This window comes from Micromys minutus (assembly GCF_963924665.1).
Source record: "Micromys minutus genome assembly, chromosome: 14".
NCBI lineage: Eukaryota > Metazoa > Chordata > Mammalia > Rodentia > Muridae > Micromys > Micromys minutus.
In genome coordinates, this window is record NC_137983.1 from 24,807,876 (window position 1) to 25,096,233 (window position 288,358).

Below are 288,358 nucleotides of genomic sequence, written 5' to 3' on the forward strand. Positions count from 1 at the left end.
TACTGGGAAATTAAAAGCAATCCTGCCTCTATGCTTTCAATTAAAATAAAACCCGAGCTCATCCAGGCACTTAGGAATTTAGCAGCTTTGAGCGCATTAATAGGCTCCCTTAGTGTCTAGCTTTGGTCAGGTTCAAGTCTTCATTTCTTTCAACTGTAAAACAAGAGTAATTATTGTACTTGTAGGGGTATTGGGAGGATTTGGTGGCAATAAAATGAAGAGTTTCTGCGTAGTGCCTCGTACAGCATGAAAAAAAATCAAGTATTGCTACAACTAAAATATATGTTTTCAATCAGGTGGTCTGTCTTTGGGATATAAAAATGACTTTGTTTTCTGTGAAGTTTATGATTGGAATCACCCCCTCCCTTGCCCTGCTTACTCCTAATATCTCACCACGTGCTAAGTAAGTTTTCGTTTTAAGTTTGGGCTCCATTCATAACTATCCCAGCCCCAGGTGGCAGCATACAGCTTAGGCTCTGCAGGCTGGATATGACTGAGGCACAGAGGCAAGTATCAGAATGATCCAGGAGACGACACTTCTCTGTCCGGGTGCTGCAGCCAAAATGAAGGTGTCTATGGAAGAGGGAATAAACAGGACCCAGAGGACCCTCGGATTGATGGAAATAGCAGTAGGTCACCAAGGAGTTGACTATTTGTTAATTTCCTCTGTGGTCCAGGCGTAGTAATGACCGCTTTACCCGTGGCTTTGTGCATTTGCACCAACCCAGAAAGCTGTTATGGCAAGTGTAATTTCTCAGGCTAGGGGATAGCTTCTCTGAACTGGAAGAGCTCACATAAAGTCACATAGCCAACAAATGGTAAAACTAAAGTAAACAATCCAGGTTTGCTCAACTCTAGTGTCTGATTGGTACAGGAGTAGAGGTCAGGGGTGTCTGGGTAGAGGTCCTGGTGTAGATGTAGTGTAGAATCAAGAGTATCTGGTCAGGATGCTCTGATTCCCAAGAAGAGAGGCAAGGATGTGGAAAGAGAAGTGTAAAATGTCTAAAATCCCGAGGAGGAGGCTCTTGGACTTAACGTGCAATAGCATAGGGCCATTCTGCTCGGATGTGCTTGGAGAAAAGAAAAAAGGGATTCAAGAATCTGTAAATGGAATGAATCAGTCTGGGAAAGTGCAGGGCTGGAATGGTGTCAGCCCGCCTCCTCTGCTGGAATGTCCAGGTCTCAGGGGAAAGGCAAGTTTCCTAGTTCCAGGTATTTTTCCAGTGTCCTGCCTGTGTTGAATTAGCAGTAAGCATAACATATTCTGTTGGCTTTGTCTCCTTCAGGTGGATGTGTTATTGTAGAACACATTTCCTGTCAGTCACCGGCCAGGTTGTACACATCCCCCGCCCCACTCACAGGTGTGTGTGTGTGCCCACATACACATGTATGCACAGTCACACACAGAGATGTTCGCACACGCACATAATGGTTGCAAAAAAGATTGAGATGTTATTTGATGTTGTGTAATTGTCATGAACAATTATTTAAGTTTATCTCATGAATTGGCTTATAGATCAGGTTAGTTACCCTATTTTATTTTATTGTAGTTTATTTTATTTTTATCATTTTACTAAATATTTGGTGCCCTTAGATTAGAGGTTCTTAAACTTTTTCCACTAATGACTCATCTTTATTCAGGAAATTTTATATGAATATATATATATACATACATATACCATACATACACCATACATGCATATATACTGGGGATTGTTTCTAATGCTATTTGTGTTAATTCAGCTCCCCAAATCACATGGGAACCCGAGAATCTGCGCTGAGGGTCCCTGACCCGAACTTGGCTCTGATTGGGAAATAAAGTTGCCAGCAGGCGGATGGCTGAGCAGGGAGATGGGGCAGGACTTTTAGGTTTCATGGGCAAGAAATGAGGGATTCTGCCAGGTCTCTTAGGAGACAGACCATGCTGGGGTAGAGGAGGGAGAGACAGCTGAAATGTAGGTACAAAGGGGAAACAGCACCAGAGGCTACCCAGCAAAGATAAAATATAAACTTAGTAAGTCTTAACTCAGGAATATTGGAGGGGAGTGTGTTAGCCATGTGGAGATTCAAGGGTGGCCAAGCCACTGAGCTAGTTAAGGCATATTAAAATGTAAAGGTTGCATGTATGTCTTTTCAGACATGAATGCAAAATATTTGGGCAGATGTACAGGAGGCCTGTGTACTCAGTGGGAGCATAGAGAAGTTAATTACCGGTACATTTATATATATACATCATACACCCACATAATGCGAAATAAGTATATAAACCAAAATTATTAATAATAAATCATAAAGAAATACACTTTAAAAATTCTTCAGTGTGCATATATTCTTGGAGCAAAGCAAGTTTATATACTAAGGACATGGGTATGGGTTGCTTCCTTCTACATAAACACTTAAATTCTGCCCGAATATTTGGTACTGATGAACACAGACTATCTTTCTGCTTTTCAGAGATGAACACTATCTAACCTTTATAATTGTGAATGCTTAGAACACCACTTCCCATGAATATATAGGATTGAATGATGCAAACATGTTTAGAGGCATGTCAGAAAGCTTTGAAAATTCCATGCTAGTTTCAATCCAAAAAAAAAAAAAAAAAATAGTTTAATGATTTTGTGTCATTTGAGTCTGTGACTTGAACCATGATTTTCAAATCAAATATCCTAAGACTTAGTTGGTCTCTCATTCACCTTTATTTCTGTTTTCCCTCCTTTGTAAAGGGAACAGCAGAGCCCTGTTTTGTAGAGATAGACTGGGGATGCTGACAGAACAGCACTGCAGGCATTTGCTTTCTGGGATAAACAATTATGATTCCCCAAAAGCAGGAAGCCCGTGTAGAGTATAAACACAGAGCTCAGGCAGGCTTTTCCAGTGTTGCCTAGCACATGCAGTGTAAAATGCACATGTGTGTTCAGACTCCAAACTAGAACACAGCCAGGAGGTGTGACATGGGCCAGCCCTTGCAAAGACACTTTGGACTCATTACTTGTTTGATTTTGAATTAATCTGGGGGCTTCTAGTGTTGCCCCTTTTTGGTGATCTGCACCTTTCCTTTTATGAAACCCATGTGAGGTTACAACACAGTCTAAGAAGTCGTGGTTTGACAAGAGAGACAGCTGGGCAGTAAGAAGCATTTGTCGTGTGGCCATGAGGAGCAAAGTTCACATCCGAGCATCCACTGGACAAACTGGGCATTTGGTAAATGCCTCCAACCAGAGCTCCGAGGTGGGCAGGGACAGGAGGATCTATTGCTTGAGCTTGCTGGCTCTGAGCCTATCACCGTGGGCACCATCACAAAGTTCAGGGAGAGACCCTGCCTCACTGAAATAGAGAATGATAGAGGAGGAGACACAACAAGACCTTCCAGTCTCTGTGTACATGAAGAGGTGCACACACACACACACACACACACACACACACACACAGATGTCAATACAGGCAGCACTGACACAACACTTATAAATTACCTAATGTGTTCCTAAGGTTTTTCAGAATAGGGAAAGAAAAAACTATGAACCGGGTAGCCTCCCTCCATCCAGTGTCACTGAGGTCAGCAGGAGAGTGCCCAGAGATGATTGTCAAGGTCGAAGAGACAGGAGCTGCACTCGACTTACTCATTTTCGCATGTTCATTTTCTGTTTTCTTCTTTTTTAAAGGAGACCTCAGAATAGCATATAGGCATATTTTATTTATAATTTTAATTTTATTAAAATATTTTTCATATAATATATTATGATAAGCTGTTTTCCTCTCTGCCAACTCCTAGATCCTTCCCAACTCCCCACCACTCAAATCCAAACCCATATATTCTTTCTTTCACTAGAAAACAAACAATTAAACAAGCAGATCAACAAACTGAAATAGGACAAACAGAAAAAAAATGAAGAAACAACAACAAAAAAAAGCACAAGAACATATAGGCAGTCTCTCTCTCTCTCTCTCTCTCTCTCTCTCTCTCTCTCTCTCTCTCTGTATCTGTTTGCTTCTTTCTCTCTCTCTCTTTCACTCCTACACACACACACCCCACAAAACAACCAAATTTAGAAAACAGTACATAAACAAAAGGACTTCTAAAAAATGTCCAGACAAAGTATTGTGAAAGAGAAACCCCGTAACACATACCATTGAATTTGTTTCGGATTACCCATCAGTAGATGGGCACGTGGCCTGCCTTTATTGCAGTTTGTACACCCAGTGAGACTCTGTTGGAAGAAACTAATTTTTCATTGGCCAGTGGTTGTCATCAGGAGATAGCTGCTGAGGGATGGGAGCTTGTGTGCACTTCTCTCAGTGCTCGGGCCGTATCTGGCTTAGACCTGTGGCTTAGTTCATGCTGCCACAGTGTCTGGGAGTTCATATGTGCATCAGCTGGACTCACGAGTGCTGGAGACCTTCTTGGGACCGAGTGTTCCAAGATCTCTTACTCTGCAGATCGTTTAGTTGTGTGTCTCTGCATTTGTTCCCATATTCTTCACAAGGAGCTTCTAATGGTGGTTAAGCAAGGCACTGGTCTGTGAGAGTAGGAGAATGTTGTGAGGAGTCATTCTGTTGCTATGCTCCTTTAGCAGAAAAGTGGTATTGGATTTACTCCAGATCCATGATGTATCTAGTCTTGGGTTCTCAGCCACCCAAGTGGTTAGGCATGAGTTCTATCTCATGGAGTTAGCCTTAAATCCAACTAGAGAGCTGATAGTTTTTCCTACATCTTTTGTGTCACTATTGCCCCATCGTGATGGAGTAACAGTGACATAATCAACTATCCTTGGAAAGATGTCAGGAAAGGTTTGTAAGGTTGGCTGTAGGTGGGCAATGCTACTGGGCAAAGCCTTATTATCATCATCATCATCATTATTATTATTATTATTATTATTATTATTATTATTTTGGCTGGGGAGGTCTTTAAGTTTTTTGAAACACATACTTGGTTGGCTCAGCACTCACTGTGGAGTCCAGCCTGGCCTCAAATTCACAACAACCCTTTGCTTCAGACTCCTGAGTCCTACAATTGCTGCCTGTACCCCGTGCCAGAATTCTCCTAAGCTCTTGTCATCTCTTTCAAGGAAACTATTAAGCCAAGAGACATGGGCAGTTTAAGCAGAGGTTTATTTAGCAAGAAGAAAAACAAAGTGTTCCAGTAAAAGGTGAGTGGGGCTAACTTGAAGGGTGATACATTCATTGAGTTCCGCAGTGTAGATTTTAAAGACGTTTTCTATGGTTCCTTATTTCTTCTGATGTCATCATTAAGCACGTCCCTTTGGCTACAACATTCATCCGATGCTAAAGTATATGCTCTGGGTGCCAAGATGTACCTGTGATTTGTTTTTTCTTTCTCTGCTCATCAAGATGTTTTTTGATTGATAGGGCTAGTCATTATACAAGTGGCATGGTATCTGAATTTCTGATATGGTGGGAAACATCTAACTATTGCTATTGAGTCACAGAGGGATATTTTAAAGACCAAGAGGCAAAGCTACCAGGGTATAGCATGATTTCCCTGGTTACCTGACATCTGACTACTAATACTGATTTCACATGGAGGTTTGGAGAGGTTGGCTCTCAACCTGTTGTTTGAACTTTATATGAATGGTAGAAATTTTCGTCAGGAGGGAATATGTAAGAAATACAGTAAGAAACTTTTATTTTACTTGGGAAATGCTAGATTAAAACTCTGGTTTGATTGTACTGATTTTGAAATGTCGATGAAAGTTCTGTGCCAGGTAGTTTCCTGATAGTTAAAATGCTGAGATCTGGAAACAGATTGCTTGGATCATAGAATATCTCCATTGCATTTTCTGGTTGACCTCAGTGTGCATTGTTTAACATCGTTTTTAAAACCTTGAGACAAATACAGAGGTGGATGCTCACAGTCAATCATTGAACTGAGAACTGGGTCCCCAGTGGAGGAGTTAGAGAAAGGATTGAAGGAGCTGAAGGGATTTAAGATCCCATAAGAACAACAAGACCAACCAACCAGAGCTCCCAGGGACTAAACCACTATCCAAAGAGTACAGATGGACAGATCATGGCTCCAGCTCCATATGTAGCAGAAGATGGCCTTTTGGGGACATCAGTGGGAGGAGAAGCCCTTGGTCCTGCCAAAGCTTGATGCTGCAGTGTATGGGAATGCCAGGGCAGGGAGGAGGGAGAGGGTGGGTAGGTGGGTAAACACCCTCATAGAAGCAGGGAGAGGGGGATGGAATAGGCTGTTTATGGAGGGGAAAATAAATAAAATATATCAAATAAAAAAAAAAAACTTCAGTGATACATATAGGAAGGCAATCTCCACATGTCCTTACTCAGATGTGGAAACTATATGGGCTGACCTCATAGAAGTCGAGAACAGAGTAGTGGCTTCCAGAAGATGGGAAAGGATAACAGAGATGGTGATTGAGTAAAAACCAAAAACAAAAACCAAAACAAAGAAACAAAGGAGCAAAGAAACAGAGAAGGAAAGAAGGATTAGCAGTCTATGATACAGTGGGGTGGCTACTTATATGAAAGGGGCTTCGTGCTTCCAAAGCAAATGACTGTGGGAGATGATCAGTATGCTAGCTACTTCATTTTGAACATTATATGTTGAATACATGCATATATTACAGTCTCCTGTAAATGCAAACAACTCTTATATATTGATTGAAGTGATTTAAAAATACTTTTGAATAGTAGTAATACTAATAGTTTTGACCTAGAGTTATTGTGGGGCTTATAAGACTTAGTACATATCAGATGCTTAGAACTGTGTCTCAGTTCTACCAAGTGTTTACAATTATATCCTGGTTTTTAAAATAGTCATAATGACAGTCAGTTGGAGGCGTAAGTCTAGAGCCAGGCTTGAGTTGAATATCCTGAAGCTGTGTATAATCTGTGACGATGGGTGTCATGTCTTTACAAAGCCGTTGCATATCACTTGACTGTCTTCATTTCAAGGGATGGTATGTGTATCTCCTCACTTTGAACTCGCATAGATGTGTGTGTGTGTGTGTGTGTGTGTGTGTGTGTGACTCATCTCTCACTGGTTAAAATGATACTGTGTGACTTCTGAGGCCAGGTCAGAAAACATGCAGCTGCTGCCTTGTTAGTTATAAAACCTTGCCCTCAAGTTCCAAGTTAGTGTGGTACAGGAGAGCCTAGGCTTCGTGGAGAGGTCACCAAGTCCTGGTCACTACAGACTAGCAATGCCTACCAGTAAAAATTCCCCTCTTCAATCTGTCTTAATCCATTTGGGCTGCTAGGACAAAAAAAAAAAAAAAATGCCATATAGAAAACAACAAAATACCAAATGTCCCTGTTTCTGCAGCCCGAGAGTCCAAGATCAAAGTGCTGGTAGATCTTGTGTCTAGTGAGGTACCCACACCTGGCTGGCAGATGGCTTCCTTTTGCCATGCCTTGTACCTTCAGCTCCACTCTCTTCTACCTTTTCAAGGGACACTAATCTCAGTGTGATGCCCCCACCCTCAAACCCCAGCCAAGCTCAGTTTCCTCCCAAAGGTTCCACTTTACAGTATTCCTGGTACTACACTGAGTTTAGGGTTTCCAGACACAAATATCTGGGTTTGCACACATTTTGCCCACCACACATGTCTAGCCTGTGAGTTACCCCAGCCTTGAGTTCTTTTAGCTCAGGCTCAGATGTTTTGAGTAAAGAGAACCCATTCTCGCTGTTCCCTTTCCAGGTTCTTGGCCCACCGAGTGTGAGAACATAATAACACGGGCATTTTTAAGCTTCTAAACGCTAGGGTAATTATTTTACCCTGGCAACAGTAGCAGATGCTGAATGAGCATGCTCACAGAAATTAGGAATGCAGGGCAGGAACAGATGTTCACTGATTTAAGAACGAGAGCCAGTAGAAACAGAAGCAGTTAAAGCATAGGACTATAAAAGGAACATGGATGGTGGGGTTCCTCTGACACCAGGTTTAAAGTACCAACATGGAGGGCAAGTGAGGGGGAAATGCCAGGGAGAGAAGTCAGGCATCATAGGAAGCCAGACAGACTGGGCGATTATGACCTTTCTGGAGGGTTCAGAGCCATGTTAACAGAACACTGAGGATGGGGAGAGGGGTCTGCCATGGTTTGAAGGATTGTAAAAGGAGAGGTGAATGTAAGATAAAGGAAAATTACTTTTTTCCTTTTTTTTATTGGATACTTTATATATTTACATGTCAGATATTATCTCCTTTCCCAGTTTCCCCTCCATAAACCCCTACTCCATCCCTCCTCTCCCTGCTTCTAAAAGGGTGCTCCCCTACCCCTCCCACCTCCCTGCCCTGGCATTCTCCTAAACTGGGGCATCAACTCTCATAGGACAGAGGGCTTCTCCTCCTACGCCAGACAAGGCCATCCTTTGCTACACATGCAGCGGGAGCCATGGGTCCCTCCATGTGTACTTTATGGTTGGTGTTTTAGTCCCTGGGAGCTCTGGGGGGTCCACTTGGTTGATATTGTTGTTCTTCATGTGGGGTACAGAGGAACTTCCATTGTCTGGTCAGGCTATTCTTGTCTCAGCACAGCATTCAATGCACAGATGAGCCAGGGAGTGGACTCTGTCCCCACAGTCCTCTATATAGGGACTTAGATCAATGCCCTTCTCCCGTTCATTTTCATCTTCTACCCCCACATGCTTCTCTTCGGATCTGCTGTTAAGGGAAGAATATACATTTGTTTAACTCTGCCTTTTCCCCTCGGCCAGCTCAATTTTTACATGCATTAAAGCAGATTAGTTGCTTTTTAGAAATGTAAATGTCTAGGTTCTTTATTCAAGAGATTTGAACTAAAATGTAAAGTCCAAATCCATTGCGGGTGGTCTGTAGACCACCCACTAAGAATCAGTAACTCAAATCAACACATGGGCTTCTAATTTCTCTCTCTCTCACACACACACACACTCCTATACTGTCCCTTGTTTCTGGAATATTGTCTTCTGTCTATAGCATCCTATTGTCTTTTTACTTTTTCTGGAAAAATTCAACTGACCACCATCTGTTTCTGAATCAATCTCTCTCCTTATTTAAGTTCTGTTTTATTTATTTTCTCGTGTGGTGGTAGGGAATCAAATCCAGGTCTTCACATCTGCCAGAGAGGTCGCAGTCTTCAGCTCTTATATATGGTCTCAATATAACATTATTTTGAATTCAACTTTCCTTTCTTTTAGTCAAGCATCTAGCAATGGGCTGTAGGCCCTGGAAACTGAACAATGAACTAAACATGAATCTGAATTTTGAGAGGCACATATTTATACTAGGATGCCTTTTCCTGAGGGTGATTTTTTACACCCCCATCCAAGACATTGGGGTACGTTTCAGGGAAGGGCTATGTTCTTCAGACTCTACCATACCGACAGCTCAGGGCTGGGCTCTGGGCGGCTTGTCAGTGATTATGTAGGAGCATTTGGATCTGAGATTTGTTGTACAGGGAAGCCAATGCTTTCCTTTCTCCTCCTTCAACAATAGGCTGCTCCTAAGGAATACCTTCCTTGAGAATCGCCACCATGCCTATTGTTCGTGGCTCCACCTCCCTCTGGCTCCGTGGCTGCATTTGCATGGACTTGCTGGTCTGGCTGGACAAACCAACACATTCAAGGTCCTGGGCAGCCAGCCAACGCTCCCAAGCCCTTCCCCGCATTGTGTCTGACTTCCTCTTTGGTAAAAGCCCATGTGATTTTCATGCTTTGGAAGAATTGGGCCCTTGTGAAATCTCTCCTGGGGAATTAGGCACACTGAATTCCATGCTTTGTCTGCCCTCTGTCCTGGCAGGAGCCTCTATTGTTCCCCCATTCCCACGTCCTCTCACTCCTTAAGACATGAGATGGTTCAGCTCCAGTTCATTGGGTAGTCTGCTCTGAAATGTCGCTGAGTTTTTCCACCGTTTGTTCTGAATTAACTAGTAACAGTCAACGGGATCTGTAGAAGGCTGGGGACATAAACTGGGGCTTTGTGACTTGAGCAGGGTCCTCTTCTGTCTACCAGGTCCTGTGGCTGAAATGGTTGCCATGTTAATACCAGCTCTCTTGCTGACAGTTGTGAAGAAGGTGTGTGTGTGTGTGTGTGTGTGTGTGTGTGTGTGTGTGTGTGTGTGTGTGTCTATGACACAGAGGAGAGGGTGAGGGTGGTAGTGGGGGGAAAAGAGAAAGAGAGAAAGGGAGGGAGAGAAGGAGGGAGGGAGGGAGGGAGAGAGAGGGGGGAAGAGAGATATAACAAAAATAAACTAAGGGAAAGAAAGGGAGAAAAATTAGAGAGAAATTTATTTTAGCCTATTTTCCCACTCAAGGAGATTTCCAAGGGGGCATTTCTGTGTTTGTCTTTACTGAATTATCCTCAGGTTGGATTTCACTTTGGAAGAGAGTACATCAGTTTCTGCCATCGGCAGTTTGGAAAATGCTTCTTATTCGTAGCTGTGTTGCTGAACATCAGTTCTGGTTCTGTTATGGTAGAGTGGGTTAGGAGGCCTACCAGGAAACGTGTGGTAGAGTGCTAAGCAGTTACCATGGTCACTGTTTTTAATCCTTAAAGCAATCCTTCCAAGATGGTATTATAATCCTAGGGTGCAGGGCCCATGGGAAGCTCAGGGAATCCTGGCCAGTTGGAGTTCCTCATGACTCTGCTGCTGCCTGCCATAACCATTTTCTTAGACTTCTTCGTGCTTGGTCTTGAGAGGGCACCAATGCCAGGGATCATCCTAGATTCCTCTAACCCTTACTACCTGTTGGTGCAAGTGTTTGAATTCGTGAAAGGCTATCAGAGTTAGCCTATTGAAGTTTGACTCTCCTCATGTGTCTTAGTTAGGGTTTTACTGATGTGAAGAGACACCATGACCAAGGCAAGTCTTATAAGGGAAAACATTTAATTGGGGCTGGCTTACAGTTTCAGATGTTTGTTTATTATCATCACTGTGGGAAACATGGCAGCATCCAGGCATATATGGTTCTGGAGAAGTTGTGCATCTTGTACATCTATAGGTATCAGAAGGAATACTTCATACCATGTTGGATGTAGCTTGAGCATAGGAGACCTCAAAGCCCACCCTCACAGTGACACGCTTCCTCCAACAAGTTCACACCTACTCCGCCAAGACCTCCTAATAGTGCCAGTCCCTATGTAGCCAAGCATTCAGACACATGGGTCTATGAGGGACAAAACTATTCAAACCACTACACCAGGGAGGAAAGTAGAGTCATGGATCTCAGTGAAGCCTTTGCTTTCTGTGGGCAGGGGCCTGAAAATTCCTGCCAGAGTAGGTTTCAGACAATTAGAGAGAGAGAGAGAGAGAGAGAGAGAGAGAGAGAGAGAGAGAGAGAGAGAGAGAGAGAGAGAGAGAGAGAGAAAGAGAGAGCGCAGAAAAACCAGGGTGCGTAGTTACAACAGAAACCCATCTGAATCTACTCCTCAGTAACAGAGACCATGTGTTCTGAAGCATTTCTATTTGGAGTCCATTCATCATCGAAGTAGAAACATTTCAGATGAGATCAGAATGGACAGCACACCCGGGGAATTCTACAGAGAGCCATGGCTGTAGACGGCTGCATGCCTGGCCTTGGTGAGTCACCAAGCGAAGCACACATGCTAGCATTTCATCTGTCACAGCCTTTGGCCTGCTTGCTCCCTGAGCATTCCCACCTGTGTCACCACCAGACTCACATTAGTCTCTGAACAAATCAACCATGTGTGTTCTGCACTAGATCTGTCAGTTAAGTCAAGAGAGAACTTAGTTTCATACTGAGTGGTGTCTGGTTCTATTTTCGAAAAAGTCCCTTAACCGGAGATGAAAAATAGGTATAATATCTCATGATTACACGATACACATGTAAATTCCATGGGAAATGTATTTTCATCCCAGAGCAAATGCCATACTTCTCATCAGACTCAGGCACATTAGGAAGGAAGGAAGGTAGAGCTTCTGCTATCATTGCTCTAGTTTTTTGGTGGCTTGGGCCAGAAAATGCATTTTAGGTTTATGGCCTGGTCATAGTTGGTAGGACTAACTTCTCTTTGTGTGCTTATTACTGAGTTTTAGACACATGTTAGATATTCATGGTATAAACTACAGTCAAAGCCAGTGAAGGCTCTGGGGCTTAGGTCTCCTGGTAAGAGCATCTTTGGATTCACCAGTACCAGGATCCTTTAGATTGCTTTCTCTGACATTTATCTCCAGGTGTTTCTTTGATACTTGTGCATTTGCCCCATGAATGACATCTGTTCCCACATTCATACCATGGTATGAACTCTCACGGGCAGTTTCTTCAGGATCTATGGCCTTGACAATAAAGCTTGATTCTCCAATCAAGTTCTCCTGTCCTCTCCTCTCCTCTCCTCTCCTCTCTTTTCACCACGCTCTTTCCCTCTTCTCTCTTTTTCTCTCCTCTGTTCTCCTCTTTCTTTCCTCCTCTCCCCTCCCCTCCCCTCATCTCCTCTCCTCTCTTTCCCTTTCTCTCCTTTCTTCCCTCCCTTTCCCCTCCTCTGCCTCTCTCCTCCTCTCTCTTTCCCTCTCTTTCTTTTCATTCCCATACCATCTTCCTCCCTTCTCTTCTCTTCTCCCTTCTTTCCTTTCTTCCCTTCATTCCCCTTCTTTCTTCCCCATTTTTCTTCCCTTTAGCTGGATTTGAAGTTTATATATTGAAATGTCTACTTGATTTTTAATATCAGAAAAACTCAGACTGAAGCCCTTCTAGAATTCAGATCTCACTCCTTCCCTTCCCTTTCCTCTGTTCTGATGAACAATATTACTATAATTTGACAAGGCTCAGACCTTAGTGTGGTTTTGTACTTTATACCTCCCTCACTTTGAACTCGAGAAAGGTAACCAAGCACACCTTGAGCATACTAAGCTCACCTTAAACAGGTGATGGGTCACCAAGTCCCAGGGATCCCTTTGATAAAGACATGGCCAGCTCTATGTCCAAACCTTTCTCTTTCTTGTCAGGCATTCACAGTTTCTTTACATCTCTTTTCCTGATTTTGGCTTTTAGTCTGAACATAGCTGTCACTATAATATTTCATAATGTGTAACTACTCACTTGTTTAAAATTTCTCAGGGACAGGTGACATGGGTGTAGCTCTTAAGACCAACAGAAAAACCCTTAGCTAAGCTCACAAGAACTTCCAGTTCTGTCTCGGGCTTGTTACCCATATTATACTCCCACTACTCCCTGAGTAAACTCCAACCATCTAAAATACCTTGTGCTTAGCATACATAGTGTTTCATGCTTATATTTGCAGTATGGGGGTGGAGTGGGGGTCACCATGAATTTGAAGTCAGCTGGGGCTCTAAAGTAAGTTCTTGAATGAGACCCTTATTCAAAACAAGACACATCTGGTGCTTAATAGGACTTAGTATTTACATTCTTGAGCCACAGTCTTCTTTGGTCTGGAATTCATTTGTTCGTTCATGTATTGAGTAATTGATAATGAATGATGAATGTTGTGGAATGTTTATTCTTCTCCAGACACTCTCTAGTGATGGGGGAATATAACCATGAACATGAACATGATGAAGCTCTGGTTTTCATGAAGCCTATCTTGTAGTAGACAAAGACAGTCCATAAGTACACAATGAAGTTTACATCTGCAGCTTGTAAAGGCGAAACCCTCGAGTGTTGAGATTGCAGGTATATGTGTGTGTGTGTGTGTGTGTGTGTGTGTATGTGTGTGTGTGCATACACACATACATGAGACTTTCAAGGCCCTTTCTGTCTACAATATTCCCTGGAAGATTCTCCCAAGCAGGTCCATTTTAAAAGAGATCTTTGCTGTCAGGAGACAAGCATGGGGTCCAAGGTAACAGCAAGTATGTGAATTCTTCATATTCAGAATGTCCTTAACATTTTACTAGGACTGTTAGAAGAAAGGGAGGAAGAGAGGGAGGGAGGGAATACCAGTGGGTAGAGATATGTAGACAAGGCAAAGGTTTGCTTTTTTTTTTTTTAATCTAAAAAGGGGGAGGGATATGTCTGATTGGTTTGCAGTTTGAAAAGATTATTGTAGAATAACAAGTATCAGGATGAGGAAAAGCTGAAAGGCTAGAATATTGACCTGAGTGGGGTGGGGGAGCATTTGGCTGCTTCGGAAAACAATCCAGTTGTTTCTCACAGAATAAAATTCACCCCACAAAGTTGGCATATGAAAACACAGTGATTGGTGAAAGAAGACAGACAGGTCAGTATGGTGGCATACCCCATTCTCTAACCCTAGCACTTAAAGGCACTGATGTAGAGGGTTTTGAGTTCAAGGTCAGGATAAACTATCTAACCAAGGGTACTGATATGAGTCCTAGCATGGTCTACCTACCAGCAGTGTGTAGACTTAGCCCACCTGTCTCTCAAAAAGAAAGCAGTAGGCAAGCAAAGACAAATGGACATCAAAGACTATATATGAATACCCAGAAGAGTCAAATTCATAGAAATGGAAACCATCAGTGGTTCCCAGGGGCTCTGGGCTCTGGATGGGAAATGGAGACAGACTACCCAATGAGTATGAGCAGTTTTTTTGTAGGGTGACAAAAAGGTTCTGGAGCCGGATGATGGTAAAAACTGGGAATGAATGTGATGCTGGGGAGTTGAACACTTTTGTAAAATGAAACTAGTGGTAAGTGTTATGGTATTTGGTTTTAATAAGATCAGGCTTTCAGAACAAAGCAGGGGCTTAAACAACGGAAAGATAGTATCTCCCAACTCTGGAGGCAGGGGATCCTAAAAGGAAAGTAGGTGTGACAGGGTTAATTTCTGGTGACTGCTGTCTCCCTGGTTGTACAGGGAGGCCTTCTTGCTGTGTGCTCACGTCCTGTTTTCTCGGTGTGCACAGGGACAGATGAGAGGGATGGAGGAAGTCTAAGGCAAGAAAGAAGGAAAAAGAAAAGGGGAGAGGAGGAGAGGGGAGGGGAGGGGTGGGAAGGGGAGAGGAAAGAAAACCAAGTTCCTTCCCACTTTTTCTTAAGGGTATTGATTCTGCTGGATCAGAGCCCTAAATCTGTGATCTTATTTAACCTCTTCTATTTCAAATGCAGCCACTCTGAGGGGTAGACCTTCAATATACACATTTTAGAAGCGAACAATTCCATCCATTATATTATGATCTGTGTTCTACAGTGATACTGACAATAATTGGTGGGTGACTGTGGGGCTATGGTGGGAATATGATGGTTATCTAAGGGACTAGTGTGGGAAGGGGAGAGATGACAGGGTTGAACAAGGTGGTTCTAGAGAAGAACATTTACTCAGACTCTTCCCTTCTTGCTTTCATCTAGCAATGCTTGTCTCCCACAGCAGTGCTTGCCTCTCACCCATTCTTGGTCTTTCTAGTTCCTGGTTTGTGGATAAACCCATTAGACCACGTTCCTAAAGGGGCAGAGTGTTTTATTATGATGCTGTAAAGACTGGAGATTCTGTGCTGTCTCTTCCTTCTCTTCTCAGGCCAAGTGAGGTATCTCCCATTCTGCAGATCCAAACTTCCTACATGGGGCAGTGTGAGTGCGCGGTCTACAGTAGACTTGGCAGATACAACAGCGGTTGACTACCAATGCAATGTTTCTTCTGTCAGCTTTATCTTGGGAGTGCTGTTTTGATTTCCTTCTTCCTGAGATCCTTCACTTCCTCCACAGAACCCTCTAATCTTGGTTTAAAGTTTGACTTTTCCCCGGGCAGCATTCTCTGACCTTTGCTACACTCTAGTGTGACTATGTGCTTGTCTTTTGTGTACAGGATTGTGAACACCCCCCACGCTTGTTAAATAATAAACATTAATGAATGCAATCACTTCTTAAATGCTCTTTCCATAGGGATAAAGCCACATGCAATACAATTTGTACCGGCAGTATAGAGTTTCCAAAAGCATCAAGCTTTTAAATTATTCTTTATAAACAGAGTCTAATGTGTAGACTGGCATGCCTCAGTTTGCAGTGATTTTCCTGCCTCTGCTTTTGGGAGCTGGGACTGCAGGTATGCACCACACTATGCCCAGCTGGCACTAAAAGATTTAAAGATAAGACCACTCACTATTAGTCTCTTCCTGCTTCCCCTACTCTACGAGATTTCTATCAGACAAGTGTCCAACATAACACTTCTCATATGAAACCCATTGCTCTTAACTTAATTTCTTTGCCCTCCTCTCCTGATGCAACCAGGAAAGTGTATAATGTGATTTAATCAGTTTTCCTCCCCTTCAATTCCCCCCTTATCCTTACCACCACTCTGCCCTCCCAATTTCAGATTCTTTGTCTGTTTCTTTCTCTCTCTAACCCATGGAGCCCTTTTTATGCTGCCAGTGTGGACACGGGTGTGGGACCATCTCCCGGAGCATGCATAGGTAGCCTAACAGGCACAGCATCCCTGAAGGAAACCTACTTGTCTTTCCCTACCATCAATTACTGTATCCTCTCAGCTAGGTCTGAGAGAAGCTTCAAGAGCACCTCCCTAGCTCCTGCTGGGATTTTGACTAGCTTGCTCTTATTCAGGTCTTATGCATACAATCACAGTTGTTGGGAGTTCATGTGTGTAATGGCCCTGTCATGTCCAGGAAATGATGTTTCACTGAAGACATGAAGACCACAAGGACACCTTTAAATGCTAGTTTGGATCTCGACAGTGATTAAACTTTTAAGCTCCAACTTCAACTTACAGAAAGTGCCCAACTAGGTAAGTGATGTTCTTTCAAGATTTTTATAAAACCATGACTATGATATTCAACTGGAGTTTTTAAACTTCTTTGAAGATTTTCTGACTTCCCACAGCCATGGAGTGAAAAATTCTTGGGGTTGATTGCCTGAAAAACAATAATAAGTTAAATTTGTATGTGTTTTCAATCCTTTGGGATAACAAAAAAATAGTGATAACAAAAAAAAAGTTATTTCTACCCTTTGAAAATGGGAGGCCAAAATAAGTTATATATCCCTGTAGGTAAAAAAATAATAATCTACCATAGGCCATTTGTTTTGGGTAAGCTGATTTGACTGAATTTTGCTGTTTTCATATACATTTTTATCTAGTTTTTCTATATCTAAGGGATTGCATGCCTTCAATCGTTGTCCGGGCTTATAGCTGTAGTCTAAGTGTTTTTGAAATAGGTTGCAGTCAGTTTATTAATGCTGCATTTCAACCTCATGATTTGTGTTTCTTTAATATATTTTGATTAGGGAACTGGCTTATTGAGGATTAAAAATCTCCCAAAAATTAAACTGTAAAATAACTTCAAAGTTATTTTGAGATATTCTAGACATCTTTTAAAAATACAACTATGGACTAAGATAGGTAGTTCACTTATTTAAGACGATAAGCAAAACAGTTTTAATGTTACGTTTATCTGGAAGTGAAATATAAATGATGAATTGTAAACTTCCCAGAAAGCATGAAATTTGAATGAAGTCAAACTTAAGAGGAGATTCATATCCATGACTTCAGGGGAAACCAACCCTTAGGACTGCTCTACTATTCCTGCAATGCATTTGGTAGTATGCTTCCTTGTCTAGAAAAAAATGCTGTATTAGTCCTCTCATGGGTTTAGTTTAACCCTATAACTTAAACTTTGCACAGTAATACAGCAATAGAGAGATCCTTGAACTATTTTCTGAAGGTAGAAGAAACAGTGATTGACTTGAGGGGTTAGTAGTAAGCTTATAGACATTCCTGTGGCTGGAGCAACTTCTAACTTAATTTTATAAAGCAATTTAAAATACAAGCCATGGTCTTTATGAAACCTAGTACTATGTAAGATAAATATGTATCAGTAACAACAGATATTCACAAACATCACTACACAAAACAAAAGAGAAGGCACCGAATAGCCCTTCTCAGGGGCTTTAATATTGCCTTGTCGTCTAGCGGTGACAGGAAGCCAGGGCAGTAGCAACTGGGGCATTCATAAGCCTTGATATAACATTTTCGTCTTGCTGCCCTTTCTCTATGTCCCTCAGATTAGGAACAATGTGACTAAATGTTGCTTAAGAGAGTCTTGAGACTTCCATGTTGTTAAACCCTGTTAATGAAATCTATCTTGGAATGTTTTTTTTTATTATTATTTCTATATCTTCCATTAAGATCTTAATGGTTCCTTTTGGGATTAATGAACACACTTTAATTTATTTAAAGAAGGGCATGGTGTGTTGTATAATTTAAGAAGGCTATGGTGTGCTATATAATTTTACTTAAGAAGGCCCTGATGTGTTGTATAAAAGGTGACCATTTCTTAGCATTTCCTTTGACATGGATGGAAAAGGCTCTCGGGACTTACAATAAATTGATGATTAAGGCATTGCCATTTACTTATGGTGATATTTTAGGGAGTCCAAAAAAAAAAAAAAAAAAAAAAAAAAAAAAAAAAAAACCCAAGCAAAGGTTGAAACTGAGATGAATATTTATGATTTTTTTACAACTCAAGTTTTATACTTAAGTTTCTCTACCAGTTGGCATAAATAAAGACAAGATAATTTCTTGATATCTTCTTTAAATGGTTTCTCTTTTGAAGCAAATGCTCTCAGTGGGAAAAATGGATATTTCCAACATGAATGCCCTGCAGTAAAAGATTTTCTGGATATGTGTGGAGGACTTGTGGGTCCATCATAAACTCAATGGGTATTTCGATAAAGGAGGTTCACACAAACAACTGCTTTTCAGTTATAGGAAGAGAGAACAAGAGGTTGAGTGTGTACTCAAAGCAAGTCCATGGGTTGTAGCAGGTACGTGTCATTTCAGAGTAACCATGGTAATGCATGTATGAATCGTAAGGCAGTACACGAGAATGAAATTGTGAGAATGGGACTTCATGAAAATATTTGTGGAATCTAAGCACACACCCTGTCACTTAAAATGGTGCCAAAAACATGGTGGTTTCAAAAGACGACTTCCTTAGCCAACATCACCCTGACAAATGGCATAGGCAACTGTTGGACATCATTAGCATTAGAACACTAGTGTCTAGACATGAACAGTGGCAGCATGGTGTCTGGGTGGGTGAACATATTATGGGCACCATTGTTGTGTGTCTTCTAGCAACTGTTAGAATCAGTACTTTATTAGATATTAATAAAAGTTATGACAGTGGTTTTGATGTTAGACTAATCACATATACCCACTTGACTGGGTCATAGGATTCCAAGATTGCTGATTAAACATGATCTCTGGGGGGTTTAATCTATGAAGGTGTTGCTGGGAGAAATTAGTATTTGAATGGATGGGTCCAGCAAAGTAGATAAAACACTATGTGTAATCATCCATCAATCCACTGAGAGGCTATGTTGAATTAAGGTTGGAGGATGGCTGGGTGTAGTCAAACTGCTAGAGACGGGGCATTTATCTTCTATTCTCAGATCTGTAGGTCTTATCTGAAATCTCATCATGAGTTCTTTGAGATATGCTATTGACTTCCTTGTGTTTCAAGCATGTGAATGGAAAGCAAGAAACTTCTTCACTCTCACAAATATACTAGCCAGTGTTTTATAATGAACCACATTAATCTACTGATATACTCATGTGTATTCATATGCATATTCATGGATGAAGTGTGTAACTTTAGATATCACCTAGTATATGCTGCCACTGTTGGTATGAACCTTACAAATGCCTGTGTGAGATTCATGTGGGAAGTTAAGAATCAGAGAGGGATTCATGGAGAGTTGGAATTCCTCTAAAATTGAGGCTGCAGAGCAAACATTGTAGATTTTTGTTTTTAATTGAGTCTCATTTTTTAAAATTCAAGTTAGAATAACCCGTGAATGGTATTTGACCAGTGTTGCTATGCTATTCAGCTTAAAATGAAATATTTTGAGGTTGTAGGTACTAAGAAAAAATGGCTGACTAAGAAAGATGGTTGAAATCTCAGCAGCTGTGAGGCTAAAGGAGGAAGGTCTTGTTTGAGGCTACCCTTGTTTCCCCAGTAAGACCGTGTCTCCAACCAGAAACATAACAAAGAAAGAAATATGATGCATTCCTTTTATCTTCTTTTAAGCTTCCCTCTGTATATCTTAACAATGCTTCAGATATTCTTAACTTCAAGATGCCCGGCCTATTTTGTACCAAGTGCCTTTTATAAAGCAAGTGTTTCATTAACATTCTTTCCACAAATGTAGAAGAATAGTAAATGAAGAAAATTTTTACTGATGCCCTGCAGGCCAGAGCCAATGAGACAGATCCTGTGTTATGTTATGTTAGCTGTGTTATAAATATGTTATAACCGTTGGTGGAAAATCAAACGGCGTCATGTTCCATTTCATCATTAACTCCCAGGCCCTTAGTTCCGTGTTGATCATTAGCATTAAACATCACCACTGAGTTTGGCAAACAGCTGCCCAGTTTGGTTTAAGGCTAAGACCTATTCTGGCAAAGATGAACTTTTACTTGTTCCAGAAGAGATGATTTAGATTGAAACAGTGTGGAAGTCTGCCAGAGCATCAGGGGTCAGAAGGAAGACTGGCAGAGTCTGGCTTGTGAGCTATACTCTCTGGGCTACTGTGAAATCTATAGACTCTGAACACTGGGTGATAAACTACAGAGTTTTCAGTCTGTGGGCCCAGATAATGGATAGGGCTGAATGTGGGGGCTGGTAGTGTTTAAGTGTGTTTCACCATGTGACCTCACTGCAGCCTTGGTTCTGACCACATAACACACATGCTTTGTACCATACATGATGCTACGCCAGTAATCACTATCTGAAACAGTTTCAGATCTGAGTCTAGCACAGGCTATAGATTAACTGCTTTTACTGTGTATGCAAAGTTTCCCACTTTTATAGGAACATAATAGTTTCATTATAGAAAACAAAGGATTTTAATCTTTTTAGCCATCATTCCTCAGAGTGTATTACATCTATATATGCTTGGGTCATATTGTGTTAGAATGCTTGATTTTTATAATTGCCATTTGAGTTGCTGAGTTGAGTTTCATAAAAGGTCATTAAATCATTAAGTTAACTTTTGTTTGAGAGCAACACAGAATTCCCATCAATTTCTGAAGTGGCCACTAAAATATTTTTTATTATTTGATACTACATACTTATGTGAAGCGATTTTCTCAGCATGAATCATTATAAAATCCAAATAACATTCAATGCTTAGAAATGTTGAAGAGACTCTATATCCTTCATCTTGCCAACATTAAATTTTTTTATGTAAAAATAATTAAGCACATACATCTGATTAGTATGAAAAACTGCTTTATTCTTTAAAAATAGTAAAAACATATGCCAAATAATTATTTTTAAGTAAGTGGGTTTATGATTTATTATTACTAGGTGATTTATATGCCTATTTAAAATATTTTCATAACCAGGATTTATAACAATTTCTTGGATGAACAGGGCTCACGAGTAGAAAACACTTAAATTATGTACTATAAGATCAAGCCAGTCAAAGTTCAAGCAGGAGTTGCGTGTGATGGTGTATGCCTTTAGCCTCAGCACTCTGGAGGCAGAGACAGAGGCAGGGGAATGTCTGTGAGTTCAAGGCCAGCCTGACCTACATGGAGAGTTTTAGGCCAACTGGTTACATAGAGAGACACTGTCTCAAAAATGACTAATTCCAGCAAGGATGGTCTAGGGACCCCTGAGGCCTCAGCTTTCACTGAGAAGTTATTGGCAGTTGATGTCTGTTGAGGGAGAGTTACCCTCCTTCAGGGGTGTGGTTGATGGTAGGATGCTCATGCCCTTGTGGATAGGCACATACCTATGTGCATGTGATCTGCATTTATTGGACTAATTGATAATAAAGACAAAAAGATTGTGGTTGGGAGGGAGAAAGGATGGGAAGGAGTGGGGTGAATTAGAGTGACATAGTGGATGGGTGCAACCAGTGTTCATTCTGTAAACATATGAGACATCGCAAAGGATAAAAGTTACTGCTTTCACAGGGTCTGGTCCAGTGGATAGGAACACCGGCTCTCCTTCCAGAGTGCCTGCATTACATTCCCAGCCTTGCATGGCAGTACATGACTGTCTGTAACTTTAATTTCAGGGACTCCAACACCCCTTTCTGATCCCCTAGGACAGTAGGCACACAAATGGTGCACAGACATACGTGCAGACAAAACACACAAAGATAAACTAAGACTAAAATATTATTTTTAAAAAACCTTTAATTTCAGTGCTCATGTAGTTGTGAGAGTCAAATGTGGCATCATGTCATGGAACACGTTTCCACATGGCAAAGGTCAGACCCAGGTCAGTTCCTCACAAACGTCTGTGGCCATGCGTACTGATACTAGTAAGATACAATATTGTTACCAGGAATATCATGAATAATATCATCTATCTCAAAACTGCCATGGACCTGTCAGTGGGAACCCATTGGTATCTTATTTGATTGTCTAATAAGTTTATTTCCTGCCTTTGAGAACCAGGATATGCTTTATAAAATAACAGCGGGTAATTCAAGGGTTAAACCGGGGTTCTGAAAGCTAAAGCAATTCTGAAAAAAAAAAAAAAAAAAACAATACAAATGTCTAGAAAGGGATCCTTGAATGCTTTTCATACCATAAACAAAATATTGGATTCTTTTGGTAGAGAAGGGTTGGTTTGAATATCAAAGGCTGCAGGTGATAGTAGCAGTAAGAGCGTCTTATGTAGGCTGAAGGGGAAGAGGGAGGTAGTGGCCACTTAAAGGTGGGGTAAACACTGGGAGGGAGCAGAGCACTGAGAGGCCTGTTGTGAAATCTTCTTAGGAGTATTGGAAGAACCGCTGGACAGGTTGGGTGGCTCTCTGGGGTGGAGGAGCTTAAAGGTATGGCAAGGATCTCTTAAAGGTATGTACCCTTCCCACAATTATGAGTCAAGTGACTGTTAGGCTTTGGACTAGACATTAGAAATGAACAAGAATAATGCTTATCTTCAGAGAGAGGGAAAGAGACAGCGAGGAAAGAGACACACAGAGGGAGACAGAGATAGAAACACACAGAAATACAGATAGAAGGACACACACACACACACACACACACGCACACACACACACACATACACACACACACACTCAGGGGCTGGGGGGGACACCAGACAGCCTTTTTACAATTTAATAATGTGGCCTGTGGAAAGTAGGCTGGTAATAAAGATTAATTTAAGCAGAAGGATTCATTTTGCCCGGGGTGCAGGGAGGACCACAGCATCGGGATGAAATAAATGTCCCTCAACAGATGGAAGTGATGAACAGGCTTATAAAAAGCCGGTCTCAGTTACCACACAATGAGCTGAGCAAGTATTGGAACATAGGGATCACTGAGCAAGAGGGTAGCAGAGAGAGGCCTTGAAGGCACAGCTAAGCTCAAACATGCTGTAGATGTGTGAGTGGTCCGCGCCAAAGGGACCAGGTGCTTTCAAAGCAGAATCGGCTGGTGTCGTAATACTGAGTTCTCAGCATTGCTGCAAGTAGTCATACACTTTGTGGGAAAGGACTGTCGGTCTCAACCACGTTAACTTCCCAGAGACTACCTTCTTGGTTATTTTTGATTTGATTCTCAATGCCAGCGGTTTTCAACCCGTGAGTCACACTACCCCTTTGGGAGAAGAGCGACCCTTTCAAACGGGTCCCATATTAGATATCCTGCATATTTAATTACAATCATAAGAAGTACAATTATTAGAAATAGCAAAGAAAATGGTTTTATGGTTGGGGGCCACCACGAGAGGAACTGTTTGAAGACGCCCCAGCCTTAGGAAGGTTGAGAACCACTGCTCTCTGCAACCATGCCCAACCTGAGGCCCCGGCTTCCACTTCCAGCATCCAAGAATGTCTATGAATGTCATTGCACTTGCAGATGACCAGGTAGTGTCCCAATGTTACCTCTGATATCTTTGATGACACAGAATCTGAATCTTACTATCTTTTTTTACCATTTTTGGCAAATAATGCACTTACTTGCCAAGAGAAACTATTTTCATTTATTTGTCTAATGTGGCAAAAATTTCTCTATTGTCTAAGCGCATATTTCTAGTTAGTTGACCATGGCCCATGGCACCTAACATGTTGTTTTTAGTCTTTATGTATATCTCTTTTATCCTAGATGGTTCCTCAAGGCCCTCTTTCACTCCTACCTACTCTCCCTCCATTCTTCCCTCCCTCCCTTCCTCCCTCTCTTGTTGTATAATCATTTTTATTGGAGATATCTTATTTACATTTTGAATGTTATCCCTTTTCCCAGATTCCCCTCCATGTCTCCTATCCCTTAATCTCTTCCCTGCTTCTATGAGTGTGTTCACCCACCCACCTCTCCACCCTGATATTCTCCTACACTGCAGCATCAAGTCTTGGCAGAACCAAAGGCTTCTCTTCCCATTGATGCTCAACAAGGCCATCTTCTGCTACATGTGCAACTGGAGCCATGGGTCCGTCCATGTGTACTCTTTGGATAGTGGTTTAGTCCCTGGGGGCTCTGGTTGGTTGGTATTGTTGTTCTTATAGGGTTGCAAACCCCTTCAGCTCCTTCAATTATTTCTCTAACTTCTCCATTGGGGACCCCATTCTCAGTCTAATGGTTGACTGTGAGTATCCGCCTCTCTGTTTGTCATGATCTGGCAGAGCCTCTCAGGAGACAGCTATATCAGGCTCCTGTCAGCATGCACTTCTTGGCATTAGCAATATTGTCTGGGTTTAATGGCTGAATATGGGCTGGACCCCCATGTGGAACAGTCTCTGGATGGTATTTTCTTCAGTTTCTGCTTCAAGCTTTGTCTCATATTTCCTCCTGTGAATATTTTTGTTCCCCCTTCTAAGGACTGAAGAATCTGCACTTTGGTCTTCCTTTTTCTTAAGCTTCATGTAGTCTGTGAATTGTGTCTTGGGTAATCTGAGCTTTTGGGCTAATATCCACTTATCAGTGAGTGCATACCATGTGTGTTCTTTTATGACTAGGTTACCTTACTTAGGATGGTATTTTCTAGATCCATCCATTTGCCTAAGAATTTCATCAACTCATTATTTTTAATAGCTGAGTAGTACTCCATTGGGTAAATGTACTGCATTTTCTGTGTTCATTCCTCTGTTGAAGGACATCTGGGTTCTTTCCAGCTCCTGGCTATTATAAATAAAGCTGCTATGAACATAGTGTAGCATGTATGTTTGTTATATATTGAAGCATCTATTAGGTATATGCCCAGGAGTGGTATAGCTGGGTCCTCAGGCAGTACAATTTCCAATTTTCTGAGGAACCGCCAGATTGATTTCCAGAGTGGTCATTCCAGCTTGCAGTCCCACCAATAATGGAGGAGTGTTCCTCTTTCTCCACTTCTCACCAGCATCTGCTGTCACCTGAGTTTTTGATCTTAGCAGTTATGACTGTTGTGAGGAAGAATCTCAGGGTTGTTTGGATTTGCATTTCCCTGATGACTAGGGATGTTGAGCATTTCTTTAGGTGCTTCTCAGCCATTCGATATTCCTTAGATGAGAATTCTTTGTTTAGTTCTGTTCCCCATTTTTAACAGGGTTATTTAATTCTCTGGAATCTAAGTTCTTGAATTCTTTGTATATATTGAATATTAGCCCTCTATGGGATGTAGGATTGGTAAAGATGTTTTCCCAATCTGTTGGTTGCCATTTTGTCCTTTTGACAGTGTCCTTTGCCTTATAGAAGCTTTGCAATTTTATGAGGTCCCATTTGTTGATTCTCCTCAAGGCTTTTTTATTGATAGCAAGCACAGAGTGTGAGATTAGTCACAGCTTGGTATTCCTGTTATATCTCTGTCTTGGAGACCTTGCATTCCTGTACCACTCCCCCACGCTGCACGTATCACAGTTAACCATACATACTCAATGAAGTTTCTGACTAAAAACTGATTCAGATTGTGTATGAAAGGAATAGGTCATAGTCATGGGTTTGTAGAAACTCAAGTGTTAGTTTTTCCTGCTTCCTTTCTTGATGTTTTTGTATCTGTATCTTGATGTTGCGCTCTGTGCAGGGCTCAGTGTCTACTGGAAAGTCAATAAACTCGAGTTGAACGTTAAATGTTAATGTTTACTGAGGGCTCATTGCATTCCAGCTACATTTCCAAGCTCTGTACAGGCACACTAACCCATTTGTGTTAATTCTCAGCTTTTCTCATGAAGAAAGTCTAGGACCTGTGTCAGTCACCTCCCATGAAGGATGTATAGAGCTGTTATCCAGCCCTTCCTGAGCAGTGTGTTCATGAACTATATGCACGGTGCCCTCGGGTACCATATTTTGTGAGGAATATGTCAAACTACACTATGACAATTTCCTTTTAATTATTTCTGATTTAAATATCAGCACTGAATTTTGCTTTGAGCGAAAGAATAGTGAATGGGCCAAAAGCTACTATTACTTGAAAGTTAGACATTTTTAATAAAAGAAGATGGAGTGCCAAAATTTAAGCCATCTTTTGTTTAGATGAAAGATGTTATGCCTTTATATATTGTATTTTAAAATTAAGCAAATAAAAATTTTTCTTTTCAGTTTCTTTCTTCTTCTTCCTTCCTCCCTCCCTCCTTTCCTTCCTTCCTTCCTCCCTCCCTCCCTCCCTTCCTCCCTCCTTCCCTCCCTCCCTCCTTCCTTCCTTCCTTCCTTCCTTCATTCCTTCCTTTCTTCCTTTCTTTCTTTTTTGGCTGGCTGTGATTTTTCAGTGTGAATGGAAGCTGGACAATGAAGTACTTGGCAGGAAATGCAAAGTCAAACAAACACTGTTTCAACATGGCATCATAAACAACGTTAATTATAAGTGAAGACACAGCTCAACTCTGCGGCATCCAAATATGGCTGTGTTATAGTGCACTGATAGATGGAATCCAATTTTCTTTTTGATTTATTCAAGCCTATCTTGCGGTTCCCAAGCCAAAGTCCCCAAACTGAACAAACACGATAAGGAAGAATAATGCATACAAAGTACACATTCTTTTCTGAACTGGAAAGGACGTGCATTCCTCCACTCTATCTCCCTCAGTTTTGACCAACTAAGCACAGATTGTACTTGGGAAAAAGTCAAGAGTAAAGTCATACACTTCAAGGTTACTGTGCTGAAAAGTGATCTTTTATATTTAACATTTCACTTAGAAAAGCTAATATTGATGGTAAGCAAAGAAACAGATGTTGCTCCGTCCTGATCAAGGTTCTCCTTACTGGCCCTCCTTTCCTGATGACGTTAGCATTCTGTTGCAGGCAAAGGGTGGAAAAATCTCCAGGCCTCTGTAATTGGGTGATATGTGGAAGGACTAGGTATAAGCTTTCTAAAGGTGTTTTCACACTGGGTCTGAGTCTAAGCTTTTGGCACTAGTTGTCACCACAGACCAGCACTATGTCTTTATTTCCTCTTTTCAGCCTGAAAGGCAACCCATACATATATAAGTGATGAAGGCGCTCCTGCTTCCATTCCGTACAGGGGTGTGTTGGTGATGGTGGCAGCCTAGCAGGTAGGTGCTTAGCATTCTTTGGGGAAAAGGAGCCCCTGACCTGAAGTCAACACTATGGTCATATGAGGCTGAACTAGGCAGGTTTCCTAGGTCCCAGCATCTCAGCCTCTCTGAGATGGACAAAGAGAATGGATGGGCTCTCTACTATCATGTTCACGTTCAGCCAAGGATACCCCCATGACACAACACTCTGAGATCCAAGCATCTCTTGGTGGTCATAGTGTCTGGGGACAAATCCTTTTCATTCTTGTATGGAGCTATTATCTTTTTGATACTTTTGGTATGACAAAGTATTTGGGGCCACGGTGCGTCGATGGTGGGTCCACAATGACTGCAGGACTAGTGCTTTCCGACACTGCCTAGGCCTACTGTGGTGTTTCCCTCTGCACTCTAGATCCCCTTTCCAGCATGCCTGTTGTTCTGGGTTCTTAAGTGTCACACGGTTATCCTATTCCACCAACTATGTTTGATATCATTCCTTCTCCAGCAAAAAGGTTCAGACCCTAATCTCGTTTCTTCTGGGTCCTCTGCTTCTTGGTATCCTCATCCTTGTAAAAGAAAACATGGGTGTAAGGCAGTACTCAGGATCTTCTAGTCAGTAAAGTGCACATAAATGTGTTGATGATGGGTGATGTCCATGTCCTTTCCCCACAGTGTGTAAGACTCAGAATCCTGCCACATCCCAGTGAGAGAATAATGAAGGATTTGAGTTAGATCCCTATGCCCAGGGCTGAATATCATACATGACACTATTTACTTATAGGCAAATATTTCTACTTTGAGTCTTCTAATTTGGATTCTATTTGTTTCTCTTTCTGGGTCAAACATCTCCTAACACTCATGAAACCTTATTAACAGAGTGTCATTCTAGAGAGTCTCACTCTGAAGGACCACAATGATAAGTGAGCTATACCTCACTCCTGACTCCAGGGTGGAGCGACACATTCCTGGAACCTTGAATCATTGTCTCCCTAGGCATGGGTATGTTGCTCTGAGAATCCGGTTCAAGTTTGTGGATCCCAAACACTGAATACAGTGTTTAATGTTTCTGCCTTTTGTCTCTGAGACAGAACCCATTCTGGTTATGAGTCTTCCCAGTTGGCCACACCCCTCCCCTGCATCAACAGGGAGTGTTTGCCAGAGCCTGCTCCCCAGGACTGAGGGAGAGATGCTGGAAATGAACCATTCCATGGCCAGAGGGGAGTTGAACCAGACCGTTGCCAAACAGCTCTGGGATGGAAAACCTCCAGCAAACATAAAATAGTAGTCCTATCTGCACCCATGAAAGTAGCTTTCTAAAGCAAACGTTTCTCAATAGGGACTATGCTAGCTGACTAAAGAAGAGGATTTGAAGCAGGAATAGAGACTGGTCAGTGATTATTAATGAATATTAATGATGCATATGTAATATCAAATGCTGTGTCAAACAGGACAGTCGTTGGGGAGCCTGTGGTTTGCAAGTAATTGTAGTGGTGAAGGGCTGCTAAGACCCTTTGTTTGACTTATGCAAGGGAAATAAACCACATTAAAAATGTTCCAGGGATGTAAAGAGTTTCTACAGAGAATAAATCCTCTCACAATGAAAAGAATGTTGCCCAAATACAAATACTCTCTTAAAACTGAGCAGATATTTTGCATTTGGTTTTATTGAGGTAAAGTTTATATACAGTCAAAGCATCTGCTTAAAGAGTACTATTCGATTTATTCACAGGGCACAATGAACTGTGCTTTCTCGCTAACACAGGCCCATGAAGTCACTGCTCAGATTAAAATGAAGAACATTTTATTGCCTCAGAACATTTTCTTCTGTCCTTTTGAAGTTCCCTCCTCCTCTCTCTAACCTCAGGCAATGGTTGATCTGCTTTCTGTCACCATTGACTTGATTTGCATTTTCCAATTTTAACTGGATAGAATCCTGCAGTGTGGACATTTTCGAGTCTGGCTTCTCTCCTGGCTGAATGGCACAGTGATCACAGTGGCTAGTCTTCATTGCCAGTGTGTCTGGATTTGGAACTACCTAGGAAACACACCTGCAGGAGAGTCAGTAAGGTGTTTCCAGAGGAGTGTAACTGAAAAGACCCACCCTGGATGTGGGGAGTGGCAATCCATGAGCTTACAGAATCACGGGGCTCAGGCTGAGTAAAAGCGGAGAAGAGAAAAAGCCCAAAGAACTTTGGTGTTCATTTCTCTCTGCTTCCTGACTGCCAGCAGGATGTAGCCATCATCTCTCTTGCCATGACTGTGAGCTTCTCTCTCTCTCTCTCTCTCTCTCTCTCTCTCTCTCTCTCTCTCTCTCTCTCTCTCTCTCTCTCTCTCCCTCTCCCTCTCCCTCTCCCTCTCCCTCTCCCTCTCCCTCTAACACAACAAAGAGCAACTCCTAAATTGGGAGCCAATGTAAGCCTTTTCTCTCCTATGTTTCTTTTTTGGTCAGGTACTTGGTCACAGCAATGGGATACCTTAGAAATACAATTATTTGAAGGCTCAACATCAGTTTTCCACCCTGCCCTCCTATAGCCTCTCTCCATTTTTGCCAAGTAGCTGTCTATCTTACAGACACATCAATACTTGCTTATCCAGACCTATTGATGAGTGTTTCGTTTGTTTATAGACTTATTTTAAATCATGTGGCTGTGAACATTGGTGTATGACTTTGGTGGACTTTTATTTTCATTTCTTTGGGCCAGTATCTAGAAATGGACTAACAGATTGCATACACCTCCCACAATCTCTTGGATGGTGACTGCCACATAGCTTTCTAGAGCTGTTTCAGCTTTTAAGTTTGGCAGCATTTGAGTTCTGGTGGCTCCACATCTCCACTAACATTTGGCATTTACCATTCAACCCCTTTGTTTTTTTCTTTTTTTGCTAATACCTTAATTTAGTGAACAAAATAGTAGGTTTCATAATGACATCTTCTTATATAACATCTGGCATTGTAAATAGACATCATTTTAAGGTATAAATTCATGTACAATAATTGTCGTAAATGTATATTGACTATGTATATTATAAATAACCCTGGAAAATTGTTAGCTTTTGGTGGGTTTTGAATCTGTCTTTTCTTATTTATGCTAAGTTAAATCAGACACTAGGAGAGGAAGCCATAGTCCCTAAGTTGCCTGGGGACCTTACAACTCATAGTAATAGTGGTTACCAATGGCCTAATTTTCAGGACTCTAACCAGAAAATAATATTTGAATTGCAACTAGAAAGAGATGAACAAGAAAAGTATTAAAGATTATGTATGGGATCGGAGAACTAGATGCAATGTGATAATAATTCTCACAGTGATGCTAATGATGTAACCACACTGCCATCTTCAAACTACAGCTGCTCCTATAGATTTCCAAGGCTGGATACAGAGTGAATTTTAAACTAACCTCTGGGACGTTTTGCTCCAGGTCTTTACCTCCTCCATCACTCTGGCTATTCTAGTAAAGGTCTTACAGGAGGACAAGAGTTGTGAGAAGTACCAGAAGATGTGAATGACTTCCTGTATTGCCTTCAGGTCCTGTGGCTGCTCTTTATTGTCTCTACTATTGGATAACAACCAAGTCGATCAGAGGAGAAGGAAGGTGTGAGTGGAGTGGATGCTGAGGAACCATCTGCACAGCAAGCGCTCTGCTAAAACCTTGATTCCAGGGTAGACAGGGTTTGGAAAATCTGTGGGCTACAACAGAAGGTGCATATGCAAGCAAGAAGGGGGAGAGAATGGGAGAGAGAGAGAGAGAGAGAGAGAGAGAGACAGAGGAAGAGGCTGACACACACACAGAGACAGAGAGACATGGAGACACAGTAAAAGAGACACAGACAGACAGACAGAACACACACACACACACACAGAGAGAGAGAGAGAGAGAGAGAGAGAGACAGAGACAGAGACAGAGAAAGAGGCTGACACACACACAGAGACAGAGAGACATGGAGACAGAGTAAGAAAGACATAGACAGACAGACAGACAGAACACACACACATGCACACACACACACACACACACACACACACACACAGAGAGAGAGAGAGAGAGAGAGAGAGAGAGACAGAGAGAGAAAGAGAGAGACAGAGACAGAGAAAGAGGCTGACACACACACAGAGACAGAGAGACATGGAGACACAGTAAAAGAGACACAGACAGACAGACAGAACACACACACATGCACGCACACACACACACACACACACACACACACACACACACACACACACACAGAGAGAGAGAGAGAGAGAGAGAGAGGAGAGATTTAAGACTAAGACCAAGGCAAAACACTTTCTAAAACTGCAATAAAATATAAAGAAAAACCTCTCCTTTTCAAATAATCTCTTATTTCTGTAGTTTAAAAACAGAACACATTAACTATTATAGTTTATAACATAAATATCCCCTAACATCCATGAACATGATAAAGTCTTGATTCCTAGCTTGATATCCTTGCAAAGTAGTGGACTCTTTAAGAGGTGGAACTACCTAGGGTGAACCTACTATGGTTATTCTGCTGTATGGACATAGTGTCAGACTGCTCTCCAAATTCCTCTCTATCCATAAGTTAATTCAGCTCCCAGACCTCATCAGAGAAGATTCTTTGTGCAGTGGTCAGTGGTTAACACAGACACTCACAACTGGTCAACATGCAGAAAATAACTGAGTGTCCAATATCTTCTCACTGCAATAGAGCCATGGTACTCATGAACTCACATCTGCAGTTGCCCCTACAAAACTTTCACAAGATCAAGCCAGTCTGCACTCCATCATGCAGGTGGGGAAGGTTCATGAACCCTGTGCTATTTAATGTCAGCTTGACACATACTAATCATCTGAGAGGAGGGATCCTCAACTGAGAAAATGGCTTCATAAGACCCAGCTGTAGACAAGCCTTTGGCATTTTCTTTTTCAGGGATTGCTATTGGAGGGCCCAGCCTGTTGTGGGTGATACCATGCTGGGCTGGTTATTTTGGGTTCTGTAAGAAACCAGGCTGAGCAAGCCATGATGAGCAAGCCAGCAAGCAGCATTCTTGGTCTCTGCATCAGCTCCTGCCTCTAGGTTCCTGCCCTGCTTGAGTTTCTGCCTTGGCTTCCCTCAATGGATTGACTTAGCATATGTAAGCCAAATAAATCCCAACACCTGAAGTTGCTTTTGGTCATAGTGTTTCATCACAGCAATAACTAAGCAAGCCCGAATAAGACAGAAATTGGTACCAGGATCATGGATTATTGCTGTGACAGACCTGACCATGTGTTTTTGGGATGAATACGGAACGACTTTGGAACTTTGGGGTAGAGAAGCCTTTGAACTTTTCGGGCTTGGTTAACTGTTATAAAAGCCTGGAAGACTGGAGGATAAAGCTACAAACAGTGGAGGTGAGGAGTATCCTGGCTTGTGAAATTTCAGAGGGAAGCAAAGACTCCGTCAGGAACGTTTGATATTTTGAATTAATAAATCTCCGGTTCTGGTCAGCTGGGGCTGGAGAGTCAGCTGCTCTTAACGAGAGACCAGCAGCACTGAAGTAAAACTGTTGCTTTATTGGAACAATTGATGGTCAGCTGGAGCTGAGAACTTGGTGGTAATTACGAAGAGACCAGCATTGCTGAGGTGAAATCTTCTGGGAAGTGTTTCCTTGGGGTCAGCACACAGAACCTGTGGTCCAGGAGTGGCTGAATCTTGTGCAGGCAGCTGAACGTGGTCGTGTAAGCTACCTAGGAGGTACTGGCTTTGAAGGTGTGAAGGGGTCACTGGAAGACCCCCAACATTTTGGAGATGCCAGTGTCATAGGAGGATGGCCAAGAACTGCAGCAACAGTGAACTGGAGCTGGCCTGAGCCTAGGAGACAATCTGCATGTGTTGCTGAAGGTGTAAGTGACCTGTGCCGTTGGGAGCCATAGATAGCAAGTGAGTCTCAGACACTGAACACTGAGTTATTTACACTGTTGGAATTTTGTTTTACTTTGATTTGATTGTATCTATGCCCTGGTTCTTTTCTCTTGGAATAAGAAAGTATTTCACTCATTTTGGTTTTATAGGCGCCCATAATTAGGAAACTTTGACCTTCCAAGCATTTAAATTTTTAAAGACCGTGGGGACTTTTAAAAGTTGGAATGTTATATATTGTGATCTCGATATTAGTATGCGACTTTGCTGATGAGCAAGGAAGGAAAGGTTATGGCTTAACAGTCATGTGTAAGCACTTCAAGTTGACGAGAGATCAATTGTGCTGACTAGTTCTATGTTAACTTGACACAAACCATAGTAATCTGAGGGAATCTGAGAAAAAGCCTGCATACGGTCCAACTGTAAGCAAGCCTAGAGCAGTAGTTCTAAACCTGAGTCGTGAACCCTTTGTGGGTCAAATAATGCTTTCATGTGAATGACCCTTTCACCCCCAATGACCCTTTCAGAGTGGTCACCCAGGACTACCAGAAAACGCAGATATTTATAGTACAGTTCATAACAGTAGCAAACTTACAGTTTTCAAGTGGCAATAAAAATAATGTTATGGCTGGGATTCACCAAAACATAAGGAAATGGATTAAAGAGCCCAGCGTTAGGAAGGTTGGAATTCACTGCTCTAGGGAATTTTCTTAATCAGCAATTGATGTAATGGGGCCCAGTGGATTGTGGGTGCTACGATCTGGGCTGGTGGCCCTGGGTTCTTTAAAGAACAAGGTTGAACAAGCCAGTGAGCATTGTTTCTCCATATTGTTTGTATCAGCTCCTGCCTCCGGGTTCCTGATCATCATGAGTTCCTGCCTTGTCTCAATGAACCATGATTCAGGATATTTAAGCCAAATGAACTCTATGCTCCCCAAGTTACTTTTGGTCATAGTGTTGCATCAACACTAACAAATCTCCATTCATAAATGAGACTCTATAGACAATTGCTGACTTCTGGAAGAGTACCAGTTTGCTTTTAAATGTGACCTCTGTTGGGTTGACCTTGCTCCAGCACACGGTCTCACACTCAGGACTATATGGGGAACACAAATTGGATTCCATGTTTTGTTAAAAGGAGGAGACATTGGGGAGTTGGTGGGGAGGTGAGGGGCATCTGAGGCAAGTAGGAGTGAGTGTAGTCAAAATATGTTGTATTAAACTGTCAATAAGTAAGATTATATTAAAAAAGAGGTTGGGCCTGAGAGAAAATATTCTGGTCATCATGGTATCTTCTTCAAGGAGCTAGAGGCCATCTCTTCTTCATTCTTTCCTGTTGAGTCAAATATTAAAAATGACAGTGCCCAGCTCCTCAATTAAGTCACCACATTAAGGAATACACCAAAATACTTATAACAACCTGTATTTTTGTGCAGAGAATATTTACACCGGCTGCCATATTGGCTTCTAGCTCCTTCCCCTTTTACCTCTTCCTCTGGCTCCCCTTCCTTCCTCCTTCCTAGACCTTTCCACGCCCACCCTTCCTTCTCATCCAATGACAGCCCTCACCTTATCCTGGACCCGCCTTGCTGCATAATAACATCATTCTACACTTTCCTGTCTTGGCCATAGGTAATTCTTTTGTTCTGCCCCATACTTCTATGCTATGCCACCTGTCATGGGTCTAAAAGAATGGATCAATTTATTATGGGCTGGAACATGTGGAACTGTGAACCCAAGTTATCCTCTAATTTTTATCAGTTGATTAGCTAATGCCTCTACATGTCTGGCAGTTTGCAGGTAAGTTCCAGCGCCGTATGAGTATCCTGTGGTCCTTGGTGTGGTGGCACCCGCCTTCATTATTATTATTATTTTTTACAATGTTATTTAAAAAACAGATACATATATAGATTATTAAAAGCATTTTAGTGGAAATATAGATGTTTTTAAAGGTTTGATAGTATGCACTGAAATCTTACCATTTACAAAGATCATAAAGTATATGGAAAACAAAACATAACATGGAAATAGTTAAAGTTTTTGGTATGTAAAGATTAAACATAATGATTTTTAACTACCAAAAATTGCCACAAGACTATCTTCTTAGCTCTTGAGTTATTAATGGTTTAAGGTCTAGGTCCACCTTCTCTTCTAATAGTTTCAGTGTACCTGGTTTTATGTGGAGATCTTTGATCCACTTGCACTTGAAATTGTATAAGGAGATAAGAAAGAATCTATTTTCATTCTTCTGCATGCTGACTAACAGTTGAGCCAACACCATTTGTTGAAGAGGCTGTCCTTTTTCCATTGAATGTTTTCAGTTCCTTTGTCAAAAATCAAGTGACCATATGTGTAAGAGTTCATTTCTGGATCTTCTATTCTGTTCCATTGATCCACCTGCCTATCTCTGTACCAGTACCATGTGATTTTTGACACAATTGCTTTGCAATATAGCTTGAGGTCAGGGATTTTTTGTTGTTGGGAATAGATTTCGCTATTCTAGGTTGTTTGTTATTCCAGATAAATCCGTAAATTGTTCTTTCTAACTGTATGAAGAATTGAGTGGGAATTTTGATGGAGATTGCATTGAATCTGCAGATTGCTTTTGGTAAGATGGCCATTTTTACAATGTTGATCCTTCCAATCCAGGAGCATGGGAGATCTTTCTATCTTCTGAGATCTTCTTCAATTTCCTTTTTCAGAGATTTGAAGTTCTTGTCATTCAGGTCCTTCACTTGCTTAGTTAGGGTCACACCAAGGTATTTAATGTTGTTTGTGGCTATTGTGAAGGGTATCTTTTCCCTAATTTTTTTCTCAGCATGTTTGTCCTTTGAGTAGAGGAAGGCCTTTAAATAGAGTTAATTTTATATCCAGCCACTTTGCTGAACATGTTTATCAGCTGTAGGAGTTCTCTGGTGGAATTTTTGGGGTTACTTAAGTACACTATCATGTCATCTGCAAATAGTAATATTTTTACTTCTTCCTTTCCGATTTGTATCCCTTTGATTTCCTTTTGCTGTCTAATTGCTCCGGCCAGGACTTCCAGTACTATGTTGAATAGGTAGGGGGAGAATGGGCAGCCTTGTCGAGTCCCTGATTTTAGTGGGATTGCTTCATGTTTCTCACCATTTAGTTTGATGTTGGCTATTGGTTTGCTGTATATTGCTTTTATTATGTTTAGGTATGGGCCTTGGATTCCTGCTCTTTCCAAGACTTTTAACATGAAGGGGTGTTGAATTTTGTCAAATGCTTTCTCAGCATCTAGTGAGATGAGCATGTGTTTTTTTTTTCCTTTGAGTTTGTTTATATGGTGGATTACATTGATGGATTTCCGTATATTAAACCATCCCTGCATCCCAGGGATGAAGCCTACTTGATCATGGTGAATGATCATTTTGATATGTTCTTGGATTTGGTCTGCAAGAATTTTATTGAGTATTTTTGCATCAATGTTCATAAGTGAGATTGGTCTGAAGTTCTCTTTCCTTGTAGGGTCTTTGTGTGGTTTAGGAATGAGCATTATTGTGGCTTTGAAGAATGAGTTGGGTAGTGTTACATCTGACTCTATTTTGTGGAATAGTTTGTAGATCATTGGTATAAGGTTGTCAATAATTGTCTGATAGAATTCTGCACTGAATCTGTCTGGTCCTGGGCTTTTTTTGCTTGGGAGGGTTTTGATGACTGCTTCTATTTCTTTAGGTGTTATGGGATGTTTAGATGGTTTATCTGGTCCTGATTTAACTTTGGTATCTGGTCTCTGTCTAGAAATTTATCCATTTTCTCCATATTTTCCGGTTTTTGTTGAGTATAGGCTTTTGTAGTAGGATCTCATGATTTCTTCAATTTCCTCTGTTTCCTTTATTATGTCTCCCCTTTCATTTCTGATTTTGTTAATTTGGATACTCTCTCTTTGCCCTCTAGTTAGTCTGAGTTTATTGACCTTTTCAATTTTCTCAAAAAACCAGCTCCTGGTTTAGTTGATTCTTTGTGTGGTTCTTTTTGTTTCTTCTTAGTTGATTTCTGCTCTGAGTTTGGTTATTTCCTGCCATCTACTCCTCTTGTGTGCATCTGCTTCTTTTTGCTCTAGAGCTTTCAGCTGTGCTGTCAATCGGTTACAGTGTGCTCTCTCCAGTTTCTTTTTGGAGGCACTTAGAGCTATGAGTTTTCCTCTCAGTACTGCTTTCATTGCATCCCATAGGTTTGGGTGTGTTATGCTTTCATTTTTGTTAAATTCTAGAAAATCCTTAATTTCTTTCTTTATTTCTTTTTTGACCATGCTATTGTTTAATAGAGCATTATTTAGTTTCCATGTATATATGGGCTTTTTGTTGTCTTTGTTGTTATTAAAGACCAGCCTTAGACAATGGTGATCTTACAGGATGTATGGGAGTATTTCAATCTTCTTATATTTATTGAGGCTTGTTTTGTGACCAACTATATGGTCAATTTTGGAGAAGTGCCATGAGGTGCTGAGAAGAAGTTGTATTCTTTTGTTTTAGGGTGAAATGTTCTGTAGATGTTCTATTAATTCCAATTGGTTCATAACCTCTGCTAGTTTTACTGCGTTCTTGTTCAGTTTCTGCTTCCATGATCTATCCATTGAGTGGATATATATAATATCCCACTATTATTTTGTGTGGTGCAATGTATGCTTTGAGCTTTAGTAGGATTTCTTTTATGAATATGGGTACTCTTGAATTTGGAGCATATATGTTTAGGATTGAGAATTCATCCTGATAGATTTTCCCTGTAATGAGTAAAAAGTGCTCTTCCTTATCTTTTTTGATAACTTTCAGTTGAAAGACTACTTTATTCGATATTAGAATGGCTACTCCAACTTGTTTCTTGAGGCCATTTGCTTGGAAAGTTTTTTTTTCTCCCAGCCTTTAACTCTGAGGTCTGTCTTTGTCTCTGAGATGAGTTTCCTGTATGCAGCAAAATGCTGGATTTTGTTTATGTATCCAGTCTGACAGTCTATGTCTCTTTATTGGGGAATTGAGTCCGTTTATGTAAACAGATATTAAGGAATAATGGTTGCTGTTTCCTGCTATTTTTGCTTGCAGAGTTCGAATTATGTCTGTGTATCTTTGTTATTTTGGTTTTCTTGCTTAGTTATTTTCTTGCTTTTTCTAGGGTGTAGTTTCTTTCCTTGTGTTGGGTTTTCTATCTATTATTTTTTGAAGGGCTGAATTTCTGGTCAGATATTGTGTAAATTTAGTTTTGTCCTGGAATATCTTGGTCTCTCCATCTATGGTGATCGAGAGTTTTGCTGGGTATAGTAACCTGGGCTGACATATGTGTTCTCTTAGTGTCTGTATGATGTCCTTCCAGGATCTTCTAGCTTTCATAGTCTCTGTTGAGAAGTCGAATGCAATTCTAATTGGTCTGCCTTTATATGTTACATGACCTTTTCCCCTTACTGCTTTAGTATTCTTTCTTTGTTTTGAACACTTGGCATTTTGACTATTATGTGTAGGGAAGAATTTCTTTTCTGGTCCAATCTATTTCAAGTTCTGTAGGCTTCTTGTATATTCTCATTCATGGTCATCTCATTCTTAAAGGTAGGAAAGTTTTCTTCTATGATTTTGTTGAAGATATTTACTGTGCCTCTTAGTTGATATTCTTTGCCCCCCTCTATTCCTATTATCCTTAGGTTTGGTCTTCTCATTGTGTCCTGGATCTCCTGGAGATTTTGGGTTAGGAGAATTTTGAATTTTGCATCTTCTCTGAATGGTTTGTCTATGTATTCAATGTTGTCTTTTGCCTCTGAGATTCTCTCTTCCATCTCTTGTAGTCTGTTGGAGATATTTGCATCTGTGACTTCTGATTTCTTTTTTAGGTTTTCCATCTCCAGGGATGTCTCTTTTTGTGTTTTCTTTATTGTTTCCATTTTCAATTCCTTCATCTCTTTGGTTGTGTTTTTCTGTAGTTCTTTTAGTGATTTTTGTGTTTCCTCTTTAAAAGTTTCTATTTGTTTCTGTGTGTTCTCCTGTAATTGTTTAAGGGAGTTATTCATGCTCTTCTCCAAGATCTCCATCATCACCATGAAGTATGATTTCAAATCTGAGTCTTGTTTTTCTGGAGTATTTGGCAGTCCACTACTTGCTGTGGTGGGAGAGCTGGGTTCTGACGTTGCCAGGTTATCAAGTTTTCCATTGCTTATGTTCTTTGAGTTTTCTCTTGCCATCTTGTTATCTGTGGTTCTATGTGGTCTTGTTGTCACTGACTGGCACCTGTCTCTCCCATGGATCTGAGGGCCCATGGGCTCAGGAATAAAATTGCTTCTGAGTGTTAGCCTTTTTGTGGGCAAGCAGTGAGTTCTGGTGGCAGGTACTCAGTTGTGTTTGTGGGCTCAGGTGGGGGAGCTCTTGTGACGCTGCTCTGGGAGCTCGGCCCTTTGCCCACTGGTCCTGAGTACTAGTGGTGGGTATCTGGTTCTTTCTCCAGGCCAAAATGCACCCTTTTCCCGTGAGTACAGCACTCTCTGCTCACTGAGAACTCATGGTGTGCCCTCCCTGGGCCTTTGTGTCAGGTTCACCCCTGGTCCAGGTGTAAAAGCACCCGTTGAGCTGATATTCCAGAACCACCTTCCCCAGGCAGATCATGATTCTCTCTGAACAGTCCAGGGCACCGCCTCCAAGCACTTTCTGTGCTCTCAGTACTTACTACACAATCTCACTAGGTCTGTGCCCCAGGTTACCTTCTCCTCTAGGTGCAAGAGCTTCTGGGTGTCAGGTCAGCCATCACAGCCTTTCAGGGTGGGCCCCTTCTGAGCATTCTTAGCTAAAGTTCAGCTTGGGCAGGATGGAGGCTGGGGAAGAGGAGGTTGGTCTGAGGGCAGAAGCCTGGCTCTGACTTCAGTTGCCCTGGGACTTAGTTACTTCCTTGCCTGTAGCATACCAAAGGGCTACCAAGGAGCTCACCAAGATGAGATCTGGGACATTATGGAAGTAATCTTTCTGCTCTCAATTCTTTTATATGTTCAAGCATTCAGTAACTTCCAGAAATGAACATTCCTTGTCATGCCTTCAAGGGCAGAACAGGGCAAGAGGATGAAAGAGCCCTTCCCAGTGTTCCTACTTCTCCAATACTTGGCAGCCTCAGTGCTTGCAGTCAGGCAACCAACCGGAAGGAGAAAGATGATGGCTCACAAAAGGTTAATTATTTCCACTCAATCATGAAAGCTTAGCCCTCTTCCATTCAGCTTTCATCCTATCTGACCTCCCAGAACAGCACCAAACTGAGCCTTCCTTCTAAAAGAGTATACACATATTTCTTCAGCAATCCCTGTAGTAAGTTTTGTTACCAAGATCACCGAGGTTTCCATGCCTACCCGTCCTGTTTGCTCAGGCTGGCAAGAGGGAGCTGACTTAAGTGCTGAAGTATTTCAACTTCCAGGAAGATTAAGTAGCTGAGAGCACCCCCACACATCCTCTGTAGAGTTCTCTGTTAAGTTCAGGTCCATGTGCTCTTTATAAATGTGATGAGTTTCCTGCAATTCTCCATCTGAAATGTAACATCTATCAAAACCTTGCCCGAGGCTGTAACTTTCTAGCTCTCCCTTCTCCCCCCCCCCCCCCCCCCGGCTCCGGCTACTCTTTCGGTGAGTGTAATTTCTCCCCCCTCAGTGCTTTACCCATTCTTGCACACACACACAGTCTTCACAGTCTCTTGACGATGATGCTTTCCCTGGTGTTTGACGCCTAAGACTAAAAATAGCAACACTGAAAGCCTGGTGTGTTCTCCAAGGAGATAAAGTTGAATAACATAACTGGATTATTCTTGGTTATCTTGCAGATAGCCGTGTGACCAGACGTCTGCAAATGGTGGTGAGGTCATTTCTAGTCTCCTCTTAATCTGTTCACAGATGGCTTCTGAAGACATCATATTTACTTTATTTTTTTTTTAACCCCTCAAGACAGAAGCAGTCAACAGTGTTGGAAGTTTACGCATCAAATTGCCATTTTGACTTTCACAAGTCACTTCGGGTCCCTCCATCCCTTTTTCTCTCCATCTCAGGCTTTTCTCTTGGGGCTGGGGGAAGGAGTGGAGCTGTACTCTTTCAAAGTGGTTGCTAAGAAAGACTCTAGTCTGTTTATAGGCTCCTAACAATTCCTGGCAGCTGAAGGACAAATATGGTGCTATGCTTGAAGGGCGGGGTGGAAGAAGGCCAGCAATTAGCAGCCTGGAGCACAAAGGCCCACAATGAGGCCTTTGAGAGTGTTGGCTGGCATCATGAGTCCACAGATTGCTTGCTAGAATTCAAAAAGGTGTTTGCCTCATGCCCTCAGTGACAAATTAATTTCCACAAATCAGCCATGCTTGTATAACTTGACTATAAAGGAAAAGAGGCCCCCCTGGGGTATTTTTATCTCAGAGGTTCCATGATGCCTCCAAGTACTCTCAAACGCTGGCTTTCTTTGACCCAGGCTCAGTCTCTTTCTGTGGGAGCTGCTCCAGTGTGGAGCTGTGCTCCCTGTATCTTTCTCTACCACCCAGTCTTCTAGGCAGTTAGTTACCAAGCCTTGTGCCCACACATTTCATTCCTTGAGCCCTGCTCTGGATCCGCATGCTCCAGTTGCCTCTCCGCCATTGCTTTCACACACTGTCCTCCACAGCCTGGTAAAATCATGACTTAATGATCAATAACTTATCAAATAGATTTATATGTTAAATTCTCAATCCATAATCCATCCACATAATAAGCTTACCACCAGTTGACAAAGATATAAACCGCCCTCCTAGATAAGATAAATTGACCTATAAAAATCTATCCCTAGGAAGTATGGGTATCTATCCATGGCTACTTAGAGCCACAGGGACGGAGATGGTTTATCCGCATCTTCCATATTGAATCTCTCGCTTTCCTTTCTCTTCCGCCTTACCAAAACGTTGTCCCTGACTCACTCTCTACTGTCTAATCATTAGTCACCTTGACGTCAACCTACAGAATCATCTCTCTCCTTATTTTTTTTCTACAAGCCTTCTTAATAAATGTTTGTGTATAGAATCCTTGAATAACTTTAATGGAGCAACATGGAATTTTGATAAAAAGGAACACTAAAAACTTTAGTAATTACAAATTGTTTAGTTGCAATTGAGAGAGAGGGGGGAGAGAGGGGTAAGGGGAGAGGGAGAGAGAGAGAGAGAGAGAGAGAGAGAGGCACACAAGAGGACAGTGTTTGGGTGTTGGTTCTGTCTTCCTATGCAGGGCCCTGGGGACTAAATTCACATTATCAGTTTGGGTAGAAAACACCTTTACCCACTGAACTGTCTTGTCAGCCCAGTGATTTCTTTCAGCAGAACCTACCACAGAAGATCCGAGCCTCTAGATTTGGTTCTTTGTTCCACACCAAATTTCCCTGAGCAAGCTGGAAGTCCCTGGATTGCCTATTGATTCTGGGTGTGAAAGTAAGTTGAAAATTGTAAGTAAGCAGTGGCCATCAGAACCAATCTGTCACACATAAGCTCCTATAAGACAAATATGACATATTCATGCCACTAGAAGTTGAAGAAGCAGGGTAGTTGTCATTGCCGTCAAAGTGAAGCCCACATTCATGGTGACAAGTCTTGAACTACCTTTCCCTTGCTGACAGGTGGCTTCACGTATGTGGTTCTCTGCAATTCATTTGTTTTTCATTAGAAACTCCTGTCATATATTCCTTTATTAAACTCTCCCCCAATTACTATTCATAAAGCAACTAGGAGAGAAGAATTCTGGGAGTAATGTAAATATCCACATACAAGAAACTAAAACTGAAGCTGATGACAGAACTGTTTTCATTTTTATATACTTTTGCCATATGATTATTCTTAATAAAATTTGAGTATCATTAAAAGAGCAAACTTTCAATGATATAAAATACTTAGAAGGTCAGCAAGTTGGCTCAGTGGGTAAACTGCTTCCCAGGCAAGCCTTACAACCTGAGTTTGGTCCCTAAAACTTCTGTAAATGTGAAAGAAAAAGACTCACCTCCAACTTCCACACATGCTGTGGTATGTGTGTAACTGTACCCCATACACACAGCAGTAATAATAAAACATTTGAAAAGTTAGGAGCAGTGGGGTGGGCAGATGGCTGTTTGTATAGTGCTTCCTAAGTAAGCATAGGGACACAAGTTCAATTCCCAGAATATTATTGAACATATCATTATGTGGTGAGGATCTGAGGGACATCTTGGGTATTGAAAGGGAGGTGGGACTCATAGCATGCAGGACATGAAACACGTACACAGTACTGTAACATAAGCTGATTGTACTGCTTGGCTTTGTGTGACAACTTGCCACCAGTTAAAGTCATCAAAGAGAAGTGAACCTCAGTTGAGAAAATGTGTCCATGAGATCCAGCTGTGAGGCATTTTCTCAGTTAGTGGTCAATGAGAGAGGGCCCAGCCCACTGTGGGTGGTGCCATCCCTAGGCTGGTGGCCATGGGGTATGTAAGGAAGCAGAATGAACAAGGGATGGGAAGCAAGCCAGTGAGTAGCACCCTCCATAGCTTCTGCATCAGCTCCTATCTTTAGGTTCTATCCCTACTTGAATCCCTGTCCTGATTTCCTCCAGTGATAGACAGGAAATGTAAGCCAATCAACCCTTTCTTCCCCAACCTGTTTTTTGATCATGGTGCTTCATCACAGAAATAAAACCATAACTAAGACACCAGCAAAAACTCCAATGAACAGCAAAATTATCTTCTGATGGAAGCATTGAGCAAGCAGTGAGAAAACAGGGTGGAGATAGTTCATAGAGGAGATGATATTTGAGCTGCATTTTGAAGGATTTATTTATTTATTAAGGCATTGCTGAAAGTCAGACATCAACAGTGGTATTGCCGTGGTAAACACCAAAGCAAACCAACCAAAACAACCAACCAACGAAACAAACTTCAAGAACATGTCCAGGTCTCACTTTCAGAATAGATACAGACTCAGAGAAGGCGTGACATGTCCTGACATGGCAGGGCATAGACTGCACTAGAGCAGATAGCCACAATCTTGGTGACACAGGCAGTGTAGGGCTCAGACACGAGACACCATCACTGGCTAAGAGTCCAGTCAGGGACACTTGATCAGGGACAGGAGTTGTCATCCCACCTCTCTGCAGAGGCTAGAAGAGATGACATCTCACCCTTGTATCATGACACGCCCATTTAGGTATCCCTTAGGGGTAGCTGAACTTGGAAAGGAAAAGAGAAACAACGTTCATGTGAGTGTCCTTTAACTTAGTGTTCACCAAAACCTCCAGTCCTAACCTGCAGAAATCTGCTAACACTGACTGCTAACACTGACTGCTAACACTGACTGCTAACACTGACTGCTAACACTGACTGCTAACACTGACTGCTAACACTGACTGCTAACACTGACTGCTAACACTGACTGCTAACACTGACTGCTAACACTGACTGCTAACACTGACTGCTAAATCTGATTGCTAAATCTGACTGCTAAATCTGACTGCTCAAATTGAATTAAGTCAAATCGAATTCAATACTGATGGCTCAACTTTTACGGTTGCCACAACAAAAGGGAGTTCAGAGGGGGAATTCAGTGGGTCACACAGTTATGTTTACATTTGTATAAGTCTCGAAAGCAGGAAATTCATGGAGACAGAAAGTTAGGGGAGTGTTTATCGGGGGCTGCAGAAGAGACGTGGGAGCGGTTGCTAATGGCTCTGGAAGTTTCCTTTGGAAGTGATAAAAGTGTTCTGGAATCAGATAACAGCAATGATTGCACAGACTGGTGAGACTTTAAAGTGATCTGGCCTGTGACTTGTACCTCAGTGGAAACACGATAATTAGATTGGTTAAAGAAAACAGGGGAGCTAAGATTTCCTTTAGGTATCTGAACGGTGATCCTAACAAAATCGGCTGTCTCTGACAATTGTTAATCAAGCCATGCTTCCTCCGGCTGTCCCAAAGCTGTACTAAGTCAGATGAAAGCCTATGACTCCACTTACATTATTTCTGCTCAAACAATAAGCCAGCACTGGAGTTGAACTCAGCTACCGTGTATAAAAAACAAGTTCTTACACAAACAAACAAACAAAAAAAAAAAAGAAACAGTGATACTGTGTCAGTGTGAGGTCTCGTGTGTAAACCCAGTTATTTTAAATTAACCTTTTACCTGTTGGCTGTCTCCTGTGCTTTGAATAAAATAGACAGGCCTTATCTTCTATCAGAATTCTTGTAAAAACATGTTATTGCATTTCTGAATATCATTGAAGATACTGAATCATTACACATTTTTGAATTAAGGTTATTTAGGTATTTGTAATTTTTTAAAAAAAATATTGATTTATTTTAATTTTAAAATGGTTTCCCTGCTTGTTTGTGAGCCACATGCATGCGGTGCCCAGAACTGGGGTGTGATTCCCCTAAAACTAGAGTTATAGACAGCTGTGAACTGCCAATGTGGTTGCTGGGAATTGGACTTGGGTCCTCTGGAAGAGCAGCCAGTGCGCTTTAATCACTGAGCCATCTCTCCAGTATCAGGTCTTTATAGCCTTAGAGAAGGAAACTGTGTGGAAATGAATTGTTATCATTCTGTATTAAAAACAAGATGGGATGAGTTTGTTTCTTTCCCATCACTTCTGCATTGGTCACACAGTCACCATTTTCTTCAAACCCCAGAGCTGACCAGTGTCTGGTCCTTGCTCAGCTTGGACATAGGTCCCCATCTGCTGTGGTGGTTTATTTTACCATCTTTTGCATCTGCACTGTTCTGTCTGTTGACTCCTTGCTGGCCATCTGACTCCTCCCACTCTCTAGAATCACCCCAGTAAAGCAATCACCTGACTCAGCCTCTTGAACTCTGGTTTCATCATGGATCCCTTGTTCCCGCACCCAAGATTCTTTTACTTCATAAAACTAGAATTTCCAAGCTTTTCCCCTTTAGCTGTATTCTATCTTTATAAGCCTGGAGTTTATGACTATTAAATGTCTTTCACAAAGACTGTTTTTTTCTTTGAAGCTTTTTGATCCATCACTGATCACAACCCTGTTGTCTGCCTGTGATTCTTTCTCAAACGTGGAAAGGAAACATGGACACTTGGTGTTTCGTTGTTTATCTTACTACTCTCCTCAGTGATTTGTGTTGATGTCTGAGAGCTTGTGTGGTTCAGGGTGGCCTCTAAAGTACTGGAGTATGGAGACACACATATCATCTACCAGTAAAAACACACAAGATGCTGGTATTCGTATCTTGAGTACTTTCTGTATGTTCTGGTTTTTCTTAATCCACTTTGTGATTTCCCAGAATCCTTCAGTTCTCAGTTTAAAGTGGCTTTCCATTTCCTGCTCTCTTCTGTTTTTGCTAGATACATGTTTCCCATGACTTTGTTTTTAAAGTAACTTTCTAATGGATAAAAGTTGAAATGAGTCAAAAACTTGTTTTCCTCCATCATCATCAACCAGTCAGTTAAACATAATTTTAACAGAAGCAATGGCAAGGATAGACCGAAGAAATACTTTAAAATAATGTTGATGATTTTAGGAAAGAATGATACCAGTTATCACTTTAAGCAAGGATTCTCTGTCTTTATCAATTTAACCATTGAGAACTTTTGAAAAATTTCCACCTACCCCCTCTTCAAAAATACTACAAAATACCTGCCTATCTGCCTGGTGGTTTGGAATAGCAGAAGTAGCAAAGCATGCTGGTTATCTTCTTCCCTGAGAAATAGTAAAAGGAGAGAGAGAGAGAGAGAGAGAAAGAGAGAGAGAGAGAGAGAGAGAGAGAGAGAGAGACAGAGAGAGACAGAGAGAGACAGAGACAGAGACAGACAGAGACAGACAGAGAGACAGAGACACAGAGAGACAGAGAGAGAGAAACAGAGACAGAGTCATACAGAGAGACAGAGGGGGTAGAGACACAGAGAGAACCAGAAACAGAGACAGAAAGACACACAGAGAGACAGAGACATAAAGAGAGAGACACAAAGACAGAGAGGGAGACACACACAGAGACAGAGAGAGACAGAGAGACAGCACAGATTGAGATTGATTGGGACATTTGGTCAAGATACTTAAGGCAGCAATTGAGACTTCTGACACATCAAGAAAGCTGAGCCTGTCTGGCCAAGGGCTCAGTGTCCCATAATGCCCCAGTCTTTAGATGCTAAAGATGCAGAATTGTCAAGTGTAAGGTTGACATCTGGCGAGGTGAGGTAACAACATGGTCCCAGGCTGGAGGCTCTGCAGATTGTAGGGGCTTGTGTGAGGGGTCAGCAGGAGGGGGTAATCTTTACAGAGGGAAAACAGACTGCCAGCTACAGCCCTCTCAGTTAGGTTTGAGCCCAGGTTTTCTCCTACCATGCTCACTGGAGGACGTTCACTTGTCTCCATCGTGGGAAGAGTATGGGAGGAGAGTGTCCCTCCAGTGTCCCTCCTCTGGAATACTAGGCACTTTTATCCTGATAAGTGATCGTTTCTTAGAACAAATGCTGAAATCTTGAGACTGCACTAAAATTTTGATGATTATGTATTCGTTTAATGTATTTCTGTTACATATGCATATTTTTATATATGCATTTTATTATGTATACACGTTTGTTGTATCTGTTAACTAGAAATATGAAATGAAATCCAGAGCAATTAAGAATCTATGTATTTTAGGCTTTGGGGACTTGCATGTAGGACATCTTTTTCTTTGCCAATTTTTGTTTGATATTAAATTAAGTGCATCTTAACTATAAAAGCTTAAAATAATAAATGTGTATTTAATTACTGAAGATATAGCCGTAGTGGTATCACAGACAATTTTGTTTTGTGAAATTTTAGCCTTTTTTTCAAAGTGGGTACATTCATTTATTCAGTTGTAACCTAACCCATGAAATTACTAATATTTGACAGTTTTTGACTTATAAAGTTAGATGTTTCATGGGTAATATAGTCTTGATAAAGGAATGCACATACAACGCATACCATACACACATCTTCATGTTCTGTGCAAATATGCACATTGTATGCTTTGTAAAAACTTAAAATTTGAAGATGTAACCCCCTCTCCGTAAATATATAGGCCAATAGATGTATACATAATACTTTAAGACTGCTTTAATAATTGGAAATTTTGTTTCCTGTATTTTATTGACTTCGATTTCTGCAAACATGACATAAAGACAAATTTACACATTTGCTAACTGAAAACTATGTTTTTCTGTTATTCAGATGCTTAGAAGTTTTGAGCTTCTCTAGTCTTCATCTTAAAAAAGAGTTTCTTCATGTACTTGTTGTTTATACTGGATCAGTCCAGCCTACATAGATATCTCAACTTGCATTCTGGACTCTGGTTCTCTCTCCCTCCTTCCTTCTGTCCCTCCCTCCTTCCTTCCCTCCCTCCCTTCTTCTTTCCCTCCCTCTTCCCTCTTCCTTTTTCTTCCTTCTCTCTTCTCTCCCCTCTGCTTCCCCTCCCCTCCTCTTCCCCCCCTTCTCCCCTCCCCTCCCCTCCCCTTCTCTCTTCCTTCTCCTTCTCTCTCCCCCGCCCCTGACCCACCACTGGATAAGGATTCCCAGTGTAGCCAAGCTTGCTTTGAGCTTGCCAAGTCCTGACTCCACTCCATGAGTGCTGTTGCTGTATATGTGCCCCCGTATTCTGGTCACTAATTCTAATGCAGGGTTTTTGTCCTTAGAGTCAGTTGTTACACATTTCTTTTAATTAGCTAGTATTTTCCCCATTTTTTCCTAACAAAGGGTCCACAGACAGTTTAGAAGTGGAGAGAGCTTGATTTAATTTTCTTCATTTAACCTGAGGATGCCAGGGGTTATCCTAACAACTATCTCAGTGGGACAGCTCATATGAGGACAGGGTCCAGGGCTTCATAAGATATGTTACTGGCCTCTATTACCCGTTACCTTCTGCTGTCTCTTTTGGACCAGATCTCTATAGAGCAATCATCAAAATAGGACACTGGCTGATACAACAACATTCAAACTGTCTTTTTAATTTTTTCTATATGTTTGGATTCTGTTCTAATGTTCCTTCCTTCTTAAGAGCTGATTGGTTTGCTGTAAAAAAAAAAAAATTGCAGTTTTTTCAACAGTATCGTGTTTAAAATTCTCTTGTTGACTCCAGCTGATTAAGATGGTCAGTGATCCCAGAGGACCCAACACCCAACATGGGAGGTTCAAAAGGAAAGAATAGGGGTTCTAGCCTTTCGGTGGGTAACTCTGTGTTTGGGAGTTTGTGTATTTTCTCTCATTTACATCTCTAATGAACATTGTGTGATATCTTTATTCAACACATTATACAAGCCAACTGATGCTCTAGCCAGTTAACAAGAAAGCAAACCTAAGTTTGAAAACAACACTTTTCATGCTGTTCAGACGAGTTGTATTGATAAAGTTAGTAATTCACCAGCTATCAAAAACAATGACTTCATGAAATTGATAGGCAAATGGGTGGAACTTGAAGCTATCATCCTTAGTGAAGTAATCCAGTCACAAAAGAACACTCATGGTATGTACTCACTGATAAGTGGACACTAGCCTAAAAAGCTTGGAATATCCAAAGAACCATCCACAGAACTTATGAAGCTCAAAGAGAAGGAAGGCCAGAAAGTGGATGCCTCAGTCTTTCTTAGAAGGAAGAACAAAATGTTCATGGGAGGAAATAAAGGGACAAATACCAGACCAGGGACTGGAGAAAAGATCATTCAGAGACTGCCTCATCTGGTGATACACCCCATATGCGCCCAATAAACCCACACACTATTGCTGATGCCAAGTAGTGCTTACTGGCAAGAACCTGATATGGATGCCTCCTCAGAGGCTCTGCCAGAGCCAGACTGATACAGAGGAGGATGCTTGCAGCTAACCATCAGACTGAACATGAGAATCCTAATGAAGGAGCTAGAGAAAGAACTGAAAGAGCTGAAAGGGTCTGCAACCCCATGGGAAGAATTATCAATTGTCCAAACCCATCACAGCTCCCAGAGACTAAAACACCAACCAATGAGTTCATATGAAAAGACCCATGGCCTGAGGTGCATATGCAGCAGAGGACAGCATTGTCTGATATCAATAGGAGGAGAGGCCTTGAGTCCAGTGAAGACTCATTCTCCCAGTGTAGGTTAACGCCAAGGTGCTGAGGTGGGAGAGGGTGGTTGGGAGAGGGAGCACCTTCATGGAGGCAATGGGATGGGGAGGTGGACGAGATTATAGGAAAGGGATATCATCTGAAATGTAAACACAGAATTTCCAATAAAAATTTTTGGGGAAAAAAAGAAAAAAACTAATCTCAAAGGTTCTAAGAAATTCTCTTAGCATTTAATCTAGATTGCAGTCAAATTTATTTCTGCTCTCTGAGTTTGATCCTAAACTCTTGCTTTGTAAGTCATATTGAACTTCTTGGAAAATTATAAAAACATTGATTCGGAGGCAGGAGTCCTGGGCACATATCTAGTTCCTGACCAAGTCATGATCTTTTAAAATCTGTTTCTATTAAATATACTTATAAACTACATAAATCATATAATGAAAATATGTTTCTGACATTAACTCCTAAAATGGATGAGTCAATACTATTCCATTGATCGATGTCAAAACAATTTTAACACTTTTGGATTCCCTTTATACTAAGGAATTTGGAGGGAACATTTCAGATTATTTTTTGGTTAAGCTCCTACCTTCACGTGGCCTAACGGAACATTTTTGAGTCTTAGAAAAGTCTTTATAAAGAGAGTTTTGTTGTTGTCTTGGGGGACTCATTTGTTGTTTCGTGTGAATTATTTTCAGTAATACAAGTGGGTCAGGAAGATTTCATTCTTGAGTTTCTCCCCCCCACCGCTCTTTTTGTCTCTCTATCACTCAGTCGCAGGGTCTGTGTGCTTAGTGCTGGTTTGGTTTAGTTTTTGGTTGATTATTTGGGAAGATAATGTCTTATTACATAGTCCAGACTAATCCCAAACTCAGCATGTAGCTCAGGATGGCCTTGAACTTAAGCTTCCCTTTCTTCTTCTGCCTCAAGGAAGTTTCTTAACCTTTCCTGCCTTCTTAGTTTCTCAGAAACAGAAAGCCCAGCCCAAATTCATTCAGCGTTGTCCCTGGGAGAAATCTTATCACAGCACGTCATGTCATTTAACTTTGCTTTTTGACTTTCTTTCTCTACCCTTGAAATCATAGTGTTTTAGAAATATAAAAGAACAGTAAAATTAATTGTAAATATTATTTGTAAAACTGATTAGAGCCTGAACCAACTTTGTTGAAACAAACAATGTGAAGTTAAAACAGAATAGAATTTCTTATTTATGAAAATGTTAAAAAAAGAACCTCATACTCCTTCTGTTTTTAAAAAAATCGAATTCAAAATATAAATTTCTAAATGCTGAATTCCAGAACAATCCACAAATTATACATAGTTAGTAGTATCCCCACAACCATGAAAAAGAAAGCTCTGACATTTTAATATTTGAAATTTATGTGGAGATCCTTGTTGTTGCTTTTAATGTCTTACAGGAAAAAAACTGTGGGTCCCGAAGTAGGAAGATTATCCATGATTACATTTAGAAAATAGGTCATCTTCTCTATGTATCATCTGGCCGAGAAGTATGCTGTGGTTATCAATACAGCTGTCTAGCAATTTATCTTTGACAGTGAAAGAAATACCATACCCATGAATTCATGAGCAGATGTCTCTTAAGCTTTCTGTCATATCATGTGACAGCTGACCAAAGGCTAAATTGTGTGTGCATGTGTATAAGTGTGTAAGATTGTATGTGTGTTGGGTGGCCAGGAGTCTAGATAACATTCACTGAGCCTAGGATTCTTAAGCAGAAAATAAAGGTAGAAAGAGAGAAAAACAATTTAGGGACTTAATTACAAATTTGACCCAATAGTGCTGGTGTTTCTGAGAAATATGACAAAGATAACCTTGCTAGTTCCTCCTCATTTCTCTGTGCCTGCAGCTGGCTTTTTGTGGCAAAGGCTTAGGAGAAAATGCCAGTAATTCTTGGGGAAAGTTATCCTATTGGAAACTCTGATAAGTTTCTAACAACAGGTATGTTTGTATAGGAGCAGTTAGTGGAGGGGTTTTTATTTAAAAAATAAAGTAAAAAATTTCCCAATGTGATCTGTAAGATTATAGCAGGATCAGAATTGACTGATGTTTTATGTGTGCTTCTTTTCATATGTTTTATTGCTTTGAATTTAATGTGATTTATTGATGTTGAGTTGTCACGATGAGCATTATCTTTGGAATTATGGGGGAAAAAAGAGTAATGTCTTATTGTGCCAGCACCTCTGAAGCTCTTCGAAGAGATTCGGGTCGCCTCCAGCCAGGGACTGTTGAGGCAAAGAGCTGTGAATGCTGAGTTTCAACGGAATTTTGTTCTTCATGACTCAGTTTTATTCAATGAAAGTTTATTTGCTAAAAAACCAACAGCATTTTCTTTTCAAATCTAGGGCAACATCTTTGATTGGTGATGGTAACAAGTGTTGCCAGTTGATGGTGTATCATAGATGCTCTCCAAACAAACCCTGAGGATGCCCATCTAGTCCAGGGACTAATTTTCTCTGATATGATTAAAGACTAGCCAGCCAGAAATTAAAAATACATAAAATTCCTTGCTATTTTCTCCAGAGCTATTTTTCTTAAATGAGCAAATATCTAACTTCTTTACCTTATCTATATTTTCACACTGGTAAAGAGTATAGCTATTTTACAATTATCCAGTGTCATATTTGTATATAATATTTGCAATAACTCACAGCATTTTATCTCACTTTATTTTAATGCTTCATATATGATATGCATAGTATGCGTGCTCAAAGTCACACACATGAATGGGCTCAGTCCTAGATGATCCAGAGTTTCAGTGCTGTCTGCTGTCCTTTGCAGAACAGAACTGATACTCACCCTCTTGAGGACTTTCTGAATGTTCATTTGAGATTGTTTCTGTAGGCAAGGCATTCAGAACACAGGGTGAAACAAAGGAGATCAAAAGTCTGATTTTAGGGGATAAGGGGCCAACTAGAGAACTTGAAACAACTTGAAGCGTTATGGGAAGAGCTCAAAGTAACCATTTCCTGATGCTTCTTTGTCTCTTTAGCATACGTCGTCTTGATTAATTTTTTGTGTGTGCACATGTGTATATCTATGCACATGCCTGTTTATGCACTTGGCATGGTAGCACAGGTGTCTTCCTTGGTCATTCTCTGCTTTGCTTCATCCATTTTTTGTTTGTTTATTTATTTAGAGAACCTCTCACTGAATCTGGAGCCCGGAGCTCACAAATAGGTTAAGTTGTATGAGTTTCAGGGGACCCGTCTCCCTAACTTGCAGCACAAAGTCATGCTGCCTCCAGGATAATAGAGATCTGAACTCAGGTCCTTCTCCTTGGGCCCACAAGCGATTTACCCCCGAGTCATCTCCCTAGCCCTTGGTGTGCTCAGTATGTCTTTTCTTAGCAATGCAATTACAACTTAGGAATAGGCTGTGATTCTCACAGAGGGCATTGCCATCGAGAAAGAAGCACTGACCAAGTAAAGCTTGTATGAATACTCATGTACTCCATCAGCTGCATGCTAAACCCCACTATGGTGTTATATGGAAATGGAGCATTTTGGAGTTAAGTAGGTAATGGGAGTAGAGGTATTAGGAATGAGATCGGTGCCTTATAAAACAGGAACCAAGTTTCTCTTCTTCCTCCAAGAGAACACACAGGAAGGAGATGACCATCCTTGAGAAAGGGTGCCCACCCAGATGTCACATCTGCTGGCCCTTTGATCTTGGACTTGGCCCTCCTCTAAGACATTCTTCAGGGATGGATGTTTACCTCAGGCATCATTTAGCTCCCATTCTGTCATGCCTCCTCATTTCCCTTCTCTTTCCACAGTATATTCCAGTCTCACTTCCAAATTATGACAAGATGGCTGTTTCCTGCCAGAGGATCTGGGTCTGCCCGTCATTGGGCACATGGTAGTAACTAGTTTGGTTACAGTTATCCACCTCATTAGTAGATAACCCATTAGTTCAGATTAAAATAACCTTGCCTACTAGGATTTATAATACAAATCTCCTTTAAACATTTGAGTTACTCTAGGGCAGAACTTCTGACCTTTAACAGTAGAGAGTTAGCTAGAGATGATTCTTAGTTGTAGAGGCCTTTCTGTGCATTGTTGGACATTAAAAGCATCCTTAGCCTTGTTGGACGTTATAAGCATCCTTAGTCTCTTTATACACTAGATGGTAAGAAGTCTCTCATTTCTGATCATCACAAATGTCTCTCTACCTTGCCAAATGTCCCAATGGAAGAACAATGTCTTCCAAGTGAGACAAACCATGGGAACACATAGAAATATGAAAATGTTTTTATTTCTAACTTTTCTATAGCATGCTTATTTTCAAAGTAAGTTTTTATCTGCTGTGGTACTATTGATTCAGAGCTTGTGTCCTTTGCTACCTTCTAGGATTGTTTGGCTCTTACATGTAACTGCTCCATAGTTTCCACCACTCTCAGTGCAATATCTTCCTTCATACAGCGCTCAGTTGGAAAGATACCTAGTTCACGTAAGGGGATGGCAAATAGTATTTTCTTCTCCCTCTTCGTCTTCCCGTCCCTTCCTTGATCAAGTCTTCAGATTATTATTTTTTTCACACTTGGTTATAATGGAGCAATTCTTGGCCTTCAGTATTTATCTGAGTTGATTGTAGTGTCATAAATCCCGGGTCAGTGTTGCCTTAACCCTCTTTTCTTTATTGGTGTCGTGAATGTCACGTTCATTTTATCACTTGACTCTAGTGACCCCACCCAAGGAGAGTTGTAGAGTATAAGAGTATGTTTAACATTACTTTGGTTTATCTGCATACATATGTGAGCACACTGAATATACATGCTCATGTGCATATCATATACACACATCACCCCCACACACATGCATAAAACTACTCCGGAGGGATGTGTTTCAAAGTGTAACACTCAATGACATTTGTAGTGCTTTCTCCTGTTAACCATTTCTATTTTCTATTTTTGGTACAATTAATACACAATGAGTGTTAAGTGTAAGAAATAAAAGTGCTTTAAGGAGATATTCTTGAGCTCTCTGAAATATAGTGCAAGACTTTGGCACCTGTCTAAGGGTGTTAATGGTAATGAGAGTTGATTGAAACAGCATCTATTTTTAGAAGACACAGGGATGCCTGAGTCACCCAGCATATTTTAGGGGGAAGGGTGAAACAAGAAACTCCAAAGGAACAGGTGAAGATTTGCTAGGCTGAGTTCTGTCTTGTGCTCCAAGTTTTATGGGTCAAGATATATGTATGTGTGTGAGCTCAGACAGAACTTTCCTGAGCTCCTAGGGGGCTGAATTTAGCAGTGAGCTAAGGCTCTGAGCCCTACAGAGAAAGTCACCCAGCAGAGAAGGGCCAGTGTATCCTGGGAGTGTGTGTATTTAAAGGCTTCCCAGAGAGCACACTGTGTTCCTACAGCCTGTTGGGCTTGAATAGCTAACACTTCCCTGAAACTCTATTGACTGCTGAGCTGGCTCATCAGCCATGGCCTCCAGAGCCTCAGTGAACCAGAACTCACACAGTTTCTGTGTACTTCTAGAAACCTGAGCGAGCTCTAGTCAGGGAGATATTTAGTGCTATATTGGTGGAGACTCTTATCATGTGTTTCAGCGATACAGCAGGCAGCAGGCAGGCTTGGGTGACACACTGGACCATAAATACAACTTCTACTATATGCTATACTTCACACACAACAACAAGGCTACTCAGCCTCTCACAGCCCTATTTTCCTCATCTATAAAATGAGTTTTCTCTTAGATTTACTGTGAAGATAAAGACAGGGAATGTGGGGAAGAGCAGCTTGATGTGTAGCACCTGCTGAGCTTCCTTTTCTCTCTGGTCACCTTTCAGATCTGACCAACAGGTAGTGTCAGTGACAAATTCACAAGCTATTTGCTATAAAGGGACAGAGGAAACACTTCAGGTTCAGTGGGACAAGATGGAAAAAAAATGAGGGGACCACATAATGCTTGTATTACAAAGAGAAAACACAGTTCTCCCATTGATGAAACTTAACAATCAGAGCCAAAAATGTTTCATAATTGTTTTTCCTAATATAACATCTTCTAATGTACCATAAAATGGACATAGAGGAATTACGTTTGAGGGAATAACGTTTCACTGAATTAAGGTTTGGAATTAGGGCTTCCGATCATCAAATTAATCATTGCTGTTCTTTGTGTAAACCATTCCTAACTTGTAGGATATCCACGACCCAATAGCAGACAGGATTTCTACCATAATTACATCCTTACAGCAGGGAATTTCATTTCTAAGACCAACCTCTTCCTGTGCTCTGACCCCCCTATGAGTGAGGAGTAAATGATTTGAAACATAATTGACATGTGAGCCGTTGTTTTGAACGGGACTGATGATTCATCGTAGGTGCAAGGACAGAAGATAAAATATTGACTGGCTTTATCTATACAAAACTTCAGTGCTAACTTTGTCAGGAAAATTATAGTTTTAGACTCTCCATGAACCTGTGGAGCTGGTGACGACAGTGGATGTCTCATTGGGTAATTCTTTCCCCCTTTTTTTAGTGTAAACAGTCTTTAAAGAGTCACCATCTGGAGAGGAGGCTGGAATAATGAGTTTTTTAAATAAATGAACCATGAGAGGTTGTCAGCATATATACACGTTTGTAATCAAACAATTCTTTAACTAATATCCTCCTTTGAGGCCAAAATCTGGAAAAGAGTGGGAAGGAGCCATCAGGCCACACAAACTGGCCACCTACAAAGAGAGACAGAACAGTACATAGTTATGAAGCAGACAGCCGCTTAAACAGACTCTCCCTGCTTTTGATGAAGTAAGAAGAGGGTGGGCCTGTTTGCAGTGACAATGGAGCTAAAGCAGCACGTCCCATGTGGTACATAAATATCAGAGCTCTTTCCTGCAAGCCTTCCAACCACCTGGGTGGACAGACTCAGGCTTATAGATTGAGGGACTGACCAGTGCTCAGGTGAAAGCAGGACCATAAAATGGCCTGGGGGGATGTATTCTTCCCACAAGGGAGCACATCTCCTCCCTGAGCCTGAAGCAGTGGAAAGTATCCAATGGAATACTTGAGTCCTAAGTAGCTATTGAAGCAATGGGACATGTGTACGAACCATAGACAAGGACAGGACCATGTTTCTGAGTATTTGGCAGATCTGGATGTGTGCTGAAGCAGAGGGGCCAAGAACGGACTGAGATATTCAGAAGGAACTGAATACAAGTGGTGACCCTTTGCTATTTGTGTGGCAGACAAGGATGAATCCTCTGTGACATCAGTTTTGAAATTCACCGAGAGACCAAGGAGGGTAAAGTTCTTTCAGTTAAGTATTTAAAAGTTACGAGACAGGTGGTCATAACTTACAAGTTTTGCAACTTACTACTTCTTCAAAAATAGCCACTTTTGAGGCAGCAATATATCAAGATGCAGTACTTTGGCTGAAGAATAATATTTAAGAATTTAGCAAGTGGGCTTTGGTGGTAAGAGACTTTAAAATGCTCCTCTGAGTTGATGTCAACCTTCATTTCTCTATCCACATGTCAAGATAACACAGAAAAAAAAATGCTTCAAACTATTTTTAGCTAATGTTGGAATAAGACACAGTCTACATAAATGCCAGTGAAAAGCAAAGGCACTTTCAAGCAAAATTTATTAGGTATCTACTCAAGAAAAACACAACGACTTTGCTTGTAAGAATTCAAAGTCAATTACCTGAAAGCTAGGTATGAATATTTTTTCCTTTTAAAATCAGATACAGATAGTAGAAACAGCAATTCTTCTTAAATATAACAGGCAACAGAGCTGAGGATTTGTTTTAATAAATGGTGTGAAAAAGTATTCATTTATCAGCAAAGCTGTATGTGGCTGGCTGGCTGACTCATTTTCCAATCCCAAGGTTTTCCAATATAAAGCTGATTGTGAGCTGGATAGTAAAGTGAATTTCTCTAAGATTTTGATTTTTTTTTTTTTTTTTACTTCCTGCCCCCAACAATGTTCCTCCGTAACCGGCATTTATGTGTACTTCAAAGTAGTTGCAAAGATCTTTCTGATCCACAGAATTTTGTGCAGATTCGATCTTCCAGATTCACAATAGCTTGTGATCTGTGAAGATATCACGAAGGGCGATCTGCTGAGTTTAAACTTGGTTTAAGTGAAGGATAAAGAACACATTGGGAGATCTCGAGATTTTCTCAACAAGTTAACTGTCTATACAAAAAAAAAAAAAAAAAAAAAAGAACAAACATATGTACAAAATATGCTAGAGTTTATATGTTGTATACAATCAAGCATTGCTCTTGAGAGGAAAGCCATAAAAAGTTGTCTATAAGGTGCTAAAGATGAACAGATCTTATGCAAATTTATTCAAAATACAAAGTTAAGTCTCAGGCTATGTGGGATGCAGGCACCGTAAATCCATTAAATCTTTCAGGTTTGGTATCATGTTGTAGGTCTGTTTTGGGGGGCAGGAAACAACCTGAATGATTTAACCATTATTTCCGAAAGTGCCCAATGTATTCCTGGGAAGTATTTTACACACACCAGAAAAAAAATCAGGCTCAACATATTTATTCCTGTCTGCAAATGGAGTCAGGATTCTGGGTCTCATAGAAGAAAAATAATTATTGTAGTAAAAATAGTTGTATTGATCATAATCCTTGCTAAAGCCAGCCTTAACACTTAGGATACTCCTGAAGTACTCTATAAAATAATGTGGGATTCTTTTATATTTCCATAAAATGTACAACATAGCATATGAATTATATGTCCTCATATAATCTCAAACGTGTAAGAGTGCACGTCGTGAAACTCACCTACTGGTGTTACTCTCATTTCTCTGCCTAACTCACTAACACTGCCTTTAAGTTTTAACAAGTAGATAAATCACTAAGAGCTTGTTCATGATGCCGATGATTACATTTTAATACACAAAACAGCAATGCGAATTCACAACACTATTTGTCCTGTAGTGTGGCTAAACCTTTTGTAGTCTCATAACAGTGACCAACGGCTCTCCATCGCTCACTGTGTGAACTTCTTATGAGCACAAAAAAGTGGGCAGGGAAAAGACCCGCAGGTGGAAATGTAATGCAGTCAACAAAAATCATACTGGAACCAGTGGACCTTCCTACGCACTCCCGATTTTATAATCACTGTGCATGAAAGAAAGTATAATAAGTGCAGGCAAACGACAGCCAAAGTATAGTTGTCATATAGTGTAAACCAGAGCACTAGGCAAACTCGTGAAAGGAAAACATACTGCCAAGCTTGAGAGTGAAAACAGGAGCCATAGCATTTTGGAGAAAAACAATCTTCTGGCTTCCTGAGGGCACCTTCCGGAGGGGTGGAGATTCAGCCATGAGACCAGACAGTCTCCTGAAGAGTCTCTCTCTCTCTCTTTCTCTCTCTTTTCCTTTTTCTTTCTTCCTCAATTATTTCACTTTTACAAAGTATGATCATGTTCATTCTGATTCCATACACAGGCATTTCAAAGTTCAGGGCAGAAAGCAGGAAACTGCGTATTTGTGTGGGTGTAAGTTTGCCACATTTCTCTAAAGCTCCCAGCCTCCCTAAGGCTCACAGAGGCGGCAGTCCCTCTGCTGGTGATTTGGTGGCGGCAGATGGAGATGGTAATGGCCTATTGGAAACCGTAAGGCGTGGCAGCAGCAGGTCTGCTGGGATGTTTCAGGTGGGTTAATGATGTGTGGCTGAAATGTGGCATAAATCAGGAGTGAGGTGAGTCACAGCCTTTTGACATAGTTCCCAGGAAAAGTACCAAAGAACTTGGTTCTTCTTGAAGTTCCTGAAAACAGAAGCAATAAATGAAAAGGTATGTAATAGTAATGGGATGTCAGGTTCTATGTCAGCTTGAAGACTTTCTGTCTACAAGGGTTCACTGAAAATGCAAGCTCTAAGTAGTTTGGGAAGGAATAAAGAGACCTCACTTTAAGACAATAAAAACAGAAAGCAGGCAGTTTAGTTGTTTTGCCCAATGTGGTCATCTTTTCATGAGCATAAGGGATAGATTTTCATCTCACTGAGCTAAATGGGCAAGCCCAGACTCAATCTAGAAAAAAAATTGTGCAGAAGAGCTGGATGATAGGACTTGGGACACCATGATGTCAAACAAGGAGTGTGAAATAATTGTGAGGCTGGAATGGGACACAATGACCAATAAAGCACAGGGAGTTGGTTCTGGGCCTGCAGTACCGCACAAGCCACTACATTGGATGCTACCAATATCACAAGTGTTATAACCTCATGCTCGGTGCTACCTCACTTGCTAAATAAAAATGAGCTGTTGCCCTTCTTAACAAAAGATAGCAATTGACAAATCACTACATTTAAAAATGCACGAGACTGACCACTACCTATCTGGACATGTGGAATGAAATCCAGCCATTTGAAAATGATTTTGAATGTGGCCAGTTAAAACCAAAGGCACACATAGGTATCCTTATGGTCACCGTTGGTTTCCAATGATACAGCTCTTTGGATGCTTTCTATTAAGTCTGCACAATACATCCTTTTGCATTTTGGCACAGTAGATTGGGTAGGGCCTCTAAAATTTCATTTCTCATTAATGTTTTGTAATCTATCTGTTTGCTTTGGTTGCCACTCCTGCAAACCCTGTATGTCAACCACTCCTCTTTCCTTCTAGATGTTGATTACTGCAAACAATGGAATCTAGTGCATGTGTCCACCCAGGTGGCCTCTGTTCTTGCATCTCAGCTCTGCTGGACCAGTCTAGAGACAGCTTTCCTTCTTACATTTTAATGTTCTTTCAAAATTTTTATGTGTATGTGTGTCTAAATACACACTGCATGACCAGAGTGCTTATGGAGGCCAGAAAAGGTGCCAGGTCCTCCTGGAACTAGAGCTATAGACAGTTAATAGCCAGCACATAGGTGCGAAGAATGGATCCCAGGTCACCTTTCCTGCTGAGCACCTCTCCAGCCTGCCTCGTTCACCTCTCCCTTTGTGTCTGGGCATACACTCTTTGTCTACAAATATTTTCACAGAAGACCTCATATTGTCACCTCTTCCCCCTGGTGCTGGGGACTGAGCAGTTGAGCAGTGGGGAATGTTAAGCTTGCTTGTGGATGAATTTTCAGTCTTGAAGGTGGTAACTATTATTTGCCTTTGAAGTGGCAAAGAAGGTAGTTCTACCTTTTACCAATGAAAGCCAAGGATGGACGGACGGTCCCCAGACTTTTAGGACTGCTACTTCAGAACCAGCAAATTGGTCAGGTTTTCTTTCATCTTGATCTCCATCAAATGGGATCTCCCCTGCTCAGTAACATTTTCTATTGAACCCTGCAAGGTGTCTCTCATTTGGGAACACTCAGAGCTTTTAGGATTGTTACTGTGACATTATAGTCATTGCTTGTCGGTACCATTTAAAGAACTTTTCTTAGTTTGGTTGAATCAAGACTAGCAGAAAATCACATATCACAGAGGTATTAAGTGCTACATTATATTGAAATGCAGGGCTTCTGGATGAATGCAGCATGAATTCGAAGACAGATAGATTATCACAGTGGACCGTGCACGTAAGCAAACACAAATAGATGATGAAAACAGCCAAGCGTATCTGAGAATAAAGAAGCACGTACCCACAAACCATCCGTCATCACACTTTTCCATGACGTCCACAACATCACTTTCTCTGAGCTCCAGCTCATCTTCATTCCTAGGAGTATAGTTATACAGAGCCTGAAACCTTAAACAGGACAAATGGGGCATGTTTAATTCACTTCACATCGCGGTGAAACTGGAGAAGTTAGCACAACATGCTGTGTTAGGATTGTTTAAATCTTTGCTCAACATATAAAGTCAATGGAAACATTCAGATGCTCATGGGAACCAAACCACTTTCATAACACTTCAAAACTTACAACAAAAAATATTTGGGGAAAGTTTTAATGTTCATGAACCAGGAAAAAAAAAGCGTTTTGATATTTGTAGGCTAGACCTGCATTTAAATTGTCTAGACATACACCGTCTATCTTTCAGATACTACTTAACAATATAGATTATAAGATTAATGGTATTTGTATTGTGCAGCTATAGCAACAAGAAGGATTGTAGATTTATCTAGTAATAACCATAAACAAAACGATTGAGGCATAGAAATGGAATTCTTAAATGATAAATTGAATTGTACAGACTATCTCAAACATGCATTTTGTAAGTAGTGATGTAGAAATGATTATAAAAGGAAGGCCATGTTTTATATAGGAAATTCTTTAAAGCAGACTTGCATTATAATCTGAATCAGGATTTGAGATGCTAAGGCTTGATGCAATTCACCTTTGACCTCGAGTTATAGATGAGGCTTCATGCGTGGTCATCCCCACCCAGCTCAGCTGGTAGATTATAGATTTTTAAAACCGTGTTGGAGTAGGAAAAATGAAACCTGTGCTTGAGTTAAAAAGGCTCCTTTGAAATAATCGTATGTGTGAGAGACTGAAAGAGTGCTGCTGTTTTGTTTTTCTTGTCTGAACTCTTTAAGAGACGGATGATGACACTGAATCTCTTTGACGTTCACATTTAGGACTATGAAACTTGGTGACTGGGAGGGACCTTGAAGAGTAAAGACTGACATCAAGGCTAAGAAAGCTGGGAAGAATTTGATATGCAGTTGGTGGGAAAAGGTATAACTTATCTATCAAATTTGTTTCCATTGCCTTTTTATAACTGTCACACAATTGTGCTAATGGAGGAAAATAATAACACCCCAGGGAACTGTGGATTAATTTTAGGCCACCATTAAAATGTAGGCAAGACCGAATTCTTTTGTAATAAGAATGCTTTACTTCTAGTTACTTTATTGGGCTGGAAGGAAATTCATACTTTGTAGAATAAAGCTATTCTAGTACTCGAATTCAAACACTGTGCTATAAATGTGCAACAGCCTCACTGGCTCCTTACTCTACCCTTGAGTGTCTCCTGATCATGGGTTGCAGAAGAAGCTGGCTCCAGGGGGTTCTAGGAAGGAGTACTGCATTTCCATAAAAATCATCACCTTCCATAGCCTGGCACCCAACCCTAAAATCCCCACACTAGAGATTTCCTCCTTTGTTAATAACGTTCTCTTTTAGTGGGAATTTTAGCCACTTATATACTTTAAACCATTTGTAGTTTTCTGAGGTCTTTGGTCAGAGAGGCTTCAACTTGTGGTCAAGGATCTAAACAAAGCCAGACCTTAGAAGAGGTGGCAAGTAAGGCTGGGAGGGGCCCCCTCCCTAGGACGCCTGCCTGGGGCTAGAGAAGAGGACAACAGTGTGTTGTTCATGTGTTCACCTGAGGCTGGTAGGGTAAGAGTATGAAGTAATTTTGGATGTTCACAGGGTTAATGCAGTCAGCAAGGCCCCATGTCCAATCTAAAGCTTGAGGTGTGAAGTGGTCTTCCTGGCTGGTGTGTTAATGGATGCATTCCTAGTCACTTTGGGAAAACACATTGTCTGATTTGGTTACTTCTTCTCTCCAACCACTTACAGGCCTATGTAAGGCTACAAAGGACTTGAGGACTCTTGAGGTCCCCAGGACTAACAAACCAGCACGGCATTTTTATATGATGAAAGCCAAATACGCTTGTTAGAATTTATTTACCATAGTGGTTTAATTAAATCTCTCTCTCTCTCTCTCTCTCTCTCTCTCTCTCTCTCTCTCTCTCATACACACCCACACACCCACCCTCTCTCTCTCTCTTGCATGTGCCCATTTTTATGGAAACATAAACCCTCCTGGAAATTCTTCTACCTCTGCTGGTTTTCAAAATCAGTGCTACTCAACAGGGAGGGGAAATGCCGCCCAGTTAGAAGGACACAGTGACACAGTGATGCTTTGAAAGACATCAGTGAGATGGTGGTGGGGGAGGGGAGAGTCAGGACTGCCTCAAAAATAAATTTGTTAATTTCTCTATAATCCGAACCTTTTATTGTCCCTAAACTGGACCATAGCAACATGGCTTAGGTTTCTACTTTTGCTTCAGAAAAAAATGTTTTTAAAGAATATGCAATTAACTAACATTTCATAATCCCTCTAAGTAAGGCTGCAATGGAACATAAATTTGATAAGGAATAATGGCTAAAGCAAGGCTTTAAAATGTATTTTTCTCCACCTCTGGGCTCTGTGATTTTTTTTTTTTTTTTTAGAACAGCCACAGCTGCATAGGACACAACACAACACAACTTGTTGGTACATCTGGAAAGCTGTTTAATAGAACATGTTAGCAATGCGGCCACCCTAAACAGTAACTTTGTAACAAGAAGGTTGCAAATAGAGTGTAGTTTTGTGATTTAATCTTCTCATTGTTAGCACAGAAAGAACAACAGAAACATTATTGCAAAGTGTTCTTAAAATTTTCCAATTAAAGGAAGTTTTTCAGCGAACCTTGCTTTTCACCTAGTCTTTTTGTGGTAGGGACTTCAAAAGAACACCGTCCTGGCCATACTGAGTGAGAGGCACTTTCAGAAAATAGTGGTGAGGTCTAAAGGACCCGTTTTCAACCATAGAAAAACCGACTTTTGGTGCAGAAAACGCCAGTTGCTGAGGACTATGGCTGTGGCTTCTGGAAATCTCTTTTTAACTTAGCATACTCAGGAGTCAACAGGAAGTGCCCTGTCCTCTTGTTTATTTATCTGAGTAGCTACTGTAAACTGGGCTATAGAAAGACAAACCAGACTCTTAAAGACAGTGGGTGATGCTTGTGTGAGTTAATTTAATGTATGCGTCAGAAAGGAGAGAAAATTTGGGTGGTGTATTTGAAAACACACATTCTTGCTGTAGTGGAAATTGATCATGCATTTGAATGGTAGTGGGTGCTTTAATAATGCTATTTTTCCAAAGACATTTTAAGGCATGTGTTATACTAAAGTCTACCTTAAGTATATTTTTGAAGTATTCAAGTAAGTGGAAAAACAAAGTTGTGTTTTACACAGACAGCAGTGAAAAGGCAGATTTAGAAATGTGTCAGCAAAACATTGGATGATTTTTTTCAGCACATAGTTTTCTTCTATTATTTATATTTTAATTTTATGTGTATCAGTGTTTTGCTTATATGTTTGTATCTGCCCCACTCGAGTGCCTGGTACCCATGGAGGCTAGGAAAGGTACTGAATTTCCTGGAACTGTAGTTACAGATGGTCATGAGCTGCCTTGTGGATGCTAAGAATTGAACTCAGAACCTCTGGAAGAGAAGCCAGTGCTCTTAACCACTGAGCCATCTCTCCAGCTCTTCTGTTTTCTTTAAACCTTAATGTCTGATCTTATTGGTAAGGCAGAACAATGTGAGCTCTTGTACTGGAGACTCCATGTTTTCTATTGGATGCCTTTGACTTACAAAGTCCTACTGTTCCTGTATCTATGTGGTACACATATCGCCTGTCTTGTGGGTCAATGTTAGTCTAGCATTCAGAAGATAAGAAGAATACTTACGGTTCTCCCCCACCTTGAATGTTTTCATGAGTGAACACAGGACGCTGTGGCTGAAATGAAATGATTTTCAATGTCATCAGTGTTTGAACTGGTATCATTAAAAAGGTAATTTGGGTAATAGCATGGTACATTTTTTTTCTTGACATTTAATATTTCCTGTTGCAAAAAACCAAGAGGAAGAAAAAAAAAATCCACCAAATAAAGGGTTTCTATATACTTAGTAATTCAAGTATTTTGAAGGGTGCGTTAAATCAAAATAGCCCAGGTTTAAACTTTTGAACACAATCTGGTGTCTTCAAGCTTTGGGGGAAAGTTGATATTTGGTCCCATTGATTTTTCCAAGGTCAGGAATATGGCAAGAACAAGAACAGAGCCACAGGAGCAGGGAGGCTGGACACCATTCAACCTCATTCTGCAGCGCTTTCTCAGACAGGCAGAAGGAAGCCACGTGTAGCAAGAACCACATTCGCTCCGAGCCTTCCCTTCACAGATGACATTGCCACATATGGTACAGATGAAAATGTCAATAGCCAGACATCCCATGCTGGTTTCGAATTCAAATTCTCTGCTCTCACCCGGGTGAAGGCTGGGGCGGGGAAGCACATGCAGTTTCCCAAAGGGAACACAGAGAACTTCAAGAAGAGTGCAAGCAGACACGATCCAGGTAACATATAATGCTTTACCTTAGAAGAGAAATATTGGTAGGAATCCCCAGAGCACTGAACTCTCAAAAGAGTTTCCTTTCTTTTTAAACTAAGCATCAAGACCAGTATCTGTAATAGATACTTATAATATTGGAAATGACGAGCCTTAGCATTCTGCATAGCCACACAAATACTTCAGAGAATGACATTTAACAGGTTTGTTGAATATGGAAGCTCAGTGTAATTTACATCAACCATCCACATGCTACATTTTAGGGAAAGAGATACGTACATTCAACCCATTCATATTTCAAATATTTTTCTGCTAAATGACAGCTACCTGCTGAGATACAAAACCACAGGGCCTAGAATCTGATAATAACGGAATTAGTTGTTAGGGCCACATCTTCAGATATCAGAGCCAGTGCTCAGATATACATCATCATTATTGATCATCATAAGCTAGACAGATTTTCCATGAGCCTGTTCATGGAAACCTCTGGTCCAAGGGTAGACAGAGTCCTGGGGTTGCAGTCAGTATGAGACTGTGAACAGACCCTTTTCTAAATTCAGCTCTCATTTCCCAACCTACATTGTTTACTTAGTACAAATTAAGTATTTTCACTGCTTTAAGGGTATCAATTGTGAGCAATTTAAAACAGTATTCCTGTAATTTTGTTTAATATCTATTCATACAATACATAAATTTAAAGCTGAAGAACAGATAGGAATCACCAGCCTCTTGGATGCTTAACTCCTATAGGACAGTGTTTAAACTTATAAAAAGGATATTATCAAATATAAAATATTGAAAGTGTAAATTATATTAATTTTAAGGCTAATGAAGACTAAGCTGTGTGTTGGTACATTCCTTTAATCTTAGTACTCTGGAGACAGAGGCAGGCTGATCTTAGTGAGTTCAAGGCCAGCCTACAAGGGCTACTCAGGAAGTGCCTGCCTAAAAAATTAAAACATCTGCTAGACATTTTTGAGATTTTTTTAATTCAACAAATCATTAATTTATGTAATATAGGAAGAAATGAGTGTAAGACACCCATAATGTACTTGTTACATTTCTAGGTCTTTTCTAATTCCCTTCTAAGTTAACAACTAAACCAGTTAGATAATGTAAAGCAATGTACATTTGAAAGTGATAGTCTGCTATTTAGTATTTTCATTAGAATTTTGCTTGCTTAGTACCTTTGATTCTCCAGCCTCCTAAATTATTTAAGTAAATTGTCTCTTTGGCAGGGAAGCTAGGACATAGCTCTCAGTGTTGGGCTCATGTAATTCCTGGGTGTGTGAGACAGCAATTTCCTGTCTTTTAATTACCTTTCAAAATATGTCTTTTCCTTGCCTCACATCCTCCAGGCTTCTCTCCTCCTCTTTTTTCCTGAATCATCAATCTTCCCATAGAATTAACATTCCAGGACCATAATACAATGTTACCTTTTATCATGAGGGATTTGTGACATTTCAATGCCTTTCTTTGATAGGAATCTTCCTCAGATGAACTGATAACTACTGGTCTGTTTCTAAGGAAAACTGTGCAATCCCTGTATTAGAGTTAATATAGTTTACGGGGTCTGAGCTACTAGAGGGACCGTCGTTGACTGTCACTTATGGATGTGGATTTGCTTCTGGTGAGGCACTGTCTGCTATTCACCTTGGACATGCAGATTAGATTCCTCATCCTAAAACCGGAGAGACAAGATAAAGAAGCATCTTGCCCCCTTGTGTAGCCCATAAAGGGATAGATATGTCATCTCATTTTTTTTGCCATGTACAGATTCCTCTCCTTAATCTTACATGCTGTACAGTCAGAAAATCAGCTAATTATTATGTATCTTAGCCATGTGAAATAATAATTCAACCTCACTGTGCATGCTAGTTAAATGTTCCCCTAAATCTAAAAACATTAGATCATTTACTAGACATTTTATCATTTACTAAATGTCAAAAAAAGATGGAAGGACAATTTTGATTGTCCCTTCATTGAATGCCATATTATGATGGACTGATTTGGTTAAACTCAACATCTGCGTTTCCTGTGGGTTATTCAAGCAAAGTGCTTCCAGACACCATCTTGGCTACTGTGTGTGTATGCCATCGCCACCTGGTGGTGAGCAGTGGTAGTGACATGTTAAACTTGTTTTTGCCCTTTCAGCCTAGATTGGTTTTGAAAGGATATTCCGAAGCCTACAAGGGAATTTGAAGTAGATAACGATTCGTTCTTCTGACCGCACTCTTCCTTTTCTGCAGTCTCAATTCTTGAGAAGAAATGACTTGTTAGCCAGCAGCGTTTAAGGTCTGCGTTGACTTCTATTTTAACGGCTCAGGCTTTTTTTTTTTTTTTAATCGAACATAATATCTCAGCAGTGCTGAAGTTAATAAAGAACAACATACACTAATAACATTTGGAGAGGCTTCTGCACAATGTGAGCTTAAGAGTGCATCTTTCAAGTAAAGAGGTTGCCATCACCATGTGAGACACTTTGAGCAAGCACGGCACTACTTGGTGAGTTTTTAGAATTCAACAAAGATTTGAAAACCCAGTGATGCATCATGTTACTGTCATGGCACCCTAAATATTTAACTCCTGTCTTCTCTCTTCTGTGTCATCACGGGGACTAACTGTATGAAAGCAATGGTTTTCATCAAGAGATTTTCATAAGTACATATTATAGCCTTCGAGTTTTTCTTTTTGAAAAATGATAAAAAAAAATGGATACAAAAGAGGCAGGTTTTAAACACATGGTATTGTGCAAAGCCAGGATCAATTCTAAAGGATCAGTTAGAAAAACTTATGAAGGTTCTTTGAAGCTCACCATAGAACCTGCGATCAGTAGACAGACTACTTACCTATCGCAGCTAGAGGTTTGAAACCAGCTATGGGTGAGATGATTCTTTTAGCGGTATGTACTGCAGCTTTAAAAACCATTGTGGGAAACGTCTATGCAGGCACTGCAAGTAGCTTTTGGGCTTCCAAGTCAGCCTTCTCGCAAATGCTAGGTGGAGTGTTTATCAGCCATAGAGGGCTGTGACTCTAACGATGCCACGTACTGGCCTCTCTTCCCTCTTAGATTACGAATGTGAAACAGAGTTCTGCACAACTCAAAATACACGAGAACCTTCTGGTCCTCAAACATTTAAGTAACACACAGACTTATAAAATAGAAATACGGGCGTGGGAAAAAAAATCCCCAACGCGACTCAAAGCGTGCCATCTTACTAGCCCATGGGAAATGAGGGATGAGTCCCATTAAGTTTTATAAAATTAACTTATTCGGTCTCTCCGTCTGTTCTCTCTCTTCTCCCCTCCTGCAAGTATATGTGTTAGCTCTGGAAGGCAGTTTAGTAGGGACCTAGTGTCAATAAACTGACAACCCCTCCTTCCCATTGGCAATGTGAGTCTGCTTCAGCGATGGAAGCAGGTCTGACTATGCAAATCCAAGGGCACAAAATATCTTACATATGAAACACTACTTGTATTTATGAAATAGAAAGGGAGCACTAAAAGTTAAGCCCCGAGACCTTGAAAAGCGGAGCTGTGTGGCACGCTAGCCAAAGCTAAATCAGGGTTCATTAACTTAGATATGGTGAAAGGAACCCCGGGGAACCTCACATTCCTTGGCTGAGTTCCCCACAACTCAGGGTGCCGTTTAGAATTTGTCCAAGTTCTGCAGATGTTACAGAACTGCATAGTTAAAGAAGCTGCCCTCAAAGCTGGGAGGGAATTAGGAGCACACAGACTCACAGGGAGCAACGGAATGTTTTTAAGTGGCTCACAGTTTAAAATGAATCCATAGAAACCGAGAGACGCTAGAGTTAATGCCACCGGAAGCAGGCGAGCTCAGTATATGACTAGCCACAGCTTCGTTCCCTGCACTAAAAACAGTGACTGGAAAACAGCAATTGAATATGGCAGGGAGACATATATAGAAAACAATGCACACTGCGCTCTTATTTGTGTAGTGTTGGAGGTGCCCTTTTGGATTTGAGAAACTTTGCACATACGACAGGGCAGCGCACGACCCATTCAGACCTGACTTCCTAGTTCCTCAACCACTGGTCATTTCATCTAAAGGGACTCATTTAACTCCCCGATGACTGCAGCAGGTAGGGGATGTCCGACCCTACCCTGTGGGAACCGCTGACAGGCGAGCCGCAGGACCTCTTAGACATCACTGGGCTCCGAGGCGGCTTACCCAGGACTGATATCTTGCTTTTTAAATCAGCCTAGAAAAGCCATAAGAAGTGGGTTAGTTTTCGTCTTCATTCTGTGGCTTTCGGGAGGAACCTTCTTGGTTTTCGGTTTTCCACGCACACACTGCATGCCATGCTTATATACGAGCTGAACAGGTAGGGTGAACGGTAGAGCTTCTTTGTCTGCTCCGTACAGCTTTTCCCCTTCCGGGATCGGCTGCTCCAACGGTAGGGGAACCCACAGTGAAGAAAAAGTGTGGATAAGCGAAGCTTGCAGGAGAAAGTGTTTGAATGTAATGTGTGTGGCTAAGTGCACCCATCAGACTATTACCTCCTTCCTAGGAGAAGGCTTAGCAACTGCATCCAAAGCACTCTCCAACCTGCCTGTTTAATTTGTGTTTAACCAAATGGCAGGCAGTAATAAACAAGGTGAGACCGGAGAAAACTTGGCTTAATGCTTAGCAAGCTCTATGAAAAGCGTTAGTATTTTTAGACATAAATGTTCTAACAATGCTCCCAAGAAGAAGATGTTTATTTTTATTTGTTTATTTATTTACTACCAGGACAGGTAGAGTGAGAGGTAGTAAAATATAATCAAATATTGCCTGACTACAGCTTCTTTTGGCATTCTTTCAGAGAAAAATCTTCCCTATGACAGCGAGTAAGCAAATCTTAACATGAGTTTGCTTTATTTTTTATCACCCCGTGGCAGTCTGCTAGCAATACAGGACCTGGAATTTGACTAGAATTAAGAGAACAACAGTAAGACTAACTTTTAAGTTAAAGACTGTAGCTCTAGGTTAGGCTAAATTTCATGCTCGTGAGAGGTTATGATTTCTCGTCTCTTGGATGATCTATACTTGTCATGCGTGCCTAAGGTTTATGGACGAGGATATTGGATGCTCTCAACTGTCCAGTCCTGGCTTTGTCTCCACTCAAGCTCATGGCCATTGAGGGCAGACCACTATTCCTAGCCTTCCCTGTACCTAGCTGTGTGTGCCCACATGGCATTTTCTGAAACAGGAAACAGCGAGTTTTGTGACTGTACAGTTCTGATGTCTGTGGAACTCACATGCTAGCAGGGGATGCCCGCCCTCCCCCTCCCTCTCCTCCTCTCCCTCATTCAAGTGAGTTAAAGAATTGGTTGTTATGGGTTGACAAGTATTACTATAATGAACAGTATACCAAGGTATACTGTTATATGACTATTAAAATATTATTTTTCTCTTGTGTCAGTGCTTACTTTCCTTGTAATGAATGGGAGGTCTGGGACTGAATCATTTTGTTCTTATATTTACAAACACAAACCTGTTCAGTCTTCTTCTTATGAGTTTCTTATTCTTCTGAGTATAATATAGACTTACAAGGTTTAGAATACTCAGTGGGGAGTTAATGTTCAACATATGTTCCCAAACATGAGGTGAAATACAAGATACAAAAGTTTTGTTTTCCTGGAATTAGTAATTTCATATACTTATTAAAAACAGTGTTTTCAAATATAGATATTGTGACTACTTCACTCTTATTATTTTTGACACATCGATCCCAAAAGACTACATGAAATGCTCTTGGCTCTCATGGCAGAGATAAAATATTTTCCAATTTAGGTTTTCCCTTATTACTATAATAGTGAATTCAACACCTAAGGCAGAGAAGTAAGAGTCTAGGACAGTAGTTCTCAGTCTGTGGGTCACGACTCTCTCAGCAACCCTCTGTCTCAAAGATATTTATGTTACTCTTCATAACTAGCAAAATTACAGTTATGACGTAGCAAGGAAAATAATTTTATGATCAGAGGTCACAGCATTAGGATAGTTCAGAACTGTTGATCTAGTGCTACTTTCTCATGTACTGATTACACGTCAGAGCTGATGAATGTTACAGGAGACAAGGAGTAAATATGTTTGCTTTGAAATCAGACCACAGAGAGCATGCGAAAGACACTTGTTAGCCTTGATTAGACATAATCTAAGCATTGTAGTTCTTAAAAGTTCTGTTATCTTTTGCTAGCTAAGGTGAAGACTCAGAGTGGAGACGAATTGGTCCTTAAAGTAGGTTACTCTTTCTTCCCAAGATCTCTTTTCATATGTAGAGTAGCATCACAGACAGGCTGTGTTGTTTGAGTTAGAGCCTTCACTCCTTCCTGTCTACAGAGGCCCTTGTTTCACTTTCAAAGGATGAAATTTTGGGATGAATTTTTATTTGAAGTCTGAAGAAAAGGGTTTTGGGATCACATCCACTGTAGAATAAAACATTTTTTGTAATAGACAGATTTTATCTTGGATTATTAAATATTGCTTTCTGGTTTCATCTTGAATTGTCAATACTGCTTTCCAAAAGACCAATCATTAATTTACGAAAAAGTGATAATCTTAGGGAAAGAGTTAAGTAACCAGGTGGGCTGCTGGACTTCAGGTGTCAGGGATGGATGCTCTGTAGTCAACACCAAAGAATCATCCTTGGAATATCCTATGGAAAGTTGGGGCTTTAGACACGTAAACTGGAGGACCACTGATCTTAGGCACTGCGAACCTGCTGATGGGTAAAATGATGGGAGGCATCATCATGTCTACTGAAAAGTGACTCAAGTTGGCAGACACCAAACTTATGCCTTTGAATGTGAAAGGTCCCAACTTGATTCAGCTTAAAACACGATCTAATGGCTACCTTGGATTATCAAGCAAGTTTTTGGTTTGTTTCCCTTCTCAATAGGGTTGCTATGCAGATTTGATTCTTAAATTTTGGGATGGAGGCCATGCTGATGATGTTAAAAGTTAGCAGCCACAGTTTACATAACTTTCTAGATCTTGTAAGGCGGCATGAGTCCAAATGCATACACCTACCAAACATCATGGACAGACATGCAGTAAGCTGAACCACACTCAAGATGCAATTACCTTTGATTTTGGTGAATGTATCTCCTGTTGATAAGGGTATTTGGGGAGGAGAGGAGGTGAGGGAAGCTGGGGAGGCTGTAAAAGCTCACAGGCCAGGTCAGAGACAGAGGTCAGAGAAGAAGGGAACAGAGAGGGAGGGAACAGGCAGCTGGGTAAAGGTGTAGCAGTTTGATCTCCCGAAGCAGACGAAGATGGCTTAAATGTTGAGGAAAGACAAGATGTGATTATGCTTGTGTCCAAATGAAGGGGCATGGCCTTAAGGTTACCTTCCACATCTAATAAGTTTAAAGTTGTAAAATATCTTGGGAATAATGATATTTATGTAGTTTTGCTTTGAATTCACTGATTTAGCCCATTAAATGTTGATTTTAAAGTTTCAATGGTTTGGGGAATGTAGGTGGTTGTTAATGTCTGTGTTCTACTAGTTTTGTCAGTAAGGACATTTCATCCCTCAGCATGAAGGCAGTGAAGTACCTAAGACTCTGCAATGACATATAACTTGCTTGTAAGGTCGGCTATAAGGTAAACAGTCACATAGCTAGGGCAGTTGAAACTTTTTGGAGCATTAGAGGTGCTTGCTAGCATTAGAAGGATAGGTGCTATGCCTAAGATCTGATGTTTAAATAACATACCCAATTGCATGCTTGGCTTATTTCAGTGAATTTTCTGTGTCACTAAGCTGTGGGTTTCTTTCCTTTCCTGCCTAGTTATTTAGAGATAGAGGAATCATGGCTTGTGTAATATCACCATGACTTAGTATGCTACAAACTTTTACCTTTTGATTTGACAATTTCATAATTATATTATACTTGCTCTTGAGTTTAGATAATTTGTGTTTGAGAGATCAACTAGTTTATTTTTACAGAGAGAAGTTCATGAACTTACAGTTCAGGTCATTCCCTTCCCATTTTTCTTCTGGCCAGGGACCTTTGTAAGGCAAAGATGCAGGACCCAAACTACAAGCGCTGTAACCTGGAGAACGACTCTCCCAGGAGAGTCAAAGGAAGATGGAGAACTATTTAACTTTGGACCACTATTTAACTTTGGACCTTTTACTTTACTTTGCTGTCTTGTTCTGGATACTGCCATCATGCCAAGGAGCACTGTTTGTTCATCTTGGAATTGGACGAGCCTGTTTATTTATCTGCTTCCTCATCTCTAAAGCAAGAATAATCATGTTTCCTAGGCTCTTGGGTTTTGAAAATGAAAGATGTTGGGTTCTGAGAACAGTGTCTGACACCATGAGCTATCATTATTACCTTTCCAATATTCTAATATTAATAAATATAAGTATATAAAAGTTGGATGTATAGTGAGAAAAGGATGATGGGAAAGTGGGGTAGTCCCATCATTTTAATAAACTATGCTGTGTTTAATATTCTTCTACCCCAGAATTTCCAATATTTATGCTCCTCATAAAGAAGTCTATTATGTCAGAGAGTAGGTATGAAGTAATATTATTAACTCTTCTGAATAATTGTATTACTGATTAGTCCCCAGTAACTAGGCAAAATTAGATACCTCATTACTGGTTTTGGCTGCATTGATGTCTTCCTTGGGGCTCCTAGGCTGTGTGGGAAAGCCTAATGAAAATGTTAAGCCGTCTGGGTTCTCATCCTCCTCTTCTTCCTCCTTGATGTGCAGTTCCAGTGTCACCTCTGTACTGCTGGGGTCATGCCTCGTGACATCTTGTTCTTGAGATCCTGGCAGCCATCTTTGGTATGCAAGCCCCTCATAGATGTCCTCATCTTCCTCTCCAATGGCAGAAAGAGTTACAGGTAAAGCACCCACATTGGTGCATACAGAGGTCACAAATTTATCACCTAGGGCTTCACGGATCTTGGTAGGGTCTGAAAAACTTCTCTTTTTATTCAAATCTATAAGTTTGCTTTGAGTAACCTTTGTGTGATCTTGAAGAGACACCATGTTGGCAGTCTGGGTCCCAGCTGAAGTGGTACTTGCGTGGGGAGAAGGTGATAGACAGTAAGGCAATTCGACTGGTATAGAGGCTGGAGGCAGTGAGAGGGGGTGAGAAGAGGGCTCCTCCTTAATCCCAAGGGTGACCTGGTTTAGGATGTTCGGTTTGGCCTGGTCAGATGGTAAGGTTAAAGCACTAAACTTCTCTAATTCAATCAAGAAGTTGTCGAGGAAAGATGACGGTGTTGGAGCCAATGGGTTTGCTGGTTGACACCAGTCTGTCAGGGATAGCCACCCTTGGGCAGTTCCCTGGATGGCTCTTTTCTCTGGGCCAGGCATAGTATTGTACGTGGGAAGACAGATGTGTTCACTGGAAGCCAACTTACACATGATCAGGAGTTATGAAGTAAAGCAAACAAAGAAAATAATGACATATGAAAATACAGTGACAGGTGTGGTGATGAAGATAAGTTTAGGTTGTAGCACAGACATAGATGGAAGACAATTGGAAGATTTCTAGATTGGGAGAAGTTATTCAAAACTTAAATGCGTAAAATCACTTAGGCTAATTGTAAACCTTATGAGCACAACCAAACACTCTTAATTCTGGAAGATACCAGCATCAAAAGAGAAGATAGAGAGAGCGTCATAGATATCAGGAGGGTAGGCAATGAAATCCTAAAAGATTTGATATTAATCGACCTCTCTGAGACTACTGTGTGGGCTTATATATATTTCAAGGATATCTGGGGATTGTCAGCACAGACTAATATCTAACAACTAAGCTTTGTTCTATTCTCTGAATTGATTGCCTTTCCTCCCCACAGAGGCACCCACTCTTGAGTTTTCACAGTTGTCCCATTATGAGGCAAAAAGTATTTTAGACTAGTATAAATGAACATATGTTTAAGGGAATAAATGGTAAAATATATTTCTTAATCATAGAGGCCTATAATCCGAATGAAGCCAATCTTGCATAATCACTGTTTCAAAGTCTAAAACATCTCCAAAGTGGACAGGAGATGCCCCTGTAGACCCATCTGCTAAATGATAGTTTAGGTAAGTCCAAGGAATATAATTTATGAAGCTAGATCTCGGGAAGTCAAAATATCATGCTTTATATTTTAATATTGTTGGTGTAGTTTGTATATTTTAAATAAAGCAATAAATGCAAAGTCAAAAGAAGGTCTTCTAAAGAGCCTGCCTAGTAACTTGTCATCTACAGTGTGGGGAAAAGCAATGCTCCTTGCTATGCATACAAGGGCCATAAAAGAGGCTGGCAATGTGACCTTTAATTAGTGTTTTCTAGATACTTCACTCTGGTTTAGTCTTTCAGAAAAGGTTGCTGGAGATGCACATTCTGGCTGACTGCTTAGGATAAACTTCACACATGCAGCCAAGGGAAGCCTGGGGCTTTGCTATGTCCAACTGCATAGTTTTTCCTACTGAATAATTGACTTAAACTGTCCTATTGTAGGACCGGGCACCAGTGGAACTTATTTATATCTTAAAGGAAATGTGATGGAATCTCCTTATGGGCTGTCTCGAGTGGCACCAAGTATATAACACAATGTGCGCATCTTCATACGGGGTCCAAGTCTGCTAAGCCCCTGATATGAAGTCATATTGTATACGTGTTTTGTGATGGGTTGACAACCATACTGCTCCTATGATGCATTTCTATCTGATAGTCTACATCTTCTCTTACTGGCTAAAGTTCTATTTTACAGTTCTTGTTACAAACACAGAAGTATTAGGGCTGAATGAGTGGAACTGACAGTAACTCAAGGTGAATACTTGAATTTTTTCTCTCATGTGAACAGAAATATTATGTGCATGAGAAATCTAACTCTCACATAGTCATTACAACTGTAGTATCTACTGCTGATGTCACTGTTACCGTCCTCATGACACCCCTATTCTTGTCAAAGGGCCAAAAGAACAAAACTTTAAATGTTACTTTTGATTAAGGAATACCTATGTCACAAACATACTTATAGAACAAAGTTAAAGTTATTTCATATTTAAAAAGGATTAGTATTGGATTCTGTTGTACCAAAATAAGAAATAATACTACATTTGAGTCTTTCTCAAAACAGAAATACATCAAGCTATGTGATTTAAATTTGCAAAAGAATGATTTAAGAATTATTAATGCATTCCTTTCTCTATTTGTAAATATCGATAAGAAAATAGGAGGTCTATTTTTTTCTGCTTTTGTATTGTACCTATTTAAAAATACATATTTTTATCTTGAAACTGACCAGTGCAACTCTACAGGAATTTCCTTCATTAAGCCAATGGCGTCATAGGATAGATAGCCAGTTGAAATGAACTAGAATTTCTTTCAAATCATGGACATAAAGTTGTTTTTACTTTTAGTAAGAACAAGATAATTGGTTACTAGTGAAACTTGTACATTCCTCTATTAAAATTTGGGATTTGTCCAATGTACAATGCAGTGTTATAATATAAACCGTGAATGCCATTTAAAACATATTCAGGAAAAAGACAAAAACTGCTGACTTAAGACATTAGCTAGCCATTGTTAATTAGACCATGTGGGAGAAGTTCTTCAGTGCTGAGTAGCATTTATAGATACAAGCTTTTCTCTCCTATATCCATTTATTTAAAGGTTCAGTCACATGAGGGTCATCTTTGATTTCTCTTAAGATAAATGGATGGCATGTAATGCTTATATGGATGAAGATTATTTTCCATTATCAACAGAAACTTCTGAAGGAAGGATATTGACTTCTAAATATAAAATTCTGGAAACTTCATAATCAATCTGGTACAAATGGCTCAGTCATCCAGTGATAGAGAATTATGGTAATTACCCACGACCAAAATCCAGTTTTTGAAGAGGATTAGCATTAATAAAATACCGAATCTTAGACGTTTTAAAGGAAAATATCTCAATTAAGATAGATTCATAGGTTATTTACTTAGGTAGGGTGTTTTAGGCTCCTGGGGATACTGTCTTTAAATAACCTCAGCTTCACATTTTCACAGTGGTAATGGTCTGTTATTCACATGCTGGCCCTGAGCTCAACAATGAACATAACCTACAACCAAATGGTTGGGAGGCATTTGAAAATAATTTCACTGGTGCTTTTACATTTTTGTATTTTAAAGTTATTGTAAATGAGAAATAAACCTCGTACACACATTCATAAGATTCTTCTAATTCAACAGACAAGTGAGGGAAAAATTTGGGGGACAAGGAAAATTGGAGGATCAGCTTGATCTAATGGACCATTTCAGGAGGGAAAGCCCTTTCTAGATTGCATTGAGAAAGATAATCATCTTCAGCTACCAGCTTAGGTGAAACAGTAGAATTGATGGGCCCTAAAATAATAATAAAAAACCCTGGGTATTTCTAATTATCATATTTAAACCAACAATGGAATTACAGGCCCTAAATTAAATATAGGCTTATGTTGTTTATAGGCTTATGTTGTCTATGAGAAAAATACTTTAAGACTTTCATAAAATATTGTATACCTAGTAATTTGTATAATGATTTTACTATATATATTTATACTATATATGTGTGTGTGTGTTTGTGTGTAGTTTATATACACAGAAATACAGAGATGTGTCAAGAAAGGTTTTCTCTCTCTTTTTAGACTTTAACTTGAAAATGGAATTAACAAAAATGAACATTAACTTTTTATGCCACCATCTACTTGAGGAAAATTAACTTATATTTTCTAACTTGCAACTCATGTATATGAATATATAAATTTGATTCTTTTTAGTAGATATGATGGTCTGATATTCCCCAAAATTACCTACTGATCATCACATTCTGAGATCCCAAGTAAAGAGGTCACATGATGGAATGACTTCTTACCTTATTGGAGTTTAGGCTGTAAATTCTATCACTGGAGTAGCTGTGGGGAAGAGGAGGGTCGGGGTAATCCTCAGCACCTTTTGTGTTCCTCTTGACAACTTCCACATAGGAAACAGGGAAGATGCCTTGTCTGTTGGTTCCTGGGATTTTACCTTCATACCAGTTTTGATCAACTCTTTTAAGAAGAATAATCCTGTCGCCCTGGAATGAGCATCGGGAAAATGCATGATAAGTAGAGATACAATGATACACAAAATGTAACTGTCACTGTTTTCTGATAAAATGGTAGTTTTCTATCTGGAAAGTTTTATGCCTCTAGTGTTTGCTTGGTCAAAAGGTTGCAAGCAAGGTCCAAGTGTTTATTAGAAAAGTACAGGTTGTCAGCACAGATATAAACTAGCCTTCTATTTATGACATTGGAGTTCTAAGGATGATGGGAATGGGTTTATGTATGTTTCATGCTGGTTCAGAGTAAGATGACTTGTGGAAGTTATTTCCAAAGGCAAATGGTATAAAATGTCCTGTATCAATGACAGAAGCCTCATCTAGTCTCTACTAGAATCATTGTGAGGACATGTGGGAAGAAGAAATGGGGTCTGAAATGGGCCACAGATGCCATCGTTCCAGAAGGCACAGTGTTGGATTGTGTCTTCCTTCTGCAATCTGCATGTCCTGAGAGTAAATGAAAAGAATGAGGCAAAGATGTCACCCTAGGCTATCCATAGCTGTGGAGAGGGCTAACATCCCCTTGGGTCTGATCAGGACAGTTTAATACCAGCATCCCTTCTAAGTGTTGGGTGGCTATGCTGTTCTGTCCACTAAGCATTTGAGTAGAATCTTCAGCTTTTGCAATAGTAGACTACTACTATGCAAAACATAGTACTACCACTATGTTTCCTTCAATGAGCAGGCCAATGTCAGATAATGTTATTTAACTTCTTACTCAAGACCATACTCGGGCCAGAGCTAAATCAGCAAGCTGTTGTTAAAGGGTAAATCCAGTGGGTGCAGCTAGGAGGCATTATAGGACTGTGGGGAACTGGATCTACTCATTAGCTCCCCCCCCCCATTCAGCACAGCAGGGGGCCCTTTTCAGAGCAAGTGCATTGCAGGTTCTCTTTAACTCAAAGTGCTGGGTAGTTTGTTAAATGTGCCTCATCACCACTGACCAGCACATACTGAAGAAAAGGGAATCTCCCCAAATTGTACCGATTTTCTCATGTGCCCAGAACAGTTAGGCTTTTCTGAGGTGTCTCACACAATGACCAGTCTTTAAAGTACGGTACAGAAGATGGTGCTCTGTGTGGTTTTCTGGGCTAAGTAGTGCACAAGGAAAGTAAGAGAGAATTGCTGATGATGCAGAACTAGGGATGGAAGGAGAAAACTAGACCATTTCCTGCAGACCTGAACTGCCCCCACTTTACCAACTATCCACAGGTGCAGCATATTCTAGACCATCCCAATGAATACTACCATACTTTCTGTGCTGTGCGGAAACCTGGTTTCCTCAAATATATACATGTCATTGTTTAGCAAATGATAACAGTGCTTCACTTGTTATTCTGAACTGTGCAAGGAAGGAAATGAAACAGTTCTTTTTGATTTCTGTTTTTGGACAAATTCCTTGTATTGGATAGCTTGCTGGAGAAATTTGGGTCCATCACATGGCTTAGCGAAGAATAATCAAGGAAACAGGGTTGCATAGATAGCTCTTCGAAAAGACTTCTAGAGAGGACCTATCTCCATTACATTAGGACCATTCCTTGATTCCAAGAGAGAGACAAATAAGTACTGGGGCACTTATTTAAAAGTGGAATAATGAGGCAGTATAAAGACATTTTAAAATCTTGTAATTAAAATGCACTTCCCTCTCAGGGTTCTACACATAAGTTTGGCATCCAGTAAAGGCACCCCTTGGTCATGATTCTTAGGCTAAGCCATAGATAGACTGACTCTAAGAACTCAGTTTCACAGGGAACAGAGGTAACAGTGACCCTAGAGAGTCTTGAGTCTTTTGTAGAAGCTAAAAAAGACCTAGAATGTTGTAGGAAAGAAGGAAACCCATCTTGGCTTCAGAGTTGCAGTCACTGAAAACTCCCTGATGAAGAACACAGCCAGGTTACCTTTCGCAGGGAGAGTTCCACATTTGTGTCTGCATTGAAGTTGTACTTGGCTATGGCTTCTCCAATCTCTCCAGGCTGGACCGGGGGTGGTGGTCTTGCAGGCTGTGCTTTTTCTGGGGGTGTTAGTTTCTGTAAAGGAGAACAGCTATTGGTTACATAAACTTGTGGCAACTTTTGGAACGGCATCCTTCAGGAGGTGAGGAGAAAGGACATACCTCTACATATGAGATGGGGAAAATGCCCACTCTTCCATGGTGTTCCCCCTCATACCAGTTTTGGTCAATTTTCCTGAGGATGTAGACAGTATCTCCTTTCTTAAATGACAGCTCCCTGGAGGAGACATGACCATGAGTAACAGACACTTACTGAAAGGGCAGCAATTAGTATTGGGATCCACGTTATTCATCTGAGAAATACACTTCCCACATATAACCATTTGCCAAGCACCGTTAGATGAGGATTTTCATTATGAATTTTAAGAAGTCACTTAATGTAATCTCAGAAATTATTTTGAAGAGCAAATATATAGATAACATCCTATATAAATCACATCCTGCAATGATATGTAATTTGAAGGGACAGATTATCATCACCTTGGTAGTATATAGCCATATGTAATGTTTATAACCTAATAGTTTGGCTTGTACCAGGGGCATTTCTAACCATCACCAACTTAAAATTTTGGAATATACATGGGAATTATAGGCAGGTAATTTTTTCTTTTAATATAAATATAGATACTTTCTAAGTAAAATTCTATATTCATTTAAAATTTTGGATATATTCAGTAAAGGGAAAGTTGCCTTATTCTCCAGTTTTCAAAACTCTGTCTCTCATGCCAAAGCTAGAGTCCCATTTTGACTATTTGCTGTATTTTTATTGCTTTTAAAAATACTGGTTATTGTGGACCTTATGGGAAACGAGATAACATCTCTTATCTTCTCTATAATTGAGACATTTTGTTGGGTGAGTCACTTAGCTGTAGTTTTATAATTATTACAGTTGAGCTTATGCAATGATAAAAATAGCTCTAAATGAATACTTATTTAAAACACGTATACATGTATGTGCTCACGTTCATATCACATACAAAAGCAGTCACATCTCCTAATTGGCTTCTGCAGTTCTCAAAGATGGTTGGGTTTGTGAACCTTGGAAGTTACACAATATAGTGCCACACTGGATATGACAGATGTTCTTTTTACATCTTTGTATCTTCGGAGAAAAGAACAAGAGGCGGATCATTAAGCTATAATAAGACAAACCTGTTAACAGGATGAGCAGACCCACTTTCTTCTTGGCTTGGATGGTGGCTGGCGAATATACTTTACCAAAAGCTCACACAGATTGGATTAGTTTAGACAGACACACACATGCTCCCTGTGAAAGCTAGGATGGTACAGGCAGGCAGTACTATGGTCTTTCCCCTACAGGAACACGGGAGAGCAAGATTTCCTGACTCTCCATCAGGGACCTCCAGAGAAGAATGGGGTCCATGAATAGGGGGAGGGGCTTGGCACGTGGGACAATTTAAATTCAGTAGTCAAATCATATTCCTAGCCTTGTCCTCTGTCATGTGTGACATCTTCTCTTTGAAGCTCGTTTGTATTTTTATTATTTATTTGACGTGTGTGTGTGTGTGCATGCTGCATGTCGGCACCCACACAACACCATGTGTGGAGATCAGAACACAACCATGGGAAGATTTCTGGTGATGGGAGGGGTAACATGGCTTCTGGAGGAGATAATCCCTCCCATATAGATCTCTATTGTGTGCTTCGTATTAATCTTCCTCATTTACCGGCCTTGTCTTTTAGATGAAGTTTCTGAAGAAACAGGAAAGCAACACAAGACTATGGAAACATCAACACTCAAGGACCACAGAACAGGGATGGGCTGTCCTAAGAATTGCTAAGCTTTGGGTGCTGTGAGAAGCAGCTTTCTCTCTGTATCCTCTGTGTACAGGTGTCCGTGCCTCTAACTACCCATTCTGTAGCTGGACGAGCAAATGCTCTCCAGCTTCCCTCACCAGGGAGGGACAATTACTCCCTATCACTTTCAAAGAACTAAATTATAAACAGAAATTTTTCTAGAGAAAATATTCTTGTTTCCCTACAAATCCCTTCTGAATTTATTGTCTATCATTCACATAACTGATGTGATTTAAGACATGGCGATTCACAGCTGAGATTGAAAATGAATTATCCTACCCGAGTTAATAATTCTAAAGGAGCTAGCACACTCATTACCACACACACACACACACACACACCACAACAATAGTAAAATGAGGTTCAAATACATAGTGAATTTTTACTTAACTTACTTAGATGTCTGAGCTTTGAAATCATAGACAGCTTTTGCAGGCAATTTCTGAAAAGAAACATTTTGCACCAACTTAAAAAATGTTATGATCTCACATAAGAGCTATAAAACATATGTAATTTAAGTAATATGTGCAAATTACAAATGTATCATTTGGTGCGACCCTTGGACCAGTGAGCTGCATGGGAATATAGCTGACTTCATCATCAGGCATTAAAGTAGATTAATGCCATAATACAATGAAGTGCCCATGAGGGGTTCTGTCCTATGTGTGACGTTTCTAACTACTACAAACAGACAATTGTGGAGGGCTAGCTAGCTTCTATGGATTGACATTTGTCTGAGTCATAAGAAAAGAAACAAAACGCATAAAGGGAGTTACCATATTCTTCACTAATTACTAACTATCCAGGAAGTAGCCCAGTTACCAAGAGGTTAGCCAAAAATATAGGAATGCAGGGTTGAGGAATCCTTTGGCTTATCTTTCAGTTATGAAGTAATACCCATGCCTATCCGAAAATTCTTGGGCCCATGAATCTACTTGTGGTACAACGTACAATGTAGCTAGTGGTATCACTTTTTCCCTTCCTGCCAATCAGTAATTCCATGTCACTCCATTCTCCTTGCCCTGTGATTCTAGTGAGCATAAAGAAACTTAGACAAGTTCTGATGTCATACAGGTCCCACGGGCTATTTTAGAAGTTGTCAGTCAAAGCCCTCATGGCTTAGGAGGCAGTTAGGAATAGGCGTTCCAGCTCTGGTTTAGGGTGATGGAGCAGGAGTCACTACTGTGTAAGAACTTCTCAATGCTGCAAGAACTTGATTGATAAAAATCTGTATCTATTTTCAGAAGTATTCTCCAACAAATGTACTTGTATAGCTCACGGCTGCCCCCAAACACAAAGCAGGCCAATTAGAACTCTATTAGCTCATGAGTGCCAGGTCAAGACTCAGAAATGCTCACTGCTCGAAGTGTATTCCAAAGAAGAGATGGGAGGAGTGTGGGCCCTAGACTCAGGCTCTAAGCAGAACTGCTTCTGGACTCTTGTGACTGTCTGGTGTTGGCCTCATTATTTACTGGTTTGAGGTACATAGCTGACTGGTAAGAAGTCTTTCTCAGAAGGTCCTTTAAAAACAGCCCAATACTGTTCAAGTGACTACCTCTTTTTCTGGAGTTCCTTTCCGTTCCCGTGACACACTTCTTCCCAAGTCAGTCAGAGTAGATGAGTAACTTCTAGGGGACTCGTGATCTGTTGGAAAGGATAAGGAGAGCCAGAGTGAGACACTTCACGTCACTGAAAGGAAACTGGCCAGCTACGTTCCCCAGTGGCAATTGTTTTACCCCCAAATTTGGAGAGATGTCGTTGATGAGAACACAAATGTAAAACTCATAACTGTAATGATGTAAGACACGCACACATTGAAGATGAAGAAATACACAAATAACAAGTATTCTAACCATATATAAAATATCATTATATTGCCAATTAATTACACTGTAATCCTTGGTGTAGTTGATTCCTGGTCACAGAAATTTTCATGCTCAAAATATCATGATTAATATTTCTATACTTTTGATTCCAATATATAATTATTATTATAAGATGCAGAAAGAATAGAAAATTTTAAAATAACACATTTCCAGAAACAAATGTTTGTGAGATATGATTTAAGAAGTGACAATGAACAGAAAGATAAAATATGAACATGACAGGACTACAGTCACACCCCACCCAGTGTGTGTATGTGTGTTTGTGTGTGTGTGCATACATGCATGTGTGTGTGCATGTATGTGTGCATAAGTATCTGTATACATGAGTATCTTCATGCATGCATGTGTATACGTGGTGTGGGTTTATATGTGTGTGTGCTTGGATGCATGTATGTGTGTATATGTATGTGTGTGTGTGTGTGTGTGTGTGTGTGTGTGTGTGTATGTGACTGTAAATACTTATTGGGCCTTTAGATTTCATGCCTTTTATGACTTTCCCTTGTACATGAATGTTGTTCAACTAATCATAAAGTAAAATATTTATTCCAGAAAACAAAAAGGATAACCAGAGAGCCTCATATGAGATTGCTAAATTGTTTATGAAATAGTGAGGCCTTGTCTTAATTAAAGCAAAATATAAATGGTTACATTTAAAAGTGATGACTGCCAATCTCCCTCTCAGTTTCTTAAACCTACGGTAGTTGTGTGATTTGCATGTGAGATGCAACTGAAGGTATAAAAATTTTTGGCAGCAACACAGGGTTTTACATGTGCAACTGGGTCAAAGTTTAAAAAAATACTCACTTTAACAAATACAAATATGTTGAATACTAAAATACATCAAGATAATTTTTTATTTATGTACAATATATTTTTTCAATGCTTCAAACTCATGTTTAGATATCAGAAAATTGAAGAAGGTAGTTAAAATTGGATTACAACTTGTTTTGGTCTAAATAGAAAGTGATTACAAATTCTAAGCTTTTGAATTTAAAATTTATTGTCTAGTAAACTAAAATTATACTATTAATATTAGTAAATAATTATCCTGTTTTTTATAATATATTATTCTTGTGTATGGGTTTTTATCTGCATGTGTGTCTGTGCAGTGTCTTTGATGGCAGTCTTTCCCTAGGCTGGAGGTATAGACAGTTGTGAGTTGCTATGTACAAACTGGGAATTGTACCTGGGTCCTCTGGAAGATAATCATAACCTACAGAGCCATTGCCTCAGCTCTGTTTATTCTAGTTTATTGTTTTCCAGCGTACTGTACAGTACAAATTAAAGTGAAGGTAAATACCAATAAGTAAAATTGTCCAGTGGTTATTAACAATTTTGTTTCTTTGGCCATTAAAATTATATTTTATGTTATATATTTTTAGTTAATAGGGCTTTGAATTCTTTTGCTGATACTGTAATCTGTGTTATAATGAGAAACTTTGTCCTCTTTGTCCTTCAATTTCTCAATAGTGAAACAGCACTTACAATAATACAAATCTTATTGTTGACTTATGTTGGTTTCAATTAGACAAGGCATCTAGCAAAAGCTCTCTGCAGCTCCAGTGAATAAAGCTTCTCACTGGCAGCCCACCCTCACGTCTGGAATAGTCACTCTAGCTTCATGACAAGTGAGTAAATCAAGAAATAGAGGGAAGAAAATGAAATCCTCAAATGATAGAAATCACGTCTATATCTGAAAGATACATTCACAAAATTCCACACATATTGTTTTTTTTTAAATGGAGAAAGTTATTAAATAACTTGGGGCACCAACTTCTTTGAGTGAATAAATATAGGGTTCTAATATTAATATAGAAATCAAGGAAAAGTGTGAAACTACTGGCTATGATTCATAACAAGTCCAAATATACCTTGGGGGTACATATATTGAATTACAGGTTTTTGTCTTATATATTCTTTTGAATTTGAGAGGTGATTATTTTAGGACATTAGATACCTGAAGAAAATGGCCATTTTGCTAGAAAATTGGATTCTGTAATGTCTTGATTTGAAGCCTTCCAGCTGTATAGCCTGCTTTTAAAAACATTTGGATCTACTGTTTGTGAAGCATGCTGCAGAGCATCCGGATAAGTAAATACAGATTTTAAGAATGTGGATATTTCTCATTTTATTCGTCTTTACAATACCCTACTTGTTTTAATCCTATTGTTAAGCGACACCTTTGAGTTTTCTTTTTACTCAAGTAAAAAGTGGTGAATGAGTGTTTGTGAACTGATGATTACTTTCAGCCAACACATGAATGTCAAATACCACACAGGTAAACGAGACAGGCCTGCACAACACAGCTCGTTGCTTGGCAACACACAGTGACGTCACGTGGTCGCACAGCTCAAGAGCGATGAGATGCAGGATGGAAAAAACCGGATGTGCGAAAAGATGGGATCTGAGCCACACGAGAAAAAAGAAAGAAAAGCTCATCCACCTTGGAGGCTCAGTGCACTACCACAGTCCTGTGTGTGGTAGTTGCTGGTTGTATCCACGTCTGGGAAAGAGGCACTGTGAGGCATTCTCCCACAATCGTTTTGGTACAGAGGACAATGAATAGCACCATCTTGAGGCAGTGGGTGGAAAGGCTGGTGCATGGGGCTCCTTTTCAGGGCATTAAGAGATGAATTCCTTTCAGGAATCTGTGGCAACAGTTCACTGATAAGCCTGTGCAGTATGCTGTTGTCTGGCAAGCTTCCTCTCCGCTTCTCAGCTTGTATTTGGTCGCAAATGTCTTTAAGGGCGGAGTCCAGAGCCTCGACCACCGAGGCTTTGCATTTTGCCTGTTCGGTCTGTTTTTTGGGAGTCAAAATTTTTTTTCTTCGGAAAGGCACAGGGCTGACTAGAAAGGCAAGTTTAGACAGGCCAGGATCCAGTTCTTGCCTTCTGGGTCGGTCAATGTTTTCATGCTTGGCTCTTTCATGTTTTAACATTGTGGTGAAGCGAGTGTAAGAAGCCGGGCATCGGCCTTTGCAGGAGCTGATGAGGTGTCGGTGGTGGTGGTGGTGGTGGTGGTGATGGCTGGATCCGTAGTAGCTTTCAGAGGATGTGAATGAAAAGTGGTCGAAGTCACTTTCGCTACAAAAGGACGACCCTTCGACATGAACATAGTCGCTGTGGTCAGACACAACCCCATCTTGGTCACTGTCGGAAAACTCCATGTGTGTTCGAGGCTGCTCATCGCTGGTCACCTCAATGTGGATGGGCACCAGGGTGTTAGACTTGCAGCTTCGCTGACCCTGAGAAGGGTGTCGAATCTGAGTTTCGTCCTCCAGCAGAGACTCGATGGAAAATCGCCTCTTGGGACACAAACCATTTTGTGGGGGCTCCAGGGTTATAGGAGATAACATTTCATCTCCTAGATTGGGCATAGACTTTGACTTCTGAATCAACTTTTCAAATTCCGAAATGCGAGTGGGTACCACGTCCCTGGGTACCTCCTCAGTGGAAGACTGGCTCCACCCGTGAAGCAAACCCCCGTGCTGCTGCTCCTTCTCGTACTGCAGGATCCTGGATTTCACAGAGCAAATGACCTCTGAGTTCATCAAATCCTTGCGGTTGATGCGGTGCATTTTCTTGTACATTTTGAGGAAGCCTGGGGCATTATGGGCTGACCTGTGTTTGAGCCTAGATCTGCTGTTCCCGCACACTTCCTGGATGTAAGGGGAAGTCCACGTCATGGGGCAGCTTTCTTTGGAGTCTTCCTCACATAACAGAGAACCCATACTTTCCGACTTGGCTTTTGGGTCTGGGAAGCTATCACAGTCATCATTCAGGAGATCATCGCAGCTGCGGGATTTGATTTTGGGGGAAACAGTCTCTTCAGTGCTACTCCAGATCTCTGCATTTTGCCGGGCCATTTGCCAGCCATTCTTAAAAGTGATGGCCCTTTGAGAGTCCTGGGGGACGTCCAAATGCTGTCTATAAGCGTTGCAGCACTCTAACTCACCAGAGGGGGTGCCATTGAGCCCCGAGTAACTGCAAAGGGGCGGACACATTTTGCTATCATCCCCACCTTTCAGTCCAGAGCAGCGTGTCAGGAGAAAGACATTTGGAGAAGTTAAGAGGTTCACAAAGAAAGGAGAGCATGTCAGTATTAGCATAGCAAAGGGAAGGCAGTTAGTGTGGGTTTAATACACACTTAGCTTTAATTTCAGAGAGACGCTTGATGCTAAAGCAAGGTCATATTTTCCAATGCAATTTTGAAGGCGTTACAGTGAACACAATCACACATGCAATACACATGGTGTAGCTTATACATTTCTACTCCACAATTCACCTGTCTTTCAGCCAGCAAGGCATGCCCAAACCATAACTCTGGCAGCACAGCACCAGTCAATAAAAAGTGTCATCTGCATACACATCAGCTACAGTTTCCCTTTAACCAGTGCATGGCAACGGTTGTAGTGCAATAGTGGTTATGTGTCCTTGATTCTGTCCAAGTGCATGCACATTCCTGTTACAACTCCTTTTCCTTACATGCATTAAAAACCCATTTTCTTCTATTTTAACTCAGGGACACTGGAGGAGACCGTAGAACCCCAAATGTAGCATGCTCCTGGGTCGATGGATTATGGTTCAAAAGAAGAAGAAAAAAGACCCGAGTAATGTACCAAAGACCCAAATGAGCCACTGTGTCCCTTCAATGCATAGGTTACTGTATTTTCAAAGCAGAGACAGGCCATCTGAAAGAGTGGCTAGTTATCCCTCCCTCCCTCTCTCCCTCCCTTGCTTTTTTCCTTTTTCTCTTATGTATGTTATATGCAAATGGAGGTTGGCAAACACTGTGTGTGTGAGGTCTGTTCTCTCTCTTATTCTATGAGTTTCGATGACACTCAGGATGGTAGGCTTGGTGGTAAGTGCCCTTATCCCACTGAGCCATGTCACTGCACACTGCCCCTTATTTCTCACTTTTGAATTTGTGGCTTTAAGCCCCTATGCCCCTATTATGGTAAAGCATTGGGGAACCACTGTGTTACATGGGAGAATGTGACACATTGATGTACAAATGTACAAATAAATCACAGAGTAAATGACTAAAGGCATAACTTAAATAGATAACTTTCTAATCTAGAATTTAAAGCCTCCCATTGCATGTTTTAGGTCATATTTTTCTGTTGCTACTTTTAATTCTTATTCTAAAAAATTAATTAGTTATCTATAATAACATTAGAAAATATGTCCATGTAAAAGTCCATAATTGCCATTTCTGTAAATATGATAAATTATTTAATACCTTGGGGTTTAAAAAATAATAAACTCAATCTGTTTTTGAGAAAATAGTAACATGTTAGTCTGAGATTTTTTCCCCCAGACAGGGTTTCTCTGAATAGCCTTGGCTGTCCTGGAACTCACTCTGTAGACCAGGCTGGCCTCAAACGAACAGAGATCTACCTGTCTCTGCCTCCTGAGTGCTGGAATTAAAAGCATTTACCACCACTACATGGCTTGGTTTGAGTTCTTTAAGATATCCAAAAGATATCCAGTTTGAATTGGACTGAGTAGGGACACTGCTCTGCTGGGAAACTATATTTGCTTCAGGACACTACAAGTAAGAGCAGCACAGGTCATGGTCACAGGACTGGCCTGTCCCCATACTCTGGGCTAAATTGTGAACTAGCATGCTGTGTTCACTTTTCATTACTCACCTTGTGCTCTTGAGGGAGAGGAAGGAGAAGAACTAATGAGAGACTTCGTAAAGGCAGAACTGGATGCTGGGAGGTCTGCCCGGCCCGGGCTGGTCCTGCTGGAACTCTGGTCCCCCAAGGCCCTGGGTGGGCCCACTGCAGGTTCACTCTTCCTCCGTTTCCTAAAGTCACCGGACATGCTTGCAGAGCTGATTGGTGGAAGCGGGTTGGTTGGTTTTGGAAGAGGTTAACATGTGCACAAGAAACCCGACGATTGCACTAGATGATGACATAACACCTAACCTCGTACGCACAAAGCTAAATAGTAAGAAACACATCCCTCCATGTTTAAAATACATCTCTAGGAGCATCCTTTTAACAATGCACAGGTTTCATTTTTAAAGGGAAGTTTCAAGATGCAGAGTATATGATTTAACTGTATAGACTCTTCATATCTATGGGCTAAACCTGTAGAGACTCTTCATATCCATGAGTTAAACCAACTGTGCCCAGGGAATATTAAGAACTGGATTGTTTCTGACCATGAACAAACGTATTATATTCTCCAAGTGATCCATTGTAACAACCACTCGTTTAAGATTTACTCATTTTTATTTTATGTGTTATGAGGGTTTTGCTCATATATATGTCTGTGTACCACACTTAGTGACTTGTGCCCATGGGGGTCAGGAGATGGCATAGGATCCTGTAGAACCATCATGTGGGGGATGGGAACCTTTGCAAGAGCAGCAAGTGCACTTATTCACAGAACCCTCTCTCTAGTCTCAACAACCCTTTTTAATAGCATTTGTGTCGAAAGAAGGAATGTGTATGTGTGTGTGTGTGTGTGTGTGTGTGTGTGTGTGTGTGTCTGTATTTCAGAGTATATAGGAGGTTATGAATTGGTTATAGGTGAATGCTATGCTGTTCAGAGTCAATAGATTTTAGTATCCTTGTTGAGTCCTAGGAAACAATCCTCTGCAGAGATCAGAAAAGAATTAAGCAGAGAGCTCCTCTATGCCCACCCCTTTCTTCTTTAGCATCTTTATTTTCACATCGTCTATGGACATTTGTAACAGCTAGTAACTGTATCTGAACATGTCATCTCTCAAAGTCTACCTTGTACATATAGGGTTTATGCCATCTGTGACACACTTTAGGGGTTTATAAATGTGTAATGAAATATGTCCAGTGTGAATGTGCCTTATGGCATACTTTTACCCCCACAAAAGAAATCTGTCCTTTTGTCTTTATGTTTGCTAAAAATCGTAGCTCTTGTCTCCCTAGACCACCTTCTCTGTTATACAGTTAGAACCAGACACTGCAATCTTTTGAGAGTGGTTTCTTCCATGTAGTAATTTTTTTTAAATCCATAGCCTTTTAAAAAATAATCATTTTGTCCCAGCACCCACACTTGGCAGGTGTTTATATAAGGTCTGTAACTCCAGTTCCTTGGGCTTGAATGCCCTTTTCCTACATTCATAGACACGTGCATGTGACCTACGCACACTTATGCACTCAGGCACACACATCAAATAAAACATACACTCTTTAAATCTTTTACTGTGTAAAATCATCTCGTGTTATCTGGACATAAGGCTGAGGATGACCTGGAATTTCTGACTGTCCTGCCTCTACTTACCAAGTGGCAAGATTCTAGCTCTGTGTCACCATCGGTAGTTTTTACTGTGGCTTTTTGGACTGAACCAAGTCTTTTATACATGCTAGGTAAATACTCTACCAAGCGTATTTTGTCTTCAGCTTTATCTAAGTCTTTTAGTCTCTTGATAGTTTATTTCTTTTTGTTGATGAACAATAGTCTATTATATAGATGTACTATAGTTTCTTTACTCACCCACTTACCTAAAAAATAACATCTAATGACATCTTCATGAACTCTAGGACTTGAAAATTTTGAAAGAATTTGAAAGAATACAAAAGCAGATTGGATCTTTCTCTTTCTCTTTCTCTGTCTCTCTCTGTCTTTGTATCTCTCTCTCTCTCTCTCTCTCTCTCTCTCTCTCTCTCTGTGTGTGTGTGTGTGTGTATGTGTGTATGTGTTTATAATCACCCTTCTTTTAAAGTACACATTTCTGTGCAGTGAACTTTCTGTTCTTGGAAATTTAGTGTTATGATTTCAATTTAAGTCATGTATCTTTTTATACACAAGAAGTAGTTCTGACAACATGAATCTGTCTAGAAAGATGGTGCCAAAAATAGAAGAAAGGACCTTAGAAAAGGACACCATGTAGCAAAGTAAGTCTCTTTTACCTTAAGGATTCTCTTTTGCTTTCCTAATGTGTCCAGAAAAACAGACTAGAATTCCCATATGCTCTATTTAAATCATGAGTGATTAAAAAAATCATTCAGCAAGTCAACTGTTAAAAATTCCTTTCACCCAGTTGTGGAAAATGGTGTTGATGGTTTATAAAGAGAGGAAAGTTTTTGTTTTCTTTCTGTCTGTCTGTATGTCTTTCTTTCTTTCTTTCTTTCTTTCTTTCTTTCTTTCTTTCTTTCTTTCTTTCTTTCTTTTTTTCTTTCTTTTTGGTCATAGTTTTGAGTAGGGTATCATTTAAGAAAAGCATTCACAAGTGATTGGATACACACCATGAGGTCGGGTACTTAAAATAAGAATGAGAGAGAGTTAAATGATATTTTAATGAAATGAGTATTTCATCAGGGAAGGTAACTACTGGAAAAGCGACTGTTGGCATGGAATATCCAGTTAGAGTAATGTCACCAGATCCTTACCTGCTGGGCCTTTCCAAGCTTCTGTCTATGGAGGACTGATAGATAGAGACCTGGAAAAATAGAATAGTAGTCCCATGAAAAGAAATACCTTAGCAAATTTCACTGATCTGTCACTATTGGGTTTTGCATTCTAAAATGGATACTCTAAAATATTGCAATTGAAAGACTCATTTATTGTGATTACAAAAATGTCTTTCCAAAGAGACACCATGTGTGAGTTCTCTTTGAATAGACCACACTGCATTCTGTGCTGTAACATGACCAAGGCATTCATTACACCAGGAAGGAAAAGGAATCAGTAACATTATCCTTAGGAACACTGGGCTGAACTAAGGGCTAAAGGTATCTTCAGCTTCAACTTCAGGATCTCAGCATCTGCCAAGTGGGAGCTTCCTACATGAAGAACTGACTTTTGTTTTGTGTAAAGAAATATTTGCTGTCATCTTTAAATTCTTATAAATCATAAAATGCTTTATAATTTTATTGTCAGTGCCAGGGAACATACAAGCCAAACTTGGTAAGTCTTTCCTCTGTGAGGACATATGTCATGATATCTTTATAAGTCTACAGGATTTGATTTTAAATCACCCTTAAATTAACTGAGACTTCATCTGGTACAGGCTTAAAAATCTTGAGTAATTTGAATTTATCTTAAATTCCTATATATAGAAATATTTTATCAGAGTATTTAAAAACCTATTTAGATGAAATAAAGACCTCACCAAAAGTGATTTCTACTATTCTTTTCTGTTAACTGTCAAGTATAATCAGTTTCCCGATCAAAGCACTAGGTTATAACTTTATGATTCTTACATAGGTCAGTCTGACAAGCCTTATACCTAATATTTTACTTTAATTGTATATTACTGATTGAGAATGGAATCTTACAATCAAACAAAAATATCTATTGGCATGAAAAAATTCTTTCTTTTAGACAGAGTAAGAGTTTTTAATATTTGTTGTACCTCTTAGGAAATGCTGAGATTCCTATGTTCTTGGCGTCTATAGGAATAGAAAGATGTTCTTCTATGTTCCTAAGTGTACATGATTATTTGTGTGCACTGGATACTAGAAAGTAAGGAAAGCATAATATGGAAGAAATGTAACAAGTAAAATATTAGGTAATTCTGCAGGTGTGTAGAAGTGGCTTTAGGGAGCATCAGAACAGCACCATCCGCAGGCCACAGGTTTTATAGGTCAACCTGACACACAGTTGGCCACTAAAAGGGTCAAATTCAGATACCCTTAATATGAAGGTCAGAAATATGAACCCACAATGATGATAAACATAGACAATATTATAGTACAAAATAAAACACTGTATGAGAATTGGTGTTTTAGAGTTAAGACAAACTGTCATGATTATTCCTTGTTCTGATTTTATATTCTAAATAAGTTAAAACCAGTTTAAAAGAATTTTTAAAAACATAGTTGTGTGTTTGTGTGTGTGTGTGCATGTGCACCATGGTATATGTGTACCATGCTATGTGTGTGGGGGTCAGAAGACAACTTGAAGAAATCAAAGTTCTTCTTACACAATATGGATTCTGGGAATTAAATTCAGGTCACAGCTGAACCATCTTGCTGGGCCATAAAACCGGGTTTTGATTTTATATATTATAAGAGAAACTTTAGTTGTCAATTATAAAGAAATAATAAAAATTAGGTTAATAATTAAGGTAAGATGACACTCCACCTGAAAAAAAAGGGGGGGGGGTTCCCAGAAAAAGAGCTAGCCCATTTTACCCAATACCCCTTATCCCTCATTTGCATGTGACAACTGTTTTATCACAGTAGAAGGGCATTTCAAGGACTGGCAGACATAAAATCATCATTTCTGCTAAGTAATTACTAATTAAACTCTGCAAACAGGTTCTTAACTACTCTTTAAGAAGTGTTTCAAATTAGCAACATATAGGTTTAATTCTGACATTTGCAAACAAATGTCTTAGTTACATTTGATTTAAAAATATGTCGTTTCTAGCATATACTTGATAAAACCAGGTACTTGATAAATTATAGCTTAGGTATTACCTAATGATTTACAATTTATTTTGCTAGCAATTGCATACAAATGTTTTAAAATACAGAATCTAAGTATTTTGTGGAAGCCTTTCTTCTCACACTCTGAAAGGCTACCCTAGTTAACATGCTGTTAAAGTCACTCCTGTCTCTCAGTGCCCCAAAGATCTAAACACATAACTCAACTGCTATCAAACTGCCTTTTTCAATGTCATGCTTTGGCCAGTGCCTTAACATAAAAAGTGTATTGTTCAGTTTCCCCATCTCTGCCCTCAGTCATTACTGTGTAACCTTACTTTCCAGAAGCCATTTAACACAAACTCAATAATTAAAATGAAATTGTTTCTAGAATTGCTGAGCTTTGAATACATCTCCCCGGGGATGGTAAAAAGTGTGGTTTAAAGGAAGTAGCTCTGAAAAGAAGGCTGAGCAACTAGTGACTTGTTCTCTCCACAGCCATCTTAGGAGGCAAGCGTACATTCCTCAGTTATTCCATTCCCCTTTTCTTAACAAAACCACCACCACAACAAATTGGATATGATGTCTCAGTCCTGTTTTGGTTCTCGATGAACCATCTACTTCGGAAAAAAAAAATCCAGAAATACCTGCTAAAAATACCTGTGGGAAAAATATGCACATATTTGCTTTTCTTTTTATAAAATGCTGATTAATTTATTTAAATACATCGTTCTGAACTTAAAAGGGGGAAAGACATAATCAATATGATAAAGATATCCCTTTGCCCAGCTGGATTATCAATCTAATGAAAGCCCTTCAACACAGAAACACAGTTTTGGTGTGAAAAGCATGAGAACATTTTTTTTTGACAGTTAAATTTCAAAATAAATTCTTAGGTTGTTTATATGCTGAAATGATTACAAAACGTACCGAATAGAATTGCTTGTTCTAGTTAATTCTCTTTAGAGAGTATTATATTATTTATATAATTTATTGTTATAAAATTACTTGAAAAATTGCTGAACTCAAAACATCAAAAATTTCCTGGCTATTAGATTTTACTTTTTATTTAATTTTTCCTCAGCTACTTCCCTGTTTTAACACACACCATGACTTTTTTTCACATGATCTCTAATTTGGAGTTGCATCTTGAACTTTTGGAAATTTGACTGTTTCTCCTTTAAATTCCGTGTCTGCCCTCCCATCTGCCCCCGACTCTGTACCAGGACAATCACCCTTAACATGAGCTCTTGGCTCTTGTCTTGCGCATAGGTTAAACACAGGCTTTGCAATAAAAGTAAGGCATCAAGTGTTGCATTCACTTAAGAACACACAGCAACCACTGTGATGCAATCAGTTATTCTACGTGCTTCTATCTCGTCTGCTTCCCAGAGCACACTCGGGAGGCCTTGATAGGCCAGAAAGCAAGCAGAACAATGACAATCCTGTTTATGTCTTCTAAGTGCTCCAAAATAATCTTCTGCTTTCTTTGTAGAGGGCAAAGTTTGGCATAGGAGCCTTCCTGTTCCTCTTTCATACTATCTTTTCCTCATCTAGGTAAATATTCATGTGGCCTGGCATAAATTCTTCACCTAGCTGGTTGGTTGGCTGTCAGGTGCATTATTCTTATTTCTAGTTCATGAGCATTTTGCCTGAATGTATGTCTGTGTACCATGTGTGTGGCCCGGTACTGGTGGAGGCCATAAGAGGGTGTTGGAAAAGGCATTGTAAATGCTTGAGAGCTGCACATACGTGCTGGGAGACAAAGCCATGTCTTGGACAAAAATAGCAAGTGCTCTCTCTTAACCACTCTCCAGTCCTATTCATCACAAGCATTCTTCAGCTAAGATCTCAACTAAGTTTTATTCCATGAGACAGGGATAACTATCTGCTGTAATGGCTACCTGGACTATAATGCCGAGAAAGATTAGTGATGCCCATCAAGGGTGTGGAACTGGGAAACGGGAACACACAAGTCAGGCCTTCATCATCTCTATTCTTAACTGATGGCCAAATCCACAAGTTATGAGCATTTAGGAAAATATGAACAATAAGTATCCGATCATGTAAAGAATATAAACTTTGCATATGTATGTATGTATGTATGGACATAGCACAACTGCTAGTGTGTAAGGGATGCACAGTGGGCGGGTTCCAGAAATGGAATTCAGGTCATTGGGCTTTCATGATGACTACTTTAACCTAATGAGCCATTTCCATGATCCAAGAATCTAATCCCTTGAGTCTGTACCTCTAAGCACGATGAACAAGTATCTTCTAGAAGCCCTGCAGTAGTACTAAAAGTTTATAAAAATGGGTAGTTAATACATAACCAAAGTTCTTTTGCTTACATTCTCATGCTGCTGAGTATTTGAACTAAAAGCAACAGTTGGAAGCTTCATCGCCTAGAATTCAGAAATAGCTGACCCCCTTTGCCCTGTCTAGATGCTACTACATGCAACAAAGTGATACAAAGAGAAATTTCAAAACCAGTTTGAACAGCATCGTGAACTAGAACCACACAGATGTTCAGATTGACAGTAACAAGGGGGGAACCTGGGAGGAGAGAAGAATTTGTCTTTACCTCATTGGACACACCGGAAGAATGGTCTTGCACATAGTCCAGAGCCTTTTTAGGAGGCTGTGTGTAGATGCACCACAGAGGCAGAAGTGGAGAGATGGGATGGAGGACAGTCAATGCAGCGAGTAATGAACATGTGGAAAAGGTGACAACAGTTAGAAACTGAGTGCTGATAGCATCAGGTACACATAAAGAGTGACAGGGACGGAGCAAAATGGCAGCCAAGGAGCAAGAGTACAATGTTGGTAACTATTCTGCAGCACGGCACAAAGCTGCCTGTGCTCAGTTAGTAGATTTGTAAGTAAGCTCAATTTGTCACATAGACATCAGCACTCTGAGTCTGTGGCCACAGCAGATTGCAAGGTCTATTCAGGAAACATCGGAGCAGTGAGGAAGAGCGAGCTGGTGAGCGGCCCTGTGTGGCCCAGGAAGATTACAGAAAGTGCTGATAGTTTGAGCTCAACACAGAAATCAGCACAGTCTCTAGAAACTACCCAGTAACAGCCAATACATAAAGGACAACGGGAGAGCATTTTCCCAACAAAATAAAATACATTTATAATAATAAGAGGAGATATCAGAAAAAAAAAGCAGGGGGAAATAATCCTTTTATTGGGTAATAGAAGTGCCAGGAAACTTTACTATTCATTTACAGCCACATCTGATACAGTTCAATAAAATGTATAAGGAGGCTAACCAAGGCTGCATTTTAATGTATAGAAAGGACTCACACAGTCACCCAGTAAGGAATGTGTGATCCACATATTTATAAATCCTTACATGGCAGGGTATAAGAAAGAACAGACTCTTGAGTTCTAATAATGACAGTGTATGTGACATGCTATCTAAAAATTTAGGGGCTATAAAAATGCATGTCACAGACAGTTCCCTGATACTGCTTGAAGGACTAAGGGGAGGTATTTGAAACCTGAGTCGACCCTGTTGCAAACAGATCAATCTGATCCCACAAGGTCCAAATGGGGGCTTTTAGCATGGGACTCTGGGGACCAGAAACCTGCCGGCTGCTCATGAGGACTACGAGGCAGAGTCAACAGGATTCTTAATTTTCTTTTTGTTCTCGCTCCCATTCAAAGAATCGTTTTACTGTGGGAATGGTCTGTAATATATCATAGAAGCAACCGCCCAAAGATTTTTGTTGTTGTATGACTGGCTTAGGTTTAATTAGTGACTATTTTGGGCAAATTCTTTGACCTCTTTGGTCCACTTTCTCATGATTGGAGTTGCATTAGGAAGATCAAGTCACTGACTTGGGGTTCAAGCACTCTGCACGGGCATGATATTTTCCCAGCAATTAGCGAGTAGTAACCGTCATTCTTATAGACAGCAAGGTACTTGTCAAACTAGCCCCAAATGTGCTCTACGAAATACAGTTCTCCACTAAAGCTGTGCTAATGACCTAAATATTCCAAGACAGAAACTACCCCAGCATGCTAGATTTGTAATTAATTAGATGTGATTCTAATGCATGATTTGGAGAAAACATATGGGAAGCCAATGAACACACGTAGGTATTTGTTACCAAAGCGAATTTGCACAAAGCTGGAGCACGTGTATTTAACACTGCCAGCTTCTGTTTTCGACATGACACCGTTTCCCTTGTGACAATTAATATGCTTTAAAAATCAAACAGCAACATTCTCCTATTTGTTTTATAGTAATTGTCTAGCCTCACTTACCGGACGTCCAAACTCCAGTTCTGAAAAGAATTTATACCAGGGCTCATTTTCTAAATCTATGTCAGCTGGATTTATGCGACCCGTCTAGAGCAGATGTGAAGGAAAAGGGGAGGAAAAGGCACACTGAGCGAAGTGAGGGACAATGCCGTGTGGTATGAAAACTCGCACGCATCCGCACGCAAACATGCATCAGACTCATCCAACAAACCTCGGCAGGACAGAGGAGGAAGTGAAGAACTTGGAGGGTATGCAAATGAGGATCATGACATCACTGGGGTCCCTATTGCCACCATTGCTAGTTCTTTAGCCTGGTGCATGAACTAGGGAAGCTATCCTGGCCAGGACAACGGGGATGATGGCACACCAGTTTGTGAAGATACGTCCTACCCAGGCACCAAAGGGCTCTCCTGGACTGCTCAGTCCGCTGTCCTGGAAGTCCCTGGCCACTGGCGGTGGCAGCAGTGGTCTGCATTGTGCAGACATTGCAGATGGAGCAGGCTGGAACATGGAATGGTGGAGAAGAGGGTGCCCGGGACAGAAGTGGGGTTCTAGGAGCAGGAAGAACCCCGGCAGCGACAGGGATCTGACCTTGCCTTAGCCTCAGAACGAAGGCTAAGCTCAGTTTCCCCACAGCATGAGAGAAGGTAAAGAAGGAAGGCGCTCACCCGGGTGGGAGAGAGATCTGGGGCACTCGGATAGGGTGCAGGGACACAGCTCCTGGGCGGAGGGGAAGGGGTACGCCGGCTATCTGTTGAGGGTGACATCAGAGGCTTCCGGCTGGGTTCCCTGGGAACAGGTGTCGGAGTTGTTGGGAGAGGGGGCTGTAAGAGAGAGGGAGTGAGGAAACACTGATTCATTAGACAGGGGCTCTTGATGGAACTTGGAGGGCACCAGCTGATGTGAGTCCTGGAGACTTAACATTTCAGGTTGGGGCTGTGGCTTGGGTGACTGTGGAAGAGCAGATTTCTTATGAATGGCCTACTATAGCAAAGATCTGAAGGTTCACAAGTCTCTCCAAAAGCGAAGAAATAATCCATTTTGTGATTCAGTCTCCCCATGTTGACTTGGAGCTAAAGGAGGGGATGGGTAAAATTAGGCTTAGCATGGTGGGTAGGGGAGAGAGGGTCTGAGGGTGTACCTGACTTGCATCTCAAGTGGTTTATGAATGTAGGGTTTAAGGTAGAAATGCTTGGGTTGTTAACAAACAGTGGGGAAAAACAAACACAATTACTTTTCTAATAGAATAAGGACACACAGCCCTTCCTTAACCGAGTTAACATTAACCTCTAATGGTCTTTTATGATACATACCAGGCTAGATGGTGTCACGGTGGTTGCTTTTCTATAAAGTGATGCTCAAAGCACTGGATTTTTCCATAGCTACTTCTTTACTATATTTCCTGTCTCTAGTTAAATGAGTATAGTTGTATTGCATAATATATTAATTCAGAACAATTGTAAGGAAGGTTACTTGGTTCCCTAAAAGCCATTCATGCCAACCAAGAGAAATGCTGTGAAGCCCACAGTACCATCCTGGAAGGCTGCTAAACATCTCAATCCCATATTATTCTGTAAAGTCATAAGGAGCTCAAGGATTCCCACTGAGTAGCTCTATAACCCTATAATGCTGGGGGCAGTGGAATATACCACATTAAAAAAGACACTATATTATCATGAGCTTAGTAGTAGTGAAACATTGAAGCCTTTTCCCATCATTACATCTATTACATACTATTACATATCATTACGTACTATTACACACCATTACATACTATTGTAGTGTTTCATTGCCATTACAATGATAGAAACATGGGAGGCATCCTAAGGAAACAGTGCAGAGACCGAGCTTTTGCAGCGTATCAGTGGCAGTGATTGTAAAGAGGGCAGAATAACCCTGGGAGTTGCCGTGACCAATGACGAGCGAACAATACTTCATAGTGGCATGCTTGTACAGTGGTTGATGGCATCCCAAAGTGGGCATCTGGATGGGCACATACAGGGATGCATGTGTATGAAAAATACTACACTGTTGGTCAAGCTTTGAAAACTGCCCATTAGTGTTTAATATTACCGTTAGTACTTAGCCTTTGGTTGTAAGCTTATTTTTGCGATACTTACAACCAAAGAGGCTATTCAGTTAGGATGACAGGATGCTGAGGAAGCTCTGAGATATTTACCGTAATTTATGTCCATCTTATTTTTGGCTTCTCCTTCAAAGTTAACAGTGAGATCTGTTAGAAGAATACCTCCCAGTAGCCAGTTCCCACTGGCTTAGAAGAAAGACATCAAACTGCTTTTGATTGAATTAAAAACTTTTGATCCACTAAGTTATAGGAGTGTTAAGATTTTGTCGGTGATGTTACTTTTCTCCAATTATTTAGACAATGCCAGCTAACATAAAATTATCTCATAGGTTAAGTTGCTAGAGCCTTTATCTCCGAGCAGTTAACATCAGAGAAGGTTGACCAGTAGCTTTTGTGTAGCTCAGAGAGCTTTGCTAGCTCCTTAACAGAAGAGAAACCCCGAATTCTCTCAAACTCTGGTTTCTGTTGCTGGATATTTAGTGTCTATGAACTCTCACTTTTAAAAGTTTCATTCTCAGTTACACCTAACTGGAGTGTAGGGAAGATAGGAGTTTGTCACAGCAGTTGTTCTCAACTTGCAAGTTTCCTGAGATAATTCGTAAAAGTAGGAAAATGACAGTTATGAAGTAGCAATGAAAAAAATTCTATGGTTGGGGGTCAGCACATGAGGAATTGTATTAAAGGGCTACAGCATAAGGAAAGTTGAGAACCAGTCTTAGGGGGGAAAAGTTGCTTCAAAACACTATGAACACTAGGGGGCAGCAAACTTAATACATAAATAGACAAACTTTTAAACTTCGCCTTGACTTAAAATTAGTAACAAATCGACAGTCCGCACTCTCCTTTGCTGAGATACATTTTTGTAATAGAATATGGGGTAAGGAGAAGACAGCTATCATTTCGCTCCAAACACAAAAACAGCAATTTCATTAGATAGAAGGGGTTCTAGTTATTAAAACTTCGGTCTGTAGTCACAGTGAGCAACTTGGTAAATCTGTGCAGATAGTAGCACAGGAAGTGCCCCAGGTAGACAAGTCATCCTCAGCAATTCTGGAAGGCCATGAGTGGTACCCATTTGAGCAGAGCCTTTGCTTTCTTGGCTGGGTGTGCTGGCAGGTACTTGGGAGCCAGAGGGAAGAGGATGGCGGGGTTAACATCAGCCTGGGCTGCGTGAGAAGACCTTGTCTCAAGAGAACTCAACAACATCAGCAAAAATGACCCTCAAGAAATAGATACCTCCCCCCAAAAAGAGGTCAGACCCAAAGAAAAAAGGAGATGTCATCAGCTAGAACTTCTCACATTTTTATAGCTTTAACTCTGAGTAGTCATTTCTGTTGAACCACCATATTCTCTCCTGGCTCAGATTGCCTTTCAGCTCTTCCAGTGTGTGTTCCTTTTGGTTATTATTAGATGTAAGCACAGTTATTGTACCAAAGATAACAGTGGTGAATGTGAGGTCTCTTCTGGATCAGGCATTAGGCCCATTTAGTCAGTGCCAAAATTTATAATCAAATAAATATTTATAAGCTTCAAAAATGCATTTAATTTTTGTCTTCCTGAGAATATAAATAGATAGATATGGCTTCAATTACTAAGGATAAGGCAGCATCTCCCCAGGGTATGAGGATTTCTGCTTAAAGCAGAACTGCTCCCTCATAGAAGATGAGCTAAAGTTATTTGTGAATTTCATCTGTGCATCTTGATGGAGACTCACCGGACCTCATAGATAGATTCAATCTCTCACCATTTTTACCCATCAACTGCAAAGCTAATATCAGTTCCATTTGCTTTGTCACTGAAGGTGTGACATCTACTGTGTAGACAACACACAAACAAATTGAGTTGGGTAAGGAAGATGCCCTGTCAGTCAGGGAACCTAACAGATAGTGAGGAGCCCAGACAGGTGGACAGGTGCATGGAAAAATGTCTCCAGGGACAAGAAAAAGTCAGGAAAAAAAGGTATGATTGGCAGGCTTTTAAAAAAAATGGTGATTGGATTTAGTAATCAGGGAAATAAGTGGGCCATGTCAACTCAGACAATGGACAATTGTGGACCGGACCCGAGGGGCTGTGACATTGCTCTTTGTGAGTAGGAATGTTAAGCTCATAGAGAGTGGGTGGGGGGATCCAGGAACATAGGGAACTTGACAGGGTTGCTGGACATTGAGGAGAACAGCATAGGACTGCCTAGCGGCTGTTCATGATTTTCAAACATTAGAGTGGAAGAGAAGAAAGGGATGCTCTCAAAATACTGGAGTAAAAAGTCAGAAGATGCAGTCATAAGGTCTTGAGGCTCACGTGCTGTTATGTCTCTCTCAGTGAGCAAAGCCACCCTCTCTCTCCTACAGTCGGAACCCTCCAGACACTTAGCTGGTCTCAAACACCCTTGTCCATGAGTGATTCGTTTGTTTGTGTTTGTTTTTGTCCCAGTTTATCACCTTGAGTCTGGCGCCTTAGACCACTCAGCCATCCTGACACCCCTTTGTCAAAGTTTAAAGTGGGATAAATTCAGGATTGATATTTTTAATAAGGTAGTAGTCTCACTCTATAATAACAATAATCTAACAAAGGCTTGGCCAAAATTAGATCATCGGCTTTCACACATCATCTACCATAACTCTGGCTCCCAACAGATGGTTTAGGAGGGATAAAAATGTACGCCTTGCGTTCTCATTTCCCTCCAAGTTGCCAGTTCCTCCCATTCATCTTTTCCTATGGCTGAAGAGGTTTATCCATAGCAGAATTGCTGCCCATGCTCACGGCTTCTGACCTCCCTATCCTCTTAGACCAGTCGAGAACACTCACCTTGTATTGTAGTTACCTTGAACCCAGCTTTCTGGTAAAGAAAGTAACTTATATAAGTCAGCCTAATTATACTATACTTGAAAGCAATCAAATAAATTGTGAGTACTATTAGCTAAAGGCTTCCTGCTTAGAGGAGACGACAGGGCAGCAATGAGGTATACCAAACAAACGTTTGCTTCAGCTCAACTGGTCCGAGCACATGCTAGCTACTTGGCCATGTGGCATTTGGCAAATGCTGCGTCAGTCTCCTGATCTGTGAAGTAGGAAGTTTGTGCATGGGGTTGTTTGGAAGGCTTCATAAGAGAAAGAGATTATTAGTAGTTATAGAGCCTAGTATGTAGTAGATATATCTGCTGTTATCATTGTTGTTAGTATATTAAAACAGAGACCCTTCAAAGCTTGCACCCGAATGCTCTTGGAAATATCAGCCACTATGAAGGGACCCCATAACTGAGCTCTGACAAGGAGAGTTCTTTAGGTGTGTTTCCATTTTGGCCATTTAAGACATTTCTTATCTTTAGTCCTACTGTAATCCCAAGAGTCTCATAAATCATTACATTTCTATTATAATTTAATTTTTTTTCAGGAGTAATATTGTATTCCACTGAATGAATTTTGGTTTGGAAATTTTACTTTCTTCATATTCAGACAGACAATTTAGGAATTATGGGCTATAATCCAGAGCCTGGAGTCAGTCATGTTTCCCTCACTTTCAGTCTCTCTGTTGCAATCTTATCATGCAAGAAAGGCAGCTGAACTATGGGATTAGAACATCTTCTAAATAAAAACAGAGCCACAAAACACAGGGTTTCCCACTCTGAATTAAGGTTACTCATGGTCAAGGCTGTCTAACTAAATCTCTGGGCAGACCTTGCAGTCTATGCACAAGTGTGAGGCTGACACGTGAGCTGGAAGAACTCACAAAGAAAACACCAGCAGGTTTTATCTGGAATTGAGATTGGACACACAGAGAAATTGCAGTTTTAAAGCTGTCTTGGGGACACTGATCTCTGAGAAAAACAAAACAAACAAACAAACAAACAAACAAAAAAACCCAAAAAAACAAGGGAAGCAAACAGAAACAAGGGCCAAGGAAGAAGCTGCTATTAGCTTAATGGAGGTATATAGTCTTTTCCCAGTCCATACCCTGTTCAGTTTATGTATCACTAATATAAACAACAACAACAAAAAAACTATAAAGAACAATACAATCTTGATCTATTAAAGTGGTAATCAATCATGAAGCTTGAGGCTTGGTAACCTGAGGGGGATTTAATAAACATCCAATTAAACAACTTATTAAGGGAAGTGTGTTTGGAAAAAGTTCTTCTTCAGTGGATTAAATAATAGGAAACCAACATAGTCCAAGAGTTCACCTGCCTGGGTCTATACATCGGAGATATGGACTCATGATTGTTCTCATTGGCAAGATAGGATAGCAATATAGTAAGTATTTCATGTGTGAGTGCTGCAATTAGGCACAGCTAGCTATAGCTAATGATAATGAGCATATATATATATATAATATATGTATATGTACATGCTACTAAAGTACCTCTTTCAAGTCAGAGACAAGATACACAAATCCTGACTAAAAATAAACACAATTTCTCCACAATGTCACTAAAGTAAAATGGGATGAGATTCAGGTTTGCTTGGGAACCCCTGTGGCCTGGCAAGCTGGCTTTTGGATCAGTGACAAGTGCTTACGGGTCTCTCATGCTGCAGAATGGACGACTTCCCCGGCTCGTATTCAAAAATACTCCTTGGCTCTGATCGAAATTTTCTGGTGTCCACCTTTCTGTCTGGAGGGTCCCAGTCATGCCTGTCAAAAACAGCAAAGGGCATCGAAAGCGCTGTGAGGTACCATTATGGTCAACTTGCCAAGGTTAAATTTTTCTTACAACTTTATTTAAAAAAGAGAGATACATGTACAGATTTTAAAAAGCATTTTGGCATAACACTATATGAACATAATTTTGTCAGTACTTAATTCTTTTAGAGGTTTGATAGTATGCATTGAAATCTTACTAGTTATCATAAGCATAAAGTACATATAAAACAAAATGTAACATGGAAATAGCCAAAGTTTTCTTGGTGTGTATAGATTAGACATAATGATTTTTAAATACGAAAAATTGCTACAAGGCTATCTTCTTAGCTCTTGAGTTATTAGTGATTTAAGGTCTAGGTGTACCCCACTCTGAGTAGATGCTATATATTTGTTGTTGGTGGTGGTGGTTTTTTGTTTTTCCCTTATGGACTGAAGCTTCCACTTTTTGGCCTTTCTTTTTTTGAGCTTCATATAATCTGTGACTTGTTTCTAGGGTATTCAGAGTTTTCTGGGGCTAATATCCAATTCTCAGTGACTGAATATTATGTCTGTTCTTTTGTGACTGGGTTGCCTCACTCAGGATGATATTCTCTAGATGCATCCATTTTCCTAGGAATTTCATAAAGTCATTGTTTCTAATAGCTCAGTAGTACTCCGTTGTGTAAATATACCACAATTTTTGTATCCATTCATCTACTGAAGGCCATCTGGGTTCTTTTCAGCTTCTGGCTATTATAAATAATGCTGCTATGAACATGGTGGAGCATATGTCCTTATTGTATGTTGGAGCATCTTTGGGGTATATTCCCAGAAGTGAAATAACTGGGTCTTCAGGTAGGACTATGTCTAATTTTCTGAGGAATTGCCAAACTGATTTCCAGAGTGGTTGTACCAGCTTACAACCCCACCAACAGTGGAGGAGTGTTCCTCTTTCTCTGCATCCTCACCAGCATCTGCTGTAATCTGAGTTTTTGACCTTAGCCATTCTGACTGGTGTGAGGTAGAATCTCAGAGTTGTTTTGATTTGCATTTCCCTGATGACTTAGGGATGTCGAGCACTTCCTCAGATGCTTCTTAGCCATTTGATATTCCTCAATTGAGAATTCTTTGTTTAGCTCTGTACCCCATTTTTAAATAGGATTGTTTGAGTCCCTGGAGTCTAACTTCCTTAATTCTTTGTATATATTGGATATTAGAGCTTTATCAGATGTGGGGTTGGTAAAGATCTTTTCCCAATCTGTTGGCTGCTGTTTTGTTTTCTTGACAGTGTCCTTAGCCTTACAGAAACTTTGCAATCTCATTAAGTTCCATATATCAATTCCCAAGGTTAATTTGAATGGAAATTTACTGGCTTAGTGTGTCCATGTGCATGTGTGCATGCAGAAGAAAACTTTAGGAGATCAATGCTTTCCTTCCACCATAGGGTTCTAGGGATCAAGTTCAGATCTCTGGGCTCACTCAATCAACAAGCAGTTTTCTTGCTGAGCCCTGAGAGATTAAAACAAAACATAGCAACAATAATAACAAAAACCCTCACACAACATCTCTCTGGCTAAAAATGCATGAAATTACTATACACGTTTAACTTAAGTGACTTATCATAAACTATCCCTTATACTTTACCTTTCCTTCTACTTTTGCAAGTGTGGCTATGGCTGGAAAAATTCAAAAACTAGGTTTGTTGACACATGGATAGTGACTTGTTGGTATCCCCACAACTCTAATGACAGCTGTGTCTGAGTTTAAAGTGGCAATGTGCTCTGTGAAACTTAGTCAGTTTAACCACCTGATGACCAGGCTTCCTTGATCCAGTATAATAAGAAATAATAAATGTAGCATGTTTGACCATATTTCTGGTGAATGACATTGGAATGCATGCATGAGAATTACACCTGCATCACTTGGTCTGCCATGCATAGGGGTGAACAGAGTGCAGTGGGAGATCCTTTGGTGTGAGCCATGAAATACTGTCCCATGGGAATCTATTCCTTGCATTGATACCACTGAGAGCCTGTCAAGGGCTCTCGGCAAGTACATCTCACAGGAGGACTCAGAACACCAAACTTTTGGGCAGCCAGAACCAAATTAGAAACTTCCCTCAGAGAGGTGGAAGAACCATTCAATATGTGTTAATTTCTTTTATTTATATTTGAGAGAAAGAAGCTTTTGTCTTTTGAGTTTGGAAATCCTGATTCCGTGGACAGGAATGAAATTTTTTCTCCAAGGAATGATAGGCTCAGAAGTGCTCTAAGAGAGAAGGAGAAGCAAGTCCTAGGTGTATAGAGAATCAGTGAGTTCCATCTAACCTTCCCATTTCAGTTTTCCTACCTGTGTGAAACCATGTCCTGTCTGCACATTATGGAGCCAATTCATTAAAAAAATGTGCAATGAGAATTATTTCTTGGTTTAAAGACATTTGTACGTCTATACAATTTCTCATGAGGAAAGAGGTATTAAGATGAAAATCCCTTAACATGGTATTCATTTTTGTTATGTATTAGAGCATAATCCTATAAATGATTTTCAATTATTCCTAATGATACAATTTTAGTGGTGTTAAGTATACTTTTTATGAGGTGTGTGTGCTGGTATGCATGACAATGGCTCCTACAGGCTCATATGTTTGAATGCCTGGTCCCCAGTTAGTGGAACTATTTGGAAAGGATTAGGAGGTGTGGCCTTTTTGGAGAAAGTGGGTTACTGCTTCAAGGTTTCAAAACCCCATGCCAGATCCAATGTCTGTCTCCCTGCCTGCTGCCTGCAGACCAGGATATAAAGCTTTTGGCTACTGCTCCAGCACTTTGCCTGTCTGCTTGCCTTTAAAACTGTAAATGGACCCCTAATTAATGGCTTCCTTCTAAGAGTTGCTTTAGTTATGGTATTTCTTCATAGCAACAGAATAGTAATTAAGACCATATATGACAGAAATATTTAAAACCAGTAACATAAAAACCAGCAACAAACATCTCTTCCATTACTATTTATTAATTGCCGGTAGGGATAGCATAGGCTTTGGGTTTAGGAGAAATAGAGGTTAAATCCTGGCTTCAATACTCTGTCCATACAAACAGAGCAAATTGTAATTTTCTAACCCATTTCTTCCTCTGCACTGTAGAACATGTCCCACTGGTTTGTTGTCAGAATAAAACAATGGAATACCATGAAAATGCTCAGCCATGTGGTTGCCTCATAATTGGCTCTCAATAAAGATTAGCAATATTAGAAATATCAGCCACAATCCTGCTACAATAGCACAATTGAAATGTGTGCATAACATTTTACATGAGTGTGGATAGCTTATTTAAAAATACTTCAGTGGAGAAATGAAAGTGAGAAGCAGCTAAAATAACTGGTGAAAATGAGTCACAGACACTTTTTAAATAATGCCTTATTTATAATTTAAGAATAATTTCCCTTGGTTTCTAAAAGGCATTTTGAAAGACCTGAACTTTCAAACCTGTGAAAACAACAACAGCAATAACAAAAATTAGCCGCTTAGTATCTTTCTAATGTGGGCAGCAGAGCTAATCTTTGCCAATTGCCTCTAATCAGTTTATATTTATATGTGTTTATTTTGAGACAGAATATTATCACGTAGCCAGTTCTGGCTTGGAAGTTACTATGTAGCTCAGTGGCCTTGAACTCTTACCTCAGCTTTATGATGACTGAGTTTACACAGTGATGCACCCTACTCTAGTCCACTTCAGCTCAGGAAGTGAACCCAGAGTCCAGAGTATGTGGAGGAAGCCGTTACCACTAAGCTTCATATCCAAGGCCTATGGAAATAATGTAGTAAGGTAGTGTGTGTGTGTGTGTGTGTGTGTATGTTTTGTTGACATTTTTAGTACTTGAATAAATGCTCTACTCATGAACAACATTTGTGGCCTCTTTATGAGCTTACTAAACAAAAAAAATAATAACTTAGAACATTGTGCTAGCACAAACCAGACTTCCCTGGAAGCATTCAGCATAATCTCTATAGTGATGTTCAATATAGACTGATAAATCTATACATAAATTCACTTCACAATGCTGGACTAATGCTTTACTAAGTACTACTGTAGGTTGGTTTTCATCCCAAGAGAAGTCATTTTTGGGGAAAGAGCCTTACTTTTCTGTTGAAGACTGATCTCTTGGTCTTGGTGGAACGTGTGGTGGAGGCACTGGGGAAGGTGCCTCCTTAAAAACATCAGTACCATTGTCTGAGTGGCTTTTGGAAAGAGGCCTGTAGGTCTGGGTCTTCGCGGCAGGGTGTGACTGCGCACTGTAGGGTGAGTTGTACAGACCTACCATGAAAAAGAAAAACCAGCAAAACAAGCAAATAACTTAAAAAAATACATTTAGTTGTTGGGATCTGCAAAATCACCAATGGTTTTGTAAAAATTGTCAATAAACATATTTTATTGTTTAGCTGGTACATTGTTTATTAATTTATCAACATTAACTTATGAATTATCAATTTGTCCTGTATATTAAGTATTAATTAATTATAGTCAATCACCAGTCGTTGCAGAACTAATGAAAATCCACAGGCTATTTAGTAAAAACAGACGTTCAGGTCTATTTTTAGATCCATTTGAATGCCCCTCAATTACAGAAACTAACTGACAGAGGACGATTAAAATGGCAGCTAGTATTCCATAATACTGGCATATGACATTGATAATGTTAATTGCAATCCAACAAATATTGAACACGCTTGTATGTATGAGGTGCTGCTCCCACGTGGAACATGAGAGTGTGAACCCTCTTCAACAAGCTGCCGCAAGAAGGTATGTGATTGGAAAGAGTTGGTAACAGTTAATAAACATCCCAGGGGGAAAGACATCATAAGAATTAGAGGATGTTAGAAGATGATGAATGAGACAGAGAATATTATAGACCTGAAGGATTAGCTTTGATGGGTAGAAGAAGATGGCAAGGTCATTATGCAAGACACAAAGGCGTGGTTTAGTAGGAAGTAGAGAGGGGTTATAGGTGTTTCATTGAATTGAAGGATAAAACTCCCCAGACTTTACAGGATCTGAGCTTCATAACTCCATTTAACATAACTGAGCTTCAGTTTATTTGATTACCAGGCAAACACACTGATTTCAGTATTTGAAAGTATATAGAAATTCTTAGTTTCTCATCTCCTCAATCTTAAGCTGAGTCTATCTGTGCATGGCTGCTTCTCTATGTAAGTATGTTCCCATGAGACAGGGCTCTGGACAACACCTGTTTGCTCTTAAGTGTTTCTTAAGTTCTACAGACTTCAGCTTATGAGGTAAAACTCACTGAGGTGAGTTTGATGGACTGGGGCCATGATGGGAGTATTTACCTTATGGACTTCCTATAATAATTTGGGGATATAGAGTCTATCTCAGAGGTCAAGAGCTTGATGTTTGTTTATTTATTTTACCCCCCCCCCATCTTTGGAGGTCAGCAGCAAAATCACCCAGTTAAGGGACTTGATGCTGGTTTTAGAGAGGGGAAGAGTCTCATGGAGATTTCTGTTAGGGTAGCAAAGAGGATCCTAAATGAGGGCACAACCCTGGGCTTATGGTTAGGGCTGGGTAGAATCACCTGATGTGATATTCAGGAAAATTGATGGGAGGGGGCATCTTTCAGGGGCCTGCCACAGGAGCATGAAGACTACTCCACACGAAACCAGCACATTCAAATCCAAATGGGAATGGCAGAGCTTAAATCTCTCCATTGTAAGCACTGGTAATACTGAGTCAGAAAAGTGGCTCAGCCAAGAGGGAGGCTTTTACATCTTTCAATGAATGATTCCATTTTGGAGAAAGAGCCTGGGCATGATCTTCAAAACACTTGCATTTTCTTGTTTTAGGGAAAAAAAAGAGGTGGAAGGTATTATGCAATCATCACTCTTTCTGTTGATAAAAAAGATCTTTATTTCACCGTGGAACCCAGGACCTGGTCTGTTCTCTCACCCTGACCCTTCACACTGTGGCTAAACATTCCTGAGGTTGAGAATAACCAATAGCAGAGGAATGAATGATGCAGCCCAGTGTTAGTTCCCACTTCCAGGAGAAAGGATCAATCTTTTGTTAGGCATGCTCTGAGAAAAGGAGTAGGGAATCCTCCTCTCATCACAGGAATGGACAACATGGGATCCGAGTGGCAAGACAAAGGACTGAGGCTCTTCCCAACAGTGGAGTGGGACTGGTCATTGTAAGCCAGCGAGGAAAGCCGTCCTACCTGCGTTGTATGTGTAAGGAGTATTATACATGTCTGTGTCCTCATCTAGAAAATGAAACATAAACATAGTAATCCAGATGCTGCCGCCTTGTTGCCAAGGCAGCAGGTCAGAGAAATGACAGAAACACACTAGCAAAAAAAAAAAAAAAAAAAAAAAAAAAAAAAAAAAAAAAAAAAGCAATGCTTTTTTTCTTTAGCACATAACAGAACTCTAATTTTCTAATATCACATTCTTGGGCAGAGCAATCTTGTCTATAAGGTAATGTACCTTGCGACCCTGGTCATGCATGCAAAGCTTGTCTCTTGCCCTCACTTCCCCAGGCAGCTGTTCGTGTCCTCTGCATTGTATGTAATTTTTTATTAGGTGTTTTTAAGGTAACTTGCCACCTGTACTGAGTAGGATCAGAGAAGCCACCTACACTCACTCTTGTGGTAAGAAACAGACATGGGCAGAAGGGAACAGCAGCAGGTGTAGACGTGGTCAATACCCGAGTGTAGATGTGAGCTAAGACTAGGACCCCTGGCAAGCTCCAGGGATGCCTCTGAGGCGGCTTCTTGACAGCTCATGGTTAAGGCAGAGGCACAGATCTGTGATGTAGGAGGGGTAGGGTAAGAATGAGAGAGATGCTGATAAAAAACAGGCCATCAAGTGCACTCGGGTCTTGAAGTTTTCGTGTGGAGAAAGTCTATGCAAAAGTTGAGAATATATTCTTCAATCCATAAGGAAGGACTTGATAAAACAAAACAAAACAAAACAAAACAACAGAAGACCGTACATACCCGGCTTGTGTACCATGTGGATTTGCTTAAACATTGTCTTGTACCAATCCTTCGGCCGGTCGACTGTCTGTTAAAGAGAGCATCCAAGAATTATAAAAGTATAAACTCTTTCTGCTAGGTTTAGGCAATTGGGCTACCCAGGCTGTGTCCACTTGCTGCTCTCTCACTACCTTCTCTCTCCCCACCCCCAACCCCTGCTATAAGATAAATGGCAAACATCTTACTGTGACTGTGAGTCTATAATTCTCACTGTCCCCAAAGTAGTTTACCTAACACTCTAAGTATAATCAGCGGTATAGTCAGGGGCTTCAGGTGGCACATTCTAAAAGATGATTACATACCAGCAAAGGTTCAAATCTTTCCACTTCCCCAGCCATGGAGTCATCTGAGACAACCTGACAGCCAGCCTGTGCTACGGGATACTCACCAGCTGCAAGGCCTGGGATGGCCTTTTCTTGTGAAACCCTTACAAGGGGCTTTAACCTTGTGGGTCTGACCTGTCTTTAGAACTTCTGCTGTGCTGGTGTCTGCCTACGGTGATGTAACTCTTCTAAGGAAACTCAAAGGAACACTCCTGGACAAAGTCTTCATTCCTAACATTGGATATTTCTAACAGCAGATTTGTATTCCTGCTATGACTTGAGGGCAATCTCAGCAACTTAGAGCCCTTGACTTGTGCAGTTTGTAAGTAGAGTGTCCTATGTTTATTCAATCGAAACATTCTGTATTACAGGTTTATTTATTCAAATCAACTGTGCTTAGTAACAGATAGTATTTGATTGAAATTAGCTCCTTTTGATGATGATGAAGGAGAAGAAGAAAGGAAGACAGAGAAGAAGAAGAAGCAGAAGAAGCAGAAGAAGAAAGTAGCAGAAGTGTATGTGTCTGAAGCAGGGCTTTGCTATATATTTTTAACTAGTCTTTAGCTCATGATCTATCTACCTAGTCTCTCATGTACTGGAATTACAGGAATTTACCACTAGTCCAGCTTTGTGTGTGTGTGTGTGTGTGTGTGTGTGTGTGTGTGTGTGTGTGTCGAGGGGGAGGGAATCTCAGGTGTTGTTCCTCTAAAGAGATTCTGTTTTTTGATGGGGTCTCTCTGGGACCAAGGCTTTACCAGTGAGGCTAGGCAGCCCAGGGATCCCTCTGCCTCCAGTTGTGGAGTTCCGGGTGTGTGCTACCATGCCTGGCTTTTTATGTGAGTGCTGTGCATGGAACACAGGTCCTCGTTCATACTTCCCCAGCAAGCATTTAACAGATCCACTCCCTTAGTCTTTATCTTTGTTATTAAATATTGAATGTTCAGTGAAGACATTTAAAAATTTAACTAGGGGTTTAATTTTTGAACCAAGGGATAGATATTTGTATCAGTTTCAATAAAGACAAAAATTAGCATTTACTGATCTAAGTGACCAATATACTATGACTTTGCTTTGTCGGATACATTCAGTATTTTAAAGTGGAGCTAGGCTTCGAAACTTATTTAATAAGACATTGGGGTTATACAGCTTTTGCCTTGTTGAATTATAAACTCTCTGACTGTAGCCATTCCTCATGTGTGTCAGGGCTCGGGTATGATAGAAGTTGCAGGTTATAGCACACATAGGAAATTAACATCCAACTGTGAAAACAACATTCGGATCTTGGAGCCTTTCATTACCATTTAATTCTTTCTAAAAATAAAAATCGGAGGAAGTTATATATCTGTGTGTGTGTGTGTGTGTGTGTGTATGTACATACAGGTGCATATTCCACATGAGCATGTAGAAACCAGAGGTAGATACCTCTTTTACTCCCTGCCTTTTTCTCTTACAATGCATGTTAAGGGGTTTAGGATAGTCCTTCAACTATAATATATATAATGTATATAATATATATATACAGTGGGGGAATTCCAGCATCTGTGGAATGTACTGAGCCAATCCAACTTATTGGAAGAGACTCTATACTAAGGTCTGTGAAAACACACGTTCCTTTTTCGAGCTGTAGTACAGCAATTTGCTCAGCCAGAACTCCATCTCAACTACATCACAGCTAGTTGGGCCAGAAGTTAACTATTCTGTGTACCGGTGACTGCAAGCATCAGGTTTTCCAAGGTCATTGCTCTGATTTAAAACATTGGTTAGGGCTTACACTCGTGAGAGCAGAAACCATGTGATATTATATATTCTGATTTTTCTTTTGTATGTGTGGCCATTGCATTTTTTTTTCATCCAGAAACTGTTAGGCTGTATTTAAATTTATTTTGACTTCTGAAAGTAGACATTTCTGACAGTTACCAGAGAACATCAGCTCTGTTGAGAATCACATATACGTGTAGGCTTTTTCTACAATGGGAGTTTGAGAGACATGATTAGGCAAATGAACGGCCAAATGGTGGAGACTGGTGTTGGGGGCTGGGGGGGTTGAGGAGGCAGGAATCTGCTGTTTGCTGGTTCAAGCATGATACTGGAACATGGTGGTGATGGGGGCTGGTGAGAGAACTGACATCAGCAACATGCCTGCTGTCCAAGTATGAGAACCTGTGTAGAGAGCTAGGCATGGCAGTGGGCTCCTGTAATCCCAGAACCCAGGAGGCAGAAGAGGCAGAGACAACTCTGGGTTTGGTGAGAGAGCTTGGGCAGTAGTTGAGGGAGACACCCAGTTTCAACTTATAGCCTCTCCATGCATATCCACATACACACACACACACACACACACACACACACACACACACACATGTGCCATGTCCACATACGCGCACACATACAAATATACACACATGTAAAAGACCTGAACACTTATTTTTAGGAGGCGCTTATTTTTCTAAAAGGCAGGCTTCTCTTTCATTAAGCTTCATTTTGACCTCTCTGCTGCCAGAGCACCAGCAACAGCAACGAAACACTCAACTGCAGAGACAGATAGTCTCTCACTGTACCTGGACACTGCCAGTGGGGACAAGGACGCCGAATAAGGAAATGCATCGCTGTATATGGCAGTGCATTGTGACAGACAGCACTGCTGTCTACACTCGCCAGAGGGCCTAGTCAGGCAGGATCTCACGATTACGCCATCTGCTACCTTTATATGGTGAGCTCAAGGCAGCCAGGGAATGCCCAGCGGTCTGGCAGAGAGACCGTGCAGCTGGGAAAGCCGAGGTATGCAGACGCAGTGTCTCTTTTTTGAAGAAGTGCGGTGAGCACTTTTGTTCCTTTAGGCGATGCCATTTTGGAGCATGTCATGTCTCACATTGAGATTACGAGTGCACAAGTCCCCATTTGGGAAATTTCCTTTGAGATGTGTCCCCCATAAGCATTTTTTGTGGACTATCTAACCTCTGGGACTCCACCATGCAGCTGAGACCCATGACCTTATCGGAAGGGGTTCCAGCTTTCATCTTCTAGTTATGAAACATAGGCACTGCACACTTACTTAACATGCAGACACTTAAAAAAAAAAAACATATGTTTTCTCCACACACGATGGTAACAACCCTATTCTATTTTCTCCCTGCTAGCTCTAAAATAGCCAAACATGTGTTTTATTCGAATCAGAAAGAGAGATCTTGCATGTCACATAGTTAGCCCGGCTTCTTTCACAGTCTCATGGGCTCTGAGCCCTAGAGAGTTTTTGTTACTGTTTTTAAGAATATGGCAGGAAAAGTGTGACAGACCTCCCAGGTCACAGGAGAAGGGGACATTCTGAAAAGCTGTCTCCCTCCATCATGAGAACTCAAAAGTAGAGAGCATTCAGTGCTTGTTTCCAGCAGTCTCTGGACCACGTTACAATATTCTGTTGCCATGGTATCCATTAGTTTTCTGAGAGGAGTCCCTGACATGGCTCAGGGAGACGGTGGTACTGCTTTTAGCATACATACCGAGCAGAAAGCTGAAGCAACCTGAGTCTCATAATCCTTACTTTCTACACGAGCGAGGGGAGGAAATAACCTTGGACGTTCTTGGCCCAGGGATGGCAAACATTTATAAATACAGCTCTATCCTCCGACGTGTAATTCATTAAGCTACAAAGTAGTAAACATGAACAGGATCCCTCTTGACTTCCTACAGTTTTAAAGGCATGAGCAAGTTATACAGAATAAAAAGAGGGTTCCTTATAAGAAACTTCTGCAGTAGTTAATAATTCACCTTTGGTTTTCTATAAGAGAAATTATCATCACACTCTTAGTGGATGTACATGGTTGCTATTATTTGGCATGCTTCTCATCTGGCAGCAGGCAATATGAATTTAATATTATTACTTTTATTAATTACTTTATCAATCACCTCCAGCATTTTGGATTTTTTCCTTAAAAACCCAACAAAGCAACCATTTTTAACTAAAACATTATGGAATAAAAATCTGTACATTAGAAAGAACGGGTTACATTAATGTGTACAATTTTACATAGCTTTTACCAACTTAAAAAGCACATTTGGAGGTTTAAGGTAGAATCTTTTCAGATTGTAACTGCCTAGAGAACAGTGATCTTTTAGGCTATATGTATACTGTGTCTCAAGGGCTAACAGGCAAAATCCATGACACCAATCCTGTCTGAGTCACTATGCCTTCATTAACATGAGAAAATTCAAATGTAGCCATTTCAAGTTAGAAATTCTGAAAGGAAAACAAATGTCAAAACACTATCATTAGAAACATGCAACTGTCGTAAAATGGAGATATTAGTCACAAACGCTGGGACTTTTCTGTCATTTAAATATGACCATGATCTTTACAACACAAAATTTTTGAGCTTTATAACTAGTTACATTCTTAACAATCTGAGAAGTCTAAATCCCAAGTGCATGTTATACGGATATACATTTTTTTTTTTGGCTTCAGTCACAACACCTACGCCAAGAATAATCAATTCTGAATTTGTGTGTGTATATAAAACATGATCACAGCAAACTCAGAGACAGAAGGAAACCCTCACACTTCTTTAGCTTTCCCAAAATGTTTCCTGTCTCACCATCGCTTCTGGCCTGATACCCTCTCTGCCCATTCTTTTTCTAGGTTCCTTACTGTCTCTGGCCCCCTGCATTTCTATTCTTGGCAGCACCTCAGCCCTTTATGTGGGTGCAGAGGCATCCTCTTTGCAGTTAGAAGCTTCCTCCTCTCAATCCCTTCCCCATCCTTCACCTGCAAAGATGCTGTGGCTCTCATCCTGGCTTCCCGGTCTTCTTTCTCTGCTACCACAGACCTCCTCTGGCCGTGGACCTGGTCAGCACAGGCTGTCTGCCTAGCCTCTGCTGCCGAGAGCAGCGTTGCCAGAAAGGGCTGCCCCAGAAAGGGCTGCCCCGGCACACTGAGTAACGCTTTGGCAGAGTTTAAAGACTAAAAAAAAAAAAATGCCCTCAACACTTTCACTTATCATACAGGGAGCTCTCAGCAGCAGGCTCAGCTGGGAGGGCTGGGCAAATACCCCCGCCCCCCACAGTCTTCCACAGTCTTTCTTTCCTGTGATATTACCTCCCTTCTCTCCAATCATCTCGCCTCCCATCCCCTGGTGTTAACTCACATCCATTTCGAGAACAGAATCACTTGTCTTTTTACAGTGCATGTGGGAATTGCAAGCTGTGAAAGGAGTAACCAGCCCCCCAGCCCCCCACTTCGTTTTCTCTCTAGGCTTCACCTTGCTTTGATAGAAAGTTACAAACAAAGTGTTGCTCTTTAACAAACAGTACCATTTTCAGGGTTTTAAACTCAAATGGAGAAAAACAGACTGTGAGGCTATGGCCACTGCCCAGCTTTCTCCCTCTGCCACACAGCTTGGTATTCACGGGAGCTCGGATGGCTCAGAGGACAATCTTTATGCTATAAGACCCTAGGAATGCACAGAGCTATGCACAATCCATCCTTTGTGGAGCTCATGTACAGACCCAGAAAGACACATGTGCTGACACGCGCGGCTTACCGTTCTAACGGCTGTGGGGATTCCAGACTCATCCACGGGGCCGATCCCCGGGTAATGCGGGGCTTTGATGACTGTGACCCTCTTCTCTTCCTCGGAGGATCTATAGAGTGGGATGGAGCTGCCCATTGTGCCATCCAGAGACTGGGCATGCTGGGAATATGTCTCTGCAGAATCTGAGCGGAAAACACAGCAACACGGAACATGTTGGATGCTCGGACTGTAAAAAGTGGTGCCTCTTGTACACCGATTGCCAACCCTCACAGAATCCTCTTTCTACATCCATGCCTTTCCCTGTATCTTCTCTGTCTCGTTCAGTAGCGGACCTTACACATATATGGGACAGCAGGGACCCTGGTGTCACATACAGAAGGAAGAATACTTGGTGAATGATGTGCAGTCGCTGTTGAGGAAACACTGAGCATGTCCCACCTCACTTTCCTTCCCGAAATCTTGGGAGAGACAGAATTAGGGTGACAGCGGAAGCTGAAAGAAGCCGGGTAAAGCTTACTCAAGTCACAACCCGTAATGATCCTTGTGAGGCTGATGGCTGCCATCATGAGAAAGCAGTAAGGTGTTTGAGAGAAGCCATAGGATTATTGATCTGAAGATAAAATTCCATAAAAGTAAAATGAAAGTTGAAGCCTGTTGAGAATTATTTTTAGCCGTTTGTGGGTTGTGGTGGCCAGTAGGATTTGCTGAAGGAGGCAGAGGCAGGAGGATCATGACAAGTTTTTTAGAACTAGACACACACTAAACAGTGGAGTCTCCTAGGTAAGTAAGTGCTTCTCAGTAACTATAATGTACTGGATTTTATTTAACATTTTTTATGGTAAAATGCTCATGCAGTGGCTTTTTATCATTCAAGACTTGACAATTGTTTTAAGTGTTAAAGTTACAAGAGGCTTATCAAATTTTCATCTTCATGTTAAGGTTATAAACTTCTGGAATACTTTCAGAGGTAAGAGGGAACTGGTGTGTATACCTGTTCTGTTCATGCTGAGTTCAAAATAATAGTTTTGGAAAATCAACATTATTGGCGGACTTGTCAGACACAGTGATGTGACTTCCTGCTGTTTTAGACTCACTATGACCCGTTAACAAAATCTGTCTGTCATTCAGGTCTTCCCTGTGGCAGCTGAAAAGTTTTTATGTTTCAGGATAGCATTTGCTGATTACATTCATATATATGATTTACAACTAATATTTATACCATGTATAATGAACTTTCACATTATATGTATTTTTCATGCAGATGTTGGGTAGAACAACAGAAATAAACATTTAAGAATCTGACTCATTTTCACATGGGTATTTAGCCTCACTCTCTTGAGGCTGATATCCAGCACATTACTGTAATGCCTGTCATTAAGTCCACTTTTAATTTAGTTTACAACAGAGAAGTGTCTTAAGGCATTTTTTTAATGGAATGGGTGAGTCTATGAATAGAACTGTTTCCTGTGTCACCTCTTATACAAACCCCATCTTCCCATTTACTCTGAATGAAGTCACATTATGTTATTTTGCCCTGATTGACCTTTTAATTTAATTCTTCACTGGTCTTGACAGCATGGCCACACTGCTAGGACCTTTGTCAGTGCTTGCTGAGCTTATAGGTGGGCCCCAGTCCTAGCACAAAAGAATATCAAGTCTGTCTCCACGTATAGTTCATACAACTGTACAAACCCACAGCATATGCAGTGAAAGCTAGTTCTTTCTCTATTTCTCTTATGTGGCTCATAAATTGTTATATTTGCAATCTTTTGTCTTAAAGTTCACCTAGGGCAGAACAGACTTGTAAATTCCCCTCCCATCTCTGCCTTCGCCAATTGGAACTTATTCAATGTTTATACAGGACATTTCTTTCCATGTTAAACAGTTTATGTGTAAAATCTACTCACTAGTTAAGTCTAAAGTGAAGGGCTGTCTGTACTTGAATGTATTTTTTATTTGGCAGAATGAGGAAAACTGTTCACTAAGACAGGCATTGGGATAGAGTTCCCCCTTAATGATGATTTAGGAAAATGTATGGCTGAAATAACTTAGAACGTTTCATTTTCGTGTATAATAACGCATAATTCCATTACAAAATGTTGAAGTGAGGAAGTGTGTTATAAAACTGAACTGTGGACTGGTTGTCAAAGAGAGAAATTTGGCACAAACAAGCTCTTCTTTCTTACACTCTAAAAGGAGATCATTACAAGCTTCACAAATGGCTCCCCGGAGTGGTGTTAGAAAAGGCGCAAGTATATTTAGACTCTTCTTTAACGAGTCCCGCGACTATGCTTAAAACCATACAGAGGCTTTGTTGACCATGCAAGCTGAGTTCTACCATGAGTGCGCTTGAAATCGACATAAAGCATTCTTTAGTAAACTTGTGGCATCATACTCTTTCCATTAAAGAGTCAGTGTGGGAAGAGGGAAGGAGGTCTGCTCTGACCCACAGAATGGTGTTCTAGATTTTTCTCTGTTGCTGGCCTGGAGTGGCTGTAAGATGGGGGGGCTCTCTATTGAGAGGTTCATGTGTGTATGCTTTCCTTAGCATCCTCTGCTTTGTTGTCCGAAAACTCTCTAGGTTCTCAACATCATGGAAACCTTTTCAACCTAACACATAATGGTTTATTTTGGAATTTTTACATTGAAGTTTTAGCAACTACAAAATACTTACTCTACTTTTAAACTATATGTACCAATATATTTGGCGACATAAGAATGTTTGAACTCTATTTACATAATAAGAATGTAAAGAATTCTATCCTTAGGAAGCACAGGCCTTTTCCAGGAAGCTCTAAAGAGTTCACAAGATAGACAATATCATATGCTTAAAGTTTTGAAACAAATTTTCATTGTTTAAGTAACTTAAGAACATGTACAAAATCTACTTAATGGTTAGGCCTAAAGTCAAGAGCTATTTATGCTTGAGCATTTATATTTTTTAATGGGTATAATGGGATGGACTGTGTTCATGGGATAGGCAATGGACTAAAGAGTCACACTTGATTATTTACAAAATAATTATTGTTGGAGGAAGGTTATAATTTAAATATTTTAAATTATATTTATGTATTTATTTTACATAAGAGTGCTTTGCTTGTGTGTATGTATATATACTTCATGGATGCCTGGTGCCTTTAGGTCAGAAGGGGGGCATCAGATCCCTTGGAACTGAAGTCATAGATGGGTGTGAACCACCATTTGGAGGTTGAGCCCGTGTCTTCTGGAAGAGCAACAGTGATCTTACTCATTGAGCCATCTTCCCAGTATCAAGAGCTATGGCTTTGCCTACCTTTTAATATATAAAGAATTAAGAACCTATATAAACTGTGGATCTTCATTTAAGGCGGTACTTAAGCTCCCCAGTGACTTTCAATATCAGTTTGAATAGATTATGACTGTGATCCAGGACTTTAGGATTTTCCGGTGTTACTATAGCCCATCACCTTGTTACATTATTTTAATTGCTCAACAACTTTTCCATAGATGTAACTAAAGAGTATTCTAGAATGAAAGTTCTTCCACAAAGGAAGAAGCCACCTCAATAGAAACATGCTACATTAACCTTTTTTGGGTCCCATAAGCTCCCCTGCACATCATCACATTCTTTCTACTCCATATTTTAAATATCAACTAGCCTTCTCCAGGCTCAGATATGGAAACAATCATCACCTCCAAACAGCAAGGGCCCTCTTTTCTACAATGCAGACCCTCCTGTTCTAATTCTTCCCAAGTTAGGGTCACCAGAGTATGGTCAGTCAGTCGCACGTGACTATGTCACCTTGTATTTTTCTCTTGTGACATATAGCTGCCACATTAAAGTTGCCATGGAAACCATGGTTGCAGTACTCACCGAGCGACCTGCCATGCTGCATGATAATGCTGGAGTTGAGAGAGCCTGGCAGGGAGTATGCAGAAGGGGAGAATGGCCTCTGATAGTAACTCACTGGACTCACGGCGCCACCAGAGTTGCCATTGATCGTGATCTGACTCTGAGAAAAGCACAGAGGACCTGTTACATCACATGCTTCCCCGTGAACATCACTCCTTTATATGACGAGACGATCCTGCAACTACAGGATAATAATCAACTACAGGGCTTTTATTGATTTTGAAAACTGGTATCAGAGGGACCAAAGACCTCCCCCACCCAGTTTTTTCCATCCTTTCCTTTGTTTCTCACCCTTTATATTATCAGAGGGTATTATGGGAAGTGGTTAGGGAGAAGGAGAGCAGCTAACCGGTGGGTACACCACAGTGCCAATAGAGGTTCCACCTATATTGTTCACTGGCAAATGAAAAGGCAGGACACTGAGCTCTCACAGCCTGGTCTTAAATAGTCACATCTCTCTCATCCTTCTGCATGGTGGATTTGAAATAGATGCCTTCTGACAAGAGGAGAGGGGCTGGCTCACAGACTCAGTGCTCTCTCTAATGAATCAATGTTTCCAAAACAAGGTGACTAACACAGAAGGCAAGTGTTTGGCTTAATGAGTCAAGAAATGACCTACTCGGGCAGCCACATACCTGGTAAACCATTGTAAAGATGTTAAAACGCTGGTTTCTCCCTACTTCAACCTCACTTGCCATTCGGATTTCTTAATAAATTGAGTTGTTTGTTTTACATCTGACTACTTTCTATTTCTAATGCTACCCAAGGCTTCTTGTTGAGCAGGCTCACATGCACTTCTTTTGTAGTTGTTAAAACATGCAGCTTGGTATTGATGCCCTAGGAGACATTCAGTGGGTACATGTGATGACTGAGGTGAATCAGCTTAGTTCATAGACGTTAAATGGGGGACTGTCTTTGCACAGCATACCCCTGAACACGATGCAAACAGAATAATGCAGGCAAATAAGATAAGACATTAGCAAGAGCATTTATTTAATACAACACTGCAGATGTGCACACACCAACATACATCTACACAGACACAGAGACTCACAACGTACAGACTTTTCCACGTTTCTCTGTAATTTAAGCATAGCAGATGATGGCAGTCTGCTTATTCACATTTCTGACAAAGTGCCTTCTAAATAAATCAGTTACAGCACGAAAGCACAGAAAACCATTCTAGAGTTACCATAAATAGCACCGAAGTGCACAATGTGACTATCAGTAAAAAACTTAGCACCAAGTGAGTTTAGTGAGGAAGCTGTCAGTAGCTGTCCCTAACTGATGGTTTGTTAATCAACACCTATGCCAATGAAAAATGGTTGGCTATAAAACCAGACAGCAAAGGAGTGCAGTCCTTACAACATGGTGGAGGCAAAGGAAGGAAGAGTAATTACAGGTGTGGCAGCAGGGGTTGCTAAGGTGATGCCATCTGTCACAGCAGATCTTTGAGCTGAGGTGGGGGAGAGTGTCTCAGAGCAGTCAGCAGTGTCAGAGTGTCCCAGTTGTAGTTCAACCAGAAAGGCTGTGGAAGACTCACTCTCGAATTGGGAGGAGTGCTCGCTCGGGGAAGAGTCTGACCTGAGGGAGCCTGTCGCATGGCTGTGTATAAGGCTGTTGGGAGCCAGGAAAGGATGTTTGTATAAACAACTGGAGAGGCCCTGGGTCGAAGGCAAGAGGGGAGGCCCCAGATCATCAGGCAGTAGTGGTGGACAGGAGCCACTGCCTAGTGAAAAAGTGGGCAGGTGAGGATCACTCAGGCAGGCACGGAGAAGAGGCATTGGCCATGCCTTGCCAGTGTGTCTGTGAGGCATGTACCTCCAATTCACTGACAGGTAAGTGCTGGTGTTCAAGCGGAGGTGGGGGAAAAGAATAATGAGAAGAGAGACAAATCATTCAGGTCTAGAAGAATATCCGTTTTACACTGTGGTAGAAGGTGAAGCATTAGCTTTATGTGCAAACACTCTCAGGAGACATTCAGATGGACTGGGTGTCAAACACACTTTGTGGGAAAACTTGCAAGTGTGAAGAACATGAATCCAGCACACTTTGAACAAAGACCCTTGCTCCAGTGAAATTCTAATGGGAACGTTCTTCTCAGATGTGTTCGGGTTTTGTCCTAATGACAGTGCAAAGATATCAAGTTGTCTGTTGCTTGGGCAGAATTAGTTTGTCCCTCAAGAAAAACTATGGAGCCTGGTTCTTCCCATTGCTTCCTGACTGTCAAAATGGTGCCCCAGTATAAGCCTATTATTTTTTCCTGACTTACTGTTTAGATTGGTCAGACTATAGTCAATTACACAGACAAAGGATCACAATCTGTTCACAATCTACTCACCGAATCTGTTCATTGCTTTCACTATGAGATACAAAAAAAAACATGGAAGTTTTAAATTTGTGAGCAGCGTTAGCCATGGCTCTGATGTGTGTAAATAAATGGAAACAAAGTCAGATGCTGACAACGGTTAGAATGCGTTATGTAGAGCTGTTGTTGGCATTGAGTCTCAAGAAAGGAGAAAGAAACTGAAGGGAACATAAAATAGAAGCAGGGGGAAGGAGGATGGGCGAGGGGTGGGACCGGGAAAGGGGATAACATTTGAAATGTAAATACATAAACTATACAATAAAAAAAAAATACAGGAAAAAAGAAACACTCCAAATCCAAAGCTGCATGTAATCTAAGAGTTTGAACACCAGGGACCAAGCAAGTAAGGAGACAAAAGATGCCTGTCAAAAGATTTTGTTGATGTCTGTTACACTTCTGTCAGAAATGATGATGAACATTTAACTTAGTGAATGGTCATGTGACGTGGAAACATTTTCCTTACTGCATGGTCTGCAGGCAGCTCCCAACAGCTTGGACAGTGCCAGTTGGGCTGAGCCCCTTCTAGGGCAGCTTGTTGGCTTTTGCATCTTTCAGGTGGCCCAGCTTGCCTGAGACTCTTCTAGGCCACTTGGCTTGTTTAAGCGTGACCCAGTCTTCACTGCTTACAATCTTGGCTGGGATAGGGCTAGAGAATTGATTAGCTTTAGATACTTCATGAAGCCATTTTGAATATCCTGTTGTTTTACATCCCCTCCACCTTGATGGGTTTTCTTCCACAATAGAAGGTTTTCATCTTGGAGTGAACTGCTGTACTACATTGTCTCTTACCTACCCTAGTGCAAAGCATGAGCAGGGAAGTAAGTATTTTCCCATTCCGGATTAGCCTGTGGTAGGAAAAAGCCACTTCAAACAAGAATGGTTTTCTCACTGCCCACTTTATTTAGTGACGGGCAGATGACAGCACAAAGATGAGTTAAATGGGTTTGTGTTTCTTTGCCGTCAGATTGTGTAAAGTGAGTGCATTCAAATATTACACAATAGCCATTCACGTTTTATGAGTCTAAGTTGCCACTTACTTTCCTTAGCTATCGAGGGAGGGACTAGAGACAACAGCTTGCAGCTGTCTGGTCTTCACTAAGGAAGGGAGTTCTTAAGCTGTGACATATCTAATACCTTACATTATTCCAAATAAGATGGAGCCCCTTGGTCCAAATGAATCCAGTCCAGAAAGCTAGGAGAAGTGACAGTTGCCAAAGGCAAGAGGATCGAGGTTGAGGCTCTAAGGAGGCTGGCTAGAGGATGAGTGGGTGGTGGGAAAAGCTGATAGAGATAAGCCCTGTAGATAGGAGCGATATAGCAGAAAGGTATCCAGGAGGTTCAAATCTAGTGGGTATTAAATAGCAGGACCTGTAGTGTGATTTTACACCTAAAAAGCTGTCATATTCTAAGAACAGTGTCAAAGATGGAAGGAAAGCAGAGGTGGGAGAACCTACCAACTGTGGCTCTACAGTGACTTGGGCAAGCTGTCTCAAGTCCCTTAGCCTTGGTTACAAGCATTAACAACTCATCTTCTGCAGTTTGGGAAGAGTGAGCTATTAAGAAGGAAATTCAGTATGTCTGGTCTGTGGTCACAGCTGTTCAAAAGCATCACGATTTGAAAATGATGGTGCTTAGAAGGCACAGTAATGATTTGCAAAAAGCCAAGAACAGGGAAGGGAAGGAAACAATTATGTGAAAGTTGTCATAGAGAGGGAGAATAAAGGTCACCTCTTTTGTCCCCTGGGATAAACATGTAGAATTTAAAGAAGGCAGATTATGATTCCATATAGGAAGTGCTTCTAATAATTAGATCTCAGAATTCCTCAAGCAGTAAATTGCTGCCGTATAAACTAATGAAGCTTCCTCATTATGTGTACTCAGAAAAAGGCTCGCTGCCCATCTGGTAGAAGATGGAACCTTATGCTACTTTTAAATTAATATTGTTCTTTTCTACGATGGTGCAATGTTCAATTATTTTAAAACACACACACATGCACACACACACACACACACACACATACACATACACACACACACTCACACCTGGAAATTTGCCAAAGACTTGTTCAACTACAAACATAACAAGCTCGTTTCAGGATACTGATTGGCCATACAATAGAAGACATCAATGGTCTGGGTAGGAAGAGGTGGGGGCAATGCAGGAAGTGTGCCCTGAAGTTCTGTGTTCTATCATCTAATGCAGCTGACATTTACGCATTACACTGTGACTTGGGGTTTCTATTTCTGTGATACAATGCCATAATCAAAAGTGTCTTGGGGAAGACAGGTTTATTTCATTTTACAGCTTATAGTCTCTCATCCAGAGATCTCAGGACAGGGATTCAAGACTGGAATCTGGAGGCAGGAGCTGATGCAAAGGCCAGGGAAGAGTGCGACATACTGGATTGCTCTCCCTGGCTTGCTCAGTTGGCTTTCTTATAGAATCTCATGGATGGTGCCACCCACAGTGAGCCATACCTTCCTACATTCGTTATCAGTCGTGAAAACACACCACAGGCCTGACCACAAGCCAATCTGGTGGGGGCCTTGTCTCCACTGAGGTTTCCTCTTTCAAGACGACTCTAGCTTGTGCCAAGTTGACATAAAACTAGCCATCATATTCTACCGTCCTTAATTTTTGTATCTTGATCTCACGGAGAAAAGAAAATGTTTTCTCTCTCTTCTGCATGACATTGATGGAGATTCACCCTTGAATTCTCAACATCTGCGCAGTATCAGTTGTAGGAGTGATACCCTGACTGATGATTGGTTGTGTTAGCCCACATGGAAGGGCCGAGCGCTTACGAATACCTTGGGAAGTTTCAGCGTGGCTGTTTGTCATCTTTCCTGAGCATTTGGCTTTCATCGGTGTTCACTGAATATGAAGGCCAATGACAACTTTTGCAGTATTATAAACTGTAGGAGCTATTACTTAAAATATGCAGTTTATAAAACCATCTGCCCAACTTGTCAGGTATGGGGAACAGCCCTGACAGCAGCCTGTAATCTTCTTTGGGCACTAATTGCTAGACTTTAACATATATGTACATGAAACTCCTACAACATGGAAGTTTTCTTTTTATACATACATACATACACACACATATGTACACATACATACACACACACACACACACACACACACACACACACACACACATATATATATATATATATATATATATATATATATATATATATATATGATTCATAGAGTGTAGCTTACAGCCCTTGACATTCACTATGTCTTCCTGCCAGAATTTTGAATGTAAAAACAATTGTGAAAGACCATTAAACAGAAGATGAAACTTAAAAATGAAGTAAACTATGGTAGGGAAGACATAAAAATTAAATGTCCATTTGGCGTAGGAATAAATAAAATATGATTTATATCATAATGAACTATCCTTTATTCTTTTTTTTAATTAGCCAACTTTGTATCCATGTATTTTGAAGTGGATAACCCAGTGGATATTATGTAAGTGAAATCAGCTAGTCACAGAACAAACAATTTGTGATTTCACTTACATGAGGCATCTGAAATAGTTGAAATAGAGAGTTAGTGGCTAGCAGCTGGCTAAGAGGGAGTTGGGTGAAATTCAGATGGATAAGAGGGAGATGAGCTGCTATCTAGGGTGTAGAGTCTCATTTGGGCAAGTCAAACATTCTAGAAATTTTCTGTATGGCATTATTTTTAGAGTTAATAGTTGTATATGGAACACTTAAACTTTGTGAAGAAAGGCCTGGGGAGATGAGGTCATTGATAAGTGCTTGCTATGCAAACACAAAGGCCAGAGTTGGGATTTTCTGAACCCACATAAAAGCCCATCACTGAGGGAACAAAGATAGAGATCCTTGTGGGGAGCTGGTAGCTAGACTAACCACTGTTCTATTGCTCCTGGCCCAGAAGAGAATGTATCTCAATAAAGAGGAGAATAACCCAGAGGGACACCCAACACATACCAACATACATACACACATGCATGCTTATCACATACATGAATTGCAAAGATATTGTGAGGAAGGTAGATCTCATACATTCTTGGCAAAACTAAAATTAAAACCACAAGCATTTATGCCACCTTTTGACAATATGGTCGATAATAATATTGACAGAGCAATATATTAGAATATACTATTAATCTATTGATCTGGTGAAATAAACGTTCATTCATCTGTGAAGAAAATATTGTTGATAACCCCAACCTATGCTCCCAAGCTGCCGCATGGTTTGGGAAATACTATTTTGAAATAATAACAGCTTCTGCATAGTGGGGAATTACTATGTAGAAGGTTGGGTGCCAAATTCCTCATACATATTATCCTGCCTGCCGAGAAACTCTCTAAGAGGAATCTTGTTATTAACCCCAAATCATAGATGAAGAAAGTAAAGTTCAGTGAGGCACATAATGACACCTTGAAAGAAGCTGCTGTCTAATTGGTCCCCTCCCTGTCTGTCCCAAGCGCTCTCTAACAGTCTCCTCGTCACCTCTACCCTGCAGTGTGCTTTCTGCCTTCATCTTACTTGTCCTACTAACAATATTTGAAGTTACCTTCCCTCTCCTCCCATGCTTTCCTTGCTTGGCACATTTGCCTGGATTTCCTTCTCCTTTGGGAGATAGCAGTGCTAGTCTGCTTGACTGGTTCTTCCTTTGAATGTAAAGGTTTGCATAAGCTGGATTCTTGGGTTCCCTCCATTCTTCATGTTGGTTACACTGTCTATTGGCTACAAAATGCATCTATAAGCTGATCTACTTTTAAATCTTCAAACAGAACCTTTCCCCGGAGCCCCCAAAACCGTCTCATCTCACACTCCACTTAGCAGTGCCTTCAGTGACACCCGTGATGTTTTTACTAATACTTGGTCTCAGTTAGATGGCACAAGCCCTTCCCAGCTAAGTCAAACCTGACTGTTCTTTCTCTCATTATCTGTCCTGCTTTCAAAATAAAAATCCCACCATTGAATTTCTCACCTCCCACCCCATGCCTCCACCCTTTGAACCACCATTTTTTCCCCTGGTCTGAGTTATTGCAGCAGCTTCCTAGTTTGCTTGCCTGCCTTCCTCCTACAGCTTCACCCCAACCAAGATACTGGAATAATTTGGTTAAAATGTTAGCTGAATCATTATAATGGTAGCCTTCTCAAAATCTCCCAAGGAGTCCTGTTTTTATTAAGCCTAAGGGAAACAATTCTTTCCTTTACAAGAGCTTGTAGCTTTTGTTACCTCTGAATTAACTTCCTACAACCCCATGCCCTACCTATGCATCCTTTCTCCCTGCTGCTCCAGCCTCACAGCTTTGCTCAGAATATGCCTTCTCTCTTGCAAGTTGCCTTATCTTTGGGTGGGTTCTATTTGATGATCCCATTCAACATGGTAGAATTTCTACAGCCTTTCACGAATGAAAATTTGCTTGCTTTTTTCCTTAAAAATCTCACAGCAGACAGTAGGCATCAAAAATCGAGGATGAAGTTCTGAAAACATTAACATATAAAAAATCAGGAAATATTTAATGAATGAATAAAAGTGATAAGGTAAAGCCTAACTTTGAAGCAGGATAATATTGTGGAGATTCTTTAATGAAACCCCACTGTTCCTGGGCCAGTCTGGGTACTGTCAGAGTCACTAGAAAGGAAACTATTGAAGCTATGTTTTGAAACATTAGAAAACTATTTTGAAGAACCAAATTAGGTTGGGAGAATCAAGTAGTTAGGAGTGTTCCTGTGACTTCTCTCCTGCTTCCTGGAGTGACAAGTCATGGGTCCTAGATGAGGCAGCTGTTGGCACTACAACAACCCTACATTAGAGGATAACTTTACTCCTTCAGACCTTCCTGGGCTCCCAAGTTTCAACTGGACGGATCTTCCCTTTTTTGTGTACCACAGTCTCACTCACTCCTAGTCATCAGGGAGAGCCCAAACTCACCCTGTTTCCTACTAGCGGGATGCTGTAGGAGCTTTACTTTGGTACCTCAGTCGCCTCATACGCAAACTGAAGGCAGTAATGATACTGCTTGTGACCGTGAGAATATTAACATAAATGTGTTAGTATAATGGTAGCACGTAGTTAAATCTTCCCTTCATTAGTTGCCACTATTGTAGTCATCACAATTTCTTAAAAATTTCATTTGGGCTCTCATGGTGGCATATGCCTATAATCCCAGCACTCAGAAAGTAGAGGCAAGAGGATGGTGGGGTCAAAGCCAGCCTGATATGTGTAGAAAAGAAGATATTTAAAATCATGCTATGGAATGAACTTCATATGAAATAATGTAAAGGAAATACTGTAAGAGATTTGTAAATCCCCTCCTTATGTTTGTAATTATCCATGTTTAAGATTTCTGCACTGTGGGTAGGTGAGAGGAGCCTTGGTGTCAGCCATATTGTCAGCTAAAGGTTTGCTACAGCTTAAAAATGTGTATCGCCAAAGATATCAGTGTGATCTCCAGTGAGTCAGATACCCAGTACCTATGTAGGAAAGCACTGTCTTCAGTCCCGTCATCATTGCTGCCAGGATCCCTCTCTTAGTAGCAGTTACCAATTCTTGGTGTTTCCTCTTTTCTCATAAGTCTCTTCCCCTGCCATATCCTATGAATGAAGGACTAGTTACTATGGTCAATTCTATTTCAAACTCACAGAGAGGTTACTATGGAAGTTACATCTAGTAGCCAACAATAAACGGAGCCTGGAGAAAACTGTATAGTTTTTCTGTAAAGCCTATATGGCCAATGCCTTCTGACTTTCTGGAGAAGGTGGGGAAAGATGGCTTCCCATCTGATAGAGATGGTGAACTTAATGACAATGGTGTTATGATATGGTTTTACACATGTAGAAAATGATGACCTCCCAAAAGTCTAGGTGATAAAATTTGATTAGTGTGCTTTCTGAATTGACTAATTTTAGTGAGGATAAGTGCCAGTTTACAAAGGAATAAGTACTGTTTGAAATGAAAATAAAGCATATTATAATTAAGATTTGTCTTAAGAGATGTACATTTGAAAAAGGTTAACCTGGCTCCCAAAGGTCTAACATAAAACATAGACCTTCGGTACCTGGAAGTACTTTAAGAATGGATGTGGTCCTACAGTGTCTTAAATAACAACTTATCCATCAATAATTTTAAAAAAAATCTTAGAAAGAAGATACTCTTAAAACATAATTTTTGTAGAAAAGATTTGTGTGCAAGTAAATAGATGCAAAGAAATCACTGAGTTCAGCCAGTGAGGTTTGGAATAGTTTCTTTCTCCTTTCCCTTCCTGCTTAGAAGCTAATAAAGCATTGGGTTTAATAAGAAGCTCAAACTCAAGAGTTAGTGTCTCTGATACACACAGAAGAGATTGGCAAGTGTAATGTACCGCTGGGGCCTGACAGGCTGTGGCATCTGAAGATGTTTGTCTATCTTGCTGAAGAGGCATCTTTGCAGTCTCTGGAGGAAGCTCAGGGAACTGTTTGTGGCTTTCAAGATCATGTCCTGAATGGGGAGCTATCTGAATGGAAAGAGATGCTGTGTGTGTGTCTGGGTTAGGGGTTGGCGAGTAAGACCTTTTCAGAAATGATGGACCATCAGTGGGATGTGAACACTGTGCTGTGTTAAGGGGAAAACTACCTTCTAGGTCCTGATTAGGGGTTAGTTTCAAGGTAGAAATTCTTCGAGTTTGAGAATCTTGTGTATAGTCTTCTTGTAGAAATGAAGTGTCGATGTCTCCAAAGTGTGCAGGACTAGAGCTGGAGGCTGCTGTTAGTGGGTGAGTGATTTTCTGTGTGTACGACACAGTTGTGCTGGATTCCTCAGAATATACTAGTGTCTGGTTAGAATCTTCACTAGAATGCATAGTTCCTTGGGGAGGTTTAAGGTTAGCCAAGTCTTCTATACAAGATAGTGTTTGTGTGTTAGTTACTAGTGAGTCTAAAATGTCACCCTTTGGCTGATTGGTTCTCAAGGACTGACTGTCAAAGCTCTCCTTTCTGGCTGGTGGAAGGGGTGCCTAGATGGCCAAAAGTGTTCAGAAAGAGAAATTATATAGAAGAAAAAATAGAAAGAAAGTCCAAGTTAGTCATGAGAGGCACATTGTCAAATCTTCCCTGAAGAAATCTGTGCCCTGAGCAGGCCAAACTGAATGGTCAATATCTGTCCTATAAGATTATTTTGTATCTTATATCTTCTTTCTGGTTGGAAAACATGTTTTAGTTTAGAATACATTACAAAGGCATTGCCCCACCCAGAATTTTAGCAATTATACTAAACGTAAGTGTATATCATCTTGTCATAGTTTTAGACCTGGAGGTCATTTAGACATATGGTTTTTAGCGTTTTGCCTGTACGGTTTTACTAACATCCCAAACGCTTATTGTTTGTCTGACTCATATTCATTCAATACATAATGTATCACTGACTCTCAAATCCAGAACAACAGTTGCCAGAGCTTTTAGTAATTAGACCTTATCTTAAGCATCACAGTAGACGCTGGCCTGCTTTTATAAGCTTTGCCAGAAAACAAAGACTGAAACAACAATAGCAGAAACCTACCAGGTTGGAGCTTAAAACTCAAGCCCTGTCTGTATTCATGTTACCATGACAGAAAAAGCAAGTGGAGAAGGCAGAAGCAGTTTAAAGCTAGGACACCATGAATGAGATTCCCAGGAGGATGAGAAGACAGAGACCTAGGAAGTAGATATACAGCAGGCACCGAGCTATATTACCTGGGTTGGTGATTTTTTGTCCTGCAGGTTTGGTCGAACGCTTCTGAAACCTTTTGCTGCAAGAGAGGAATATGTGGCATCTCCGTTCAGTGTCTCTGGATTTCGATCATTGTAAGATCTCCAAGCTTTTATTAAGGGAAAACAAATCGAACACAGAAATATCTACGTTCACTTGAATTTGTTTTTTTCTTTCTTTCTTTTTTTTTTTTGGTGTGTTAGAAAATGGATTTGTTTTTCTAAGACCAAAACAGTCTTGATAGAATTATAATTCATTATGTGTAACAGCGTATGAAATTTAAATTTAACATAAATTCAATGGTGTGACTATGGACATGGAAAAAGAAAAATGTTCTTGAAACAAAGCACAGTAGATGTTCACAATATTTTTTCTGTACCTGAGTCTGGAGACTGAGACTCACGCCCTGAAAGAAAAACAATGTTGACATTAACTCAAGTGTGAAGCGAACCAAACCCAAAAGCATATTCAGCAGCAAACCACATGCCTGGTTATTGTCGACATTATCTAAGTCCTAAACTGGGGCACCTTAAGTTTAGTAATGAGAGGTCTGTGCACTATTTTAATTTCAACAGACTGACCATTTCTTAAATATCTACATCTGAGGAATCAATCTATAACTAGAACACATATCAAACACCAATTTTCACCCATCATAATAATGCAACCATGTAATTTTAAGCTTATCACAGCCCAAAATGGATATATAAATTCTGAACACAGAATTAAAGGATTGAAACGAATTTGGTTCACAAACAATGGAAACTTTTTAGAACATTAAAGTAAGCCACTAGATAGATCTGTGGCTGGCTGAAACTCATCTGTAACTGCCTATTTTTAGCTGCTATATTAGACAGTGACTAATGTTTCAATAACTTTGGGTTTTTTTGTGCATGTTTTTGTTTTTTACTTTCACAGAGGCAGAATTATCTACTGTACAAGATAATATTTTCCTATTGTTCTCTAGAGTTTAATTTTTCTAATTGTCCTTTCAAAGTTTTTATTCAAACAAAAGTTATATATTCTTTTACCTTTTAGCTCATAAGCTGTGGAAAATAAATCATAATAAATAAATTTCTTTTGGTACAGCACAAGTTTGTTTAATCATATCTAGTGATCAATTGTCTCAGAACCTCCTATAGGGCCATCTGAGAGAATCAATTTGCACTGTTTGGCCTACTGGACCCATAAAGCCTTGATCTTGGAAAGGATCATGGGAGTCCTTTATTTTCTTATTATGTATTATCATAAATTGGAATAAAAATAAGGGTAGTGTAGTAATCCAGTAAAAATAAGTTTGTAGAATTATTTGTGACATATTTAGTGGGTTCTATACTTAGAGTTTAAGGGGGCCTGGAATTCATCATTTTATTCAGTTGAAAGACAGTGACATCTCTAAAGAGAAAGCCAATGTCATTTAGTAATGCACATTTAGGATTTTGCTTGGGGGCACTTAAGGAAAGAGATTAACTGGCTTCTATGGCATTGCACACTTTGGACAAAGAACAAATCTGGGGATGTGAGAAAGGCAATGGCCAGGGAAGCAACATCAATAATCATTATGAGGATTGAAATTGTTTGCTTGAGAATAGGAAGCTTTTATTACTCTTGGTTGGATAATGTGTGCTGTTGTTGAAGCACTAGGGGCCATGTTTGTGGAGGTGCCGGGATGTAGATGAGGTAGGGGAGGAAGAATGTATGCAGTTAGACTGAAAACCTCTTAGAATACAGAAGATCCTCCGACTGATGATAGTAGCAGATGGCCAGCTCTGTTTCCTTATAATAGTGACCGCATTATGGGGTCCTAGAACCCTAAGAGGGAGAAACAGAGAACACTGTACCCTGACTCACCATGGGATATTGAGAATAATAAACTCTACAGGCAGGCCCTCAAACAAAACATCAAAGAGGCCCTGCTTTAATATAGCATGAGCTGATGATTTTAGCATACATTTCAGTGAATGATTAATTCCCTAGCAATATTGAAACATACATTTTTCTGCCTCATAAGTTCTTATAAAAGTGGCTATACAATGATCCTCAGCATAAAGGATCTTGATTTTTTTTAATTTTTAAAGGCTGTATGTGTCAATATATGCAAAAGAAATATTTTTTAAAGGCACTGCTAAAAATCTTATTTCTTGTGATGGTATAGGCAAGAGATAACAATTACTCATATTGCTGATATTTATTTAACTCTCTTTCCTCTTTTTCTTTCCCTTAGGTACAAGGATTAAACCACAAGTCTGGCACATTTGAGTAAGTGTTTCCCCACTTAGCTATGTCCCATCCTTAACTCAGATCTTATTACTTTAAATTTTGAAACAGTGTGCCAGATTTGCCTTGAACTTGCTACATGGTCCAGGCATCAAGACTGGTTCGGCTTATTTTTCTATTTTAACTTTGAAAACATTTAGTCTTTCCCAACAACTTGAGTGGTATGGAGTTGCTTGTAGAATAGTTTGAATCTCTCAAATGCAATCTCTGGTTAAAGCCAATGTTTCTTTTTGCAGGTTATTTTATAGATAATAACAAATAGGAATTATTAACGTGGTGTGTTTAAATGCTTGACCCACAGGGAGTGGTACTATTAGGAAGTATGGTCTTGTTAGAGGAAGTGTGTCACTGTGGGGGCCGGGCTTTGAGGTCTCAGATACTCAAGCTATGCCTAGTGTGGCACACAGTCTCCTTCTGCTGCCTTCAGATCAAGATGTAGAACTCTCAACTCCTTCTCCAGCATCAACTCTACCTGCTTGCCACCTTGTTTCCTGTCATGATGGTGAACTGAGCCTCTAAAACTGTAATATAGCCACAATGAAGTGTTTTTCTTTATAAGAGCTGCTGTTGTCATGGTGTCTCTTCACAGCAATAAAACCCTAAAAAAGCACATGGCAAGTCATCCTCTAGCATGTGCATCGGTGATCACACTAAGAGCTTAGCTGACATGTCAAGGAAACTCACAGTTCAGGCATTCTGCCTATGTGATGCATGTGCCTTCCTTTTATTTACTTTTCTTCTCCCCACTTTTATAATCCAACGCATCTAGAGAAGTAAGTCTTTGCCTCTACAGTACCTTCTCATATTCATAAATACACAAACACACATACTCAACGTGGTTTTTAAATCCATGTAAGATCAGAGCACATTTATCGCCGTGTTTTTGGTTTGCTTTGTAAAGAAGGACAATAGGAGGCTCCCGACTTGACATTTAAACTTGGACCTTGAAACCCATTTGTGGGTTGGAGAAGGATGTGGAAGTCAACTTTAAAGGGTTTCATTTTTTTTTTGTGTTTTCTTTAATAAGGCGGGGTAGACATCCACAGTACCAGCTGACCACTAAACGTGTCTACAGAAGACTGAAACATGGAGGGACATTGAGATTGTTTAGAGGACCCGTCACTTTCCTCCTCCTCTTATAGAGCTGATTAATCTTAGACTTCCACCATGTCAACCAATTAAGTAACCAGTTACCAAGAGGCTTGGGCTACTCTGTTAAGTGTCTAGGGACAGGTTGGACTCCAGCTGATCTTCCACAGCTGCAGACTCTCCAGATGAAGCCTGTGTCTCCGGTGGAGGTTACTCATTACCGACAATGAATAAAAAGAGAGCTACCTCAGTGGATGCTGAAATATCTCCTCAATTGCTTTCTGAAGGACATGTTTAATCTGTGGGCTCATGGTTAACTAAATTAATCAAGATTCTGATATGCTCTAAAGTGTATATTAGACAGATGCAAAACTGTCTGTTTCCTGTTTGCAATCTTTGGAGAAGAACCAAATTAATTCCTGAAGAAATGAATGGTATCTTAATAAAATATCATATTACTCTAGTTCATGAGGTAACAAAAACTTAAATAGTTAACACTTGCAGTTAATATATTTTTGGCAAGTGACTGATGCTTTTAATTATATTTTTAAATGTTTGTTTTTAAGAAGGTATCAGTTTCCTTTGGCTTTTTATTTTTAGAACAAAACCAGAAAGGGTAGAAGTTATTCTTGGGATTAGAAAAACTAATATTGAGTGGGGGACTTGAAAGGCATTTAAAGCCTCTGTACACATTCCAACAAGATGATTCTGGAAAGAGAAGTGAGGTGAAGCCATTCAAGTGTGACACTGTGAGTTAGTGACGTTATACCTGCAGCCAATAGGTTTGGAGAACTTTGAACTCTCTTCACAGATGTTAACGTAACAGACATGGCGGCACGTTTGCGAGCACACCCACCGCTATCTGGAAGCAAAAACATGATATAGCAGAGGCCAAGGCAACAGAGAAAGCACATGCGGTGTCATGCATTTTAAGTGAGATGCGTCAGTCATTCATGAGAAAGATGAAGAGTTGAGCATTAGTAGTCATGGATACACCTGTACTTTACCCCTCCATCCCCAAAGTATAAACGACAAATGAGACAAAGGTGAGCAACCAGCTCAGAGAGACAGCAATGCTCTCAAATGCAACAGAAAGATTTGTATGGATGCTGAACACTTGTTATCCAATGCAATCTCAGATACAGAGCTCAGTTTTGTCTTCACCATTTGTATTTAATGCACACCAAGTCTAGAAACAGCACAGCTAGCTTTTGGAATTATGGATTATCTGTATTTTAGCCTATAGTGCTACGTTACAATACGCATACATATAATTTAAAATCACTTTATTTTACATATGTTTGTTAAAGATAATCAGGGTGGTTCCTACAGAAAATCAGAGGTGAGTTATCTTGATTGAATAATTCTTGAAGTAATATTTTTCAGCTGACATATACTTCATATGTACAGATCAAAAAAGAAACACATCACATTATGCAGTTTCATGTCTTCCTACAGTTCTGAAATAAGTTATTCTAACTGAAATCAAGAGCAGCCCTGATATACAAGTATTGAGATGAACTTTTCTTTTCTTTGGAAAACAAATGCATTGCCTTTACAATTTTGAATTGGAGGAATGACATAATCTGTATGTATGCTAAGAAAATCAAAATGTGAAGTGAAGTGTGTGCAAAGGCATGGGCCATATTTGATGCTGTGGGAAGTTGAGACTTCTAAATTTGGAAGACAAGACTCCAAGACTGAAAGGTTAGCATTCTATTTCTGAAGAGACTCTGATTCTGCTCCCACATTCCTTGGTAATACAGCATATGCAATAGCTTTCCACCCTTCTTCTCCTCACCATCAAATCAAAGTAACCTCAATCCTCTCATTGAAAGTGAACATACACACAAACATCATGTAGCTGAGAATATGATTGTGAAAGAGTGATTACATTACTGTATCTTGTCACATGTTTCTCTTTATTTTTTTCATGGAAAAGCAGTCAATTAAACACAAGAGACTTCAGATTAGCAAATATTGTTGCAAGTGTGAGTAAGTTAATTACTGGTAAAGTCATAAGGCGTGAGGTCAATAGAACACAAAATTGGTGTAACTCTTCTAATACAAAATCTAACTTAAAATTCTAATTTTTAATGTGGAAACCTGAGTTGAAACACGAAATGAAAATAAGCTAAATGAATGAAAATACTATAGGGCGGAACCAAAAGAGAAAGACACAGATGGTAGAAAAAAAAACTGAAAATACTTTCAGCAGAACACCAATGGCTATTTTCAATTTGCTGAAATCCTAGGAGAGACCAGGTGTCTGGGAAAATGGACACATCTCCACTGGATACAATAGAGGATCTAGTCACTACCAGCTGGTTTAAGGGCTGGTTAGTTGAGGATGTCAAAAGTGAAAAGTGACATCACCTTTATAAAGATTTCATTTCCTGGTTCTTTCAGTTCTTAGTCTCTGAAAATGATCGGAGATGAAAGCACTACATTTTAGAATGAGAAGAGCCAGAGATGTGGCTTAAGCTCAGCGTGTATAAACTGTGCTGAGGTGTTCTGCGTCATCTCCACGAACGCACAAGGCTGTTGGAGAATATTGAAAAACTCTGAGAAAACAGCAGGACACAGAAGGAGAGCTTAGATTTAAGTAGTTTAGGGTTTCCATATTATGCGATTTATTATATTTATTTTGATCACATTGTATCTCTAAGACCTAGGACAGTGGTTACAATGCTAAAAAGCAAGCGCCCTCGGAAAGTCCTTTGGAAAGTCACTTCAGTGAACAAGAGTAGTTATGTATGATTTCATTTCATGGTCTGTGAAATCTCCTAGGACATGACAAGTGCACACATATCACTATTAAGTAATTGTGGTCCCACTGAAAGTAAATTACCATTGTTCTTTCAATTCTAATGGATTATTTTGTCAAATGACTTTTAATTGTCAGGACATAAATACTTATTATATTGTTTGCACCAAACTGCTTAATAAATAGAATTATTAGATGCCTTTCCTTTGGGCTTAGAAGCAGCATGAAAAAAAAAATACTCAGACATTGTCACACAAAGAAGTGTGGGAATCTTCAGGCTGAGTAAATGGAGACTTTCTGCTAACACTTATTAAAGAGATTGTTTTCAAGAAAGCCCAGCTTTCTTGAAATTGGTAGAACAGACAAACCACTAGAAATTAATATTCTATACTTACTTATATTTTGATACTTTGTTATTCTTTGAAGATGTTCTTAAGGACTCAAGAAGAGAATACTATCTCTGACATTTAGCTCATCCTGAAGCAGTCTGGTCCTGGTCTTACCTTCACAGTCAGCCATGAACTACCATAGGGTTGAAGCTCCTTTAGTGGAGCTTCAAGATGTCTGATTGCTATTTGAACTGCTAGAAAACACTTATTTGGGTAAACTGGAATCTACTCTGTGCATTACTGAATTATCTTTCCCCATTTTGATGACTGTGAATCCTTATGCATTAGAAACTAATGGGTCCCAGTTGCTGAGTGAAGACAGGAAATAGTTTAAACAACCTAAAATGAAACTCACTCTCCCTGGATAGTTTGTTGTGTATTTAAGAGCAAAGATTAGATATGAAAGAATTTTAGACCGTAGTGACTGAAAGATATGGGTGGATTTTTTTGCCTGTGTGATATATGTATAATATACATGAACTGTTCATCTGAGTGCACACATCTATGTGTATGCTTCTGGAGTTCAGAGGTCAATGGTAAGAGTATCCCCATTTCTCTTACCATCGTATTTTTTTTTTAAAGATAGGGTCTTTCACTGTGCTTGGAGCCCACTGACCAGGATTGGCTAGCCTGTCCAGGAAACCCCAGGAGCCTCCTCTCTCTGCCTCCTAGTACAGGCACTGTGGGTGCTGCTTGCTTGTATGCACAGCTTTTTACCTGGGTGCTTGGGATTTGAACTCAGGTGCTCATTGTGACTGAGCAGCAAGTACTTTACTCAACTGAGCTACTGTAGGAGTAACTCATGCATCCAGGCTCATCACAGCCCATGCCACACTGTACATGAAATAAGAACTGAAGAAAGAAAACCCATCTCCATCTGCCTCTCAGTTCTCTGTGACGCTCATTCATCCTCTCTTCAACACCCTTGTTTTGTCCGTTGCCCCAAACATCTATGTACATGTGGGTTCCACCCTCAGGAGCCAGCTGGTACAATGTTCTCTGGGGCCAGTTTGAGCAAGATCCAGCTAAGCAGATGCCACCAGGAGGTGGACCTGGCACATGTCTCCACTCTTGATCTAGGGATTAAATACTGGCTCTTACTAGCTAGTTGTTAATCCTTCTTCTAGACACTGATACAAGGAACTTGTTGAGAAAGAATGTCCTGGGTTTCCTTCATGCTGTTAAGGGGTGGCTGGGCTAAAACAACTTGGCAGCCGTCAGCTATGATGCCGTCATGGGAGTTCAATGACAGAGTTATTTTCTTTAATTCCTGCATATCGGACTTTTGAGGCAATGAGGGTGAAGGTAAAATTATAAGCCAAATACGTCTACTATGGAAACTGATGTCATATATATACACCAGGTATTTGTAAACTATTTTGCGATTAAAATCTATATAACAAGATTCTGAGACATTTGTGTTAAACTATTTAGGGGTAATGTATACAAGTCTAAAAATAGCATGTTTATGGTTTTAAGCAAATCGTGATGAAGAAGAATTAATTGAGCTCATTTTGTGTGAGGCTTTGGAATTTCAATATGCTCACTTTGTCAAAATAAATGGCCTGCAAATTGGAAAAGTTGAAATATTGTTCACCAGGGCAACTGGCCTTTGAGCCTAACATATTCAGATGTGTTATAATTTCAAGCAACTTTAAGAATTAATTAAAAAATAAAACATAAAGGGCTGAGATCATGGCTTAATCGGTAAAGAACTTTCTATACAAGCATGAAAACTTCCATTTGACCCTCAGAACCTATGTTTAAAAGGTTGGGCACTGTAGAATGTGCTCATGCTTTTAGAACAGGAGCTGTGGGGACAGGAGGATAGCGGGGGCTCATGGGACAGCGAGCCTAGTCTAATAGCGGAGGCCCAGGTCAATGAGAGGTCCTGCTTCAAGAACAAGTTGGCTTGCAATACAAGGGATGATACTGAAATGTAACCTTTGCTCTCCTCACACCCACCCTTGCTCTCCTCACACCCACCCTTGCTCTCCTCACACCCACCCTTGCTCTCCTCACACCCACCCACATACAGGCAGAAGAAGAAAATATAAGATCAATAATAGCACAAAAACAATAATAACAAAAAAATCTACTTTGAGCTATAATATTGGGATGCAATGATAAGGAAACATAACTCTCCATAACTTTTATGATCAATACAGTGTTATGCTAATGAGGAACCCAGGTGACTTTTAAAGAGCAAAGCTAAGGAGTAAAAAAAAAAACTATCAAAGATTGTATACCTGTATTCATTTTCACCTTGAAGGGTTTGTTATTAAAATCTTCAGTTTTCCTGTAAAAAAAGAAAAGCAGAGTGATAAGAGTCTGCTCAGTGGCACATAGAACAGAATGCTGTACAAGTACTTTTGGTTTCAGTGTATCTGTAACAGTGGCTTTCAATCCTCTTAATGCTGTGACTCTTAAATACAGTTCCTCGTGTTGGGGTGACCTCCAATCATCAAATTATTTTTATTGCTACTACATAGCTGTTATGTAGTGTAATATAAGTATCCGTGCTTTCTGAAAATCTTAGATGACTCCTTGTGAAATGGTCATTTGACCCCCAAAGAGGAATATATAATAATTCCATTCAACTTAGGGTTCAGTTATTTTTGTCTTATGGTGATAAAGTTCTAGTTTCATTTAAAGATGATCACTAATGGTTGGAAGTAGAGAACTTCCTTCTTTTTTTCTGATGTTGTTTCTCTCTTTGCTATAGGCTATAAATAACCTCATGCAAATCAAGCATATGTTCTACCCAGTGAACTCCGCACACAGCCTAAATTTTCATTTTTACGAAATTTAATTTCCATGCCTAACATATATGAGAACCTGTGGTCCATCCATCCTGTTCCACGAGGACAAGTTATTGTTAAGTATCTTTTCCAGAATTTCAAAAACAAACCAAACCAACAAACAAATCACTGCTGTCTTGAAATCGTTACCTTAGACACATGGATCAATTTTCAGCAGTCAATGAAAAGTCCCCAGAGCAGAGACTATCATAACATATTTTGCCTTTTAGTGTTCAATGTACACAAGAAACACTTCTCTGGGTGTTTTAGCATTTTTTCTAGACTGTGGCATAGTTCTAAACACTGGACCGGGCAGCCTTATTGCCCAGATGGTAGGGATACCAATGGCCCCAAGGGGGAAGGCAGTGGTTTGTGCAGGAGCTTTGAGACTGTTCCTCCCAATATATTTATTTTAATCTCTCAGTAGCAAAGCTCTCAATATGTTCCCCTTAAATGGACAAAATAAATGGAAAAGTTGCCTCCAGGGATGTCTGGTACCATGGCGGAGGGCACTTCTAAAAGAAGAAGGGGTAAACAGTCCCCAGAGCAGGAGGCCTGTAAGGACATTTCCCAAACTCGACCTCATCACTGTCCCTTCTGAACATGGCAACTTGTTTTGCTGATTCAAATTAGAGTGGGATGCGAGGAAGGCAGTGTTCACAGCAGGATAATATTCGCTGATGCAGAGACCACTGTGGAAGGAGGGCTAATAGAGCACAAAAGATGCTAATTTCTAAAACAATGTTTCTACACCAAGTAGAGCATCAATACCAACAAGTGTCATTAGAATCCAATGCAGATAATTACAAAACTCTGGACTCTCAGATCGCAAAGGAGGATCATGTAGAACAAAGGAAGGCACCACACATCCTTGGGCTGTTCATTTTAAAAGCAATGTATCCTGTTACTTCTAAGGGTAATTTGTTAGTTTTTAATTTAACTCTATATTGTTTTAATTGTCAAAACATTAAATGACAAACTTCCTAATCAGGCAAGACACTTGGAGATTCTTAAAGACAAGCCTTGGTGTTTGCATGCTAAGAACAACCTGAAACCAAAGGCTTCTTGGGTGACTAATAAAAATGCATGATTCTGTCTCCCTTGCTTGCACAAAAGCCGTTAACAATTCTGCTACTGAGAACTCCATTAAGCAATTTAAACTAGAGAGAATCCAATCTCTCTTCAGTTCTGTTCTGAAAAAGTGTCTTTGATTGCACTTGCATAACAGTCACAGATTATTCTGGAAAGCATCAAATTCCTAGAGGGTTTCCTCGCAGCTAGATGATGACAGTACTTCAAGTATTTTCTTAAATTGGAATTGGGCCAAGATTATGACAATGTTCTATAAAATAGAAATCGTTTACCCAAAGAAGGCAGTCCACAAGAGCCTGGCGTGTTAATGGGTCAAAATAATTTTTATGTGTTGTGTGGGCCGGATTTACTTAAATCAGTTCTTTACAAAGCTGGTGAAACAAAGCAACATTACAGAAATTCAGGACATGCATGCAATGAGTCTATTTTACTTAGAGGTGGGACTAACTTTTGCTTTTATTATGTGTAAGGCAATGGCTTGGACTGCTTATTAATACTTCAGCAATGCCATGATGTCATGTCAAAAATCTAATGAATTGTGCCCAACTGTCTTTTCCCTTATCATTCTTGTTTTGGGGAACAAAGTGGCCTTTGTTTTCAAGGTGCTTCAAAAATTAGACTGCAACACTTTTCTTTTGAGTTGGGTTTCTGAGAGGTTTGATCACACCTGCATATCAACAAAACTGTGGTCACAGACATAATTATGCTTGGATTTGTTATTACTATTTTTATTGGGATTAATGAGCCATACATTCTGAAGAACAGCAGAAACAACATCGCTCCTCTAGCTTTACCCAGGAATTCTGGATAAGTGGTGGTATTTTTATAGAGCTGAGTTTAACCATCAAGGACATAGATCAAGTGAGAGAGTTCAACTTGGGCCGAAATTTAAAGTTGCTCTGTTGTTTTCTCCACAGAAAAGTTTTAACCACCCAAGCTGGTATAGCTATTCTGAAGTAATGTGCCAGTGGCTTACGTAATTGTTAGATGCAATTATCCCGTTGTCTACACAGTGAGAGTGCACTGTGGGACATTAGATTGTTTTAGAGATGTATTTTAAACGTTGAGGATGAGCATCCACTGTACATTAAGGATCTACAGTCGATTCTAATTTGTACTATATATGTATTCCGTGAATGAGTCCTTTTGTGTCCTGCTCTCTGGTTAAAATGCCTTAAGAGATCAATGCCCTTTCCGTTTTCTCTCTGACTGTGCATGAGAGAAGCATTCAAAACTTCTAAATTCGTTCGCTTCTCAGTTACGGCTCAATTACAGCCAAATGGCTTAATTCAGGTTGACATTTAGCATTACTTACTCGACAGAAGATGTCAACATGCTGCTCTGAGATATTTACAAGAAAATACCCATCAGTTCATTTTGTTCTTTACATTTCCTGAGTTTTGAAAAGCAAAAACATACCTTAACTGCCTTTCTGAACACGTCCTGTAAATTGTTCCCCCATACGAGGCATCAACTCCTCCGCCTCCAAGTGGGCGGATACAAAACTCATCACAGTAGATAGTAAGGGCAGAATGTTCCCTGCCCAGGAATTTTACCTCCCACTATTACTGAGCTAATGGACTTTGATGATGGGCTCACAGTATTCATAAGGCAAATGAGACACTGTAGTGGAGGTCAACACACTCAACATCATTTTTAGGAATGAGGAGGAATAATTACAAGTACCAAAGAGGCAAAGGTCACAGAGCCATAAAATAGCTATTTTTTTTACAAGAACATATATCATTCTTTTAAATCATATTAATGTACCTGATACTTGGAAAAAATTCTAAAACAAAATCATGTGTTGAAGGAATTCTGTAATTTTTCTTTTTGGGTTGTCACCACGTGAGCTATTTAAAGCACAAACTTTCCAAAACAAAGACATATTGAAGAAAGAAGAAGTCAACAAGAGGCAGGTAAGACTGGCTGGTATTTTCCAACACTTCAGACAGCATCAGGGGACAAGGAGATGGCTCAGTAGGTAACACCACAGCAGATTGTTGAGGCTCTCAGGCCCATCAGTTTTGTCCACTGATGAAATCTAGATTCAGTGAAGACTGAATATTAAGACTATAACTGAAGAGGATACTAGTGTTAACCTTGGCCTTCCATAGACAGATGGTATATACATGTATACATGTGCACAAATTCTTATATCACATATAAGTAGATACACCCTACACACACATGAAGTCAGCCAAATACTCTGAATGAATATTGATTTTATTTTGCCTGGTCCCATGAAGTATTGCTTCAGCATTCTACTTTTCCAAGTGTCATTTATTTTTATTATCCTTTCAGATAATTAGAGGATACCTCTAAATGCTTTAATTGCACATTTTCTCCTAAGACAACCATTTGTTCAATTTAACAGTACAGTTCTAGGAAAATTACACAGGCTTATGTTATGTATATCAAAAGTCAAATGGAGACTCTTGTCATGAAGACAAAGATCCCCAAGGATGCGATGGTGAGTCAGGCACACAAAGGTTATATAGAGTGCATTAGGACAGTCCGGAGACATGGTGACTGCAGCCTGAATATACTGGAAGGATGGTGCTGTGGTTCGAATACAGTTCATGTTCTTAGAGATTTACAACTCATTGTGGGTTATCAACAATGCAGAGATTCCCACTGTGAGTTTAGAGGTAGGGTCTTTAGGCAAAGTGATTAGGATTATGTAAGTTCATTGGAATGGAGTTGGCACAATTGAATCCTGGTGGTTTCCCAAGCAGAGGGAAACAGATCCGAAGAGTCACAGGCAGTGCACGTTGTCTTTGTCTCTTGCCATGTGTTCATCTAAGCTGTTTCCCTAAGACTTGAAACATAAAGAAAAGAAAGCACTGCTCTTTACAAATTTCCCGTTCTGCGATACTGCATTGTTAGTCACAGAAAATATTCTAATACAGAGAAGACACAAGGAGGAGGGGCGAGGAGGAATGGAATCAAAACAGGTTAACCTTGAAGCACTTGTACAATGTATACCATCTAAGATTGTCATCTGCAGCAGATGCCAGGAATCAAATCTACCCTTTTTTCTACCGACAGGTAGACAGCATATATCCCATTCACCAACATAGAAACTCTGATAAAGCAGACCTTCACCTTTGGCTCTGTTACAAGAATGTAACTAGACTTCCCCAAAAAGGTATAGGGCATTGTCATGCTGCTTCAGATCAAGGCAAGCTTGTCAGATGATTTGTAAGAATTCTCCAGTCTTCCACATCTCACCCCAAGTTGGCAGCTTGGGAAGAAAGTCTGCTGTCTGGATGGGCAGCTTTTCCATTTAGCTAGGACATTTCTCTTTTTATAAACATTGCCACAGATAAGGTCGGACAAACTTTGGGAACCATTTAGAGCAGCTTAGCTCACTTAGCTTAACTACAGTGGAGTCCACAGAGGCCAGAGAGTGGCATGAAAAGGTAGCCTTCAGCCTGCTGGCTCAGAACCCTCATCGATGGCTGCAGGAGATGTTCATAACCACAACATGGAGGTCCGTGTGACCAATGGAGGAGTTCTATCATCCTCTGGTTTCTCTTTCTGTCACTACGCAAGGAGTGTTGCTTTCCTGAGGGAAGTATCTTGGATATTTTTAAATAACTAGTTTTTTAAATTGTGCACTTTGTAGAATTTCCCTCCTCTGGGAAGCTTTACCTCTTCCTTCTTGTTTTTATTTATGAATGACACAGATTCTCTGACATTAAAAACATTATTCCATTTGGATGGTTTAGTTTCCCATATTTTACACATTAGGGCATATATTGAGACAAACACTAAGTGCTTTAGTAGGAATGTATGTATGTATGTATGTATGTATGTATGTATGTATGTATGTATGTATGTATGTATATTTTCCCCTGAATTCCAATCCTGTAAGAAAACAGATTTTGGAAGACAGATTTATATGAGGATTAAAAAATAATAATTTTCCAAGATGACAGAGCAACAAGCTGACACTTGAGAGGCAGCTCAGCTCTCCGGAGCCTTGAAAAAAATGTGTCATTCTTCAAGGCATCCTGAACTGATGCTTCGCAGCATAGTCTTAATTAAATATTGGATCATGAGGGATAAGATAAAGAACGCAGTATGAGAGGAACGTGTGATGGAAATCAAACTGGTTGATGAATAAGATGGGGACTGTTAACCTAGAACGACCTCACTAAGACTCAGAGAGAATAATGGCTGCCTGAGGCCAATCACTTTCTCCCAGCTATGGTGCAAACCCATATGGCAAGCATTATTTTGGTTTCTCCAACTCCAGGCCTACGGCTACTGATACTTTTTCTATGAAAACCCCAGAAATTTAAAAAGTGTGTTTTCTCTAACATACCTCTGTGGCAATGTTATGATACCTAATTATGATTGTAAAATAATCTCATGTATTGCTAATTGACTGTTAAAGATGCAGTCACATGTTTCTTCTGACTTAATACACCTGTTTCCTGAACACCTGAGAAAACATTTACCCAACTTGGCAACGACAAGGTTTATTGTCCAGTTCTAGTATTATTATAAATATGTGTTGAAAACCCATTAGTTGCCTGAAATTTGAATTTTGATGAGTGGCTAGTACAAAATTAATCTAGCTATTAGTTTTCATGTTTCAATACTGGATTTTTTATTAAGTTTATTCAGAATAAAACTATATTCAGTCCCTTTGTACACATTTTATAGTTGGTCAACTGGATGAACATAGAAAACCCATGGAGGAAAAAATGGGTCAAAAGTGGAGGGAAAAATGCTGTGTGGAGATACATAAAATTTATTAAAATGTATTTCTGATATGTTGTTAGACTATTTAGCATAACATCCCTGGCTCTGTGGCCTTATGCTATTAAGACAGATGACTTATATTTTCCTTATCAGAGTAATTAATCTCTAATATCAGAAATGCAATATTATTATCACACGTGTACCAAGTCTCTTCTGGGGTACAAGGACAGAACTTTAGAACTTAGCCAAGAAATCCACCAAGATCCTCGTGGGAAGTCCACATGTGCTGTGTTTAGGAGAAATAATAGGCAAGGAAACACTCATTTCAATAAATTACTTTTTCTGACTATGTGATTTGGACACTCTTATTTTGAAAGAAAAAAAAAAGAAATATTCATGGGTGCTGTAGAGGGAATACTCATGGGAGAGTAAAAATAACAAATAATTGTGACGACAAATTAAAGTTTTAGCCAAAGTAAAGATGAAGTCCTTCAAGGTGGCTAAAGCAAACATGATGATTTGGTGAAGAAGGTTAGACCACCTTCTCAAAACTGACAGGAAATATGTCCAGGGGATTTAAAAGACTGTGTGCTTAGTGGAACACAACTGCTTTAAAATATAATTAAAACCAATTATAAATCAACTGTGTGTTTTTTTAATAAATCAAGATCATGATCCTACTGAGCTGACATGTTGGGCCCACTCACATTATGTTAAGAAGCATCTTCTTTATTTATGCACAGGACATCCTGGTAGGAAAACAAGTTTAAGCAGGCTTTGAAGGTGCTTAGTGAATGCTGGCAGGGAGTTGATGAGGCCACAGGCAACGAGGTGGAGACACTATGGTGAGCTATCAGTCAAGTTTTAGCAGCCATGGGAAATACTATTGGTGTGCACTCAGACTGTCTTTCAATTTCAGACAATTCATGCTAGTGTGTACCTTTAGGATGATGCAGAGTTTCAGAGATACGATATTCAAATGTGACTGTTCTTTAATGCTAGGATCTCAGAAGTATCATTATCAACCCCCACTTGAAAGACTGTAAATAAGTCCATGCTGAAACCAAGGGCTTTAAGATTTATGTGTACTGAAACAAAATGGGAGCTTACATTTATTGCTCTTTTATTCAGAAAAATGTCAACCCAAGCAACCCGACTTCTAATCCTTAGGCAGCTCATGAGTTCCCAGCATAGCTTCCTTGTTTATACCTAATATAGTCCTTCATACCTGACCACTATTTAAAGCTAAATCTAAGCTGCCTGTCATTCAGCCCACCAAAAATAGGCAAGGAAAACAGCATACAAATTTTTCCTTAAATTGTGCACTGGAGAGCAGTGAAACTCACTTAAACAAAGATTCAGAAAACCCCGAGCTGATTTGATGTGGTGGTTAAATCTTAATGGTCAGAAAGTTTAAGATTTTTGACATATTTTAGTGCAGACAACTCAGTCTTACTTGATCTGATCTGTTCTAGTCATCTGTTCCTCTCTAGCTACAAACACTCTCAGCAACTTTTAAAAAATCCTTCATGTTTCTGACTCTTGGAAAGGCAAGAAACCTCGCTTTTTAGATTCTAAACGGATGAGGCCATTGAGTCTTCCCATCTGCAACAACATGGTTGCATTCATGGGGTTGCCACTGAGGCATGGGCTAATTCCTTATGTCTCCTGGGATTCTGGGGTGTGTGGACTCTGTCACAACCTGCAGAGGCTGTTGTATTCCAGCTTCACAGGTGGACGTGTGTCTGTCGGGACTCTTGAGACAACCTGATGATCACCAGGTTATCATTCTTTCTTCCTTCTTTAAAGAAAATACAATGTTTCTTCGTTGTGGTGTAGCAGGGAGTAGTGGAAACCTAGAATCTACATCGGGATTGTGCATGCTAATATCGGTTCTCACAGCATGTCTGAGGAGAGCGATCTCTTCTCACAAGTACCTAGATAATTTCTAATTTGGTCTATTATCATTAACAGGATGGCTGTCTGTACTTTTTGGCTTATGGTTGAGGGCCAGTAATGTCACTTATTGGGGAGGAAGTAAAATATACAGGCAGCTCAAAAGATAACTCTTCCTCGCTGAACCAGCGACTTCACAAATGCACACACACATACATTAATAGAATTGGGTAGAATCCAACAACTCAATTTTTAGGGAGCTTTCAGGCACGTGTTCTTGATATAACCTTTTGTTTTGTTTATTCAAGACAGAGTTTCTCTGTCTAACCTTGGCTGTCCTGGAACTTGTTCTGTGGACCAGGCTGGCCTCAAACTCAGAGATCTACCTGCTGCTGTCTCCTGAGTGCTGGGGTTAAAGGCATTTGCCTTCACTGCCCAGCTAGTTTGTTATCCTACCACTAAAGTGGGTGTCCTGTTAATGTGGGCCAGAGGAAAAAACCCCAAACAAAGCAAAGCAAAGCAAAACAAAACAAAACACCACTTTTATGTACTGACTCTTTAAATTAATGGCTTGATTACAACACAAGTAAGTTTCATTATAACATTTTTGTACATTGTATTCTTTCTGTTCTTATTCATGCTCTCGCCCAAAACACACTCTTTGGGTTCTTCCCTTCCTTCACAGCACTGATTCTGCCTTTATGCCACAAGCATCCTTTATCTTTGTTTTGTTCCCTACTTTGATCCCTCCTCTCCTCAAGTTCCCTACCTACTTGCATCCACCCTACGTGCACCTGTACAATCTCAAACATAAAAACATAGAAATTCAAGTAAATATAAGTTTTAATGTATAAAACGAAAAACCTATTTTAAAAACACAGAATCACAGGATTTCTATCATCTGAGACAAAGTAAATCAAAGAAAGTATACGGTCGACAAACATGGCCTGAAAGTTTCCATTGGGACCACTATGGTCATTGCTGTGATTGCATATCTCAAACAGAAGCTAACTAGAAGCCAGTCTTCACAATTCATTTGCATATTAAAATCCACAAGAAAAAGATCGTTGAGGGTTTATATTTCAGACAGGACTGGGGTTAGACAGGGCATGTGTTAATGGCAGCCCATGACAGTAAGGTTGTCCTCTTGGCTCCAGCTTAACTCCGGATCTACAGGCCACCTCTGTATATAACATGTTTCTATGGTCTCAAGCATCCTCCCCCTGGGGTTCTCAATTTGAGAATTTATGTCTAAGACAGTATCCATTTTTACAAATCTACACTTATAAAAGGAACAAACTTTAGTTCATAAATTATCATCACCTTGTAAAAGCAGGAGGGATATCGGGGGTGTCAGGAATCATTAATTTTCTTGGTATTCTGTTAGAGTTGACAGCAGGGAGGTCCTCTGAAACTAATAAATCAAACCGCAGTTTACCATTCCAAATGTCACATTCTTTGCACACCTCCTACTTAAAAAGCAGAGTCTACAAATTTTGAGGAAACGGGGCAAGAACACCGGAGCACACTGTATTTCTGAGCAATATTTTCATCACATCTTCTCACTGGCAGAGTCACCCATGTCATCACTTGCTAAATTACAGCAGCACTGGGTACCGGGTGGCATTTGAAGCTATTTTTCACGTGGGTGACTGCTGTGATGGGTTTTGGAAATAATAATCAAAGTCTGTGACACAAAAATGTCAGCCTGTTCCCCTCTTTATAACATTTGGAATTAGACTGGTTACTTAACACGCTATGATTTATTATACTTGGCTATATCTTAATGTAACCCTGCAGCACATATATCAAGAAAATACTGGTAGGAGACAGATTAGGGGGAGCATAAGGAGAAGTATGAATTGTGGAATGTTTATATTGATGAACACCAAGCCCAGAAAATTTATATTCAAATGGGTCCCAGGGGTCTCATTTTAAGGACTACATAAAATGGTCTGCATATAATATGTCAATTTATATGCACCAAATGGTTTTTCAAAGGTCCGTATGTAATTTAAGTACTTAGAGTAGTATTCTGCCAAAGAACCTAATTTTCAGTATCTACCAAAGCAAAGCCATGCCTGGCTCTCACTGAGTTAGCCAAGTTTCTATATGCTGTGTCTAGGCTCTCCTTCAAATGGGATTCATATTCATTTATCATGCTGTTCTGAGTTGAAGATATTCCTTTCCTTTCAAAATCTTCTTGTACAAATTTATCTTTCATACATCTCCCATCTCAGAGAATGGTATTATTCATTCTTCATTTAATTGTTAGTCAAATGTTGCAAATGCTCATTTTCTCTCAGACCCTGTGTAAATTAAATTTTGGGGTTTCCTCCTTGGTATGAGACTAACTCTAGATTACATATTTCTTCAGAAGTAAAATAAAAGACATTTCACTCTGGAAAGAGCATATCCTTCTACCCAAGTCCCACAGTTTATTTTGACTTGGATAGGAGGGTAGAAGCATTCCTCGTCCTTTAGATGTTATGGACGTCAAACAAAATTTGAGCATGGTCCACATGGGGTGTAGGAAACAATCAATGGTGACATAGAGGAAATGCTATTGGTTAGACTGCCCTGTGAGAATAAGGATCACCTAGGAGGTAATCTCCTGGTTGTTGCATGATGCAGAACAGTGAGCAGGGACTGTCATCACTTGTCTCGGCATGTTCCCAGCCCCTCTTCATTGCACTTTGAGTGGCTTGGGCTCCTTCTGTGGTCCATTACTAAGAGCGGCCCCCAGAACCCTCCCAGGTCTATCCGAAGGCATCCTCTGAAGTTCATGGAGCTGAAGGAAGCACATGAATATGACTTTGTTAATTCTGTATATATTGTCACACCGTCACCCATAGTAACATCCAGTCAAACTACATTTCCACTCATACACACAAACACAAAGTCAGGAAGCACATAGGGCATGTCTTCACTTTGTGAGGTCCAGGATGTCCATGGAACCACCCACAGCGGCTGTTAATATTTCTTATCTATCTTGATTCTGACCACTTTGTCCAAGGAGGGAGGGAAGGCCTTTCCATACGAGTGAATCACATTTCAGTTGTAATCACCGGAACACTCGGAGATGAAATCATTGTACTCAGCTGAACCAACATTATAAAAAGTAAATTACTTCATATATATTTGGAATAAGACGAATTTAGCTATTTTGAGCATTTCCTGGAATTATCTCACCCATTCTTTCTATGCTGGGTTATGTGCATATCTATTTTTCTTCCTTTCTAGTACTTTCGTGGTCATGTTAATGAAGAGGAGGAGGAGGAAGAAATGTGGCTTTGGTAACTTTCAAATCTTCATGGCAAGAGAACAGATGCCACAAAGTAATATTTTAACAGTGAGCACCATCCCAAATGAAGCTGTTTTAAAGACAATTTATTGTTATCATTATTAGAGTGTTAACAGTGTCCTATTTCTTAAGATAGAAATTTTGAATATAACTTCTGGTTCTCCAATGTTTATTTCTGTATCTATCTCTGTGTAGATGAATGAATGTATATATTTATGCACACATACATACATACATACATATACATACAGATTTTCAATATATATGAATACAAAATATAAACAGAACATAATTTCATATTAAGCTTGAGTCTCCTTTCTGTCAAAAGTTTTGATTCAGTCCTTGTAAACTCTTCCACTGTTTTCCTATTCAATAAAAGGAAACTAAACTTACAATAAAGCAGTTTATATTTTCCTGACTTGAAATGACAGATTTAAAAGAAGGGCTAACCTTCAGTATTAGAGTAAGGATAATTTTTGGCAACTTACCCTTTATAATTTGTCAAGTGTTTGTAACACATTATGTTACTTTTAGAAAGCATTTTTATTTGTAGTTAAATGAAATGAAAGAAGCATCTTAGTAAATTATAACACAGACACAGTCTCTCTCTCTCTCTCTCTCTCTCTCTCTCTCTCTCTCTCTCTCTCTCTCTCTCTCACCCTACATTTAGAATAATGCCACAGAGAAACTGGTGTACTCTTCTTTAAACATTCGCCTTTCATTCCTGTTCTCCAGTCTTTCTGATGTCTCTGAATCTCTTCTCTCCCCCCTAAACCCAGTTCTTTTGCTTTCCAAAGCTCACTTCAACCATTCAAGCTTCTCTGTCATGCAACTGTAACAGGAAAAGCAAGAGGAATTGTCCTATTAGCAGTTGAATGTCTCCAAAGCATATACTTTTGAACAGATCTGAATTTATCTGCAATTATAAAATGAATTGTTTCTTCTATATTGTCCCTTAATCTCCCCACTTCTGTGTGATGTTTGTGTTTGTACTATGGCTTTGATTCGTGTGCGAGTTGCACAGTTGGTCTTGTGTGGGTAGAACCTTGTCTCGTGTCCTGGTGAAGTCTATCAATGGGAAACTGAGCATGTAGCAGTTTGTTGCCCATACGGAAAGGAATGCACCAACAGAGATAGAGAAAAAGATGTTCTATTGCCTGGTAGACTTTAGAGAAAACCAGCTCTAAGGGCAAATAATGGTAAGCTTTCTCAGATGCAAAACTGAGTTACAGCCCTGTTCCTAACTTGCAAATGAATACATGTAAGGCTAATTAGATATTCTGGCAAACCCTGAAACTAATTTGGAGGATTCTACAATTAAGCAAAACAATGATTGCTTAATAGACCTTGACTTTTTTTTTTTTTTTTGCAGACATTTAGTGTTTCAAATTCAATGAGGGGCATGTATAGAAATTCAAAGATCGCCCTAATATTTCAGTTCAAGTGATATGATGGTTAATCTTACTAGGATTTATAATCACCATGGAAACAAACGTCTGGGTGTATCATTGCAGGAAATTGTAGACAGAGATAATTGAGATTGGGAGACCTGCCCTGAATGTGCACGGCTCCATCTCATGGGAAGGGGTTCTGGACTAAATGAAAAGATGAGCTGAACACAAACAGTATTGCCTACCTTCTGACACCATATTCAGTATGGCTAGTTACTTCAAGTTCCTGCCTTTCTCATCGTGATAGGGTGTGCTTTCATATTATGGGAAAAAAACAAACAAAAACAAAACAAAATGAAAACAAAAACCAAAATTCTCTGTCTTAACTGATTTTTTCCCAGGTACTTCATCTCATTAGCAAGACAAGTAACATATATGTATATGTGTGTATATATGTATGTATAAATAAATATATATAATTATATATGATAGGTACACACACACACACACACACACAAACACACACACACACACACACACACACACACACACACACACACGGATGGACTCTAGTTACAGCAGTGAGTTCTGAGTCAAAGCACCTACAAATGTAGGGCAGAGAGGCAAAGCATCTTGCCTTTCAACCACCTTCTTTCCCATTTTTACCCTTCAGCACATTTTCTCATTATTTCTGCCTTATTGCTATCTTTTCTCTATCCCAATCAATGGAAATTCTCAACATATGTTGGGGTTTAGGCAATCACACTAGAGTCAGTCACAGAGTAAGATATGTAGATTTTTTAAAAAGGGTAGTTGACCTCCATTATAGCTGTTTGATCATTTGTAAAGTACTACTCTCAGAATGTTAGGCTTGGGATAACAGCTGCCTATTTACACATCCATTTGTGTGTGCCAAAGAGGCACATAACTCAGATCTTTGGTTCACCCTGCTGTCTTTCTATAAAAAGCATCACCATTGCCAGGTCTAGTGGCACAGACTCTAAATATTAGTACTCAGAAGGCAGAAATGTTACAAGTTCAAGTCTAGCCTGGGCTCTGGAGTGAGTTTCAGATCGTCCTGGGCCCTCAGTGAGACCTATCTGAAAAAAAAAAGGAGAAGGAGGGGGAAGGAGGAGGAGGAGGAGAGGACTGAAGATATACTGAAGGAATATAGTTCAATGGTAGAATATTTTTTTTTTGGAACATGCTGCCAAAAATTTTACTGCTTTCCTATACTGCCAAAAGTTTTACAATTTTTCAAAGAGCAGACATCATATTTGACTCATAATTGCTATTGCCACATTCATTTGTGGTCAAATCTTGCAATGTCTTGTATATCTAGAACTCAAAAACATGCACATTTAACTTCTCTGTGAGCATTTTCTATCTTGTCTTGACTATTGTAGGGCCTCACAACAGTTCTCCCTTCCTCTGCCTGCACCTGCACGAGTTGTGTTCAGATGCTGGGATATTCAGAAGAGTATCTGTAACATATGGAAGAGAGCCCTCATTTTGTTCAAATGCCTTCAAGTCATGGTCCCATTTCCCATCCTCTAGGTCCATTGCTGTACTCTTGCTCCTTGCCCAGTCCGTTCCAGGATCTGGACTACTTCACTGCTGCTTTCACACACCAAGCCCACTACTATCCCAGTGTCTTTCTCTCTGCCTAGAGCTCGTCAATCAATCACCAGCTTAGTTCTTCAGTTCCTTGGCTTCATGCTCAGATGTTACCTGCCTTACTTACTTTTCTATTCCTGTGTTAAATCACCATGACCAAGGCAAGCTATAGAAGGAAGAGATGATTTTCGCATAATGGTTCCAGAGAAATAAAATTCCATCATAATGGGACGTATGGTAGCAAGTTGAGAGCTTACATCGTCAAACCACAAGCACCAGGCAGAGACAGCACAGTGGAAATAGACAAAGCTTTAAGCTCTCAAAGTCCACTCCTAGGGACATACTCCCTCCAACAAGGCTGCCCTTCTTAAGCCTCCATCAATGGTGTTAGTAATTGGGGATTGAGCGCTCAAATAATCAAGACTTTGAGGGATGTTTCGCATTCAAATGTACACATTTACAAAGAGACCATTCCTGACCACCCCAGAGAAATGGCCATCTTCTTTGTTTCCACTACTCTTTGGGAGTTTTTCTACAGAGCACTTCTTCCTGCCTTGCAGTTTACATGTTTGTTTATGATCTCATTTCATCACCACAGCAGAGCCCTTCATCAGGAGAAGGTGATTCAGAGGCAGGAAACTCAGTCATAGGGTGGAACCCAGAGGGAGGAAAAGCCCTTGTCCTGGTATGGCTCCACACAGGGCAGTTACGGGGAAAGGGTGACTGTGGTGAAGTGCTGAAGTCAAGGTTTCTTTTCCGTTTAGGAAGTTCAGGGAGATAGTCATTTTTAGCACTCGGGCAACTCTGGAAATATTATTGTGGTAGAGGTGTGAGCCAGACAATCTCAAAGAGAATAGAATGGGCCTGTGCTCCATGATGTAACAAAAATAGCCAACAGTAACTGAGTACAGCAATGAGAGGTGGAGGTCGGGAGATCAGAAATTCAAGGTCTTCTTGACTATATAGCAAATTCAAGTGTAGTTTGGGCTTCGAGAATTCCTGTCTCAAAGAAATGACACTGTCATTTTTTTGTTTGTGGCTCCACCTGTCATTAAAGTAGCAGCCTATGAGTTAGTTTTGCCACATGTTGATCATGAACACCATTATTTACCTTATTTTCTGCATTTGTGAAATTAGACATTCATTGATCAAGTTTTGGATTCTGACCAAAGGCACAAATCTAGTCAACAGTAGGATAACTCTGTGTACCCCAAAACTACCACTTCTCATTGGGACCTACATTTTGAATTCTGTAAGTGAAATATTAGCTACAGTCACTGATCTTGAAGTATAATGAGAAATTAGCTTTCTCAGTCATGGCAACTGTCATCAGTTAACATATCTGTCATCAGTTATCAGCTATTTGGATAAGTTGCTATTTGGATAATATTTAGATATTTGGATAATATTTGGATAATTGGCTATGTGTATGGGGTTAAAGCTTAACATCTACTCTCTTTTGGGGGGCTTAAATTACAAGTCATAAGACATTCTCTTATTAAAATAACACATTTGCATTTTAACAGACTTTTAAATTTCCTTCAAAAAGAATGTTTCTAACAATGGGCAAGGTCAGCAGGTTGGAATCCATGATATTTTTGAGCAATGCCTTGCAAAAATAAAAACTTAGAAATGTGTTAGCAGTCTCCCACTCGACCCACGGATTCTAATATTTGACCCATATCAAGCTCAGACTTGAACTTCATGAACACATTGAGCCAACACCAAGCAGAGTAAGAGCAGACTGTACAATTTCAATACACTTCTGTCTGTACTTCAGTTGCTTTGGGCTTTTCTCACCTCATGCGCACCCAGGACTCATTACCTAAAATTTTCACAATAACATGTTTTATGATAGCAAAAAAAATGCAATAAACCTTGTGACATGAATACCGCAAACAGTAATTTTAGAGTTTATTTTATGTCATCTTTCTAAAACTTGATTCTATGAAAAGATAAGGAACTGTGTTGTGAGACTACAGATTAAGGACTTATAAATCATCCCGTTAAAGGTAAATAAATCATAATGGAATGTCTTCTGATAGGCTTTAAGGCATACAAAAAGTTTTCCTGTCCATGTATGTCAACATTTGCAAATAAAATAATTTGCCTAGTTGTGATTAATTTTAGAGATAGCGGGTTCTATAATTTGTCTAAACAGAGAGTTGATAAGACTAAAAGCAAATGTTTCAGTGTTTATTCTGATACAATACTGTAAGATAGGATTATTCAAACAGAAAAGGAACAACTTAAGGAAATTTTATTTCAACATTAAATTTGTCTTATTTGTAGCTTTTCCCTCCACAAACTAACTATTCCTAAATTCTAAGGAAAGCATAACAAACTAGGAGAAGGCTTATAATAAAACCCTGCCAAGCAAGAGGCAAAGCTGGTACGACTGTTATAGCTAACAGCTTTCTGATTGGATGAGAGGCTTGTTCAACAGGTGGAGGCTTAATTCCTGATGTGGTGATCCTTGTTGATAGCCCTTGGCTGAAGTCATAGGCCCTTGGCTGAAACCTGCTATTGTTAGTTTTGTTAAATGCTCATGCTGTCAAACTGCCTTCCAGATATTTATGTTTATGCATGTAGACATAGGCTGCTCTTAACCTTGGTTTAGAAAGGTTCTTCTTCTTTTTCTTCTTCTTTTTGTTTGTGAACAGCAGTCATGGTAAAGATATGTAGCAAATCAAAAAGCTACAGATAGAAGACTGGGGGTTCAGTCCTAAACAATAATATCTATATTAATTCTGCTACCACCAAGCCTGCAGGAACATCACGGACAACAGGAAGAACCAGAGAACAGAGAGGAGTTGTGTGGTATACAGTCTCTACACACTGCAGTCATAGACTCATAGTACCTAGAGTTATTTGTGCAAGACCTGCATAGAATCAAGTCATCCAAACCTCACCCTATACTGAGGAGCTATTGTCAACAACTGTGGAGGGACTCACCTACTGGCTTATTTTTATGTGAGAATTCTGCCTACTTATATGCATGTGAATTATGTGCCAGTCTGGTCATTTTCAGAGGTCAGCTGAGGGAATCAGATCCCCTCAAACTGCAGTTACAGGTGGTTGTGATCTACCATGTGGGTCCTCTGCAAAAAATAAGGACTCTTATCCACTGAGGCGTCTCTAAAACTCAGAAAAATCATTCTCTATTATGTAAATGGAAAATGGTAGATTTTCTCTACTCAAGTGGATGGGCCCACACACATGTATACATGAGCAGTACCAAATCTGGCTTACTCTTGATTTGGTAGGTTATATTAAAAATGACTTGAAGTTGCAAGGGTATGGGTGGGGGGACTAGAATGGGAAACAAGGGGAAGATCTAATTATGTGTAATATACATATATGAAATTCTCAAAAATAATGAAAAATTTAAAAATAATAAAAATGTTTTATCTTAAAGAACTAAATCAAGTATAGCCTATAGTAATTGAGGACAAAGAAAAATGCCAATGACAGCTTAAAATCAAATTAATATTAATAAAATTGACCGTTATTTTAGACTCTAACTTATCAGAGTAAAAAGGTACTGCATTAAAATTTAGAAATACCTTATAAAACTATTTTATATAGTACCTAAAAAATAGATATCTCAGTGATTTGAAATATAATTGACTGAATAGATAACCTGAGCCTAAATCTTTTAGGGCTATGCATGAGTGACAGTTTCATGCACATTTCCTTTAAGTATAAACAGTTTAAAGACGGTGTTAGTAAAGAATAAAAAATACCAACTGCCCAGTGGATAAGAAAGAATATACATTAATTGCTCCATGAATTTCAGTGGAGCATATCACAACATAAATTTACATGAAGGCTATTGTTGAAAGTAGTGCTTTCTGTTCAGAGGCGCATGATGCTGACCCTGAATAGTACAGAGCAAGCTTAAAGTCAGTCATATTTCTTTAGCCTGCTTCCAATGAGAAGTACACAGAAAGACACCCACAAGTAAACAGCCTTTCCCATCTCCTAATGGATAGAAATGGGTGCAGATTCTGTGTCATGGGAAAACAGCAAGTACAGTAAAAGCATATCAGAACAAATGCTCATGATCCAGATTTGAGGTATTTTAAGGGATGGCATCATCCCAGCAACCTTCAGTTTCCAAACAGTAACTGGAGTAGGGGATCATGCTGGCCACCACTGATCTATGTTATGTTGTAGTAAATATTAAAAATATATATGTGGTTATTTCTTTACTGGACCTGAGGTCTCACTCCTCAGGCCTGACCCAGATATGGAGCCACGTACACCTCTGGCGCTGATCTAAGCCGCCATCATGGCCCAACTTGTCCACACAACTCCTTCCCTTGATAGTTTACTACCGTTGGTTCTCCATCTCTGTCCCGGGGTGTTTCTCTACTCTAAAATCCCACAAACACAACTCTATAGACTGATAGCTTTCCATATGGGTTTATATATTCAACTCTCAATCCACAAATCCTCTACATATCAAGATTGCATCAAATAGACAAAGATACAAACTGCATTTCTATATGAGATATTAGACCTATAAAATCCTTAATGTTTACAGCTATTTAATGTCAATCAATATCACCTGGGTCTAGCTGGTCCTTGGGAACATCCATCTTGCTACAATATCTCCTCTCATCTTCTGACCTCCTCAGACCGCTCCTCTTCAGCGCATGGCCCAGTCACTGGCTTTTCTTTATTTTACTAATTAAAATGGGAAGGTTCAGATGAAGTCACCTCTTGAGTATGTGAATAGGCAGCCCTTCTTGGGGAAGTGGATTATTAACATTAAAATACAAACAGCTTCAGGACAATCTACAAGGTTATAAGCAATAGCACTGAATTGGGAACCCAGAGGCTTTGTTAAAGACCCTTCTACTGTCTGCAGATGGGTAATTGTAAAAAGTTGCTTGCTTGCCCTGTCTGAGTCAGAGTGTGTTTCCCCACCTAGAAATAGGGCAGGCAGTGCAGACAATCTGTTAGGTTTGTGGGATGAATCCATGGATGGAAACACACACAGAGATCTTAGAAGTGGGGCTGACACACAGCTGCCAACATGGTACCTCTTCTGCTAGTAAGTAGTGAACATCTCCTAGTATTCAAGGGTGTGAATCCTGGTTATATTATTTTAAATATAGAATCCTGCCTTGGTCATCATTCAAATGAATTCCCCAGGCAGCGTTTCTCTTCTCATAAACAGTTTTAAACGGAGTTGGATTAAGTCATGGATTGGAGAGACAGAAGGCATTTTTCTCAGGCCATATTTGTTTCCTTACTGCACAGATGGTCGAATAACGTCTATGTTGATCGCACCTTCCTTTGGCTCATTAAGGCTAGGAGAGCAGCAGTTTCCTGGGAGTGAGTAGGAGCTGGTTTGATTGACTGATCTCCTCAGAACATCAGACTTCACAGGAAGAGAAGATGCCCACTGGGAGACCACGTCAGGGAAGGTCAGGTTGCCATTTCGCGGACCACCCTTGTGGGACAGATGTCTCTTCACACAGAAGAGATGGAAGAGGCTTCAGCAAAGGCAGTTGTAGAATGGTAAAATTATTACTAGCGACTTCTATCTGTAACTAGATTTTTAACAACAGAAAAAAAATGATACCATTCTTAACTTCCTTTCACATGACATTGCCCGTGTGTGACATTTTTTTTTTTTTTAATTTGTGCTTGTTGGCTCAGTGGTATTATTCAAACATGCTCATGCATCTGTAGGTGATTGAAAGTCGTTAATGAGCAAGTGTGGGATCTGTTGGCTTTGAACTTACACGTTACATGCACTTACACTCAGACCCATAAATTATTCCCCAGGAGTAATCTTTAGTGAGTTGCTAGGCAATGGCCAGTTCATGTTTTCCTTTGATTATAGGGCATAACTGCTCCTTTGTCAAAATGCCAAAAGGGGGGAAAAACAGTTACTTCCAGTAAGATATTAAGACTCAGACTGTTTAGAACAAAGGGAGGAGATGCAGAGAGCCAGGATGTGCCTGGTGTCAGAGCAAGGCTGTTGTTCTCTAAGAGTGGTCCTGTGTTCAGCATATGATATTAGCTTTATGAAATTATCCATGTATTTAGTAATTTCCTAATATTCTGGCATTACACAGGGGTATGAGAAAACTGGGTATCTTGCCACATAAAATAAGTGCTTATAGGTATGAGTAGCTTTAGGTCAAAGGAGATGATGTGACACAAGCTAAGAAATACAAACAGACCAAGTGAGTGAAACTAGGGAATGAGATGAAATAATGAGAGGGAAAAGAGCAGAGCCCAGTCCACTGCTTCCTGTATACACACTTACAAGAGACATCACCCGGTTTTGCTGTAGTCAATACAGACGGTCTATGCAGTGACAGTTGCCTCCTGGCTTCTGTATGCTCTTTGTCACTTTACACAGAACAAGCAGAGTACGATCAAAGGGAAGATGGACTAAAACGATGTACTCAACAGAAAGGTACAAACAAAAGAATAAAAAGGGACGGAAGCTGCTGTTTTCCCTTGTGTTTTCCAACTGTTTCACCATGGCCCAAATGCAATGCCATAGTAACCAAGTATGAGGATCCATCGTATGTAATGTCAAATAATGGCTTTCCATGTTTAGATAAATAGGATTAGTTGAACCAATGTAGGAAGAGCCTGAGGAATCCAAGGGGAGATTGAGAACTATTTGCCATCATTCATTTTTTTCATTGCTGATTACTACGTTGTTTAATAGACTCGAGCAATCTTGGGTGTGTGTATAAGGCTCGGTTAGCTGCATCTAAAATTCCTACGCTATTCTGAGAGTCAAGACCAGAAAGTGTTCTTTTCCATGGGCTTGGCTTCCAGAATCTGGTGCTTAATTATGTGGGTGCCTTCGGGTCACTCTCTACCTGTGTGGACTGTTCTTCTTCATTTGCACAATGAAAGTCAAACATTTACAAACGTTCCTACAACTTTCCTATGTATAGTTTCATAAGGCCAGCTGTGAGCTCTCATTCCCTCCCAGATCAGCTCAGAAGTGACCGACAGACGATGTGTAAACCCTGTTACAAACCAAAAGCATATGGATGACTTACTTGGCCCTGCCAATGAGCCAGAGTCCCTGCAGATGGATTGCCAGATTCCATTTACCTGGCTCTGGGAGTGAGTTCTCCCTGCAGATGGGTTGCCAGATTCCACCAAGCAGCATGTTTGCCCAGAGACTCTTAAAAGGTATCTGGTTTTCAGCAATTTACCATGCCTATTGTCGGTCTGATCAAGACAATGAAGTAAGGCGTTATGTAGAATGCAGTTACGTTAACATCACAAACCTGGAGAGTTGTATAGTCCAGGGAAGCAGGAGATAGAAGTTGCAGTTCTGAACTAAGTAAAAAATACTCCAGGAAGAATGGGGCAAGCAGGTTTGCCTGTTTTTACTGAGACTCTCAAATCAGCGTGTAGCGTACACTACAATTAATTATTCAATGTTACCAGGCTAGGGCATTGTATACTAAAGCGATCTGAACATTTGCCCCCTTTCCAGCATTTGGTTATCAGTTTTTGTGACATATAGAATAACAGTTACATGGATCAATTTCTGCAACTCCATCCCCCAACCTACTTTTTTTGTTGTAAATAAACCAAATGAAGGCAGAGGACTAGAGCGCCACACTTGAAGAACATTTGTCTTGATATCTTGGTGACAAGCTTAATTTGGCTATGATCAGCTTAGCAGAAGGTGCTAGGTTTAGCTGTGAATAGGGCTTGACAAAGTGAGGTATCTTCCTTCAATTGTTAAAATGGCCCAATGCTTGTTCCTAATCTACATTTGAAAACAAAGCCCTAGTAGTGTGGCACATACATTCTTTCATCAAATATAGTTAGGTTATGTAGCAGGAGAGGTGGTATCCTCAGATTCCCAATCCTTCCCTTCTTACCTTATTATTTATAGAGACCTTAGCTAGATTCGTGGCTTTTACCCAGGCTCCAGTTACAGTTCTCAGGGTCTGTGACCACATTTTAGCCCAGGGACCTGAGAGGACATCATATGGGCCTTTTCCAAGAGGTTACAGTGTTAGGGTCTCAAGTGGGAGGCCAGAAAGGACCAAAAAAGGAAAGGGAACTTTAAACAAAAGGCAGAGCTAAAACTTTGAAGGGGGCCCTGTCATCAGTACAGCAGCCTGTTTGTTCTGGGTCACATATACCCATCCCCCTTCCTGGAAACAGAGCCACTGTGGTGACCTAAGCAAAAACCTCCTATGATTAGGCCCCTTAACATTCTCCACAGAGGTAGAGAGTGGCTCAGTAAACTCAGAAGACTTCATGAATCTTCAAAAGCCTTCCTGAGGCCCTGTTGCCTGTGCTCTGGACTACTTGCCATTGGGGGTTACTGGTGAGGTGGCAGAGTCAATGACACAGACTCCGGGAGCCCAGACACTTGCTGATGCCAAGAAGTGAATGCTGACAGGAGCCTGATATCGCTGTGTCCTGAGGGGCTCCACCAGAGCATGACAAATACAGAGTCGGATGCTCTCAACCAACCATTGGACTGAGAAAAGGGTCCCCAGTGGAGGAGTTAGAAAAAGCACTGAAAAAGCTGAAGGGGTTTGCAACCCATATCAACCAGATTCCCCCAGAGCTTCCAGGGACTAAACCATCAACCAAAGAGTACACATGGAGGGACCCATGGCTCCAGCAGCATATGTAGCAGAGGATGGCCTTATTGGGCATTAACGAGAGAAGAGGACATTGGCTCTGTGAAGACTCAATGCCCCAGTGTAGGAGAATGCCAGAGTGGGGAGGGGGAGGGAGTGGGTGGGTGGAAGAACACACATAGAAGCAGACAGAGAGGGGGAAATGGGATAGGGGAATTCCAGAGGGGAAACCAGAAAAGGGGATAACATTTGAAATACAAGTAAAGAAAATATACAATTTAAAAGAAAGAAATACAGAAGCAAGCTTATCTGAGCATTGCTGCAAGCTCCTTTAATAACTTCCACCCACGCCCCATTGGTCCCAAGAAAGCATCTCTTCTTTTTTTTTTTTTTTATTCTTGTACAGAACAATTTAATATATTTTAGCTTATCTAAGCATTGCTAGTAATACTGAGAATTAGGAAATGTACATAAGTCTCTAGTACATAGTGTTATCAGTCAATCACCTGTAAATAGTACAACATTTTTTATGTGTCTAATTTTTGAAAAAACACAGTGAACACATAACACTTAGGAATTAGTAAAATCAAGTCATTTGTAGTTTGGACAACGTATACCACTAACTGTCACCTATAGCTTTACTTAAAAGACAAAATAATCCAAACAGTGAAGCCTAATTATTTTAGGGTTAAAAAGTGAGACTCTATTTGTAAATCTGTTAGGAGGTTTTAAAGTTAATTGTGTGGCTGGGAGCTGTAACTTGTTTATCGGCAGAAAGCATCTCTTCTAAACAGTAGTTCCTGATTGGTTGGCATTGTCTGCTCTAGCAATTCTTGGTCTCTCAGGCAGTCCTCAGTTAGGTCCTCTGCAGGAGATGCTTTTGTGGCTATGGGCCCCTGGTGTTTACACAGAGGTGGCACTGCCATTCCTGTTACAATGACACTCCTCTCCCCGAGATTGTATAAGAGATAAACTTTGTCTAGGATTAGACTTTTTGGTGCTTCAGTTCCTTAAAAAGCCACCCATGTTCTTGAAAATAACTCAATAAACTCACTAACAACTCAGAAGGACTTTACAACCCTTCCCATGGTCTCTCCATGCCCTTTCTGTATGCAGTGACTAGGTGTTTCTTTACACCACCTAGGTAAAGCCATACAAGGCTAGTACCCTATCCCTGCACTACCAGTGTCTACATTCACAATGGTGGCCAACAAAGCTTTCTCTTGCTAATGCCTCTGTGGCTTTTGTTGCACAAAAGTAGAGAAGCTTTTATCCATGAGAAAAGTATGAGCATAGGTAAAGTCTAGAAACTTCTAGTACTCTTATAACATTTGTATTTATGCCTTATTATAAGGAAAAAGTCCCCAGTTTTATACTGAATTTTATTTTCCTTTAAAGGAGTGGTTTTTCAACTTTTCTAATACCTTTGATAGAGTTCTTCCCAAACATTTGATTTTACCAAGAAAGACTTGGGAGTCAGATACTGGGGTGAAATCCTGTTAGATCAGAGAGGCAGAGAAAGCACCCAGCTGACCTTCCTCCTCAGCTAACATCCCAAAAGGAAGTTCTCCATGCAGTCTCAAAAATCCCTCAACCTCCACTTCCTACCCTTCTGCTTCCTGTGTGTCTCTATCCATCCTCCCAACTCCTTCTTACTCTCTTTGTTTTTTTTTCTATGTTCACTTTCTGTCAACTTGCTTGTTCTGCCTCTTGGCCTATGGTTGACTTCACTTAATCCTGTTTACAATAAACAGAAAGCTCTTGGGTTAAAGGTATGAACCTTTAGGGCTGAACCCACCACAACTCAAAACAAGTTTTTTTTTTTTTTTTTTTTTTTTTTCTGGCAAATAACACAATCTTGGCTCACAGCGTAATCAAATATCCTGCAATACACTTCCTCTTGTCATGAAACTCTATTTTCATTTCTCCTTCATAACTGTAATTTTGCCACTGCTGTGAATCGAAATCTAAGTATCTGGTTGGCAGGATGTCTGATATAGGACCTCTGGGGGAGTTGCAACTCATATATTGAGAACCACTGATATAAATGGTTATAGGCTGACTGAAATGTCCACTTAAACATCTGATCAGATGATCAGTTAACAGACAGTGCCACTGTAATTGCTTTCTCTGCTGTGGTCCCAGGTCATAGCACACTCTCTCCCTTCCTCTCTTCCTCTCTTGGCCTTCCCGCATCCAGGCAGACAGAGTACACATTCCTCGAGAAGACCTGGTCTTAATCTATACCTTGAAGAGAGGGAGTGTGACATCAACCACACTGAACCAGTGCTTCGAAAGTTTAGGTTCTGGCCACAGTGCTGACATGACTCCACATGACTAGAGACTCCCTACTTTTGTCTCCTGGCTTCAGGCTTCTCGACTTCACTCTGCAGTGATCCACAGAGTCTCACTAGGTAGGACTGTGGAGAAGACAGTATGAGACAGGTCTCAACGGTGAGCCCAAAGATGACAAGAAAAACAAACGCAATCTTTTTCTTCCCTTCCTCTAGAGCTATGACAGAGAGGAACGTTTGGTTTGTTGTCTCTCTGAGGATAAGGTCACCATGGTGAGCAGATGGATTTTTCTCTTCCTGTAAGAACAGCACAGCCAGTGTTGGGGGCATTTTTTGAAGCCTAGATAGGGAACTTTTTGGAGTAGGCAGTGGAAGTGTTACTTTTTCCTTTTGATCATTTTCAACTGGAAATATAAGGGACTGGAAAGCAAACATAGCGGAGAAAAAGCATTTTACTTTGTTACGACTAGACAAAGCCCCTAGATCATGACCTAAAAACAAACAAACAAACAAAATCAAATCAAAACAAAACAAACAAATAAAAAACCTAAATGTTTTACAGTAAAGAAAATGAAAATACCCAGATCTTCCTGTATGGCCAAAAGCAATACAGACGTTCTTTCCGGAGACTAAGTAAATCACTTGAGAAATTGCTCTGTGCCAGACAACTGTGGCCTTCTTGGAATTACAGGTCTTTGTTCCCTGTAATTATGTCCTATGTTGCTCAATCTTCCAAATAATTTAGCAAAATTACATTCTCCCTGCCTCCCCCCACAAAGCTTGTTTTTTGTTACCAATATGTAGCAAAATGTAGGGGGAAAAAGATGTGCTTTTGTTGTTGTTGTGTGTATGTGGTGTGTGTGTGTGTGTGTGTGTGTGTAGTGTGTATTTATATTTTAGATCATGACCCAAATAATAATTTGAACATCCAAGTCACATGTACACTGAACACCATTGATAACTAACTGTAAAAGGGCTGTGGATTCTGTGAGAGATTTTAGGACAAATAACACTCAGGACAATACACAAGTGAAGCCATTCTGAACTCTGGTCACAAGGTAATAATGTTATGATCACCAGCCTGATGCCAGATGAAGTTTATCAACTCATCTGATAGAATCAGGGCTTTGTGAATATGTAAGTTTACTTTCTCCCCATTCACTTCAAACAAACACATGAAAACCTATTAGTAATTCTTTGGATCGTAAACTTAGTTTTTAGACCTACTTAGCTATGAGAAATCAAATTTTGTTCAATTTATATAGGCCTTGAATTTTAAAGTGGTATCAATTGGAAGACAGTTTCTGCAATCCATTCTGAACGAGCTTAACATGAAGCAGCTGTATTGCCTTTTGGGGGTATTTCTTAGCAGTGTGGAAGTGCTTTGGGTTTTGAAGAATAGTGTTCTACAATGAATCTGTCTCTTGGTTCTGGCTGCTGCTAAGAAATAAGAAGGAAGCTGTAGGTGTTCTAGGACAGGGTTCTGAGGTCCGAGTGGGATTGGAGCTACCGACTGCAAGGATCCTCTTCCTTCATCATTAAACTATCTGGAGTGGCTCCTGTCCCTTGGAGCTGAGCACCGATGGATGCTGTCAATATTGAATGGCTGCTACCCAGAGTCATGGGGGGCTTCTTACCATTTACTCTCTGTTGCACAAACAGTAGCTAATATCCTCAGGAAAATTAACTGGTTTTCTGAAGTTTGGTGTAATTTTGACAGCTGGAATGCTGAGACTTGAGTTGATACCATCACAGAGAAAGAAAAAAAAATCACATTATTTCATTTATTCATTCATTCGTTCATTCATATTCATTCATTCATTCAAGATAAGGTCTTACAATGTGGCCCAGGCTGGTTTCAAACTCTTTACAAAACAGCCCAAGATGGAACTCACGATCCTGCTGCTTCAGTCTCCGGAGTGTTGGGATTACCCATGTGTGCCACTGTGCCCTGCTCATTGGATATGAGATAGAACTTCAGTGTGTGAACTGTGTGGTCTGTTTCAATGAGGAGGATTCTGATGCAACATTAAAGGGAGTAAATGGAGAGAAACAACACAAAACAACACAAACCAAGGTATTAATACAAATGCCCTCAACCAGGAGGAGGAGACCCCCACTGCCTTAATCCCGGGCCTTAGCCCAATTCTGTTTCCTTAGGATAATTTTCCATGTTCTCAACACACAGAATTCATGGGGCTTAAAACAGAGTATGCCTTATTCAGAATGTAAATATGAAAGCTCATCGTTTGAGAATTTCTTCTTTGGCATGTGTCTTTCTAGCTTAACTGTCTTTGTAGAGTCAAGGAAACATACACAGATTTCGCAGTCATGGGGTAAGAGGTTCACAGTGCTTCCTGGAATGCCCGGGCCCTAGGTGGGAACCAAGAGATCAGCTGCAGTGATATAAAGTGACAGACCCCAGCAATGCCATAGCCATTTCCCATCACATTTTTTGATAGGCCCCAATAAGGCACCTAAAACTGCAAAAGCTCTGATTTTCAGCACCTTCAGCATCTGCCTGCCAGCCTCCGGTACTCCCAGATATTTGCTCTCCATCCTGTGTGTCATTCCTTATATCTGGACAGCTGGGAAGATCCCGGGGTGCACGCAGTTAGCTTTCATGTGTTTGACTTGTTGGGTGTTTTAGGAGAGTGACGTAGCTTTACAGCTTGTGCCGGGGCAGATTTATATATCTTACTGAATGTGGGGTACGGTGTAACAAGACAGAAGGAAAACCAGCAAGCTAGTTACCTTCACAGCCATGGGGTAATTACTTCCCAGGGTGCTGTGCTGTCTGTGGGGCAGGTTTCCTGAACATTGCTCCGGCGAGCCTGTGACTGGTCAGAAGGATGATTTTAAAGAACTTAGGTGGGTGTGTCCAGTGTGACATCTCCATAGTTGTCTGTCCTTTATCCTATGCCCAGTGCTCCACCTAGATCCTCTACCTCTTCTGACACTCACCTCCATTCCAGTGACTCTTTTCTAAGGAATAAGCTTCTAGCAAACTCCTCAACATCTCCAGCTCAGTCTGCATTTGCAGTTACTGGATCTCTATTTGCAAGATCAGCTAATTCCACTTCTCTCCACTTGGGCTGTCTGTCTGCCCTTTTTGAAAGTTTATTATGAACTCCGTTTTGACTCCCTAAATTTAGACATATAATTTATGCAACCCTTTGATTTCTCCAAATCTCATATATCTTTTTTTAGTTTGTTCCTGCCCCACATGTTCTTTCTAGAGTCATATAGCCCAGGCTACCCCAGAGCTCTAGATTTGCCTGCCTCCGTCTTCTGACTGCACCATTTCACTCGGCTCCCACACACCTTCCCCATTGGCCAATTACTCTTTATTTTTTGCTCTCGGAAACACGTTCATTCAGCACACACAGAGGAGGGGGCAGCACACATGTCTGCCCCCTCCTCTGTGGTTTCCTGAGATTGAGATGTTTTCTGTCTCATCATTTATCTTTTACTGCTTCTAGTTCAGCACCTGACATATCCTGATAGGCTCGGTTCATCAAGCAATCCTCACGTACAAGAATTTGTTGTCAGTTGATATTTCAACTTTTAACTAGAAGCCCCCCCTCCCCCCAAAGCAATTGCTGTGAATCGTTGACTAGTTCTATAAAAAGACTTGGATCTATTTTTTGGGCATTTCTCCTGTTGATATGTACATAGAACTTCAGCCTTTTTTGGGGTTCACAGTTAAGGACCACGTGCGCCTCGGTATAATCCCACAGGTAGAAGCACAAAGCATCAGCCTGCAGGTGTTCTACCTTTTAGTTGTTGCCAGGGGTGATGGATAAAGATGCTCCTTCATATTGATGGGAAGGCTGCATCTGGCAGAAGCTCTAACTGTGGCCTTCTAGCACCCCAGTTGGAATGCTATGGCAGACATACATGTATGTCCTCACAGAGAGCATCTCCCACTACCTCCAAAAGGGGGAGAGAGATTCTAGCAGAACATCCTTTAGCAAGTTAATCCCTCAACTCTCTATTTTCTTTTATGTGTAAACTTTTCAATAACAGCTCTGGCAAGATCCCCAAGAGAATGTTAATAGGACTGTTAACTCTATGCTTGCTCACAGGCATTGACTATAAATATTAGTTGTGATTGCTACTACTGCTGTTGCCTTCGGGATTCTGGTTCCTAACATTGTATTTTATCATAATAATCTTTTAGTTGACCTTTTCCTCTTTCCTTATCTCCCGTTCTATATCTTTCCCTCCCTCCTAACACAATGGTTCTGGGCAAACTTTCAGGATATTGTCCTTTATTTCCTTTTTCACATTGGAGTCTTCAGGATGTTTCCAGCCGTTTGAAAACAGTTGACATTTTAGCCTTCATGAGCATCTAAGTAGCATGCCTTATGCTCGACATTGTCCTGGGTTTTAAGGGACTCATGTTTATTTCAGTAAGTCCCCTTTGAGGAGCACATGACTGGTTGACAAACTGATATGACTGACTTATTTTTTGTGAGTTTTCCCCCATTGGGATTCTTTATAATCAATCAAAATAATAAACATTATTAGAAGCACATTGTGAAGTAGTTCTCAATGCCTTTCTTCCCAAACAGCGTAACGGCTCCTTGCCTGAAGACAGAGATTGACATCATTTCAACATGCTCCTTTAAATATGCTTTCATTATGAGGCAAGCCTTCCTTGTATCATCTCATCTTATTTTACTTTATGGTGTACATGGTTTCTTAAGAGCAGAGGCCATATTTTATTTTGTTTTTTGTTGGTAAGTGTCTTATATATTTACTACAGAAAGAATGGAATATTATAAGTTAATGTTAAATTTAAGATTGCCCAAAGTTTTCATGGGTCCCCTTTAAAGGTTCATGTTCCATAGATATATAACCTATAAAATTTACTTGGTATGATCTTTGGCCGCATTAGAGTACATGCAGTTTTGAAAACTACATTTAAGGTATTATAAATAAACACACACATACACACATACTCACACACACATTTGATGCTTCTTTAATGTATAATGAGATGGAGTGTTTATTTTCTTGTTTTTTAAAAATACTTTTCTTTATTGGACATAGTACTCCCTGAGGACCCAGCTATACCACTCCTGGTCATATACCTAAAAGATGCTCTAACATACAACAAGGACACATGCTCCACTATGTTTATAGCAGCCTTATTTATAATAGCCAGAAGCTGGAAAGAACCCAGATGTCCTTCAACAGAGGAATGGATATAGAAAATGTGGTATATTTACACAACTTAGCTTAGCTATTGAAAACGATGACTTTCATGAAATTCTTAGGCAAATGGATAGAACTAGAAAATATCATCTTGAGTGAGGTAATCCAGTCACACACACACACACACACACACACACACACACACAAAACACATTGTATGCACTCACTGATAAGTGGATATTAGCCCCAAAGCTTGGAATGCCCAAGATATAATTCACAGACCACATGAAGCTCAAGAAGAATGACCAAAGTGCAGATGCTTCAGTCATTCTTATAAGGGGAACAAAAATATTCACAGGAGGAAATAGGCAGACAAGGCTTGGAGCAGAGACTGAAGGAAAGACCATCCAGAGTCTGCCCCCCACCTGGGGACCCAGCCCATATTTAGTCGCCAAACCCAGACAACAGTGCTGATGCCAAGAAGTGCTTGCTGACAGGAGTCTGATATAGCTGTCTCCTGAGAGGCTCTGCCAGAGCCTGACAAACACAGAGGTGGATGCTCACAGCCAACCATTGAACTGAGAAAAGGGTCCCCAGTGAAGGAGTTAGAGAAAGGAGTGAAGGAGCTGAAGGGGTTTCAACCCCATAAGAACAACAATACCAACCAACAAGAGCTCCCAGGGACTAAACCACCATCCAAAGAGTACAAATGGACAGACCCATGGCCTTGTTGGGCATCAATGAGAGAAACCCTTGGTCCTGCCAAGACTTGATGCCCCAGTGTAGGGGAATGTCAGGTCTAGGAGGCAGAAGGGGGTGGGTGAGTGAACACCCTCATAAAAGCATGGGGATGAGATGGGGGATATGGAGGGGAATCTGGTAAAGGGGATAGCATTTGAAATGTAAATAAAATATATCCAATAAAATCAGTAAAAATACTTTTCTTTATAAGTATTAATATATTAAAACCTTATGAAAAAAGACACAGAAAAAATAGAGTTACACAAATATAGAATGGGAGCCTGGCCCTGGACCAGGACTGTAGAAATAGATGAGAGAAGTTTATCTGGGAGGAGAGTCCATTTTTAGGACATTCAAGCATGCATCTTTAAATACTAGAAACATTTATGGAAAGAACATAACGTCCTGAGGGCACAATATTCGGGTGCCTCCTTTTAAATTTACTGTGGCTTTTACAGAGAGCCAACAGAGTGCGAAAGGAGAGGAAACCTGAATGCATACGGACAGATTAGGAAACCTTAATAGATTATCTCCACAGAGGCCACAGCATCCAAAGAATTCACATAGGCTCATCCCTTCTCATTGCTTGACTCTGTTTCCATGGTTACCAAGTGAGTCACTCCAGGAAGTACTGATGTGACTTAAGTATCTCCAGCAAAAATATGCCCTCAAGCTCTCTGAAAAGTGGGTAGACTATTAAGGAAAGACCACACTTTACGCTAACATGCTCTTGTTTGTGTGGCCATGACAGGTAGCCAAATAAATGCAGAGTCAGCATACTTTGTTAATGTCTCATCATAATGGTAAAAACACATAGAAGTAAACTTGAGAAAAATTTAGCAAATTTATCTGTTTGTGTTTTATGGTACTTTTGTCTAGGCATTCATAATGAGAGAATTTACTTGGTTAGGTCAATGCTTTTTTTTATTTTGAAATTAATGGCCATTAGCAGTTTTGTTACCAAATCAAGCCTTTTATCAGATCATTGAGGTACCTGACAAATAAAGGTTTGAAGAGATTAACTTCAACAAGTTCTTTCAACAAGTATGTCTTCATTAGGAAGCAATTTGCTCACTGAAGTAATTTAATCAAACATGGTTTCCTAAAATGTCCCTTGGCTTACTTATTTTCATGATAAAAATTATGTTTATGCCACATTTTAATGAAAGGCAAGATAAAGAGATGGTTCAGAAGAAGTAACTAAATCCCAGAAAACACACCTTGATCACCATTTTGAACTACTGGCTCCTTTGTCTGACAATATGCTTAGGGTAGAGTTGATCTAATGATTACGTCTCAGGAATATAACTGATGTAGGGACTAGCCTTGCTATGGCCTCGCACTTATAATCTACATGGATAACATAATTAACTGACTTTTAGTACAGTCAGATGAAATAACTTCCATATAGATTACTGGGCTGTTCAATTAAAAAAAAATCTCACAAACACAGTATTTGGTTTTTGCAACTATGCAGGTGAACCAAGGGTAGCATCAAGGTTCTGTCTTCTGTTACAAACACCCAAGGTTGTATAGAAGCCTACGGCAGTTGTAATTCCCATTTGTTGGGATCATCATTTGTTGAGGGACATAGACCTCAGTTTCCTTGGTTTCTACCTTTTTTCTTACCTGTCATTTAGATAGGAACTCTTAATTTGCCAAAGGAAAACCAAAATAATCAACAACTCATTTCGATGGTAAAAATGCTTATGGGTGGGAATGTTAAGAATATTTTGCTAGGTTAGCATACATCAATTGTGCTCGATACTGGAGATATAGTGGATCTATATGTACACTGAGAAACACTTCTTACAGTCTCAACCATGGGCATTCAGGGGTTGGTTAGATTGGTTTTTGTCAAAGGGCAAAGCCAGGTCTAAATCCAGTTGACCAAATGTCTCCTTTATTCCCCAAATCCTCACAAACTAAGGCACAGTTTTTAGTTTAGAACAACCAGAGAGCTGTTCCTAGTCCTAAACTCACTGGTGGTGACTCTGAGCCCAGGAGAAAAGTGAATTAAGATGATGGCCGTTCCCAGGCTCTCGTGAGACCTCTCAGGTGTCTTAAACAATCAAGCGGTTCATCAAGTCACACTGTTTTGATGCTTTGGAAAAAGAAAGACCAGAGACAAACCCCAGTGGTCTGTCTGTCTGCCCTCTGATGAAGTCGGTATGATGACCAAGTCCCAATGGCATCCCTAGTGTTCAGTGTCAGCCACTGACCTCGCCAGTACTTTCTCAGAGATGATGTCACCCAATAAAGTCAGGTTTCCCACATTTCCTACCTTCGTTATAAAATAAGACCAATAAGACGGAACACTTTCTTGCCTCTAGTTGCTGTGAGGGTTAGGTGACACCTGGAGAGCATTTACTACAGATAATAGAGTATGGTAGGAAACCGTGAATGAAAGCTGGACTTGGTGCCTCAGGCCTGGAAGTCTAACACCCAGGGATGGGAGAAGATTGTATTAAGCTCAAGACCATTCTGAGCTAAAGAGCCAACAGACACAAAGGACAAACAGATACAAATATGTCTCAAAATAAACAAAAACCCTTAAAATGAGGGGCTAGGAATAGCCTGCTTAGCCAGCTCTGAACAGCACCCACTGTGAAAGCATAAAGAACTGAGGTGAGGTCCCCAGCACCCACCCAGATAAGCACATCGGGAGTGAAGCTAGGTGCTATCATCCCCATGCCAGAGAGGTGGGGGCAGGGAAAGCCCTGTGCCCCATATTAGTCAGTCAGTCCAAACTAACTGGTGAGCTTTAGGCCAATGAGAAATACTGTCTCAAAGAAGGTGGATAGCATTTGTGGAAATGAAACTTTGGCTTAATCCCTGGACTCTGTGTGCACGTGTGCGTGCATGTGTGTGTGTGTGCATGTGTGTGTGTGTGTGTGTGTGTGTGTGTGTGTGTGTGCATGCAGAGAGAAAAAAAAATATATATAGAGAGAGAGATCTATAGAAACTGTTTCTTATTTTCCTTTCTTCTGTCTTCTTATGTGGTAAAATATGTCTTCCCAGTATTGAGCAAATAAAGCTTCGTTGAGGGAGCATAAACTTAAAAATGGTTAAGTCAGGGCTGGAGAGATGGCTCAGCAGTTAAGAGCGCTGTGACTTCAATTCCCAGCAACCACATAGTGGCTCAAACCATCTACGATGAGATCTGATACCCTCTTCTGGCATACATGCAGATAGAACACTCATATTAAATCAATAAGTAAGTAAGTAAGTAAGTAAGTAAGTAAGTAAGTAAGTAAGTAAGTAAGTAAATAAATAAATAAATAAATAAATCTTTAAGTATATAGAGCTGATAAAGAAAAGGGAAGCTGGAACAAGTGTTACATGCCTATAATCCCAGCTATTGGATGTGCTAAGGCAGAAGAATTTCAAGTTCAAAGCCACTACAGGCTTTAGAGTGAGCTCAGGGCCAGCCTGGGCAAATTATGGAGGCCTTGTCTTGAACTGAAAAAAAAAAAAAAAGGGTGTGTGTGTGTGGGGGGGGGATCTGGAGAATTTGCTTGCTGATAGAGATGTCTTCTAGTACAAGCAAGACCTGAAGTTTGAACTCCATATGGTGATACTGGGTGGGAGTGGGGGTGGCTTTGTCTTTGACTTTCTATTTATTTCTCCCTAAAAAAAAAAAAAAAAAATCTCTCCTCATGCACAGCATTCCTTTGTGTGGTCTATCACAGTATTTCCTTCTGAAATTTCTCCCACATTCCATTTTCTCAATAAGCAAAGAGAAGGGCCTCCCTCACCTGCTTTGAATTGGTTTAGGACAGCCCTTGACATCCTGACAAATGATGGTCACATTTCTGTAGCTTTGGGAGCCAGGTTCTCAGAGTCCAAGAGAATTTGTCTCTCTGGTCTTCGAGCACAGGGAATGGGCAGATTTTCAGGTTCTTGAGAGAGGACTTTACAACGTTCTCACTTTTTCTTTGACTTAGTCTAATGACTCATTCATACTCCAGATGGTTCTTCTCAGATTTAGAACAGCCACAATCTACTGTGGTGTTGGTGGTAATGGTGGTGGTAATGGTGGTGGTAGTGGAGGAGAAGGTGGTGGTAGTGGAGGAGAAGGTGGTGGTAGTAGTAGAGGAGAAGTTGGTGGTGGTAGAAGAGAAGGTGGTGGTGGTAGAGGAGGAGGTGGTGGTGGTAGAGGAGAAGGTGGTGGTGGTGGTGGTAGAGGTCGTGGTAGAGGAAAAGGTGGTGGTAGAGGAGAAGGTGGTGGTGGTGGAGGAGAAGGTGGTGGTAGAGGAAAAATATGGTGGTAGTAGAAGAGAAGGTGGTAGTGGTAGAGGCAAAGTTGGTAGGGCCAGGTGCAGGACACCAATATTTTATATACAGTATGACTTATGTAATTTCTTTTTTCTAGAAACCCAGAGAAATACAGCACGCTCAATGTTAAGAATTTCTGATTCCTTTAACATTAGAAAGTATCAGCTTTTAGTATTTTATCTTGGGGGTGTTACAATTTATATATTTAGTTTTCTCCATAGCTAATGGATTTTTGTTCTCAAAGAATACTTTTATGCTATGGAAAAGTAGTAAAACAATGAGTTGTAAGTCTGACTTACAAACTAGTATTGAGAATATAATTTAAAATTTTAAAATATCAACATGAATTTTATTAAAAAAAATTCCCTAAATACACATTTTGTCACCAGATGGTGAACAGAAAATTTTAAAATATTTATTTCCTTCACATTACTTTTATATTAAAGACAAGTTCTTTGGTGTCACTCACTGAATAGAGCCCTGGATTGGCAGACTGGAGGCTTTCCTGTGAGAATGTGAACCCACAACTGTCACTTAAAAGTTACAAGTCATTTTCCTTTTATCTGTTTTGAAATATCCACTCAAGTGCACACTTCATGGTTTTGGCTTTTAAATGTTTCCCAAGGGCATATTGGATTTAAAAAGTTGGCCAGTATCCTATACACTACTGAGAAATGGTAGATTGTTGGAAAGATGAGCCAAGTAGGAGGAAGTTAGGTCACTGGGAGGATGCCCTCAGATGGGACACTGGGACACCTAGCTCCCCCACTTGTCCTACCCTGTTTCATAGTCTCTATGATGTAAACAGACTTCCTCCACCATATGCTTCCATATTATGATGTTCAGCTGCAACACAGGCCCAATGGCAACAACAGGGTCAAAGGGCCACAAACTGAAACAGATCCTTGTCGATTAGAACAGATATTTTGTCATAATGATGGAACTCTGACTAACAGAGATGCTAGCAGAATGACAGGGAAGATGTATCAAGTCATTTGCATTTACTATTTTGAACATACGAGCAGCATTTGCATGCTGGAAGTTGTTAGGGAATACTGGTGACTCAGTTATTTCTGACACTAACAAGACAGTCTTCAGAAAATGGCTAAAACGCCGTTTTAGTCCTTCTGAGACTAAAATGTCAGAGATCCCTTATGTTAGGGATTGGCATAGGACCCAGACTTCAAAAGCTGCTTTACACTGGCTATCTCAGAGCTAGAAGATGGAAAAAGCTCAGCTTTACCCTGCTTTAGAGATAATGGGATTGAATAGAGCCAGGCTTTACTTTACAAGCATCACTGGTTTGCAGCTGGGCAGCAACTCCTGGCTTGCGTGTCTCTGAGTAAACAGGAAGGTTGGAGATGGGCCTAGTGGGAGGAAGTTAGATCATTGGATCTGCACCTTTGGAAGGGAGGGTGGGATGTTAACTATCATTCCAGGAACAGACTCTTCTCCCAGCTCAAAATTCTACTTAATTGTATTCTTCCTGACAAAATGATACCTTAATGTAAAACAATCAATGGATATATTTATACCGAACATTCCTATGGAGATTATTAAATTAGCCAATCTTCTTCTATTATGACAAAGGCAACTTATGGCCTTAACTGTTTTGTAGGAATTTATTGCAGCCAAGTGACAACAGACCAGAAATGGCTTAGAGTTTGGAAAACACAAATGGTTAATTTAATCCCTCTTTTCAATACTGTTCAGGGTTTGCTTGAGTATACAGTGTCATCCTGGCAATTCCAATAGAGACTCACACTGCACACTGAAAACAGAGGAAGAATTGGAACTTAGAACAGAACATTCCTCCAACCGGAAAACATGTCAGATGGTTAATGCCAATGAGGAATTTCAATGGGCTCTGAGAGCAGCAGAAGGCAACACAACCACCTCACTAATCACTTCCTCTCCTATCGACTTTGCAAAATATTTATAAAATAAATTTTCAGTGTCATGCCTAATTAAGCCTCTTGGTATTCATTTTTTTTTTTCAGTGAGATTCTCTTTGTCCTTATACTAAAAACTGTTACAATAACTAAAGATTGGGAAGTACTTTCAGTCTGTCACCTACCTATATCTGTAAGTCCATCTATTTATCTATCTATCTATCTATCTATCTATCTATCTATCTATCTATCTGTCTGTCTGTCTGTCTGTCATCAATCTATCATTTAGTTACCTGTCTGTCTCTGCATCTGTCCACCCACCTACCCACCCATCCATACTTTTTTGCTTCAGGAAGACTATCACACATATTATTATTGATTATAATAATGGAAAACAAATTCCACAATCTTCTACCTATGCCCCTACATATGCTCTTTCTTTAAAAGCATGTACACATACATGTAAAAAATATGACTTAACAATGGAGGAAGCAAGATTTTTCCTATATAAAATAAACCATCAGCAAAGATGAAAAATTCAGTGGAATCCAATGACCTTCTAAATTGTTTACATGACAGCAAAAAAATTCCAGGGCATTTCCTTGCTCTCCAAAGCAGGGCAATCAAAGGATTTGTAGATGTAGAAAATTCCATCCTGTTAGAGGATTATCTCAGATGCAGTATGTGAAGAGAAAGTTAATGTTGACTTTGGGAGGTGATGGGTAAGCATTGAACTTGCATACTTTGATGCTGGTTTCTGCTTGGAGATGACTTCATGTCTAATAGTCACTATTGTTGGGTGAGTTGTGTCTTCCCAGAAAGAATGTTGAAGTCAGCATTCATAGCACTTAGTATTCATGAAGGCAGCCTTAGAAGTATCATCCTTACAGATACAAAGCTAGTTGGGTAGGTACCTAAACCCAGTGACTATTATCCAGGGGGATGAGGCAAGAGAGATATTGAGGTTGATGTGGAGACAGTCATGAAGAAGGACTTGTGTGACCACAGAGGCAGACACTGTGTCACTACAGCCCTAGGATGCCAGGAATTGCTTGAAGCCACTGGAACCTTACAAGAAGCAAAGGAGGATTTTCCCCCTAAAACAGTCTTGAGGCAACATGGCTTTCACAACTCCTTATTCTTAGTGTTCTAGACTTGGAAACTGGGAGATAATAGAGTTATCAGATTATTATACTTTGATTTAGTGGCCTTAGAAAGCTAATGCCTGGCTGAAGTATAGACTCTGGATTTTTTTTTTTGTCAATTAGCAATCCAAGGACTTAACTGATTTGACCCAAAGGGGTATAGAAATTAAGGAATCAACACTGGGTGTGCATATGAAGTCAGATTTGTGACGATTACTCAGCGGTGAATTAGATAAGCACTTTCAGAGGAACAGACAGACAGGAAGACGGGTAGCTAGTAAGCAGCCAAAGTGACCCTAGTATCTAGAAGCATGGGGTGGTGACACCCCAAAGGAATGAGTTCCCTGTCCTTTTTCAATTCTGGAGCCCAGTTGAAGCAAAGATTGAAAATCCAGGAAATCAGATTAGAAACTCTATGGAGAACTTCAAAGCATTGGCTCTAAGTGTCTATGTGGTTAAAAAGTGCATTCTACCTTCTGAGAAGTATCAGTAGGCAGGAGCTCTCATTGGAATACAGAGAGTATCATGGAATGCTTACATGAACTAGAACAACGTTGTTTTAACATTGAAAGTAATCCACAGAGTTTTTACAATATCATCACTGACATATATCTCAATAAACTCTGAACATTACAATGTTATATGATGCAACATAAGCAGTGAATACTGGTGCATATTCTCTAAATTTCCAACAATTTAAAAGTATTTCAGGTCATTAGTGATATGAAAAAAAATATTTCTAATTATTTTCAAGTTGAAATCCCCATGATTGTTCTTCACTGAGGGAGAGCTCTTAGCGGGTGATGAGGTCACCAGAAATGGAGAAGTTTGTGACATGATCTTGATGTCTGAGTCCCACTCGAGTGTAGGGACCAGTGCAGTGTAGGCCTGGCTAAAATTAGACATATCTCAGCAATGACCTAGGTCTGTATACAGGGTCTCCTCTTTACCTCGTTTATGTTCACGGTTATTTACCAGCCATTCAAAGTGTTTGAGTCTTTCTTTAAGATGGAGTCTTGCTAGAGCAGCTACTGTGTAAGATCTTCGGCTAAAGAAGTTATATTTTCAAAGTTAGAAAAAAGAAAACGGCTAAAGAGGAGGATGGGTTGTAACATTTGCAGGAGAGGAAAAAGGAGAAAATTTAAAATTGGTGATGTCAAGAAAGGAAAAAAGGGTGTGTTTTGTTTTTGCTTTTGTTTATTTGGTTATTTTGTTTTGTTCTTTATTTTTATGTTTTATGTTTGTTTTTTTTGTTTTTTGTTTTTGTTTTGGTTTTGGTTTTAGTTTTGCTGTTCAGAGGCATGCCCCATGTGGAAGAGGGAGGCAAAGGCAAGCATACGGCTGGACTATCTCTATGTTCTATCTGAGTGGAAGGCAGGTCAGGCTGTTCATTTCTTCTGAAGTTGGTAGGGAGGAATCAAGCAATTACAATATGCATTGCATTTTTTTAACAGTTTGTATTGAAGAATGTGGATTAAGGGCAGATGGAAGTTAGCATTCGATAGTCAAATGGCCTCTCAGTGAAAGAAGTCACATTATTCAAAGTGAATTTTTAACAGGGCATAATGTGTCATATTTCATAACTACCCTCCAATCAGTAATTGACAGCTTAGCCTCGGACTGCCTTGAGTTGGGCAGGAAGCTGGACTTAGCATTTCTGATGACGGTGATACCTTTTTTCTTATTCAGTGACAATGAAGACATTTTTAGGACAAGAGTGGAATTCGGTTGCTCTTTCAGTATTTTCATGACCCACTCAAGACATTTTATCACGTGTACTTGGGATGTGAGTTGGTGGCAGAGTGCTTATATGGCACGCACAAGGTTCTGGGTTCCACCCCTAGCATCCCTAAGTAAACAAAGACAATCACTAAGCAAAAAGAAAGCTCTCTTGAGATTCCATCCTTGCCTCCCTTCCTCTGCTGTTCCCCAGGGGCTTCTTCTGAATCAGCTTAAAAACAGTTGTCTGTGCAAAATCTCAAGATAGTCGTTCTTCTGGGAATTATAGCAGTAAAGGTCAAGGAGAGGTCAAGGCTTGCCTATATTCTTTGGCCCATTGTCTTATATCCTTAACTTCACTGGAGTATCTTTTTACTAAAATACATGCATTTTAACTTCTCCCCAGCACCATAAACCCCAAGCCCAGGCCACCAAGTATCCCCATGAGGGCAGCATACCTTCTGAAGAAATGCACCCAGATCAGAACGGTATATGAGTCTGTCCTATTCTGGCTCTAGAAGAGAAATGTTAGAATGAATATGGTGGATGGAATCTGCTCATCAACTGCACAATCACCAAAGCAGCAGTAGGATCTAACCAAGCAGAGCTTAACCTCATCGGGTATCTTTTGTTTGTTACAAAGCTTGATGCTCACTTTCCAAAAAGATGAACAAAATGGTGAAAGAAAATTGTGGGAACACTTTTGTTATTGGGAATACATTTCCTACTACAGCTAGTCTGCACAGATACATAATCAGATGAAGTTAGTAAACTTGGTCTGTTTTACTCTGAATCAGATCAGATGACCATGAAGCAAGCAATGTTGACTGTCTTAGACCCTGGCATGTTTTACTGATTCATTTCCTTTCTTTTTGATCCTTGTGTAATACAGCATTTCTCCTCACAAAGATTTACGCAACCACTGCTCAGTGTTTTAATAAAATGGGTAGTAGTAGCAAGAACCACGCTGTTCATACACTCCACACTGCAGACCTGCATCCCAGACAGCTTTTCTAGTTCATTCTAAGCATGAGTAGGGCAGGAAAGGAGAGAAATACAGAGCCTGGAGTGGGAGGCAATTCTACAGAGCTCACCCTGCTGACCCCACTGGGCTCTAACATACCACTCCACTCTTTAGAACCAAAGGGTTCCTCCTGCTCCTTGTCATTAGAAATGCCTTTCCTTTATTACTACATATTTTCTCATTGAAAATTATCTTTTAGGGTTGGATGGGTCTCTCTAAGAGTCAGGTAGCTCATCTGACTGTGTAAGGATCTCCAAAGTACTAACAGGCTGAACAGTCTCTCCTTCCAGGTAAATCATAAAATATTTTAAGCAAGTGTCTAGGTTTTTAAAAATACAATGTTTACTCCTGCGGTGGAAATTCAAGACAAAGGAGGGAGCTCTGGTTACGGGAAGTGCTGTGAGTACTTTGAAGCTAGAAGGAACTTTTCTCTGTGGTCTTCCACACTCAATATCAGTCTGTTTTAAGGGGTGGCTCTGATGTCATGGTGAGAAGTCATGTGTGATTCCGTAGATAGACATTCTTATAATAGTAGTCCATCATTTGGACATCCCAGGACACTTGCTTCAGATGATTCATTGTAAATGATTTCTCCCTTCTGGGAAGAATACTATCTGTAGACAGCTGTGAACTGAGAAGAAAGTATTCCTTCCCTAAAGGGAACCACTTTGAAGAGGAGAAAGGGCAAACGGCACAGGCAGGCATGTAGTTTGCTGACCTGCCCCGAGTTCCCTGTAGGCTTCAGTCTGTTTAAACTGTGTTTGCAAATAGCAATGGGTGATTAACTCCATTGGAACTGCATCTGCTTCTCTGTTAGATGTTCGTTAATCTCTATATTACTTCACTGAGACATTTGACACTATGTATGTCCATGAGTGTGTGCACGTTTGTCCCTTTAACATAGAATAGTCACAGTCTACTAGCTACATAGCTAAAATTCTGCACATATGCCTAGATGAAGTTGAGTTCATTTGACAGCAATGATTAATAGACAATCCTGGAAAATATTTAAACTCTCGTATTTTAGTATAATTTTAGTGTTGCTGAGTCCACCATAAGACAATCCTAGGATTCCTTGCCACGAGCACTTAATGAAATTGCTGTCAGAAAGCATTTCCCCACATGCCCACTTTAAGCCAGGTTATGCTTCCAATAGCAGACAAGATGGGGGCCTGCCATTCCCTTGCCCCCATTTACAAACTGGAAATAGAGTCACAGCCAGGTGCCGTTTCTCCCCATTTTACAAATTGGAAGCAGAGCCGTGGCCAGGTGCCAGGCTACTCAGGCCTCAGTGGTGGGATGAAGCACTCCTGCACAAGTGCCTAGTTCTGAAGTCAGTACTCAGGTATGGAATCATTACCACTGCCATAAAACGGACCTGCGATAACTGTCTTAAATAGTTTTTGTCAGCATTGCTTCTTGAGAGCTTGGCTATAGGGACAGCAAAGACCCAACTTCTATTTACTTTGAAGTTGTATCATCCTCAGAACCATGACAAATCCTGAGGATGTTGCGGTATAAGTCTGGTCTTTTATTAAACAATAAGGCATGCTTGTACCTAAAGCAGCCGAATGAGTAGGACATGGCTGTTTCTGTCATGTGCATCTTGAGAGCACTATAGAAGCTGATCATGAAAGTCTGGGGAGTCATGGGTTCCTCATGCAAGGGGAGGTAGAAGAACTGTGTAGGGTGGACTAAGGAAGGGTTGAAATCAGTGCCATCCATGTTAATAATCCCATCATATTTTCATACCCACAGCAGTACAGACTGGAGAATCCAGAGAATATCCTTTCTAAATGAAGTGAATGCTTGCTAACTATCTGTATCTAACTACAGGTGTGTGGATGATGCCAACTCAATCAACTTTCCATAGTTATTCTTAGAGGTCTTTAGACCAATGCCACCCTGACACACCCATCCAACATAGGCAGGCTCCTTCAGGACTATGCTTAAGGCTAACTTATTTATGTTTGCTACTTATTTTCTGCCAGTACCCTGGGGTGTCAGGAGATATCACCTAGACAACGTCTCATCTTCAGCACAGACTTGAGAAATGATAATAATAAAGATAGTCCATATGGATAAAAAGAAATGTTTTCAGCATGTAGGCATGATTCACTGCATTATCCAATGCAAGCATGCTCACTGGCACAGTTTTTTTTCCCATTGTCTCCCTGTTAAGCTAACACTCTAAAATTCCAGCTCAACACATCAAGTATAGCGTGATTCAAATGCCTTTGCTGCACATTGCTTTTGGAGATACCCATTTCACCCGAGCTTCTAAGCACGCTCCCTGGAGAGAGGTGGCTAAGGTAAGGAATCAGCATTGATGCCAACCCACACTTTCTCCCCTTTTCTCTAATTATCTCTGTGTTTTAAAAGCAACACTTCTCTCCCTTAAGAGGAGGGAGAAGGAAGGTAGATTTCCCAGTGATTGTTCTCACTGGCAACTGCCTTTAGAATTTCCACTGCCTTCAGGTTTCAAGTTTGGAACATAAACCAGCTGTTGACAAAAGAACTGTAGTGACCCAAGTCTGACCTTTGACCTCTCCCCAAACTGATGGAGGGAGGAAGATGGTGGAGGCAAGTAGCCCACCAAGAGCCTGGGGTCGTCTCTTTTCTCAGTCAATGTCAAGCATGTGTGCTTTGTCTTTCCCTGGACTGCTTGAACTGGTTAAGAAGGTCTGTTAGAATCAAAAGACTTTAGATTCAATTTAGAAATGGAGGAAAGAGGAGACTCTGTCACACATAGCCCACAGCACTTGACAGCAGTCTAGTCAAAGCATCAATGTTCTCGAAGACAAAAAGGGTGCAGCTGGGTTGATTCTGATATAGGGAGAGAGACCCTGTGTATGTGGCCAAACATCGGTTAAGATCTAACATGTTAGTGGGGGATTAACTTTACATAGGCAGAAATGGGTGTGAGAAAGAAAAGGGTGTTTCCACCACTGACAGAACAACATTTCTATGAAATCAACCTCGGTCCACTAGACTTGTGCTCAGCTCTTAGGAAAACAGAACACACATTAACAGTGCAGTGACCTCCGTTTGGTCCCCAAGCCTGCCCATGCCCCTCTTGGTGTACAGAAACAGTCTGTGTTGAACCATGAGGAGACACAAGGCCAGTCATTTACTAATCCCAAGCAGGCTGACTGGCTCCCCAGTGAACTCTGTGAACATGGCTTTAAGCTCCACTTCCCACTGTGAGATAAAGAGGCACCAAAAGAAGAAAATGACAGGCTGAAGGAAGGAAACTGAGGCGAGTTCTCGTGGTCTCCATGCTGTCTCCGTCCCCAGCATCTGCCTATGCTTGTCCTTGACTCAAGGCTGAATGCTCAGGTGTGATACTCAGTGAGCAAATACTGTGCTGACCTGGACAAACACATCATCTACATTTGTGAGCAGGATATACTGATATTCTTTGGCTCACTGTCTTAGGTCCTGAACTCCACTGAGATACTTTTAATAACATACACATGTTTAATTTCTTCCTGGCACCATGAGCCCCCAAAGCCCAGGATGCCAAGTTTCCTCATAAGAGTAGCATCCCCTCTGAAGAGATGCACATAGTCAGAGCATAGGAGTCTGTCCAGCTCTCTCTAGAAGAGAAAGTCAAAGCAGTAGTGTGTGTGTGTGTGCATGTGTGTGTGTGTGTGTGTGATGTATAAGTGTGTATTTCTATATGTAGGATGGGTATATGTGTATGTGCATGTGTATGTGGTGTGTGTGAATTTGTATGTATGTGTGATATGTATGCATGTATGAGTAGCATATGTATGTGTAATATATATGTATATGTGTGTATGTAACATGTGTATATGTGTGTGTATGTAAGCATATATGTATGTGTATGGTGTATTTAAGTGTATATGGGTATGAAAATGTCTATGTATGTGTATTCATTGTGCATGTGTGTGTTTAAATGAATGTGTGGCTAACCTTTGAGGGTTACTCAAATATTTTTTGAAAATTAGCTGGTTTTGATTCTCTCTCTCAATGCCATATGTTTCATTTTGGTGCAGAGCTGATGACAGGTTAGACATTCCAACAGGAATCGAGTTAATTTAACCGATTCCTATCAGTGGCAGCACAGTAAAGGGACTCAGCCCAGCCCAACCCGGGATTTTCCTTCTCCCATAGCAGAGAAAGCAAAACAGTATGTGAGGTTTTGCAAATGGACAAGTTTAGAAATAGTTTTAAGTTTCTGCCTTGCCAAATGTTTCATTAAAAAACATGTTTCCTTTCTATTTCGTGCCAAAAAATGTCAGCCCCCCAAATATATTTTTCCCATATCTAGCTGCATGTCCAAGATTTTTCTTTTTCTTTTCCAAGAATAAATATTTTTTCTGGGCTATAAAAATGTCACTTGCTCTATCAGATTAAACACATCTTTATATAGAAAAGGCATTTGGAACATCCTATCTAAGGAGGAATTCTTGCTTGGGACGATTTTGTGAATTCAGATGAAATGGCAAGTTTTGAATTCCATTCGAGACTTTCATTGGGAATTTCTGGCTTCTTACCTAATGCTTCCTACTTTGTCTCTCACTGTCCTCTTACTAGAAAGCATTACATGGAAATTAATTTCTGTCTGACATAGTAATGCCTGAGTTGGGGCCTTGATGCAAAGGCATTCTCCGAGCTCCATTTTCTGTGTGTGTAGTTGTGGGGGTGGGGAGGGGAGGCTCAGATGCCAGAGTCTCAGGAACCCTAGCTTTTCATAAGTGTGAACTTGCGAATGAATTAGCTGTCAGGTTTAATGGAAAGTGAGTGAAGCCACCTAGAGCTGACCTGATCCCAATCCTCCCCTGGTGTCCTATTGATCCTGCTTTGAGGTGAATCACAGAGCAGTGGAGAACAGAAAAGCATATGAGTTACTTGAGAATTTTCTGTTCTACCAGCTCAGTTTGGGAATGACATTTGCAAAGTCAGAAAGCTGAGTGAGGAGTCTTGAACACTGGAAACGGGGCAAAATGGAGAGATGCTTGAAAGAGAAGCATTATTTATACCTCAAGATGTGCTAAATATTCATAGAGAAATAAACCAAATGCGTTCTATCTCCTAAAGTTCAACACTTGTTATTGGTGACGAACCACCCTCAGCAAGCCCACTGTAGACAAAAGGCTTCTAAATTGGAAGAGGCTTTTACCAGTTAGCAGGTTAATTTTTAGTAATTGTTCTTCTGTTGGTGTATGAAGAGGTGTGGGGAAAGTTCCCAGTTCCTTACAAATGGTTCCTTTAAAATGCCCTATTTTGAAAGTTCTTATGACCCTCCCCCTTTTAAGCCTAAAACTGCAGGTCTACTGTATTTAGAGAATACATAGAGATGAGAAATTCAAACATTCCTGAAATCGCATGGTAATCTGTTTTTGAAATACCACACAGCTGCTTCAGGCAAACCAAGCATCTCTCAAAAAATCAGGGATCTATTGAGAAACCAGAGGATGTGAGAAGCTACTCTGCTTGTCCTCGATTTCCCACCATTCTCTCAGAAGTCCCACCAAACCTTAGTGTCCTCTCTCCTCTCACTGTGATACAGCCCTTCCCCCACTGAGCAGAAGAAACTAAGCATTTACATTAAGGACATTATCAAGCAACTCAAGAACACTTACGTCCTGACAAGCCAGGTCTCCCATGACAAAAATGATAAAAACCCAACTCAGCAAGCGTGCCTCCTAGGAACAGCAAATCAGCATGGTGGTGTACCAAGTCCAAAACAATAGTCTTCATTTGCTCCAACTGGTTTAGTGCCGGCGCTATAAAAAATGAATGACGGAAACCCGGAGCTGCAGACAGAAACACAAGTCCTCTGTGTGTGTCTCCTATGAACAGGGAGTGGAAAGGAGTGTGGTCCTGTCTACGCATCAAAGGGGTTTGTCCTGTGCTGACCATACGTGGACCATACCCATGCTATCATGTATTCATCACTGTGGGCACAGGGCAACGCTTACTTTCATAAATGGGAGGAAGCTAAATACATGCACGCCTGCTAGAATTCCTCCGGTGCAGAAACGAGGCCCTGTGGGATGTCACTGTAGAGTGGGCCAGCTGGGTTCTTTATGGTGTTTGAGCTTTTCTTTATTGCCTTTGCCAAAAGATAATTTTCAACACCAGAATGTCCTGTGGCATAAAGAAATCTAGAGAGTGGTGCAGTAAAGACACACACACACACACACACACACACACACACACACACACACAGAGAGAGAGAGAGAGAGAGAGAGAGAGAGAGAGAGAGAGAGAGAGAGAACAAAAGCCTCGCCTGAGATAACCTTTCACCTTTCACTCTGCTCTTTAGTTTGTGGTCTTCTCTGGACACATGAAGTAAACTGAGAATGTGCTTCTGTTTTCAGAATCCGTTTTAATTATTAGCCACAAAGCACACCCTGGCCAGTTGAGGAGCAAACCCAGCTTGGCCTTCCTGGTAATTATTGGATGGGCATCTCCTTCCGCACCACCCTGTGCTCCATTTGATCCTGGTCTGTACCTTTGTCTTCCACGCTCCTTTTCGGTCCCCTTGTGCCTGGGCAGCCTTATTTCTTCCTGAGTCAGAAGCTTGTCCTGTTTTTCTCAGCTTGCCTTCCTTGGTTTCTCAACTCCTTTACTTTATTTCCAGTTTAACTTGTCCCACGGGCTTGTTTGTCTCTTTAATATTTGGTGAAGACAACAATACCTAGTCCTCTGGGGCCTCATCCTAGGTCAACCAGATTTTGTACAGAGTTTAAACGAGACCAAGGATCTTGTTTTTTCAAACCAGTTGGCTAGCATTTTATGGCTACTCAATTTTTAAGGTAGGCAGGGAATAAAAACCAACTGGTCAACCAAGCAACCAACGGAGAACAACAACACAAAGCATAAACAACACACCATCAGCATGACTGTGTGTCTGACCTGGCTTGGAACCCTGCTATGACTATTCATTGGTCACTTAACGGGGCACAACAATAGTTTAGATTTTTTATGTTGCTTTTCCATTCAATCATTGACCATTCGTTTAATATTCATTAAACCCTTAAATAATTCCCAAGCAAAAGGACGAGAAGTGTCTAGAGAAAACTCAGGTCCCTGTACATGTGCAGTTTACGGAATCATAATACCACCTGTCAAACCTGCATACCATAGTGCCTCAGATGTGGAAAATTCTCAAGAGCTTCTAGTTAGTATCACAGCCATAAAAATAAATGCTTAGCTCAAGTTTTAACTGGATTAGGCTAAAATAATAAATAAAGGCTGGGACTGAGGCAATGACATTGTTTAGTGTACAAATATGAAGAGGTCTGTCCAAAGGCCCAGCATCCACGGAAGAAGCCTGTGTGGAAGAGTGTGCCTGTAAACCCTAAAGATCTGAGGCTGAGACAAGAAGACTCCCAGGCAGGGCTTAGTGGACAGCCACTCTAGCCATTGTGTCGGATCCAGGTTCAGTGAGACACCCTATCTCAACAAATACAGAGTGGTGGAGAGGTCTTCTATGTGCTGACCCCACTTCTGAACTCCAAAACATAACACCTGCTAGAGTAAAAAAGAGTAAATAAATGGAATCCAGGAAAGGGGAATTATTTCTCATGCATGACTGATACTAAGTAGACTAAGCCTCAACCCATACTAGTCTATGTGTTGTATAACAAGGAATATAGAGAGTAAACCAGCTCTGCACACCTGCACAGCCTCAGCATCATTGGCCGGCATCCCTTTAACAGATGATCTTCACAGCGTACGGCAGCTTATAGCTTTGAGACCTTTGGCTTTGACTTTGAGTGCTCAGTTTCTCCCAAAGAGACATCTTGTTTACAACCATCTACCAAAGCAACCTAGATCTGAACTTCAGATCTGAAAGACGGCAGGATGGAGGTTCTCTGTATCTCTCTTTATTGGGTACACTGTCATCTTTGAGTTATATTGCCTTTTCTCAATGTTTCATAACATCCTAGTAAGGTAGGCTAGTTTTGCAACTTGCAGCTTAGAGGAAATTTGTCATTGGTAATGAATTTTATCTCACTGCATGCTAGAGATTTTAGGATCTTTCACAGCCTGCTCTCTTTTGCATACCCATTTCATTATTAATAGCTCAACTGGGGATCAAGCTTTGGTTTACCTTGGGTTTTGCAAGAATTTCCCAACTAGCTTCCCCAGAGCTACCGAGTATGGCCAACCAGATAATCCCTTAGCATGTTACAACACAAGTAGATATTAAACATACCCCTTTGGTAATGAGTATGAAACCATACATATAAATAGCATATGCAATGATTTATTACCTCCTTTATATACATAATACATAATAAATATATACTTGTATGTGTATACATATATATATAATTGCAGTATCTTATAATTCAGTTTGTAGCTTCTAAAACATATTCATCTATATGCTATTTTACATAGCTGTCCTCTCATCCCAATGATTTTATGCTGGACAGGGTCCAGGTGCCCGTGCATGGTTGGACAAGGCAAGCTCTTGATGTAGATCCTCCTTTTTCTTTTATTTTTGTTATGCTATCTCCAACTTTTACTTTCTGAAAGTTCACAAGATTGAATGCTGTTCTAATTATATAATTATACTGATATACTGTGATCAAAGGAGGGAAAGTAGTTTCAAGCAGTGTTTCCTATGGTATCCGTTACTGCATTCATGTGGAAATTGGAAATATAAGTCCAATGTAGCCCTTCCCAGATTCCTTAAAGTAACTGGTAGGTTTTGAATCTAGCTTTGTTTCATTGCATCAGTAGATTATCAATCCGTAGTTTATGGCTGGGATCGATACAATCCATTGGCTATTGTCTATTCTGTGTTACTAAACTAAACCTGTGATTTGGATTGAGACAGGAGATACTTGATAAATTATCATTGCTTAAGTCGTCATTCTGTTTAGCTCAAATCAATCAAGGAAGTTATGTCACCTTGAAACCTCTGCAAACAAGTGATAGTGTCAGTAAGCCTACTATACTGAAATGATTTTTAACTGTCAGAATCCCAGAATGGACACAAATTCAGTAACATTCTACACACTGGCAGCATGGACCTTTTATAGATAATAACACAACAATACAACAAGCTTAATGCCATGGTAAATGGCCATTATGTGATAAGGCTGCTAAAATCAGTTCCTAACATTAGGACTTCTCTACACAGTAAAGTAAGGTTTTCTTCTTAACCATTGTCAGCATGCTTTAGTGATTTGTATTTAGGAATGAGAACTCAGAGAGAAGAGACAGCTTAGGTGTTGGGATAGCCACCAGAGGACTTTGGATCACCATCCATCAGTAAGGAAAGATAAGAGACATGGATAGATATTTGTCTCCAGCTGAGGTCTGAGGGTATCAGGTTCTAGTTAGTTTGAGATGAGTGGACATACAGGGCATATTTCCTCACGACCATTTGGGAGTAGCTGAAGTGGGAACTGGACATAAAGGATGAAGGAGGTGTTTCATAGTTGGCTAGGTAGGTATTGTCAGTACCATCCTGAACATAGATGGATAAGAATCCACGTCTGACCAGAAACAGCCCTAAAGCAAAGAGGGATCATGAGTGGGCCTACATTTTGGTTTTCATATATTTTTAGACATATATCTTGAAAAATATGTAGTTTTGTTCCATAGTAGAGTTAACTATTTTCAGAATTAACATTCATGAAGGCAAGGAAGAATGAGGGTAAGCACTTTCCACATGTCAACTCTGTCCTGACTTGATAGTGATATGATATTCCACATCTGCCTAGTGAGTCGTCATACAGTAGGTAATTGTTGTGTCCTGTTGAACACTTGACTCAATACTTGAGAAAATATAGTTAGATATTATCATAGGTTAAAAACTAAACAGTAGTAACAAATGATGTTTTCATTTTGGTTTTTCTTTAACATGTTGGTTTTTAGACTAATATAAAGATTTTTAGCTCAAACTGCATGAAGAACACCTGGATGAAAGCTTATCCTACTGGTTTCTATGGTTACTGTCATTTGATCATGGCCTTTATTGCCACAATTCAGTCTTCCCCAAAAGTTGGTGGAGATATGACTCTTGGAAATATGTCTTCCTGCTCTACTTTTGATCTTTCTGCAGATCAGCAAAACCCTAACCACATTTATCTCCACTGTAAATATGGCAAGGGAAGCCCGAGGGAAATCACAGAAGAAATAACAAGCTGACAGACATGGAGAAGGGAAATAGCAAATGGCTTTTCATCAGAGCTGAACTTCTGTGAAATTTATGGCAGGCCATGTTTTCCCTGCACTTAAGCAGCTTGAAGAGTTATAGAAAGATGAATGCCTAGTGAGATAATTCAGATATATGTGCTTATGTTCGAGAGTTGCTCCAGCACTGTTATGAAACATGTTCTCAGGGCATTTTTACACAGTGTGATAGATTTCACTGGCTCTTCATAGTCTCTTGATCTGATTAGAGTACATCTCTGAGAATGGAGCCTAAAGCTAGTGGCTGGGACAAGCTCTGAACACTCAGATGACTGTCCAGCAATTGATGCATGGTTAGGAATGTGAAGGCTGACATCCTTGTATGAGGTGGTTTAGGCTTTCTAAGACTACATCACTTCCCCTGTTCAGTCGACAACTTATATTAGTGATAACCTCATTAAGGATAAAATGTGTCCTCTCAGAATTCCTGTGACGAGGGCTGGAGAGATGGCTCAGAAGGTAAAGCACTTGGCATATACAAATTTGGCCCTTAGATTAATCCCTCACAACCTATAAAAAAAATCTAGGTGAGGTGGATATTCCTACAATCCTAGTACTGGTAAGGCTGAGACAGGTAGATCCCTAGGGCTTATTACCTGGCCAGGCTACCCAAACCAGTAAAGTCCAAGTTCAATGAGAGACCCTGTCTCAAAATATGATGCAGAGAATAATTGAGGAAGACACTTGATGTTAGCCTCGGGTCTTTACATGTACACACAAACACATGACCATATATACATACATGTGTGAGCGCGCACCTTGCCCATTTCACCACCCCCATTCCAGGGGAGGGGGAGGAGCAATGCAAATCAGGAAACCCACAACAACTTAGTTCATTGTGCAAATATTCATTGAAATTTTGAGGAAAACTGCCTGCCAGCTCTATTGAAAACACACACACACACACACACACACACACACACACACACACACACACACTTTCTATCCTGATGCCTTGACTCCTAAATACCTCAGAATGTGACTATATTTGGAGTTGGGCCTTTTAAAAGATGGTTCTGTTTAAATGAGGCATCAAGGTGGCTTCCATTCAATTTACCCAGAATCTTTCTCATAAGGAAAGGAAAAGAAAGAAAATGTGGACATTCAGAAAAGACACCACAGATGCAACAACATAGATTGAGACTGACCTCATAGAGTGGGTGAGAAAACAGCTGTCTAGGGAACATACACAAATCAAGGAGAGATGTTGCAGGGAAAACAGGATCTGCTAAGCCCTGATCCTGAACAACCTCCTTAACTCCCTTCTGGCTTCCAGGAAATTGAGAAATAAACTCCCAAGTTTAAGTTCTAAGTATAAGATGCAACAATATTGTAGGCTTAGAAAGCTGATTTTAGATACCAGTACTTAAATGGAAGCCCAAACAGTCTGTGATCTGATTTTGGAATAGACTAGAAAACCTTAATCCATGGATGATAGCGCCAGGCTAATCACACTCTGCCCTAGAGCAGTGGTTCTCAATTTTCCTAATGCTGTGACAGTTCCTCATGTTTGTTGCTATTTTATAAGTACAATTTTCTGCTGCTGTGAATTGTAATATAATTATATTTTGGTAGTATATTTGGTAGTATATTTGGTAGTTTTGGGTAGTCTTAGATGACCCCTGTAAAAGCATCATTTACCCCCCAAAGGGGTCTCTACCCACAGTTTGAGAAACATTGCCCTAGAAGAAAGGACACTTCTGTCCTCTCTTAGAGGAAGCTGGAGGTGCTAAGATTATTTGGCTGAATTGACCAAACCCATGTGAATTAGATCCAGAGGTCAGAGCAATGGTGTTTCTTTGACTTTTGGTAGCACTAGCTCTGTACCTGGAAGATCCTGGCTCTGTCTAAGCTGTGGTAAGAGCTAGCAACAAAGCTTGTTTTTACTTGAGGCACACTTTGTAGGTTTTGAGTGGCTTGCTTTGAGGTAGGAAGGGCTGTTTTCACTTGAACTCAGAAATCAGCATGTAATCATAGACTACAGGACACATGACCTTGGCCTCATTAGTTGGTGCCAAGTTTTAATGAAAGGAAATGCCATGCAGTGGCTCAGTGTGTGCGGAGTGGAATTTCAGGGAATAACTAGCTGTATTCCTGGTCCCTCATATATTTACCAGGAAAATACTTGAATCATGCTGACTTTGGCTTATGTAATATATTCTTGAAACTATTTTCAGAGTTTACTTTCTATTAGTCTTATATTTCCATGTTTATATCTATTATGGAATCCATAATATGGCATGCTGGGTAGCAAGATTCTAAAGCCTTATGGAACACTCAAATATCCCTGTATATTAAAAGGAAAGTAACCTCCACAGCTGAGCCAGGATCTCCAGGCAGACCCCAGGGACTATCCTAAGGAGCCTAACACTAGTGGTAAGAGGATGTTTAGGATAGACTTTGTGTCTGTATTTCATTACTAAAGAGATATTAGTCGTAATAAATTGGCTAATGATTTCAAAATAATTCTCTCATAAAATAAGATTTTGTCAAAGTATCTATCAGTTTTGGTAATCCGTGGTGAACAATACTAGCTATACTAATGAAGTAGAGTTGCCTTTGATAACTGCAAGGTTTCCTTGGGCTCCTTATGGTGCCCTACTCAGAGAAGTAACATTAAGTACTCAATGAGAATGAGACACCATACTTACAGTATTTCTAAGAGGAAGACCTGTGGGAGAAAACAAAAGAAGCTTGTTTGGATGGATGATATTTAGTAATGATATGATGACAGGAAAGGTTGAATGTTGAGAACCTGGCTTGGTGAGGTTTTTTTAAAAAATGCATCTTTAAGGGACTCTGAGCAAGATCCCTTGGGATAAACACATGGAATTCTATAACCACCAGTAGGAATCACTGCAGTTGGCTACCCTCTGAAGGTGGTGCCCTCAGAGGATTATTCTCAGGTATAAAAGCTGGTCCAGGAAAACTAAAAAGAGGACCACAGCAAAGACAGCTGGGGTCTGAGAATGCCACGGCTTGACAGCCCAGGGAAGCTCTGATATTGTTAAGAGCAGCCCTAGGATCAGTCCTGCTCTGAGCTGCCTCTGGCAACAATAGAGATTGGCAGGGATGATTTCATTGATTTGACCTTCCTGCTTTCCTACTATCCCATGAGAGTCAGCCTTCAGGGACAAGATGAGGAGTTATCATTTTGCATTAAGAAAGGAGAAAAGAGAATAGGTATGAAGACAGAAAGGAAGGAAGGAAGGAAGGAAGGAAGGAAGAAAGGAGGGAAGGAGGAAGGAGGAAAGAAGGAAGAAAATGGAAGGAAGAAAGGAAGCAAGGAAGCAAGCAAGCAAGCTTTACATCATTTAAAATCCTCATAGAACTGGAATCAATTAATCAACTACACAGACCTCTAACTCCTGCCCAGTTTGTCTCACAATGTCAGAGATCAGCATATTAAATTGTGCAACCTTATAGTACAAGGGCTTTGATGCCAATAGCCTGCTATGGAAAACAAACAAACAAATGAACAAACCTGTAGACAAATTAGTTCAGCCCGTGTTCATTATGAGGAGGTGTATCTGGTGATTCTGAGAGTTGAGAGCAGAAGGCTGCAGAGTAGTTTACAGATTAATGGAAGAGTTTTAGTTGCTCTTTTAGATAAACCAGCATAACCAGGAATGGAGACCATGACCTCAATGCAAAGGTAGAAAAGAGAACAATGCATGCTAACTAGCCATATTCAGATCCTTAAAAACAAAAACATAATAGAAATTAATCTTAAGGGATTGTTGCCCACATGTTGGGTGCTATGCCTTCAATTTTTGTCTATAAACACTTACGGAGCTAGTTGGGAAGTTAAAAAATAAACTATCTGGGAAGTAGTTAACCTTGGTAAGTAACTGCTTATATGGGTATTCAGAATATATATCACCCTTGTCCAATCAGCACACCATGGAGACACATCATGTTGAGGTGGTCTGGTGTTGGTACCTGGACTGTCTCCCAATGGATGTTAAGAATTCTTGTTCCACCCTCATGAGGCATGCTGATTCAGACAAGATTTGTTTCTCTTCATATGCTGTAAAATTATCTCTAGTCTGTAAAAGGAAAAGGATGACCCTAAAGTGCCATTACTAAGTGTCAATGGTGTATGTTGTTGCTCATACATACATTTAAAACTGCTGACTGAGGTGTGGCTCTAATGTTAGAGGGAGAAGTCAGGAGTCAGGCAGATGCCTAACTGATCCTAAAGTCTAAACCACTCAGAATAAAGTAGAGACATGTGAACTCAGAGACAGAATATGCACAGAAACATATACAGAAAAATAAAAGGAGATAGGGTTAAGAGGAGAGAAATACAAAAAGTTATTAAAGAAAGAGTCTGGGTGATACGTCCTAGCTGCTTTTTCTGTCACCGTGACAAAAGCAAGTTAAGAGAAGTTCAGAAAGGTTTCATGATGCAGGATGTCATCATTTGATGTCATCATGGTAGAGGAATGGTGGTGTCAGGGAGTTGAGGCAGCTGGTCATGCCATATCCACAATCAGGAAGCAGAGAAAGTCAATGTTAGAGCTCAGCTTATTTTCTCCTTCTAACCCAAGCCTAGGGAATGGCACCACCTTCTTTTGGGCAAGTCTTCCAACTCCAACTAATTCAATTAAGATGATATCTCATGGGCACAAACAGAGGCTAATCTAACCTTCAGTGTTCCTCACAGTTTTTCCTGGAAGTTTGTCTGAGGGGATTCCAGATCCTGTTGAGTTAACAATTCTAACCATCACATATTGCCAAGCACAGAAACAAACCTGCACCAAGCAACAGCAAAGAAATGCTTACTGGCATCTCCTATAAGGCAAAAACAATTTTGCATTAAGGTGAAGTTTATAAATATTTATTGTCTAAGATATTAAAGATAAACCACGGTGACTTTGCTTTCCAGGGAGCAAGTGACATCTGGAGACATTTTTAATTGCAATTACTGGGCTGTGGAGAGGTGCTAACTGGCATCTCTTAAAAGACAGGATGCTATTAAATATCCAACAGCATGCCAGAGAATCCACTCTAACAAATAGTCATTTAATCAAAATGCTAATAATGCCAAAGATGAGAAACTTGGTCCAAAGGATCACCTTGGAAACAGAGCAAGATCTTAAACATAAATTATGCCATCTACTTGCAAATGGGAGTGTCTAGTTGGCACATGTTAACATGGTGCCCTTATTAAAAATGGAACTAAGTAACAATATTATTGTAGTTAGAATTCTTTTTATCTTTCTCTGTAGCACAGTAGGCTTTTAAAGAACATAGTCAGTCTCATCATTCTTTCTTAATAAATCGAAGGGGACAACCAACAGAATCATGCCACTGGAAGGCAATGGTGTGCTGGCACAGTCCTTTGTTGAAAGTACCTAGCTACCTTGTAAGGACTGATCTTAAAATTAGACTAAAGGAAATGATTTACTTAAGTCTGGCTGGGATTCCATGTTATATCCGTCTTTTCAGACTGTTAATGAATGCTGACCCATTTCGTCGTGACAAAATGGGTAGCCTGAGAAATCTCTGTCCTCAGGATGTGTAACCTATGAGAAACTATTGCTAGTCTTGCAGTCATAAATACTGATATTGAAGTTGGCCTCAGCATGCCACACTTACGACGATAGCTGGAACTTCAGCCCAATGAACAGAGCAGCCACTGAGATGAAAGACATTCCTTAAGGGGGCACTTTCTTGGAGTCACTTAACCACTAGTATTGCATGGATTGCTGCAGCACACTGGTCACAAACAACCCCGTCATAGGAAGAATACTTACGGCAATTACTGGTGCATAATGAATATTTGATCCTAATTGAACCTAATGGGTAAATTATAATTCGATGTTTACCGTGGTGTTTTTTTTAGGACACTGACCCATAAACACACACACAAAAAAAAAGATAGGGTCTGGGGAGATTGGGTTTTTGAATTGTAGTCATTTCAACATGACCGCTCACAGTTTCTCAGAGTCAAATTAACAATGGTGAAGAGTTGTCTGGAACTCTCTTAAGAGCTAGCTGTGGTTTAAAACCACAGGAAAACTCCAAATGGTGTTAGTATAACATTTTCATTTTCTTGGCTTACTTTATTTTCTTAGGAATAAATGTTAAAATTCAAGATTAAAATGAACTTTGTACTAAACACAATTTAACAAAAATCTAACAGGGACACTGATTAGAAATTTGCCTATATAGGATCATGGTATTTTTTCAAGATTATTTGTAAGAATTCTCTAAGAACTAAACAAAAATTTATTAGTTTTCTTAGTTTCTTTAGAATTGCATCCTCCTCAGAGGGAGAAATACTCAGCAAGGAGAAAGTGTGCATGTGTAACTAAAGTGCTTTCAAATGAAATAGGAAAGCTCAATCCTCTGATCCCCCATATAATTTTCTCAAAACCTTGGCACTATAATATAAAAGTTTTGATTCAATGTTATTCATTAGCCTTTTAAAAATTTATCTGTGAGAAATATAATTTAATGAATAATCACAAAATTCTTTGCAGCACAGTCACAATTTATATGATAATTATAATCTTGTAATTCTACAGTGCTACCAACTGTGCAAAGCTATCCAACTTCTAACACTCACAGTTTCCAAATCCTAGAAATCTGGAAATTTATGAATACTGACCCATCTTTGTCGTGACAAAATGGGTAGCCTGAGAAGTTTCTGTCCTCAGGATGTGTAACCTATGAGAAACTATTGCTAGTCTTGCAGTCATAAATATTGATATTGAAGTTGGCATCAGCATGCCACATTTATGACGATAGCTGGAACTTCAGCCCAATGAACAGAGCAGCCACTGAGATGAAAGACATTCTTCAAGTGGGAATAACATATACGGGGGAATCCATAACAGGTCAGTTGGAGGTTAGAGGCCTCTTCCTGGATAATCATTTAGGAACAAGGCTTCTTTCACACATTGCTCCAGCATTCCAGATGTGCTCAGAGACTACCACACTCACTGAACCAAAGGGCAGATGGGAAGGGGGGGCAATATGGGCGTTGGGAGGCAGACTGATGGGGGAATGGACCATTTTCACTGGCTGGGTATCAGCCACAGGGGTGGATATGACCTGGCTGTGTGCCCGGGAGAGGAAAGGAGGTTCATTTAAATGCACTGCATCATGTCTGGCAATTAAAGCACAAGGAGAAAAATGTCATCTTGTCTGTATACTTGATAGCTGTAGAATCAATGCTCAGTTCTCTTCCTTAAGAGAATACAGATTTGAAAGTACAGTTCTGGCTCAGCTATGTGTCAAGATGAACACCCAGAGCTATCCGCAAAGCCAGCCAACCAGAAATTCTGCCTAGATTCTCTCCCTGCTCTTCCAGAAATCATGATCTTTGTTTTCCTTGGTGATTGACAGTTCTTGCTTCCCTTTGCAGTTATAGATGAGATTTAATTATTGTCACCCATGCTACATCTTCACATGGGGAAGAGTCACTGTGACCTGGAACAAGACCATGGATTCCACTGTCCTCACACATTCTTTGAGACCAGTGGTTCTCAACTTTCCTAATGCTGTGACCCTTTAATACAGTTCATGTTGTGGTGACCCTCAACCATAAAATTATTTTGTTGTTTTAGCATAACTATAATCTTGCTACAGCTATGAATCATAATGTAAATAGCTGATATGCAACCCACTTTGAGAACTACTGATTTAAACATTCTGGAGGAAAAAGTCACATGAAGTATACTAAAAATATGATAGAAATTCCAGGTCTTTAATAATGTTGGGCATATTTTGCAGCAGATATTGGGCAGAGATGGCACAATGAAAATGTCACTGAGCTCACAAATAGTGACAAGTTTGAAAAGCCCAAATGTGATTATCAACCAGGGGCTCGACTACACATTAAGCCAGATTACAGGGGCCAAAGTTCTCATTTCAATGATCTCATCATTTGGTATTAGAACTAGAGAGATCTGCATAGACTTTTGCTGGTTTGTTTTCTCTTAAGACTCTTCCTTTTGAAGGAGGCATGTCACTACTCATATCTCAGTAGGGGTAACTTCTGATACCTGTTCATCTCACTTATTTTGATTTATTTATCTACTTATTTTGGTGCATGTGACATATGTGTGATGGATGTGTGTGGTGTTTGTGTATATAGGAGGTATGTTACCGCGTATCCCCCCCCCCTCTCAAAATCAGAGGTTGCCTCTGGATATGTACCTCTATCACTGCCCACTTTAGTTTGTGAGGCAGGGTCTCTCACCAAACCTAGAGCTTATCACTTGGGATAGAAAGATGGCCAACAAGTCCCTGAGCCCCTCCTGTCTCTGCCCTCAAGTGCTTGGGGTATGGTCCTGCTTTAGCATACTTAGCTTTGAAGTCAGGTCTGAGGATTTGAACGTTTGAACGTAGGTTCTCATGCTTGCCCTGCAAGTAATTTACACATTGATCATCTTCCTATGCCCTGATTTTATCTTGATTGCACACCTAACCACATTGATTGAAAGCATCTAGAGCCTGTGGTCAAGTTCCTTCTCCCAAGAGATTGATAGCATTTCTAGGCATTCAAAAACTTCAGGAATGAAGCCTTTCTATTGCTGTAGTTCTCTGATGTGTCCCAAGTCCTCAAGCAGTGCTCGGACTTGGACAGTTCTAAAATTTGGATACGTAGGAGGGAATGACTGTGCCCTGTCACGAATGACAAGAACGTCAGTACTTCTAAGTTTAGAAGTAAAGCACGTCCACGGGACCTCAAACGCCTGAGGGGGAAATTAGAGCTTCTTTCTTAAAGATTTGACGTAGGGTAGAACAAAGCTATTTCTGCTCTGCGCTGACGGCGGCATTCATACATCGGCCTCCAAGAGCTGACTGCTCTTCTGTATCTCCAATTCTCATGAGTCCATTTTCAGTCGAGCTCTTAAATCCCATTTTTACGCGGGAGGGGGTAAGGCATTTTCATCTGGCACATACAGAAACAAAATGAAGTGTGTGTGCAATGGAGAAAAATGGTGTGGTCCAGGGGCTATACATGGATGTAGACCACATGACTACATTTAATGGCAGTGTGCAGGGAGAACATTGGATCAACAGTTCACCTAAAAGTCGCTCATAACGAATGAGTAAAGAAGAGAAGACTTAAATCTTTGAAGTCAATGAGCTTCCTGGAGGCTGATAGGGTTTTTCTCCCTGTAATTTAAAAAGATATGGAAAATGGACTCACTCAACAAGATCGGATTTTGTTTTAGATGATGACTCTATGAGTTACTTAAAGCAATAAATATTCAGAGATTAAATGTTATTTTGGACAGAGGTAAGTAGAAATCATTACTGTAATTCTATTGTATGCATTCAACTCTCATACCAAGAGCAATGTTCATATATTATGTTTAGTTTGCTGGGAATTGAAAATGACTTTTAAAAACATGGTTTAACAAAATGCCTACTAGGTGTCCTCTGTCTGTAGAGTGGTGGGGCCACCAGCATACATTAGCTAGAACAATATTGAATGCTGGAGAAGAAATAACATGAAAGCTTTCAGCGACCTGACACAGGGGAGTTCCTGAGAGGACCCAGGAAGTTGAAAGGTCAGTGCAGGAAAACAAATCTCTCTCTAGCTACATGTAGATTGTTTTAGTTGAAAACACCTGACATTGTTAAAATAAGTCAGCTCACTTGTCACAGGAATAGAAATGGCAGTATCAGGAGCAGAAAAACAGATTTTGTTCTGAATAATTTGTCACTAAGCCTGTAAATCAGAAATATTTCATTCCAAATGATAGCTCCTTTCAATTGCACAGTAAAATACTAATAAACACACACGCATACACACACACACACACACACACACACGCATACACATACACACACACACACACACACACACAGAAACAGAGAGAGAGAGAGAGAGAGAGAGAGACATACAGACAGACAGACAGAGGTTTGCATTGTTCTACACAGAAAAACCTTTTTAAAATTGGATATATTTTTATTTATATTTCAATATTTATTCATATTGAATATAAAATTTATATTACGTTATCCCCTTTCCTGGTTATCCCTGGGTGAGAGACTAGGAAGGGAGGTAGAGCAGCACATTGTAAACGTGCTGAGTTTGAGGGATTCGGGAGGCATTCATTCAAGGACTACTTGGAACTGTATTGTTAGGCGGAGAAAGGTGCACCCGAGAGTAGGCTGCAGCTCCTATCATCAGATCCTGAAGGGAAATCAGGTAGTCTAATGACACAGAAAGCTTGAGGGCCAAGATGTCAATAAAGAGCAGGTGCTTACCAGGGTCTAATGCTAGACATCTATGTCTTTCCCTTGTTCCCCAATATTATTTCTTATCATGCAATACTTGCTCTCTCAGTATTAATGACAGCAGCATGAGGACGTTGAAAGTTACTCTTCATTTTTATTGGAACTGTATGATTTCTCATGTGTTTGCTGTTTATTTTAAAAATACCTTTAATAAACTTCATGAATATTGCCTATGAGTGAATTAAAAACATGCCAACTTTAAATAAGCCCCTCTAGCATATAATTTTGAATTAAAGGCTCTTGAACAATGGCAGATGCAAAGTCACTCTGACTTTTATTTCTTAAAAGCAAAGCATTTTTATTTGCAGATAATATGATAGTGGATTTATGACCCTAAAAATTCCAGTGGGGACCTGTTACAGTTGATAAACACTTCCAGGAAAGTAACTGAATACAAATATAAGTTTCAAAAATTAGTATGTACCAACAGTATATACCAATTGCAAACAGTCTGAGAAAGAAAGAAGGGGAACAACATTTTTCACAATAGCCTTAAATAATATGAAATATCTCTGGGTAACTCTAACCAAACAAGTAGAAGGCTTGTATGATAAAAACCTCAAGTCATTAAAGAAAGAAATGAGATTCAGTATAATCTCCATCAAAATTCTAACACAATTCTCAGATCATGAAGAAGACACTAGGTAGCTTCACATGAAGCATAGATGCACAGGTGCATGTCCAAATGCACTTGCACAAGCTCAGGACAGTTCAAACAATCCTGAATCATCAAAGAACTTCTAGAGGTATCATCATACCCAATTTCAAGTTGTACTACAAAGCCACAGTAATAAAACCAGCATGGTATTGGCACAAGAACATATCAATCAGTGGAATAAAACTGAAGACTCAGACATAAATTCACCCACCAATGGATACTTGATATATTGTTTTTATAACAGAGCAAGAAGCATACACTAGAAAGGAACTCAGCATCTAAACAAATGATGCTGGTCAAACAAGATGGCTTCATGTACAAAGGATTTCAAACATAAGCATTTATTCTTGCCAAATAGTTATGAAAAGTTATCACTGTCCCCTTGTGCTATCAAGAAAGTGTTGCGTATAAATGTTAATCAATAGCTGTGTTTCTATACATGTTGGTGAATAAATTAAATAAGAAATATGTTAAATTGCAAAGTTAAGTCTTTGTTAAACACATTTTTTATAATGTACATGGTATGTGTGTGCATTTAGAGCCACATCATTATTTACAATAGATTTGTGGCAGGTGACACATAAAAATAAATAGGATTGTTTGTGTGTCCTGGTCACCTTTAGATCTTCAAGAGCTCTCTCAAAACAATAATCTATTCTTTTTTATTATTTCATTACCACAAAAGCAGTTGTTAAAGAGGGAAGACAATACATTTTCATTCACTGCCAGATTCAGTCTTTATTGCAAAGTGTCATGAGGCATAGTGGGTAACTATTTCATAGCTAAAGAATAAATGCTACATTTATAACAACACTAGCTAGAAAAAGAAAGAAAGAAAGAAAGAAAGAACCAGCAAGCCACATAACTGATCTTGAATGCAGGTTTTCAAAACCATCTGCCTGCTCTACACTTAACCTACTTTAACCTCAAGTTTATCATTTATGGATGATTTGCACCCAAGGTAAAAGTCTAGCAATACAAGCTACATGCTATGTCATCTATGTGTCATTTTGCTTTTGTTAAGTTTCAGAATCTTTGGGATGCTATAAGTCAAAGTAAACTGATAACGTTCTCTCACCTGAGAAATGTCCTTTGAATTTGTTCTGCATTTAAGATATGCCTGAAACTTAAGAAATGTAACAATGAGGAGAAGATGATTTTTTTTACATTTTTATTCAAATACTAAATATTTGATGAGAAAACAAATATACCTATATTTATAATGATAAAATATAAAATCCCATTAATTTATTTAAAACTCAATATACATGTCTCTAAGCATAATCGCCTCCTTTCCTCAAAGGCATCCCTTGTGTAAATTTGTTACATAAGGATATCCATATATTTCTTTATATTATGTTGATGTGGGTTTCTAATAGATACCACTTTTAAATTAAAGTAATCCTTCCCTATGCCTTATAGACAGTTTTTAATCTTAAAAGGCTCTATCAGGTTTTATTAATTTTCCCCCATGTACTGAGATGTTTCTATAGTCAGAGTATAAAATTTTAAATACAAAACTCTGGTTTCCATCAACTAGTAAAGGAAATTAAAATGAAAACTGGTGTTATAAAAATTTTGTAATATTTCATTCAATAAATACAAAATTAAGAGACATTAAAGTGGCCATCTGCGGTCACTTAGAACAGTATTTTATTAATAAATTCCTACTCCATTCTTGATCTGTAAAGACATTCTTAAGTGGATAATTACAGCTGAATGCTAAATGTACTCTATTTTAATATTCATTAACAGTATGAAAATGTCGGCTGTGAAATGTGTCCTACGGTACATATGTCCTTATTCACTCTGAATACTGATTAGGAAAAAGAGACAATTTTGGATACACATTGTGTATCACGTAGATGTAAGTGGTTGGTAGCCTTCTTTTGCATTTCTGTAACAGAAACAGATAAAATACTATAAGGAGAAAAAATATCTCACAAAGGTTAAGTGTTTTGACCTCAGCCAGATAATTATCACTTTGTTCTATGCTCAAGGTTTTATAAGCTGTGGCTATCCATCCAGTGATGGAGTTTGCCACACGTGACAAAGAGAGTGGGTGCCCATTTTAAACACAGCCCGTGAAATGAGATACTTTCATGATGTTGCTCAAAACCAGGATAAACAGTAACACATCTTTACACATAGTTACTATAACAGAAAAATTAAATTGAAGAGCTGGGGAGATTGCTCCATCCATAAAGCACTCATTGCATCGGTTTGAGGACTTGAGTTGGATCCCAGAACATATGTAAAAGTGTAGGCATGTAGGGAAGTGGGAACAAGAAGGTGCCCCGGCTGGAACTTGCTTACCAGTTAGTCTTAGCCAAATCTGGAGGGCCAGGCCCCAGGGAGAGGCTTCATCTCAAAAAATAATGTGAAGGGCTCCTGAGGAATGCTATCTGTTCATCTCTGGTCTTCACACACATGTGCATACATACACATGTGCACATGTGAACACACAGTAAATAAAGAGCCCCCAAACTGTTAAACATAACTTCCACTGTTCTTTTCACAAAATACTGCTCACTTGGTTATTTTTCATTGTTTTATTAGTTCCTTGTGAACTATATATACTTTCCTTCATTTTGAAGGAATTTTTTTTCCTGTGAAATTTAGGATTTATTTTGCCTTGAAAGAAAATAATCATAATGTGTAAAAAATAAAATGTGAATAATTTAACTTTATGTCAGAAACACGATTATTCCTCTTCCTCAGGTTCTATGACAAAGGGGTAATATTCTGAATGCTATTTGCTTCTCCCTAAAGTAGGTGTGTTACAAGGGTCTTCCTTGAACAGGCAATAGAGCCTTCTCCAATACTCTACTACCTTGAGCTCAAAGTTCAGGCTCTACCAAGAACATGCAGATACCATGCCATGCCTTCAAATAGTCCTGCTGGTACACATTGAGGGGATTTCTAGTCTAAATGCACCTTTACAAAACAGGATTTGTTTTTAGATGGCTTCTTATACTCAGCCATGGTACTTAGTAACAACAGAAAACTTAACAGACACATCTCAGTGGAAGAGGATATGTTGGTATACTGGGAGGTATCTGTTCAATCACACACACAAACACACACACATGCACTCACACATACATATGCACTCACACACACATGCACACATATACATACGAACACACATGCATGCACATACTCACATGAGCACACACACAAATACTTACAAATATGAGCTAGAAAATATTTTTGATCTATAGATAAAACTATATTTTGAGGACTGGTGTCTTGGCTCGGTTTAAATCACTTGTCACAAAAGGTGACTGACCCGAGCTCAGTGGTTAAACCCTGGAACCCACAAAGAACTAGATGATTGGCTAATACATGGAATTCTAGCACACCTAGAGGAAGATGGGGAAAAGACACAGAAAAATAGCTTAGTAGTTCATGGGCAGGCCAGTTCAGGGCAAACAGAGCTGCAGATACAAGACAGACTCTGCCTCAATAAAGTAGGAGAGAACTGACTCCTGAAAGTTGTATGTGTCCCCCCACACATCTACTATGCCTGGGTCCACCTCTGTGTGTGTGTGTGTGTGTGTGTGTGTGCTGTACCACACCATCACACACACTGTAATACATAAAATTAGAAAAGTAAAAAGCCTGTATGTGGAAACTATTTGATTTTCTGTTCATTGAAGCCTTATAATATATACCCTCATATAACACTTCCAGCATTCCTGGGTGTTTTTAAAATTGAACATTTGAAATGTCTATTCAAACAAAACCAAGAGTTTCGTTTATAACTAAATTCTAAGCCAGCAAATGTCTCAGGTTTACAAATTTGATTGAATAAAGTACCACTGAGCTCAATGCCTGTCAAGAGCAGTTAAACCAATTGGAGGTTTTATTTGGAGCAACATTTTCAATGGGTTAAAACAGTCAAAGTGTGGTTCTTTAAACATGTATGCTACACATACTCCCCTACATGTATATGTAGTATGAGGGTGTGAATGAGCATGTATCTGTGTGTGTGAGAATGAAGTTTCTTCATGCATCTTCCTGCATGTTGAGAAAGGATCTCTTCCTGAACTGGAGATTGGTGATTCATTTAATCTGGCTAACCAACTGTCCCAGATTGAAGATGACTCTAGAGAACCCTGACTAACACACCAACTCATTCTAGATACCCTTTCCCTGCCTCCAGATCACTGGGTATACAGGCAGGCTGCCTTGCCCACCTAGCACTTAAGTGGGTACTGGGGTCTGAGCTAGGTTCCTCTCACTTTCCTACTTAGCATCCTCATGGGCCCTGGAATGTTGGTTTTCCCAGGCACATCCTCTTCCCTATTAAGTCAGATGTCATCACTGTCATTAAAGTTCAGGTGCAAATGAACTTTAGAATGGGACAGACATGGGTGTTTCCACTCTGTTCTTAATGCTAAAAATTGTCTTTTCATAAGAGTAAAATCTTCAAGAGAAACTGCATTGAGTTATTTGTGCTCTTCTCTTTGCTGTGCTGACAGGTTTTTTTCAGCTGGCCTAATCATAACTTTTGGCTCTTAATAGGTATACTTGTGCCTTTTAAAAACTCCTTTCATATTTTACTTTCTATGTAATATAAAAATTAAAACTGGTTATAATTTGTCAATATTTCATTCAAAAATAAAAAAAACGAGTGCTCTGGGTTCGTTAACACAATTCTTCAATAAAAGTAAATCAGAGATACTTGAGGTAATAACTGGTTTGGGGGATCAGAAAATACAACAAAGGAAATATGAAGCATCTTGTGAGGCCAGAAAAAAGTCCTTAAAATGATAGAGTATGTCAAAGAGACAGGGGCAACAATAAACAGAGCTACCCAAGGCCGAAGCTGGAACAATGAGAGAGAAGGAAACATCAGATAGCCTTGGAATAACTGAACTGTGTGAGCTATTTATCTCAGGTCCAGAGACAGAACACCCGAAAGAGCCACTTAGAGACCAGAAGTGGTAGAGTCCATGATGGCGGGGATGGTGTGGCAGGAGGAAGAGGAGGTTGATGATCATGTTGCATCTATAGTCAGGAAGCAGAAAGTGATGGATTCCCGGGCTTAGTTAGGTCTGTCCTTTAATGTAGTCTGTGATCTGAGCCTGCGGCATGGTGCTGTCCACATTTAGAACTGGGTATTTACACTTCATTTAACCTAATCCACACAGTCCTTCACAAACATGGCCCAAAGCTTTTCTGTTTGTTTTTTTTTTTTAAATCTCACCTATTAATATTTAGATCTCAATATTAAGCATCATATGACTCACAGTATAAAACAAATGCCCATATGTTTATGATGACATTGGTAAATGGAATAAATTTAAATTAATGGAGTACAGTGACAAATATTCACTTGTAGAAGAAAGTCAACCTTTGGGATGTGGAGCCTTTACAATAGCATAGGCCACTAAAAGTGAGCCTTTGAAGGTTTTATTCCTCTGGTTCAGATTTGGCTCAGTGCTTCATGAGCTGGTCACTGTGTGACCAGTGATGGGCAAATGTCCCCACCATGGAGATGCCTTACTCTGTCCACCTGATACCCTTTATCCACTAGAAAGAACTGTGAGCCAAGGTTAACTTTTCCTCCCAGCTGTCTTTTCTATATTTTATAACAACAATGTTGAAAAAAGCTAAACATATAATATAAAAAGGGGTCAATAGTCATCTTTATAGAAATGAAACCCATTGCATGCTGCCTCAGCCAGAGGGTCAAAGATAATGTCAGCCACTTTATGTTCTGTTGATACCATGCACTCATGTAATCTTATGAGACCAGCACTTTCTTGGGGGTTTCCTTCTCCCAAGCCAGTGAGCACAGACTAGTTGTAAGAAAAACATATGAGAAATTTCAATAAAGCAGTCTACAAAAAACCTGACAAGTATTCCCCAAACTGTCACAGCCCCCAAACACAAGAAAATAAACTGTCATAGTTAAGAGGAGCCTGAGTAGGAATGATTAAATGTAATATGATAGTTTGGGAAGGATTCCAGGACAGAAGAAGGTCATTAGGTAGAAAGCATGAGAAAGAATGGGGTTTAGTTATAATGTCATTATCAATTAGCTTAATTATAGTGGAATATCATTTAATATAAGCTTAACTAATGAACATGAAACATACGGTAACTTGTCTTTATAGGTTTTATATAAGTATCAAATTGATCTAAAGTAAAAGGTTTGGTTGAAAAAGTAGAAATGGAAATCTTGTTCAGTCTATTTATATTTTCATGTGAATCAGTCAACAATAATAAAACACAAGTCTCCTGTGACACATACATGCCCAACTTCTTCTAGCTTAGAGGTTGTGGGCTAATTTCATAGTGTGTGTACATCTTGCAACTCAGAGTTAGCTATCTGAACCTCTTTTCATATCATTAGCAAATAATAAGTTTGCCAGAAATATCTGTTTCTTAGCAAGGCAGAGGTGAACATGAGAGAAGAAAGATCTTGGGAGACAGGAAAAAAACTATGGTGGGACCTGGAGACTCAGGGAGTCATCTGCCAAGTTCAGGGGAAAAAACAGTCTACTTCCTCCACCAGTCTGATCCTTTCTCGCTGTGACTCTCCGAGGTAGACCAGTTGGCTTGTACTGCCCAGTGACTATAGGACTGATTCAGAGGTTCATTTCTAGCTTTTACTTCATAACCCAGGAGGAAGCTCAGAAATGAGAGCAGCAATGAACAGACCCATTGTACCCTTATAGTCATCGCTGCACTTCAACACAGGTGTGAAAAACTGTCTTATAGAGAGGGCAGGCTCCAGCATGACAGTAGGGTGTGGGGCTTGTAATGATTAAAACGATTTTTAATTCCTCCTCCCCCATACCCCTCTTCCTCTTTCCCCACTTCTCCTTCTGAGTTATCCCTGAAGATCAAACTCAACTCAGGGTAACATTCATACTTATATATAACATAACATTCAAATCTATCACTGACTTTGCTTAGCTCCCTGTACTGCTTCCTGTTTCAATACTACTTATTTCAAATATTTTTATTTGGTTAAAATTGATGACTTATCTGTAGATGAGTGCATTATCCTCTTTGATTTACTGGGAAGGACACTCTGATCTTGACCTGCTCCAAACCCCATAATTTTTTTTAAAGAAAAAAATATGCATTTCATATAAATTTAGGTTATTGCAATATACCCTTAAGGAATATATAAAAATGAAATGGCACATTTCTTTCTGGTAGTAAATTGAGCACAATATGATGATTTTAATTCAGAGAAATATTTGCATTCTTAAATCATGACAGAAGTCATTTGTGAAATAGTCCTTTAATGATCTAGAAAAGCATGTGCTAGAGCGTAGTGCTTATTTTTGGTGTGGTATCTTTGCTTTTTTTCCTTAGGAATATTATGGATGAATGAATTGCCAGAAACTCCCAGGCCAGGGTGCATTTAGTGATGCTTTCCTTAGTAGGATTATTCTGGATTGCTTTGCGTTATTGTCTCTAGAACCTGGATTTGAGCATTTTCTTTTCCTTTTGCTAATTTGGGACTATTTAACTTTTATGTGCCAATAAAGTGAGTACTATGAGATTAGTGAAGCTGGTAGTGAAGCTGGTACTAAACCAGCTCCTACATATATTAACTCCACATTTTGTAAGCTAGCTTACAATGCTTTATGTAGTGTTTGGCCAAACAATAGCCACTTTACAAGTTATCTACAAAATGCAAACTTTATTTAATGAAAGTACACATTGTTAAATTTAAAACAGACTGTAATGTTTTGAGAAGGAAATTTTCTGGGATTTCATCTGATCATGAATCTGCATTCATAAATGTCGTTCAGTTTAGTCTAACTAAATATTGAGCTCACTGATTAATTTCCCAGAAATGTCTTCAGTTTGGGTATACACTGTCCAATTAAGAAAATGTCAACTTGAATATTAGTTTTCTGGGTGGCTTTGTGTCTTACAATGGCCTCAGAGTCATGAGGACTTTTCTGAGAACAACCCACAGAAGTTCTACAAGCATGTACGCTCCAAAATGGCCCTGTTTTCATTGGAGATAATTCACTATGCCTGGAATCCTAATGCTTGATGCTCTTAATGAGAGGAACAATAACCAAAAGTATTTTGATATTCAGCCAACAAAACCTGTATGATTAACAAAGGAAGGTCTTTAGATCCTGACCTTGATCAGTTTTGTTTCTGAGGTCATAGATTGGCTGAAGAAAGCATTACAAAACCATTCTCTCTCCTCCCTCCAGTATCCCTGCACACAGGCATACACACTCATACTCCTTAACGACCAGGTCCCATTAAACTGTTCACGTACACAGCAGCTCTGGGTCTGCACGCCTTCCTGAGAGAAGCTGACTTCACCGACTACTCCTTTATTCTCCGTCCACATTACAAGAAATAGTAGCAACATTTCAATGCTTACAATGTTCCCTAGGAGTCTATCAATTGAGCAAGTGGGTGGGTGGGGGGAGTCTGGGGAAGTTTATTATTTTTCCACCAATATATTTGATACCACCTTTGGAGAGTGAACAAAAGGCACACTGTCAAGAGGACAGACCTGGACAAAATGTTACTGTTTGTTCTTCACAAGCCCAGAGGTATATTTAAGCAAAGAAAGACATTCCATAGCTCTCCTGGGACTTCCTTCCTTTGGCTGAATGCATGTTCATGCCACTCCTTTCAAACCGTGCTGGAATTTAAAATGCCTACTACTGTTTGCCAGTGCTTAAATACCACATCTGCAGAAAACTGTGTTAGACTTCCACTTGTCCTCAAAGTATCGTAGAACAAATAGGAAGAACGGTGGATACACATGAAATTACAGTAGAGGTCGTGGAAATAAGAAGTAGCCTTGTTTGACAGCTTCTGTGCTTATAACAACAAAGCCTCTAAAGTCCAGAAGTCACCTGGCTTGGGATTAGGTTTCCAATCCAGGCTTGCTGACACGCACAGAACTTTTGGCAAACATGGGCCAGGTTTTGAGCAACGCTGGGTAGAATGCTTCATTCATGTGGAGCCTATGTGAAACTCGGCAGCCTCAGCTAGGTTCCTCCTTGAGTTTCACATCAAACAGTCCAATGTTTCAAAGTAAAGTTAAAACAGAGGGGCATGAAGGAGGAGGAAGGAACAGGGTATCGGATGGCTCATGGGGTGGGATTGCAGTCTGCTGTCTAGAAAACTTATGCTTCCCTGTGTCTTTTTTTTTGTATGTATACTCACAACATTACCACCAGTTCTAGGGATGCACCGCACCTGACATGCTCACCAAGCCTCCCAGTGCTGAGACGGACCATTCCTGATCCTCAGAGATCCTTGGAAACCATGTAGCCCTTGCTCAAAGTAACAGGGGCACTCAAAGTTAGATTGTTCCCAGAAACAGAAAACTGATATGTTCCTTATAATGTCCATTCCACAAGGCTCAGGGGCAAGGTGCTGACCCTTTCCCAGCTTTTCCTACTGTAATCCGAATTCTAGAGAAAAAACTCCATGTGTTCCTACTTGAGGAGGAACATTCCTGAAACATTCCCTCTGCCTCCTTCAAGTCCTGTCTGGTGGCCACTAGCTTCCTTCCTTTTCTAGGTTCACAGAGCAGACTTGTCAGCTCCTTGGAGCCACACTCTGGGACCTCACAGCCTTCCTGGCTGGGTCAGGCTCCTAGCCTCCAGCAGAAGAGGAACAATATTTAGCTCTTAGAGTAAGAACGAACTCAGGAGGAAGCAAACTCAGTATGTGTGAGGTTTTGACTGTGAAGACAATAATAGTTAAGCTGATTAATGATTAGAAAACATGTTGGCATTTTGTCCCTTTTATTTTGTTCTCTTAAATTCTTTGATTCCCAGTTATCAAAAATGTTTCACTAAAACTTTTGGCTACTGATGATTTTTTTTTTAACTTTTAGTTTTCTTCTGCCTTTTTCTTCTGAATTATTGGGTTTGTTTCTCAAAAGATCACTACACCATTTAAATACTTTTTTTTTTTAGTTTTTGTTTGTTTTGTTTATTTTGTTTGTTCATTTTGACCAAAGCTTTTTTTGGTAAAAAGCGTCTTGAAATGCTAAGGATTTCAGTACTCATAAGAAAACAACAATTAGGCCTCAAGGCATGTGGTAATTTGAGGAAGCAGGACACTTAAGTAGGGCGTGACTGGAGTGTTCTGTGAACTGTCTTTACTATTTGCTTTTAGACATCTTGAGTTGTTAGATCAGCAGCTCTTAATCTGCAGGTAGTAATCCCCCTTTGAGGGAGGAACCGACCTTTCACAGGGGTCCCCTAAGAGTACTAGAAATGTCAGATGCTTTCATTATGATTCATAACAGTAGCAAAATTACAGTTATGAAATAGGGAAGAAAATAATGTTATTGTTGGGGTCACCACAGCTTGGAGAACTGTATTAAAGGGTCACAGCATCAGGAAGGCTGAAAACAACTATGTCAGAAAGTCAACATGGTAAAAGAGCTTTGCCAGAAAAAAAAAAAATCTTTTTAAATGAAAGGTTCTTTTGGAAATGAAGTCTAAAACATAACAGCAGGAGAACCCAAGCCAGTGAATTATCTGAAGGAACTGCTATCATTAAGCAAAAAAAAAAAAAAAAAAAAAAAAAAAAAAAAGGCGTTTTTATTGAACATAGTAAATACTCACAAAGTAAATGGTATGTTTGAGGTTAAAGTCCACAGATCAAAGTACTTTGCAAAATGCCAAGTGAAAGCATAAGGAGGTGGGAAGAGGGAAAACCAGAAAACTATCCAAAAAAAAAAAAGTGTATTGTTTCAGTAGAGAAAATCCTGTCAGAAAGTCTACCTCATACACCAGTAGCTCAGGTAAGATTCAGCTTGGGTGAAGGAATTCTCAAAGTCAGTCACCCCAAAATGCACTAGAAATATAAAAACCCAAGAATGATCATCATGATAAAATTCCCTAGACAATGTCTCATTCCACACCAGCAGTGAGTAAAACATTAGTGAGGAGTATACTCTTCCACGGCCAGGAGCAACCAGTAATGCCCTGTTGCTGTCTTCACCCTGGTGGCCTTCATCTTGCCGACTTTAAAGCATGCCTTTAGAAAGTTAAAATAAGAAAGCAGTCTAAACAATGAAATTATGGTGTCTACAGGTCCTCTCCGCTCTGCGGCAGTTGTGCCTAATGAAAGCTCTGAGACAGTGCTCAGCACTGGTCAGGGCTGTGCACGTGCGGCCGCCACGGGGACAGGGGACAGAGGATTTAGGCAACGTTCACAGTCACACTTACAAAATGCCTGATGCTATGTGCCTCATCCCGGCACACAGCGTTTACCTGGGAATCCCCCGGCCTCCTCCTTTGTTTAGTAAAAAGTTATTTTTGAGACACTAGTCAGGACCACACCAGAAGGCAAGTAATTCCCGAATCAAAACCTTACCTAGAAGAGGCTGGACTTCACAGTTGCTCCAACAGAGGAAGTAGGAGTCGCTGGCCTTTTACATATAGAGATTGTTTATCTAGCCCTTTTTTTAAAAAAAAGGTCTTGACCTCCAGAGGATGAAGATTAAGTCCAATCCAAGTGTCTGCAGGGAGGAAAAGGAGATGGAGCTCAGGAGAGAACGCAAATGAGGCAAAGAATCTCAGCTGCTGGGTGCTGCTCCCAGCCTGGGAGCATTTGAGCTATTTTCAGCATTACCAGCAGCTGGACTTGTCTGCAAAGGGCTGAAAATGCCTTGCCCATTTCACCACCCCCATTTCAGGAGGGGGGAGGACCAACGAAAACCAGGAAACCCACAACAACTTAGTTCATTGTGCAAATATTCATTGAAATTTTGCGGAAAACTGCCAGCGCTATTGAAAACAACACACACACACACACACACACACACACACAAACTGAATCTTAAAGGGACACTGTACCTTGCCCCAGCCGTGATGTTTTCAAAAGGGTTTTACCTGATCACCAGAAAGTAATATGCTAAGGCTTATTGACGGCTGATTATCTCCTTGCTTGCTCACGGCTGGTCTTACGGCAACATTTCGGATCTCAGGTAGGAACATCAGCTACCAGCCTCTTCTTAAGAGCACAGGCAAATGGTTTCTTTCGAGCACACACCTACATGTCCACTTTAACTATGCTATTTTTGAAAGCTCCTGGGTTAAGTTGATGACATTTCTTATCTGCTGGCTAGGACTGGGGACCATTCAGTGACATGATGCAGAGAAGCTTCTGCCTCCAAAAGCCCAGTGGTGGTGGGGAATTGTTCTCACCAACCGTGACAGGCAGACTTAGGGCTTTTATTTGGTTTTCAGGACGAATAACTACAATCTAGTTGTTTAACATTTATGCTGCAAGCATCTCTCAGCTCACAAATTGGGAACGTTGGGAATACAAAACTGGGCAGATAAAAGTTGCTTTGGCTTTTAAGGATTTGTTGTCCCCAGGTTGAAAAAGTAAGAAAAATCAGAGACCAGGTCTCTTTTTACCAAGACTGAAGGAAAAGACTGTGTATGCAACATTGTTTCATTAGACCCTGGCCCGTCACTATCTTGTTTCTATTGCTGTGATAAAACTTGTTTCTATTGCTGTGATAAAACACGGTGACGGAAAGCAGCCTGGAGAGGAAAGAGCTGATTTCATGTCACTGATCGCACCCTTCACTGAGGGAGTCAGGTCAGAAGCTCGAGGCACTAAACTGAAGCCAGGAGCAGAAGCAAAGACCCAGGAGGAAAGGTGCTTACTGGGTAGTTCAGCCTGCTTCCCGCCACAACCTGTCTGAGAGTGGCACCACCCACAGTAGGCTGGGCCCTCCCACATCAATCACTGATTGAGAAAACACTATAGGCTTACTCACAGACAATCTCTCAATTAAGGGTTCCACTTTCCAAATGCCCCTAGTTTGTGTCAAAAGACTAACCACAGCCCTTAGGAAGGAAAGACAGTGGCTATACCAAGTAAATATTGAAATATTTTTTTTAAAGCCTTGATTCCATGAAGATGAATCCCCCACAATCTTTTCTTCCTTTGTCAGGCAACGCAGAACCATATGGGCAGTCAGAAAGCAGTATTTTACTCAAGAGCTACAAGAGGACTCTCCAGTCATTTTGTACTAATTATTAGATATCTAATTATCTAATTATAATCTTAAATAAGGTTACCTCCGATTTTTTAAAATAGTTAGCAGTTTTAAAATATCATTATAGAATTGGATTAAATAGTCATATTTTATCAAGCATTAATCACCCACCAGTTTAAACTAGACACTTGTTTCCCTTGTTGAGTGAGAATTCTACCAGTGAAGATTTGAACTCTGTTCTCAGGCAAGTTTCTTAAAGTTATTTTTGTATGCTCCTTATAAAAAAGAACCATTTTTTTAAAAATATGGCTCCTTGAGAAACCGAATGACAGTGAGAGAAGTGAGGATTGTCTCTCTGACTATTTAATCCGCTATTCCTTTTAATTTCACGCCAATCCCGTGGGATGTGCACCACCTCACTTGAACCTGCATGGTCATGTTACCTCAGAATCCACACTCAAACAAAGAGTTACCGGTCTGATCTCCTGTCCATGTAATATCAATCCTGTTGTACACTGTGTCTCGCCAAAGTCTTTCTCGTTCCCAAAGACTCTGAGCCGGGATCCAAATAGCTCCTTTCAACACATTCAGTGTCTAGGAGAACAAATTAGACCTAAGTGTATTTTAAATGGTAAAGGATGGTCAATTCTGACTTTTCCGTGTAACTAATATGACTTTTATCTCAACAGTGATACTGACTACATTCATTCATTCATATTCTCTTTTGCAAAAACATCATGTTTGAACAATTCATCAGTGATTGTATTTAAGTGAGCCCCTTACTTGTTTTGGAGATGTGAGAACAGTAGGCAAAATATCTGGGCAGAGATATGGGCTCTAAGAAAAAAGGTAGCAACTAGACATGAGGATCCCAGTTAAAGCCCAAAGTAAGGCCAGTTGCCTCCATGGAAACTGACCGTCATGCATTCTGTGTAAGCACAGAATAGGTTTCAGACACGAGCCTAGAAAGAGTCTCGGATGGAGATTAATGGACACAAAGTCGAAGCAAATGTTAAAGGGCAGCTCACTTGTGCGTTTTCTTGTCTCCTTTCAAATATTTAGCAAGAATCTAGATGATTCTGAGGTCAATGCTGCGTTAGAACAGTGTTCACTAAGACACTTTACAAAGACCAAACCATCTAAGAGGGGTATTCATACCCCAAGGGAGGAGTCTTGCTAACTCAAATAACACCCCAATGGAGGGAAGGAGGGAGGAAGAGAGAGAGACAGACAGAGAGAGAGAGAGAGAGAGAGAGAGAGAGAGAGAGAGAGAGAGAGGGAGGGAGAGTCGGTTATTCTTTCCTAGCCCACTGTCCCACCCTAAATAAATGAATATGCCAGTTTAAAGTCTGTAAAACCTCATCAGCCTTTCAAATACACTCCTCACTGTTTCAAGTGGCCCCAGAGTGTTCCATGTTCCACGGAACTTCATAAAAATAAATCCCCACTGGAAAAGGACATCAGGGCACACATTGGCAACCTTCTGGAGTTTCCACTCAGGTGGTAGCTCTGTTACATGGCACTTGCTTAGCACATAGGTGGCTTTGTGTTCATCCCCTAGCACAACAAAACAGACAGAGGCAAACAAGAAACACCCCGTCCCCACCCCCACCTTTCACTGCTGGCCTTGTTTTTCAGGTGGTTTGTTTTTTTCTATGTTGGGAGAGGGTCATTTTAGAAAAAAACTTTAAAAACTCATAATGACTCCAGGATGACCAGCCAATGTGTGTGGCTACATTTTAGCGATTATTTTTAGATAGCATGACGATTTCCAAGAACTTTTCCGTGCAACTTCTTGTATTAGTGTAGTTTACACTTGTAAAAATTCTTTCTCAAGAGAACTCCGAATTCTTAGTCATTGTTCATCATTTCCTATTATTTGGGGGTGAATCTTGGGAGGAAGGAAGTGAGCATAGTTTTCCCAGGAATACAGCTTTCAAGAATTCAACCCCCCACCCCCACCTCACTCTCTGCCCCCTTTGAAAAGTGAATTGTGCTACCTGGAAGCTTTCATAGCCTTCCTTGGCTTAGGGGCATTGTCTAATCCAGGAGAACAGTGAGTCATTCTCCTAGGCTGAGGCTTTAGTGTTTGGAGCAGTGAGACCGTCCAATGCACTGGCGCGGATTTCAAGGATCTATTGGGAAGGATGTCAATCAAATTCTCCTACTACAGAGACTGCAGAAATCCGATAGGGCCGAATTAGTAAGGCACGCAAAAGAATGTGAAATAAAGCGGGAGTTAGGTGCAGTTGCTTCAGCCATCCTCATCGAAGTGAACACGGTGCAAGAGAAGACACAGCTCTTCATTTTACACTGCAGAAAGTGTCTGTCAGGCTGTCCTTGGGTCTGCTGTGCACCGAACCAAGCATCAATGACTTGAGTTGGGAAACTGAGGCCCAAGAGGGACCTGATCACTCGCAAATCCCCCCTTTCCACTTGTGTCCTGAGCTAACCTGTAAGTCCTTACCAACCTTAGAATCAGTTCCTATGCTGGATGACGTAAGTTCCTCTGTTTGAGGGTTATCACGTCATACGTCTAATTACTTTCACCGCCGCCTGGTTGTGGGGGTATGGTAAGCCATAATTTTCAGAAGATCATTTTGTGCCCATATGCACCATTATGCTCCGAGACTGGGTTTTACCAAGTGAAGCTAAGATCCCCCGTGAGAGGTAAACAAACTAATATCAGACACACAAGTTTCGTAAAAGCAACTTGTTAAACTTTTGTTAAAACTTGGTTGTCTAATGAAAACTTTACTGTTTTTAAGGCCACCACTTGAGGGGCTGGAGAGAGAGTTAAGAGCTGTTGCTATGTAACCATGAGACCTGATGTTGGATCTTGAAGCACCAACCTAACAAGCTGGCCATCATCTCATGAATGCTAGCACCCCAAAGCTAGGAGAAAGAGGACCAGCGACAGTTGGTTCCTGGGGCTTACTGAGCTCAAGGTTCAGGGAGAGACCCTGACTCATAGCAACAAGGCAGAGGAGGGTGATTGATCATTACTCCCAGTGCCTTGGCATACAAGATGTCCTTGTGTTCAAACACCTCCATTCCCTGTTCAACCATTAATGCTATACAGAACTCACCATGCCCTACCTCAGAAAGGTTTTCAATGACCTACCCAGATAGGTAGAGTTTTCTCATTTAATTTGATCATTTTTCTCTCTTTTTCTTTCTTTCTTTCCTTTCTTTTTCTTTCTTTCTTTCTTTCTTTCTTTCTTTCTTTCTCTTTCTTTCTTTCTCCCCTTCCTTCCTTTTATTCTTCTTACTTGCTTTTCTCCCTACCTCCCCCCTTCCTTTCTATTCTTCTTTCCTCTCTTTTCTTATTTTGTGTTTGCTTGTTTGTTTGTTTCTAGACAGTGCTACTATGTGTAGCCCTGGCTGTCCTAGAACCTGCTCTGTAGACCAGGCTGGCCTCAAACTCAGAGATCTACCTGCTTCTGCTTCCCAAATGCTGGGATTAAATTGTGTGCTGCTGCTACCTACCGCTACTTTGCTCATTTTTAAGTCATAAAGAGCCATAATCCTCCTCTCCTGTTAGGTCAAGTCATTTATTTTAAGGATTGCCCACTTGGTGCTCCCTGCTGCATTTTCTTCACCTTTTCCTTTAGTCAGTGTGATCAGCACAGGTATCAGACCTGTCCCTGGCATAAGTAAGTCCTCTTCACCACCTTGATGGATAAATAAATGATTTAATAGATTCCTCAAAGTATTAAGCAAAACAAGTACATTTTTCTTATATATTTCCAGATCTCGTAAAATAAAATTTCTTATGAAAAAACAACCCATACCATTACCAAATCTTTATGGATATTTTAATTAAGCAGATGTTTCAAACCACAGGGACTTTGGAGAAGTTTTTTTGTACTTACATATTCAGCAAAAAAATCTGTTGGAAGAGGCAAATGTCATGTGTTTCCCTTGGATTTAATAAATTGTATTGTCTACATAATTTGTATTCATTTTTTTAAAATGAATTTAAATTTAGTTGTTTTTAGACATATAAATCACCTCTTCAGATTTTTCTAAGAACCACCTGACATTCTGTTGAGGTAGATGGACCCCCCAGATGAGGTCCCTTTGGAATATTTCTTTTGTTCTTGACATCATTCACAAAGAAGTTGGGGAGGGTCAGCATTAGCCAGCAAAGCCAACCTCCTACAAAAACCAGCAACGCTTCTGTTGCAAAAGGAAACAGCAGGAGTGGATTGTATGGAGACATGCTAAGAAATGAGTAATCTTAAATAACTTTTACAAAAAAAAATAATGGAGTAGTTGAATATTCCTTTCTATTCTCTGGGTTGAACTAGTTTAGACTGGTTCAGATGGCAGACAGGGAAGGGTGTCCAACCTGCCATCAGTGTTGTCCAGACAACAGTAAGAGGTGACATCTTAGTTTTAGAAAATGTTCACAGTTTTATCCGGCAAGCCAGTGCCTGCATTTTGTCATCAAGTGATTCTTTCCCTAAAGAGGATTTTGGTTGAGGAACCCCTTGAGTAATTTTTTTTCTTACAATCAAGTCAACATTCCATGTTTATTATACTTCAGAATAATTACACCATAGAATGTGTTTGTGGGCCACACTGCTTTCTCACACTGAGGACCTGTTTCTCGGGAAGTTTGTTTTGTTTTGTTTTGTTTTTTACAAAGGAGTCTGGAGCATATACCTCATTGGAAACTCATTTTTTCATATTTCCTGTTGTTTTCCCTGTTTAATAAGCTATACAACATGGAGAGCATCACGCACATAGTAGCAACATGAAATCTCCCCAGTACGCTGCTTTTGGTCCTGTGCCATTTTGCCCTGTACTCCTATGAACTGAGATGAGCCGCTAACCCAGGAAGCTTCTATGGGCCAGGAAATGGAGGTGAGTGTATCTAAGGCTGCCTTTGCCTGGGTTCCTTGTCTGAAGCAAATCTAGCCTGTCAAAGGCTTTCATAGCTGCATGGAGTCAGCCTGCTTCTTAAAGTTAAAATCAACCAACACAACCATCTAAGAACAACTTTATTACATCAGGCTGGCTGAAGATACCAGGGACTATTGGGCCTGCCATTAAGATATCAGGTAAAAATAGACTCAGAAGGGTAATGTCTAGATATCAACACTAGTGCTGATAAGTGCAGTTGTGTTAGGTTTCAGGCCCACCAGAGTAAAGGATGCCGTGGAGGTGCAGTCACGATGTGAAGCTGTAGAAGGTTCACTGCGTGTTATGATTTCTTTTTCTTTCTAAGACCTTGGCTCCTCTAAAAACCGACATTCGGTGATTACTGATACCATGGGTACTAAGAACACAGCACTATACTAATTGTCAGGAAACTCAGAACAGGAACCCAGTGTTTATCCTGTTCTTGGTGAACATGGCCAGATCATTGTTCAGAACACTTTGAACGGGGCCACTTACAGAGCTCACCCAAGCTTTCAAAGTCTAAACTGAAAGACAAGATGTTTTTCTTGTTATAGAAAAGACAGTTTGACAAACGTCTTCCAGGTCAGCAAAAATAGTTCCACTTAGGCCTTTCTGAGAACTGCCACTCATAACTGAAGGAAAGATATATTGGATTAGGAAGCCCACTGTTTCCCATCAATCAACGTGATGCTACACATGGGGATTATTCTAAGGAGTCTTGGGGTTTCTTTTTTGTTTGATTTGTGGGTGTTTGGTTACCTTAACTAAAGGATAAAGATAAAATATGACACATCTGATTTTATAGCATGAAGTCCCAGATAGTTGTTTTCTTTTTCTTTTTTTTTTTTTCTTTTTTAAGCTGAAGAAACTAGCTGCTGCTGTAGACTCTGACAATTGTTTCTAACTGTTGTGGCTCATTTGATACATGTGCTTTGGATGTTGTGCTAGGGTTTCTATAACTGTGATAAAACACTATGATCCAAAAGTAGCTGGAGGGGGAGAGGGTTCATTTGGTTTACATATCCTGATTCACAGTCCATTGAGAGAGTCAGGGCAAGAACTCTAAAGGGTCAGGAACCTGGAGGCAGGTGCTGACGCAGAGGCCATAGAGGGGTGCTGCTTACTGGCTTGCTCCCTGTGGCTTGCTCAGCCTACTTTCATATACAACCCAGAACCACCAGCCCAGGGCTGGCACTACTCACAATGGACTGGTTCTTCCCCCATCAATCCTAATTAAGAAAATGCCCTAAAGCATTGCCTATAGCCCCCATTTATTGCTATATTTTCTTATCTGAGGTTTCCTCCTCTGAGGTAACTCTTGCTTGTGTCAAGATGGCATAAAAACTAACCAGGACAGATTCTTAACCACAGGTAAGGATCATAGCAGCATTTTACCCCTTTGATTGGTGTACAACCAGAATGAGTTAATACACATGGAAAGCTGTTCAGATGCTGTTGGCACACAGTAGGTGCTGTCTAAGTGGTGGTTGTTTCTGTGGCTCATCTTCATCCACTTTGATGACACACGGCACTGCAATCAAAAGCTGTGCCTCTCTGCAGAGTTTGGAGTTAAAATCCTTCCACACTTGTTTAAACTCTTTGATTTGGGAACATCTGAGCCCCAACTCCTTCACTTTGAAAATGGGGTGCCATTCCTGACCTGAGAGCATTTTACAGAGAATCGAAGAAGATGGTGTGGGGAAATCACTCCAGGCACACAGTAGTCATTAGACAGCAGTTTTCAAATGCTACATAGAAAACTGCTTTCTAAATGTCATCATTTAGCTCCCAAAAATGATGTGCTTTTAGTTTGCTGGAGAGAAACTGAAATGGATTGGGCACACCTAAATATTGAGTTTAATTTCCTCATCATTTATTTCAGATAGCTTACATTCTGGGCTTTATTTTATGTGTTTTCCTATTTCAGTTTTAACTAGGAGTTCACAGAATCATCGGGCAATAGGATTAGGGAATTCTCATCTCCTCTCCAGTTCTGTCCTGGACTTGACAGAATAGCCTTTTTCTGTCATCTCACATGCTAAGAAGAAGGCTGAAGTGGAAAGCTGTTGATATCAACGGGAATGGCTTGTAGAAAGCAGAAGAGGATCTATCAGACCCTGTGCATCTTATTATAAACACACACAAGCCTATGTTGGTTGACTGTCATAACTTACGATAGCTGAAGTCCAAGATCTGCCTTCCAAAAGTGAGGAGTGTAGCCTTGAGAATCAGCAGTGCCTAGCCCCAGGCTTTGCTTCCCAGTAGCAAACCATGCTGTTTGGGAAGAATTACTTGACAAAATATAAGATGCAGACAATCGTGTCTACCTATTTGAGAGCCCATTGAAAGAATTAAATGAGACCATGAAAAGTGACTCCAGGTAAAAGTGTGTTGTAGAAAGAGATGTACCACCATGGCAGCTGTTTGGCTCTGTCCTAAGAGACTGTACACTCTCTGGAGAGAGGACCTTCTTTTTGAAAACTTAAATGGGGACCAGTGAGATGGTTCGGCAGGTCAGCACTTGCTGCCAAGCCGGACAATCTGAGTTCTGTCCTGGAACCTACATAGTGGAAAAAGAGAACTGAGTCCTGTAAGCCCTGTTTACATGAGCTATAAGCACGTTTACCCATATCCCATCGACAAATCATAAAGAAAAGGAACAAAATGTTGAATGCAGCTAGCTCTGTATACAATGCTTGGTTGCTAAAAGTGATGAGTGAATACATTATCAAATTGAGGGCTAACATGAAAAAAACCATTAAAATGCCAGCAATCATTAACAATAAATAAAAGATTTAAGTGAAAACATATGTTGGCTAATTAAATAAATATACTAGAGAGGAGATCTAAATAAATGATAGATAAAAACCATCCCCCACCCTGCCACACACACAGGACTTAGAGAGGAGTAAAATAGTCCATAAAGAACAGAAAAGGGTTTGATGGTCTTATTATCTGAAGGTTTTATAAACAGCATCATGAAATGGGCTTATGGTATACACACAGACACAAAACACACACACACACACACACACACACACACACACACACACGTGTGCGCGCAGTATGATTCTAAAGGCTATTGTGTAGAAAGATAGAAATTACCTTATGCCTTTAATTGCTATAAGTGCTGTCTACTTTAATTGAATTCAGAAGCATCTTCTGTGAACCTCCCTTCTGATTTCTGTGTTCTCTTCTACCCTAGTCTGTGTCTCCCTGGATAGTGTCTCCTCCTTAGAAACTCATGATCTGTTTTTGTTTGTTTTTTTTTCTGCAAAATCTACTGAGACACATTTATAGATACACTTAGTATGTTATCCCTAAATACAGCACATCACAAACCTGACACCTGTAGATGCTCATGACCGAATGTGGCTCTATGTATCTGACACTTTTCATGGACTCTTAATAGTTGGAAGAAACTTTTGAGGCCAGTGGGGTTTCACAGTTTGAAAACTGGGGTGTGGAGGATAAATGTATAGGGAAACCATTACTGAATGGGAGGCTGAGGAATATCATTCCTGTCGGAGACAGAAGGCCACAGCACCGTTCACTTATCTGGGGAGAGCTGGTGTTCCCACAGGTGCACCCAGGCTGTTCTAGTGCCAAATGCAGCCTGGATAGAAACGTGCTGTTCAAACCCTGATGAACCTCTGGGCACAACAGCCTGCTCATTGAAGTATCCAGTGCCAGCTTCGAAGGAGCAATAGAAAGAGGCTTCTATGGAGACTAGGAAAGGGACACCAACAGCAGAGACAGCGAGACCTGCAATAATTGGAAACAGGAGGAATAGAGTGTCTTCTAAAGTGGAAGACACAGTTTGGAGCACTGAGGCTGAAACGAGGCACACTTAATGGAGGCACTCAAGTGGGGCAAAGTGATCTGAGTCCGTTATCACGGGAGGAAATGTTATGCAGGGTAATTAGAAAAAAAAAATGATCCAAGAAGTGAGGGAATAGTCTCAGAGATAAATTAATTTCTGTTAATGTGGGGGACACTTTGTCAAATGCTTCTGGAAAAAAAAAGGTCCCAGCTGAAATAAACTATTTGTGGGTTATTTATTGATAAGTTTAAAAGTTATACTGTGCGGTGAAAGCTAGCTGTGAAGATGGATACAAAGGTCAAAATCTAGGTTGTCCTTGGACTTGTGCGTACACTGTTGGTAAGGGAAGGAGGAACTAGAAAGGCCAGGACAAATGGTCCCCATCATTTTACCCATCCTGAGTGGTACAAATGGTCCCCATCATTTTACCCATCCTGAGCGGTACAAATGGTCCCCATCATTTTACCCATCCTGAGCGGTACACCCTGGCAGCTCTGTCATCGTCCTGTAACGTGAACTCTGTGTTCGTGTTACTAGATTGGGATCTACCCACTTGGCCTCTTTAAAAGACTCCCACACGTTTGAACACACCTTTGAATCTCCAAAAATGGACTGAGGCACCACCTTCTATTTTGGGCAGCTACTAAGGTACTGGAAATTTCAAGCTGTAACAAACACCACGGCCTATAAATGCAAGAACAGGAGCTGGTGAATACAGGGTTCCAAACTATTTTCTCAGGTGTCTGACTTACTCATCCAGACTAGGTCAGGTCATCTCTGTTGCGAGTTTGGGGTTTTGTTATTGTTCTTTTTGTTGGTTTTGTTTTCTTCCTCTTTCAGTAAATATGTAATTACTGCTCTTTTTTTCAAGTCCTCAAAAATCAGCTTAAGGTCTACTTTTGAGGACGACTTTCATACTGCCCTGAGATGACTAATAGATATTTTTTTTTTATTCAGAGGAAATGAATTGATTTCCTTCCATTTCCAGCCAGCCCTATAGAGAATGCCCATTTTCATTTATCTCACTCACTTTAGTCAGATGAATGAACTACAGGGGTACTCAGAGTTTTCAGTTTCTGTGACAGAGTTATTAAAAATGGAGGCATAATATTTTCATCACTTATCTTCACTCAGTTTGTCAACTAAATAATAAAATAATATATTCATAGTGATACCTTGCATATTATTACTTAGGGATTATATATAACTAATAAGATAATTAAATCCATTCCATAAGAAACTATGGAAATGTAGCTTAACAAATAAACTCATCATTTCATTTATCATCCTCTTCTACCTTTACTCTTCAAGGGGTTAACTAGCATTGTGTCTTCAGAATACATTCATTTGTTACAATAGAGCCCTGCAAAGGAGAAACAAAATGAATCACTCTGATTATTTATGGAATACTTGATTGCATTCCTATTTAAGTATTTAGAGTGCGTAAAAATGGTTAAGATGAGGCCTTGTTTCATCAGTCTTGCTTCTGGACCATTCCCCATTTAGAAATTTCATTCAACTCTGAAGTTTCTTCCTGCACAGCAACTAGATCAAACTTGAACTGCTTTGAAGTCAGAGTGAGTACTTCCATGACACCAGCTTCATTTGCTGTTTATGTTTTGCTGAAAAACAGTGAACTTGTCATACTGGGGAGGGTTAGGAATGGTGCTTACTAATTTCCAGGCCAAGGAAGCATGTCTAATTTTATAGCTTCCAAGGAGATACGGAGCTTTATTCCTGATTACACTTATCTCCACCCACTGCTCCAGCGGCTGTGTTAACTTGTCCTGAGAGAAACCAGCACTGAGATTAAAATGTGAAATGCATGAACAATGAAGGAGGTATACCAGAAGCCTATTAAGGTGGGAACTAAGAACTGTCTGTACTCACAAAGACCAACATGCCGAATTCTCTTACTTGCATGCTACTCATTGTGGCTTTCCAAGTAAAATACAACTCTCTGTGTCAATTCATCTATTGGCTGTGTCCTAATGACTTGGTTCAAATGGATAAGGGCTAAAGAATTCAGAGATTACTGCAAGGTACCTGAAGAAATGGGTGCCTCTAAAATTGCAATTGTTTTCACATAAAAAAAGAGACAATACAGACTCTCATTTTATTTGTGATTAATGCAGCCAGTTTTGCTTAAATACCCCTCCTTTTCACAGAAAAGAAATGTCAGCATCTGAATGTTAGGAATGTTAGTATTCCTGTTCCTACACCAATCCCTTGGGCTGATGAAAAGTGTTTCTTGGTTCTCAAAGACTCTAAAATATGTTTATCTCTTAGGACCCAGTGAATTGAGTGCCTGCATTTGCCTGAAATGAGCAACATTTGTTACCAGGCATTGACTCTGCACCAGTGTAATTGCTTTCACCTCAAAAAAGGGCAGACAGGATGACTCTGGTGCTTGGTATGAATATTCTAGTATCTGGCTTCTGAAAAAAAAATTGAGTAAAATCAATGGAAGGCCAGGAGTGTAATACAGAAGCAATATAAGAAAATCATTGTACTTTTAAGGTTACAAAATGTTAGTGCTTATTAAAAATAACTGTCTTTGTAAACAACTTTAATGTCTTATTTGCTAATTCTGAAAGCATGCTGCTTTTAACACAACTTTAAAACTACATACCTCTATGCAAGTTAGAAAGAGCAGACCTTTGCCAGATGCCATACTTTACTACCTTCCAAAGGCATGTATGAATCTATCACCTACACTAGAAGGAAATACTGAAACCATATTTGCTAACACAGTAAACACTCAGCAAAAATGGTTTGTTTATGCAGACTCATGCACTCATGAATCAGGAAACTGAGCTGCAGACACAAAGCACAGATAGACCTTAGCAGAAGAGAAGCTTCACATGGGCAGGGCCTTCACCTGCTCATGTAGTGTGCTAGCGTAGTTTCTGATGAAACTTAACTAGTGATGATGGCAAATCCATGAGGGAGGAAGGAAGAACTCAGCTAGCCTTCCATGGCCCTGCCTTATAATGTGAACTGGGAACCATAACCTTGTGAAAAACACACTCAACTACTATGCTTTGCTTTATTATTATTGTTATTACTATTATTAGTAGTAGTAGTCATCATTGTTGTTCTCATCATAGTAGTAATGGGGATTACAGCCAAAGGCTCATGCATGCTAGGCAGGTATTTCTCCTGAGCTATATTCCCAGTTCATGTTTTTTTTCTGTAAAGGGGTGGGATGAGTCTCTTTCCCAACAGGTTAGTACTTACCAGAGTAACAATACTCACAAAAACTAGAGTTCAAATTTGTTGTTTATAGATTCTGCCCTCAAAATGTGAAGACAGAAGGGCTTTCTCCCAAGATACATTTTTTTTTTTCCCAGTGCCCCGTTTTTCTTCCTTAGATTGGTCTTCCCGCTCAAGACAAACTATTTGATGTGTGCATGGTACAAGCTCTTGATTATTTCTGAACTCCATTTGAACTTACTCAGCTCCAAAGTAGAACTAATTATTGTTAATCCAGGGTAAGTCTTCATAGCCAGCAAACACAGGGGTCTGCTGATACTGCACACAGAATGTCAAGTTAGCAGCCATCAACTTCCCAGGGGCCCACATACTCTCTTAAAATATAAAGGATGCCGATTTTAAAAACAAACAGAACTGATAAAGCATCTACATACAGATAGTTTAACTTTTTTTTCCTATTGCTTTGTCTTGTATTTAGCTATCTAAATGTCAACCGGAGTCTCATGTTTCCTTCGGATATTTTAGATGCATCTCCTTATTTCAAAAATTTTAGAATTTGAAGTAGACTTAAAAAAAAAAAAAGTATGGAATGTGGGCTAGGGATGTAGCTCAGTTTTGCTTGCCTAGCATGTAGCAAGCCCTAGGTTGGATCTCTAGCAACCCATAAAACTGGGAGTGGTGGAACAGGCCTGTAAGTAAGCCTAGAACTTGGGGAAAATGAAGAAAGATGGACTGAAAATTCAAGGATATCCTTGGTTACATAGAATGTTAATGGCCAGCTGGGATACATGAGACCACCCCCTCCCCCGAGACATAGACAAGCAATAATATAATATAAAGGAAAGAAATGTAAAAACCATCTGTAACTTCAGTATATAAAAATTGATTATTTACATCCTAGATTCTGAATGCCTGCCTCTCTTGTTGTACTATTTGGGATCTTTGAAGAGGAAAATTAATATTTGCTTCTAAACAATTATTTCTGTAGAACCCATGTATAAAACCGCAGTAAGAATGATAAAATGTAAATTGTAACATCTTTTGTCCTGCCTGTAGTTACCAAAAAATAGACAGCTTTGAAAACCATTAAGAGCACAGGGTTCGCAACATCAAAGATCCAAGTTTGAATCCTATTCTTCCCATATGTGTGACACTGCAAGTTTCCAAAGCTCTCTGAGGCCATACCCTCTTCTGTAAGATGATTTCCTTGGAGTGTTTTTGTGAATAGTCTCTGAGAGATGTTTAAAGAATCTGCTCCGCTACATGATGCAGCATCCAATGGGCGGCAGCCACTGTGATAAACTATTAGAATAGTCAATGTAACTTTACCTCCCCAACTTAGCCTGAAGACAAAGCTTCAGTGCCATGTAAATGGAAGACTAATTTTATTTAGATCAGCCCAAGAAAAACGGAATTAAGCAGGAAAGTAGGCTAGAAAATGAGCTCAGGCCTCTGCAAGCAAGTTCTCTAGGCTTAAATTCTAGCTTCTGTTAACATAGTGGATGTTATGTCTTTAGGAGCAGTGCTTGACTGTGTTCTATCTCAACATATTATCTCTGTCTCTGTCTCCTTCCTTCCTTCCTTTCCTTCTCCTTTCTTCCTTTTATTTCTTTCTCCCTTCCTTTTGTGTGTTGGAAGGATAGTGGGCCTAAGTGAGGGGAACAATCCAGTTGGGACAAGCAGATACAGAGATGTGCAATCCACTCCTGGAGAAGTTTCTAGAAGCTTTACAGTAGACTATAGCAAGCAATGGAAGAACACGGCAGTCGTTGACACTGGGTAAGCTTTATGGCATTACTTTATTTATTTCTTTAATCTAGAAAATGCATTTTAATTTCTATTAGGTAGCTATTTTGGTTCAGTCATTTGCTGTGAACATAGCCAAACTTCATTATGTATGCATGATGTTAGGAGACTGACTGGTTGGTAGCAGGCCTTGACTAAATGAATCCCCTCTCCACAGTCATTTTACACTATACATTCACTTTACAAACGGCTCATTATGTTTCAAACATAACATCTGTCTTCATTATGTGATGCTAAAAGGAAACTGCTAACGTCTATGATGAGGGAAGAGAGCTAGAGCAGGACCAAGTTCACAATCAAGGGCCAGAAAGAATCCAGAGTTCACGCTACAGCAATGCCTTGGATTCACTCCCACAACACACCGAGCCTCATTAACATTTTTTTTCTTCTGGTTAGACGCATCCGTTAACCTCCCATGTTCTTTGCACACACTGCTCACCAGCATGCTGGGTCACTGCATGCAAACCCTGTCTTTGCCTTGTACTTGTCTAAAACAGTTCAGGTAAGACCAGCCATATTCTGTTCTGTGTGTGCACTTGAAATGTTTGGTCACTTCTCTCTGATGCTGGGTGACTGTACACATGACTGTGAACAGTTTTCAGGCCCTAGCTTGTCACTAGTGAACTCACACAGCCAGAAGAATCAGTGTTCGTCTTCCAGCGAACTCACCCTTACAAGGATGACATAGTATAGTACCTTTTTTCCTCCTCCCTCTCTCTCTCTCCCTTTCTCCTTCTCTTCCTCCCTCCATTCCGAATTTCCTCCCTCTCTCCTCCCCTTCCTAATTTATTTTCTTTTTGATTGATTTTCAGTTTTTAAATTACACTTATTTATTGTACATGCATGTTCTTGTGAGTGCATATGTGTGGGCATGTACATATATATGTAAGGGTGCATGTGTGCTGCTGCACTGCATGTGGAGGTCAGAGGGCAACATGGAGGAGTCGGTTCTCTCCCCCACCTGTGTGTGTGTGTGTGTATGTGTGTGTGTGTGTGTGTGTGTGTGTGTGTGTATGTGTGTGTGTATGTGTGTGTGTATGTGTGTGTATGTGTGTGTGTGTGTGTGTATGTGTGTGTGTATGTGTGTATGTGTGTGTGTATGTGTGTGTGTATGTGTGTGTATGTGTGTGTATGTGTGTGTGTGTATGTGTGTGTGTATGTGTGTGTGTATGTGTGTGTGTATGTGTGTGTGTGTGTGTGTGTGTGTGTGTGTGTTGAAGATAGAATCTTGCTATGGAGCCTGGGCTGAGCTTACCCTTGTGACTGTCTTGTCCTGACTCCTCCTAGGTTTGCCCACCATATCTTGCCACAGCTAACAGCTCGCTTGCATTTTTTATATACCCGTCTCAGATGTATATAATCAGAGTATGCATTCAATTTGCTCTGCACCAAACTTTTGAAATAGTTCATGATTTAAATCTTTTGTTTCTTCTATTTTATTTTATTTTGTTTTGTTTTTGTTTTGTTTTGCAAGAAGCATATCTTACAATGCTAACTTCAGTGGAAAAACAAACATTTGTCAGCAAAATAACTAAAAATTGGCTAATATGCTGATTTTTGTTAATATTTATTACTTCTTCACAGAGATTGCATTTATCAGTCAAATTCTATGCTTTTAAAACAAGGAAAGAGTATTATCACTTACTTTAAAATCATATGGGGAAAATGGGGGAAGTAGTGTCAACTAGAACATGTGACTTAATTAAACTGAACAATTATATTTAATGGTAGGCTGCATTTACATAAGTATTTGCATATGTATGTAACCATAATACAGAAAATTAAAGAAAAAGAAGCCAAGAATTTGAGAGGAAGTTGGAAGTAAATACAAGTAGGGTCATATAGAGGACAGGGAAGGAAGGGCATTATGTAATTTTATTCCAATTAAATGAAAAAAACTTAAAAGATAAAGTTAGTGTAAAAATGTGAATTGTTTTTAAAGAGGAACTAAAAAAGCTTTTTTTCAGTCTTTTGTTGATCAAGCAAGTATCAGTGGGGGAAAATGTCTCCCACAGAAGCAGTAGGGTCAAGCCATGTGTGATCATCAGTCTGTTCCTGCTCTTTCCACATGGGCAACATCAGACCCTTCACTGGCCCCAGAATTGCTCTGCTCTCCCTGGTAGTTTAAGTATTCCTCGCTGTTTTCTTGGTGCCTTTATGAAGACATTTTCAGGAAACGTGCCAAGTCCTGAATTAAACCCTCGCCCACCGCTTTCCACTTTGGTTGAGAGTTTCTCCTGTTATTTGATTACCCACGAATACTTTCTTTCAACTGTCCCAGGAATACATTCTTAAGAGGAGCATCACATAGGCCTTCTGGGGATTCATCCACGGACCTCATCAAGGAGATGGCCCTTCATATCATCTGCATGACTTCCCAAGACTCTCAAGGACCAAGAGGTAAGCAGAGTCTTTCTGTAATCTTCTAAAATCAGCTACAAATGTGTCGACAACATTTATAGACTATAGTGACAGCTAATATAATTACAGCAGCTAACATTTATAGCACTTTCCTTATGTCAGATAACGGCACTAGGAATTACATAGAGTCTGTATTTTTGTGATCTTCACAACCAAAGTCTTTCTTACTTTAGAAGTAGTGATGAAGTCCCCTGGTTTTTGTTCCACTAGCCCCCCAAGCTGTAATGCAACCCTCCCCATAAACAAGATGGGGTAGTTGTGATTTTTTTTCTTTTTTGAAGAACTTTGATTCTGTCTCCCACCATGGTTTTACTGGTTTACAGTCTCGTAAATGACATATTTAAATGCTGTTGAAGTCAGGCCTTGATTAAGTGAGGGTTTCGAGACTTACTTGGAAAAGCGACTGTCAAGAACTTCTTTAACAACCTAACCGTTAAAAGGAGAGAGCTCACTGCTGACGTTTATATAATACTCCCTCCCTTTCCTATGGATGGTGTATGCATCAACCCTGTGGGATGTTCCCTGTCATATTTCTCTGTGCTTCCTTTCCTTATCTTCTATGAAATCTCTCTTCCAGGAGCCTTTTCTTGTCATCTCCTCCAACACTGTTTTCATGCCTTACTTCTGTAGCCTTTGTCTAGCCTGCCAGCTAGCATTTCTATACTCTGGGTTGAAGTGAACTCCTTCAATGGATTCCTAACTCAACATCTCATCATTTCCCCTGCCACAAACACATGGTAGTTCCCTGATAGGAACCAACAAACACATTAATGATGTGGAAAATATTAACATTAAAGCACAGTTTCATCTGGACATGGTTGCACATGCTTTGAATCCTAGCATTTAGAAGGTAGAGGCAGGGGGATCTCTGTGAGTTTGAGGCCAATCTCATCTATATAGTGAGTTCCAGGACAGTCAAAACTACATAATAGAGATTCAGTTTCAATAAACAGAAGCAACAACAATGTAACTATAGTCTCAATATTTGCATCTGGTGTCTCTTTTAAATTGCACCCAGAACTTAGGATCTCTCTCATTTTCCACTTTTTTTAAAATTGATTATTTCTTTGCAGAGGTGAGAATTGAACCCAGGGAGCCAGAAACCAGCCCCTTAGTGCATATTCCCTACCACTGAGGTCCTACCTCAATTACTTCCCTTTATTGGGAACTTTTCAGTACTAGATAGAATTAGAAAGGGGGTGACCAGCTCATTTGAATTAACTCAACAACTGAGACATTAGCTTTAAAAGTCTGGAAAGCAAGAATGAAAAATCCTGTTCTCATAAGGTCATACTCATCTATCAGAAAAGAGAATTCCTTGATATCCTGATTTACTTAGAGGTATGAACTCATGGCCCAGGTGTGTTTGTTGAATGACTATGTTGATAACAGTCTTAAAATCATTTTGCTACCTGGCATTATAATTGTATTTGCTGGGTACAATACTAATTTATTTCCCAAAAGAATGTACTGATCAACGAACTCATTGGTCGGTGGGAAGTTGTGTTTCCATGCTATCTTTGTCAGCCAGATAAAGCATTCTCCCTCGCTCTGGGACGCATCAGCTAGAACGGTAGTAGGTTTCTTGGAAACACTTTGCTTTTAGTTAGAAAAGGAAACACCTGAGTTTCAAATCAGCACTCTTCTTCGTTCTTTCTGGCCTTGAAAACTCCTTTTGTTAGGTGACCCAAAGGATGGCACACACTCCGTGTGCTGAAGTCCCTCTGGATCCTCTCTTCCCTGCAGGCCTTTTCAGCACCACGGACTTTGGGGACCTCTGCTCAGACTGGAGTAGAAGTAGACTGAATAAAACACTGAGGAGTGTGGGAACTGGGCAGTTCACAGACAGAACATCCTCTAGGAATCACGTTGATGATCCTAATCTTCACATTCCTGACAGCTATGAAAATAAATATCCAAGTTCCAAAGGGAGGAAATGGAGTTCTGAGGACATGTTTTTCTGATTTCTTTCAAATGAAGAAAAAAAATAGGGTTTCAAATGATTATGAAGTAATACAGCATCCTATGATAATCTAGAGCTTAAGTTGAATGAGTTTATTGGATCTTGGTTACCGTGAAGCACTAATGGGTCACTGGGTCAAACTATATCGTGTTATTTATGAGTTAGATTATTATTTGCTTTTATTAAATAAGAAGATGGTATCTTCCGTTTTGCTAATAAATCTAAAAATTAATTTAAAAGGTAGTCCAAATACTTTATATACAGGGCAAGGAGATTTTTGTATAATTGAAAGGAAACTGTCATCAGTTTTATGGGTTAGTTTTATAGAATTAAAGCTCTAGTAGAAAGGAAGTCAAGAAAATAATCAGATTTCAGACCAAATCTATCTGAAAAGACATGTTTCTATATGAGGTCTGTGACTCCAGGCTGTACCTTCAGTGTCTAAGGTACTGACCTAAGAAAATCCTTTTCCCTAAACAGGCATGGTCAGAAGGAATGATTATTGTTTCTTTAGTAAATTAGATGACCATACTCCTCCTCACTGTTTTTATTTTTTCTTAATTCTCAAATGTCACCACTGTGAGTCTGGTTGTTCTCGGGATTAAATTGTGGGGGAAGCTGATAGTGTGCTAAAGGAGCCAAGTTATTTTCTATTGTGTCAGGACTTCCTTTGTTCAAGATACCTCGAAGACTTCAAAGGATTCCTTAGACATTAGCTTAGTGTTTTACCTAAAAAGGGTACTGACCCCAAGCCAAAACAAAAAAAAAAAAGAAAAAAAAAAAAAGAAAAGAAAAAAGAAAAAACCTCTTAACAAAAAGAACATCTGAAGATATATGGACCATATGAATTTTCTCATAAGGAAAACTGAAAGGACTCTGTTCTCACTACTTTAATTTAACTTCCATTCTTTCACACAGATCATATTGACATATATAGATATATATGTCTACAACCTAGTCTATCTAGAATCCAGCCATCATTTACTTCTGGCCAAGGCCATGATGTAGTAAAGAGCCAAAACACTCTAGTTTTCTCATGGAACATATGTTCACATGGGATGATTAGACATGCATAGAAAAACTTTGTTTAAATGGCATAAAAATGCCATGTGAAAAGCCTATGGTAGTTAGATGATTCTGATAAGTCTGCGGTGGAAAGGTCACGAAATTCTTGCTGAGCACTGCTGAGTCACGTGGCCGGAAAAGTTGTCTATCCTTGGTGCTTGTGATTTTTCAGCCCCTCTGTAAGAGTTAATACACATGAACCCTTTGGTACAGTAGCTAGCACTATCCTTGGATTGATCGAGATGGATCATTTTTGGACTGATATTTTCTGTGGCTTGCTGGAGCCATGTCTCTGTGTGAACATTGTATTCTGCTCCTGCAGGTGACCCAGGCTGGAAACCTAGCACCAACACCCTGCAGCTGACAACCCCCTGGAACTCCAGCTGATCAGATCCTTCAGGTCTCCGCAGGCGCTGGCACAGGAGCACAAACCTACCCTCAGACATACATATAATCATAAAATGAAATAAGCCTGGGAAAAAAAAAGGTTTTGTTGCTTACCAAATGCTAAGTATTTAAGCTTTCATTTTTCTTACATCTACTTGGAAGCTGTTATTTGCATGACTTATATAAGGTCTTCCAGCTCTTACGGGTTCTCAACTTAAAAAGATCTCCCTAAATTGACACCATTTTCTAGCTTAAGCTCTCTAATTATACTCCGAAGCATACGGAGAAATATCTTAGGATTTGTGGTGTTTAAATTATCTTCCTTACGCTATTTTAAATAGAAGGCATGTGAATTTGTTCGTGTGTATCTTGTTTTCTCAGTGTGTGTGAACATAACCCGACACTTTAGAAGGAGCAGAAATCGCATTTCCTTGTCTGAATTATTCATGACACTCCGAGATACATTTAAACTTTACCCAGGTCCTGGCAGTATTCCTGTGTTAGGAAATCGCTGAAGGCTCAGTGAATGCTTTTCTTCAGGAAGATTGTATTTTGCGTTTAAAAAAAATAATAATTAACGCTTCCCTAAAATTTTCATTTTTTTCTTCTCGTCTGTTTTGTAATTTCAAAAAATAAAATTGAATTTAGGAAATGGTGTCTTATTTACTTTAATTAATCTCTGGGTAGAAGCGGCCTTTTAAAAATCACATGTCAGCGTTAGGACAATATGGGTGGAAGATCTGATTACGATGGGCCATCTATTCATTTGGAGGGTGCTGACTGAAGATTTAGTGGCCCAACCTGTTTCTTGAATGCCTTCGATGTCCCAGCTGCCATTCTAAAGCTAGAGTAGAAGGAATTGAGTTCTGCTTGTCACTTTCGTTCTGCCCAAGCACTGTCTCTTTTTTTCTTTTTTAAAAAAAACATTCGGTGCCCACGTGACTCCCCTTTACCCAATAGTGTCGGTACCTACATGACTCCCCTTTACCCTAGAGGGTCGAACCTGGCAGACAGGTGCATAAAACAGGAGACTATCTGTGCTGCTTCAACAGCTGATCAGTTCTAACATCTTTTCATCTTGACCACTGTGTTATATAAATCTCCCCATCTATCTGGATGTGTCAGCAATGTCTGTGTTCTCAGTACTCAGGAAGCAGAGGCAGGAGCATTAAGGGTTTGAAGTTGGCCTGACCTCTTTCAAAAATGAAGGCAAGAGAGTCAGAGAGGTGGCTCAGTGGTTAAGAGCAACTGATGCTCTAGCGGAGGACCAATGTTATCACGTCCTGCACCCATGTGATAGTCCATACCCTTCTGGAACGCCCAAGTTCCAAGGAGGATCTGATACCCTCTCTGGACTCCACAGGTACCACACAATGTCCTTTACAAACTAGCTGCAGGGAAAACATCCATACACATAAAACAAAATCAAGTAAATCTTTAAGAACAACAGCAAAGAAAAAAAACTCTAGATCTTGCTATTACAAGACAAGTTCTTTCAAAAGGTGTTCACTCTCACAGTATAATCTGGAAATTTCCATATAATAATAACACAGCTGACAGATTATGGGCCCTTGTTTCAGAGCCCACCAAACCTTTTCCAGACCACAGAGTGAACACAAGAACAGCTGGAGTTACTGTGACCGGATCCTTTTTCCTTGATTAGCACAGAGAATGTCAGAATAAGGCTTGGTGGTGTATTGGTGGGTCAGCCTCCTTCCGCATCCACTATGGGTCTCCTAAGCATTCTTGTTATTGTGGGGTGATTTTCCCCAGCTGTATTAAGGGTGTAAAATATTCAGTGTCCCAATGAAGCCAGAAGTAGTGGAGGCTTAGTTAAGAGGTGGAGAAAGATCCCCCCCACACCCTGCCCCCCAGTCATAAGCATAGGTACATTTCCATCTACAGGGATGACACCTCGATGACAGTCACTTCCTGGGACACCTAAATGTTTCTGTGAGGCTAGCTAGCCTCACCTGATAGGCACATGGACTTCGTAGAGGATGATGGAAGGAACATTTAAACAAAAGTATTTTCTCCAGTGTGGCCAGGAAGTACATGGGTTCTGTCATTGTTGTTATTGTTGTTTTATTTTTCTGTGCACTTAAAAAAAACTTTATTCTTACTGGCATTGGGAATCCCTGCTGGGAATATTCTAAATGCACACTCTTGGTCATAAGCCCCCCTTTTTTTGTTGTAGCTTGTTGGTTTCCATAGCTAATCTTTACAGACACCTTGGTCTCTAAGTCAGTGGTTCTCAACCTTCCCGATGACCTTTTAATACAGTTCCTCATGTTGGGGCGAACCCCAGCCATAAAAGTATTTTCATTGCTACTTAATAAATGGAAATGTGCTACTTTTATGAATCATAATGTAAATGTTACAGGCTACCCCTGTGAAAAGATCATCTGGCCCCCAAATCTTGACTAGAGATACTCAATTCATTTGTCTTTAAGATGTATATTAAACTTATTCTATTATTTAATTATAGCTTTCTATCCATTAACATCAGCAGAAGATACTTAACATAAAACTTTAGAGCCCAGCACAACCATGAGGAACTTATATTTAACTCATTCCCATTAGAAACTTCAAATCTAGAATAGATATTAAAATGTCTAGAAATAGGAATTTAAATATTTTCTAGTATTTTTCTTTCTAATTTGAAACAGCTGAATATTTTGAACTCTCCAATCTGAGCTACTATATGTATAAAACATTCATACCAAACTAATGACTACTTTTGCCTTGAACATGGGTATCTTAAGAGATAGGAAATGATACATAAAGTTCCCCATGCATTGCCCTGTGGATCACATCATTCTAGCAATTTCCCCACAACAAAAGGGTAATTACAATATTTCTTTAACAAGAGAATTATGCCTTTATCTGGGGAAAACAGTAAGTCTCCAGTAAAACTAGATTCACAGCTGCAGTGACACTCCTCTCTCACATTGGGGGAAGGGGCGGGGTATCTGTGATTGACTGATGAGGGAGCCTATTACCTTCAATGTTTATTTAGGAAAATGGAAAGAAACTTTGTTACTAGACACAGTGTTCCGATTTCTTAGTCCTGCCCCCTCACCCAGGCTCAAAACTTCTTTCTCAGCTTCAACATGTAAAGCTGTTCCTTAAATATTTATACTTTATACATTATAATCAGCTTCCAATGAAAATTTCATTGAGAGTGTATCTCAAATAACAATGGTCACTTTTCAATTTTATTCCGAAATTTTTGTCAGTTTATTTAAAATTTACATTTAAAGACTTTCTTTCAGAAAACGACGATTTAATACAGGAGACCCACTGCTTATGAAACTGGGGTCCCTGACTGACATTTTCACACCTGACAAACTGATGCCTTTTTCTTTTTTTTAAATCTTGTAACTTTCTCTGATTCACTGCAATCCTAAATCAAGGGTGTGTTTACAGTGACAGTGGAGCCCGTCTTATTCAGCAGAATGTCTTAATGCTGGATTCTGAATGCTGCAGAATCAGATTAGTAGATCAGTAAGACCGTGGAAACCTGTGAGCAGAGGCAAAAGCAAGATACTGCTGAAGACAGAAAGAATCAAGTGGGTTGCTAGATGTGGTAAGGAACTGTCAGGGGAGGCATCTTTGCTGGGTTCTCAATGGTCCACTAAAAGTGGCTGCTTACAGAGTTTCGGGGAAATCAACTCTAGAGGGTGCTGACATCTGCCAATGCTTCATAGTGTGTTTTGGAAATTATAGAATATTTGACTTTGCCAAGAGGACAGTTGGAGACCAGAGAAATTTATCTATGCAAAACCCAGCGAGAGATGAGGACTCTCTGGTCAGTTCTTAGAGCTGCTGACCAAACAGCTGTTGATATGTCGCACAGGAGTGGTCAGGTCTGCCATGGCCGCCACCTTCCAAGGTTAGCAACATTGGAAAATAGATCAGGAGCCTGTTTGTCTTTCCTGTGAGCTCATATGCTCACATCCCACAAAAAGACTGCACACACGCAACAAGGCACACCCCTCAGGTGTGCTGTAGGTATTCCCACAACCCGTTCTAAAGGTTACCCCAAGAGAAATGATTTCCTTGCCTTGGGCGTGCTTGCTGATTCTAAGAACTCCTTTGGTGCTATCGTTAAAAAGGAAAGAAACTGAAAGAGGTTCTTTCTAGCACCCATTTTGTTCTTCCTGAACGATTTACATGGCTGAGAGTTTTTATTCACAGAACTTAACCGCATTGGTTCAGTTACTTTGCCATGAGAGCTAAACTAAGTACAGTCCCATCATCTTAGCGTTGTTTCCCATAGAAACTATCCCACTCAGCCAGAACCATGTCCACAGGCTTCCTTACCCAGCACACACGTTTCTCTGCACTGAGGATTCTTAGTCTAAATCCTAGATGCTGATGTCCTAGATACTGATGACCAAAAGGAAACTGTAGAATATCCCCCTCCTTAGGCTTTATGACTGGCTCCTCTGAGGGTGTGCTAAAATTTGAAACAGGTGATTCCTGTTCCCATGTATCAGTGAAGACGTCACAATTAGCGTGATTGGGAGACTCCTTCCTTATCCAATCTATGTTTAGCCACAAAAAGACAGAAAATAATAAATTACTTCTTGGAAAAAGACCTTGGTAACTATTTATTTGAAAGTTCGTGGCAAACTCCACGATAGGGGTGTTATCAGAAGTTTTTAGCCAAAAAACTGTTTACCAGTTTTCAGCAGCATTGTGACTAATCAGACATTCCAGTCATCAGGAGAACTGACTTAGAAAAGGCCAAAACGGAGCTATAGCAGAATCCGCTCATTTCTTGACCCATTCCTCTCCTGGGTGTTTGATTTGGCTGACCAATCTCAAGCCACCGTACCAGCTTGTCCCTAAGAGACTCTCCAGCACAGCAATGCATACGGAGGGGCGATCCCCATTCCATTCAAAGTCTGTGCCACTTTCAGCCAGTGACCAGCAGCAGACATCGCTCCCATTATTGGTGTGTGTGTCTGTAGGAAGGATGTGGTATTTTTGTTTGTTTCCCTGTCCCATGAAATCTCTCTACTTGTGAAAACAAATTAAGCAAGAAAACAAGTTCTCCTGCTACATCCTACAGTTCAATGCAAAGACTTCGTCGCTTTGCTTTCCCCGGATTCTGAGCTCCTGGAGTACAATGGGGGTGTTGTGCTCTGGGCAGCCTGGCATGCAGGATATTGGGAAAGGAGGTGTGAGCAACTTGCTGTACCTACAGTGTTTGCTCTATAACTGCCAGGGACTAAATCAAACAGTACACCGGGCTCTTCGGTCCAGAATAAGCAAGTACAAAAATCCACTGGCTGTTGTGACCTATGTAGGGAACAGAATTCCTTAACTTTAAAGGTGTGCATGGGTATAAAGGTTTAAAACGTTTATGAGGATTAAAGACAAACGTTCCACAGCTTGCATTCTGCCGGGTTTACTGTGTAGTTCTTTTAACGTGTCAAAGGGCAAATCACAAAAGAATCCATTGTTCTGTGGGAGAGAAAGGTTATTGGCTATCAGGTCTGTCCAGAAAGACGAGCCATGATAGTTTGGTAAAACAGTAAATATTTATCTTAAATCCTAACACAAAACAGCAGTGCTATTTTTCTTTATCTTGCAATTTCTGAAACCTCAATTCACCGAGTTAACTCTGTATCTAAGACACTAATCTGTGGAAGTAATGTGTGTGTGTGTGTGTGTTCCTCCTTAATTTCAGATCATAACGATCAACGTAAACATTTTTTTTTTCAGGCTAAGTTTTGCTTCAATTTATTTATTTATTTATTTTATGCTGAGCTTTCAAAAGAGGGGAAAAGCTTACCTCTGTCAGTCAAGTGAGATGCCGGGAACCCCTTTCTCAGCTGCAGCTTCGGCGTGTAGGAGCAGATGCTCTGTGAGCCAACAGTCTGCTAACAGGAAGCAGGTGAACCCGAGAGCGTCCGCCTGCGTTCCAGCCCAGCGCCCATCGGAGCACACACCTGCTTTCTCAGCCCCGCGGCTCCTAAGAAACAGCCTGGCACAGAAGCTGTGCCAGCAGAGTGCGACCCCCTCCCTTTGGAGCCCCCCAGTCCTCTCAGCTAGGGAGCTGCTGAGATAACTGTGCCGGCAAGGCTTGCCTTCCAGAGACAAAACCCTTTCCTGCTGCCCGCGAGCGGATACGCAGCATTATCACCCTGCGGTCCCCGGTCTCCAATCAGCTAATTGCAACAGCAGTCAACAGCTTGTCGCTGGGCCAGCTTGCGGGCACACGTGCCTGCAATAATTGTGCACTAGCATGCCCACTGTGGCTCTCTTCTCTCCAAAGACTTTCTTTAAAAAAAAAAAAAAAATGCTTCTTCCACCGCAAAGCTTTATGCCACACTGCTTTCCATAAGTAAAATGGCTGGTCCTCTCAGCGCTGCTGCAGACAGCTCATTGGGTTCCACTGGCTTTTCGTAGCCATAGCAACAGCCAACAGACAGACTTAGCAAGCATGGCTTATCATGTGCAGCACACGACACAGCTTGTTAATCTCTCTCTTTTTTTAAAAAATCAAACTCATCATCCCCCCCCCACCCCCCAAGGAGGGCAGCTTCTTTACCTTTCTAAATGTTTCACCTAGAGCGCAAGCGCCCTGGGTCTTCACCCCGCCCCCTGGCTTTTCTAGGGAACTTTTGTTGTATGTGTCAGTGTTACACTGTGAGATCAAGGAAGCAAAGCTGTATTCTTCTGTATCCAGATTAATAATATGCATATCGCCAGAGAGGCACTATTTTACCATGGGTGAAACCAGGTTCGACATTAGAAGGGGCTGAAAGGAGATTGGAGTTTGGTAAACTGGTTTGTTGTTGTTTTGGGGATTTGTTACTTTGTTTTTCTGTTTTTTTTTTTTTTTTTTGTTTGTTTGTTTGTTTTGTTTTTTTCCCCCAGTGAAAATCTTATGGCCAACGTAATTCAAATAAAGCCCCGAGACTTGTGTGTTATATATGGTTAAAATAATAGTCTAGTCAGATGAGCTGGTTCAGTATTTCTGATTTATCTATTTAGAATCTTTAGAATGTGTTTAATATTTTTATATACTTCACAGCTTAAAGAACTTTTAAAAGTTCTTTTGCAGTTTTTGTAGGAAATTCTCTTTAAGGTAATTATACTTTATTTTTAATATTAAAATACCTTTAAAAATACACATCAAATGAAAAATCCTTTGAGATTTTAGGCATTCTCTTCTAGACAGGAGTAGCTTGAGTTGCATTCCACACTCTCTCAAAAGCCCATCTCCCCAGGGAATCTTACATGGTTAATGCCATTAACAATTTAAATCTCTAGCCCCTCCCCCATAGCCTTTTCTATGCCTTAAGTATTGTCTCCAGTCATATTCAATTTGATATATTTTCAAAGCAGTGTCTTGCTTAGTTTTGCTTCTAGCAATCAATTGGAAATGGTGTGGTAACACTTTGGACTTGTAAATAGACAAGGTTTGTTTGCTAGGAGACATTGACTTATATTTTGTGAGGATTGCATCTTTCCTGCCCAAGTTAACATTCCTGCCATCTGTCGTCATTCCCAGGGTCAATATGACAGGGATTCTGTGGATGTAGATTTAGGGAATCCTGTTTCCTCTTCTTGTCCAAGCAGATTCATCTTTGATCCACACAGGATATGTATTCCATTTAGAAGGAGAGAGTGGATCCTTCTTGCTTGGCTAGAGTTCCACACTTTATATGGTCACTGGAGTTAAGTCGCCAAGGTTTGCTAGTTCTGAACTGGCCACTACAATTCCTTAAACATGTCTGCTCTTCAATCCCAGATGTCCACATCTTGGGTGGCATAAAGGCTTCCTGGATCCCTGGATGTTTCTAGTACCTGAAAGGTTCTTTACTGAAACCCCCATCCAGCACCTTTAACCTCAGATCCAAGCTGTCTCTTTATCCTTCAAATAGACCACTCACCAGTGGCACTCTCAAACAGAGCCCCCACTGCATGGGGATCTGTCTCTGTTGTCGGGAGATTTGTTGAGCCTTTTTACTCATTAACAGATTTTTCTCTGCAACAGCTTGAAAGCCAGTCTGGCCTGTACATTCTTACTTTCTATACTTGAATACTGTAGCTTCTTGGTACATATACTTTCTTGAATGTAAGATGGGATCTAATCATGTTACCTGGGCTGAACTCAACTTCTGAATGCAAGGAATTTTCCTGCTTCAGCTTATTGAATAGCTGTGACTACAAGTCTAAGCTGCTATGTGTGCTTTCCTTAATACTGACTGAATCCCACAGCACTGTGAGATTTCACGTGAATTCTGCAGTTAAACTCGTTTTCAAACATCATACAGTTATGGATGCCATCAATTCAGGAAGACTGGCATGACTCTAATTAAATGTTGATACTTTATAAAAGATACCAACAAATACTCCAAGGTTTATTTTGGATTTTTGTATGACTTTTTTTTTCATGTTCTATCTGAAAATGTCTGTATTCTACATACATGATTGTGAAGTTTGTATGAAAACCATTGGTCTTTCTTTTTCCATACAAAGGTCTCCCTTTATCATGTACCTACTGCTCCATTATACCATAAATGGTTCTTTCTCTAAAGAGGAGAAGCTGAAACACCCCCGCCCCCGTTCATGGGACTAGAAAGCTGGTAGGAAGTAAAACCAATCCTTTGATATTTTGAGACCCCTGTTGTCCTGTATTCATCTTTACTGGTGGTTAACACTGGAGACTGGATCCAGGACAACCTTCTCTCACCAGGGAAATCATAACCATCAGGTGTTCAAGTCCTTTATACAAAACTATATGTTGCCATATAGACCACATCTGATTCAGTGTAAACACTATGAATGTTAGGTCATATTACTTAGAAAATAGTGTTAAGTCTTGATACATACTTTTTCTTTGTATGAGGCAGGTTGCATTAGCCTCCTGCGACCTTGAATTTTGTGTTGGTTTGAGTAGGTCTCTCTATTCAACAGGTTTGAAAGGCCCCCACAGACTCATGTGATTGTGTTCATTTAGGACTTGCTATAGACAGGCTTGTAAGTGACAAATCTGACTTTTCTAGCTCATCTTTCATTGTAAGATGAGATATCTTCTAAATTGCTAATGCTTCAGATCTGGCAGGCCCCTAGTTTGGTGCTATTAGTCAGAATGCTTGGTTGGTATCATCTAGTTTTCAAATCTTGGCCAAGGTAGTAGCTGTGAAATCATTGTTTATTACTGTTTTATTTTATATCTTTCTAGTCACTAACAAAATTGAACAACTCTTCATTTGGAGATCTTTTAAATCACCACTTCCGTGAAATTCTTGCGGACAGCTTTGCATGTTTCTTCTATTGAGGTGATGTCCTATAGTTTTAAGAAAAATGTCTATAAAATAATTTCTATATATCATGATTACATTTGCTGTGTAATTAAAAGTTAATAAGGTATCCATTGACATATAAAGATAATAAACACTATTTCTGGATGTGGTTCTTTATGAAATAAAATGATGAATGAGGGTGGAAATTTCCACATGGGCATTGTGTTCTGTACAAAAGCACATACTACTTACTAGAATACATACAGTGTAGTCTAAATAAATACACTATATATATTTAGTAAAATAAATATAGTGTATGTTTAGAAATAATATTGGATAAAACAGTAAAATTATACAATATCTATTAATCTGTCATTCTTTTAAGAGCTAAGTTATACCTCATTCAAATTTATATTACCTTTAATTTATCTGTCTTCTACCTGCTACCTATTTATTATCTATTTAAGAGCTAATTTATACTATAAATATATCCATATCTATCATCTATCTTTTTGTCTTTATTTGTCTGTCTACCTACATATCTTTCAATTATCTTATTTGTCTGTCATCTATCAATCATCTATTTACCATCTAGCTATTATCATCTATCAACCTGCCTACCATCTATCTATATATTTATCTTTCAAACATCCATCATTATCTATTAGCTATCATTCCTCTCTAAATGAGGACAGTGCAAACATGCACCATACTAACACCTTGTGATCTTAGGTGAAGGATGTTTTCATGTTATCTCACAATTCCTTCTACTCCTCTATAACTTTGACAAGCTTTTCTTGTTATGTTGCAAAGTTTTTTTTAATGGGATACAATGTAGCACTTGGAATAGATAACCATTTTAAGGATAAGATAACTTGATGACACATGACTTCTTAGTGAAGTTAAAAATAAAGATCATTAAACTATGAACTAAGGTATTATTATTGTTCTTATTAAAAAGCTATTTTGGCTCTGTACCCCATTTTTTAATAGGGTTATTTGATTCTCTGGTGTCTAGCTTTTTTAGTTTTGTATACCTTAGATATTAGGCTCTATCTGATGTGGAGTTGGTAAAGATCTTTTCCCATTCTGTTGGCTACCATTTTGTTTTCTTGACAATGTCCTTAGCCTTACAGAAACTTTGCAATTACATTAAGTCCCATTTGTTAATCGTTGACCTTAGAGCTTGAGCCATTGGTGTTTTGTTCAGAAAATTTTCTCCTGTGCCTATGTGACAAAACGTTCTCAGTTGAGGAATATCGAATGGCTGAGAAATATCTGAGGAAGTGCTCAACATCCTTAGCCATCAGGGAAATGCAAATCAAAACAACCCTGAGATTCCACCTCACACCAGTCAGATTGGCCAAGATCCAAAACTCAGATGACAACAGATGCTGGCGAGGTTGCGGAGAAAGAGGAACACTTCTCCACTGTTGGTGGGGTTGAAAACTAATACAACCACTCTGGAAATCAGTCTGGCGATACCTCAGAAAATTGGACATAATACTACCTGAAGACCCAGCCATTCCACTTCTGGGCATATACCCCAGAGACACCTTAGTACACAACAAAGATACATGCACCACAATGTTCATAGCAGCTCTATTTATAATAGCCAGAAGCTGGAAAGAACCCAGATGTCCTTCAGAAGATGAATGGATACAAAAATTGTGGTACATTTACACAATGGAATACTACTCAGCCACCAGAAACAATGACTTAACCAAATTCTTAAGAAAATGGCTGCATCTAGAGAATATCATCCTGAGTGAGATAACCCAGTCACAAAAGAACAGACATAATATGCAGTCACTGATAATGGGATGCTAACCCCAGAGGCTCGCACTGCCCCAGAAACAACTCACAGAATGTATGAAGTCCAAGAAATAAAGAAAACAAAACAAAACAAAAAAAAAATCTTTACACAACAAGAAAACTTTGACTATTTCCATGTTACATTTTGTTTTACATGTACTTTATGCTCATTGTAACTATTAAGTTTTCAATGCATACTATCAAACCTTTAAAAAAATCAAGTACTGTCTAAAAATATATTCATATAGTTTTATGTAAAAATTATTTTAAAATCTGAAAAAAAGTACTGACAAAAATGTATTGTATAATTTTATGGAAAAAATGCTTAAAATCTGTACATTTATCTTTGTTTTGTAAAATAAAGTTGTTTTTTTTTTTTTTTTTTAAAAAAAGCTATTTTGGAGGAAACTATCGAGAATATTTTTACTTTCCTGAGAGGAATTTGCTGTTCCCCTGAATTTGCTGCTTCCTGGTGTCTTGATCATAAGCCACTTATCCACTGGTTCCCCGGTTGAACCCCTTCTTAATCTGGTTCCTTCTTTGCTGTAAAACTCAATGAGAGCTTTGTTGGGTCAACGTACTCCTTGGGCACCTATCCTAGAGTCTCCATCACTAGGTTCTACCATAAGATCTCTAGTGTAACAAAGAAACTCTTTGTAAGGCTCACTGTGGGGGATAAAGCTGGAGTGTGGTTTGTTTAATGAAATAACACAGTTTTAAAAACCATATGCAAGAGTTCCTAATTCCTAATAGCAAATGGAGTGGGCCAAAGGTTGTTCCACAATCTTAAGTGTTTAGCCATTTTCACAATGACAACCATCTTGGGTAGATTTGAAATTGAAACGTAAAGTAAATTGGGTTTGGTTCAAATAATCCATTCTCTAAGATGCTATACTGGAAAACTGAGACCTCTTTAGGCTGTTGAGTTCATGCCTTCATATCCAGCAAAGAATTCTAATTCCCATTAATAGTCAGAGTTACATTCATATGTCCCAACACCAAAACCAGTCTAGCCTACTGAAGGCTTTTCAGAATGCCATGTTCCAAGTAAGCCAAAATTAAGAAAATGATCACGGACGAACAAACCCTTATCACAGGAGAAATGGTGAAAACACTGGTGTCCTTTGGAAAACTTTAAAAACCATGACATGAAATAATCTACTCACATAGCACTACCAAGAAGGCTATCCCATGAGGAGGAACCAAAACCCTGTCATTCTGCATTTCTTCCAGAGTAAGAAGTAGTGGGAAGAGATGGCAAGAGGACCCAGAAGTAGAGGCAGCAAGGTCTAAGATGCTCTTGGCTGCCCCATAATAACAACGTTCCTTTAGATATCCCAGCTCTGGGCTTGCAAATGACTATGATCACAGAAACCGAGAGGGGAGCTTCATCGTATAGTCTGCACTTATATGTGTTGGTAGGAGCCTGGGGGTATGTTATTTAATATCAACGAAACTAAGCCATAATTATACTACCCACCAACCTGCTTCCTGTTCAGAGAACTAAGCCCTTGAGTTCAAACAGGTTTTGCTATCCCTGGCTCACAACCAGAGGTCTGTGTTCAGTGCACAGTGTAGTTTACAAGAAGCTCGGCAGAGAGCTGTACCTGGGCTCTCTAAGAGTGACTATGTTTCCTCATAATCTTAAAAAGTGACCAGGGAAGAGACTTTCTCTCCCATGGGGGAACCACAGCATTTTCCGGAGGTACTCTGACCACATCTGGAGTGTATCTAGAGTGACCTTTTCCACTTACTGGTATGTCCAGTGGAAGCAATGCCTCCCAGGGAGGTACAGGCGGAGTGCCACATGCCCAGCTCAGAAACAGCCCCAGGCTCTGTTGTCCCAGCAGTACTGAATCAGTAAGGAAACATCAGCTTCAAGCAAGGGAAGTCTGGCAAGGAGCTCTTTACAACAAATGCCATTGGTTTCACCGGAGCCATTGAAAAAAAACACCTATGAGAGACAGGGTGAAACTTGGCAGGGTTTGTAAATGCTGAGAAGGCAAAGGCCAAATCCGGAAGCAGCCAAATGCACCGATACCCAGAAAAAAATGAAAATAAGAACTGTCACCTTTTGCCCTTCAGATAGAAATAATTCTGATATAACAAGGCTAAGATTCAATCATAGATGTAAGACGGAGCCAAAGAATTATGCCCTGTCACATGTTCTTCGGGGTCCAGGAGAAGGCTTGCCAAGGGCAGCTTATACAGCTAGGAAAAAGGAACTGTGTCTTGCTGAGGTCAAACAAGTACTCTACCACTGAGCTCTATCTTCAGCTTGGCCTCTTTTGAGGACCGTTCCCATTCCCTTCATCCTGCAGACCTGAGGTCTCCTTATCGGGCTCCAATCACAAAGGAAGTTTGCAGATGTTGGCCTTTGGCCAGGCTCATTACAACCTCAGACAAGAGTAACAGTGACCTGCTGTGGATGAGGAAAAGGACAGTGAATATGGGCTGGTAACCATAGGCAGGTTACAAAGAGAGCATCTTCCATTGTCCCAGACACTTTCATCTAGTAGACTCCTGGGGGTCACGCATAGCCTCCTGGCTGCCTTGAAGTAAAGCTCTGTCAAGCTTCATTCCTGGTTGTTCCCTCCTATGTTGCTAACTTGGCTGGATAACATCAGATCCAGGATCTGAAAGGCTGATTTGACCAGGTGAAAACCTGTTCTTTCTAGTGTGTTGGAACACCGGTCCATCGGGTTATCCCTCCCGGTGTCCCAAGCAAAGACTCAAATAGCTCAGCCAAGGGCTACTCCTCATCCAAGTTTCAAACCCCTATGCTAGTTTAATTAATTTTTCCTCCACTTATTGGACAAATAAACGTGTTGCACAGATCCAAGCTTTCTGTCAGCATCAGCTGTAAGATCTTGTGGGAATAACAACCCTGTTTGTACCTTGGGAGACGTTAACTCAGAAAACAGTTGTTATGGAAACTAACTGGACTGAACTGTTCTGTGGTACTTTGTTTCTCACTGTTATTGTGTTGGTATACTGTGATAGATACAGACGTCTGGAATCTTCTGATATATAATTGTAAAAAGTCAACGAGCATAGAACATCAGTTTAAGAAACAAACTAACAAAAAAAAAAAAAAAAAAAAAAAGCCACCTGGCTAATTTGTCTCCTGTCGATAGGAATAATCAGATGTGGTATGAATTGCTTTTCCTGTGATTGTGATGAGCTACCAGACAAAAAGCAAATTCAAGGAGGAAGGTTAATGTGAGTTCACAGTTTGAGGGTACAGTCCGTCCTAGTGGAGATGACATGGCAGCAGGGTCATAAGCCAGATGGTCTCTGGATCCAAAATCAAAGAGCAAAGAGAAATGAATGTCGAAGCCAGTTGGTTTCTTCCCCTAGTCAGTCCAGGTCTCCAACTCCTAAAAAGGTGTTGCTCCCATTCAGGATCGGTCTTCCGTTTTGCAGGTAAACCTTTTTGCAAACACCCTCAGATATGCCCAGAGGTGTGCCTCCCTGGAGGCTCTGGATCTCACAAATTGACAGGGAGCTTAATTACTGAGCATTGCAGATCCTAAAGACCAGTGGAGGTCAGGGAGGAAAATATAGGCATGAGTTATTAACTGGCACTGATGGATACCTGAACCTGCTGGAGGCCCATTCAGCCCCACCCCATGCCCTCCCTGTGATGAATGCTTTCCCTGCCTGCTTGCTTAAATTAGTGATTACCATATCCTCCCTCATAGCCCTGGTTTCTTTACTCCCATAACCTCTTCATTAAGTATGTGTGGTGAAGAACTTTACTGCAAGAACATCCAGGGGCTGCTGGGGCTGAGCTGCGGCCAATGGGAGCTCACTTCTGGAGCTGGACTGTCCTTAGAAGTGCAGCTGAGGAAGAAAGAGGACCGAAGACAGGAACACATACATCTCAGGGGAGAGAAGATCCTGAGGGGGATCCTGAACATGCGTTTGAGGACACAGCGTGGACATTCATGGACAGATCAACCTTTTCCTTTAGAACGTGTATCTGCATTTAGACCCAGGCTGTTAGCCTGCCTAGGGTTGGCCACACTCACACTGCATCTGTGTATCTGCTTGCACACTTATGGACGCTGTCGGCTAGCATATGGAGTTCTCAATGGCAAGAATCAGCTTGGCTTAGCCTTCATCTTCTTTCTAGATCATGCATGCAGATGCAGAAGCAGTGAATGAGCAGAAAAGCAAGAGAGTCCAGAAGAGAGGTGCTGTTATGTTTTATCTTTCCTGAACACCCTTTCTCCATCAAATGTTTCCTTGATTCATCACCCGTGCCAAAAATCATATCAGGTATCAGCTTAGTAAATCAAGGCTCACATTCAGGGGTAGGGGTGAAAATACAAGCTGACCCTTAGTGATGTCACAGTGGGATTTCTCAGAGTAACTACCTCCAGGGAGCAAAGAGAAAAACCATAAGTCTATGTGTTTCATGAAGGCTGTGCTTGAGTTAGTCCAGGTAGGTGAAGAGGGGCTCACCTCTTTGTTGAGAGAAGCAGCGGGTGTGACAGTGTAGAGGCAAGAAGTTCCCAGGAAGGTAGATGCAATCACAGTTTTGGATTGGGCAAGAGAGGGCATGAGGCTTGCTCTGCATGGTAGAGATGTATCTCCCAAAGGATAGGGAAGCTACCACGCACCATGTTTCAATTTTAATTTCGAAAAAGATGTGCTTTTACTTATGTGTATGTGTGTGGTGGGGGGAGGGGGTTGGGGTGGGTATGTATATGGTGCGTGTATATGTATGTGTGTGTGTTTATATGTATGTGTGTTTGCACGTGCCTGTAGAGTCTGGAGATGTCAGGTTCTGGATCTGGAGTTATTGGCAGTAGTGTTTTACTAAACATAGATGCTGAGAACTAAAATTTGGGAAAATTTGCAAGAGCAGTACCCACTCTTAACTAATTACCAGGGCATCTCTCCACTTCTTATATCATAAAATTAAATACACATCACCACCATGACTACAACCACTACCACCACCACCACCACCACCACCACAACAACAACAGAGATGTGACAGCAACACCTACCTTTCTGAGACAGAGTCTCAAAAAAAAAAAAAAAAAAAAAAATAGGCTAGCATGAGTCCTATACCTAGATGAGGACAACTTTGGACCCCGAATCCTCCTGCCCCCACTCCCCAAGTGTTCAGATTTATAAAGAAGGCCCTGCAGAACATTTGCTTGTTTTAATAGAGTAAGGCATAAGGCTTTATATTTTGGCTGCTTTTATTATTCATCATTATTATCAGATATCTGTTGGATGCCTTCTCTATGTAAGGTTTTATTTTAGGTGCCAAAAAAGTTGCAACAAAATGAGAAACTCAGATTGTGAGATATACTGATATTTTATGTTCTACTAAAATGAGAGAAAGGATAAAAGAACAGTGTGCTGCCAGTAAAAGTGAAATGCAGTATTCTTTTGTACATTGGGATCTTGGTTACTGCTTGTTGTAAGCTCTTTCCCAAATCCATTAGATTGCCCTTTTCCATCTACCCCTCTGATAGAAAGACTTGAAATTATTAGGTGAAGATATTCCTAAAATTCTTCACATGCAGACTTGGAGCGTTCTAAATGGCAGTATTCAGTGTCTGGTGCTTTTCAAAGTTTGACATTTAAGAATCAATAGATGTAAAATACTGGCTGTGGGGAGAGAAGCACCTCATCAGTTAAGAATGTGAACTGTTCTTCCAGAGAACCAGGGGTCAGTTCCAAGAACCCACATTGAACAGCTCACAACTGCCTGTTACTCTAGTTTCAGGGAATCCTCTTTTAACTTCTTTTTGGTCACCTGCACTGAGTACACATACTATCCCTTCCTCCCACACCTACGTATGTATATACCTAAACATAATGCAAGAAAATAAAAATAAAACTCAAAGAAAAAGAGGAGGAGGAAGAAGAGCAGGAGGAAGAGAAAGGAGAAAAGGGAGGAGAAAGAAGAAGGAAGAGGAGGAAGAATAATAAGAAAGAAAAGGAAGATGAGGAAGAAGCAAAAGAAGCAGAAGAAGGTGGAGGAGGATGAGAAGAAAGAAGGAGGAGGAGAAAGAGGAGAATGAGAATAAAAAAAAGAAAGAGAAGGAGGAGGAAGAGGTAGAGGAGGAGAAGGAGGAGAAGAAGAAGGAGGAGGAGGAGAAGAAGAAGGAGGAGGAGAAGTAGGAGGGGGAGGAGGAGGAGGAGGAGAAGAAGAAGGAGGAGGAGAAGTAGGAGGGGGAGGAGGAGGAGGAGGAGGAGGAGGAGGAGGAGGAGAAGAAGAAGAAGAAGAAGAAGAAGAAGAAGAAGAAGAAGAAGAAGAAGAAGAAGAAGAAGAAGAAGAAGAAGAAATGATAAAAGAGGTAATAGAGGCCTGAGCTACAGCATTTCAACAACCCTCAAATGCAGTATTTATTGCTAGTGTTCTTGAAGCCTTCAAGACCTCCAATCCAAGAAACAGTGAAAAGTGGTCACGGAAGCACTCCTAAGCCAGCGACCTGCTTCTCTGTTCAGAATCTTCTTGCTTTTGCTGGGTTTTCTTGGATGAACACAATAAAGCTGCCGTGACTGTGGCCTGGCTGAGACATACCTTGTTTTCTGGGAAGTTAAATTGCAAACCATGTATGTCTCAGCATCACGGAGGTATGGTAATTTACCTGAGAACTAGCAAAGTTGTCTAGAATCTGATAACATAAAAAGAACACTTTGAAAAGATGAAGAGGACTTGCATAGCAAAGGAAGCAGACTTCCCTGCTGCACGGCATGGGAGATGCTCAGTAGCTAAAAGTCACAAGGACTGGGGAGGAAGCTAGATCAGTAAAGTGTGGGGGCTTATAAGTCTGAGGAATGAGCTGAGGGAGAGCCATACTATCCACAGTAAAGGGGGAAACATTCAGCACCAGGGAGCTGGAGACAGGCACATCCTGTGGACTGGCTACTTAGCCAGTCTAGCACTGTCTCAAAAAAAAAAAAAAAAAAAAAAAAAAAAAGACTACCTGCTAGTTTACAGAACACCCAAGTGTAGTTCCCAGCATCTATAAGATGGCTCACACTGTCAGTAAGTAATTCCGGTTCCTCCACAGGCACCAGGCACATGCACAAATACAGGAGAGACACTCAGACACAGAAAGAAAAATAAGTAAATCTTTAAAAATAAGGTGTAGAGTGATAGGAAAGACATCTAATGTTGACTTTTAGCCTATACATGTACACACACACACACACACACACACACACAAACACACACACACGCACACATTCACAGTCATTATTCAGCTGTTAAAAATAGGTCTACACACAAAGAAATTGTACTCACTGGTAACTACTCTTTTTCTTTGGATCTCACATTGTGTTTCAGCTTTTAGAAAGTTCTAAGAAGACCAAGAAGAGTATGAAGTTCCTATTTCATTGTTTTAACTTTTTTTTTTAGATATTCATGGCACAGAAGATGTTTACATTTTGTGTGAACCGCCGCAGCAACAAACCCATGGGCTCACCCAGTGGTCCGGCTCCACTTTTATTAAGTAAAAGTTTGGATATATGATCGCTGATGGAATCAGACAGCTGGGTGTGCTGGTTAGATTTTTGACAACTCTTCAAACTGTCTTAAAAATTAAGAAGATTCTTTTCTCTCTATCACTCCTCCTTTCTTATTTTGTGGAAGAGCTGCCCATTGGTACAGAGTGCTGCACAGAAACCAAGGAACTCTGAACAGACAGCCCTTCCCCCACCTATCACATTACATCATTCCATTCCATCCAATCACATTTCAGCATAACCGTCCATTCCTAATTGCACTCTTAGCATAAAGAGATTTCTCTAGGTCTTTGGATTTTTATCTCTGAAAATCCCCATGCACATAAACTTTAAGTGCATTTTTAAAAAAAATAAAAGTGCACCTTGTTCATTTGTCTTTGTCCTTCAAGTGACAGCAGTGATTCTCTGCTGGGTGAGGAAATGTGCCCCCTCCCCTTTCTGACCCCAACAAATGGAGAAGAGAAAACATTCCAATATAAAGTCTGGTTTCCTTACTAGCAACAATTATTGCTTGAAAACCAGACTATAGTTTGCTCACGGGAGGGAAAGAAACAATTTCTGTTTCTAACCTTTCTTTACAGGGCGCCTAAGTGCATTGTGAAAAAGAAGAATGGTTTTTATTTCCTCTCAGCTACAATGAACCACCTCCCAGGCTCAACAGCTCCTCTGTCAGCTGGTGGAGACGTCTTCACCTAGCTCTCCTGCAGCGTGAAATGTCCCAGGTCATGGCGGGGAGTCTTTCTGCAGTTAATTAAACAAGCTGGCCCTCCAGCCTTCAAAGTCTCCGTGCTCCAGAAGCCAAATAACTGCATTGGAGTAGAATCTAAGTGGAGAAGCCAATCTTTGTTAATCAGATGCTTCAAGAAATGTGTGCTCAGACCAACCACTTTTCAGTTTGTTTTGCCATTGTCATAAGAAACACGGCTGTTTGCTGCTGTGCTTTGCAGAGCGAGTAAGTTTCTCTGAAGGTTTTTGTGGCTGATGTTTGTTTGTGTTTTTTTTTTTTTTTTTTTTTTTACAGTGGGGACTTCTTGGAAATGCTGTTTTACTGAGTGTCCCGTGAAGTGCACTCACCTAGCTGAAGCATGAGCATTCATTGACCACAAATACTTGTTACTCAGGTTCTGCTGGTCAGGGATAAACAGGAGCCCCAAGGCCAGCGCAGCATGGCAGGACCTCACAGACTTTCTTGCATATTATTATTGTATATTATTTGTTTCTGTTCGCTCTGCACATTACTTATTTACAAGCTATTGTTTTTTGTTGTTGTTTTTGTTTTTCTAAACAAAACAAATTGTTCTTGTGAACTAGTGAGTATAAGACCTATTGGATGGAATAGTTCAAAACATTTGAAATCATGCTTCATGAGGCAGGACCACTGAATATATTATCTCCCCCAGACTTTCAGAGGAAAGGGGAATCACAAAGATCCAACAAAATGAGTTCATTTATTCAGCTAATGTGTTTTGAGCTCTGTGAATGTGCTAGGTACAGAAATCAGGTGAAATAACATTAAAATTGAAAATGACAAGATTTCCACAGGGCTCATCTTTCTATATGGAGTCATGTTTTGTGTTACTAAGCTCCCTTACTTATAGATTGAGAAGAAATTAGGACCCTGTCAATCCACAAATTGTCATAATGATCATATGCTGAGAACATGCGCTGAAATGCCATTTCCATCATCCTGTGCCTACTGCCCGCCTCCCCTACCCAACAGTATCCTCATCCTTATCAGCACCGTCATCATTTCTACTGCCTCAGGTTGGTCTTCTAGAAACCCATGAAGGAAGTACTTGCTGAAGGGCATTTATATCTGTAAAGGGGCAGGATCAGGAAAACTGGGCAAAGAGGGAACAATCCTCTGGTAAGACCTGTATCAATAACTTAGCTTGTTTCTCTGATAAAACTGACAAAAGAAGGAAGAACAAATATTGGTGAATAGTTTAAGAAGTTCATCAAGGTGGAAGGCATGGTAGGAGGGACATGAGGCAGGTACACACATTATATCCATTGTCAGATAAGAGAGCAAGAGGGAGAGGTAGAGAAAGAGAGAGAGGGAGGGAGGGAAAGAGGGAGGGAGGGAAGGAGGGAGACAGAGAGACTGAGGGACAGAGAGAGAGAGAGAGAGAGAGAGAGAGAGAGAGAAAGAGAGAGAGGCAGAGACAGAGACAAAGACAGAGACAGAGAGACAGAGAGAGAGGCTTATGCTATAGACCACATTTTGAGTGGTTCTTACCACCTCAGTTAACTCAGTCCATATTCTTTCCTACTGAGTTACCAGGGGTTTGTTTCCTAAGTGGTTCTAGATATCATCAAACCAACAAAAAATATTAACCATCATGGTTTTAACAGAAATCATAGGCAATTAGGGGACTGAGATGACCCTTCCAGTTTGTTCAAAGTCCCTCATACAATTGGCTAAGTGAGCCCCCTTATTCTAAAGGGAAGATATAGGGGCTAAAAGTACCCACTAATTTCATAAATACAATCTTGGCCTTGGCACCCCTTGAGACAGCCCTTAAAGGCACCCAATTATTTTATTTCCTTCCCATATCACAAGAAAGAAAAGACACCAATGCCATTGTCATGATAGGAAGTGTGAAATTACACCTGACCCTTGAAAGATCTCAAGATGCCTTGAATCTACAATCTGCTAAAATGGTCCAAAGGATGAGTTATGCACTGATTCCATCAAACTCTCCCATCCTCATACTAATTGCACTATAGTTTCCATTACATGTATTAGATGATAGATTTCCAGGGAATGAGAGGGTCAATTGGTTAAAGTGCCTCCTTGGGATTGCACTCTTGGCAGCAACTCTGTCAAACATTATCTTGCCCCAACTTGGCCAACCAATCTCTGTACAGATGTATTTACTGCATTCTTAACCTGCTGTGGCTGAATCTACTTCACAGATTGGTTTTACCTTTGTTCCCATTGATGTGCAATGAAGGGACACAGATAAGAATTGATCTGTCTCCCATGTTTTGAACAACCCTTTATTTTGAAATATGCTCAGGTCCCAAAATTTGACTCTCATTTGCCATGTTTTCCAAACCAGTATAGGGCCTTGTTCCTTGGACTACCTTCATGTCTGTTCTATGGTGTGACAATCATGCCATGGGTTTTCTAACCCATGTAGGAAGGATTGACAACAACTATCTTTCATGTTCTTGGGCCTCTTTCTCTAGATGGCTTCTTGTTAAAACACTAGCATGTAACCTCCATGTATGAAGAACATGATGTGGCTGAGAAACCAAAGCTTAAGCCAAATCTCTGATAATCATCGTTTACTACAGTGAATGTTTTTTTGAACACTAGTGACAGAGTCCATATAGACTTATGCACAACTCAATTTAGTCTCTGATTTCAAATATTGAGATCTTAGTGAAGACCATCTTTGTAGAAGGATTTACTTAGAGGCACTACTAAAGTGATCACACACACACACACACACACACACACACACACACACAAACTTAATAATAAAAATATTGGCCAGAACAACATAACACTTTGAGAAAAAGAATTTTAAAGTAAAAAAAACATTGATTTCTCTTCCCATCTTCATGCTCATTCTAATAGACTCTTGAGCACACGGGGGAGTGAATCAAAGGCTTGGATAAAGCAGATGGAGCATTCTGCTTACCAAGTGAAAAAGAGATGAGCTGTTTTATAAGTCACACTGTCGGGTCTTGGTGTACAGTATTTATAAAATGTGAACACCTACTCAAAGCTTACGTACTGCATTAAAATAGCTGTGAATACATATCACAAAGAACATCAACTGTCTTTCATTAGCAGCCAATGATCTGGTCAATTCATGGTTCTATACAATCCAGAATTGTGTTTCCACTCAACTTTTAAATAGATTAAAACAAATAATCTGATTTTCAGACTCAGATTTCCGGTGGAAATGACTTCACTGATCTGACTGGGAGGAGAATGAGAAGGGTAACATTCCTGTGTTGTTTGTCTTTGAGCTCAAGATCAAATGTCAGATTTCCTTCATTTTTCTCAAGGGTTGTGAGCCCCAGCTCTGATAGAGTTTTACAAGTCACCATGGTAATTAGAAATGGCAATGTTCACATTGGTCTTTATATATAAATAATATATAATATACATTAAAGATCACCCCTATATTCTCCATATTGCTTTCTATTTCTATGGTGATTACTATTCATCCAGATATAGCAGATTGAAAGATATTTAAGAAAACAATGAGATGAATTAGACAATATTTTGCTTGTCAATCCAGATACTTCAGGGTCATAATTCGGAGAAAGAACCATTATGCAACTCATTAGAAATTTTCCAGTAAAAAAATCTGTACAATAATTATGCAGAAAAAAGAGAGCTAGCACATATATAGTACTTTCAGGGTGATGATGCAAGTTCTTTGTTTGCTTTTGTGTTTTGCTTTGCTTGGCCAGTGCTTTATTAATGAGCTACCCCCAGAGCCTATTGTACTTGGAGACAGGATCCTACTGTACCCTGGAGCTTGCTATGTAACCCAGACTGACCATGAACTAGCCATCTTCCTAGTGCAGTCTTCCTAGGGCTATGATTATAGGTGTGTATTTGCCATTACCCTCCTGGAATAGACACATTTTTAACCAAAGAGCTCTACACTTGCCTACCATTTGACTTCAGTCCACAGACACAGGAAGTTACAGACGCTACAGAAGCTATGGAAGGAAGCAGATGAATACACATCTACATATGCACTGCAGAACTTGAAGCCTTGTCTTTAATGTGCTGAAAAAGATATCCTTTTGATCTCTAAAGTGTAACCCAGTCTGGCTTAGGGACTGGCTTCTTAGGAGAAAGGAAAATGCCTGAAGCATAAAGATGACTGTCTCAGGCTGGGTTCTCACTGCTACTAAGCTTCTGCTTTGAAGGTCTAATATGACTGTCTTAGCTTGCCACTGTTTACTGGGGTTGCATGGTTAATTATTTACCTTCCTCCCTGATCTCCTCGGATTCTTTTCTTATCAAGTTGCACTGTCTAAACTCCAAACAAACAACCTCCCTGGGGCAGTTAGTGCTTTCACTAAACTGGGTTTCTGTGACATTGGCTGAACATTTTTTTCTGTCTATTCTTCTCATGGTCTTTCTTGTTCTCAGCAACCAGGAGTAGGTCAGGGATCACTGGTGTTTCTGTGTGGGTGTTTGTGGTTTATTGGGCCCTGCTTCTTTTTTATTTTTATTTTATTGAGCTTACTGTTTAAATCTCCTATTTATTTTAAGAGCCATTGTGACTCTATACTCCACAGAACCTTTCAGATTTCACTTGATAAAGGAACCTCTTTGTTCTGTCTCCAAGGTTTTCTTGCTGTTTGAGGATTTGGATCTCAGTCTCTGGAAATAGGCTTAACATACTCATCTCGACCTTGAGTGATTTCATAATTAAAAAGGATTGGACAGCCAAGTTGGTATTTTGGGCTTTTCTCATCTTTCCTCCAAGACTCCTACAGGAGCAGATTGCTCTGGGCAAAAGTGGCAGAAGAAAAGGGAGTGGGTGGGGGAGGGGGTGGGAGCGGGGGAAAGTCGGTGAAGCAATGGCTCCATTTCTGCATTGACATTCAGTCTGAGTTCCAAATAAAGTCTGCCACTCTCAAGCTCTTATCTCTTGAAGGTCTTGGGCAGTATATATCATTTTTAAGGCTATTTTAAATCATCTTGGGAAACAAAAGAGATCTAGACATGAAACAGAAAATGCAGCAGGAAGTATGAATGGCATCCAAATGGGTTGAGCAATTTGTCTGATGTCCTGATTGTCAGGAGTTCCCTTCTTCATACACTGAGCCAATTGCTCACTATATAAAGGACCCAACTGAGAACTTAAGAATTGCCCACAAGAGTCACCAAGATAGTAGCCACCTTCAAGTAGAGGAAGCTAAAGTGCTTGAAGTCCTGAGTGGGTGTGTGTGTGGACACAGACACAGCCATGTGAAGGACTGATGCCTTAGTACCATGGGTATATGCGGTGGTTTGAATATGCTTGGTCCAGGAAGTGGCACTATTAGGATACATGGCCTTGATAGAGTAAGTATGGCCTTGTTGGAAGAAGTATGTCACTGTGGGGTGGGCTTTGAGACCCTCTTGCTAGCCACACAAAGTCAGTCTTTTCTTAGTGGCCTTCAGATGAAGATGTAAAACTCAGGTCTTCCTCTACTATGCCTTGGTGATAATAGACTGAATCTCTGAACCTGTAGCCCAGCTCCAAAACTAATTGTTGTCCTTTAGAAGAGTTCCTGTGGTGATCATGGTGTCTCTTTGCAGCAATGAAACCCTAACTAAGACAGCTTGGCAAAGTCTTTCCCATGGGAGACTCAGAGATAGAAGTTTTCCTTTGGGGATCTGAGTGTGAATTCTGACAGAGCTTATAGAAGTTTGGTTTTTTGCTTATATTGTGATGCTAAACACTGCCTCCCCCAAGGACTGATTGCCTCCAGGGATGAGAGAGTCTGCCAATACCCAAGTGACATATCCAGTGACCTGTCCTCCTAGTTATCCCTGGTTGGTGAATAAAGATGCCTACAGCTTATAGATGGACAGAATTGAGATGGGTGGGGTCTGGAGTTCCCTGGCTTGAGGTCTGGAGAGAAGCATGAGAGGAGAGAAAAGAAGGTAGAGAGAGGCGGAAGTCACCATGGGGTAGGTAAGTCATCAAAATATAGCTCTGAGGGCTAGCCAATTGGAGATAAGAGCTGTCCAGAGGGAACATGACAAATTAGAAAATGGGGTTAATGATGGGGAAATAGATTCTAATAGCATAGAAGACAAATATCTTCCCAGCTATGATGCTGATTAAGGCTATTGTAAATATAAAGGTTGTGTGTCTTTTATCCAGGAACTGAATGATCAAATGCAGAGTAGAAGCCCCTGATCAAGATGAAATAATTTTGACAAAACATCATTTTAGGCTGATGTTATTATGCAGCAATGCAGGTCTAGCCTATCATTGGATGAGAAGGGAGGGTAAGTGGGGGGAAAAAGTCTAGGAAGGAGAGAGGAGAAGAGGAAGCAAAGAGGAGAATCAAGATGGAGCTAGAGAAGGATTTAGATCCAGGTGGTTTTCATTGACAATAAGTAGATATGAATAATTTCAAAGGTTTCTATAGGTCAGTTTGTCTTATCTAGGTGAGCTGTTTATATTTTTGTCAATTGGTTGTAAGCTTATTGTGTGGATGGATTGTGGGTTTAGAATTTAACATATAAATCTGATTGATAATTATTGATTGTTGAGTCATGATTTTCTGGGCAGTGGGGAATGTGAGCAAAGTTCTCGGCTGTCAGGGAGACAGCTGGGAGAGGGCAGCTCACTTACTGCATGGTAGAGAAACAACTGGGTGAGCAGATCTACCGTGGGAGCCCATGGCTCTGCACAGGAACCAGTAGCCAAAGATTCTTTTTTATTTTTACCACAACACACGATAGCTTTCTCCCCCAGACAAATGTTTATGGTCTGAAGACAGCTTCCCTGAAATGGCTGCCCTAACCCAATTTAGCTAAATGTGCCTCCTAGATTTAGCTATATGCAGTAATCCCACATCCCTGTTCAAATGTATGTGATAGATACTTTGGGCTTCTGGATCTTCTGGCTCCTTTATCTGAGATCCCAGATGTTCTGATCCCAGATTTCCTGTGTTCACGTTTCTGTCTGTCCATGTGTCTGTCTTTTCTTCATTCCCTCATTGTCCTAATCAAGTATAGTCTATAGAACTGTGCAAGGACTCGGCACCCACCCGCATGGAATTGTAGTATAGATTAGAACACGGTACTCTTGAGTCTCCAAGTCTCCACCCACTCTGTGATACCATTAGTGTTTTTAAAAGTATATTCCTGAGCTTGGCATAGTGGTCTCACCTGTAATCCCAGCACCCTGGAGGCTGAGCTAGGAGAACTGTGAGCTCAAAGGCAGGCTGGACTATATGGTAACATCCTGTTCCAATGCATGAAAGAAAACAAATAGGGAAACACATTCCTTATTTTTATAACTAGGGTCAAGTTGAATCAGACTGAAGTTGGCAAGACCTCAACTCTTACATTTCTACATTAACATCAATGGCAATGCCTTGCTAACACAATGGCCGATTAAACAATTCCCTCGAAAAGAAGACATCACTATTATGTTCGCCACACACCAATGGCTCAGTACAGGCTTTGATTATCATCTATGTTTTCTGATTATAAACATTCTCTGCCCAGTCATGAAAAAGAAAATATTGATACTTGTGAAACTTGTGAATATCTGTTCTCTTCATATTAACTCTTTGCAATGTGTTCACTTAAGACTTGTTAGTTTCTATCAAATTGATAATTTTAGATGAAGTTATTCCTTTACTCACAATCCAAGCAGGTAGTGAGACTTCAAACCCAGTGCATATACATATATATATGCACATATGTGATAATGAACATATTATATGTATAGTATATATGCATATGCTACATATAACTACATTGTATTCTTATATTTAGGATGTGTGTTTGCTTAAGAGACTTACACTTGGTGTATATAAATAGAGCATCTATTCACTCAGATCAATTCTAGTGAAATGATCATGTAATTTTACTTACCTACTTCATCTCTGCCCATTTTGAGTGCTTACAGATGAAGTTGCTCCCACAGTTTTACTTTAGAAGTTAAAAAAAATGAATCTGTGGAAAAGAAAAAGAATATCACCTTAGTAAAGCCACAATTCATATTGGTTATTGTGTATCAAAACACCAATCAAGAGGAATTGGTAGCAAAGAATTATCCCATTTCTTAATTTCATTTTATTTTTTGTGCCTTAGTCTCATATTTATCCCAAACTTAGATTAGTCCTATTTGTCCAGATGTAACTATTTTTGCAAAAGATTGACCCAGAAGCATGTTTGCTTATGGTTGCCCTTGTAACCTTTCTTTTAATAACTGAGTTTGTTCCAAGCAGTCTTGTGGAGAATAATGGGTCTCTTCTCCATTAAATTTTTTGAGAATTTGTTATTCCCCTTTCAAATCTGAAGATGGTAGCCACTTCTCAACAAATCATAAAGAATTAGTCTGAATTCACATGTTATGCTGAAGGTTAATGCTGTCTTGGGACTCCTTCAATAAAACTAGTTCTTTCTTAAAAAGAGGGTTCAGCAGAATTTATATTTACAAAATCTTTCCTTTCTGGTAAAGATCAAGCTTTAAAAGCACTACTGTACCTAGTTCTATACCAACCTCATATGTATTCCTAAAATGACTAATTCTAGAAAATAAGGTGAAAGCTATCCGTGGAGGATGAGGTCATCATTTTATCGTGTTGTTTGACCATAACTACTAGTCACGACATGCCCCAGCAATGTGAGCACATTGGTTTGGCACAGTAATAATAGCAGGCTGATAAGTAACTGATCGGCTTCTCCATAGCATTCTTTCTGTGGGTAGGTCACTGTCTCTTTTTGTTCCTCAAAGCCCAGCAATTGCTTTGCATTCTAGAAGGTGTTATTTCAAATCAAATAAATATTACATGTCCACTGGGATTATCACTTTGTAATACCTTGCTTCTTTGTCTGCCTAATGAAAACTATTTCAAATGTAAGAAATTAAGCAGCTGGTGCCACAAAACCCAATAATTAATATGCTTTTTAAATAGAGTGAGTAGTTTGGAAGAGAGCTTCTATGATATGTTAAAAATGTATAAAATATAGGAAATATAAATAAATAAATGCTCAGATTACAGTTTTGTAACCAGAGCCTACATCGTATTACTTCACATGTAAAATAAGAATTTTAACATCTGATTTATGTATGTATATATGTATATATGTATGTATGTATGTATGTATGTATGTATGTATGTATTTTGGCCATGATTTATACAGAAGATTTAATTTAGGTAACATCTCACTAACTTTCATCTAATCTTTATTCCAATTAACAAAGAACTAAAACATATAAAATACAGCACTTGATGCTAAGTAATGCTTTCTCGTGACCTAAAGAGTATGTGTTTCTTTGACATGACTGAGAGCTTGAGGCATGTGAGGTCTGTGTCAAGTAGCACAGCTCCTGGCACGAGGCATGCTCAGCAAATAGTTGTAGAAGTAATCCATGTGTGGGGTAAACATAAGTTATGGCAGCAGATCAGAGAACTACAACTATTCAGATAATAAAATAATGGCCAACCAGATTTTACAATTATATCAATTTATGACATATTAGTGAGATAAAGCATATACTCAGTCACATAAAGAAAAATAAATACATGTTACTCTTACCTAAGCATATTGTGAGCAATACTAAATATTCGTCACCCTTACCAGCCAATTGCTAGTAGGTCCTAAAGTGAGAACTATCCTTTAGGGTTCCAAAGTAGTGAATAAAACTATTTCTATTTAAAGTAATATAACTTATGGATGGAACTTACAAAAAAGTTTTGAAGTTTATATTGTAGAACCAGCATATACTTGGTTTGGTACATTATAAACCTGTTCCTTTTCCTCAGAAACCACATCACTGTTTTTCAAGGCAATGTCCAAAGTATAGATGTTTTCCAAAGTAATAAAGTACACCCAATTTTCAGAGATGTAAAACATATCAAAAGATGTCCTCCAAAAGTAATTTTCTATCCTCTTACAAATAAAACGGAATGAAATCAAATAAAACATACACTTAAATAGAAAATTGTTGCTTAGCTGAAGAAAATTTAAAAACCTTTTTATTTCAATGATATGTAAATTTTAACTGGCCTATTTAGTAGAAAAGGAAACAAAACTACTTCTCATGTTTAAGTAAACTTAAGAGTTTTCCCCTGGGGAACCTAAGTCACAGAAGAATAGTTTGATTATAGAATATTAGAACATGCTTCCATCAGTAAAAATTTATTTCAGCATTGTTTGAAGACAAAAAAAAAGGATGGAAAGATTTTAATTTTTGTTGTTTGAGTTTTTTCTTTTCTTTCTTCTTCTTCTTTTTTTTTTGGCAAGTTTGAGCATAATTTTTTTCCAGTGGTGTTCAGCTAATGAATAACAACCAAAGGACAAAAGTGTGGGCTGATTTCTCTCCCAGCAACCAGCACAGGTTGCCAAAGCCAACTTTCCTATTTTTTTAAAAAAAATATATGTTCAAAAGCTAAAATTATGTTAATCTAAGTTAGCTTGTTTCTTTCAAAAGATGTCCATAAAAATATTAAATTTATGCAGATTGTTGACATTGACAGATGTCATCAACCCAGTCTTTCCTGGAGAAATACACACCCAGACAAACACCACTGGGAAGCCTAAAGCATTCCCCACAAATTGCTATTCCATTTCTTCATAGGCAGGGCTGGGCCAGGGAAGCTGAACTTCAACCATGCTCTTGAAGTTCACTGAGACATTTTATGTGGGCACTTGGGTGTGTGCTGCTTGTCAGAGGTGTCACTGACTTCATAAGTCTTCTGCATTTCAAAACACCCCCAGATGAAAAGCATGAGAGAGAGAGAGAGAGAGAGAGAGAGAGAGAGAGAGAGAGAGAGAGTAACTAAGCAGGCCAAGGTAGACAGTCTGTCATGTAATGTAATTACTAACATATGTAACTTAACATTTCTGTAGCTAAGATTGACCGATATAACTATAATACTTTCAGATGTATAAAAATACTTCTGGAAAGCAATTTTTTTGGAGACAGTGGGGAGGAGGAATGGGATGAGGAACTGTGGCTGGATTGTAAATAGATAAAAATAAGTAAACAATAGATTTTTTTTAAGCCTATAATCTTTAGGGAGTTAATTAGCATAAGAATATTGGAATATAAAATTGTAATGTAAAGGACACAGTAACAAGGTAAATTATTCTTGAATTACATAAACTATCTCCCAAAGGTATTGTAGCTTCTGCTTTCTGTCTCCTCACCCACTGTCTTCCTGTGTAGCTCAGGCTGGCCTTGAACTATATTGGTCCTCTAGCCAAACTCAATCTCCTAAATGGTGGGATTATATAGGTATGGGCCTTGACAGCTGGCTATTATATATCATCTTTGATAATAAAAATAATTCTTTGATAAAGAAAATAACAGAATCTATATTCCTTTTTTAATACATTATACCCAATTCCTTTCTTTTGATCTATTCATTTCTAATTTGGAAATGACCACCAATAGCTCATCATTTTTCCAAGCCTACACATAAGTATTTTTTTTTTTTTTGTAGAAATCCCACAATTTTCCTCTTGAGATTATTACTAATAGATGATATATTTCTAAAGGTTATAGTCTGGATGTACCCAGTGTTTCTCCTGTTCCTTTAGTTGTGGCATGCTGGAGTGTGCACAGGGCTCAAACTATGCACATGGGAGGTCTCTTGATTCCCATTCATCCCATAATTCCTAGGTCTCAGCTATAATTCTGCTCCATTCCTGTGGCTGTAAAACCATAACAATGCCCCTGCCTTGCCAGCCTCTTATCCCACAGTCTGGCTGCCTCCACCTTCCAGGGGCAGGCAAGACAACAAACAGCAAACCCAGTGGAGTTCCTAGAACTTGTTCTTTCTTCTCATAGGTAGTCTACAGCTGGACAGACTCTTACAATATGAATGGCAGTGCTGCTTTGGGAAGGTCCTAACTCAGTTGTAGAATGGGACTTAGGAAGGGTCAAGGGGGAGGCAAAGGGAAGGGAGTAAAGTAAGGTGCTTTTTAGTTGATGTGGCAAAGCTTCTAAGAGAAAGTGATTTTATTGTGGCTCATGGTTCTGGAGGGTTAGATAGCGTTCATGACATCATGGCACAAAATATGGCAACTGGAAGACAAACCTAGTCTACAGTGCTAGCTGAGAGCCTCCATTATGATCCACAAGAACGAGGCAAAGAGAGCTAACAGGGAATGCTGTGTGCTTCTGATACCTTGAAGCCTACCCCCAACAATGTGCATCTCATCCAATAAGGCCACACCTTCTAATCCTTCCTGAAGCGTTCCACCAACTGTGGATTGAACATTCAGATATAGGTCACTACGGAGACCATTCTCATTCAAAATACCACACTAGGCCTCTTGGGCAAGGTGATATTTGGGGTCAGCAGAGATGGAGATATGCAGGAAGCAGGGCAGGGATGAATGAGAGGAAGAGAGGCAGGGGTAAGGAAGTAAGTGGCCTGCAGGATGTTCCAGCTCTTCCTTCCCAAGCCATGTCACTTGCATTTACCCTCATAGGTGATGAGAAGCACGGAAGCCTCTCGAGCTTGGGAACAAGAGAGTTGGATATATTTCAGGCACAATAACAAAGCAGGATAAAGAGAAGAATGGCAGTCAGACTGCTGCAGAGGATAATGTTTTAATAATTGGAGGTAAAAGGGGCTAGAGGCGGACAGACAATGGGAATATGGAGAGAATGAGGTTTGAGTAAAAGTGAGTGAGCTTCATCATAGAGTGAAAGAAGGTGAGCTTATGAGTTGGGTTGTTAGTGCCTCTCCTTTCTTTCCTTTCTCTCCTTTCTTCCCCCTCTCTTTCCCCTCTCTTTTCTTTCTCAGAGGAAGCTGGGGGATTTGAGCTAATATTATTTCTCACTGGCAAGCAGGATCTCATGTCAGCCTTCTGCTCTGAAAAGAACTCACGAAAGGCAGGAATATGGGAAAGAAAGAAACCCTGTTATTACTCAGCAGCGATGAGTAAGCAAATTAGTACTGGCAATTGTCAGGATGAGCGTTTGCCAGGACTGCTGCAAAACCCCTTGAGAATCTTTGGTGCGATGGGCAGCTGAGATCTTTGGCAGGAGTTCATCAGAATTCCTAAAATTTGTTTTCCTAATTGCTGGCAGTAGTCTTTCTGGCTTCTGCTTCTTTTGTGCTTACAATAGATTTCAGAATTTCCTAATTCTCTGTATTAAATCATTTTCTGATTTAAAAGTCCCATGTGTAGCGGAGAAGTAGGGAGCTTTTCCAGGATCTTCAAGGCCTGAAGTTGATTACCAGCCCAACAGAAGGATGGATATAGGGGGAAGAAAGAAAGGAGGGAGGAGGTATACACACACACACACACACACACACACACACACACACGCACACACACACAGAGAGGGGGGGGGAGTCTAGAATGGTTTCCATTTTATTGCTGGAAGAAGATAATACTAAATTTGTATATTCAGTGACCAAGTGGACAGAAAATTAGAGATTTCATCCATTCAGCATTCATTATTTGTTAAACATCTACTGTGAGTTCAGGCATTAAAATCATAAGCAGGGTTATGGTTACAATGTCAATCTCCTGCCTTCAATTGAGGCTTACTTTCTAGAGATAAAAAATAACATAATAAACTAATACTTAAATGTCAGATAGAATACTAGGAAGAAAATAACAGACAGCCAGAGAAAATAAAACATAAAAATGGCAGTATGGCCTAGACTGAGTGGAGGGAAAAGCCAGCTAAGGAGCCTGGATGACCCATAAAACAAGGAACAAGAAGGGAAGTGTGAGGACATGAAGCCTGAGTGTGATAGAGAAGTATCATGGAAAGCCTGCTTGGCTCTGGTTCAATACGTGAAATAAGACACAAGGACGTTTAACCAAGTGGCAATATAATTAGATTCATGCTTGTAAAAACTGTGCCAGAGAAACAAACTCTGTACCAAATGGAAAAGTGGACAAAAGTATCCTCTAGGAAAGGCCTAGCACTCTGTAAGGAATGAGGAAGGAGTCTGCTTATAGGTAAGACATTCAAGCCAAGAGTATTTGAGATGACAAGGGATCTGTGACTATATGTGACACACCCGATAAGGGCAGTTAGAAGGAGAGGCACCTACTATGTCAGGAGGAGAGCAGGAAGAACTTAGTTTAGAACTACAAAAGTCATGAGTGTATCATCATGGGAAAATAAAAGAGTAGCTAAAACATGACCGGTTGAGAGCAGGAAGAGATTTCTGTGTTTGCAGTTCTTGTTTATCATTGTATTAGACATGCTCAGCAAAGCAAGAGGGAAAGAAAAGGAGACCTAGGTGGTAACAAAAGACCTGTAATTGCCTCTGTTCACAGAGGACAAGTTACCTACAAAGGAATCTCAAAGAATACTCAAAGAGCTCTGAGAGCTAATTGGTGAGTTTAATAAGATTGCAGGATATACATTAAATTCATAGACATGAACCACAAGTGTACACACCAGCAACAGACAACTGATAACTGCAATGAAAAGCACCATCTGCAATCACATCCAAAATTAAATACCTAGGGATAAATCTAAAACTGTTGTAAGTTTTGTATAGTTAAAACCAAATTAGTCAGCCAGATGGTAGTGGTGGCACACACCTTTAGTTTTAGCACTCAGGAGGCAGAGGCAGGCAGACCTTTGACTTGTCAGCTATCCTGGTCTACAAAATGAGTTCCAGGACAGCCAGGGCTACATATAGCTATTTATTTTAGCTAAAAGGTATATAGTAAAGACACTACAAGAAGACATAAATGAACAGGAAAGTATTTCAGGTTCAAGGATGAGACAATTTGTTGATTTTAAGATATCTGTTTTCTCCAAATAAATTTAGACTCAGTATAATAAGATGCAATAAAAAAGTATATTTCTATCAACATGACAACAAGCTACTTTGAGGCATTAATGAGTTTATTCTAAATTTGTGTGAAAAAATCAGAGGAAATAGAATAGCCTTAAGGAATTTAGAAAGAGAAGTTCAAAGTTAAAGGAGCATGTAATCTATGTTGAAATTTACTGTAATGACTCTCTATTTGAGGGTGGGAAGATGGCTAAGTGGGTACATACTCGCTATGCAAGGTAATAAGAGCTCATATTCCTGGGGACCTGGAAGCAGTAGCTTCTCCCTGTGTTCTAGCTTACATTCTGTTGCTGAGATAAAACAATCTGACCCAAACCAACTTACAGGAAGAGAGGTTTAGTTCATCTTTAGGTTCCAAGTCACCATCATCATTGAGGGAAGTCAAGCCAGGAACTCAAGGCTGGAACATAGATGAAGAAATCATGTTGGAACTGTGCCTGCTGATTGGTTCTTTGGCTTATTCTTAACTAGATTTCTTTCATAGCCCTGGACCACCTGCTTAGGGATGGTGAGACATAGTAGGAAGAGGTTTCTAGCAACAATTAATAATCAAGAAAGTTCCCTACAGACAGGTCCATGAACTCATGTGATCTAGGCAAGTTCATAATCAAGACTTTCTTTCCAGATGACTGTAGGCTATGTTAGCTTTGTTGTCTACTTTCAAGTATGTATAATAATTTTAAAAATTAAATATTCTAGAAATAAAACCCAGGGAAATCTAGGAAAAGCTGTTTGGGGTTTGTTAGGTAGGGTAGAAAGTGACTAAAAATGGCTGTTTTTATAGAGATGAAATGTTCTAATCTTTCTGTGCTGGAAAGTGTCAGGATTTCATATGATTTTCACATTTTATATCTACATCTCAAGAGGATGTATATTTATAAATTACATGTTTATTATTTTGTATGCTTGTTTTATTTTATTGCTGTAGGGTCTCATTTACCTCACTCTATGTTCCAACTGTTTAACTAGCCAAAAGAGACCTTAAATTCATATCCTCTGACACCACATCTGGTTTAATTGGTGCTAGGAATCTAACCCCCTGGGACCCTTGAATACTAGGCAAGTACTCTACCAACTGCACAACAGCCCCATCATTATATGTTTTTAAACCTGACTTTAGCATTTTATTTGTTTGTTTTTTCAAGGCAGGGTTTCTCTGTGGATCCCTAGTGCCCTGAAACTCACTCTGCGAACCAGGCTGGCCTTCAACACAGAGATCTGCCTAATTCTGCTTCCCTGGATCATGCTGGTTTAAGCTTTAAAGTGAGTAAGATTGAGGCACGGAAGCCCTAGTGATCTTCCTGGGAGCAATCTTCCTGGTAAAGCCTAAGGCAAAAGAGTGTTAATAGCACACATTTAATGAGGCAGAAAGCAAGGGAGAGGAAGGATGAGTCAGTTGCCTAGGAGTATTCCATTTATCTAGTTCAGTGTTCAAACCCAGGAACATTTGGCAGAGAGAGAGAGAGAGAGAGAGAGAGAGAGAGAGAGCAGAGGAGGGAGTTGGTACAGATGAGTCAGAATCTCTAAAGCTCTTGCATTTAACGATTTTATTTATGATATTTAATTTTGAGAGCAATATATGTATGTATGTATGTGTATATATATATATATATATATATATATATATATATATATATATATATATATATATATAAAATATGTGTAAAATAAATCTAGGAAAGTAAAGCTTAGCAAACTTTTATTGTAGGATGACAACCACAGTGTTGGAAAGTCACTCATGCCAGGCCCCAGCTCCCGGGGCTTTCTTTGTGTGGCAAGGATGATTGTGGATATGCTTTAAAAAAAATAATAAAAGGGGATATGGGCCAAAATCAATCAGGCAGTGCTTATTCTATGAATTTACTCTTATCTTGTGTTTAATAAGAGATGCAATATTGACAGTAATTGTAATTTTCTACTGCACTATACTTAAGACTTTATAATAATTTGGGGGTGGTGGAAGGGGGAAGTGGTAAGAAATAAAACCTGATTTTGCTAGTTCTACCTAGCAAAGAAAAGGCTTCCTTGGCTGTCTGAGTGCAATGATCTAAATTTGGTTTGCCTCTGAAAGCACTTGCAGTATCTTTTGGATGGATGTACCAGTATCTCACTCTGCCTGGGATGGAGGTGGCTGCTGAGTGCCAAAATGTTGGTGCCATAAAATCAAGCCACACACATGCGTCATGGTGGACAATCTTAGTTCAGATTCCATTCTTGAAGGCTCTGTGGTCCCTGTGTCTGCATCAGCCAGACAGATCTCCTCGTTCTCCACCTCTCCAAGTTCCAGCCAGATCCCCGCAGAAGGATGAGGAAGTGACTTATAATGGCATGTGTGAAATTCCCTTCACTCCACTGCCCTTCCCAGGCCCCTGTACTCAGCAGTGACAATTATAGTAACCTTGACTCCATAAGGAATGTGACGACTTGAATCTTAGCAGTGAGTCATCTCAGAGCAAGAATTTGTACACTACCGCCTGAGCTTGTGACTAAATTGGGGAATCATCAGGTAGCCATCTAAGGAGATTTGTTTGTGAGGACTTCCTAACAATGAGTAAAAAAATTGTTTGAACATGTGTTTTGTCCTAAGGACCAAACCTGGTACTAAACTAGTCTATTCAGCTTACCACTCAGTGACATTCTCTCATCCTCTGGTGACCTTTGAATAGCTGCTCTCCTCAAACAGCAAATAGGCTGCCTTCCACAAGGGAGCTAACTGAATCCTTTGGGATCTCATAACTTAGCACATTCCTGAAGACTTGAGGGTGATCTGGCATGTACTCTGGGTTCTAAATTTTCCAGAAAACTGAGAGTCTCTAAGTGATTCCCAAATCATAGTCTGCTGTTGTGTTGTCTGTTAACTTCAATCAAATTCAGGGTTTTAGTAGAAGTGACACTTTACGTTCCAGGCTTAGACATCCTCAAAGTACATGAGTATCATGGAATTGAGATAAAAAGAGAATTTAGATTTCTTTTTTTTCTCATTAATTCTCTCTCTCTCTCTCTCTCTCTCTCTCTCTCTCTCTCTCTCTCTCTCTCTCTCTCTCTCACACACACACACACACACACACACACAAAGGCTCTAGGATTGAGGCCAAATGTACATTGGTTCTTGTATGATTCAGGCCTTTATGAACACTGTGGGAGAAGGGCTGTGGCATGTGGGTACTGGTCGCACTGCAAGAACCAGAACCACGAAATGCCTTTATCCATGGAACTGTAATATTGTGGAATAGAAAGAGAAATGGGAGTGGGTGGCTAGGCAGTGGTGATTTAGACCTCATGATTTATGACCCCATCATAACAGACTGTCTTAAATTTTGTATTGGTAAAACATTTTTCATATAAAAAACACACCACGATTCTACATAAATTTATAAAGATGACCTTGGGGGGGGAACTAGAAAAAAACGTACATAAGTGAAAATTATCATTGCTCAGAGTCAAAGCCAAATTTTCTATATCTGTTATACAAAGACAATTTCTAATAAAAGCTTTAAAATATTTTATCTGATAATGAGGTGGGTTGGATGAGGACTTTAAGCTTAAACTTTATTTCTACAGTAAGTATGTACTAATCATTTCGAAGTTGCTTTGAGATGCTTTAAGAAGACTCCAGAGGAACCAGAGTAACTTATCTTCTCTAGCATGTTTACTGCTGTGGCTTCATCAAAGATACTCATGATTGTGACACAGTTGTGGCATAGGGAGGATTGTGACATAGTTGTGTCATAGAGACTAGATCATGGCAAGCTGGCCTAGAAAAAGTTTGTCAATCTTGTATAATGGGATGGTTTATCTTTGTGTCAACTTGATGGATTAAGAATAAGTAAGCTCTGTCCATGTGTACATGGAAGTTTCTAGATTAGGCTAAGTGAGAGAAGACATATTCTAAATGTGGGCAGTACTGTGGGCTTGTCTCTTGGACTACGGAGAAAGAAGAAAAAGAACTAGACAAGGGTTGTCAGTGTTCTCTGCCTTATAATATGTGAATGCAATGCAACCAGCTGCCTCAACTTTCTGATGATATGGTGGACTGAACCTCCAAACTGTGAACCCAAATTGTTCCTTCCCTACGTTGCTTTTTCAGGCATCATGTTTCAGCAACATGATAAAGAACTGAGACAGACAGTGGCCATCCATCATGAAAGAGATATTGAGAGGACCCCTTGACGAGCTGATCCTCAAGAACATGAGGTGCCATCTCAGGACCCCATTAGGGTAGAGCCCTATCAGGTTGGCAGAGCGTCTTCTTCCTACTCTGGATCTGGGTGAGGTCTTTGTACCTTGGCATGCTGTTGTTGACTCTGGGTTCCTTCCAGAAAACAAGGGCTCTCTACTGATCTACTGTGGGTTCTGGCTTGAGATTTTGAAAGACTTTAGCCCATTGTATATTTGAAGTAGGACTTTTTTTTTTCCTTAATGGAAAACTCTTTCACCATTGTTTCAATGCAAGTGACAAGGAGAAAATTCATGAATTCTAAATGAGGTTATGAATTGACTGTTTAAGCTGCTGGTTGAGCTGGATTGCCATTTGCCTCTTTCCCTCAAACACACATATTTGAGATTCTGAAATAAAAATGCTTTGGTGCAGTGTGGGGATAATTCACTAGTTGGTTCTAAAATTCTTTTTCCTAAATAAACCCCAGGTTTTAAAAAATTAGTCTTTGTGATACTATCTTTGGTTTTTTTGATGCTTCAACCCCCATTGTAGAATAGCCCAGTATGCCATGCTTCCCTAAGGGTCAACCTGGGTCTTCATCTATAAGATTAAACATCAGTGAGCCATTATTTCAATTCTGATGAGTGTGCAAATATAAAAAGGACTTAGTCCGTCTGGCTCTCTTCACAGGGGACTGAGAGATGGTCATGGCCAGACCACTAAATTTCTATCAAGACCAAAAAAAGAAATAAAGAGCAGATCTAGATTGCCAGGAAACAGAAGCCAGGCATTTGGTTGTTAGCATCACAAGAACAACAGTCTGCTCTAAATGGCATGAGGGCTTCCTCTGGCTTTCTGATCCACATCCACAATGGCCATTCCTACACTTGTACAAACCTAACATTCTCCATGCTTGTGGTACTGCTAATTCATACTTGGTCACTGGCTTCTGATGAAACAAAGCTCTTTCATGATATAAATGGGAAGGAGAGCCACACTAGATTTAAAGATCTTTCTTCTTCTCATAGGCATGAATCATCACTTCCTCTTCAGATCTGGGGGAATGCTAAACACGACTCTCGACTCTCATGTAGGATGCACAGTTGATGATGTCTGAGTTGGAAAAATGTACACCTTGAGCCGTTTTTTTGCTGCCAGTTCTCAGAGCATCTTGCAGATGCTGAGAAATCAATCATGTCAAACCTAAGATATTGCTCTACTGACTTAGCCCCAGTGTTAAGAAGATATATATATATATATATATATATATATTTAAACAAGGAAGTTGCTAGAAGGAAGGAGAACAGTTTCTTCAAGAAAATATATTCATAGCTCTTTGATATGTCATGATTTTCCTTCAGATAAATGTACTCCAAGATAATCTCTATTTGTAGAAACAAAAGAATAAAATGATAATAATAACAAAGACTTCCATGAGGTAACTCAGAACATGCATGATATGCGTTCACTTATACATGGATTTTTAGCCATAAGAAGTACAGGATAACCACACGATAATCAACAAACCCAAAGAAGCCAAATAACAAGGAGGACTCAAGGGAGGATGGGTGAATCCTCCTCAGAAGAGGAAACAAAACAGATATAGTCGATGAACTGGGTACAGAGGGGAGGGGCCGTCATGTGTAGGGAGAACAGGGGAGAGAGAAGGGAGAACAGCTTAGGGGGCAATCTTTAGGATGTGCCAAAGACCTGGGATGGGGGAGGTCTTAAAAGGTCAATGGGGGCAACTCTAGCTGAGATCTCTAGCAGTGGGGGATATGGATCCTAAGTGGCTACTTCCTGTAACCAGGCAGAATTTGCAGTGGAGGAATAAGGTCAGCAACCCAACTATAAAACCTTCTATCCAAAATATCCATCTTGACTACAAGATATTCAGGGACAAAGATAAAGCAAAGACTGAGAGAATGGCCCACCAATGGCTGCTCGATATTGAGACCCATCCCATGGGCATGAATCAACCCATGACACTATTAGTGTTACTTTGTTATGCTTGTACACAGGAACCTAGCATAAACGTCCTTTGAGAGGTTCCATGCAGCACCCAATGGAAAGAGATGCAGAGACTCACAGACAAGCATTAGATGGAGCTCAAGGAATCTTAGAGAGGAGTTGGAAGAAGGATTGAGAGACCCAAAGATGATAGGATTCCACAGGAAGACCAGCGCCAACTAACCTGGACTCTTGGAGGTTCCCAGAGATTGAATCACCAACCAAAGAGCAAGCACAGGCTGAACCTAGGTCCTCTGCACATATGTAACAGACAAGCAGCTTGGTCTTCATGTGCGTTCTCCAACATCTGGAGCAGGGGCTGTCTCTGAGCCTGTTGCCTGCCTGTCCGTGGATCCCATAACCCTAAATGGACTGCCTTGTCTGGCCTCAGTGAGAGAAGATGCATCTTGTTCCGCAGCAACTTGGGGTGTGTGTGTGTGTGTGTGTGTGTGTGTGTGTGTTTGTGTGTGTGTGTGTTTGTGTGTGTGTGTTAGTGTGTGTGTGTTAATGTGTGTGTGTTAGTGTGTGTGTATGTGTGTTAATGTGTGTGTGTGTGTGTGTGTGTGTGTGTGTGTGATACCCAGAGGGGGGCTTCCCTTTCTCAAAAGAGAAGAAAGTGAAATGGAGGGAGGTTTTGCATGAGGGGGTACTAGGAGTAGGGGGGCTGATATGGTGATGTAAAGTGAATAAATAAAGACTTGATGACTTGATGTCATGAGTTATACTTTCAAACAAAACAAACCCGCCTTGCCTCAGCTCCTTCAAGTGGCACTAATAATGTTCCAGCTGCCCATGCTCAAGACCGTCAAACACTCCATTGTACTTTTAATCAAGTGTGGTCAGAATATACTTAGAACGTGTGACAGTTAAATTCAGAGGTAGACTTGACTGGACTAAAAGACGCCCAGATGGCTGGTAAATCTTTTTAAGGATGCCTGTGAGGGTGTTTCCAAGAGATAGCAGCTCTTGATTTAGTAGACAGAGGGAAGAAGATAGGGCCTCGCCAGTGTGAGTGGGCACCCCCCATCTGTTCCGAGACTGGATATAGCAAAGGAGAGGTATGGCTTCACTTGCTCTGTGTGTTTCTGGAAGCATCTGTCTTCTGCCTTTGATATCACTCCTCCTTGTTCTTAGGCTTTCAGACTCAGACTGACACCTAGACTTTCAGCTTTCAGCAGATCATGAAATTTCCTGGCCTCCCTAAGGCATCTATTGTGTGATTGTGTGTGTGTGTATGTGTGTGTTCTGTTTTTCTAGAAAACCTTTATCAACACATATGTATGTACCAAAACAGCTGTTCAGTGGTTTGATAAACAGCTCATTTTTCATACATTTTGCCTTTAGCATTGTTGCTGATAAAATCAGAAAGCCTCTATTTCCTCCTAAATTAAGAAGTCCATTTTAAAATATCTCTAAGATCATATTTTCCTATTTATAATTTTATTTTACAAAAACTATAAAGAGATTCTCCTCTTCAAAGTTCCATTTAAGAAATAAACTGTGATTATAAATGATCAGATTTATCTCTAGTCACTTTTAGCAGATAGCTTCTCCATTTCTGAGGAGAGTGAAGAGAAAAGAATTGATAAATTTCACCAAGAGAAGATTTGTCAGTCTCTAATTGTTTCTCACCTTTCTTTGGAAGCCAAAAAATTTTTCTATGGTATTCAGATGTTTTCTGCTAGTTTTGATGAGGTTTTGAGCTTTAAAATTAAGGCATTCCACACACAGATAATGTGAAGATAGCATAAAAACTGACAAAGATGCCCTTGCATGTTTATAAACACAATTAAATCATGCCATCATAAAGACCACAGTCGGTTTACTTCCTTCAGGAAAACAAACAACAACAAGAAACAGAGATTGTACATCTTTCTATGCTAATCTTGTGTTTCCACATCTCCAGTATTATATGAGCTTTTAGTATTTCCAAGTTGATAACTGGCCACTGCCGTCTAAAGGCTCATGAAGAACTGTTTTGAGTTGGTTCACGTGGTAATTTACTTGTAGCCACAGAACCCCGCTATGAATACAGACACTGTGTGTGTGTGTGTGTGTGTGTGTGTGTGTGTGTGTGTGTCTAAAGACGTACATGGGCATGCAAATGTGTCTATTTGGGGTCACTTTCATGGTGTACTTGTGTTTATATAAGCAGAGCTCAGCACAGCACAGAGCAAACACAAGCACTTTACCCAGAGAGTGCCAGGCTCCATTAACCACTTGAAATCCCTGGAGGGAAATGTCATTTCATTAGGAGGCCTCTTGGCTGCTAATCAAGGGCTTTCCATTTCCTTAAGCATATTGATTTGGGAACAACTTTCCTTTTCTGAAAAACAAACAGCTCAAGAAGAAGCACTTTCTGAAGGCTCACCTAGAGAACCTGTTTTCTTGGGTAAATAGAAATGTGGTAAAATCTGGGATTCAAGCAGGATGGGAAGCCTGGTGTCTGCTCTCCGATGTCACTGATCACACTGAATCCTTTGTAAGTCTGAATGGACACCAAAGCCCCCATCATCTCCGAGCACTCTATCTGAGATACTTGAAAAAGGGATTCATATGAGGAATAACACCAGGTCAGCATTAAGCTACCATTTTGACTTAGTCTTTTGCAGTCGTTATAGTTGATGACAAAAGATAACCAGGCACCATTTTTGGTTGCCTGGTTGGAAGGATGAATCACTACATTTTAATGTGCCTTTGTAAGTCTAAGCACACAGTTAATACTTAGTAAACATAAGTGAAATGTGAACCTCAGTGTGCAACACTGTAATGTCTATCCAAATATAGCTCTCCTTTAAAAAAAAAGACTGAACACTAGGTTACAACCAGTGCGTGTCTTACGCTAATTTCTATTACTCTTTTAATCTAAGAGGCATTTAAGTCATCTTTTAAAAAATGATTTTCAAAAAAATCAAAATTAAACATTTATTTTAATGAAAGTGTTTATTATTTATGTGTACACATAGGTGTGTGCTCATGTGAATGTTACAAGCAGTTGTGGTTACTGAATATTGACGCAAGAAAAGAAAAAAGCTCTTAACCACCAAGGCATGTCTCTGCCACTTAACTCCTACTCTTAAGCAGGGTGCTTAGTTTAGAATAAAAAGAAGTGTCATGCATCACAGAGATCATAGGACTCATGATCAGGCTGGATTCCAACTCTACTTCCATCCACATAGCCACCTGATCTAGCCATGTTACTGTGACCATTGAGTTTTAGCCTTTTCCACAGATTCCCAATCTGCAAACTGTCTGCAGGTCAAGATAGGTAGCCTGTGGGTTTCTACTTTCTTCCAGTAAATTCCTATTCACACCAGCCTAAATTGTGGCAAGATAGAAAACAAGATTATGAGTTAATATTCTGAGGTCATTGGTTGGCTTGTGGAATCTGTGCAATAGAAGTGATTGGTTCCTTCCACCAGAATCCACACTTGTCTTGCCCTCTCATGACCACAGGTAACATTTTTTTAATCTTGGCAAAATTAAGAAGTAATTAATTCTTAATTAAATTAATTAAGAATTTTTCTTAACTTTGGGGAACTACCACTACTGCCCCCTCCCCATGACCCAGTACTACCATTTAATACAGGCTTGGATATGCACATTTCCCATTGTTACCTTTCTCCCATTTCCATTTATGTGTTGAGAATGAAGATCCCATGATAAAATCAAGTACTTAATGTTTATTTATAGGAGAGCATGGATTTCTATTTGACATATTTCCTTTCCTCTGGGTTCATAAATTACCTTTTAGCTAGGGTCAACATGGAAGGGTGTGGGATATCGGCAAGCATGTAGCATACCATTAAGGGAGACCCAGTGAAAGGACTGTAAAGAAGCCTAGGCCATCATGATAAGATAAAAATATACCATAAACAGAAGGGTAGACAATTCAACCTAAAGAGTTAATTAGCTTCATGAAAAGTATTGGTGAAATAGTCAAGATAAAAGAAAGCGATCATTTTCATGTTTTTTTTTCTTGTGACCTGGTTGTCTACTTCTTATCATGAAAGCCAAAGAAGGCTGAAGGTTTCAAGAGGCATCTACACAGTTATAACCCTTTCTAGTGATACTTGGAAGTAATTGTTAGTTCTGGAAATGTCATCTTTTTCTAACCAATGAGATGAGTCTATTAATACCTTATAATGAATTCATAGAGTTTTGGTGACCCCAAAAGATGAATGGGAACAAACATAAAAAAATAGGACAGTGAACTGCAATTAAAACAATAAATGAACTTATCTTTATTGTCTGCAAGGAGGTTTCCCCCAAGACTTTAAAAACACATAGTACTGGCTGTAATAGGATTTTCAGAAAACCAGTAAAATTAGAACTTGCTAATGGACTGTTGTTTCTTGCTATTCACATAGATGGAAAGCAAACACCTTCTGTGGTCATTTTACCCCCCAAGAGATAAGATTCAGATGTTTGCACATCATTCCTCATTCTTCAGGGTTTTATTCTACATCTTACCCCTCATGAAACTCTCTGTCTATTTCCCACACATGGTACACATCTTAAATAGGCCCATCTTCTACAACTCTGGGTTCTTTGAGTACTCCTGCCTTACCTGATTGTGCTTCCTTGCCAGGAATCCCTGGTTTTCTCTCAGTGGGGTGACTGTATGGCCATTTTATTCTAAAAACTTCTCCAGATAGACTGGCTTTATGGATACTGACTTTTTGGATCTTCTGATTTGCATATATCTATATCCTAGTGTTATTTCCTTTACCTATCAATCATGTCTGGTAGATAAACTAGAGGTTGCCACCCATTTTTAAAATCCCTTTGTATTGCTACTACCTGGGACATGGGTTATCCTCGAAGGGTGAAGAGGGGAGACTGGGGTTGAAAAGAAATGTGGCTGCTCAACAAAGCCTAGGGTACTGCTGGCTATTATTTCCAAAAACAGGTGCTCAAAAATAATGAGTCAGTAAAGAAACAAATACTGCTAGTCATGCAGAAAGATGACACAGAGAGAAAATGACATCTAGTCAGTAAAAATTTAACCATATGTTAAGGAAACATCCATAATTTATTAACTTGTTTTCTCCCTTCAGAGGTTGCTTGAAGGTACACCATAAATAAAAGGTCAGCGATGGTTTTTAGAAGCATTATCAAATTCGTGGAAATTTTCCACTGAATGTAAACTAGCATCACACAGTAAAAGCACCGAGCAATGAAGAAGAGGAAGAAATCTGGCTTATGAGTGTGTAAGATCCAGACCATACCAGGCATTGGATGAGGGAGTCTGAGAATGTTTTTCCTCTTGGTCCTTCTAGAGCAAGATAAAATAGTAAACAAACCAGGTAGCAATAGCTGCAGCTAAGAGGAAAGTCGGAGAAACAATAGAGTGTGCTGGATACTGTACAGTAGAGAGCAACAGAGGCCAAGCTGTGGTGGTAAGAGTTGTCCTGGTTAGATGAGGCTTCCCAAAGAGAAAGCATTAATTCCGAGGTCTCACCTACTGGAGGAGCCCCAAGGTGGAGAAAAGTCTTTAGAGCAGGTGGACCATGTTAGAGTCCCTGAGATCAGAGAGAGTTAGTGTATCTGTGAGACCCAAAAGAACATGGAGCCATGCCCAAAATGAGAATGGAGAAGAAGAGCAAAGGCAGCCAGGCCACGATTTAGAGGACACACACTGGAATCTGAGTTTCCTTCTTGGGGTGAAAACAGATCTGACTTATACTTGATGCAGAACGCTTTGCCCGCTGTGTGGCAGATACTCGATAATAAGGCGGTGATTTGAAGCAGGGCAATAACCTGAATGAGGGGTGGTGGTGACATGAATCAGATCCTGGCAGTGGAGACGAGAGAATTAAAATTGCAGCGATTTGGCTATCCACAGAGTGTAGGAAGGAACATAATTCCCGTAAATGTAAAAATCGAGCAGAAAATTGTGGGTGTGCAAGGAATGGTGTTAGAGAAATGTTCAGTGCAATGGCAACATTGAGGTGAATGGGAACTGGACAGGGCCTACAAACGAGGCGAGAAGAGGCCAGATCTTGTGAAGTCGGTTCCACGGGGCCTTGCTCAGCAGCCACTGAGTGGTCATATGCATAAAAGTGACATCATTAATCTCAGTTTGCTTATCTTTCACTACAGTACAAAGCATTCACTGAAAGGTCATGAAGTGGCACCTCGGGACACTGCCAAGGACCCAGACCTTTCCAAGGGAGTCTCCTGGCTTAACACAGAGTGCATACAGATTCCTCATAGGACTTCGGTAGCAGCTGACCTTCCACATGAACACTGGGAGCAGTCCTCTCTCCCTTCCTGAATCCTTAGCTATTGAAGGCAGCACATCTACAGCCACATCCTCCAGCCACAATGTGCAAGAAACACCTACTATTTCTCAGATGGCTTTGCCTTGTGACAAATCCTCTTCATTCTGGGATGGTTTGGGGAAACTATCTCTTCTTCCTCCTGCTCTTCATCATCCTCGGGCCCTACTCCTGTTTTCCCTGCTAAGGTGCTGCAGTAAAAACATGCAAAGTTAAATTCATGATGTCACTTTTAAGGCTATAACATCATACACACCAGGTAAGCAGTGGGGTGAGACAGACAGAATGGCCAAAAGTTCTCCTGTGGATTAATGCATCTTATTCTGCAATAGTCCACAATTGGAATCAATGACCGATCCTTCCACATGACCACATGACATCTGGGTTTGCACATTAGAGGCATCACATATTTATTTTTAAAATAAAGAGTACTAGGCTTGGCTAGCAATGATGAGATATTCCTCTTTAAACACTGTATAATCCGAATAACAATAAGGTATGATGGAGATGGCCTGTAGTTGCCAGCAGTCGGTCCGATGCAGTAGTTGAAAAACAGATAAAAATACTAGACAGTCCTAGGAGGTTATGTTAATTACATTGAGGAGAGTGATAAGAGCTCAGACAATCACAATAAGATGCAAAGCCTCTTATCATCTCATGATGGATCCGCCATTATCTGGAACCCACCAACCATACTGTCAGCTAATTCATATGTTGAAGTCTACATGTGAAATGTGTTACTTTCTTTTCCCTTTGGACAGAAGTGTTTTTTTTTTTTAATAGAGTTTATCTATTTTTTTTATAGAGGATAGGAGTTGGATTCATAAACACCGGTATGACCAAAGAAGACTCCATTCTCATATTCAGGCTTCTTATACCAGAGTCAGAAACCCAAGACTTGAATCCTCAACTAATTTAAATACCACCTTTTGTAGATGTTAGTCAGAATTCAGCACAGAAAACACAGTTGGGGCTGTAGCTGAAAGATACCTACTGCCTCTGAGAGACAAAGATCAGTTGTTAATTTTCGAATTTATTAGCCTATGAAATGTTACTGCGATTCAAATGTCAAGACCTCTCCATCACAGGCTTTTTATTTTATCCGTTTTAGTGGGATTGTTCCATTAAGCTAGGCTCTATGCGAGAAAATGCAGTTTAGCTAGCTGTGACATGAACTTAAAGAGAAGATAAAGGTTTCTCCAGGAGCAGAGATTAGCACTGACAAAGCCCTGAACAGACAGGAGCTCTACATGCTTTCCGTCTTCCTCATTTTTGCTCCACAAGATAAGGGGAGGTATGCAGAGGGAGACTCCCATGTTATAGTTAATTTTAACCCCCATATCAATAAGCAGAGGCCTTTTTAAGTTATAAAAAGGGTGCCATTGTTGTTATCAAATGGAGAGAATGAGGTCATTGTTCTCATAACAGTTAAAAACTGGCATGCAACAGAAGGGTGAAAGCACACCTCGGGCTAGAGAGATCTCCTGCACCCAATAAGACACTTTCTGATAGAAGCAAGACCATGTCCAGAGTGGGATTTTTCTCTTCGACTGAGCATCAAAGTCAAAGAAAGAGACTTTCGGCTGTGTCTCAGAAGCTTGGTTTGTTACTTGCAAGTATTAAGGCAATACTTGATCTGTGAGTTCTACAAAGCATGAAAATTAGGACGGGCATCTATCCAATTTTGTTATCACATTTAAAGACTTAAAATTATCAGCTCACCCCTGGATTGGCTTCATCAATATAGTTTTTAGGGTTTGGGAATCAGGAGCAGACATATAAATTAAAGATCTACTGAAAAGAAATTACTTAGAAGGAGTAGATGAAGTATATCCTAGTAGAGGGAGGTAGATAAGGAGCCTGGGAGGAAGAGCTTCATAGGAGCTGATATTCCTTGGCAGTAGACAAGTTGTTTGCCTTGCTCTGCCCTGCCCACCTTGCACACTTCCTGCCTCCTCCAATGGAAGCCTGGGTTAGATATTATCAGGGGGATCTTTGGGTTCTGCATTTTTCTGTCTTTGATGTGGTTGCCAAGATGGGAGACTTTCAAATTCCTTTTATATTTCAAAGAGACTATTTCACATAAGTTTAATTATCAACCACAAACTCATGTGATTGAAACTCAAGAGAGATAGTGACGATAATAAGGCATGAGCCAGGTATGTGAGCAGAAGTGGTGGTCTCACCTGTGCCCTCAGGTTGGTCGGCACTTCTGGGAGACCAGCTCTATACCAGATTTGGGTATAGAGAGCTGTGGCACAGGGTCAGCTCCATGCTCCACTATGTTCATAGCAGCCATATTTATAATAGCCAGAAAATGGGAACAACCCAGATGTCCCTCAACAGAGAAATGAATACAGAAAATGTTTCATTTACGTTTACACAATGGAATACTACTCAGATATTAAAAATAATGACTTCATGAAATCTTCAGGAAAAGGATGGATCTAGAAAATATCATTCTGAGTGAGATACCTCAGTCACGAAAGAACACACATGGCATGTACTCACTGATAAGTGGATATTAGGCAAAGAGCTTGGAACAGACACGATACAACTCACTGACCACATGAATCTCAAGAAGACCAAAGAGTGGATGCTTCAGTCCTACTTAGAAGGAGGAACAAAATAATCAAGGGAAGTAGAGGGTGGGAGAGACTTGGGAGGAAGAGTGGAGGAGGGAAAAAAAGAGGACCAGAATCAGGTATGGAAGGATGTGGAGGAGATGTACAGAGGGTCAGGAAATTAACAGAAGTGTATAGCAATGAGGGATAGATAACTGGGGGGTAGCAACCGAAAGTTCCAGATGCCAGGAAAGCAAGAGCCTCCCAGGACCCCACAGGGATAACATTAGATGAAATACTCCAAAGGGGAGGGAGAACCTGTAGAGACCATATCCAGAGGTTAGGCATGCCCCCCTGGTTGAGGGATGGGGCTACCTACCCATCTCCAAAATTTTAACCCAGAATTGCTTCTGTCTAAAGGAAATACAGGGACAAAGAATGGAGTAGAGACTGAAGGAAAGGTCATCCAGAGACTGCCCCACCTGGGGATCCATCCCACATGCAGACACCAAACCAAGACACTATTGCTGATGCCAAGAAGTGCTTGCTGACAGGAGCCTGATACAGCTGTCTCCTGAGAGGCTCTGCCAGATCCTGACCAACACAGATTCTGATGCTCAAAGTCAACTATCAGATTGATCATAGGGCCCCAATGGAGGAGTTGGAGAAAGGACTGAAGGAGCTGAAGGGATTTGCAACCCATAGGAAGAACAACAATATCAGCCCACCAGACCTCCCAGATCTCCCAGTGACTAAACTACCATCTAAAGAGTACATTTCAAGGGACCCATGGTTCCAGCTGCATATGTAGGAGAGGATAACCTTGTTAGGCATCAATGGGAGGGGAGGCCTTTGGTCCCGTGAAGGCTCGATGCCCCAGTATAGAGAAATGCTAGTGAGGTGAGGTGGGAGTGGGTGGGTGGATGGGAAGCACCATCCTAGAAGCAGGGTAAGGGAGGAGATGGGGTGGGGGTTTGCAGAGGAGAAACCTGGAAAGGACATAACATTCAAAATCTCAATAAATAAAATATCCAATTTAAAAAAATAAAATAAATA

At 40.2% G+C, this 288,358-nt stretch overlaps 1 protein-coding gene across 22 annotated transcripts; it reads right to left on the minus strand.

Annotated features, from left to right (window-relative positions):
* Positions 1-57,886: 57,886 nt before the first annotated feature.
* SORBS2 (sorbin and SH3 domain containing 2) lies at positions 57,887-217,061 on the minus strand (the record flags this gene model as incomplete). 22 transcript variants are annotated; one of them, XM_080928647.1, is made up of 23 exons in its annotated part: positions 57,887-59,990; positions 61,804-61,910; positions 65,630-65,679; positions 79,153-79,353; positions 81,276-81,404; positions 81,491-81,605; positions 83,602-83,648; positions 84,762-84,850; positions 87,536-89,113; positions 90,747-90,934; positions 93,477-93,526; positions 98,041-98,097; positions 99,735-99,818; positions 100,400-100,555; positions 106,333-106,447; positions 110,568-110,742; positions 112,661-112,705; positions 113,441-113,507; positions 119,334-119,506; positions 123,178-123,316; positions 134,283-134,338; positions 134,678-134,704; positions 138,434-138,521. In XM_080928647.1, the coding sequence occupies 23 exons, from the start codon at positions 138,492-138,494 to the stop codon at positions 59,929-59,931; spliced, it is 3,771 nt and encodes a 1,256-aa protein (XP_080784773.1). In that variant the 3' UTR covers positions 57,887-59,928. The 22 variants fall into 22 exon arrangements, with proteins under 22 accessions (XP_080784773.1, XP_080784757.1, XP_080784753.1 ...); XM_080928631.1 differs by lacking the exon at positions 87,536-89,113 and adding an exon at positions 132,938-133,567; XM_080928627.1 differs by having other exon boundaries at positions 134,283-134,407; positions 138,434-138,494.
* Positions 217,062-288,358: the final 71,297 nt, after the last annotated feature.